The sequence below is a fragment of the Amphiura filiformis genome, chromosome 11 (assembly GCF_039555335.1).
Source record: "Amphiura filiformis chromosome 11, Afil_fr2py, whole genome shotgun sequence".
Classification (NCBI taxonomy): Eukaryota; Metazoa; Echinodermata; class Ophiuroidea; order Amphilepidida; family Amphiuridae; genus Amphiura; species Amphiura filiformis.
The window spans coordinates 9,151,043-9,380,246 of record NC_092638.1 but is presented as its reverse complement, the minus strand read 5'-3'; the positions used below and the strand labels follow the sequence as shown (position 1 = coordinate 9,380,246).

The following is a 229,204-nucleotide window of genomic DNA, read 5'->3' as shown; positions in this document are numbered from 1 at the left end:
CTTCCTTGACATAACTGGAATTTTAGACACCAACTAAAAGTGTCCTCCCATAAAAATCCCACCAGCAAATAAGGGCACATAGGGGAAAGTGGGGTAATGCCGGACTGTGGGGAATCCCGGACACGTCGATTGCAGCTAAACGGAGAAGGGTGGCACTATTATACTACCTTAGGGTATTAGCTACCTCAAGGTGTACCTCACGTGTACTACTACCAGCGCTTTGGGTCTCGTCTTTCTTTGTGAAAATTACGAAAAAACAGAAATTGTCATTTTTGACCTTTTATCTGAACAGTGATTTATTAGCTGGGTGACAGTTAAAGCGACAAGGGACACAGATTAAGTATGGCTGAAAATTATGTTTGATACTTGATTGTTAGCTGGATGTATGAATTCTGGTATCTTAAAAATGGATTAGTAGAACAAGCACTGAAAAAATAAATCGAGACCGTGAGGGGTAATCCCGGACACACATGCGTCTCTATACAGATGGGGTAATGCCGGACACTTGTTATTTCGAAAATATAGACAACAACAACAGCCCCCATAGTTGCATGCTTGAGGTAACAGAAGTACCTAATACATTCAGGGGATTATCATCCTACTCCACTTTCCCTCTTAGCAACAATCATGTGTCCGGATTACCCCGTGTCCGGCATTACCCCATCATTTTTTTTCCATTTTGTTTTTTAATTATAACTTATTAACTATAGATGTTGAGTTATTAAAAACTGGTTACTAGTTAGAACATTACTCCTACTTTGCATTGATATGATTTTCACTGATGAACTTTATTTAATCTTGTACCTGTGTAGCCTTAACGAAAGGTGCCCGGGATTACCCCACTTTCCCCTACTCTTAATTCTTCTTGGGATTTTCAGAGAAGGAGCTCTTTGTTTGTACATGATATTTACCCCAAGGCAAAGGAGCTCATCTCTGTGCAAATAAAGAAACGGTGATACAATGCAGAAATATAGGGAATCTCAAATACAAAACTTTTAAGAGATGCATTACATTATCACCATTAAGTCGAATGAATGAAGTGAATGACGGATTTTATAAATTACATGATTGTTTCAGACATTCCTTTGTGAAGTCAGCACCCCAACAAGTGTTGGCATGTGCTTCAGGGGATACCATTTTCTTCGCAAATTTATAAGACGTCGGCATCGATAAAATTGCAACCCCCCCCATTTCGGCAACACACATTTTATGACACCCCCCCCCCTATATCGATACCGTACACCTTGCCCCCTAAACAGGCTAAAATTGTATTGAAATTAGTCTTTTTGAATAAAATGAATACACTTTCTGTGGTCATCTTGTGACTCCCTACATTTTGGTCATCAAAAATTTTATGATCCACCTATTTTTCTTTCCAAAAATGTATGACTCCCGTATATTTGGCCCCCCCCTCCGAAGAAAATGATAGCCCCCCCCTCTAATTCTGTGGCTGTGGATTACGAAGTGCCCCATTAAGACCCGGGAAATCGAACTGCAAACAGACCCCAGCAAACACTTTTAATGATTTGGTGATTGCTCAGCTTTGAATTTGTGATATGATCTGTAACATAAGCATAGGAAGCAAGGCACACAATCAAAGTGCGTTTACCCATTTCTGGATATTCTCGCATAAATAATTTTCAGAGTAAAATGTAGTGTCAATAAATACACGATAGTCAGGGGTCAAATGATTCAATAAATAACAATAAAACTGCTCTTACTGAACCGGTAATGCTTAACACTTACGGACATCAAACATGCTGTTTTGAAATGTTGCCCGTTTAATAATGACTGTAGGCGACGAAAAAAGAAAACTGTTCTACGGACCCGACTGACCCAAGTTTTATAAGTTATCCTGTACAAATGAATTCCGACCCAAATTTTGAAAATTATCAGGTACAATTATTTATTTATTTGTTTATTTCATTTTATTATTATTTTTTTTTGTATTCTGAAACTGCAAAATATTTTCAGATTTTGATGATTTTTGGGGGTCATTAAAAAAAAGCCGGACCGACCCTGCTTGAAAGGTCCTCCCACCCATAGAACAGGGTTTTTTCCTCGCCGGAACTTGTCCTTAAAACATGATTATGGCTTTTGACGGGTGCAATCGTAGGCATCGATCACTAATGCACATAATTTTATATTCTTTTTATTTAAAAAAGACATGTAAATGCACGTAATTTTATATTCTTTTCCTCGAATAGGCCAAGGAAGAAAACATTTTTATCTTTGCCCAGAATTTAGTGCAATGCACTGAGGTCGCATTTTCGGCCATTTAATATAGGCCTACCAATGACCTCTCCTTTTAATTAATCAGGCGCGTGTGCAGGTTGATATGGTGCGGGAGGGTTAGGCAGCCCCCCCTCCCCCTTATCCACAAAGGTCCACTTATGATATAAAATTGGATCGATTGAGCCCATATTTATTGGTCGAGCTATGAGTTTTAAAATATTGGACGAGACGTAGTCGAGTCAAATATTTTAAAACTCATAAAACTTGGGCGTAAAGCATCCAATTTTATCATTCTAATATGTTTTGGATCCAATATTTTCACACACTTGGACTCATCAAAACATAGTAATGTGGTATGATGGATGGGTAATTTCTTCAAAACTTTCCCCAATTTTCTGAAAAATAGCCCAATTTTGCCCTAAACTGTAACCCAATTGTTCACAATTTTCCAACCATTTTTGGAAAAGTTGTAAAAACTTTGTGGCTATTTGCATTATACCTAAATTTGGCAGAAAATTTTGACTTTTGTTTCAGCGATGAGTCTAAATTTCTTGGGAAAATTGGTATGTGGATGGGCCCACTTTCAAATTATCAGCTGCATATCTCTGCCAAAACCAAACTTGAGTACCGGCTTCTTGGTACCGTAGATGTTTCTAATAAGAAAAAAAGATCGGCACTTCTTAGGCTAAAATGGCCAAAGTATGAAGTGCGCGCAAAAATCGCCACTTCTAAGTTCTTAGGTTCAAATTTTCAAATTACGAGGTTAACCCGCATTCATTCCTTCTTTTTCTTACAACCACCCTTTATTTCCTGCTCGCTTTTTTTTTTTGGCAGATTAAAAATTATTTTGAGAGATAATCCAGAAACTGGAAAGCTCGCTATGTTTGTGTATCTTATCACGCTATATATTCATTATAATACTGCGCCGAAAAAGTATCCGAACACTAGGAAAAATCCTAATGTTTAACGCTAAACCATATTCCCGGGGGGGCACTCAACTTAAATTTTGGTAGGGGTGTGCGGCGCGGAGCGCGAACTTTGGAAACTAAGAACCCCGGCTAAGAACTGATTTTCGGGCAAAATAGGGGCTTGAAGAACTGAAATTAGGGCCAAATTATAGGCTGTTGAGCTAAAAATTTCTAAATTTTTTCCAAATTTGAGCTTAAAGAGCTACAATTGTCAGAGTTTGAGGCTCAAAGAACTGGAGCAGATCCAAATGTGGGGCTTAAGGAACTGCCGGAGAGCCTGAAAAAGGGATCCTTGAGCGCCGCACATACCCGTACCACCTTAACATGTGAGTGCCCCCCGGGACCATATTAAATTGGGTGAATTTTTTTTTCAATAAGCGTTATATTAGTTCTAATTCTAATCCTGCACTTTATGATACCACGCGGAATCCAATGTGACCTCAAGCAGTAAAGTTATAAGTATTTGATTAGACGAAGGTCCAGTTTTAAAAGTGATAAACTGGCCTATATCATGGCGAAAAGCGCAATAAAGAGACAACGCGGTTTCTTCAGTCAAGCTTTATTTAAAGCAGCACGTTTTTATTTCCGTTTTTGTCTTCTCTGTACATTTTACAACTTTTATTTTTTATTTTTCAGTTTTCTTTCAACCTTTTCTAAAGAGCAAAACTTTTGTGTGGGGCGCCTTACATTTTGCTCTTTCCAGTGCAAGGGTATAATAATGAAGTCCGAGTTTTACAATTTGTAGGCAGCTGATTGATATTTTCTTGTCCGTTTTCTGACCTTAGACAAAGTCGTTAACCCTTAACACGCTCATATTGTGTGTAAATAACAAAATACATTATTTTGTGCGCCCATTTTTCCGCATTTTTCGGCAACATGAACAGCTATGTTGAAATATATACGAAAACATTAATCATATGACCAAATAGGGGGGCTATATAGTATGTAGTATGTTCTGAATTCTTTTAGATTCTGATTTTGTAAAATAAAATAAAATAAGGGTACTATTATGCTAACAGCTAACATCTAGACTTTGGCCGTGGGCAAACCGGTAAACAAACGTCTTGCTATTAAACTCCAGTGTTTCTAGGATATATTTTTGAAGCGTATCTTTTCATCCATGACCGCGGATAACACACAATTCAATTTAAATCAATTAAAATTGATTTGATATAATTAGTGTAGTGTGTGTTTTCATATAATATTGTATGACAGAAATACTAGGTTCAATTCAATGCACAAATAAAAGCTGACACCATAAATTTTACTCACTATTATCATACTATTATCGTAAAACCAAACCGCGCCATATATTTGTTTTGGCATTAAAGCTATTGTGTTACTCATACCAATTGGCAAACCGGTTTGGCAACTCCATTCAGTAGCATCAGTCTACGAGAGATGACGACCAGGGTTGAGGAATATACTTGCTGAGCACTCATGGTGAGAGATGAATTCTATTCTCTGTTATTTTCTGCTTGTCGCAGCTCTAAGCAAATCAGCTACAAGTAATGATGGTGAGTCGAAGTTTGTATCCTCAAATGTCATTCTTAATTGCGCGAAGTTTTGAACAACATGGTTCTTGCAGAGGCGGGATGATGATAACCTGCCGTGCGCTTGCTTCTGTTAATGTCATGACTGCCCGGTTTTGAGCTTTAAAATATACCAACTACTATTAGTAGGGCATATATATTTTAAGGAAGATCCTACTAAATCATTTTTGTAGGGTCTTGCTTTTAAACATGAACACAATCAGGGCATAGGCCTATATCCTTAAATTCGATTTGATGAGTAGAGATCGAGCGCAGCTCAGCCGGACACAGTATAACTATAAGGATTTATTAGCAATACAGTCTAAAAAGCTCTAAAAGTCATTATCAAAATATATGACTTGTCATTTGCGTCTTATATATTACACCACGTGTTCTGACTTGGTCAGATAAAACTATTTACTGTGTATTCTCAACTGTATTGTTATTGCGTCAAATTATATAATCATGTTTAAAATACGGCGTATCAACTAAAATATATAAGGGACCGTTCACAAACACTTGTTAGGGGGGCTGGTGCAAAAAGGGGGCTGAAAAAAATGACCACAAATTTTCCTGGGAAAATTGAGTTTGCTTTTCTATGGGGTTGATTCATAATTTTCATGTCAATAAGGGGTGCCTTGACATTTTTGAGATCTGTAAACGGGGGCCCCTGAAAAATTTTCGCGATGAAATCTTTTTTGCATCAGGCCCCCCTAACAAGTGTTTGTGAACAGTCCCTAAATAGTGATTTACATCACAGATGTTCCAATATCTGTGTTTACAAGTACATTTTATAACAATGAACCGCAGGCCTGCTGCATGCTACTGAGTGCGAATTAATAAATGAACTCAATCACACACTATATTAGTAGTTCAAGGGTGCGTATTATATTCAAGGTGCAACAGATTCACTTCTTTACACTCTAAATAAAATAAATAGTAAAAATTACTCAATATTGAGTAAAAAGGAACAGAGCAACAAAACGAGTCAACTGGAACTCAATATTGATTAAATGTTTACTTCATTTGAGTACAATTGAATCAACATTGAGTTCTATTCACTCATTTTGTTGCTCTGTTCTCATTTTACTCAACATTGAGTAATTTTTATTTAGAGTGTACCATACCAGTACCTCCGCACAATTTACTGTAGACTCAAATAAGTTGGAGGTATTTCAGAAGCTGTTTTCATTGAGTTGGGTAAAGTTCCCTCCACATTTGACCCTTTTATTTCGTTGTTTACCTTCCTATACTCAACAAATTGCCTAGAGTATTGTAATGCATTGTTGCATTACCTCTGCGATTCATTTGGTAAATGTCAAAAGAAATTTAACCAATGCTGTATAATTACAATGTATAGTGCACTGAAATTGCGCAGACCTCGAGCTCGGGAAAAGGGGGATACTAGTATGCTGCTCACGGATTTTCGAATATTGGCCACTCTTTTATCGTCCAAAAGTCATTTTACGATGATTTTTTTGCGCCAAATCGAATACGTCTTTAGCCGTCACGGGCCGCGGCCCGCGGCCGCTCCAAATTGTCTTTGGATTATATTATATTATATTATATTATATTATATTATATTATATTATTTTACACTATATTATATTATAATATATTATATTATATTATAATATATTATATTATATTATATTCGATGCTCAATTTCGGTGTATTTTGTTTATTATGGAATTAAAGTGCAAAATTTGGGGCGGTTTTTTTTTTCAAAGAAATGATTGAGAAAGACTAAAGTCAATTCGACATGTTCGAAATCCACAATCTGGGCCATTCTGGGGTCCAGAATCCGGTCCAGAATATATAAAAAAAAATATGGCATATGAGCTCATATGGTTAGGCCTACTGGCTTACATCCATGCAGCACCTACGTGTTGGAGCCAATATAGAGTTAAGATTATATATAAGGTTGATAGTAGTATATAGCCCAGATATTTCTAATTTGGATAAAATTTAAGGGCCAAGGGTTGGGTCTATATATAGTTTATGAAAAGCATTTTGTCAAATTTTCTTCACAATCTCGCGCATACGTTTTAGAGCCTGTGAACTTTGAATCCCTCTCACTCAACATTAGTTCAGTCACGCAGATAAGCCAATGTGGGTTTCCTCTTACAAACTTCACAAATCTTTTCATTCTTTAGGATTTTACTTCTTCGTCACCATTGTGTCCTATGTTTCATATTGCGAGGTGGTGTAAGTATTTGTACCCGGGGTGGTAAATTATAGGAGGAGGGAGGGGGTATTTTGACAGGCCAAAAGGGAAGGGGTGTCAATAATATGCTCTAAAAAGGTGTAGAAATATGTAAGGAAACGTCAATTGTCGTCAAATATGCTATGGAATATTCTAGGTTTTAAATTGAGTTCCGCAATGATCCGCCATGTATGAGGGAGCAAAGATTGTTTGGCACGTCGAAAGGGGGAGGGGAATTTTGACATGTTGACAGAGGCGACAAGCGATTTTTGAGCAGGCCATTTTGAAAATTCACCACTCCTGGGGTACATTTATAATTACTACACAGTGCACAGCCCCTAAATGCAATTCAAAGGTTTTTGAACCGGTTCTCGGTTTTGTTATTGGACCGAGGGAGGGAGGGGGAAGTGCACGAAATCCATAAACATATCTAACCTTTAATTTTCATATCTAACGTACTCTGCTCTGCCATTAAACATTAATATTTGTGATTTCAGGCATTCTAAAAATTAAAAACTTAATATAATAAAAATTCCTTTAAAAAAGGAATGGGGCGCCCAATGTGAGCTTGGACGTGATATGATGAACTCCATGCATGGTGTGTAGATTTGGTATTATAATGATTTTTCTAGGGAAGAGATGATCAAATGCAAGAGAAATGTGTTTGATTGGGGAAGGTGTTCTGACAATCCAAATATATACTTTGTCCACCTCAGATGACCTGTACAATTTTGGCGCAGAATTGTGATCGACAATACTTAATTCACCTCGGATGACTTTAATCTGACATTCAACATCTTCGCGCTTACACCAATCATGTCCATAACAATTTAACTCTTACAACTTCCTGTCAACTCTCTACTTTAAACTCTAAATTTCTGTCTGTTTGCCTTTTCTGTCTTGTACCAAAACTGCATGATTACTTAATCCAATCATGGAGGTAGTAGCTAGTACTACCTCCATGATCCAATCTTGCATTTTCTGAATAAAATGAATTGTCAAATGTCGTAAAAACTTTATTTGTGAACGGATTTCCATCGTTGACAAAACAAAATGTATGTTTAATATATCAATTATTTCAATGAGAGCAGTTCCATTAACTTTCTTCCATAAATAATCACAGAGTATTATCTGTTTACAAAATGAGCGGTTTTTTAATTGTATATTCAGATTTAATTAGCGTGCAATTATCATTATCAGTACTGCTCAAAAACATGGCCTTGCTCATGTTTACATTGTATAGTCACTGCCTCGTTTGATCTTAGGCCAATAAAACAAAATTGTTTGCTTGCCCTCAAATGAATTTTCAAAATTGGGTCTGTCGGCCGCGGGATTTTTTTTTTTCTCTTCTTCTTCTTCTTATTTTTTATTACTAGCAAACTCTACTGTTTGTATTAATTAAGGTTCAAAATATGAAAAATCAGACAATTTTGGTGTCAAAATGAATCAACTAACATTACAAAACTAAAATGTTGAACACAAGTTCTAAAATACATTTTTTTTTACATCTTCAGAATGCAACAATTTGAAACTTTGAAAAAAAAACTTCGCAGGAATTTCCAAAAATAGGGTCGGTATTCTTTTGTACAGTAAAAAAACCTTTTTTCTGATTTCCAAAATTTATAGGGCTGGTCGGTTGAGGGCAAGCAAACATTTTTTTTTTTTTTTTATGGTCAACTTGCACTAGGATCAACAACATGCGCATCTATCAGCACACGGTTCTTTAAGCTCAATACGTTTGTACATTCATTGAAAGACTTTGAAACTTTGGGTATACAAAAACTCATTCACTGCAAATTAGGTCAAATTTTGCACTATAATTGTTTATTTGAGGTTATTGGACTATGCCATTGAGATTAGGCTATTGTAGTCCATAGTGTTGGTCACCGTCTATCGGGTTCTAAGAGGCGGTAAACTGGTTTAAGCCATACAAAGGTCAAAGGTCTCGGTTTATTTGGTGTTTTTATAAGTCCATTAATTTTGTATTTTAAACAAAGAATATACGCACAAGATTTTATCCCGTGCATATCAGAAAACAATAATAAAATCAAATCCAAGCAAATCGTGGTTTTATTTTTAAGCTGGGCATACTTTTAGCAAAACAATTGCGATGTAAATCTAGCAAGAGTGAAATTAGAAGCTTTTCACAAAGTCATGCCAATAAGGTGCCCCCGCCGTTGCGGGCGCCCCAAAAACCACATAGGCCTACAACATTTTGGTTTAGCACCTTTTTTGTTTTTGTTTTCTTTTTAGCCTAACACACCACCAATGCTCAGAAAATATGATCTCATAATAAGGTAGAAAAGATACGAGAAAAATAAAATGCTAAACAAAACGATTTTTTGCTCCTATAATGCTTGTCAAACATTCTGCCATTTTGCTTATATTTTTCTCAAACGTAGACTGAGAACCTTCAAAGAAAAATAATCTAGATATTTTTATAAGCAGTATGTAAATCTAAAGAAATCTTAATCCTGTTTCATTATATCATTGCAAATTGCATTGTATAGAGTAAGTTATTGTTAGGAATCATGATTTGGTAAAAATGCAGTTCAAAATAATCTTGTTATTTATTTTATTTAATCGGAAACGCTCGACCTACTTTAACAAGAAAGTCAAAGACCATGAAAACCATAATTTTATGGCAAATATTAAACCTTCATATGCATATGTTTATTGCAAGTGCATGATTACTAAAAGCTACTAAATATTAAAATGAACCACAAGAACTTTATTGTTTGCAAAGGGTTCATGTTTCTATCAAATTTAGATATTGAATATTTGGTGTTATTGTCAAGTCTAATTATAGGTTAAAGGAGGATTTCGTGATCCTATAGTATCATCTTTTTATACAATTTTTCATTAGATATGCATGAAAAAAGCTTATTCCCAAAATTTCAGTTGATTCCGATTTGGCGTTTGCGAGTTATGCATGAATATGTGTATTACACTGCTCCATAGGCATAGGCCAGGCAGTGTTGTAATTTCGTTCTGGTATACCAGAACTAAATTCAAATTTGACAATATTTTTGCTAAACGAATTAATCTGCAAGAAATTTATGGTACATAAACATTATGTAGCCAGATGTTTCCAGTGGTATAAAAATCTCAACTTTTTTCGAAGAAAGTGGGGGATGAGGCTGTGATCACGAAATGCCCTTGTGCTTTCATGGTTTAACAAGTTTAAAACAAATGAGCGGGCAAATGAGTCGCTAAAACGATTTTACACCAGAAAGAGATGTTATAATCAGTTCATATTTTCGTCCATTATGTGTTATGTGTTTGAAAGTTATGGTTAAATTCCTTATTTTTTTCCCGGTATAAGCATGAATAATAAACTGCACTAATATTTTGGCATCAAAAGAGATTGAGCGATATTTAACGTATACTGTAAATACTCGATAGTTGGCATATGTGCATACTATCGAGCGCTTTTAAAACATGCAAACATGAATTAGAGCCCCATCCACAAAAGTGTAAAGGGTTTTGAGCAAATTATCGGTAGTTATACGAACAAATAAGCATGCAAATGTATGTCTCAACCCCGGGTCTCAACCCCATTTATAGCTCAGATGGTAAAGCGCCGGGCTTTGGTACAATTTCATGCTTTCAAAAGCGCTCGGTAAGCATAAAGCACATTATGCTAACTCACACGAGTTTTAGTAAAGTATAATTTGACGCGTACGTGTAAGTACATTCGTGCTTAGTCACAAACCCGGGTCACAAATAGCTCAGCCTAAGTATCATCAATGGACATACTGAATTAGCAATTAGTTTTCAATGGGGTTAATTAAAACCAACATGACCAAATGGGGCTCTTTGTAAAGTTTTTAAGGTTCTTTATAAAACCTTATCACTGCTTAGGGTTCTACATATACAGGACAAAAAGGTTGTAAGTTGTATAGGGTGGTGCGTTTAAATGTACACTAGCAATTAAACTTTTTGGTAAACAAAGCATTAACAGTGTTTTACACCATTGGAAACCTTCTAAATGTTATTGTCAAATGTTTGTATGCTTACATTTATACATTTGCTTAGGAACTGGCACCTCCCTGGTTTTTTTTGGCATCTATTTTTCCATCCTCTCTCGCCTTCCAGCAAATTTGGGAGAATTGTATGCTTTTCCGCTTCCGCTTCCGGTCCTTTTGGGCAGTTACTGTCCGTTTTCCTATACACAATACACAGTGCTCTCACCATTGACGCGCGACCTTTACAAATAGTGTATGTTAGAAGTATATTGCATTTGCCTAGTTAACATCACTGTGTGAAAAATAACCGGCCAATATTTAAACTATTCTCCAAACTTCTAGCAAATATATTTCTCTAACATGACCTAAAATTACAGCTAGGTTAGATGTTCAGAAATAGTCGCACTTTCGTAGAATATGAGTGAGGGCAAAGCATAGCTAGCTCATAGCTAGCCAACTCCCCGTGTTAATTGAATGGAGATTTGACCGAAAATATTGAGCTATATTGGTAACGGACCGCTCCGTTCTGAAGGATGCCACAAAAAACGGTACAAGCTACATTTAAACTATTCTATGAAATTCTAGAAAATATAGTTTTGTAACATGTCTTAAATTTTTAGCTAATTTAGGTGTTTGGAAATAGTCGCACTTTTGTGTTTTAGGAAGGATGTGTAAACGACAGATAACACCAAAAATATGAAGAAATTATTTCCAAACCGTTTTAAGTCAACAATCATTATGTTGCTCATTTTCAAGAATGCTGGTTAACAAAAAGCAGGCCATTGTCTCATTTCGTGAACAAAGGTCCACATACCATTGTTTCCTTGCGTTTCCTTTATAATCAGTTACCCAACTGAAGCTGTATTATAGCACCTCATAGCGAAACCGCACATATAAAACAGACACATGTGCACAACCAGAGAAGATCCGATTTAATCAGTTGAGCTGTTTCAATGAGTGTTATCTTGGTTTAATAGCTTTTAATGGGGTTTAAGTCCTGCAAAGGTCGAGATGAATTCTACTGTAGACATGACTGCATCATGACCCTTTTTTTTTTTATAAGAGTGCATGTTGTCCAGGTTGGACATTCAAAACCACAATATCATTCACCAAAGTTAAAGCAAAAACTCAATGTAGAAAATACTAGCAACTTTCAGACATTGGACAAGATTTGCCATACTCAGTTCGCTTTGTGGAATGCCCGCTCCATCAGAAATAAGACTATCCGTAGCTCTGAATATGTTCCTGCCAATGATATATATAGATTGCCTTATCATCACTGAGACATGGTTAAAGAAGTCTGAACCAGTCGTCATAGGCGAGTTGACCCCTCCAGGTTACTCATTCCTGAGTATCCCTCGTGACTCACATACTTATGGTGGTGGTATCGGTGTACTTTTTAAGAATGAGCTGAAACTACAAATCTTTGAAACAGGAAAATCTTTCCGTACTTTTGAGCATTGTTGTATCACCAACATGTCAAAGAATCTATATTACTTTGTGATTTATAGCCCTCATACATCCTCAGGAAATGACATAAAGACAAGCGAGTTTCTTGCAGAATTTGATCTATTTGTGGATTTTCTCAACTCGCTTGGTACAAAAACAGTAATATCTGGTGATTTTAACATACACGCTGAATGCCCTGAAAGGCCAGAGGTAGTCCATTTCATGACAACGTTAGAGAGTGCAGGTTTTCACCAGCATGTAATTGGCCCTACACACATATCTGGAAGCACCTTAGACCTGGTTTTCTCACGCACAGAAGAGAACCTTGTTACGGATTGTGTTGTAGATCCTCGCCTTTCAGATCATCATGTGGTTTGTTTCAAAATTTGCCAACAGAAATCTCATTCTCAGAAACAAGTCATAGTATCACGCAAGCTACATTTGATGGATGTTCCATCATTTGAGGCAGATTTCCACTTACTGTTAGAGTCCTCAGGTTCCCAAATAGAAGATCTTGTTGACCACTATAATAGAGTCATTAAGACCACTTTGGACAAGCATGCTCCAGAAAAAAGATCTACCAGAAGCACAAGATTGCATCAACCGTGGTATAACAACTCTATCCATGAAGCTCGCAGAGTGCGTAGGAAGCATGAACGCAAGTGGAGGAAATCCAGGCTTGAAGTTGACCACCAACTGTATGTTGTTCAAAGAGAACATGTGAACAGCTTAATCTGTGTAGCGAAGCAAGAATATTATAAAAATGAACTTGCCCAAGCTGATACTAAAACTGTTTTCAAGAAGGTTAACACACTATTAAATAGAAGCACTAAGGCTCTTCCAGCCCATGAGTCATCTCAAGATTTAAGTAACAAGTTTGCCTCATTTTTCAGTGAAAAGGTTTCTAACATATATAAGTGTCTTGAAAATGATGTTGTTGAGTTGTGTAATGAGACCTCCACTAATGTGGACCCTGAACGAAGTGTATCTTGTTCTCTCACGAATTTCGATGTACTGAGTGAGAATGATGTTCTTGAGTATGTTCAGAAATCACCTGCCAAATCGTGTTGTCTTGATCCCATACCCACATGGTTTATTAAGCAGCATCCAGACATGTTTGTTCCAATCATAACAAAAATCACAAATGATTCCCTGATGACCGGCGCTTTTCCAGCATGCTTGAAACAAGCAATTGTGACCCCGCTAATTAAGAAGCAATCTCTCAACCCTGAAACGTTAAAGAACTACCGCCCTGTTTCAAACATTCCTTATGTGTCCAAGGTAATTGAGAAACATGTCATCAAGCAAATCTCTGCTTATATGGAGAGCAATGAACTTTGTGATCCTTTACAGTCAGCGTACAGGCCTCTCCACAGTACGGAGACAGCGTTATTAAAAGTGAAGAGTGACATCATGCAACATCTTGCCAAGCGTGAAGGCGTGTTTTTGGTCCTTCTGGACCTTAGCGCAGCCTTTGATACTGTGAATCATTGTGCTCTCCTAAACAGACTTAACAGTGACTTCTGCATTGGTGGAGTGGTGTGGAAGTGGTTCCAATGTTACCTTACAGGCAGATCATCTCGTGTTAGTGTAGACGGTACACTGTCTGAACCTCAACCTCTGAGCTTTGGATTACCTCAGGGATCTCTAGTTGGACCGCTGGGTTTTTCAATGTACACCACTCCAATTCGCCATATCATCAACAGATTCGGTCTTTCATATCACATCTACGCTGATGACATACAATTATACATCAACTTTGATCCCCGAAATCTATCATCCATCACTGATGCGCTTGCTCGCCTCACAGCTTGTAGCAGTGAAATCAAAATATGGATGACCAGGAACTTGCTGCGTCTGAATGACGAGAAGACTGAATTCTTTGTTGCGGTATCTGATTACCAAAAGCCAAATATGCCGCCTGTTTCTCTTCGGATTGGTGACATGGAGATTCTGCCGACTGAAAATGTTCGGAACTTAGGTGTTATTTTTGATCGGCAAATGACAATGACATCACACATCAGCTCACTTTGTTCAAGTTTGAATTATCAGCTTCGTAATATATCCCGGGTTAGACGCTTCTTGGATGATGACACATGCCACCTTGTTGTTAGAAGTCTTATACTGTCTCGCATTGACTATGGAAGTGGGCTCCTTCTGGGTAGTAATACATCTGACATTCAAAGGTTGCAAAGAATCCAGAACTGGGCATCCAAACTCATTTGCCGCAGAACAAAACAGGACCATGCTACGCCTTGTTTACAAGAATTACACTGGCTTCGGATCAGAGAGAGGATCATTTTTAAGATCATGATGATTATTTTCAAATGCCTTAATGGATCAGCCCCCTTTTATATTACTGATCTGCTCTCTCTGTATTGTCCAGCCAGAGCTGGCCTCAGATCCGCCTCTGATACCACACGTCTTTCTGAGATAAACAGTGTCAAATTGCTGAAAACTGCTACAAACAGGTCTTTTGTTCATTCAGCACCACATATTTGGAACAATCTGCCCACTACCATCAGGGAATCAAATACATTGTCTGGTTTCAAAAAGGGTCTAAAAACTTACTTATTTGCTGCTTATGAATAGTTTGTTCCACAGTGGTCATAATTTTTATGTTCTTTTGTATTTAATTAATCTGGTTTCATCTTTTGCCATGTTATTTTGTAATTTTTATCATATGCGCTGCGCTCTTTATGTATGTAGCGCTATATAAATGCTTCAAATGTATGTATGTATGTATGTATTCACGCCAAACTGGAGCGCTGAGATTTGCATACAATATGTACAAGAAAGGTGGAGCATGGGAGGGGTCAAGCATTAACCAAAAAGGTGCTATAGTATATACAATGACATTGTTTATGGATAATATAGCAAATTCGCCCTTTTCATACAATGAATCAACCAGGTGGTGATGGGGAACACCTTGTCTAATGTCTGAACTTAGCTCGATGGCATCCAGTATCAAGGAGCAAAGGTCTTACTGGGGTGTTCCTAATGTCGGGCCTAATGTCCCCCGGTCACACCGCTATTTGTTATCTGCCTTTCTCACAATGTTTCACTGTTCTCTTTTCATTTCCAGATTCGTGCTGTGATAGCTTGGTGTTAGACCACAAGAGAGATGACTTAGTCTACCCCTTAGCGTGGCTTCCATATATCCAAAGGAAGATCCATTTTACCATCGATGCTGATCGTGACGTCATGATATCTTTATCTAAACAAACTCATTCCTTTGATCCACGGTACTTGATAGGTAATTTCATCCTATTTTTATATAGACTCTTTAATATTTCGGTATTTTGTGTAGGTGTAATTTGTGAAGTACACATTTTTTTAATGCCACATTTTGTTCCAATGAGCAATTTAAATAATTATGCACTATTATATAAAATTGTTCCAAATGATTCTAAAGTGTCTTCCAGGGAGAACAGACGCATTTCAATCCTTAAAAGTGTTTTTGAAAGTAGCAATAACTGTGTCGAGAACCAGGAGGAGGTTGGCTTCATTAGAGAACCATAATCCACAAAATGTTCTGATGAGTGCCCAAATATCTCTAGTTTTCTTTTGGAGCACAAATGAAGAACCAATTATTGCGCTATCGCTAATATGAGATCGAGACTATGCATAGCGAAATGGTTGGCATGATCATTGAAAGACGGTCTAAATACTCACAACAAACGATTACTGGTTTTGAATAAAATGCCGAGATAAAACAGATCACTCAGACGGTCCTTAAACATGGTGAAAGCTGGTAAACATCATATCTTTCAAATAACAATTTTTATTTTTCATTTGTTATCTCAGTCTTTCAAGAGGACAATAGTAACAGAGCTTCTATAAAGCGATGCACTTCGAACCCACCATCATTCACGTGTGAAGATGAATCCTACACGCCAAGCTCAACCCCATACCTCATCAACGGGACCTCAAAACACTACTGGATTAGCCAACTAAGTGATGACTACACTGTCCAGGTTGGACGAGGAGAAGATACCAAACCATTTATGTCTTTCACTCCGAGCTGGAGCTCTGAGATGAGCATCAGATGGATAGGGTTAGGCACGGCTGTGGATGAAAGAGTAAAATGGCAGTTTTGTGATCTTGGTAAGAGATACAATCTAATAATATTATTTCTAAAATGCTGATTAATTAAAACGTCAAGGTTAAATACGGACTATGAGCAAGACAAATGTTATGTAATTACATTGTATTACATTACATTTTTGTTATAGGGAATAAGAAGCTGAAATGAGGTATTGTAGTATATTTTAGATTTTCTCAGGAATAGTAGTAGAACGCAAACTTCCAGTTCATAAAATCATATTTGTACGGCTGAGAAGGTATGTAGGCCTATATTTATAATGTGTGGTCAAATATATGTTATTTTTGACAAAAACAAGGTTTTTCTTTCTATAAACATTTTCATATTGCCAACAATAGCAAACGTGGATATTAATTTTTTCTGCCAGTTCTGTTGACTAATCCCCAAACGTTAATAACGGGAATCTCCCTAGAAAATATTTGAAACCGTGATTAAAATATAACGTAAAATATTCTACTATTGTTACATTTATACAGAAAGTAGTGGTGCAGAGAGAGAGAGGTCATCGTTTGAATGAGACATTTATTTTTAATAAATTTCTGTTCATTTGAGGTTGAGATCATCCGTAATAAATCACATGAATTATTAAATTTCTATTTACATAGCATTTTATAATATTTTAAGCCCTATTTACAAGCTTTTACATGAAAATGTGCAATTTTCATACATTTCCACCATGTTGTATATCGGTCATCCGGCCTATGAGTAGGGCCTACTGGCTCTCACATGTATATAAACCAGTCATTATACTTTAATCTGTTTCATTTTGGAGATAATTAATGTCATTTTTGATAACTGCCTTTTCATTTTTGCCATATTTGCAGAATAATGTTGCTTCCCTTCAAGTTGTTGATGTTCAAAGACATCCCATTTCCATCCAAGTTTAATGGCAAATCCAACCAACTGCAGACCCAGGACCTAGTGTTTATTCCTGCCCAAGACAAGCCATATCACCATGTACTTTTGCTGTTCTCTGACATTTTAAACACATGCCTTTGCTGTAATTTAAAAATCCCGCCTTTTTGCGTGATTTGGCAGTGTCCCTAGCCTATTGATGTTATGCTGTTACGTAGTTTTCATGTTCGCAATAGACAACGGCCATCTTTGATTTCATAATGGCAACCATTTTCGAATTTTGTTTGATGTGCATGTTCATAGATTTGGTGCACATAATATACTTGATGCGACGTACTTAAGGGAAGGTGTATGAACGTTTGGACAGTATTTATTGTGGGACATTAGAGCACATCAGACATTCTGAATACGAAGAATGTCCTTCTGATATCAAATAATTTTGATTTTTTGAAATTCGCAATGTAATACACATTTTATGGCAAATCGTTAAAAATTGATATTTTTGATATTTAACAGTATTTGAAGTAAATTTTATAAATCTGATGATTTATACTTAAAGTGTATGTAGGTGGGATGAAAAGCCGACGATCAATTGAAAATGTTGACCTTTCGTATTGAAGATATGGATTTTTTTCCCAAAACACCCAAAAAAATAGGTCTTTTTGGGAAAAAATCCATATCTTCAATATAAAAGGTCACAATTTTCAATTGATCGTCGGCTTTTCCTCCCAGCTACATACACTTTAAGAATATATCATTAGATTTATAAAAATTATTTCGAGGACTGTTATATATCAAAAATTTGAAAAATATCAAATTTTAATAATTTGTCATAAAATTTGTATTATATCGTGAATTTCAAAAATTAAAATTATTTGATATCAGAAAGACATGCTTCGTATTCAGAATGCAATTCGATACGTCTGAGGTGCTCTCATGTCCCACAAAAATACTGTCGAAATGCCATAAACGCTCATTCTAGATCCCTTAACTTTGTTTTATATATCTGTTTACTTACAGTTGTTAATGAAATAGCACAACACAAACCCAGCTTTCAAAGTTCTAATTTATATGAGGGATCGATAACTTACGACCCATCCAGGGCAAATGGCTATAACTCAAGTTTACAGCTGCCAGGGTATTGCTCACAAACAGGTACGAGTCATCAGGAAAGTAATCAGGAACTTAATATCTCAGGAATCTGCTTAAATCTTTCAAACCTGTTTTTTATTGATGATGTTATCTCGGTAAGATATCTTTGATTGGTTTAAATGTTTTGCTGTTGCTTATTGTTCTGTCTAAAGAGTTTTTTCATTATGTTACAATTAGTCATTATGTCGCCAACTTCAAGAAGTAGACGTATCGTTTCGTGCCCTTGGTTGATAGTGAGCGTTTTGTGTTTATTTATTTATTTATTTATTTATTTATTTATTTATTTATTTATTTATTTATTTATTTATTATTCATTTATTTATTTTAGTATGCAACATTGATGATCTAATAACTACGATTATGTTTTAGGAAAATAATTGTTTTGATATCGCTTATCGTATTTTCAGCATACATTGATATAGAGCCTTGGTGGCATGTCGATTTACAGGCAGAGTTCAACATAAAAATCGTTAGATTGTGGAACAACATTGATGATACGTGTAAGTAACTTATGTTGCTATGAATCTGTGTGTAATATCGGTCATAGGGCATAAAGTATCTTTACGCCTAAAACTTGAGTGATTTCTTTAAGCCTAAAACTTGGTAATATAGATATAGTGTGGTAACTGGTAAAGATACCTTTTGTGTGCTATATACTATATCAATATACTATTGATGATATATAGAAGTTAAAAGTCTTAGTCTTAATTATAGTGTTTCTTTGATTTTACGAGGAGGATTTCGTGATCCTATTAAGCATGCTCTTTTTATGACATTTTCATTAGATATCCACGAAAAATGCTTATTCACAAAATTTCAGTTGATTCCGATTTTGCATTTGCAAGGTATGCATGCTCCATAGTGTATTGCACTGCTCCATAGGCCCCCGGGGCACGTCAATATGAAATGGATATAGGTGTAGGGCTGGCACTTCCGCACTAAGGGGCATTCGGTGAGAGCAAAATGTAAAAAATATGGGGTCATTGGGTGAGAGCATGATTTTGGCATTCGGTGAGAGCAAAATGTAAAAATATATGGGGTCATTGGGTGAGAACATGACCTTTTTTTAAAATGGAATCTTTGGGTGAGAGCCAAAACAGCGCCGCAAAAACCTCTAAAAATCGAATTTCTAAGTCTAAATGGCTTCAAATTTCATTATTTTTCAAAATAAGTAACAAAATCAGTGATAAATGAAAGTTGCTGTTCAAATTGAACTTGTAAGGGTCTTTGGGTGACAGATCAAATGGAAAAATAAGGGGTCTTCGGGTGACAGAGCATGTGTTCGTTAAAAAATATGGGGTCTTTGGGTGACAGCGATGCTGAAAAGGGGTCTTAACAGCCCTACATACGCGTCACCTCCAAAGTTGGAGTGCCCCCCGAGCATAGGCCACTGTTGTAATTTCACATGGTATACCAGTCTTTACCACAACGAAATTCAAATTTGGCTATATTTTTGCTGAACGAATTAATCTGCAAGAAATGTTTGGTACATAAACATTATGTAGCCAGAGGTTTCCAGTGGTATAAATATCTCAACTTTTTTTTGTTGAAAAGTGGGGGGGATGAGGCTGTGGATCACGAAATGACCTTTTAACTTAAGTTCTAATGAAAAGCATTGCATTTAGTGATGGTTAGAGATGTTGGAGCAAATGCCGGGAGCAAATGTTGGCAATTCACTTTGTAATCAAATCGCTGTAAAAAAGCTTTTCAGTTTGAACTAATGTGACAGATTTACATAAAAATTCTTGACCAACCCTTAAAAATTACCTATGAAAAGACGATCGATTTTAAAAGCAGCGTGTTTAAAAATATTTTCGTGGTTTTAGGGATAAGGAGTTAGCGGAAATTCGACAACATTCGGTATATTAATAACCACATTAGTTTGGATATTTATTCAAAACCCTTTTGCTTTTCAGCACATGAAATGGAAGGAGTTGCTGTCTACGTCAGTTCTATGATGTCATATACAAACCAAAAAATAAGAGAACAATCAAAATTATGCGGTGCTGGAGAAGTAACGAGATATGAAGCAGAAAAAGACAGTGTTATTGTCAGATTTTGTGATTATAACAAAGGCAGATACGTTTATCTCATCAAGAAAGCACCTACGCTGAAGCTATGCGGTGTGGAAGTATTTGGATATCAAGGTAGGGACATCGTTTGTATTAAATTTTCTTGAAACTCAATGGGAAATAATCAGTATTCAGTAATAGATGCGCCCAAAAAAGGACAGTGCTATCGAGAGGGCAGAGGGCTAAATAGGGGTTGAAATACCGATCCTCTATTGAGGCATTTACAAATGGATGCACGGGCAAGTGGGGAGGGGGCAAGGTCGATGGGATACCCCGGCGTTCCCTCGCTGGACGCTGGTTTCGCCCTGGTTTCGCCACTGACGAAGGACCATTTTGACAGTGAGAGAACTGGGATCTTATAGGCCTATACTGATTTGTTTTGCTAGAATTTAAATTTTTATCAAAATTTTGATACTTGTAGGCCTACAACGGATTTTGGGAGTATAAAGCACAAGGAGAGACCATGCAATATTTTTAATGATTTTATAGGGCAGGGTTTTCAAATGAACAAATAATTATAACCAAATATTCAGAAGAATCTTGGTATTAAATCTTTTCTGCCATGTTGGTCTATGATTATCTTTTACCCAAAATGGGTGTAAGCTTTTGAAACAATAATATTATGGTGTCATTGGGTGCCAGATATGCAGAAAAAAAGACACATTATGACGCGTGCCAATATATGCGAGTGCCCCCTAATAAATTCACAATGCCATCATAATATTTATTTTTAGAAGATGCTTCTTTTCACAAAGTTTAAACTATTTACACCTCTATACAGAAAAAAAACAATAGTTCAAAACTTTTGGGTATCACAAAATTCACTACAAAGTAACAGTTTCAAAATGGATATTACTTAAGCCCAGACGCTGACTTAGACCTATGACATGAAATTCACAAGCTTGATATTAAAATCATCAGAATTTTGTTTTTCATTCAACCAACTACCAGTAGGCCTAGAAACATAAACAAGTCAGATGTGGAAACCGATAAGCTGATATTTTACATCAATCTTGTTAGGTTTGTTTAGATATATTTCACTATCTATTTCGTGTCCTTTCGATGACCCAAAATTATCAGACCATGGTGTGTTTGTAAATGTAGGCTCCCGTGTAGGCTTAACACTTTCAACACACTGAAAGATCCCCGGGGAAAGATCGACCTCTTTTAATTGGCGATTTCTATAAAAACGGCCCTCATTAATTTTGCGAACATTTGACACTCTTTTAATCCAAAAACATAATTTCAGTAAATTGTAGCTGTTTTGAAATTATAAACAGTCGGTCTTTGGCCGAAGTGATTCATTTTGAATGAATTTTTTTGGAAAATATTCAGAATTTTATCATAATAGGGTATGTTTTTCCAGAAAAAGAATAAATCCCGACCGACTGACCTGGGTATCAAGTCCGTCCGTCCGGTTGCTGTTGGTGTTTTCTCGTCCACTTTTTGCAGATAATTATATGGCGTTTCCCCCGTTTGTTTTGCCATTCATATGCCGTTCTAGGATAAAAAAATAGGTTCTGGTCTAAAATATACTATTTATAGGATATTGGGCTATAGTTTAATAAAACTGACAAGTCTAACAACGGAATACAGTCCATTGCCCTGCGGCGATGCACAGGTGAATGATCATACACTGAAGCTAAAGTAGTACTTTCATTTAAAAGTAGTACTTTAATTGCTTTAATTAATTTCCCTTTCATATACAGTTTTCTGTTACACCATTTTCGAAATTATTAACAATATCCTTAAAATTCAAAGAGTAGATATCATAATGAAAGGCTATTGGCTGCTGTTATTATTCATTGTATTCCCATATTTTACTTTATTTATGTATAACCAAATTATTTACGTTTTAATTACCATTTATCCGACTGTTCGATTCTGTACTTTTTTCTCAGATCCTCCTAGTAGCAAATCATCTGCCAAAAAGTCTTGCTCGAAATATTCAAATACATCAAGTAATAATGGTAAGTATCATGTTATTTTTCCAACTTTTTTTTTCGACATGTTTTCGTATTTTTATTTTAACATTACAAAAATATGTCCTGCACTTGCTTCTATGTATATTATATTACATTTAATTTTTGAGGACTAGCACTGATTTAGTCCCGGATTTAGTAAGGAAGCATATAGAATGGAATACGGTGTGTAAACTGCATAAGAAGATGTGGTTTTTTTTGGTCGGACTGCTATTCGCCAGCGAAGTGTTACGTGTAATCCGATTATCACCATGTCAACTGGATCACGCTTTTGAGTTCGGCACCACGATCGAAATGATCGCAACACAAAGTCTATGGCATGTACTACCAATTCCAAAAGGTGTGTGATCCAGTTACCAGGGAGTTAATGTAACCACTTCGCTGGCGAATAAGTCTGGCTAAAACGATCGAAAAGTGACCTTATGTCACCAAACCAACAACAAAAACAAAAAAAGGACTGCGACATAACTAAACACGGGTTTATCCTTAGTGTAAGAGAATACGAAATACTAATAGGATTAGAGTTAGGTTTAGGGTTATAGGATTTAGGGTTAAGTTTAGGTTAAGGGTTAGGGTTAGGGTAGGATTAGAGTTAGGGTTAGAATTAGAGTTGGGATTTGTTTGGTGTTCTCTTACACGAAGGATACACCTAAAATCGCACCTAAATAATCATATTTACATGTTTTTCAAACATAGGGCCTAAGTACATTGTATATCATTCAATTATTCGCCTATCTTGGTAATTTGTAGTTTGTCCTCCATTATCGTTGGCCATACGAGTCATAACTACCAGAATATCTTCTATGTCCTCCATTATCGTTGGCCATACGAGTCATAACTACCAGAATCTCCTATGTCCTCCATTATCGTTGGCCATACGAGTCATAACTACCAGAATATCTCCTATGTCCTCCATTATCATTGGCCATACGAGTTATAACTACCAGAATAGCTCCTATGTCCTCCATTATCGTTGGCCATACGAGTCATAACTACCAGAATACCTCCTATGTCCTCCATTATCGTTGGCCATACGAGTTATAACTACAAGAATATCTCCTATGTCCTCCATTATCGTTGGCCATACGAGTCATAACTACCAGAATATCTCCTATGTCCTCCATTATCGTTGGCCATACGAGTCATAACTACCAGAATATCTCCTATGTCCTCTATTATCGTTGGCCATACGAGTCATAACTACCAGAATATCTCCTATGTCCTCCATTATCGTTGGCCATACGAGTCATAACTACCAGAATATCTCATATGTCCTCCATTATCGTTGGCCATACGAGTCATAACTATCAGTACCAGAATATCTCCTATGTCTTCCATTATCGTTGGCCATACGAGTTATAACTACCAGAATATCTCCTATGTACTCCATTATCATTGGCCATACGAGTCATAACTACCAGAATATCTCCTATGTCCTCCATTATCGTTGGCCATACGAGTCATAACTACCAGAATATCTCCTATGTCCTCCATTATCATTGGCCATACGAGTCATAACTATCAGTACCAGAATATATCCTATGTCTTCCATTATCGTTGGCCATACGAGTCATAACTACCAGAATATCTCTTATGTCCTCCATTATCGTTAGCCATATGAGTCATAACTACCAGAATATCTCCTATGTCCTCCATTATCGTTGGCCATACGAGTTATAACTACCAGAATATCTCCTATGTCCTCCATTATCGTTGGCCATACGAGTCATAACTACCAGAATCTCCTATGTCCTCCATTATCGTTGGCCATACGAGTTATAACTACCAGAATATCTGCTATGTCCTCCATTATCGTTGGCCATACGAGTCATAACTACCAGAATATCTCCTATGTCCTCCATTATCGTTGGCCATACGAGTCATAACTACCAGAATATCTCCTATGTCCTCCATTATCATTGGCCATACGAGTCATAACTACCAGAATATCTCCTATGTCCTCCATTATCGTTGGCCATACGAGTCATAACTACCAGAATATCTCATATGTCCTCCATTATCATTGGCCATACGAGTTATAACTACCAGAATATCTCCTATGTCCTCCATTATCGTTGGCCATACGAGTTATAACTACAAGAATATCTCCTATGTCCTCCATTATCGTTGGCCATACGAGTCATAACTACCAGAATATCTCCTATGTCTTCCATTATCGTTGGCCATACGAGTCATAACTACAAGAATATCTCCCATGTCCTCCATTATCATTGGCCATACGAGTCATAACTACAAGAATATCGCCTATGTCCTCCATTATCGTTGGCCATACGAGTCATAACTACCAGAATATCTCCTATGTACTCCATTATCGTTGGCCATACGAGTGATAACTACCAGAATTTCTCCTAGGAGAAATGTCTCCTAGAACAGCGCTCCTGATAGATCTAATTTCTAAAAGATTAAATCTGATTTGATACATAGGAGAAATTAATTTCTGGTTGATTCCGTCTTGATGAAGGTTGTTACGCTGGCTATTAGTGCTCATATAAAATGTCCGATGTGATGGTAACAAAGGTGGTTGAAATAATGTTTCATTTTCACCAAATGGAACATCAATCTATAGAGTATGTATCATAGTCGTATTCCCGTAAATTAAAATTCAAATCCCGTTATTATCTTATCTTTTTTTTCTTCATTTTTTATACTATTTCTGTTATTATTTTTCAGGTGGAAGTAGTAGTAGCGTGGCTTTATCATGTGTAATAACTATATTGTTAATTGCCTTAATGGCTGGCACAGGCTTGGTATATTATGCTTACACACATCCGTCATCTAATATAGGTCTGTTTCTATTAAAAGTAAGTACACAGGTGTCTAGTACCGTAAACTTAAGTATTTAAGCCGCTGCTTTAATATCACCTTTGGTTTTGATTTAAGTCAACGATATCATTATAAACATCTCAAAAAAAGTAACTAACCCCCCTTAAATAATGGTCATTATTCAAAATGGGGCTATTGTATTACAAATCTGTCAAATGCGTTGGAAGCAAAATTTATTTCTGCGCATTTTGACACCTCATTTCATACAATAGCCCAGAAAACAATACAACATCGGTCAATTTAATGTAGTGAGGTCCAGATTTGAAAGTTGCACTTACATACAAATTTTTACAATACAAAAACACTCAGATATCATACAGATTTCCTTCCATACAACTTGAATACAAAATCAATAGAATTTACTGCAACTTTCAAATCTTGGGCGACATTGATTTAAATGTACGCTGTGACGTCAATATTTAGTCAATTGCTACAAATTAGGTGTCAAAATGTGCAGAAATGAATTCTGCTTCAAACCCATTTTACAGATTTATAATACAATCACCCGTTATTGAATAATGATCATTATTTAAGGGGGGTCAGTTACTTTTTTGAGGTGTTTACATGTACATGCACCATGAGTCATAGTGCTATCCAAACATCTTTACAGTTAACCCAAACACCCGAAAATACCACAAAATACCACGAGGATAACCACTGCGCACGCACGAATCCCAGGCGATGCGATGACGCAATCACCCTATATTTTCAGGGAACCGCTGGCCAGGCTAGCGCAACCCCTGTGGCTACCCGTGGGTGATGGTGTGCTTGCATTGCGAGTGTCTAAATTTCGAATCCATATACATGACTTCCTATAGCAAAAATGTGCGGTGTTAGGGTTAAGTAAAGCCACTTCCCATGCAATGCATAAGTCGGAAACGATGCTTACGATCTCAGGCATATTTAAATATATCCTGTGAAAGGATTTCAATTTTTGGTAAATTTTGTTAGCTCCAAATGCGTTCCTCATATCTCATAGAAATATAGACATAATATTTCTAATTGTTCATATTCATACTTGATATTAATTCATTCTTAACATTTTCCTACACAGTTTACTGGTCGCTTTCGTAATGACAATCTTCCTGTGGCCACATACACGCCGATACGTCCATCTAATGTATGAGCACTTCTTCCTGCTTGGCGGTGAGTTTTGTCACGTGTCTTCCAGTCAACAAGTGCTCTTCGAAATGAACACCACCAAGTTTGTTTTTATCTACGAGCTCGATTTTGATAAGAGATATTTTGAAGAGAAAGGTAATCTTCACCTACTACTGCCATCCTTGCCAAAAGACCCCTCTGGATGTACTGACATAACCTATTTGTCACTCGAGCGATCGACACTTTTTGGTGGCAACGAGCTGGTTAAAGGCATCTTATACGAGTCGTTTGTTTCAGTGCCTTCCGCTTCGTTTATGTCAGAACGTAGAACGTACTTATTAAATCAAGACAGGTTTTGTGCCCCGGTTTTGTGCCAAACTATACCGTTGAACAAGATCAAGATAGTTTGAAAATAATTCAGGACTGAAGCTCGTTTCTGCATGGCAACAGTCAGAAGATTAAGTCACATGCAGCCTGGAACTGATTCGGAATTGTCGACATGTTTAGTCTGTTTGGAAAAACAAGAATCCCATCCGAATTGCCATCTCTTCAATTGTCAATAATTGAGAACAAACACTAACTGCTGGTCGTCAAAGTTAAACGGCAGATTGGGCAGTCTTATATTCAGTTTATAAATGATTATTTCAACCGCGCCACATCTTCCACATTATTATATGTTCACGCACATGTGCCTTTGGGAAGAAGGTGCTCTCATCTTTGGAGCTTTAGAGGGTAGTGGTTGCATTAATTCCGACGATGAGTCGTTTTATGCTTTAATTAAAGTCAACCTCATCATTATGCAGTTACTGTCCGTTTTTCCTATTCAGTGCACACACAGCGCTCCAATTGATGATTGACCTCTAGCTTACTCACTGTATTGTAGGTATAGGCAATGGACTAGTTAGTGTGCTGGTGGGAAAACCCTTCACCCAATAATAGCCATAGAAGCTCACATGTGAATTATAATGTTCATCCGTAACATACTACAATTTGAAGTAAAAAATGTCACGGGAAAGCTCTTGTCGAGCTGTTTTCCCGAAGAGAGTCTTCCAAAATTTCATAACAGTCGGACGTGTAATTTCAATGGCAAATTGTGCTCAACAGCTGACTCGCGATAGCTCCAACTTCGAACGAGCACCATCGTGTGATCGCCATAGAAGCTGTAAATAAACTTCAATTCTTTCCCTCTATGGTCATCTAAAAATGATTAAAATGCGATTTTGGGAAGATTGTTGTCGAGCCCTCCCAAATATGGAGTTCTGACTGCCCGATAGGGAGCTAAAAAATGGAAAAACTTTTTCCAAACCGTGTTAAGTCTAAAATCACATGTTTCTCATTTACTTGTGTGATACGATCACAATTACTTTTTTTCCCAAAAAGACGTATTTTTTTTGGGTGTTTTGGGAAAAAAAATCCATATCTTCAATACGAAAGGTCAAAATTTTCAATTGATCGTCGACTTTTCATCCCACCTACATACACTTTAAGTATAAATCATCAGATTTATAAAGTTTACTTCAAGTACTGTTAAATATCAAAATATCAATTTTAATGATTTGCCATAAAATGTGTATTACATTGCGAATTTCACAAAATCAAAATTATTTGATATCAGAAGGCAATTCTTCGTATTCAGAATGCAATTCGATATGTCTGATGTGCTCTAATGTCCCACAATAAATACTGTCCAAACGTTCATACCCCAGCCCTTAAGTCCTGCAAAGGTCGTGGTGAATTCTGCTGTAGACATGACTGCATAATGTTCAATCAGGTGTCCTGAGGCTTCCACCGTCCTGGGTCGGTCGGGTGTGCCTGGATCTCACCACTGGCACTATATGTATACATATGACTACTGTCTATGGCAAACTGGATGTACAGTAATAAGATAAACTCAGTTTAATTGAGCTAAACTTAGTCTATATCAAGTGAAAAATATTGGCCTATAGTTTATCTGAGATAAACCTTGTTCATCCGAGAAAAACTAGTTTTTCACTTGAACTTGATAAACTAAGTTTATCTGAGAAAAGCTATGTTTTTTCACTTGATACACTAAGTTTATCAGCTTTTATCTCAGATTGAGGCATAAAGCGCCGGTACTGTGAGGTACAAATATACGTATACTATACGTATAAAACGGTTGCTATATGGACCCGAATTATCCAGGAAGGAGGGAGGTTGTTAACCCAGGAGTTGTTAGTGGCTATATTATATACCGTAGAATTCCGTCTAGAAGCATATATGCCTCTAAACGAGGTTTTTTTAACGAAAGATATGAAAGGCCAATACCCTTCTCAAAAACATTGCAATAGATTGGTCTTACAAATATACATGTTTGTACAGCCGCCTTTATCAGTAATATAGTTGTTCAAACTCCAATTAACGTTTTTGTTGAGAGTGTCTGCCTCTTGTGTCAAAAAACCCTCGTTTAGAGGCATATATATGCTTGTAGACGGAATTTTACGGTATTAAACCAAAGAAAATAATAGCACACAGATATACTAGCTTGATTGTAGAGAGCTTCCACAAAACAAAATCAAAGATACATGCATAAATTACGAAAGATTACCTTACAAACGTGTTTCAATTAGCTCAATCTGCTTTATTTGATAAACAATAATTCATTTATATTTCAAACTGTGTTCATATCCGTTCATATACGTTCGTTTATATGTTTGTCTATATCGATTGTCGTTAATTTTATTGAATGGTTTGTTACCATGGTAAATACATGTACAATCAATAAACTGAACATTATCTTTACTTACATGCTGTTATTACGTTCTTGGCAAACCATATCGTATTTTCTAAGCTTTTCTAGTCCAGAATAAATTTTTAATACTAGATTATAGTAGAGCAAAACAGGTCGATAGCCTATATAGACTTAAGAGCCATATATACTCCTAATATTCGACGTAGGCCTATAGATATTCTTGCAACAACTACTCGTTATTCAATCTATTTTAATATATTCGTTTATCTATAACGAATGTTTGTTGACGGAAACTCAATTTGATGTCGGATTTCAGTTGGAAATTATGATCAATTTTACATGAATACAATTACTTGATAAGTGAAAACGATCCCGTTTGGAATTTTAGAGTGAAGGCACTAAATGGAAGGCAACAATTTGCAAAATTTATTTTGAAAAAGAGTTGTGCTGATTGTTCAGGTGCAGTTATCCTGAGAGCACGATGTGTGTTCTTGTGCAGGATACTTGACATTGCATATCCCACATAGGTGTATTGGGGAGCTGTTAGGGTTGCCATCCGGTACCGAATTATTGATTGCAGCCAAATGGTGCTTATCCTATTGTCTGCGGAATAAAAGTAAAGCACTTACGGTAACTTTTTACTCGCTGTTCTAAAAGCGCTATATATAAATGCCTACATTTATTATTTTTTATTTATTTCATTTCTCATCCAGTAGGTCCAATATTTCTTTCGCTCGTAAATAATCTCATAGTGTCTGAACGGAGGATTATCATTATTTATATATAACATATTGAAGCAATCTGCAAAAGCATAGAGATACTGAGACTGGAACTTGTGTAGCGCCATCAACAATCCTTCCTTCTCTAGACAAGCGTATTTTGTGCAGGTTGTAAAGTTTTACAGCACTTTCACTCTTCAACCACATATAGCTACATATCAAGGCCCGGTACCAAGGGCCGGGCCTTGACACTTTATGTCACTGAAACAGAAACTTAAAAAAATGATATAGCGCCTTTAATATAACGCCATCAACTTTAAAGGGGGAGCGATATCACATTAGCCTATATGCATAGTCCGCACGCAAACTTTCGTTTAGGAATGACTTCAAAACTCAATAGCCGGTTAACCGGTGGTTTAGGCCTATGCCTGGTTCCTATTGTTCGGAACAATAGAACGCGGTTCTGCCAGAGAGCCGGTGTCGACTGGCAGTTGGGTTTTGAAACCATTCCTTTATCTATATTTAGCATTGTAACCGCTCAATCTGTTTTCCTTCCATTGCGTTCGTATAGACGAATCCAATTTTACGCATTTCTACACCTCAATGGCAGCCATAACTGGGTCCCCGTCGTGTCCATCCCACCTGAAATGTGAAATGATGCAACATTGGCGGCGATTTTAAACTACATTCCATCACCCGTGTTGCACGTATAGACTAAAGAATGATGAAAGTTTATAATATAATTTAACATCGATTTTAAGCGGCTTTAATCAACCAATTGGGCAGTCCCAACGCCAGTTTGGTGCGAAGGGGCCCCAGAAATAGCCGAATGAATTCTGACTCGTTGGTTTCATCTTTATCTTCTGAATTTGCGAACGATACAAGTTCAAAACACCTTGTAACCTCCGGAGCATCTGTAACTTCAAGTATGATAGTACTGTTGTTATAAGGTATACGGGAACACAACTATTACACATTGGTTTTATTCGTGTCTTCATCACATGTTGGTAGCGGTGTTCAATCGCAAAGTATACTGGCGTTTGATCGCTGGCCATTTTTCTGTCCATCGGTGCAAGAACGTGCTCTGGGCGCTACCTTAGGGGGCGACGAATTGACAAATTCAACATCGATTTCCCCCCTCTCAGCGATACGCGATGAAAGTCAAAATGTCGTGCGATTCAAGCGCATTTCAGCACAATCTCATTTGAAAGATCAATTTAAGACTATATTCAACTTCATTATAACTAAAATTGATAAATGGTAGGCCCTATTTGTGCAAATTTTCGCGCGCTCCGAGCGCAATTGTTTCAAGAATGGGGGGGCATTATGGATCCTTAGCACTGGGCGCCACAACCCCTAGCTCCGCCACTAGACCTAATTATTATATGGATCACTGTGCTTAGACCAACATCAGAGAGGGTATGTGTTGAAATCCACGCTTTGGTATGCTATTGTTTCCATCTGTGTCCTGGATACGAGATGTTTCATCTGAAAGAAAACACAATAAATTATTGCTTTCAATATCAAGAAAATGTTAACGATTTCAGTTTATCGATCTGATTATTCTGGATTTAATGTGGCGAAATTAAAGAGAACCTCCAGGAAAATTTGTGGTCATTTTTTTCAGGCCCCCCTCCCCAGGCCCCACCCTTTTTTTGCATCAGGCCCCCTATAACAGTGTTTGTGAACGGTCCCTGCTGCTCTGTTCACTGGATAAACACAAAGCATTTGGCGGATACCATGTAGGTGTAGCTTAGACCCTCTGCTTAGACTTGCCAAAAAATAAGGTTTAAAAAAATTAATAAATTTCATATTTACATATTCCGTAGATATGACTTTAAACAAAAACGTAAGAATTTGAATTATAAATCAATTCAATTCACAACACAACTATGTAGTGGCGACTCCACCGGGGGTGGGGCATGAGGGAAATACCCCTCCCCCAGTCAGTCAGAACTCTTTCCCCCATTCCCCTCCCTTCCCCAGTAAAACCCAAAATTAAGAAATTTTCCCACTTTTTGTGACAATTTTGCGAAAAGAAATTGTTGATTTTGCCCTCCCATTCACTCCTCCCACCCCCACCCCCCCCCACCCCAAAAAAGCCCCGGCCCCGCCACTGCCACTATGGCGATATTGTCCTCAGTTACATAACTTTTTGCTTTTAGAAAATTACAAACAATTATTTGTAACGTGAATCATATAATCTGTGTGTGAATTCTCGTGATCTAATACTGAATTTAATAGGAAGCAAGGTACACAAGCAAAGTGATTTTTCCCGTTCCTGGATTACCTCGCAAAAATATTTTGAATAAGAAATTTGAGCAGGAAAACGATATACATAAATTAATTTGTAAACAAGTTATTTATGTTTTTATTTCTTTATTATCATTATTATTATTATTCGTGTTTTTATGGGATGGGGTCATGGAATTTTTTGTGTTTGGTGCATGGATAAACTTGAATTATAATCAATTGTTTTATATAAAAAGAGATAAATCTTCTATACGTACCCTCACAAGAATTTGTCCAGATTTTGTTTTTGGGAATGCATTTGCATATGATAACCATCCAGCAATGACAAATATAAAAACCAGGATCGATGGTAGTACTAGTATCCATGGTGATATGTGGAAATGAGGAGCATGAGTAGAAAAGGGATAACTTTGTGTAGCATCTGAAAGAAAACGAAATGAACTGTTAATTTGTTAAATAAATCCGAGTACTATCATGCATGGCATGGAGTCACTTGTTTTGGAGTTGACATTATCGCATATCGCATCCTATATCAGAACCCGTATCAGATAATTTAATTCACAAATTCAGTATGTCTTTTACTATATCTCATGTATCTGAAGCAAAGAAACTACTTAATTTGAGACGTTAGTCGATCTAGTGAAAACGTGGCGAGCGAAAAATTATGGGTACACGACATATTGTTGGTCGAAGCAGCAAAAAATAAAATGGATTTTCATTATTTAAATCAATATATTATTGAAAAATAACACTGATGTTTTGCAAAAGTTCATTCTTCAAATCATATACTTTGAAAACGTGTTTGATTTATTGTTGTTAATGAGTTATGTAGGTTTTACAAAGGTTTTTATTGTTTCAGCCTCTTTGTAACATAACGCAAGAACCACAGGACCTACAAAAGTATATCTGCGATATTTGAATTCTTCTACACGCTTGCTATGAAATGATCCCGGAGAAATGATCAATGCAATTTTTGCCAAGCTGACAACCATTCACAAGATGCTGTGAACTACCAAATCGCAACAGTTTAAAATACCCAGCAAACATGCAAAAACGTTTTAAAAACGTTTTAAATAAGTTATATTTTGGCTTTTGGTTTAGGTAAAAACGTTTTAATAACATTAAAATGTCGGGTTATATGTCAGGTCATGATAACGTTTTAAAACGTTTTGTATGAAAACATACTACAACAATATTTTTTAAATGTTTTCAAAAAATGTTATTTTAAACTATTTTTGCAAACATTGTTGCCAAGTATTTTGTCAATACTTAAATAACATTATGTTAAAATATTTGAACCCAGCAAACACAGAAATGTTCTTAAAATGTTTTTTTTTTTCAAAACCGTTTAATAACATTTAAATGTCGGGTTATATAAAGGTCATGAAAACGTTTTTAAGACGTTATTGCAAATATTTTGGACAAACATTTTTCGCAAAATATTTTTTCAACCCCAAAATAACATTCTGTTTAGAATGTTTTGTATCAAGTTTTCAAGAATGTTTTTGTAATGTTATTAAAACGTTTTTATACCTTTTATATAACCCGACATTTAAACGTTTTCTGTAAAACATTTTTGTTTGCTGAGCAGTAGATTATCAAAAAAATGTTTTGTAAAGTTATAAAAACGTTTTATACTCTTAATATACCCTTTATATAACCCGACATTTAAACGTTTTCTGACAACCTTTTATAACCTTTTGCGAATGATGTCGAAAACGTTTTGTGTTTGCTGGGTAGTTGCTAACCTTAAATCATTTCATCCACTTCTACGTGTGAATATCCACTCGTATATTTATTATTTGCACTAAGATCAGCTGATCATATAATAGTCTAATAAAAAATGTCAAGTAGTATTTGAATAAGCTACAGTAGGCTATAATAGGAACTTACTTGCTATTAAGTCTGTAGTGTTTGGATAAGCTACAGTATAATAGGAACTTACTTGCTATTAAGTCTGTAGTGTTTGGATTTAAAGTTGTCATCGCTGACGCTGTTGCCGTTGTATTTGCATTCTGTTTTGTGAAATCTATGAAAAATCACATTGGAAAGCCTATTGTAAGAAGCAGAAGGGTCAGGGAAAGTTGTGAACTTGCGGTCATGTTATTGTTTCAGCCATCCTTTGTAATATGATACGCTTTGATAGGTTTGAATTATATCTATTTCAGCTCCTGTGACACCTCCTTAATTTTATTAGACCTTTGGATGCATTGAAATAGATATTTCACTTAGAAAATCCACGCGACAGGGTTTTCTTGCCACTCCAGCATGTCCAGTGAACATTTGCCAAATCCTACCTGGAAAATATGTACAACTTAGGTGTCTCTGGAGTTGGAACAGGTCATAACGAGTTTTCGGGTCATTTCAGACAGTTCTGTTCACTGATATCCTATATACATGTATTGTTCCGAGGCCGTGAACTATTATTAGAATTCTGAAGAATTGTCTGAATTATTAAATTGTTATTGACTGCTACAAACCCTATAGTACTATATCACTGTAAATATATATTATATATATTTAATAGAGTTATCTTGTACATGTAACACTTTTTAAATACGGATAAGTATATTTACCACAGCTAAGGTAAAGCAGGTACACCGCGCACTAAATTAACAAATTTAAACACTAAATTAAACACATAAACACTTCTAAACACTTAATGATCAAGTTATATTAAACACCACGTTTATGAAATAAATTTCTATTCAAACAATATACATATAGTTCATGAACAAGGTGTTTAGTTCTTGAAGTAAATATACATGTTTACTACCTATTTTGATGTGTTTATCGTTTAGTGTTTAGAGTGTTAATGTATGTAATTTAGTGTTTAAATTTGTTAACTTAAAATCTATCTCCTATGTAGGCCTAGTGCTAAACACTAAGCTGCGTTTAAAAAGTGTTACAAAGTAAATATATTGAAGTATTTAAATAAAGTGTTAACCTAAACGGTTTTATTCACAGTGTATGCACATGCATTGGCCACCAAAACATTACAGTGCATGCATATGATGTATAAGTGTAATTACCAAGTTATCATCATGATGGTAATTTCACATAATTATAAACCAAACAATAAGCAGTCGCACTCAGCTGTTCTGAACTGCTGGAGTCTATGCACTGGTAACTTCTCGATTGTTAAGACCATTATAGAGATGTGCAAATTTACACATCCAAACCCTCTTGAGATTGGGAAGCAATATTTATGATATCAAAATAGTGTCACTTACCTTCAATCTGCTGCGTTAATGCAACCCAAGAGAGAGATAACGAAATAGTTAGAATAGACATCATGTTTTCAATCTTTCTGTCAAGTTACATTACCAGGTACTAAATATATATAAGAGACTTAAATCCTCATGATGATGATGGCCATATATGCGCATAATGGCTCTCTTATCGTACCGTTTGGCAGGTTATGCTGTATATAAGCTGATACATGTAGACATAATGTAAACTCCAGTCCATAAATTCAGTCAAGCAAATAATAATTAGTCATGCCATTTATTTGTCATGCATGCATGATAAACATGTTCATGCAGTTCTCTGATATTTACTCATGAACATTAAACAAGGCATGCTGTTCAGTGAAAAGATTTTTGAGGTCTTTAATTCAATTCACTTCTTGCTGGGTGACCTAATTTTGCATTATGTAAAGCCCGCTGCATACTTTTTTATTCGACGTTGACTATTCGACACATGGAAGTAAGACTATTCTATCTAATTATAGGCTGTAAGTATATTAAACATGCTTACTTCCATGGTATAAAGAACACTTTCCGCAGAAATATATGGTGCACCGATTTAATGACAAACCTTGGATAAATGGTTCAATTCGTAGACTCATATTGGAACGAAATAATGCCTTCCAATCAGGTAACAAGATGTATTATAAACCTCAACTAGAAACAAAGTTATTTATGATATCAAACAAGCAAAAAAGAACTAAACACAAAAATGTTGAAGTTTTGAAAAAGATGCAGCCTGGGAAATGGTATAAAAATATCAGATATATTACTGGTCACAACAACATATCTGGTGATTTTGACTTCCGTCATTTTTGGGTATACATCTTAATAAATCGCAATATTATACCCTAATCATATAATCCTTTGATAAAAACGGCAATCTTATAAGCATAGCTAGCTGATCTGTCTGAATGATCTCAAATCGGGTTACAATAACAATAGTCTTTCCATAGGCGTACTCCCGGGGGGATGGGGGATTCCAATATTTTGCCAGGGGGGATGGTCCACACAATGTTGAGGCCTGATAATGGGTTTCTGACCAAATTAATCACATATTTGCCCATTTTAGCCCCAAAAGTGCAAATTTTCCTGCGCATTTATTATACTTTTGCACAATATTTCATCAGTAGCTTCAAAATAGCAAAAATTTTCGCGCACTTCGCGCGCAATTGTACCATAAACTTATTCTGTCGCCAAAAGGTGCTGGATTGACTATACTTCAAGGTTTTTTTTCCAACTCCACCCCCCCCCCCCATGTCAAAAAGAAATCTACGCCACTGATCTTTGTTTGGAACACGGAAGATCTGGTGGGCATTTCTGATGTAAGGAGTAGGCCTACGGATTTGTAAACATCATTCTATTTTCATGGGGAAATAGGCCCTATGTGATCTATAAATGAAATAACTTTGGACTCAGTGAATTTTGTTTGGCTAAATTTTTATCAAATTTTATAACGAACAGCAATGAACTTCTCGGTTAGTATTTCCCCCAGACATCGGGTTTTTTCGCCAGCAAACATTCGTAGAAGTTTTCAGAAGATAAAACATTGATTAAAACAGATTTTGGAATAGGAATATATTAATGAATACGCGTCGAACGAATATTTTACGTCGAATAGCCTTTTTGGAGTAGATATGGACCTTTATTTTGTGAACGAGTTTAATGTGTTACGTTCGTCTCTCTTACAAGAGCAAATTGAGTCACGATTGGTTTTTTCTAGAGGATGGTATATTTAGGTGTACGCCACGCTGAGAGAAGTGTGGCATATTGGTTTCAAACGGGTAACACGCGCAGCGTATAATGTTGAGCAGAAATAACTCGGCTAGCTTGAAGTATGTTTAAACTCGTGTTTCATTCAGGGTGTCAAAAAAAACCTGCAACCTTTGGCGAAGTTCTATGTCCTGGAATGGAAAACCTGCATGTTATTAGGGCAAATTAACTTTTGCGCACTATGGTATAAACCGGCGAAATTAGCCTAACATAAACTAGACTATGCTATAGTCGATTTTTGATAAATAAAAATATGTTATTAATCACGATGAACGCATTCAGTTGAACTCGAAATTATAATGATATTTATTACATCAAAATGCTAGTAAATGGTTATGAAAAAAATTTATTTAATTATATTAGTGAGAGCAACAGTAAAGGCTTATAATATTATTGGATGCAATATATTATAATGACACAAGATTTTAGAATCAACTAGTTTATTAATCGCGAAAGTCCGAGTTAAAAAAGAGAAAGCCAACAAACAGAGGGAGTACGGTGACTAAAAAGATCAGATCAGACGTGAAAATCTATCAATTGTGCTCACATTAGGCCATATAAAATTAATATTTTGGTTCTCGTCCTGAGGATTTTCATGAATTGATGAGGGAGGGAGGTGTTTTTGTTGTTGTTGTTTTTTTCAATGTAAAATCAGCATTGTCAGTAGTTTTCGGTCTTTTCCAACAGTGCTTGAGGAAACGATGAGCCACTTTTTTTTTCAAATGTGAGATTCTGAGGGATAAACCCCCTAGAGTACCACAAAAAGACTTGGAAGTGATCCTTGTTCTCTAATAAACTTATTATATGTATGAAAAATTCATAAATCATTCCAAAGTCTAAAATAATTGAAAAATCTAAAAAAAAAAAAAAAATCTGACAAATCCCAGAAATTGAGGAAGGAGGGGACGAGAACCAAAACATTAATTTTATACGGCCTTAATTAAATCAGATATGCACAATGTGGACTACGGAGAAGTCTAAACGTAAACATGATAAAAGGAAAATTAACGCAAAACGTACTTGTGTTTAATATCGGCAACATATGAACGTGTTGTTGATAACACTTATTTAACACTTCAATGCGTTGTAGTGTTTATCAATATCTTAATCCCATTATTGTTTTGCTAATACAGCTCTGTCGTATTCCGATTTTAACTGAATCTTGCCACAATAGCCATCAATCAATTATCAAGCCCAATCATGCCACGTAATAATGATCGGGTCAAAGGTCATTTAGGGGTCACAAGGGTAAAAATGTGATTTTTAATATATATAGGCCTATCCGTATAAACGCCTTTTAAGTGTTTAAAAAGGGTTAACGTTTGTTCATCGTGACGGATTGGATGATTTTCTTGGAACCCTTAAATTATTTAATCGCCGCAACTGCGGCACTGAGGAATAAATTGCACAATTAACAAAGACAACAAGAATGATTATTTCACAATAAGAATAAATCAATATGTGATTTTCTTCTTATTTTAAATATTTTAATACATACATGCATGTACTTACAAAAGCGTCTTTTAAAACTTACACATAACACTGTAGACTATACGAATCAATTCTTATGATTGTGGTGACAAGTGTTATGACTTTTAATTGGGGAACTAGTCATGGGAAAGAAGAGCGAGGTACCAGATTTGGGATGAGGGAATGGACGGAACGGGATCCGGAATGACTAACACAAAATGAACCAGATGAAACAGAACTTAGGTATATATTAATTTATTAAGAATTTATACATCCTCAGATAACTGAGCAAAATACAAAATGTGTGTGTTTTAATAATGAGTCTTATCAGAGTTAATACATCGCATCATAAGTATAATTGAATATGATTCACGTGCAAGACATGATGACACATGATGCAGTCATGGTCCATGGCAAAGGCGATTCGACCTTTGTGGCATTAAACCCAGTTAACAGGAAATTAATCCAGTAAATCGATTCAGTAAAGCAAATAAGCCCGGTGGTTGTTTTTGACGACGGTGTACTCGAAATTAAAAAATAGGGTATATTTTTGTGAATCATGATAAATTGATAATGTTGAAATCCCAAGAAATCTTACCATTTCTCGCTCAATTTACTCCCGGATTTCACTTTTGTGAAACTTTTTTGCCTTCCTAATATCCCGGCCTAAATATTCAGCAACACGCTCGACTCAGTTTTATTTGTTTCATGGTTTGAATACACCGATTACGTCACTGGGGACTTACCCAGTTTGGCCGCTGAATTCATGGGACTTTTTTCATCGGCTTTATTAATGACGCGCCGGCCTCCGGAGCCTTGACAAACTGGGTACTCACAAACCAGACCACAAACTCTTCGTGGCAAATGCCAGAAATGCCGCGATTATGACGAGTTTGATGCATCCTATTGGATGTATTTGTATATATTTTTCTGTTATTTTCCTCATTTATATATTAAAAGGACAACAGAGTTCTCCTCAGAAAAGAAAATGAATCAGAACAAGTGTTTTTGCGTGTGTTCTTGAAATGTTAAAAAAGGGGTACTTTTGTAAAAGTGTACTTGAAATGCAAAAAATAGGGGTATTTTTTAAGGCTAATTTGTACCCGTTTTCGTGTAAAATAGGGGTAAAAATGACGAAAATGTTCTTGAAACCGCGCAAAATAGGGGGGTATTTTTGACTTAGGGAACGATCATGCGTTACGCCTTTGAATGTTAAGTGACGACACCGGGCAAATAAGCTCATGCATTCGATCACTAACGGCAACAAGCTTCGGTCGATTCCCCAGCTGCAGCGTGTGTAAACTCTAATTTGCATAGAGGCTGTACGTGAAATTATTGATTGGCTCCAAACAAAGGATTTGAACCGGTGCACGTAATCATGGCGCAGTGCAGTCCATTCAATCAAATGTTGTCATCAACCTATTTGATCGCAGTGCATTGTTATGTGTGTGAGACGAACTGTCGCGGTTGATTGCAATCAAACAAACGATGTCTTATGTATTACTTTGTTCCGTGATGAAAATCGTGATGTTTTATTCAATCACTCTTGAAAAATGTATTTCTTTTGTAGGCCTATTACTTTGTTTTGTGATGAAAATCGTGATGTTTTATTTCATCACGCTCTAAACAATAATTATAGTTACATGCATTTCAAGAAAAAATCTTATTAAAACGGTAGGCCCTATGTTGTTTAGAAAAAATGTAGAAAGTGATGATGATGATGATGATGATGATGATGATGATGATGATGATGATGATGTCTCCAAAAGTGTCCCGGGTTGTTTTTCTTGCCCTAAATCGTGCGTATCTATTAATAAGGCACTTCAATAATCAATAATCAGTCCCGTGACGGCCTCCACTAACTAGCTACTAACTTGGGTTTATGGGCGCTGATATTTCATGTTCACTGTCACTTATTTATCAGAAAAGTGCGACCATTTGTCAATCACCTACAGTACCCAATTTCGGCATACTATATAAGAAACTCATCATGATGATTGCCAGAGAATAGTTAAAATGTAGCTTGTACCGTTTTTTGTGGCATCCTTCAGAAGTGAGCGGTCCGATACCAATATTTTCGGTCAAATCTCCATTCAATTAACACGGGGAGTTGGCTAGCTATGCCTTGCCCTCACTCATATTTTACAAAAGTGCGACTATTTCTGAACATCTAACCTAGCTGTAATTTTAGGTCATGTTAGAGAAATATATTTGCTAGAAGTTTGGAGAATAGCTAACATATTGGCCGGTTATTTTTCACACAGTGATGTTAACTAGGCAAGTGCCCATTCTTCCAACGTAGATCATTTGTAAAGGTCACGAGTCAATGGTGAGAGCACTGTGTATTGTGTATAGGAAAACGGACAGTAACTGCAGTATCATGATGCAGTCATGGTCCATGGCAAAGGCGATTCGACCTTTGTGGCATTAAACCCAGTTAACAGGAAATTAATCCAGTAAATCGATTCAGTAAAGCAAATAAGCTCATGCATTCGATCACTAACGGCAACAAGCTTCGGTCGATTCCCCCAGCTGCAGCGTGTGTAAACTCTAATTTGCATAGAGGCTGTACGTGAAATTATTGATTGGCTCCAAACAAAGGATTTGAACCGGTGCACGTAATCATGGCGCAGTGCAGTCCATTCAATCAAATGTTGTCATCAACCTATTTGATCGCAGTGCATTGTTATGTGTGTGAGACGAACTGTCGCGGTTGATTGCAATCAAACAAACGATGTCTTATGTATTACTTTGTTCCGTGATGAAAATCGTGATGTTTTATTCAATCACTCTTGAAAAATGTATTTCTTTTGTAGGCCTATTACTTTGTTTTGTGATGAAAATCGTGATGTTTTATTTCATCACGCTCTAAACAATAATTATAGTTACATGCATTTCAAGAAAAATCTTATTAAAACGGTAGGCCCTATGTTGTTTAGAAAAAATGTAGAAAGTGATGATGATGATGATGTCGATGATGATGATGATGATGATGATGATGATGATGATGATGATGATGTCTCCAAAAGTGTCCCGGGTTGTTTTTCTTGCCCTAAATCGTGCGTATCTATTAATAAGGCACTTCAATAATCAATAATCAGTCCCGTGACGGCCTCCACTAACTAGCTACTAACTTGGGTTTATGGGCGCTGATATTTCATGTTCACTGTCACTTATTTATCAGAAAAGTGCGACCATTTGTCAATCACCTACAGTACCCAATTTCGGCATACTATATAAGAAACTCATCATGATGATTGCCAGAGAATAGTTAAAATGTAGCTTGTACCGTTTTTTGTGGCATCCTTCAGAAGTGAGCGGTCCGATACCAATATTTTCGGTCAAATCTCCATTCAATTAACACGGGGAGTTGGCTAGCTATGCCTTGCCCTCACTCATATTTTACAAAAGTGCGACTATTTCTGAACATCTAACCTAGCTGTAATTTTAGGTCATGTTAGAGAAATATATTTGCTAGAAGTTTGGAGAATAGCTAACATATTGGCCGGTTATTTTTCACACAGTGATGTTAACTAGGCAAGTGCCCATTCTTCCAACGTAGATCATTTGTAAAGGTCACGAGTCAATGGTGAGAGCACTGTGTATTGTGTATAGGAAAACGGACAGTAACTGCAGTATGATTATAATCGTCATCATGTTACTCTAAATAATCATCCTGAGCACGTCTGAGCTATACGTCTGCTTGGGTCGCAGGGCTAACGAAAGTAACGAGGAGTGAAGACAAGGGGGTGACACTAAATTCACGGTTGTTCTATTAGCAACGCAAAACCTATGAAAAATTCCGCTGGTTTACTAGCTAGAAAGTGAGGACAGTTATCGATCCGTTATGAATAATTCATGTTCGACCCCTTGGATCATGTTAATTGCTATTGGCAAATAACAACGTTGTTAGTTTTGCGAACTTTGCCTGTTCAATGAGAGTATAGCGCGCCCTCAATACATCTGGGCGCAAACCAGGCGAAAACGATCCAGTTTAATGAAATGGCGGACGGATATTCCCATCAGGCACCAGTGATATGTTTGTTTCAAAGAAAGTCTACTAATTTGATATGAAATGACATTTTGCAATAGCAAAGTCAAAATTAGGACTTGAGGTCAATAACATGAAGGAAATACGTGACAGAGGCAAGGTGTGAAACACAAGTAGTATTTGAAGTTAAAATAACCTTTGATACCCGACCTGACCTTCCATAGCTTTCCATCATGGCGCCTTATTCGTCTTTATGTATTTCTATATGCTCTCAAGTAAAATAAAATACCAATATGCACTAAGCAGACAGAATGTTACTTGGCTCCAAGCATGAATTATTGATTTTATACGGAGGTAAAGAAATACACAGTTGCCTGCAAGCCGTGCACCATACTCCAAATACTTCGGTAAATCTGAATAATGGTCACATGTAGACATATCATGTGTTCGGGAAATCACGTGGCAACATTTTAAGATTTCAGACTTGTTTACTAGTTAAATTGTCATTTGTACTGTTGATTATTTATCTTTGTTAATTAATATATCTTTTAAATGCTGATAAATCGTGGTTGGCTGCCCATATTATATGTTAAATTCAATGTTTTATGAATATAATTCTACCACGCAGAGGGGGTCACACAGCATAATTTCACACTACACGATTTAGCTAGATTTGGAGCTCTGCACTTCAAATTCACGTAAATTTCAAAGTTTATACACTTAATATATTTAGGCCTAATATAATACTTATTTTTTTGTTATAACAAACTGGAACACGAAATGTTCTAGCTTATTACCTATACAGAAAGGGGGTTTATACACATTCACTCAGCAATTTGACATGCCTGGCGCATCAAGACATTCTCTGTCTGGATAACATGACTGTCTCCCTCAATACGTCTGGGCGCAAATTTAAATAACAATACGCTATTTACATATGAATGCGGCTTCATGCTAATGTCTAGTGCCGCTTCCAGGCCTATTCCGTGGTGAAGACTTTATTAACGCAGAAACAAATCCTTGCTTCACTCAGTGCAATTGATGCATATATACGTATATAAAACGTTCACTTGATGAATTGTTTTCATGGCTTTCTGCACTATGATCAATAATCAATTATTGACTGAATTATCGTCACAACACAAGGAACGACCAATAGAACGAGGAAGACCACTAAAGAACGACCTGACAATAGAATGAGGACGACCAAATCACGTTATGCAATTGCAGAAAGAACGGACGGCAAGGGTGCTAAAAAGCTGTAATACCTAAACAGTTTAGGACTCAATGAAGTTTCCTTCCATGTATTTCCCTGTTTAATTCTTTTTCCTCCACTCGTCTTGGTCTGTTCTTATCCTTTGCTATATCATGTGTAATGTATGTCTTTCCATTGGGGGGTGTTATTCCTTGACGAATTTCAGCCTCAAGCTCCGTAGAAAGACTAATGGCTGAACTACTATCAGTAATGTAAAACAACATACATGACATAAAGCCATTTCTTTTCATGACAAACATTTTAGAAACATGACGCTTCGCATAATATGCTAGCGGTCAGGCTCGTGAATGAGCACCCTATATAATAAAGTACAAGTCCAATTCTAACTCAGTTCAGTTGGCATAAAAACGAATGTACAATAGTAAAAAAAGCGAATGAATACACAATAAAGTCTAAAACGTGACGGGTGACGATTAATGATATATTTAATTGTTCAGAGTTCAATCAGCTACACCCAGCAACTACACCACCAGATTCCTGTTGCGGCCGCCTGCACAGCCTGGTATTGTGCAGTACAAGTGTAGTACCAGTGCAGTACCACTGTATAGATCATCCTGTGCATTATGCAGTAGCTGCATTGATACTGGTACTCTGTGAGAACCAGCCAGGTACCTTGGTGATGGTGTACCTGTGCAACCGTCCCAATAGGAATCTTGTACGTAGTGTAGGCCTAATGGGCGTGTGTGTTCAACACCAGAAATGACAATGCAAATACTGGGAAAGTAGGGTTAAGGTTAAAGATGCTTCATTTGAAAACAAAACGTGATTATAATTAGAAATTGATTTTGTCATGACAACAAGTTTGATGAATTGAGTTTAAATGTGTACCAGTAGCCGTAAGCCTATTTTGTTGTATTTATATAAAAAGCTATAAAATTAATTAACTTATGTAACTAAAATGAATCGCGTGCGACGCACGATTATCATAGACCTACCAGTATTTAAAAAAATGGGAATTGCTACTACCAAAGCGATTCAAATATGAACATATAATTCATTACTTTTGTTTCGTTTTGTTTAAATCAATGCCTTTGTGATATTTTACTTATACCACCAAGGGCGTAACTTCGGGCGGGCCCACCATTTTACAGCATGCAAATTCTAATGTATAAAATTTAAACTATAAACAAACGTTATAATATTTCAGAATTAACATAAATACTATGTACAATAAAATCTACAGTATATATATCCAAGTTGGAATGTAAAGTCATATCTCAGTATTGCCTCAGTGAGTCAAATTGTCATTCGCAGTTACTTTCCTAATAAGGAGACGAATATCACTTGACTGAGCGTACACACAAGGTAAGTTCAGATTAAATCAGTTCTTTTTCAACTCCTCACGTTTCACTGTTCTGACTAAAAACACTTATTCTTGTATTTCGGGTACTATTACAGCTAAGCTGAGATGCATATGTATTGGCGGTGCTATTACTGCTAAACTGAGATGTATACGCATATCTGATATCAGCTCCATTACTTGTTGGTCTGTCGGTGTACATATAATACTCAAGTCCCTGTCCATCTTCAGGGCCAAGAGCCATTGGTCCATGCCACGCATGCGCATCAGATCCACGCAAATGATAACCATAAGAACTCTCCTTGACTTTGTAACTTTGTCCATGGATGTTGCACTCAAAGGGAAAGTAAGTTTTCCAGGCTTTCCTGACGTCTTGTGACCGAAGGCAGAAGAGAATGAAGACAAGGAGTCCTTGGATAGAATTGAAGATGCAGAAGAGTAGTTGGAATAAGAAGGTTGCTTTATCAATGGCGAGAAAACCAAAGACCCAGGTTAATCCAAGAAGTACTGACATTACTAACGCATTCTGAAGGCGACTAATAATCTGTAGGTTGCGAGAGAAAGAAATGTATTGGAAAATTTATTATTCATAGCATTGGTGGGGAAAGCATATGTGACCCAATCTGATCCACTCAGACTAAAGTCGGAAATTTAGAAAATTGCTCCATATACTTACTGATGTTGAACACCCAGGGGTCCACTAAACTTTTAACCCTTCGTAACTCAAGTAACCGTTCGTAAAGTTACGAATACCCAACACTAGACGTAACTTTACGAAAGGATGTAGTACACTCTTAAAAATCCCTAGTCACTTTTGACTAGAAACTAGTCAAATTTGACTAGATTGCGGGGTGCAATAGGATCTTGTCATTTTGACTAGGATAATCTAGTCGACAGGAACGACTAGGGAGTCTTGTCAAAACATGACCAGAATATCTAGTCATTTTTTTTCACTTTTGACTAGAAACTAGTCAAATTTGACTAGATTGCGGGGTGCAATAGGATCTTACTAGATTCTAGTCATTTTAAATTCTAGTCATGTTAATTTGGGGAAATGCATCATCTCTTGTCCGCTTCACGCTAAGAGAGGAACACTACGCCTCAACACTGTGGTGTTAATAGCCATCAAGTGTATTTGATAGCATGGTGACACGTATTACAGAAATTATCTATAAAATTACGGTCTTAAAAGAGGATGGCAGAAAATTATAATGTATTTGCTTGAAAATATAAAATCTATGGTGTTAAATAGCGTTTGCCCTGTGTTCTTCATCCGTGGTTTTGTTTCCTATTATTTTAACTGAGTATAATATTTAGGATTTAGAGAAGGTCCTCCAAACACTAGCACTCATCACAATAATCATTTGTTACAAAATTGTTACCCAATTTGTTACCGAAATTGGTGTGAAAACTCACACCAAATTCTGCATCCTCGACTTGGAATTGACTAGAATTTCTTCACTAGAATTTATGACCAGGCGTAAATGACTAGATATGCGTTGACCAGGCATAAATGACTAGATCAGCGTTGAAATGATTAGAAAATCTCCTCAAAATGACCAGAATCTCGTCAAATTATTTTGACTAGGATTTCTAGTCGAAAAAACGACTAGGTATTTTTAAGAGTGTAAATCCCTATGACTTACGATGGGTACCGTTCGTAAGTGAGTTTAGTGAAATGGAACTTACGACTCGTCGTAAGTTACAAATGATTTCGAGACTTACGAAGCTTCTTAAAGTTTTGTGAAATGGACCCCAGGTCTTTTGAATACTTGGTTGCAAAGTTATGAACCTTTTATCCATTTTTTTCTGTTTTCTATTGTTTTTCTCAGTACTTTCTGCCTATATCTCAGATTCATTATTGCTGAATTTAACCTGATTGGACCAGATCTGGTCACAGAACTGTGCTAAGTAACATTACTTTAATGGTTTATTTCCAATGCATAGTCTACAGTACATATGCAATGACATTACACATGTTACATTATCGTATTTCCCAGCGTATAAGCCGCACTGTGGATGGACCTAAGCTTCGTGTCCCTATTGTGATCAATAGAGTCATCTTTAAAGGTTTATTTTATTTATAATTATTTATAATTAACACTTGGTTTGGTAAGCATATTCTTTTACCAACACATTTGGTTAATATTATTGCTTTTAATAGTCAACTACTCTATTACCAGATTTAGGAAAAACACACAAAAACAATGAATACGCCATTGCATTACCTGTTCCGATCTTCCTTTCTTTTCCATCGTACTAGCACACTTGCTTCCCATATTAGATGGTAGTAGACTCTTGACAACCAATCCAAATGTGATGAAATTATGGATGAGAATTAACCCTATAGGTAACATCAAACCGTAATACAATGGGTAGCCAGGACGAAGGAAGCAACTGTGAAAAAAAAGAAGATATCATTAGCATGGTAGTGGTAAAATAAGTACAACGGAGTTTAACTTCTCTTCAAATGGAGAAATGTAGCTTGCTTGTACTGATGAACCTAATATGAACCGTTTCTTTGTACTCGCTGAAGAGGGCGACATATGGAAAGTGTTGAGTGTAAAGACGGTTTGCCGTCGTCAATACTATATTTGATTTGTTTTGACGAAAGATTGTTGATGGTTAAGGAATAAATATTTCTCAGCAAAGGTAAGGTAAGTCAAGTTGTCCATAGTTTTAGGAAGAATTAATTAATCATTTTAACTTACCGGTGATATTCACACATTTAAAGGTTATTATGTACTGCTACTGATATCCGTGAAGTCTATTTGAAACTCTTTATAACTATTAAATTCTAAGATACCGTACGAAGTCTTAATAAATAAAATCAAAATCAAATGCAATAAACAGAGATTTTCCCTACGAATTATCACTTACTGAGATTCGCTTTTGTATTCATCTATCGTTAAGGCGACGCAGATTGTGACAATGATTGTTGGCAATCCTATTAAAGTAGAGGAAAGGATACATTAGGTATTATGTTAGGATGAATAAATACAAATCTGTATTGTCAGATAAAGCTCATTCATTACCCTATATAGACTACTTAAAGAAATCGAACCTATTTTACGTAAACACATTCAATAAAACCATGACACTTGTTACCAGCTGTCATTGACAACCAATTGCCTAAAGCGAAGGTCACTTTCTGGAAAGCTGGACTGAACACGATCATTTGATGTAACTGATTGCCTATCATGACACCTGTTACCAGCTGTCAACATTTGATAACCAATTGCCTCAGGCGAAGGTCACTTTCTGCAAAGCTGGACTGAACACGATCATCTAATGTAACTGGTTGCCTATCATGACACCTGTAACCAGCTGTCAACATTTGACAACCAATTGCCCCAGGTGAAGGTCACGTTCTGGAAAGCTGGACTGACCACGATCATCTGATGTAACTGATTGCCTATCATGACACCTGTAACCAACTGTCAACATTCGACAACCAATTGCCCCAGGTGAAGGTCACGTTCTGGAAAGCTGGACTGACCACGATCATCTGATGTAACTGATTGCCTATCATGACACCTGTAACCAGCTGTCAACATTTGATAACCAATTGCATCAGGTGAAGGTCACGTTCTGGAAAGCTGGACTGACCACGATCATCTGATGTAACTGATTGCCTATCATGACACCTGTAACCAACTGTCAACATTCGACAACCAATTGCGTCAGGTGAAGGTCACTTCCTGGGAAGCTGGACTGAACAAGACCATCATGTAACTGATTCCTTCCTGGGTACAGCCCTTTACTGTACAACAAACTAGTAAACTAATCACATGAGAGACAGGGAAAGGATTCCTTTGGGAACTAAGCTGCCAAGAAGAATTCCTTCAAACTTAACGTACTTATAGTTGTTATGATATAGCTTGTAACATAGTAGTGCATACAAGATCTACCAACAGCGACGAAATTTCACTTCTGTGAGAAGCGCCAATCAGGTATAACCAAAATGAAAGTTAGGTAGCATTTAACAAGGCCCTATATTAGTTGCCGGATAAAAATTGTGTCAGAAGCGCACGTCATCTAACCCAAATAAGTCATCTTACGTTAATATTTATGTTTTCTTACCCCAAGCGAATAAGCACGCCTTCAGCATGAACTTTGATTCCGTTCCTTTAAAGACACGCACCAGAAGTAGATACATATTCCTGGCCTCTACCGCCATCCACGCTAGTGTAGTCAGTGTAAAGTAATGCAGCAAGGCAGCTATTATGAGGCACACGGTGCCGTTACCTGTGGCTTCTATGCCACCAAGGAACACCACGTAAAGAAACAAGAGAGAGAAACACAACTGGATGAGAATCTGACGGGGAACGGCTTGATCGAAGACTCCTACAAGACAAGAATATACAAGACATACATGTAAGTATTAAGGTATTTGAAGTACATTAAGGAAGTCTTTTAAGACTTACATTAAAACACTTACATTAGGATATTTGGTTAGTCTGATTTGACACAAAGTCCATTTGTGCGAAGCTGACTACTGAATAGGCTTCTTCATCATCAGAAGTTGTAAAAGTTTGAAGCTAAAAGAAGCACTAGCCTTTGTCATGCGTTTTCTTTCCAACATTAGGGTTAAATGTTAACATTCTCATACCTGAGTGCAAGTAGCGTAGCCAGGGACAGAACCAACCCAGCAATAGACAAGACACATCCTAGTTTAGTGATAAAATCCAACACGAATCCTTGTACGCCTTCACTTCCATTGCCAGTCATATCCTAATTGAATAGAAATCAGAGCTAAAATTATACGAGAAAGGCACCACGTTTTAGTCATTATGGGCATGTTTCGAGATGCAACTTTGGTTGGCATTTGCAATACCGTACTGGAATAGCTGGTGAATTCGATGAATAGCATAACATGAACATACAGAATAGTTAATTCAAACATTGATGACATGACATAGTAGCAAACATGATACACTTTATTAAAGAGGAAGTCCCGCCAGAGCAGTTCTTCTGAGGTGAACCAAACCTGCCTGGTTATCAAATTAATCAGTGGCAAGGTTATCTCTGAATTTGACAGGTGCTAAATGATGTTTTGATGTTATTTTATCAATTAGCACCTGTGAAATTCAGAGATAACCTTGTCACTGATTAATTTGATAACCAGGCAGGTTTGGTTCACCTCAGAAGAACTGCTCTGGTGGGGCTTCCTCTTTAATCTACAATCCTGGTCAAAAGTAGTTGGAACACTTGCGTTTTGCTTTCTATTCTAGTATCAACATTGACTTTTTTAAACGTTTTACGAAATTCAAACGTTCAAACGTTCAAACGTTGATAATTATTGTGCTCTTGTGGATTTGTGCTTTATCACTGTTTATATCACCGTAACTTGCTTCCGGTGTAATTGTGTTTGTTATATTACATTGTGATTTGAGTTGGGAACATTTGTTGAACATTGTTGCTCAAAATATTTCAGAATATAACCAAAACGAGGTGCCAATCACAGGTTGCATAACTTGTAAGTGTATTATTGTCCTGGACAATGCACTTATTGCACCTGGACAATTTTCCATACAGAGCTCCTATCATGTGGACGGAAGTATTGCCCGAAAGTATATTGTATTCTGGTATTGGGACCTCGACAACAATCCATCCATAGCAGCTCATACACCATGTACATGCAGGTGGTTGTACATAATTATTGTAATTGGTATTTAGGTAATACCAGGAAGGAATGCAATACTTTCACGTGTTGCACCTGGTCAACATTCCATCCATAGCAGTTCAGCTGGTATTTAGATCGATTTGACGCTATTAAAGGTACATACCATGCAGTACTTTCACGTGTGACACCTTGATAATATTCCATCCATAAACAGGTGGATGTATATTGTAAATCTGGTATTTTGACAGACTTATGACGCTAGTACTTACCAGGAATGCAATACTTGCACCTGGACAACATTCTATTGTATTGAAATTCTAGCATACGGAGCATTTTGGCAACATGGCAACTTTAAATACTCTTGATTTCTAGTATTACCCCTATATCTATTAGAAGGAAGGTTTGAGTTCGTTAGTGTTACATTGCAATAATCACAATGCTGCTTGTGATAAATAATATTTCTACCCCAATTATTTTGCAGAATGATTTGTAACATTAATATTTGTAACATTAAAATTTATGCCCCAAATCTAAAAGGGGGAAGTAAGTTGAACACTAAAGATCTTTGATGTAACATATGTAATGTTGGTGATAAGTGCAGGAATTGCCGATTGTTGTATTTGCAAAATGTGACATTATGGAAACTAAAACAAGGAAAAGAACTACACACATCAAAAGTCGTATACATTGATTAAAACACTGATTTAATTTGCAGGGGCAATTAATATTTAACATACTAGTATACTAGTATGTGTGTGTGTGTCTTTTATTTTACGCAGAACAATTACAGCATTCATGATCAGCCAAACTATATATCGTAGCATATTTGACTAATCATGTATTTTCTACAGCATTCTTTATTTAAAAATTACGTTTTATACTGGAATATTAGTGAATCTAACGACCGTAAACACTATGAATATAATTATGTAGAGCTTGTTTCCAAACCATGTTAAGTCCACGACCACATGTTTCTCATTTACTTGTGTGATACAATCACAATTACTTTGACAAGTTTGACATTAGCAACAATGAGTTGTACCATCAACAAATTACAAGCCACAAGAATGCTGCTTAACAATATGCAGACTATTGTTCTCATTTGGGAACCAAAGGCCTCACACAGTATTGTTACTGTGCATAAATCCACTTTTTGCTTTGTAATGGTGCATCCAATTGAAATTACTATACCTAAAGTTAATTTTTTATTACTTCCGTGGTCCGGGTACGCGCTGGTGAATTGCGATCGCGTAGTAAGTGACAAGGTCGCCTACTACGCGCCGCGCCGAAGACCAATGGGTCAACCGGCTTGTTGTCAAGTGCGTTAATCTGCCAATCAGCGTGATTGTTTATTTCTTCTGTGGGTACGCTCGTCTACGCTTGGCGCACAGCTCGGACCACGGAAGTAATAAAAAATTAACTTTAAAGCATCACAACTCATTGCAATATCGCACGCGTAAATCAGAATTAAACATGTGTTTGTGGACTTAACATGGTTTGGAACCAAACTCTTCATATCTGTAACCTACCATTAACACAGCAAAGCTAGTCAAATGGTAACAATGACAGACCACTCTATCATCAATCGTACCAGTATAATAGCAACCCTTATCCGACCAATCCCCGACGCCGTCTTCTAGAGTAAAATCCCAATATACACACTCAGCCTTTCCAGTAGATTCGTTCCAGGCCTGGTGGATGAATTTAAAAACATGAGCAATATCATTAAGAATACTACAAAGTTTAAGATTTTTAAACATGAGCAGTAATAGGAATACCATACTATAATGAGAAGAATGAAGTAACTGTAGAACACAAGTGAAGTGCCCAATTATTTTTTAAAGGAGTTTTTTTTTTAAAAGGAGTTTCTTTAAAAGGATTGAGAGACAAGCTATACCTTGTTATTGTTGTTTATTTACCATGTCACTTAATAAACTATTAATATCTATGATGGGTACCGAACTAGAAACTATGAAGGGCTTCCAAAGTTCCCACAAAACACAAAAGAGTGGATTGGGACACCCACCCTGCTCTTTTCGAAACTAACTATACCATTCACTCATACGAGTATGATATATTGTACATGATGGCAAATAATTCCCTCCGAAGGACGGAGTACAAAGCCAATAACCCAGCAGGTGGTACCGCTGGGTATTTAAACACTGTACATCATGCACCAGAGGTGAGTGCCCTAAGCGCCACACCAAAAGCCGTCTGAAAAATCTGAACTTGCACTTATTGTAGACCCCTTTGCCTCCAGTTGATTCATATTAGATCATAAACTAGAATCATAAACTCTATATAAAGTTCAAACTGTTAAAACGTGCTCAAAACAAGTTGTCAGACATGTAAATATATCCCGTCATATAATATTTTATGTATTTTGGGTATTTTGACTACATAGTGAGTAACGTGACTTGGTGCTTAGTGCGGAGACAGCAATTTGTCTCTATGCATTTATCAGCATGATCATGCAGTTCATATCACTGCAACAAGAGAAAATCTCCTAGTATTTCAAACCAGAAGAGATGTAAGGAAAAGAGGGAAAAGCACTTCTGATTGCTTGCATGAAAAAACAAAATAAAGAAAAAACACCAAACAATATATATAAGACTCTTTGATGAATGTTCCTTCTAAGAATAAATTGGTTCGTGCTTCATGCGTGCAACAAACAAACAAACAAACAAATGTTACCACAGAAAACATGTTTTGTCTAATCCAAGGGCGAAAAGTGTGTTCCACCAATGCTTATTTCACAGTTCACGAATCAGCCCAAGGTCTTGACAGCATATATGAAACTTATTTTAAAAAGTCCCGTTGAAAAACCCCTAATTCTAAATCACAAAGACAAGAATGTGTTATGCACCATGTGTCCAATGCGCACCCCGGTCGTCAACTCTCTTAATCTTAAACAAAAGTGTGAAGAGATGATCTGAGGGACCAATTGCCAAAAGAGTATAAATTGCATATCTTTAAAATAAAGTACTAGCAAAATAAACTTCAATTTCCTGTTAATAATGTCATTTTAACAGGAGATTTTGAAAGTAATATCGATTGTGTAAATTTCTGTAACTCTTTTCGGCATGGTCGCTCAAATTACATAAGAGAATAGTTTGGCTACCTACTTGATGAGGAGAGAATTCAATGACAACCGGCTGGGTTAGGTTAGCTACGGTGGGCCCCTCCACAGCGGCTGATATAACTCGCCCTGATGTACTGACGTTACGGTTCGACTCCCTCATGGCTTGTAACCGCTTGGATTTGAACAGGCGATCACTTTGGAAAAGAATGAAACTAAAATGGACATTGGAGTCGGGACGGTTTGAAAGACCTGTAAGAAAGAACAAAATTATGCATTCAGGTCAATAATGATTACCGGTATATGCCTACTGCATTATTCTTTGCAAAAAAGGTTCAACTTAGAACCTCAGGAAATAGGGCTCTAGCGTTCAAGAACCCAAAGGTTCCTAATAGATACCAAAAAGGGTCTAAAGACCCTTTGGAGAACCTCTAATAGGGTTCCTTAAAGAACCTTTAAAGGTTCTTCCTGGACGACAGCCGAAGAACCCAACCCTTTCTTCTAAGAGTGTATCATCACATTGACGACGGACTTACAGTGATCCAACTAATTTAACTCTCTTCACGCGGGTGTCGACTGCAGACGACATGTTTCAAAATGTTTTTAAAAATTTAAGAATTTCAGAAATGTAAATTTTCATGACCATATTTGGAATCAGCATGAGCAATGCATTAAAATGAGTACAAACAAGCCTAGTATTGGTTAAGTAATTCTTAAGATAGCTCTTGATATTTTGAGAAAATATTTCAAAACTTGAACTTTTTCCGTTGAAGCGCATGGCTAGCATCCAACTTGAACGTATCGGTGGTTATTGTCTTTTTGAGCTTCAGGGCTGTCTATATTGTGTTAATGTCAGAAGAATCAATTATAATTATGCCTTCTAGAAATTGATATGTTGATAATTGCCTAGTTTGCGCGCAAACATAGTAATAGAGGGCAACTCATCAAGGATATTGAATAATGTTATAATTTTATCAACGACTTCCGGAGACTGAACTATTAACATCTGTGACAGGTTTGTTTTTCACAGGGTGTTATTCAAAGTTTATATGTTGGCTGAAAATTACTAAAAGTACATTGCGAGTCATCTATGTTCCATCACACACTACTGAAACAGTATGATGATGATTATTATTGATACTTATTTTATGCTGTTCGTGTATAAGAACATGAATCCTATACCATCATCAAAGAACTAGAACTTAATAAGTATTGTACAGATAATAGTGATTGTAAAAAGAAATTAGCAATATTTGCCATTAATTTTGCATAACTCATGGACTCATTAATGGTGAAATAAAAGTCAGCTTCGAAGCTGGGAACAAAAGCAGGTGAAGCGCTTATGATTGTTATGTTATATTATAAGACTAGCATTAACCAGGTGTTGTCAATTAAATTAAATTTATATAAACTCCTAGCTCTTCAACAAAAGTTTGGAAAGCTTTTTCAAGCATCTATAAATCTCAGATTATTTGTCACATGTTCATATCGTGTTGCATATCAATGGATAGCTACTGTATTCCCCTTTACAATGACGCCCCATTTGAAACAATCACCCTTTTCACGTCTGAGTAAACGTCTTGTGAATGTGGTGGGATTTCAAACAGAATGTGCCAAATTGACCATTATTCTGTGCAGCAAGCTGCAATCCCATATCTTCACAATCTGGGACCTAATGCAAATCACCAAGATGACAAAGCTCGCCCCATACCTCACGGAGCCAGGGTAGTCAACGACTACCTACAGAATATGGGAGTAGAGAGAATGGAATCCCGGGAATGGAATGGCCTGCCATCAACCCAGACCTCAACTCGATTGAACATGCACTTGTGGGACCAGTTTGGTGTTGCTATACCAGAATAGCCACCTGCGACTGACTCCTGGTTGAAGAATGGAATGCCATCCCACAGCAATGTGTGATCAGGCTGGTGAGCAGTATGAGGAGAAGGTGTCTGGCTGTTGTGTGTCTGTGTTTGGCTTTTCAACCCGCTATTGAGGTTAGTGACTGGCATATTCTGTTTGAGCCCTACTACATTCACAAGACGTGTACTCAGCCGTGGAAATGGTGATTGTGTCAAATGTGGTGTCATTGTAAAGGGGAATAAAGTAGCTATCCATTGATATGCAACACGATATGAATATGTCGCAAATAATCTGAGATATAGATGCTTGAAAAAAACTTTCCAAACTTTTGTTGAGGAGTTTATAAATAAATCTTAAAATTACTCTACATTACGTGGATAATGTGAAGCAATATAGCGAATTTTCAATGTTTGTGTGTTTGATCTTCTAGTTAGACATTTGATCTCAGTACCTTCACATTACCCAATTAAGTAAAGAATCCATCTACTCGTTGTTTGTTTTTTTAATTTAATCTTACCGTTTGCTCTTTCATTGACCTCCCTGGGTAACCTAATAGACGTATCAACATTGCTCAACTCGTTGTCATCAATAACAGTCTCAATCTGATTCACTTGAAGAAAACCATTGGCATCTGCAACAACCTCATCCCGGAAGGACACGAAGGTAATATCTCGAGATATCTCATTTGATTCTATTGCCACTGTTCTGACCGCAACTCGGGGCTCTGTGGCTTCGAAGTTTCCCTGAGATGATTGAGTAGTAGTGACTTGTTTTTCAAGAGATTTGATGATCTTAGAAGCTGCTAGAGCGTCATCGTCGTCCAGCTCCTCTTCTTCTGCGCCGTTCAGGACATTGTCTATTGTTTTAACAACAGCTTGAGTTACCTAAGGTTAGCAGGAGAAATGGATAGTGTTAACTTTGCACATCATGTTGTAATCGGGTATACGGGTATAAATGCTTCTTGAAATTTTGAGGCCATGTTAACCTTTTGCTAGGCTACGTTACATTAATAAAGATCGTAAGAAAAGTCTGGAAAGTCTATGGTAAGTCCAGAAATGCCTAGAAAAGTACCAGTATATATATAACTATTTATACACTTTACAAAGGTATACCTCCGTAGGTTTATACAGCTGGATCAACATGATAATGTCCCGGATAATGTTTTCTGTTTTTATATATCGTAGTGATAATTATTGCGGTGCTAAAGAGATGAGCGAAAAACATAAAAGATAGTATAAATGTCATCAGTTATGAGTATTATGTCAATGTGCTAAAATAAATAACTTTACCTCTGCAGAGTTAGATTGTACATCAGCAATATTTTCCAAAGTTGTTGCAACAGACTCAATAGCATCATTCTCCAACTGCGTTGTATTGAAGGTCACATCTGCTGTAGCTTCAGCAACCTCTTCCACATTTGATTCCACGACTGTAATCTGTGAAGTTTAAAAATAACAAGTATGGCGGGATTTTAACTACACCTTGCACGAGGTAAATAGTTATCAATTAACTAACTGAGAACTTGTGATAAAAGATGTAAAATAACGCTTCTTGTAAATCCATTATTGAGATTTTAAGGGTACACGAGGTATTCTTGGTCGAAGCAGCCAAAAATTATAAATAAATTTTCATTATCGTAATTAATATATTATTGAAAAACAACACTTTGATGTTTTGCAAAAGTTCATTATACAAATTATATACTTTGAAAACTTGCTTGATCTATTGTTGTTAATGAGTTATGTACGTTTTAGAAAAGTGTTGTTGTTTCAGCCATCTTTACAACATAACTCAAGAATCACAGGACCTACAAAAGTATATTGTGATACTTGAATACTCTTTATGAAATGATTAATGCAATTTTTGTCAAATCTCCCTACCATTCGCAAGATGCTGTGAACTACCAAATCGCAACAGTTTAAAATAGTTGCTAACCTTAAATGATTTGTATGAACATGGTTAATTAAATAAGATGATTAGTATTTTGTCAATCATTTTTGTGTGTTTTTTATTCCTTTGTTTGCTACGGCTGCATATGCATACGAACACGTCATTATACCAACACAAATATTTTGATATTCTCGGAGCCATTTTGAATATTATAATAATAAGAGCAAATGCCACTGCTTATCATCAGCATTATTTCTTCATCAACGTCTGCTTCTTCGCCCTATTCATATTGATATCGTAAAGAATAATGCAATATAGACCACAAAGTGTGCTCGAGAGGTACACATACCAGCATAAGATCCAAGATGTCCACAGTATCTCTACTCTCCCCGCAGGACACAATCTCCGGTTCTAACCATCGTGCACCCTGAATAGATTCATCCAGCTCACATTCACGGTTGGCAATAGGTAAACCAGCTGTAAAAAGAAAACGCAGAGCTCTTTAAGATAGATATACGACATTGTCGAAATATGTATAAGCCTACATCAAGAATATGCGTTTGCGACACTCTCCACTTGTTTTGGGTTGGAAGTTATCCCAGAAACCTTTCACTGTAAATTATTATAGGAAGGTTTTATAACTTCAAACAAAACATAACCACAAATATGATCAATTAACCTTTCAGAGGACAAGGGACAATCCCCTCGTGTGACTCTTTGAGGGCTATGATTTTTCAGCGGGCCAGAGCCACCCACCAGTTCTTCATTGGGCAAAGGACAATCTACTTCAAACGGCTCTTTTCAGAGCAACCATGCATTTCATTGAGGGAGGCCAATAGCAGCTCAATTTGAGGTCAAGGAGTCTCCCAGTAGAAGTCAGCACTAATTCTGATCACACTTGACGTTGAAAGTCTCAACCTGTATATAGAAATCTAGTTTTCCTGTATATTCAAGCTACCTACGGCTTGGCAACGTAACTTACAGAGAAAAAAGCTTAATTGAATTAATGAACTCTTCGTTTGCTTACCATTAGTGGTATAAACTGAGCATCTCTCCAGGGAGGGAGCTATTCGGTGTATTGGAGTGTTCTCCCATGACAAAGTCCACCCACTGATGTTGGTTTGTATTGATGGACAAATGGCTGCAACAGAAGGACAACAAGATAGGCGATAGTTAAATCTTGGAATATTAGAAGGTCGCGATTTCCAAACGTACGTATCGTACGCCCGTGCATCTATTCAAAATCACTCTCCTGTGACGAGATTTTGAATAGATCTACGTGCGTACGATACGTACGTTTGGAAATCGCAACCTCTCAATATCAAAGGGATAGCAATACAAAATCGTGAGCTAGAAACGTCATGTTAGACAGAAAAAGATGCAATTGAAGAGTTTATGATAGAGAGCTAATAGTACTATGACTACTTCATTGGAATGCTATATAATTAAATTGAATTTCAAGCGTCTATTACTTTGTGAAGTTTAAGATAACAGAGTAGAGGTATAAAAGTGTAGAATTACGTTTGCAGCAAAATGAAGAGAAAACAGGTAAGATATGAAAGAGTTTGAATCAACTAAAACAATGAAATGAACATTGCGACAGTTGAGTGAGATGAATGAGTCGGTTCTTCTGAGACGTGGACGTGGTTGAAATTTAATCTTGGACAGGATGCAGGAACCACCAGACAAGACTTGACTTACTAACAATTTCAAAGAAAACGTGACAAGCTTATTTAGTTTGTAAATTAAAATACATTCCGCCTGTCAGTTCAGTTCAAAAGTTCATAATCTCACCTATTGCAACTGTAATATTAAACTCGCAGATGCCTTCATTGCCCGCGCTATCTTGTACCACATTTTGAATATGATGCACCCCTTCCTGGAAGTAGTCCCCTGGTAGATGAGATCTTTGTACCGGTTCTACTATCCCAATATTGTCCGTAGCGGTTGGTTCATCCCAGTACACGACTGCGCCGTACCGGGCTGTGTATTTGGTGGTGTCATTAGGACAGTTTGTGAACCATGGGGCGACATCGTCTGTGGGCGGAGAAGATGCAAATCGATAACGGATTAGTGATACTTTAGAAGTTATAAAGAACACCCCAATATAACTAATGAGTCGATACAATTCTTCGTAATTTACTCTGCATGGGCGTTTGGTACACTAAATTATTTGTAATTTCATCAGTAAAATAATCTGGTAGCAATTAAATATTAAGAACTGAAATCTACTTATATTTTAAAATACCTGATAAAATATCAATATTAATAGTTTATGTATGTCTTACCATTGACAGTAATAAAGAAGTCGCAATATTCTTCATTGTCTGAGCTATCCTTTGCCTCGTAGCTCACAGGAGTCACGCCAAAACCGAATGATTCACCGGGAACAGAAGAACTGTTAATCCCAAAATCACCAGAGTTGTCGGTAATATTGGGTTCTATCCACGTCACGATGACGTCATGAAGGGTTGGATCCGTCACGTTGATGGTGATATTACTAGGACAGTTTGTAATTACTGGAGGTTCATCATCTGAAATAATTTATTATCAAAAATAAACTTGATCATAGTCATGAAAAGGAGATCCTAACCATGGAACGAAGATATCAGCTGCCTAACTATTTACTGTGGAATTGCAAATGAGTATACACTTGTCTTTTTTGTGTGTGTTTTGCATCCCAACCCAACAATGTCATAATGTCAAATTGTGTTATAGCCAAGAATATTCATCTTCTATTTCTGAACTTTTAAAACTCAGTTTCCATATAATGGAGTTTTATTTCTGAGGATCGGAGCACCAAATAGTTTTATATCATTTACATATATTTACATAAGCTTATATTATAATGTGATATAGAAAAGGTATATGTACCCAGCAATCACAAAACGTTTTCGACATCATTCGCAATAGGTTAGAAAAGGTTGCCAGAAAACGTTTAAATGTCGGCTTATATAAAGGGTATATAAAGGGTATAAACGTTTTCATAACATTAAAAAACATTTTATGATAACTTACTTCAAATATTCTAACATAATGTTTTTTAAGTGTTGACAAAATATTTCGCAAAAATGTTTGCACAAAATATTTTACAATAACATTTTAAAAATATTTTTGTATATTTTTGAAGTGCATTTTCACACAAAACGTTTTAAAAACGTTTTCATGACCTTTATATAACCCGACATTTTAATGTTATTTAAACGTTGTTACCAATACCAAAAACCCAAAATATAACCTGTATAAAACGCTGGGTAAGGGTATAACTTATATACCTTTATGTATGAATGTTTTGACAAAATGATGAAATGGCAAAATACCCCAAATTCCCGGAAAATTTCGTCACTTACCTCGAATAAAAATGGTAAAATTGCAATAAGCCAAATTTCCTGAGCAATCACTGACTTCATATACCATATCATGTCTGCCGATAGCGAATGTACGTTCCGTTGATCCAGTATCAGGTTTGAATGAGACCACGTCACAGTTGTCCCACGCATCAGGCGCTGTCCAGGAAACATCGGCAGAACTTTGGCCAGGTGGCACAGATTGTGTGATGTCTTCTGGACAATAGATGATGTGAGGCTTCTCTTCATCTGAAAGAAAATAATACACAAATATAATAGGAGCTACAAGGTGATATTTCTATCTGGCCAAGTCTACCAATACATGACAAGAGGGCACAACTGACATTTTACCGAAATTGAGTATCCAACAGATGGTTTCAAGCACCTGGTACATACTAGTAATATTATTTCCAACTCCGGTTTCCCTGATCCTAAATCCAGCCCCTTCTAAAATGTGTGTTATCAGTTGCACCATTTTGTCTTGGTATAACATAACTGATATACACAGTTAAAACAGTTGGGTAAATTTTTTATCCAACTTGGGTAAAGTTTTACCCAACCGTTGGGTGCTAAATAATCAACTCCTTTTCTGTTACCCAAACCCGGTTAGGTAAAGGTTACACAGAATTATGGTAAAACCTTATCAATTTGTTGGATAATATATTTTACCAAATGGTATTGGGCAATTATTTTCACATTATTGGGTACTTTTTGTCCATCATCTCTACAGGTACTGCTGCTTGGACGAAATTGTATGCTCAGGTGTATCGACTGTATCGAGGTAGAAACTGTGAATAGATTCGTTTGTAAGAGAATCTTTTTGTAGCCAAACCTTTCCATCTGTTGTATTATATTGTCTTTACCCGATGATGTTGTGTAATTTCCTAATGATATGGGCAATTATTTTACCACATTATTGGCTAGCTTTTGACCATTTGTTGGGTATTGATAAATACAACGAGATACTAAATTTAAAAAAATAGGTATATCTATTATTTATAAGCTTCTACAGTTGTTCAACTTTACGCTGCTTCGATGTCAACTTGGATCATTTGCAAAATGACATAAGGACACAAGTTGTGACTGCCTACATATACTGCCCTCCCATGGCAAAAGGGCACAACTAACACTTTCGTCAAAATTGAGTTATGACTACTGGTCATGCTGGTAGGTCCAGGAACCTAATATCTACATACAGAATATTTAAAATGCTAACACTCTGTAGGATTATGATAATTTGGATTTATCCCAAAAATAACCTGACGGAGAAACTTGTATGAATTAGAATTGAATAGAGCAAATTTATTATCAGTGTTTCAACCTCAGATATCGGCACTTGACCAGTTGAGGAAGACAGTATTTTTTGTCCATCATATGAATTTGTAAGCGCTCTTTAAGCAAAGTAAATTTACAACTGTACTATAACAAAACAGGCGAAAATAGTAACTTTTCGCACAAGATTTGTATGGACAATGTAAGTGTGCTCTTTCATTTAATGACATAAAATATGAAAACTGTTGTAAGTATAACTTGTCAATTGAGGTTTTGACTTTTAAAACCTACATTTTGGTCAAAAATTGTGCGTGAATAGGTTGTTTTCAACAGATTTACCACATTCGCCTTGCTATAAACATTGAATTGCGTCATCTGTTGACGTAATGAAAAAAGGTGTAGAGTAAACACAGACTGTGTTCTCTACAAGGTACTGCTGCTTGGATGAAATTGTATGCTCAGGTGTATCGAGGTAGAAACTGTGCATAGATTCGTTTGTAAGAGAATCTTTTTGTAGCCAAACCTTTCCATCTGTTGTTAGGTATTATATTGTCTTTATCCGATGATATTGTGGATGTTGTGTAATTTCCTAATGGTATGGGCAATTATTTTACCACATTATTGGCTAGCTTTTGACCATTTGTTGGGTATTGATAAACATAACGAGATACTAAATAAAAAAATAGGTATATCTATTATTTATAAGCTTCTACAGTTGTTCAACTTTACGATGCTTGCGATGTCAACTTAGATCATTTGCAAAATGACATAAGGGCACAAGTTGTGACTGCCTACATATACTGCCCTCCCATGGCAAAAGGGCATAACTAACACTTTCGTCAAAATTGATTTATGACTACTGGTCATGCTGGTAGGAACCTAATATCTACACACAGAATATTTAAAATGCTAACACTCTGTAGGATTATGATAATTTGGATTTATCTCAAAAATAACCTGACGGAGAAACTTGTATGAATTAGAATTGAATAGAGCAAATTTGTTATCAGTGTTTCAGCCTATCGGCACTTGGCCAGTTGAGGAAGACAGTATTTCTCAAGGACGGCGGCAACGGAAATATAATGTCGGTTTTACGCACAACAACACAGACTGTAAACATCTCTTCAAAAACTGTTTCCCTAACCGAAATATTAAGTTTAGATTATCAAAAGTCAAAATAACCTATGTTGCCGCAAGCTTCAAGTACGCAATGTTATCTGTGGATAAGTTCCTGTCTTTCACCGATAGAGTCCACTAGACTTCCCACAGAGGAAGCGGTATATTTTGGCCTAGATATAGCTCCCACAACGCATAAGTTTAATATCACTTTATAATATACTTTGACATTCATATATTGCACAATAATCCTAACAACACTTTTAATATCAACTTGTAGGTGTCATTTTCAACTGATTAGACAAAGAAAGTATTTATTATGTTCAACTTGTTGCCTGTTTAAAAAATAAAAATAAATTTTAAGAACAATTCGCCTTTCTCCATTTTGACTTGAAACTTGAAAAGTCCTCGCCCGTCACCCTTAAAGTGTATCCCGACCATGAGCTGCTGAGGTACAATTGTTTGCAAAATCTATGTTCACGTCCGGCCGTTAACCCTAACAGGCCTGAGTGCTACAAGTACTACATGATATATGCATTGCGCCTTCGTGTATCTTACGTAATGTGATGACGCAATCACCCTAAGTGATATATTACGCTTTCGTTGGCCCAGTCAGCGAATGACCCGTGACCGAGTGTCGCCGACATATGGCATGCGAGGGGTCTCGGGTTCGAATCCCACCCAGAGCAAACAACTTTGATTTCTCTCTTTATTCCTTCCTTCTTTCCCTTCCCTTTGGGCGTTAGAGTTAGAGAATAATGCCTCATCACCCGCCCTTAAAATGTACCGGGTCCTCATAATATTTATTGTTACACCATTTAGAATGACTTGCCAGGTTTAGATTTTCAACCTGTTTGATCATTTGGAGACAAGCATACCAGGGCGGTGTTTATGTAAGTAGGGTTCCCAGTGGCGGCGCTACGGGGGGGCAAAGGCGATTAAGGCTAAAGCAGCAGCACGCAAGAAGGCAGCCGCCAGTTTGCCCCCCCACACACTTTTGAGGCAAAACCCCCCCAAATCACGTAAATTTCCACTTTTTGCGGCAATTTTGCGCAAAATTTGCCAATTCCCCGGAAATTCACTTCGCCTCCCCATGCCCACCTAAAAAAAAAAAAATCCTGGCGCCGCCACTGAGGGTTCCTATAACGACACTACTTACAAACGGTTTACGGAGTTTACGTAAAGGGTGTCCCAAAGAACCATATCGTCCGTTTGGGTGTTTTAACGCCACAACTAAACATAACTAAATAACTGGTGTGGTTAATGAATAAATCGACTATTACCACCATTACATACTTTTTGCATTTTGACAATTGAACACACCGTTCGTGAAATATTAGAATTTTACGAAATCCCTCATTTTCAAACCTTTCCATGGATTCAAATATCAATCGATGATCTGTATTCGCAGTGCTCACTTGTTATTAACAGATATTTGACTCCGTGGAACGGGCTGAAAATGAGGTAGTTTCGTAAAATTCTTTTATTTCAAAAACGGAGCGGTCAATTGTCAAAATTCAAAAAGTATGTATCTGATATTCCTCAACCACATCACTTATAGAGTTATGTTTGGTTTATGCGTTAAAATACCCCCAAAGGGACACCCTGTATATACGGTTGGCACCCCTTACACGCCACTGGTATACTAGTCTCAAATTTAATTCAATGGCCTTTTCCCAGCCAAGTCCTTTGATAATTGACTGCAAATCTCACAGAATTGCGTGAAGACCGTTGCTGATGAACCTCCGACATGTCCGATGGCAACTTATCCATGGGTTCATTGACCGGCAAAATAAAACATTATGTCTTTAATAATATTATGATTATCATCATTTCCGTTAATTTTAAACACCATAGGTTAACTTTATAATCTTCCCAAATCAGATCTGCTCACGTGGTAATCCTTTTTAATACTGTTTGCAAAATAAATTTCATCTGTTTGGCATTGCCATAGAAACGGGACATTTTCCTTCCAGTCTTATTATAACGAAATCACCTACAACAATTGGTCTTTGATGAAGCAGCTTTATTTTCTATTTTAAGATCTGGCCTATTTAGGTTATTTTTAAGCTTCACGTTTCCATGATAACTGTTTTGAAAAGATAGATGACTGAAAAATATTCGGAAGCTGGTATCTGGATAATTTGGAGTTCGAGATCTAGTTTGCAAAGTTGAATAGCAAATTAAACTTATCTGATGACATAGTCGGATCTATGAAACTTGTTATGTTTGTGCAACAAACATAATTTATACAACCTTTTTTTTAGATTGTTAGATTTTTCCTGCTTGTTACACTTAAATTCTAATTAAAAAAATCGTAAGAATATCGTACATAGGTTGTCTCGGATGCAACAACTGTCTTTTAAAAATAAATCGATATCCAAGCAGTTCATTTTAAGTTTACGCAGCACTTCTATTAATGAGTTGCATACAGTAAAAGACAAAAATATTCTCCAGATTTAACAGTTAAGCTCTTTTTAAGTAACTAAACACTCCGACCAGACGCCTCCGAGCGCTAGTGTTCGCTAACTTCTGAAATGAATCCGTCTACATGTAGGAAGACACACATGCAACTGATATGCATAACATGATTGAAACAAGTTGTCTCGGATGTATAACAACTGTGTGTTAAAAATATATCAACAAGTTCATTTCTAGTTTATGTAACACGTTTAACAAGAATATGAAGAAGCAGTTGCATTGATAGGTAAAAGATAAAAATAGAGCTGGCATATTATTTCTATTTTATGTAACACGTTAAACTAGAACATGAAGAAGCAGTTGTATAAATAGGTAAAACATAAAAATATAGCTGGCATATTATTTCGCTGCAAATTATTTGGTTTCAAATAGACAAAAACAATTACCACTCGATATTATTTTATAGGTCACATTGGAGAGTTTGCTTTATCTGCAAATAAAATGAAATTGGGCTATTCCATTTAAAATCCACACTACCCCTGTGGAAGATTTAGTTAATGTCCTCCACAGAGGGTGTATAGGTTTTGAATAGAATACACAATTGGGTAACTTCTATTTGAAATACTCAAGTTGTGAAAGGTAAAGCCATAATACAAAGTAATACATGGAGAGTATGGGTTTCAAAATGATGAACTCTGACCAATTACATTTGAAAAACATACTCCCCCTGTGGAAGATATTGCCAAAATCTTCCACAAGGGTAGTGTTGATTTTAACTCGAATAACCCAATTATGGTATTTATCATGTTTATTCTCCGGGTTTAAATAATAATGACGCTATTGACATTTTTATTTGTTAACAAAGTGTTTATTAAGGTAAATCAAGTTCACTCGCGGTTTTGATAGTTCAGCTCTTTGTGTAACACTTCAAATGTCGTTTTGGTGTCCTAGGTGTCCAAGTTCAAGTGTACATTGTGAAGAAGTCAAAATTAAATACCGCGTGCACGTCAAAAGCCTTCAGGGCGTCTGATGTTAATGTATTCATAGTATATAACCACGTCATACACTATAGCAAGCAGGGCGCGAACCAATCAGGGCAAACGTTAGAGAAATTATACAAGGTGTGTAAATGTGTGCATTGCACGGGCGCGCACTCGACGTAAGCCTACTGCACGCGGTGCTTTCGGACGAGTTCATTTTTCTTGCGGGTTGATGCATTTATATTAACTAACAGGGAACTTGAGTGTATTGGACGCATTTACATTAAAGCGCAAATGTATTACTAGGGATGCCCACTCTCAATACAGTTTCCACTAGAACGATTTTTCATTTACTGTGTGCGTGCACTCACACACGTATTGTCTATGGAGAAACTGATCGATACAAGAAATCCCAGGCCTGTTAAATGGCGTACATACTTGTTTTGATCCAAATGTAGGCCTATATCAGGGTGTTTCAAGAAATTCCTGATTCCACCAGAAAACATTAACCAAACTTTTTTCCTGTTTGGTCAGTAAATAGAGAGGACCTTCCTTCATGAAGAGATCAACTTTTTTTAATGAAAAATTTAATGAGATGAGAACTACAACAGGTTGAAGTGACACCATTCCGTGCATCAGGTGTTCAATTTGGAGTGAATCAGACAAGCAAACTTACATACTCATAAAATTTAACTATTTTTGAAGACAAAATGTGTAGGATGTTAAGAAATTTAAGAATGTTTAAGCCTACCGCGGCCCATCTCAAATCATGCACTTCCCCGTGCACTTCTCACTACCATGTCCATTTCATATGCTATCCATCATGGCTTCCATGCACAAACAGTGTATTGCTCAATGTAGTAAAGATAACCTTTGAGTTGGAGCAAATTTCTCAAAATTGGTAGTGATTAATGTTACCAAACTTATGCCATGATGAAATATAATAATTTTTGAAGATAAAATGTGCTGACCTTAAAAGATTGAACAATGTTTAAGACTACCGCTTTTCATTTGAAATAATGCACTTATTGTTCATCTCCTCTATGGAGATATTTTCCATGGCGGCCATCTATGATCATGTTTGAGGTTTCACCAAACAAACCATGGGTTTTGAGGTCTTATATTTTTTGTTGTATGTCAACAAAATCGATTAAATTTTCAGGGTGATCTTATTTTCATGTTGTTATAAGCAAATATGTGACCCCTCGGCACAACTGAGCCCGGATGTCGCCAGTGCCACTATTGAGATATGCTCCATCGAACTTAACAATAAACAATAGAAAACAAAGGATTTATTGACTGTTTTATTGATTTTTCACTACGTAAATGTCAAGTACTATAGACATGATATACATCATTTTAAAGCTAATTTCAAGCAGAATATTTTGGTTGAATATCTCAAAAATGATGATTGGCGACTTCAGGGCTCTTTTGTGCCGAGGGGTCACATATAATGTTCCAGATAAGCTAGTTAATAAATACATGAAGAAAAAGTACCTTAAAGTTGCACTTTCTGTTTGTATTCCTTTTTGGACTTTAACTTTTTAACATGTTCTAGCAGCATAAAACCGTGACACTCGAAAGGCCATATCTCTGGAATGAAACGTCCGATTAAGATTATTTAAACGCCAAAATGTTTCTTTCATCAATTCCCAGCCAATAAGTTAGGTCTGAATCAATTTAAAAGTACTTCAATTTTTAGTGGACATGCCTAGTATTACTGTGTTCAATAATTTTCTCAAGCAACAACATGAAGGGATATGCATTTGTTAATACTAGCGGTCACCCGTCTTTCGCGGTTCGTAAATGTCATCATGGTCATTTCTGCATGTTGTTACTCTGAAATGTGCAATGTTTTGGCGATACAGCTAGCTTGATATTTTCCAGTCAGTTTTAAGCACCTCTTTCAGATGCCGTGCAAGAAAATAGTCCCTCACTTTTTTCAAAGACATGTTTAACTCTAATTAAGCTATATACCATAGTGGTATTTAACCAATAGCCACAAATTAGTTGCAATAGCGGCCCGTTGAATTATTAAATGAAGAGATGCAGATTCAAAACTTGCACAGTTTCCATTATTACTACATCAATGTTAAAGGTGAATTTACTTTTATTTAACATATTTAATAGGTTAGCATACTTTTGTTACGTTTATGTTGTCGTAGGTAATTACGTCAAAGTTTGTTTATAAATGAAACAAACTCAAGGTTTTCGACCTTCATGTTGGAATCAGTATATTTGTCATAGACCATGTTTAGCAGGATGTATGCCTAAAGTAGCTACCGGTTTTTGTTGTTCTGGAAGTTATTCATTTTCAGGTTCAGGGCAAATTCGACGGGATTGGTGGGCCTGCTGAAAGGCTGAAAGTGAATGCTGGTGCAAGGTTAGATTAGATGACTGATTTTTGTGATCTTTTTAAAGACAAAAATGCTCCAAAAAATAGGCCAATTTCTCGGAGGAGATGCTAGCCTTGGGTTTTATACGGGGGAGACACATGCTTTTTTCATGTCGGCTTTCAAAATTGCAAAATATCATGCGTTATTGCATATTCTATCCAGAAATGATGATCAAAAGGAACATTTAGCCATGTGATTTGCTAGTAAAATGCATGTTCAGACTAATTGGAGCATCCGTATTAGGGCATCCGTATTCTTGGAAACTGCTGTTTTATGTCAAAATTAGGGTATGACATAAAATGGCCGTTTCCAAGAACATGGATGCTCCAAGGCTTTTGCAACTTTACAAAAATGGATTCTTTGGCACCAATAACATATAAAACAACACCAATATCAATAGAATAAGGCATAGAATAATATTTTTGGCCGGCACCTCCTCATTCATTTTTTGGCCGATTTCAATAAAAAAAAAGAGGTGTCAAAATGCTCTGGAGATCATCCTGCATCAAATAAGCTTGAGCCCTAAGGAATCTGAAACATCACCCTTTTTTACCCCTCTTTAACCGACCCCTAATGTAAAACTGTATTTTTATCTTGCTGTATGTTGATGTATTGATGATGCCGGTGTGAGGTGCACCGACGATCCCCCTTGGGGATTTTGTCGGTGGGCCTCTCATTGGTTTTACTCTTAGCATTTTTCTGAAGTTGTTTGCTTGCAGCTGGTCTGCTATTTTATGCATATTATTGTTTGTATAATTCTTAAGTTAAAATCATATATTGTAAATTAAGTTTGGTAGTTTTTAAATCTGTAAAGCGCACTGTGGAATCTGAGATTCACGATGCACTATATAAAATACTGTTTTATTATTATTATTATTATTATTATTATTATTATTATTATTATTATTATTATTATTATTATTATTATTATCCAGTATTGACAAAGAAAACAGTTTGGTATCGAAACGTAAGTGCAATTTATTGGATAGAACCTTTTGATTGGCTACCCATCCAGGTGAATTTATTCAACAAAGTGTAGTGTCCTCTTTTGTTTTCAAGGGTCCCTTGACAACCATACTCACGTCAGCCGTAATGAAATAAACAATTCAGTATCGAAGTTACGTAATGTTACTATGTCAACGGGATCACGCGCTTGAGTTATGAACCACGATCGAAACAATCACCACACAAAGTATATGGCACTTGAAGGCATATCAAAATAGCGTGATCCGGTAACCAAGAGAATTACGTAACCACTTCGATGCTGAATAAGGATCTGACCAAAACAAAAATAAATAAAAATACCTTTAGCACCCACATGGCGAGTATTAGAAGGTTAATTATGCATTTTGTAATGGATGCACCCACACTTGACGCAACAAGTTTTGGTAGGCATGGCATAACCATGATAACCTTAACCTTAAAGTGCAACACCAAAAGCAGTGCAGCGTCTTTTTGATGTTTTAAGTGTACCTTGACAACCATGCAGGTATATCTATTAAGCCATAATAAAACATGGATTGTAATAACAGATGATTACGATCCAGACTAAAAAAACAAACAAACAAACAAACAGATAAACTGTTATGCGGCCCATACACGTTCAATTTTATTGGGCAATATCAAAGATCCGAGATACAAATTCTACCAATGTGCACTATTAATGATCGTGCGTACAGTGCACAATGGTAGATTTTGATATAAAATGAGCCCATATTTATTGGTCGAGCTATGAGTTTTAAAATATTGGACGAGACGTAGTCAGTGGGCGTAAAGCATCCAATTTTATCATTATTATGTTTTGGATCCAATATTATCACAACTTGGATCCATCGAAACATAATAATGTATTATAGGGTCTTTGGTATTGCCCAATTAAATTGAACGTGTATAGGCCGCATAACAGTTAAATTTTTTGTTTTGTTTTGTTTTGTTTGTTTGCATTATACGTTTACGATTACCCGTCAAATTCTGTTAGGTTTTACCATCATTGTCTATTGTGTGTCTTTCCATTTTTGAAATAACCAAAGTACATTGTCACGGAAGAAGGGATGTTCCGCGTTCGGTGTCTGATAAATCTTACCAAAATTATGCTACAATAAAATATACAACTCAGACAAATATTGCGATGGATAGTTTATTATTAGTGCTCTCAAGTTGAAGAATTTTCTCTCAGACGGTTTCTTGCGATGGACAGTTTCGTAATTTCGGTAGCTGTTGAAACGGCGGTTAATTTGACTTAACAATTGACATGGTTGACTCTTATATATCGTGTCATTCATGAAGACATGACGTTGTGTCTTAAATTTGGAGATTAGCAAATTTCGTAAAGACGTGGCTTTGTGTGTTCCTGCACGGGAAGTGTCTTAATACTTGCTTCACTTGACGTGTCTTTTATGTAGATTGTGTTTTCATCAGGGTTATATGGGCGCACATCTGTCGGCAGTCTCTACAAGATGCTAATTTCATGCTCTTTTTGTTTTTACATAAATTCTATACTTTTATGTTGTTGAAGGCCATGAAGACGCAAGACACTTTTGATAAGACACGATTTTAACAGAGTGTATAATGCATTTTAGTGCATTTTATATATTATTGTCAACAGATATATGGAACAAAGTTCACTACTATACCTTCCATTCCCAATAAACTTTGTCTGAGGGATTTCCGGAAGAAGCTGATTGTCTTTCAGTTTTATTGTTACAAATTTAGGTTAACCCTAAACGATTAATTTCCTCAATTTCTGTAGTCTGTGAAGTTTGGCTGTATAAAATACATGATCATCATGATCATGTTCATTAAACCATGTTATTTATATTGGAGCATGTAGCCTTAGTAAACAGAGTCGGGTTTGTTAAAGGAAGTTTTACTTTCGCAAGTTTTATGCCCGGGTTTTATGTGTCTGTTCGGAGATTCGACCTCTAGACATACTTTTAAATTTCACCGGGAAATTTCTCTAATAGGAGAAGTGATATGCAAGTTGCCATTTTAAACATTTTCTAACATGATATACCGCAGCTGAATCATGTTGGAATTATTTATTTCATAACATACGTATACGTACAAATTAGCGGTTGCTTAACCATTTATAAGGACTGTTTTACTGGTAAAGTTATGAAAAGATTTGCATTTTGTTCAGTGATTTTGTGCACGTTCTATTTGCACATTATTTGAACCAGAGATAGCAACAGCAACGTGACCGTCACTACAGATAACTGCATCAGGACATCCAGATTTCAGATACCCCCAATATCAGAATATTGAATCATCTTTCACTTACACTTACGGTTTAATGGTAGGTGGATAGGCTAATATGCCTTTACCCCATATCTCTTCCAATGACTATCACTCAAGTAGAATTGAAGGAGTTCACATTTTTTGCACTGTACTGATTATGGGCCCATGGGAGGTTGTTCCAACCATTTACAGTTCTCTGGGAGAAAACGTCTTGTCTGTATTTGAGCGATTTTGTTTGTCTCGGCTTGAAGATTTTCATGTTGTGCCCTCTTGGGTTGCTGTCATCTGCTACCTGAGGATTTTGAAGGTCTCGATTAGATCTCCACGGATTCTTCTTTTGTTCCACACTGTCGAATTCTTCTTTTGTTCCTTCAGTCTCTCAGTGTAGCTCTGGTCTCTTAATAGTTAGCTTTCGTTCTGGTACTAGTTTTGTGGCACGTCTTTGCACTTTCTTCAGAGTGATGATGTCTTTCTTCAGCGTTGGGCTCCAAGCTTGTGTGCAATGTTCCAAGTGGGGTCTAATATGTTTTGTATAGAGTGTGGTGAAGCCATCTTTGTCAATATATTTGAATGTTCTCCTGATAACCCTTATACTGTTCATTGCCTTCTGTGGTGCCTTGGCACACTGCAGGCTTCATTTGCAGTCATCATGTGATATAGACTCCCATATCTTTTTCTTGATATCTTCCAAGCTTTGATTTCCCATAGTGTAGTCATTCTTAGGATTGTTCCTTCCCATGCATCACTTTGCATTCGCTGACATTGAATTTAAGCAGCCAGTTTCTGACCACTTCTGTAACTTATCTACACCTGTCTGCATCGTCTGGCGAGCTGACAGAGGTGACCATCTTTGCATTAAGATACTCATGCACGAACCACAAAATATATAGGATGGGCTTTTCTAGAATCTAAACCACCCCTGCATGAAAACCCAGGCTTCCCACATTACGCAAATTAGGTGCATGTCTATATTCTTCCAACATGGAATGAATCGGGAGTCTTTCGTTGGTCATTCAAAATATAAACCATCACTTCACTTACCTAGAACTGTAACTTTGAATTCACATGCCAAGATATGATCAGACGATGAATCTCTTGCCAGATAGTAATGCACTTGTACAGATCCGATTTCAAATTCATCCCCGGGATTATGGTCACTTATCTGCGTGTATCCGTCGGGTACCGTGGGTATTGTCCAATAAACATGAGCAAAATTTTCTTCTGGTTCGGTGCTCACGGTTATGTTGTTGGGACAATCGCCAGCAAATTCGGAAGATGATTCTATACAAATAAAAAGGCAATTCAAGACACAGATTAATGATGTTGATTTAAAAGAATGAGGTGGAATATTGTCATCGTATGTCCAAAGACTCTTTACTAACTACCGTAAAACCCCGTCTACAAGCATATATAGTGTTTTTTATAAAAGCTTAAGCAAGCGTTACTACCAATACAATAGATCGGTCTTAAAATAATACTTGTTTGTATATGCTTGGATCCGTAATTTATTTGCTCAAACTCCATAATGGCGATTGGATTAATGTAGCTTTCATCAGAAGCACACTATATGCTTGTAGACGGGGTTTTACGGTATTGTGAGAAGTAAGTTTTTGGAGGGAATGTCTGGTGAAATTTAAGTCACTTTTTTTCTTCATGTGTCAAGCTATTAAAATTTCTTTCGATCATTGGTGGCTCTGAAAAGAGCCGTTTGATTGAGGCATTGCAGGATATACCAACGTGTAACGATGTACCTGAGGATCGATTTTACCATGGAGGGAATTAGGAGTCGTGGACACCACAGATCCAGTGGACACATTATCACGCATACCCATCGGGATCTTAGGAGGAGCATCAAAAAAGAGTTTAAAGTGATTCTTACGTTGGAAATGAATGACAATGTTGTGGTCCTGTTTTGTACCCTTCTGTATCGATCTGCATCCAAATGTTCCCGAATCTGACAGCAATGGAGGACGCAGATCTATTCCTTTAGCATTAGGTCTTCCCATTGTAGCATGATCCACTCTTCTGGAGAAGTTCTCAACCCGGTCACCATCAATATCAATATGGGATGAAGATAGTTTAGGTACACCATCTGCTACGATGCAAAGTACCTCTACATAGGAGGATGTTCTTGATAGAGTGATGGATATGGAAGAATCGGAGAGGACCTGTCTGTGGCTGTAATCACCATTTATTAATATTTGTTCTGGAACAGGTTCTGTGAAAAAAAAAGTTGCAACATTTTAGTTTTTTGTGTTACATGAAGATGTGATGATGTAAGGAGCTGGTCTGTATAGGTATTTCGGGAATAATTCTGGTTTACCCTGCGACAAGTATAACCCTATACCCTAATCCCAACCCACTCTAATTATAATCCTAACCCTTAGGCTAACCAACTCCAATTATAACTCTAACCCTAGCCCTAACCCTAAAACACAGGGTGCACAGGGTAAACCATTATTTATGTTTTAATGAATCCAAGTGTGTGAAAATATTGGATCCAACACATAATAATGATAAATGCTTTACGCCCAATATTTATTGGTCTCGCTATGAGTTTGAAAAAATATTTTTAAACTCATAAGTCATAGCTCGACCAATAAATATGAACTATATCGATCCAATTTAAACCATTATTATTTTTTCAGGGTTATTAGGAGTTAAGAAAACCTAATAATGATAACATTGGATGGCTTATTTCGCATGATACCATAACATATCGGATTCGTCATACAAATATCGAACTCGCCGTTGGCTCGTCCGATATTTTTATGACTCATCCGATATGTTATGGTATCATGCTCAGCCATCCAATATTATATCAAAATTGTACCATATTTGGAGCTGGGGCACCATCGATGATGTTTACATATTCAGATTCAGACGCTATATTGTATGGAAAATGTTGTTTTTAAAAATATATATAGAATTGTCGATCATGGGGAAAAGATTTCACTATCTGATGAAGGGAATGTCGGAATTATCCAGTATAATTGAGTCATTCCGCATAATGTTTAAACAGTAGTTCTTTTGTAACAGTTTAATGTAAGCAACTGTTTGCCCGTCTTATATCTCAGGAACGGGTATGACAAGAAATAGCATGTTCAAACATATTAGCACTCAATGCGCTCTTGATAAGGAAGGGGAGAGCGAGGTGGGGGCAAGGCAACTTAAATTAGAGGGAGGCAACATTGAACGAAAACGTGGAAAAGGTTGAAAATGGGCTAGAAAGTAACAAAAAGGTATACAACTCTTAAATATCTGGGCAGTCAGCATTCCAGGAGGGAAGGGCAAGAGGGAACAAAGTTTCTCATATAAAGGGATGCAGCTGCCCTCTTATTCCCCCACTTTGCTACGCCACTGGGTTAGAAGTACGAAAACATACCACATAGAGGCTCAGGTCCACTCCATTGTCTAAAGATTTGGCAAGCTCTCACTGTACTGAACATAGTAAGTCTTTGCTGTCCTGGATCGGCACATACTGGTGTCAATGTGGTACCTATATCAAAGAACTGCTCACGTGTTTCATTTAATTCTAATTCTGAACCATCGACAAATTGAAGTACGCCTGGGCTTGATGGCGGACGGGCGCAACCTGTAGTTTGGGTTGTAACATCTGCAAGGTAAAAGAAAAAAAATAATAATACTATTATCAAATAGTTTTGATGTTTTCCTATATACTCGATTTTAATCCGGGAAGGGGGGAGGCAAACAATGTAGGACTATTGAAATAAAATGTCTGTAGATAAATGTCGGGGAAAATGCGGAATTTTGAATATTTGTAAATACTGGAAACTTTCACTCTTGGACTTTCTCCATGTCCATGAATGTTGTTTATGATAGCGGTTCCAAAAGATCATAATGATTCAACATTGATTACAGTGGTATGGGCAGAAATCTAGATACACCGGGCTATACAAATCGAAATCCATACTCCCCTATACTGAAGACATATTCCTAAGTAAATGGGTGACTCCATTTGAAATCTACACCCCCTGTGTGGCAAATTCAGGTCATGTCTTCCTTAGGGGGTGTATCTAATTCAACTGGAATACCCGATGATGAAAATTGAAACTAAAACAACTTTGACCTAGAGTACAAAAAGTAGAATATTCCCGGGGGGGTTCTTCGAAAAATTTTGTACGGGGTGTGCCACGCAGACTTTCGGATGCTGACTTTCTCTATACCTACTTTTTGCTGTTTTTGCTACCCATCAGTATACCAATTTTCAAGAAAAAGCACCCAAAAAGCACCCAAATTTGCCATAATTGGGCGCTTTAAGGGCACTTTTGCCAAAATGCGCCCAATTGGGCGCATTGGTTTCCACTGAAAACCCACCCATCGATATACCAAAATCGCTGAAAAGGTACCCCAAAACCGTGGCACATCCCCGTATACCTTCAACCAGGAAGAACCCCCCGGGAGAATATTGCAACTCATTAGCAAATAAGCCGGGGAAATGGCTGTTGTGACCAAATGAATTTCCAATTCGATCAGGTATAAGTGGCCTATTTTCTTTTAATGGCACATATCTATTTACCGTAAAGGTATCTATTCCAACCCAGTAACTTTAAATAAATTCAACCCTAATATCTCCATGATTCTGTTTCAAATTTAATTCTTCAAACACCGCTGATAATAATACCATATAACATATAATATCCGGGATTATAGTAAAACATTTTGAACATGCTGAAGGTGAAACATTTTTAGAAAGTTAAATAAGTCCGTAAAGCCTAAAGGTTATATACAGATGTAGGTCTAAATAATTATACACACGTAGTAGAGGTATAGGAAGCACTTTGAGCTAGCCCAATATCTTATCTAATGACACAGATCTGATGTGAGACGATGAAAAATGTAATTCGGTGGTTTTAAATTTTTCTTTGGCTTGTCAATCTAATTGCTTATTCACAGATATGACAGCACAATATGTTTCTTATTGCTGATGGTCCAAAAGGGCAGATAAATGATATTGTACTAATCACCAAGTACCAGAATGGCCTCATCCCAATGGCATAGTTTAATAACCTCAATTAAAAAGTAATAATGAAAAATTTAACCTTAAGTTAAAAGAGTATGAGTTTTTGTACCCAAATTTTCAAAGATCATTAAAAGAATGTAGACATGTATTGGGGTCACAGAACTGTGCCCTGATAGATGGGCATGTTGAGGACGCCAGTGAATGAGACTCGTGGTCCATTGCTTCTAGTATATATTGATAAGTTAACGATAACCATGGTAACGCAGTAACAACAAAGCCGTTATTCTCAATATTTAAAATTAGTTATAATTTTACCCTAATTATAATTCTTATATTCTGAAGAAGATGATCAAAAAGATAAAGAAATGCCAAACCAGTTTACCTAAGCTTGTATATCCATTTATCATTACACAGTTACAGGGAAGTCAGAGATTCTACGAGTATTTGCTTGATTAAGGATGGGAAGTCAGTGAGTATTAAGTACCACCTTCTGTCGACCCATATGTGGCAAAGTTAAACAGAAACAGTCCTGATTTTATGATATCAAGGTATAAATTTCACCTGAAAAATTGAGGGAAGATAAAAGATAGGGATGGCATTCTCTTCATAGTTTTTTATGTGAATGAAGATGTCTTTCTGTTACCTCTATATCGGCCCAGTTTTAGCCCTACTTCACTTCTCCCATCCCTCCCTGCCTGTCTCCCTTTCCTTTCTTTCCTCTAACTCTTTCACCATCTTTCTTTATCCCTCCTTTCTTAGCTTTGCTTTCTCTTCTGTGTGAACGTTCGTCAGTTTTTCTTTTGGTTGCCATACTTTCACCCATTTTCTTTTCTTTTACTTTTTCATTTCATATCAATTTGTAAACGCTCTTTTTAAATTCAGTTCATTGAATTTACAACCGTATGACAAAACAGGCGAAAATAGTAACTTTTTGCACAAGATTTGCAATTTAAAGAGAATTGACCATTGCTCATTCTAGTGACTCTAGTATATGGACAATTAAGTGTGCTTTTTCATTTAATGACATAAAATTTGAAAAACATTGTAAGGAGCACTTGAGGTTTTGACTTTTAAAACCTACATTTTGGTCAAAAAATGTGCTTGGAGATGTGGTAACATAGCCTGCTAATGGTTCAGCCGAAAGCCGTGTATTTAAGTTGAATCTCAATTTATATAATGAAAGTATAGCTACATGTATAAGGGGATTTATTTCGTCAATACTACCGTTTTCTTCGTGTTTTTTTTAAATTTTTCATTTCAAAAATAACAAATGATAATTTGAACGACTTATCCTTTAACTTTTAAAGCAAGTTATAAACAATATTAATTTCTTTACACTTCGCTGGGATCACTGAATGGGTCTTTAATACATATAATAATAAAGGCCTACATTTTGGAATTTCTTTCCGTGCCAAATAGAATGAAAGATCTATAGAATATTTAACCTTTTTACAGAGTGCCTGAACTTGGTATATATACAAATGACGGTATTATTAGGAAAGTTACAATCACAGGAAAGAATTTTGTTTGGATTCGCTTCCGTGAGGTCATCATGGTTGAAACGATGCCTCAGTGTTCAGAATTTGATGACGGATGAAATATAGTTAATTTGTAACTAGAAATTTGACATTTCACAAAATCATCATTTTGTTCAACCATTAAATTAGTCTGTATAACTCATCATGATATTTACAGACACAACCATGATGTCTAATTTCTATTGTATTATCAGTGATTATTGTTAAGTATGAGTCGGGGTAACCTTTTTTTTTTTTTTTCAAATTAGTTTAAATGAAGTATCATTTTCGTTCAATAATTATTGCTGAAGTCAGGTTTCGATTCCGTTTTTCATAATCACATTTTATTGACTTAATACAATAGAATTTCATTTTCAGCAAGCAAGCCTATATTGAAATAGTGCTTCGTGTATTTTGTTTAATTTCTTTCAACAAGATTCATTATGGGTGATTTTATGCATTATCTGAAAAATTCAAATACATTAGGCCCTATGTAGAGAAGAATGACAAAGTTCATACAGAATTGGTTATTTAAAAGGGCCTTTCGTGATCGATCAACAGCATTACCCCCCCGCCCCACACTTTTCTCAAAAAAGCTGAGATTTTTATACCACTAGAAACCGGCTTTGGCTATGAAGTTTATGTCAAAAAATTTCTTGCATATAGGCTATTCGTTTAGCAAAAATATCGTGAAATTTGAATTACGTTCTGATATACCAGAAGGAAATTAAAACACATATCATATAGCATGATCATGCATAACTCACAAAGGCAAAATCGAAATCAACTGAAATTTTGAGAATAAGCTTTTTTTGTGGAAATCTACTGAAAAGTGTCATAAAAGAGAGGATAGGCCTACTAGGATCACGAAATACTCCTTTAATTTGAGAGAAAAATCACAGCGTAGAACCGAGATATCACGGCTGAGCAGTGAACAGAACACGCAGCATTTGACGCATGGAAACGCAGGCGAAAACGACGGACTTGAAAATGCCCCTTTATAACCCTGATACTCTCTAAAATGTGTAAGATTGAACCAAAGAGTGCGTATTTTATGCACTCTAAAAAAGTTCCACTCTTTAAGGGGCAATAATAAGGGGCAGCTCTTTTTGGAGTGATTCTTTACAATATAGTTCTTTGAAAGAGTGAAAATGTCAAACTCTTGCTTTTTGAGTGAAATTCACTCTTTTGGAGTTATTTTCACTCTTTTAAATTGTATAATTCACTCAATTTAGACTCGTTCTTTTAGGGAGTCACCTTCAGAGAGTAACGAAGGGATCACTCTGGTTCAGCTTGTATTTGTATTGAATATTGGCTAAATGGTTAATGCAATAATTTAAGAATATCTTGTATAGTTAAATAAACATTAATGTTAAAATACAATTGATGTTCATTTTTGCCAAAGATCGCATCTCCATATCCAAAATTACAAGCAGCATTCAGAAAATAATCAGCAAAACAATAAAACAGTAAACCGTATTCCTGTTCCGAACAGATTCTATCTAGGCCTATATCTTATCAGTGCTATCGATACATCAGACAGACGTCCAGCGCCTGTAGGCATGCACTTACCTGTGATCTCGCTATAAAATAATATCACCATAAAGAAAATGGAATTCCAATAAACTCGATAAGTTGATATACCATCCATGATTAAAGTTCCAAATAAGTTCCAGTGGTTAATTAATTTCACTAATATAGATCCATCCAGGTTGCAGGTTTGCTCTCTTACTTTGAACTGATACAGTGTTGTGATTTCTCTTGTGTTTTTATGTTGAGTTTTGGTTGGTGCGGGTTTGGTTCTGTGACGTTTGTGGCTTCGTATTTCCGCATTCGCCTAGACTCTGAATCAACCTGTACCTTGCTTGTGGGTTTGCCACTTCCACACAAGGTTGCTACAATATATTCCAGAAAAATATGGTTACCAATAATAGTTTTCTTTAAAGCCATGTTGTATTATTATTATTATTATTATTATTAACGAATACTTATATGGCGCTCTACAGAGATCACAGCGCCTTACAATATAATACAAAATTACAAACAAACCAAGAAGCAAAAATCAAAAAGAAGCACATAATAAACAAATCCCTAAACTTTAGGGAATAAATGGGTTTTCAGATGGCGTTTGAAGATTTGGACGGACGCCGTCTCTCTGATGCCAACAGGAAGCTGATTCCAAAGATATGGGCCAACATTTCCATACAAAATAGATTTAGGATTTCTTTTCCATAAAATGTTAGTTTTTATTATCAGATATGTCCCCTTTTAAACATGTTAAATCTGAGCCGAACAAGTGAGGTAAAGCAAATAATTGGAATTTCTACGAACGCCGATGTAGCCAATGCGTGTCACTCCGTCGGTCGTGCTACGGTACGATCCTTTGATGTGTGTATGACCGTCCCGAACGCATGCATGTACGTACTGTTTTATGAACATCGCGTACGCGTTTGACTAATATTTATATCGTAATAATTAAACGACGGTTCCTGCGTTTTATTCAAAATCTCGAAAAACTACACCTGATTTTTGCAGGGTATGCCTATGTTAGATTAATAAAGTACAATAAATATAATCGTGTAAAAAACAGAATTTTGAAAAATATTGAGCAAATGTTACATTATGAAAAATGCAGAAATAGATAATGGACAATTCTTGCGAACTGTACTCAGAAATTAGGGTTCTAAAGGGTCTTAAAGGAGTATTTCGTGATCCTAGCATCTTCTTTTTATGATATTTTTCAGTAGATATCCACGAAAAAAGCTTATTTCCAAAATTTCAGTTGATTCCGATTTTGCGTTTACGAGTTATGCATGATTATTTGTATTACACTGCTCCATAGACAATGTGTTGTAATTTCGTTCTGGTATACCAGAACGAAATTCAAATTTCACGATATCTTTGCTAAAAGAATCAATCTGCAAGAAATATTTTGTACATAAACATTATGTAGCCAGAGGTTTCCAATGATATAAAAATCTCAACTTTTTTGGAGAAAAATGGGGGGATGATGCTGTTTGCTGTGGATCACGAAATGCCCTTTTATAAGGAACCATTGTTTGTCTGATTAGCCTAGTGGAACCCATAAGACAAAAAGGTTGTTTAAATTGAAAGAACCCCTTTAGGTTCTTAAAAAGTGTTATTTAACCCACATTAGAACCATTTTTGGTTGAGGTCCGAAGTTGAGGGTCTCATAATTGTATAAAGGACACATTTCATAACCTTTAACTGCGTTCCGGCCGAATACTTTCATGTGTTGCAAGTCGTTTTTAGATTTGACTTATTTCGATTTTGAATGAAAAGTTCCACATTTTTCTGAAAGCCAGTATAAAATGTATAGCTATGCACTAACTATGCTAACGGCCTATCTGTCATAATTATACAGAACTCGTTTACTCCACTTCGCCCGCCGCTAGATTTAAGTATGAAGTGCATTTCCACCGGAAAAGTTGTGTTTTAAGGACATCCGTAGTGTCTACTGGCTATTTATGTTTTACGTGCTATTTATCTGTTGGTGTTGATGGTACAGAGAGTATAAATAATAATTATTACACACAAGGTGAAATGTCAAACGGACACAGACAAATAAGGATAGCTTGTAAACATGTGACCCGTTAACACAAAACCCGGTAAATGTCGGCAGACCGTTTGAGATCAATGCCATTAACGGTGGTCTTAGCCCTGGAATCGTGGAAACTTTTGGTCCTCATATAAGTTTGGTCTAAAGTATACTTATGGCAGTTAAAAGTTATAATTTTAAAGCTCAGTATCTAAATGTCAACATTTCAAACTATTCAAGCCTAGCCTGATATAGCTACACGTTCAGTCCGCGGTTTGTGAAACTGGGCCACAGATGATATATACCAACTGCCGCTATAAGCTTTGGACGAGACACGCCTATAGGGTAGACCTACCTGATCATAGTGAATCATGTATATGTGATACAAAATGAGTCAAGGAAAATCAGGTTTGGAAGGAGACGCTCAAAAATCGTTCTAATCCACAGAGTTTAACTTGTTGGCTATATTATGAATAATAAGGGGCTGTGCAATAATAATTATGAGCCATGGGGAGAGAGTAAAATTGAGGAGGGGCAAGACATTTTGGCGAGCCAAAAGGGGGGAAGCAATTTTGGCAAACCGAGAGGGGGCAAGCGATTTTTGGCACACATTCATGGGGCACCTTTTAAATAAAACGCTCTAAAAAGGCTTAGGAAAACAGTACGGAAACGCTTAAACATGCAAATTTTCCTGCTCGCTGCGCTCGCAACAGGTAGGGCCTATAGACCATTTAAGGTTTGTAAATTGGGATCCCAAAAATTTGGCATGCGCAAGGGGGGGGGCAAAGAATATTTGGCAGGCCGAGAGGGGGGGGTTAAGTGATTTTTGGCGAGCCGTTTGGAAATTGGGGGGCTCATAATTATTGCACAGCCCCTAAATGATAATAATAGGGCCTAATCAGAATTTGGTTTATTCTGTACCGGTATCCACCCAATTTTTCGTGGTTCGTAAATAATTTGCGCGACAATCAATTAATCATCCAGGATCAATCAATCAATCAATCAATAAGTCAATCAACATAAACTATCAATCAAGCAAGTCAATCAATCAATCCCGGACATCAATCAAATGAATCAATCAATCCTGCAATCAATCAATCAACATATCAATCAAGCAAGCAATCCCCACATCAATCAATCAATCAATTAATCAATCAATCAATCAATCAATTAATCAATTAATCAATTAATCAATTAATTAATCAATCAATCAACTAGTAAGGTGCAACTGCACACCCTCCACCCCCCTTGAAAGCAGGGGCGGATCCAGGATTTCGAGAAAGGGGTGGCACTCCTGAAAATTAAAAAATGTAAGAAATGGCCGCGAAGCGGTCATCCCGGAGGCTTGCGCGACGGGTGTCTGAGGGGGATGTGCCCCCCCCTCCGAAGTGAGAAACTTTTGGAAATGAAGACCCAATTGAAGCCATGTGGTGGACCATTTTGTCACTATTATTGTGTAAAATTTTAGTTTGAAAAAGCCTAAAATTTGCAAAAGGACAGCCCAATTGAAGCCATTCGTGGACAAGTTTTGACCTCTTTTGTAAAATTATTGCTTTATATGTACCCACAACGTCGCGGGACACGGGGGGGGGGTGTCTGAGGGGGATGCCCCCTCAGAAATGAGAAACTTTTGCAAAATAAAGACCTAATTGAAGCCATTTGGTGGACCATTTTGGCACTATTATGGTGTGAAATTTGAGTTTGAAAAAGCCTAAAATTTGCAAAAGGACGGCCCAATTGAAGCCATTTGGACAAGTTTTGACCTCTTTTGTATAAATTTTTGCTTTATGTACCGTACCCATAACGTTGCACGACACGGGGGGGGGGGGGGGGTCTAAGGGGCCTCCGAAATTTGGAAGTTTTGCAAAATGAAGGTCCAATTGAAGCCATTTGGTGATCATTTTTACACTATATGAGAGTATATAATTGCTTTTTAAAACAAAACAGGGCCCGAACTCAATTTGCAAAATGTTACACTGACACTTTACTCGGAGATTCGCAATTTAAAGCATGCATGGATTGAAATGACAAAATGTGACGGGCCCGATCATCGACGGGCCAGCAGTAATCAACAAGCACTGCCTAAAAGAATCAGACCTATATACTAGTATTATAGGGCCTACTTCTGATAGACCAGACTGTGAGCTACTGTGCGGTTTATTTTGGCATGGCATTAACTTTTCCCCTTCTCCTTTTCTCTTCTCTTTTTCTCCTTTTTTTCTCTTCTCTTCTCTCTTTTCCTCTTTTTTTTTGGGGGGGGGGGAGAAAGGGGGTGCCGCCCTGAATCCGCGCCTGGAGAGTGCCACCCCGGTGTATGGTAGGCCTACTCATTACAGATTTATTAGGCTATAGGAGGCTATAGGCCCGAAGATTTTCTTTCTTTCTTTTTACGTTGCTCCGTTTTCTTTTTTCCTTTTTTTCTTTTTTCTCTTTCTTTTCTTTTCCTTTTCTTTCCCTCCTTCCCTTCTCTTTCTTTTCTTCTTTTTTATTTTTTTGGATCCGCCAAAGGGGGGGCACGGGCCGGTTGTGCCCCCCTCTAAATCCGCGCATGCTTGAAAGTAAAAATCCCGGGGTGAAAATATGCCGAACGGAGCATGTATTTTTAAAGGGAAATTTTGACTTACTAATTGATTTTAAACCTCATTCCTATATGCGTTGAATGTCTTTGGTAAATGACCTGTGCGTGTGCACATTGAAACGCTGTCCGTGAATGTTTACGTTGTAGCCAGTCCAAACTAGAAATGAAACTATCGGTGCAGAATTTGGCAACCTCAGCTGACCTGTCACACACAAAGTCGCTTTATCTGTACGTGTTGACATTGTGTATTTGTTCAACATTGTTTACCTTTTCACCATGGTTGAACTGAATAGCGTCAAAGTCGATTCTAAAAATAGTTTCTTTGACAGCATGGCTGCCATTAAAGGTGGCCAAAAATTGTCTTATTACATTCGTTTCATCATGATTGGTGATTCTGGGACGGGCAAAACAACTCTGCTACTTCGCTACATACACGAAGATACGGAAGGAGAATTTCGACTGAGTGATAAACCTGTCCATACGGTAGATTCTAAATCTAAAATGATATTTAGACAGGGCAAGAATATTAGAGTGGAAATCCAAGATACAGCAGGTATGTAGGCTACATACACGTACCGTATAGGTCCATGCAATCATAGTTCATCCCCGGAGTTCATCATTCATAGTACTGTCAACTCGCATGCTCGTCTCATCATGGAGGTATATAAATAAAATTATTTATATACCTCCATGGTCTCATGGTCTCAACTAGCCCTAGAACTCTGGCCATAGTATCCGTTTTTTACTTCCACTAGGGCCAGAGGCACTTACATTGAAAAATTTGTTGGAGATGCTTGAACGATCCAGTACAAAAAATCAATGCTTGATCGAACCAATACAAATGTGTGTCAGGTCACTAATTAACATGATAAAACCCACTTGAGAACACACAATCGTCGGTCATTTCTAAAGATGCATTTATACTCAATCGCTTTTGCAGAAATCTGAATCGCACGCATGATCAGTGTACTAAATCGCCGTCGTATTTGCCTGCTGAGCATGCGCATGAATCGCTGTTTTTCAAAAGCGACACGTAGGCCTATATTGACACCCTCTGTTGGTTCTCTAGAATTACACACATAACTTGTGCAGTTAACGACAATGATTCAGTCTGATGATGAGTAACCCATGGGTATAAACACAGCTTTACACAATGACTAATTTACATAGGCACAAAAGACCGTGTTCATGTACCGTTACTCAGCCAAACACGGCAGAGTAGGTCACGGATGTTACAGTAGGTACATGTTCCTATCTCGTCAACGTTATACCTTTCCAACAAGGAAAGAGATACGAAAAGCGAACGTCTAGTCTCAACATCATTAAAATTCCAGTATGTGTGATGCAAGCGGGGGAGGCACATACCCTTTTCCCTGGGTGCTACCCTTCTAAGGGTCGTCGAATTGATCAATTCAGCGTTGCGTCGATTCTGCGCCCCTCCAAGGGCCAAGTGATGAAAGTCAAAATTTTTGCAATACACTCACAAAGTCAAAGAAGGCTGACCAGTACTTCCTAAAAGTAAATAATATCATGAGCCCATAAAATTTGATAGTTGAAGTTACTTATTATTTGAATCCATCAGTATTTTCAAAATTACCAAGATATAAAACAAGAAGAGGACTTGAACTTAGACTTGAGCACTAAGGACTAGGTCCATTGGATTGAATACCATTGCATAAATAATACTTCTTGTAGTAAGGATCCGGCCGAGTACACATCCCTTGATGCCTTCAAGCTAGTGCTGAGGGGTCGTCTCCTGGTGTAGCTTGACATCCGCTTTTTAATCAGCACTGTACATTTTGTATATATATTGTCACAAACCGCTCACAGAACTGATGGAAGTATCACTGCGCCTTCTTGAGCTCGAGCCACTTTCGGTCCTGCTGTGACTCGAACCCACGACCCTGGCGAGCGTGCTAGTGTATAGACCAAAAGAGGACTCAGACTTCATAAAACGCGTCCTCGCGCCTTACTTCCTGAACTCACTGCCAGCCATTAAATACATTGTATGAACGCCTAACCCATTCCGATGGATGGATCCGCATGGTGTTAAGAAACAACAGGATCCCACCGCTGCCACCATTTTTGTCACAAACCGCTCACAGAAGTATCCTGCGCCTTCTTGAGCCACTTCCGGTCCTGCCGGGACTCGAACCCACGACCCTGCGAGCGTGCTAGTGTATAGACCAAAAGAGGACTCAGACTGTGTAAAATGCGTCCTCGCGCCTATACTTCCTGGACTCATTGCCAGCCATTATATGACCACCTAACCCATTCTGATGGATGGATCCGCATGGTGTTAAGAAACACCAGGATCCCACCGCTGCCACCATTTTTGTCACAAACCGCTCACAGAAGTATCCTGCACCTTCTCGAGCCACTTCCGGTCCTGCCAGGACTCGAACCCACGACCCTGGCGAGTGCGCTAGTGTATAGACCAAAAGAGGACTCCGACTTCCCCGTCAGGTCTATAACACTTACGCACTTATACATTTGTACCTCTGTGGCAATGCTCCCCCTCCTCATAAGGCGCGTCCTCGCGCCTTACTTCCTGGACTCACTGCCAGCCATTATATGAACGTCTATTCGTCGACCCCATTCCGATGGATGGATCCGCCTGGTGTTAAGAAACACCAGGATCCCACCGCTGCCACCATTTTTGTCACAAACTGCTCACAGAAGTATCCTGCGCCTTCCCGAGCCACTTTCGGTCCTGCCGGGACTCGAACCCACGACCCTGGGATTAAAAGGCCAGCACGATCATATTCACAGTATTATAGGTTGGGGTCAGGAACAAGTACAGTGGCGTAGCCAGCACTTTTTCAGAGGGTGGGCAATGGGGGAAGACAACTTTTAAGGGGGGCAAATTTTGATGAAAATTATCAATAATGGGCTAAAAAATACAAAAAAGGGCGGCCAGCATCCCACGGGCAAGCTGCCCCCCCCCCCCTTTCTCCCTGGCTATGCCACTGATCAAGTAAGATTCAGTATAACAAAACAATTCCTCTGGGAGGGATGTTAACAACTAATCTAGTATTCAATTATGTTATTTGATTATTAACTGTCTTTTGAATGCAGGCATGGAAAGATATAGGAGCTTAACCAAATCACACTACAACAATGCAATGGGTGCATTATTAGTATTTGATCTCACAGATGAAGGATCATTCCAAAATTTACCAAATTGGTGAGTAATAAAATGGATCATCCATGTTGTTAAAATGGAGTATAGTTTAAAAGTAAAATGTTGCAATTTTAAGACAAAAATGTGACTTTATAAAAGCCAGCAAAGATGATCGGCCCAAATTGGGTGACTCATAGTTTTTCTGATGCTTTTTCAAAATGAAGCTTAATTCCTAAAATATGTCGTCAATGCTGATTTCTCCTACATATAATTTTAAACTTGAGGTCAATTTGTGCAAATTGGATCAAGTCATTCATATTTGCAATGGCAGCATCTGGAATTTGTTTCTGGGAGGGCAAAATGTTTGATGAGAGGGCTGGGAAATGTTACAAGAAATCCACAAAATTGACCTAAAACTGTAGCCTTTTTGGTCTAAAAAGTGGAATTTTTTTTGATTTCTTCACTTGAATGGAGGGTTAACCACATCCACCTGGCACCACAACATTTGTAAAATGGCATTTCATTATCTTTATCTTTCAGGCATGACGATCTCCGTCGATACGCAGATAGTGATATACAAACAATTCTTGTAGGAACAAGATGTCACAGGAAAGAACATAGAACTGTACCAGAGGAATCTGTGAGACGCTATGCAGAACACATAGAAGCACCATACATTGAAGTCAGTGGTGAAAGGAACATCAATGTGGACAAATGTTTTGATATGTTGATAGACAGAATTTTTGAGAAGCAACCGGATGTTGTGAAGGAGGAGGTCTCACTTAATCATCAAGATGAGGACAAAGACACATATACCAGGTTATGTGCACCTTGCTGTTCTAGCTGATGATAAGAAGATGATGAAATGATGTTTGTAATTCTTGCCAACTCAAAGGAGCAGAAGGCATATTGGTCTGTTCCATTTGAACCCCCCCTTCCCCCCCACCCTCCCGTGGAAGATTTGGGAATTCCAACCAAATTCAGTTTTAACTATTTCAGATCTAAAACTTTTCATATCAAATCAACCTGAGTGGAAAAGGCATGGAAGGTTATTGGAATTACAAACTAAATTTTCTTTAAAATGGGGTGGGGGTGGCAAATTGTGGCAAATTTTACTAGATTTTTATCATTTTCCACAGTTTTTGCTATTATAGTTGAACTATAGCGTCCACAACTTAAGTTCCTCCTAACGCTTTTTGAAATAAGTAGAAAAAATATGTAATACGAAATGTAAAAATGTGAAATGGTATGTGTAGCCTTATTTGTTTTACACATCTGAATAATAGTGTCACACATCATTGAGTTCGGTCACAATTGCTCATAAATGAGACCATTAAAAGTTGCATCAGAGTCTATAGGAGTCAACTTAAAAAAAAGTATGGTAGGCCACTAAGGACAGGCCTATTCATGTGTTTGTTAAGGAATGCCGACTCCTATGGACACAGGTGCAACTTTTAAAATAGTGTCTTTTTTTACATAATGAACCATTGTGACCGAACGCAATAATATGTGATGCTATAAATTGGTCCAGATGTGTAAAACAAATAAGGCTTCACATACCTTCTTTGATTTTTACATTTTAAAATATTTTGTCCATTTATTTCAAAAAGCGATATATTTTTAGCAGGAAACTTATAAAAGTTGTGGATCCTACAATATTGAGATAGTGGTGTCATCTCTCATAAAAGGTTGTGAATTTCAAATGGAACAGCCCTTTTTTCAATGAGGATGTTGTTTAGCTAACAAGAAATAATCCAAAGATACTTGTAGTCCAGTCAAAGTGGGTTTTGACTCATCACTAATTGCAACAGAATTTTTTTCACTGCTATGAATGTCAGAGATGTCCCCGAACAACATACAAAAAGTATACTAAGATATACTTGGTGGAAATGTAGTTTTTGGCGGGAAAAGGTCATACGGGGGTCAAATTTCAAAATCGCTCCAATCATTTTAAAAACTATATCAAATTATTCCTCTAGTCATAAGGATTCGAAAAATATAGTTTGCCATATCTGTGATGTACGGTTCTTGAGTTATAACCGAAAAGGTCAAAGGTCAAATATTGGGTTCAACAGAAAAAAAAAAACTAAAAATTGTCTGATTTTAATCAAAATGGTCTCAAATTGTTCGGCTTGCAAACATAATTCATTTAATGAATATTTGCACTGTTTAGGCTGTTTAATTACATGCGTAACATCGAAAACTAGGTCGGGGTCAATAGAGTTCAATGGTCAATGACCTCTCTTACCCTGCTACCTTGGTAACGAAACATCCAAGATATGGCAAACTATTCTTATTTTGGAGTGTTTTTAAAGGACGAACACATTGAGACCATTTTTAAGGAGATCGGAGTACTTTTTCGAAGTTGACCCACGTGGAACCCAAAATTTGACCTTTTTGCTTATAACTTGAGAATGGTACATCACAGATATGACAAACTATACTTTTTCTGAATCCTTAAGACTAGAGGAATGCTTTGGTATAGTTTTAAAAAAGATTAAAGCAATTTTGAAATTTAACCCCTTTATGACCTATTCCCGCCAAAAAATACCTTTCCACCAAGTATATTTTGGTATATTTTTGGTATGATGTTCAGGGACATCTCTAAAATGTATAAAAGTGAAAAAAATTCTGTTGCAATTAGTGGTGGGTGACACCACTAATTTGCTTAGATTGACTGGACTATTGCACCATATATTACCTATTGGTAAGATGTGTACATCTAAAGAGATTACATAACAGGCATGGACCCATGATTTGAAGTTAGGGTGACATAAAGTGGTCTCCTTCCTTTATTTCTTGCCTTATCTTCTCTGGTAATTTTACAAGGCATTTGCTCTTTAGTGGTTCCACCCAGCCTAGGAGAGTCCTATCTCTGTAAAGCACTGGTCAATGCTAAATTCTGGAATAATTGTGGTATACCCTGTCCACAAGTATAACCCTAACCCTAATCTTAACCCTAACGCTAATCCTAAAATAAGGGTGTGCAGGGTAAACCAGAATTATACCTAAACCACAGTGTGCGCAGGGTAAACCAGAATTGTACCGAAATTCTTTGTAACATCAGAGTGTCACACTTGGAGACCAATGTATCTTCAAATTATTCTACATCAATTAGCACAAGCATTTACATAATCAGCATGTTTGCAAGGGACACTGCTAAATGATCTGCAGGTACACTTTTTCTCCTCCATGGGGGACACACACACATTTGCATGGCCAAGTGCAGATTCTCTTAGCTTAACCTGTTTAATGTATGAACTATGATGTATGTATACAATCATGTACTTTTGTTGTATCCTTGGGTTTTATCTTGTAGATGAGTGGTATACTATGAACATGAGAGTAAAGGTATTTTTTCACATTGAGGCATGCTGGCGCAGCTGTACAGGCTCCACTGTGCAACCGGAGGATTTCAAGTTCAAGCCCCTACAGTGCTATTGTGTTGTGCACTTGGGCAAGGCACTGTAGTTCACTTGATGCTCTCTTCCCAGGGGTGAAATGGGGAGCTATTATGAATGTTATCCATTGAGCATCCAAGGTATGATGAGCATGCCTTAGGCATATGTGTGCCAGCTGTCTTATTCCAATGACAGTGGAATAAATGCAAAGCGCTATGATACATGTGAAAGGCGCTGTATAAATGCCAACATTTTTTTCAGATCAGGTGCTATTGTGGAGGCAAAGTTCCAAGCAGGAAGCAGATGTCAAAAGTTCTTGCAAATCTTGAAATCACACTGAAAATGCAATGTCGTAAAAACTTGATAGTTAGCATAATGTGCTTACTATTGAGCGCTTTTAAAACATTCAAGCATGAAGTGCCCCATCTACAAAAGTATTAAGTGTTTTGAACAAATTATCGATACACATTGTTATACGAACAAGTAAATCTGCAAATTTGTTTTTCAACCCCATTAGGGACCGTTCACAAACACTTGTAAGGGGGGGCCTGATGCAAAAAAATTTAATTGCAAAAATTTTTCGTGGCCCCCTTTACAGACCTCAAAATTTCAGGCCCCCCTTTTTGACATGAAAATTATGGGTCAACCCCATAGAAAAGCATATAAACTTAATTTTTCCAGGAAAATTTGTGGTCATTTTTTCAGGGCCCCCCCTTAGGAGGGTCAAACATTTTCAGGGCCCCCCTTTTTGCATCAGGCCCCCCTTACAAGTGTTTGTGAACGGTCCCTTAGCTCAGTTGGTAAAGCGCCAGACTTTGGTAGAATTTCATGTTTTCAAAAGTGCTCAATAGTAAGTACATGCTAACTATCAAGTTTTTAGGGTATAGCAGGCTGCTGTTATTTTCGATACTCTCCCATGATGGCTCTCTTGTTAAGAACAGTGTGGCTGTGTGTGATCAGAAGATGTGCATTGGGGTATTACCTGCTTCCCTTTCTTGGCCTCAAAACAGGGGAATGTACAAGTATTATGTTGTGAATTTTTGTACATGTATTACATCTTCCTTCAGTATAATAATAGTATAATAGTCTATTACTTGTAACTTAAATGTCACTAAGTGTACATGCTACCCACTCTGTTACAACTTAATTACTCTAACCCATGTGTATCTTTACAATGATTACATTGACTCCTTGGAGCACACAAAGGCTTAGTGCATGGGCAGCCTGGAGACCAAAAGGGTTAACTGCCTTTGTTTAAAAGCTTCAGCAGTTCACTGTTTTGTGCATCAAGCAGCACAAGCATTTGACCTTTTTATGCTCCAAGTAGTTGACATGCTCTAGTGTAAAGAGTCATTGATTGTTTTTTATTTGTGATTTACATGTAAAGAAATACTCACAAACATGTATGTTGTATCCTTTCTGTAACTGTAAGTGTTTTTTTTATTTTGAATGTGCAATGATTTATTCCATTTGAAATCCAGCACCCCCTATGCATGACATGACCTTAAGGGGGTACTACACCCCTGGCCAATTTTGTGCCTATTTTAGCATTTTTCTCAAAAATTATAACACATTGGTGACAAGTAAGATATGTATATTATAGGGCAAGGACTACAACTACTGCACTGGAAATTCAGCAACTCAAGGCAAGTACCGGTAGTTACTGATTTATTGATCAAATATTGGTTTTCCCTCATTTTTGACTGTAACTGTACAACTGTTGTCTGTGCTGAAATAAAATTTCCAGTGCAGTAGTTGTAGTCCTTGCCCCTATAATATACATATCTTACTTGTCACCAATGTGCTATAATTTTTGAGAAAAATGCAAAAATAGGCACAAAATTGGGCAGGGTGTAGTACCCCTTAATCTTGTGTCTATTTTTGCATATTTCTCAAAAACTAATAAAACAGTGGTAACAAAGTTATGTATATTATAGGGGCAAGGAATCAATTACTACACTGGAATTTCAGTGACCCAAGACAAGCGGTTTGTTATTTATAATAAGAAATAAGGTACCGCTAGGATGTACCTTGTTTCCTATCATACATACTGAACCGCTTGTCTTGAGTCACTGAAATTTCAGTGTAGTAATTGGATTCCTTGCCCCAATAATATACATAACTTTTGTTACCAGTGTGTTATTATTTTTGAGAAAATGCAAAAATAGTCACAAATTTACCACAGGGGTGTAGTACCCCTTAACATCATGTATTCCATAGGGGCTGTATGGATTTTAACTGAAATAGCCCAGTGGTACCAAGTACATCAGTAACATATGTGAAATTATGTTTTGAAAATTGTTAAAAAGTTAAGTGCCAAAGATTTCATGGGAGTCTGCCATGTAATTTTAATATATGTGCTACTCATTTGATTTATAAAAAAGTGGAATTGCAATTATTCCTTTCAGATTCCAAGAAGGAGTACAGGTCAAAAGCAGCGTAGTTAAAAACTGTCACACTGCACACTGTCACATTTCAATGAGCCTGTTCAAAATTTTTGAAAGTATGCATTTCTTGCCAAGACAGTCTTCTACTTTCGCTAGTTCAAAAGTCCACTAGTAATAAAGTCTGCTAGTCCTGAGGGTTGCTAGTCCCAAAGTTTGCTAGCACACTAACCATAACCTGAAAGCTCACCCCTAACCCTATTTTTTTTGGACTTCGAATTTCATGATTAGCAAACCATATTTTCATTGACTAGTGAACCTATTAGTACTAGGGTAAACATATGCGTGCCAGTTATCAGCCAGGCAGAATACGGTAGATTTAATACAGGGAAATGTCGGTATACAAGTACTTTGCTGTGTAGCAAAGACTTAGTTATGAACACATGCCCTACCTCTACTGGGACTTCCCGAACCAAAAAAATTGGACAGCATCAGCAAAAGAAGTGAAAGAATTTATTATATCTCTGATCAAGCTAGTAATAAAACATTATCCACATTTATCAACTTTATTATCAATGTATTATTTGTATAGAATCTCGTTTGTATTTAAAGGAGGATTTCGTGATCCTAGCATCCTCTTTTTATGAAATTTTTCAGTAAATATCCACGAAAAAAGCTTATTTCCAAAATTTCAGTTGATTCCGATTTTGCGTTTGCGAGTTATGCATGATTATGTGTATTACACTGCTCCATATATATAGACAATGTGTTGTAATTTCGTTCTGGTGCACCAGAACGAAATTCAAATTTGGCGATATTTTTGCTAAACGAATTAATCTGCAAGAAATATTTGGTACATAAACATTATGTAGACAGAGGTATCCAGTGGTGTAAAAATCTCAACTTTTTTTGGGAAAAGTGGGGGGATGAGGCTGTGGATCACGAAATGCCCCTTTAATATGTGCAGATAATAACAGATAATTTTATGCTCTATCATCATGATCATTGCCTGAACTAACCATGAACAAAATAAGACATTTTATTTTCATAGTGACTCAACTTTTGTGGTGCAAATATGAACAGCTCAAGATCAAGTGGTTATAATTTTTTAATTTTTTTTTAATTTAAAAAAAAGGATGTGTAATACAAAGGGCATGATTTGTAGAAATGTTTATTTTGTAATCAATATTTTAAAGAAATTTGTGAAAAAATACACAAAAATGATTTGTCTTAGAGTAAAAAAGTCAGTACAAAGTACCGACGCGGACATACACATTGTGCCGACTTTGAAGGTACGCATACCTGCAGCAGAGACGCAGCACTGCAAGACTGTTTACGCTACCAGATATCTGAAGCCAGCGTTGTCACTTTGTACTTCAGAGTGGACAAACTGTAGTGACAAGATCAAGTGGTTAAAAATTTTTAATTTTTTTAAAATTATTAAAAAAGGATGTGTAATACAAAGGGCATGATTTGTAGAAATGTTTATTTTGTAATCAATATTTTAAAGAAATTTTTGAAAAAATACACAAAAATGATTTCTCTTAAAGTAGTAACAAGATCAAGTGGTTAAAATTTTTGATTTTTTAATTTTTAAAAAAGGGCACGATTTGTAGAAATGTTTATTTTGTAATCAATATTAAAGAAATTTTTGAAAAAATACACAAAAATGATTTCTCTTAAAGTAGTAACAAGATCAAGTGGTTAAAATTTTGATTTTTAATTTTTAAAAAGGGCACGATTTGTAGAAATGTTTATTTTGTAATCAATATTAAAGAAATTTTTGAAAAAATACACAAAAATGATTTCTCTTAAAGTAGTAACAAGATCAAGTGGTTAAAATTTTTGATTTTTTAATTTTTAAAAAAGGGCACGATTTGTAGAAATGTTTATTTTGTAATCAATATTAAAGAAATTTTTGAAAAAATACACAAAAATGATTTGTCTTTAAAGTAGTAAGTACATGTATGTGCAATATGATGTGATACAATGAAGCAAAGTTAGTCAAGATGATCTTTATTTTAACCCCATGGACACTACTGGTCATCAAACAGCATTTCTGATTGGTTGATAACTTGAAATGTTCATTTCAATTGCCAATTAGGACTAGACTTTAAACTATTTATGGTCAAACTTGCATTTGCAGATGATCTTTATTAATAGCCTCCTTGATTGGTTCAAAAGTGGACACAATATTCATTTTGGCCAATCGGCAGGTAGTTCTCATGGGGTTAACATGTGACATGACCTGATCTGACCAGGCCAATAGTTGCTCAGTGTGGTGCTCAAGTAAAATGCTCAAGCCAGTGAACAAGGAGGGGCGGGGGTACTAATAACATCTCAGGATGCATTATAATTCCAATTCCAATGATATGATTAATTTGCAGTATGATGTATGATGTAGGAATATAAATTAATAAATTAAAAATCAATTAAAGTTTCAGTAAATGACTTGTTTTACTTGATTGCATCACAGATATTATAGAACAGGTTGTCCCCAAAACAAGTTTAATACATGTAGAATTAAGAAAATGTACTATATTTTGCAATGGTACAACAAAACAATATCACTTTTTCAGTATTTTCTCTTCCTGTAAGTGTCTGCTATGGGCTCATATTGAAATTCCCTTACACAGGAAGGTGTGCGCCATCCTGCAGCTTTCCTGTGCTAGCCTTCTTTTGTTAAAATCCTGTTCAGGGTGTATCACTGATGCATATAATCCATCCGTTTTATGACCGAGCTTTCCTGAGGTGCGCGCTTAGCGAGGGAATCCTGCCTTCTTTCTGTGTGAAAACGTGGTAGGGTATTTCAATATGAGCCCTAAGTGTCAACTCTGTATCATAAAAGCTTGCGAGCTTGACATTTTACGTACAGGGGTACTACATGCAGTAGAGGCTACCGGTACATACATGTAGATTGTCACAAACAGGAAATTGATATTTGTTAACATCATCTTTATTGTTTTTTAAAATTTTCATGTAATCTTTTGGGGGACACCATGCACATTACAATGTACATTTAATAATGTACCTGCTCTGTGGCTGCTACCCAAGCCCCACCTGAGCAGTTCTTAATATGTTCTTAAATGCAAGATGTTCTTAAAGAGGTAAGTCAGGTAACCCCATCAGAGCAGTTCTTCTGGGGTGAACCAATCCTGCCTGGTTATCAAATTAATCAGTGACAAGGTTATCTTTGAATATGACAGGTGCTAATTGATGTTTAAATATTATTGCATCAATTAGCACAAATTCAGAGATAACCTTGTCTCTGATTAATTTGATAACCAGGCAGGTTTGGTTCACCCCAGAAGAACTGATCTGATGGGGTTACCTGACTTTCCTCTTTAAGAACATTTTGTTAGGCTCCAGAACATGCTTTTGACAAGCATTAACATATAATTTTTTTTTTACTTTTTATTTGTTTTATAAAATTGTATTTTTTAACTCTACTTGCATGAGGCTACCATATTACGTATAGTTTTTCATTTCATTTGTACAAAAGTGTTATTGTATTTTAAAACTGTTTTATTGGAATATGTTCAGCTGTTTTAAGTAAGCTTAACTTCAACTATATAGACAAACTTGTATCAGTATTTCAATAAAGTAGTGACTATATACTACTTGTAAAAGCCTTTATAATTTGTAAAAGCACTCTTTGCACATGTGAGTATGTAACTATGATGGTACATTGAAGACCATAGGCATTAGAACCAAATTAGTTTGATCTTTTGATCGACCATCAATTGACGATTGTTAATTGTGATAGCATTTGAATCTCTGCCTGTGATGACACTGATCAATATAGAGTTACCATTAATCAATAGGTCATGAATAAAGAAGCATCAAAGCAGCATTGACAGGGATCCAAAGATCAAACACATTTGTCTGTGGTGCACTGCCTTAACTATGATGCAGAGTGTAGGGGTGTACCAGGCCCGTACGCAGGATTTGGTGCTGATTTTGAAAAAGTGGACCTTTTTTCCAGGGGAGGGGGCAATTTTGTAAAAGTGGACTTTTCCTCAAAAAAATTTGGACCTTTTTTGGCCAAAAAAGTGTAAAAACCTGATTTTTTTTGCTACGCTCCAAAATTGTCGTATTTTGGGACTTTTTGTATACTTTTGCACATTGGGGGTGCGACTGATTCACCCCCCTGCGTCAGGCCTGGGGTGTACACTTTAGGTAATAACTATGGAAATGATGAGTGAGATGGCTAAAATGTCATCAATTTCTGTTACAAGGGGTGATTGATAAGTTCCTGGCATAATTAGGAGATGGGTTTTGACTAATAAGGGGTAGGATGAGCATCCTGCCAAAAACTGCTTTTGTTGAAAACCCCCTTATATCAGTGATTTTTTTTATGTGTTCTCAAAATTGCTCAAGTGGATGTAAGGGGTTTTGAAACAAAGCTCTTCAATTCTGAAATTTTTGAAATATTTTAATGTTTTTGAGACGTGTCGTCTACAGTCGACACCTGCGTGGAGAGGGTTAAACAAGGGGGAAATAACCCTTGTTCCCTTGAATTTGTTTAATATTCTTATTCAATGGGTGCGTCTTGTAAAGAATTCACGTAATTTGATTGGTTTGAGGTGTATAATATCTCACAATAGTTGATAGTGATATTAGTCAGGGCGCGCGCCGCCACGCAACGGCGGCACGCTTGTTGCTCCTCAATGATCGCGCGATAATGCGTTAGCGTAATGCACGTCTTGAGAACTAAGAACGCGATTCGGCGGCTTAGATGTTCGTGATGGTTTCGTTCATTTAAAACAACAGGGATGTCCTTACAAAAGTAACTTTATTTTTTCTGAAAAAGGCAGTTTTTCTCAAAAATTACATTAAAACTGAATAAGAATGAGAATAAATGATAGGATTTTGTCTTTTGCCTATCAATATCGTGTCATAATGGATGGGCTGGCCAATATTTTTATCGTAGTGGATACCGCTGCGCCGGCATCCACTACTCAAAATATTGGCCAGCCCATCCATTATGACACGATATTGATAGGCAAAAGACAAAATCCTATCATTTATTCTCTAATTCCATTTTGGAATATCCTCTAATTGAGTCACTGTTAATGGTTGTCTTATACAGATCAGTTGCTGCCAGCATAACAATTTTTTTAAAACTTTTTCTACTTTTCTTCCATCAAAACAAAATAACAAGCTGATAATCAAGACTTGCTCTAGTCCATTTGGCTTCCTCAAGACAGTGACGTCAGTGCATGCCCTAGTGCACATAGTATTAAATCATGCACATGGACTCAAAGACCTGGTGTGTATGCACGGTCAAAGGCGGAAGACGTACAAAGTATCCTTGACAAAGGACTTACATCACTCTCTTGAGAAAGTCCAATCAACTGTAGCATACCCAGCATGATATCGCTAGCAGTGACTGAATCCTTTGCTCCATCTACAGCAACTTATCTCACGATAGTCATGAGTGGTTAAAACATAACAAAGTCTTTCAGCAGATTTCTTTATGTCTTACTTTAACTGTGAGCTGTCACACCCCTGTGCAGTATGTGAACATTAAGATGGTAGATGTCACTGGATGTTGCTACATTTTCATCCAAAAAAAATCAGTCACTGTGCTCCTCCTCCAGAGTGAAGACTGTCTTTTTAAAGATTGTTTTCGTTGTGGAAACAGTGTTCAGAATTTAACAGTAAGGTACATAATTAATCTCACTTTGTGGCTGAAATTTAGCTTAGAAAATGCTGCACATGTTATACATTTACCAGTTGCTTATCTGTGTTTTATTTTTGTATTAAAAATGTGTTCAAATACTTAAAATTATGTAATAAATGAAGATATATATGTATGCAATACTGTGGAGAAAGATGTGTTTTGTATTTATTCATTATTGTAACTTCAATTCCTACCTTAAAATCAGTTTCCAATTTTATTGTGTTTCCTGTGTGATGTGCCCCGAGTAATTTAATTTAATTATTTAGCTTTGTTTACAAGCTGAAAGTATTTCATGAGATGGAAAACCCCTTGCACTTGCAAGAGTTTGTGTGTTATGGCATGTTCTAGGGGAATTCCCTTTCATTCATCAGGTGATCAAAACAAACTGAATCAGAGTTATTAATGTCATATGGGATTTTACATATTACTCCATATTCTGTGCATAGTTGCATCATCAGGGGAAAATCCATTGGATTGTGAAATGGAGATCATTTTGGAAAGTCCCCCGAGGAAGTAAATGTGACAGAATGGTCTATTTAAATAGATTGTGGGTATAAAAGCTGCAGGCTTGAGTTTGGACTTTACAGAATGTCATGGGAGATTGTAAAACTCCACATGTGTGTGATGGTCTTTGTGCTTCAAAAAAGAAGTGCATTTTAACCAGTTTACATAGCCAATGATTGAGTTATTTTAATACAGCAACGAAGGAGATTTATGAGTATGTGAATGTGCTCTTCCTCATCAAAGGATTAAAGTTCTTCTGTCGAATTGCTGGAGTTTGCTGGGTTTATGAAAACCACACATCTGTCAAATACAGCGGAGCTGTGTTAAAGAAACCTGTTCCCTGGAGAAAGAGTAATTGGTGAAAGAAACACCATTTTTGGAGAAAGCAGCTCAAGGAGATATTTTTGGAGAAAGCAGTGCAAGAAGATAAGTGATTGGAGAAAGCAGCATCATTTTCATGTGAGGATTTCATACGCAAGGATATTTATAAAGGCAAGTGTACACTGGACTTCGCTGATTTTCGCAGGACAAGTGAATAAGGATATATTCCATCAGTCATCCAGAACATTGCAAGAACTCTAGGATCACCAACAAGAAGACCGCTGGTTAAGTACTGATAGAATAAAACTGATTGTGTGATTTTATTGTATATGCTACTGTTGTTATATGTACCAGTCATACTTTGATTTCAATTAAAGACTTGTATGCTAGAATATTACAATGAACTCTGAAGACTTGAACAAAGACTAATATCAGGCATTCTGATTTTGAGAAAGGTACTTCATATTTTCCATTGTAACCAGTTGTTCAAAAAAAAAAGAAGACAAAAATAGTGAAATATTAATAGAGTGATATTTTAGCCTATATCCATGATTTTCAATTAAAAGATTTGTGTCTAGGCTGCAAATTTAGTTAAAGTTATTGTAAGCAAACATGCAAAATACATGGTTTTGGCCCATTTTTTCCCCAAAATTGTTGGATGTGGAATTATTACTTATTAACTATTGTTATCAATTGCTTTGCTCTCCCTACCTAACTCTCTTTCTCCCAGCATGCCTTGCCTTTCTCCTGAACGCTACTTACCCTTTGCTTACTTTGCTATACTTCAAGGCTGTAGGCACCGGTGATATTCCATCAGTCCTCCTGTTTCTAATCGCCTCTCTGTAGTTATCAACCCCCACATTCTTGAAGATTGCAAGTCAATCACATTCCACCTGTTACAGCTTTGCCTTGCGGCAGAGTTAACAGAAGGGGCTCTGCGGGCAATTAAATAGTAGTGACATTGGAGCAGCCTGGAAGGTTATATTGCTAACTGTAAGACATCTTCATGACCATAAACATGATAAAGCCTGCATCTCCAGGAATGTCTTCAGGAGTAGAATACGGGTGAGGTAACGGTGATAGAAACCTCACCCGACACAGCACAGCACAAACCAGCCGTTGTTTATGGCGAGAATCATTAATGATTATTGGAAGTCGCCAAATTAAAGACCGCAGAGCCCAGGGCCACAATGAGCGCAGTTTAATGTCAAACACACCAAAGCTGCAAATTGCCTACTCGCAATGCTCCACATGACAACTTGAAGCCACATGGAAACATTAAGAATGAGACGGGTAAAATGACTGGACAGAAGTTGAACATCTGTAGTACGTATAATACAAGGACTCTGAGAACAGAGGAAATGCGTGAAACGCTGTTAGATGAACTTCATGAATCATAATGGGATATCATTGGATTATCAGAAAAGGACATGGAATTGTTATTGTTGAGCTAGCTACAGAGGATGATTTAAGCACTTCCCACCACGCCACTGTGTTGACTTGCGGTTAGCACAGCTGTGTGAGTGAACATGACACCACTGCTCGCACATTGCATTGACGGGCATGGTTAAATTTGAATTTGGACTGATATATTTACAATAAAAACGCATTCAAAATGCTAGTCGATTTCACATTTTATGTTACCTACAGAAGGTGTGAATTATCCTTTATGCATATACATCACTTTTGTTCTGAAATCGACCAAGTAATAATGACACACGCACAATTCTTAAACAACATCTTTTGCACAGCATTCAATGGGATTTGAAAAGTAAAGTGGCAGTTGAAACTCTAGTGATAACACGTTTGCAGTGCATGATGGGGCTTCCTTAAATCATCCTCTGAGCTAGCTACAAGGAAGGAGATGGTTCTAATATCATGGAGAAACCGAAGAGGACGCAGGAGCAAAAGGTATTGGACTTTAAATTCATCCAAAAGTTACAGATATTTTTTTATGTCACAGAAGTCAACAGCTATTCCAATAGATTAGCAACACTCAGCCGACAGTTGACAGGAAATGATCAAATAAGCATTGCCCACTATAATTGAAGACCGATATAAAAAAGACCAGCTTGCGTCTGACGTCAGGGCAAAGGCGCGCCGTAATTGGTTGCTGACTTGCGCAGTACGACATTTTTGGTCTGGTTGACAGGACGTCATACGCAAACTATGGTCTTTTTAATTCGGTCTTCAATTATACATAATAGCGAGTATGATAAGACAAATATTCTACGAAGATGTGATTAAGGCAATAGAAGCCAACAGAGCACAGTATACCATTGTTATAGGAGATTTTAATGCTAAAGTAGTAGAATGACAGATGAAAGAGTCCATCACAGAAAAATTTGGTCATGGACAGAGATGAAGTGGAATTTGCAGCACAGCACAGTGACTTGGTTATAACCAACATATTTGTCAAGAAACATGCAGATTGGATAAGATATAGGTAGCGATTACAGAATGGTAAGGGACCAACTTCATGTAAGGAGAAGACTACATAGATTCAAGTTTATCAGGAATGAAAAGAAAAGCAAGATCAAGATGACAGAATTCCAGTTGAAATTTAAAAAAAAGCTTTGAGGAATTAGAAATTGAAGAGGCTTGATGTAGATCAAGCATACCAGGCTATATCCAGTACATACAGTGATGGTAGTGTCTGCAGAAGTGGCAACGCAAGAGAAGATGATGAAGCAATTCTGAGTAATGCAAGGCTTCTCAAGGTGACGGCAGAGGAAGTTTCACCAGCACTAACCCTACTGTTCCAAGCTTCAATTGACCAAGGTGTTGTGCCCTCCTCCTGGAAGAAAGCTACCGTTGTTCCGATCTACAAAAAGGAAGTTGTTCATCAGCGGCTAATTATAGACCGATCTCCCTTACATCAATCATAATTATGTAAGGTGTGTGAGCACATAGTCCATTGCGCTGTCATAAGACACCTATCGAGGAGCTGAAAAACACTCTTTGCCAGCATTTTGACACTTGTGCCAACTCTTTCCATCTATGCTGGATTTTCTCCAATTGGGTACTTACACCTTGTCCCATTTTGGATGCTCCTACCTACACTACTTTACTTTTTTCATCTTTCAACCCGTCTACTACCTTCTTTACCTTAAAACTTCCTTTCGCAACACAGCTGGTTAGGAAAGGTGAGCCAAATTAGTTGGCTTGGTAGCTTGTTTTTGTCTGGTGTTGTTTTTGGATGGGAGCTTTTGTCTTAAGTTTCGTAGAGGATGGGAGTTCTTATTCCACATACTAGGGTAAAGGCGCTGAAATCCACCACCGATGGGCACATAACCCATTTCACACTGGTGGTACATTACACAGATCCCCAGTGTGAAGGTGACGGCGCAAACCCACACGGACATCAGGAAATCAGCAATGCTGTCAAATTAAATCGGTACTGCGTACTAAAAGGTTGTCCACAGACGGACAACATCGTCGTAAAAGCTAATGTGAGTGCCAGCTTGTGTTGTGACTTTTACTTCTTCCCTTCATCTTTTCTTTCTTGCTGTCCCAATCATAGTGTTTAGTGTAAGAATGTGGATTCTCAGGGGGCGCTGAGACCGCCTGTCAGTATAACAGCAAGAGCTGATTTCAAGAACTCCTCTTTTCGAACTCGGAGCTCATCCAGCCTCTACCATTTTACCTCGCCAGTGTGGTATGAGTAGGCAGAAGGAAGGGAGACCTTTGTATGGTGCTTCTTTACAACCTCCTTTAACCCAGCTATGGGTAATTAGCGAATACTAGCTATGGTTTAAATAGTCGTCAATGGTCAACAGCATTGATGTATGTGTAGCGCCGGTAGAATCAACGGTATGGTCAACGACCCCGGGTCAACGACAAAACACAATTTAATACACAAAGCTCAAATCTGGCATCCAGTGAGATGGTTTGTGTCAAGTGGAGGCTAGTACTTTAACAAATCAGGAATGGCCCTCTACTGTTGGGGGAAGGACCTGGCCACCCACCGTACTATTTGGCAATACCGGATTGTAAACATGAGGCATCAAATCTGCTATCCAGTGAGATGGTTTGTGTCAAGTGGAGGCTAGTACTCAATAAATCAGGAATGGCCGGGGGCCCTCGCTACTGTTGGTACGGAAGGACCTGGTCACCCACCGTACTATTTGGCCTCGATTGTAAACATGAGAGTACAAACGAAGAGAGAGATGCTGCTCAGAGTACACCTGTTGGTGATGACAGATCAGGATTAAAGCCTGCTACCGGAAGTCCTGGTCTTGACGGTCCCAGGAAGGAAAGGAACAGCACCCCTTTAAGGAAGCTAATAAATATTGCTACATGGAATGTACGCAGTATGTCAGGAGGAAAGATTGAAGATGTGGAGAAGGAGATGGTTGCAAACAATATTAAGATCCTAGGAGTAACAGAGTTGTGGTCGCTTGGACAAGGGCGGTTCACTACAAATGATGGAATTATGGAAAAGATACTGGAAGGAAACGAGGAGGTGTGCGTTTCATAATAGAAAAAAACCCACAGCCAAGTGTGTTTTTGGATGTAATCCAATAAATGAGAGAGTGATGACTGTAAGACTGCAAGGACATCCTTTGAATATTCCTATCATACAAGTTATGCACCAACATCAGATGCATCAGAGAGCGAGAAGACAGACTTTTATGAGATGGTACAAGGAGTTATGGATAACATACCTAGAAGAGACTTACTCATCGTACTGGGGGATTGGAATGCTAAGATTGGCAAAATGAAGGAGAAAACTGGGTGTATAGGCCAATATGGACTTGGGATCAGAAATGAACGTGGAGACAGACTGGAGGAATTTTGTGAAGCTAATAACCTAGTCATTGGGAACACGTTATTTCAGCATCATCCACGGAGACTATGGACTTGGATGAGCCCAGGAGAACAAGAAACCAGATCGATTACACCAAAATGTCAGGACACGACCAGGCGCTGACTGTGGTAGTGACCATCAGCTACTTGTAACCAAAGTGAAACTAAAACTGAAAGCTAAGAGAGACAATGCAGCACCTACCAGGAATGATGTTGACAACATTCCCACTCGATATTCAGTAGAGGTGAAGACCAAGTTTGACGAGTTACTGAAAGTTAATGAAGAGGAGCAGACCCCAAATGAATTGTGGGAAGACATGAAAGAAGCAGTCCAGAGCACAGCAAAGAAGTACATCTCTCAGCAGACCTTAAACCTAGCTGATGACAGGAAGAGAGAAAAGGCATATGGAGGAAAGGAAGAATGGGCACGCTTAAACAAAGAGGTCTCCAAAAGTGTTAAGGAGGACAAAAGAAACTACATCGAAAGGAAGTTTGTGGAAATGGAAAGATGTAAGGGTGACTCAAAAATAGCTTTTGACGAACTTACTAATAAGTGGACCCCCAGGATGGATGTTATAAATGATTGTGTGGCTATGTGGTATCATCTGGAAAAAGAAGAAATGGCCGAGAGACTGGTGCAGAGCAGTATTTATTCCACTGCCAAAGAAGGGTCATCACGATGGTCATCACGTGTGAACATAAACGGCACCATGTCAGACCCAGTTACCACTGATTTCGGACTGCCACAAGGATCAGTCCTCGGACCTCTTTTGTTCACCACATATTCCAAGCACATCGGTGAAATTGCGAGGAAACACGGCATCGATTACCATCAGTATGCTGATGACTCGCAATTGTATGTTGCTTTTAACCCGCGTAATCCTGACGACATCATCAAGGCATTAAACAAGATATCATGCTGCATTGCTGACATAAAATCTTGCCTTACCGCCAATTATCTAAAACTCAACGACTCCAAGACTGGGTTTTTCATTGCAGCATCAAATCATAATCTCAAGCTCCTGGACATACAGAACATTCAACTCTCCATCGGCGACTCCACTATCAATCTGTCTTCTGTCATTCGCAACCTGGGCTGTCACTTTGATTTCAATATGTTTCTTACTGCTCATGTTAAAGGAAATCTGTACCATAAACTAATCAATGGCTAATATAGTTATATACCCCTAAATTAAACATACCAGACGGTCTATATGAATTTCGGAATATTCCTAACAAAGAAAAAGCACTTTTAATCCTTCGTTTCTGCGATTCATGGAAGCCGCCATGATAGCTGCTTGCGAATCCGTTCTGCCACAAGCGGTAGTGTAACCTTTCACACAGACCCTCGGCTACCTTCGGCGAGCGTGTGTTGCTTTATGGCATTCGCGACCCCCACAGCGAATTTTGTTTTTAGTGCTGTTTGTACACTTTTCGTTCTCAAAAGACATTGCTGATCATAAATATTACTTGAAATACATTTTTTATGTTCTTCTGTAGTTTTATGGGTAAGAATTGTTGCGTTTTCTTTTGAACGAATGTTGAATCTGAACTTTGGAAAAATTCGCTTCGTGTCACCAAAGTTCACGAGCGACGAGGCTTGTGGCACGGATTTCGCTGGTTTCAAAATCGGGGTACCGTTACAGCGTAATAAAAATACATCGGGTATCAATATGGCAGCCACCATGGATTGCAAACTGACGGCTGATCGTCGTAAGGAATTACGAATTTCTCCTTTATTTGGACGTATATAAGCGTGGGACTTTTACTGTTTGTCGTTTTTATTATTACTGCAACTATATAGCCATTGATTAGTTTATGGTACAGATTTCCTTTAACATTCTCCGCAGAAATACGGTCTTCCAGATAAAGAACTTGTGGCAAATCCGGTGTTACATCAATCAAGAGACCTGCCATCATGCAGTAAGAGCACTGATACTCTCCAGGCTCGACTATTGTAACGCACTCTTCCTTCAGCTCTCTGCAAAAGACATAAGCCGTCTCCAAAGACTTCAGAACTCCGCCGCGCGTGTCATCTTTGCTGTTGGTCGTCGAGTCGAAGCTCACCCATTAGTCTCACCTCTCCACTGGCTCAGCATTGATAAACGCATCAGTTTCAAAATTCTTCTGTATATCTACAAGTCTCTCAATAATCTTGCTCCGAAGTACATCTCCAACAAACTGACTCCTTATATTCCTCAAAGGACTCTCAGACCAAGTAATGACACCACGCGTCTCCTGGCTGATAGATCCATCAGTGTCGCCGGTGATCGTCGTTTCCCTGTAGCTGGTGTTAAGCGCTGGAACTCATTATACCAACAGAAATCAGACTTTCGCCATCGGTCACTCTTTTCAAACAGAGACTCAAAACTTATTTATTCTGAACTGGTTTCTTTTTCATCACTGGTTTTCTTCTGTATTTGTTTTCTATTGTAAGCGCAACGATGCTTTCTTTGCGAATTGCGCCCTAAGAACGTTGTAGTAGTAGTAGTAGAAGGGAAATTTGAAAGAGTGTGCCAATCACCGGACAATCAGCCTGATTTGTCATGCAAGTAAATTGCTTCTGAAGACTGAAGATAATCATCACGAGAATGAAGAACAAAATGGATCAAGAAATATCTGATGAGCAGGCACGAAAAAAGAAACTACATCGAAAGGAAGTGTGTGGAAATGGAAAGATGTAAGGGTGACTCAAAAATAGCTTTTGGTATTGCCAAAGAACATGAAGAACTTACTAAGAAGTGGACCCCGGGGATCGATGTTATAAATGATGAGCTAAAAGGTAACACCCCAGCAAACACAAAACGTTTTCGACATCATTCGCAAAAGGTTATAAAAGGTTGTCAGAAAACGTTTAAATGTCGGGTTATATAATGGGTATATTAAGGGTATGAAACGTTTTCATAACATTAAAAATCATTTTTGATAATCTGCTGCTCAGCAAACAAAAATGTTCTACAGAAAACGTTTAAGTGTCGGGTTATATAAAGGGTATAAAAACGTTTTAATAACATTCCAAAAACATTTTTGAAAACTTTATACAAAACATTCTAAACAGAATGTTATTTTGGGGTTGAAAAAATATTTTGCGAAAAATGTTTGCCCAAAATATTTGCAGTAACGTTTTAAAAACGTTTTCATGACCTTTATATAACCCGACATTTAAATGTTATTAAAACGTTTAAAAAAAACATTTTAAGAACATTTCTGTGTTTGCTGGGTGCAAATATTTTAACATAATGTTGACAAAATATTTGGCAAAAAATGTTTGCAAAAATAGTTTACAATAACATTTTTGAAAACATTTTAAAACTATTGTTGTAGTGTGTTTTTATACTAAACGTTTAAAAACGTTTTCATGACCTTTATATAACCCGACATTTTAATGTTATTAAAACGCTTTTATGTAAACCAAAAGCCAAAATCTAACTTATTTAAAACGTTTTTAAAACGTTTTTGTGTTTGCTGGGACTCTTACCGAAAGCAGGGGCGTAGCCAGCTTTCTTAGTCGGGGGGGGGTTGGAATAAAATCGCAGTTGCAACATGCAATGTCTTCGACGTTCCCAAAAAGCCCTTATTGGGACGATGTGCTCGCATAGCGTGCAAAAATGTTGAATTTGATACTATTTTTGCCCATAATCGAGATGAAAATGGCTTAATTGTGACAAATGTGTATTTGACACTATTTTGGCCCATGATCGGGGTGAATTTTGATTGAAAAGGGGATCCTTGCCCTTTTTCTTTTCCTTTGCCCTTTGGTCTGAGGGGCACTTTTTTCTTTCATTTCATTTTTTGTCAGGGGGTCTGCCCCCCCCCCTCGTTGGCTACGCTACTGACCGAAAGTGAAGACATCATGAGGCGATGGGTTCAGTATAGTTCATAGCTGTTTTAGGCACAACATGACAAGGTGTATGTACAGTGAGGAAGAACCTCCACCATTGAGATCTACAGGCTGAAGTTGAGCTTGCCAAGGAACAAATGAAAAATGCTAAGTCACCTGGCATTGATAATGTAGCGTAACTTCTAAGTTGTGGAAGGCAGCTGGGACAGAAGGGATAGACCTAATGTGGCGTCTATGTGGTATCATATGAAAAAAGAAGAAATGGCCGAGAGACTGGTGCAGGGTAGTATTTATTCCACTGCCGAAGAAGGGAAATTTGAAAGAGTGTGCCAATCACCGAGCTTCACCGGACCATCAGCCTGATTTGTCATGCCAGTGCTTCTGAAGATAATCATCAATAGAATGAAGAACAAAATGGAGCAAGAAATATCTAATATGAGCAGGCAGGATTTCGTGAAGGAAGGGGGACTAGGGACCAAATTGTCAATATCAGGGATGTGATTGAGAAATGCAGAGAGCATAGACTTTCTCTTTACATGTGCTTCAAAGATTACAGTAAAGCTTTTGACTGTGTGTTAGCCACCTCAGATGTGGGAAACTATGAAAAAGATGGGTTTCCCAAGTCATCTTGTGGATCTGATCAGTTGCTTATAAAATTATAATGAAGACCAAGAATCGGCAGTCAGAACAAGTAGTGGGGACACAGATTGGTTCAAGATTGGAAGAGGCTTACGGCAGGGCTGTGTGCTATCACCAAACCTATTTAACATCTACTCTGAAGACATGATGAGAACAGCTTTGGAGGGGTTTGAAGGTGGAGTGAAGTTTGGCGGTACAAGAATTACTAACCTGAGGTACGCCGATGATACCACTCTTATTTCATATTCCATGTATTTGTAGCAGCAGAGTAGAGCTGATTGATCCTTCGAAGCGCATCAAAGAGACCAGCGAAGAGAAACACCTTCTCCTGAACACAAAGAAGACAAAAAATAATGGTTGTAGACAGAGAGCGGAAAATTTGTGATAGATGGACAACAGATTGAGGAGGTTTTGAATATCTGGGTTCAATGATTAACAACAGTGGTGACAGCACAACTGAAATTAAGAGAATACTCTCTATTGCAAGGACAACTGTGCAGGGCATGTCAAGCATATGGAAAAGCAGAGGCCTATCCATTGACCTCAAGGTACGCCTACTTCGTGCAACTGTGTTTTCCATTGCTACTTACGGATCGAGTCTATGACCAAGAATGATAGGAAAAGAGTAGATGCTTTTGAGATGTGGTGGTACAGGATGCTTCTACAAGTGACATGGAAAGAATAGGAGAACAAATTCCTGGATCTTCGACAAGATTGGTACAAGTCTAACCATCAGAAACGGCATAATGGAGAGAAAGCTGAAGTACTTTGGCCATATTGCCAGGAAACATGGAGGTGTAGAAAAATAAATTTTGCAAGGGGCTATGGAAGGACGTCCACCAACATCTTGGACAAATGACGTGAAGCTGGTATCTAACCAAAGAATGCAAGGTGCAACGCACTTGGTATCAGATCGAGTGAGATGGCGTACTCTTGTGAAGACCCCAGCAGCGCTACACAGCGCCACCTGACACAGAGATAGGGAATGTATGTCATAATGAGCCTCATTAAACAGCGCCGCCACTTTTTTCAATGGAATTTTACTCTGTAATTTACCGAAAAATACCAGGTTCCTACAATTATGACTATTATTGATTAAAGGGATAAATTTTAGTGACAGTTAGGTTTGATACGTTTTCCATTTGTAGTATCATTACAATTTAACATTTTCTGCGGTGCGTGCGGAAAAACATCCCCAAAGACATTTCAACGCTTGAGTGCTTGTGCATTAAACGTACACAGTAGGTAGTGTCGACTGTATCTCTTACACAGGTAGTCAGAAAAACTCTCGTGGATTAAACTGGATATATTTGCGTATTCACAACAAAGATGTTCGCAGTAAAAACGAATGTACTTATGATTGTTACGATCATCATGATCATGAGTTTCGGCATTTTTGGAGGTAAGTGTTTAATGTTTTCTTGTCCTACAAAGTTTTAAGCTCGTTACATAAAAAAAAATGGTGGGTATGTTCCCCCGGAATTTTGAGGAAGTAGGTCTTTGGGAGCTGACAGCGTACCGGTAAAAGAGGGTCTTTTGGAGCTGCGAACAAGTAAAATGTGGACTTTTGGAGCTGCAAACAGTCAAAATCAAGGGTCTTTCTTCTGTTCTTGGCTTTCTGGTTGAAAATCGCCTGAAAAAAAACCCCAGAAATATGAGGACCCATATCAAAAAATGAGACCTTTTCGGATAACTTCCCGATAGTCACCGGGTAGACACCGGCAAATTTCACATGCAAATTAGATAGGTAGCGGGTGACTACCCGATAATTTTTTGGGAAACAATAGTGGATACCTTTCAGGTAATAAGTACCGGATGACTACCCGATGACTGTTTTGGGAAACTAGCGGGTAACCACCCGATGACTTTTTTGGGGAACTAGCGGATAACTACCCGATAACTTTTCGGGGACCTAGCGGATAACGTTTGGTGACGATATACCTGGTGACCTCTTTGGAGACTTCCTGTTGACCTTTTGGGGAATGCAGAAATACAAATTCATGAGTATGCACAAATTTATTAGGCAATTTAGCTTATTATTTGAATTGTAGATTTTGGAGAAATATAACTCTGCAGTTTATGGCAGTTGAGCTTGTGCTATCTTGCTTTAAGAAACTTGAAAGTGTACAATGTAATTTTAAATATTCCTGATTTAATTTAATTGGTTCACACCTTTATAAGGTGCATACCATTCAATTAATGTACAACCAAATTGTTATGATATCAGCATATACATGTATTACAGTACCTAAATGTAATCACATCACTGACACAGCATAATGATTTTCATATCAAATATTATAATTTATTTACAACAAATAGCTTAACATAAAGCTGATCAGTTAATTGACACATTAGCTGATGATTAGTAATTTAATTGACATTAATTTACTGTCAAAATCATGATTTACTAGAAAAGATATAAACTAAAACATTCAAATGTGTCATATATTAGGTACATAGTGTATAAAGACTGCATCAATATACAAATCATTTCATACAAATTTTCCTACCTGTATTGTCATATGAAATCAAGCATTCAATGCTTTGTAATTGCTACAGCATGTTCCAGATTAATTAGTAAACATCTTGTAATGTTCTACATGTAAATCCATACATTTTGGACCACAAATAACTTGAATATTCTGCACAAATATATTCCAACTGCCAACAGCTAGCTACTCCATTATTTGAATTCATTCAGTGACCTTTGACCATATACCCACCCACGCATTCTTAAGATGCTTAATGCTATTTTCAAGGTCAAATTAAAAGCGGATAACCACCGGGTAACTCCTGCAAAGAATATAAGTTTCTGGGAACCTTCTGGGTAACTCATTTGAAATATTTGAGTTTTTGGGAGACTTCCGGATGTCTACCCGAAAACTTTTGGATAACTTCATTAGGTATCCGGAAGGTATCCGCTAGCGGGCACTTTCGGATAACTCTGGAAAAGGTACCCGAAAGGTTTCTGATGACCACCGAATGGTCATCGGGTGGTCACCGGGAAACTTTTCTTTTTGCTATGGGGAATGAGCAATTTTGGGATTTTTTAGAGCTGAAATTGTCAAAATCAAGGGTCTTTTGGAGCTCCATTTTGGTCAAATAAAGGGACTCTCTCCGTCGCAGCTGCGAAATCCAAAAGGGGGGTCTTTCCGGGGAACATACCCATCATTTGTGTTAAGTGCCACCACCGGGCGTTAAAGCAGAGGCTATTACGTTGCATCTTCTGGTGTTCTGATCCACTCTGAACGCTGGTCACAGCTCAAAAAGTCGATCGATACATGTTGAAATCAGCATAATTCAGAAATACACCTTTTTGCTTTGAAATTAATTTTCTCGGTTAAATATAAAGCAATAATTCTTTTTTTTCAGTAATGTCAGTTAAAAACATAGTGCTTGGATATGTAAAACATTTAAAAAAAAATCCTGGTGTTAAAATTAGGCATGAAATTATGACCATAATATAATCCATACAAGATCCCGTCCAACAATTTTTCTTAAATTTTGTGCCAATTAGATTTCATCAATATACATCGAATATCTGAAATAAAAAAAGAGGGGTCCGCTTTACGCCTAATAGCCTATTTATTGGTCTCGCTATGAGTTTTAAAATATTGGACTCGACTACGTCTCGTCCAATATTTTAAAACTCATAGCGAGACCAATAAATATGGGCTAAAATCGATCCAATTTTATATCAAACTTGGCCACAAGAAACACACTGGCCCAAGCTTAATATAAGTTACACTCAGAATGGGTTCAAAGGTCATGGTAGGGGTTATTAGGGGTCATTTTGTGAAAATCTTAAAAATGCTAACTGCTCCATTGCACATTATGACCACCAAACGTGGCCAGAAGAACCGCTGGCCCAAGCTTTAAATACGTTGTACCACAGATTGGGGTCAAAGTTCATGTAAGGCTTAATAGGTGTCATTTTGTGAAATATTTGCCTGAAATTTCATGAAGCAGCTATCATTAGAGACAGCAATTTGACATATATCTTGTGCATGTAGACGCCTAGTCTGTCTGGTGTTTTGATAACAAAAATATAAAACATAGACAATAGTTCTGCTGTCTGTATTTCAAAACTTGTTAGAATTCGTCAGGATTCGTCTACTCGGCTATTCCAACTGCAATCCATACACCCTTCATGCAAGACATGACTTGAATCTTCCACACAGGGAGTGTATATTACAAATGGAGTCACCCATTCAGGTAGGCCCATTTGAAATTCACACTCCCTGTGTGGGAGATTAAGGTAATGTCTTCCGGAGGGGGTGTATGAATTTCAACTGGACCAGCCCATTTTGTGTTTATACCAGTATTTAGATCACATGAAATAATGCCTACCCATGATGCATTTATGAAAATCAATACATACACACTATAGGCTATGTGGTAAATGCTATATTGTTTTCACTGAAAATCAATAATACACACTATATACCGGTAGTTCCTAGTGATGGTGCAATAATGGTACCACAATTTGGTGCACTACCTTCCATTCTTCATCGGCAGGGGCATCGGGCGGCCGGGCGCCATTTTCTCATAAGAACACCACCGCACCTTGTTTGTAAAAAACAGACAGAATCTTGTTCTGCTTCTTCTAGGGTTAATGCCCTTTTATTAATCTCCTTGAGTTCTGGGTCATTTGATTGTTCCAAAACCAGCTTGTCATGACTTAATGAGTCTTTAATAGTTTCCCAATTGCTCATGTTCAGAAGTTGCATCATCTTTAGGGATATTTTTATGCCCCAAAGAAGGAAGCTTTTCTTCTTTCTCATTCAACTTTGACACAAATGTGTCTTCCAAATTGTAGCCTAAGTCCTCATTCGCTTCTAAGGCAGCCCTTGTACTCATTGCCCATTTGACTGCACATGCAGGAAATATCTTATCTTTCTGAGTATCATCTTCCTGCAAAGAGGGCTTATCTGTGACAATTGGGTCTGGAAAAACCTTTCCCCCTGCTAAATCATTTCCTAACAACATGGAAACTCATTTCACTGGCAATTCCTGCCTAACCTCTGATTTAACCAGAAACCAAGTCACATATCAAGTCAATTTTATGGAGAGGTAGGCCTACATTGAGTATTTCCATTCCAATACCCTGGATTAATACATAACTGCTGAACTATCATCATTAGGCCTAAAGGGCAAGGTTTCTTCCAGGATCACAGACGTATCTCGCACGATCTTTATGGGCTGTGGACTACTCTTATCATCAAGGGATACCAATCCATCTAACACAAAAGATTCAAATTCTTCAAACCCCGTCTTCGTTACTTTTTACTTGGAAATTCTTGTTTCTTGATTTGACTGGCTCCTTGTTTGACTCAAGTAATACTGCACATTGTAGGTTATGTTGGATTTTAAGTCGGTCCCACTTTTTGATTTACTGTTTGAGCTCCCTGAGGTCCCTTTACTATGCTAATCTTTTCATGTCATTTTATAATGTTAAAAAGTGCAATATTAAGATAAATGTTTTTCCTGTGACTTTTATATGCAATTTTCTTAAATAATGTAATTCAAATTGTATATTTTTGTGTGTTTCTTATCAGGTGCAATTTTTTGCTTAAATATTTAATTCTGATTGTTTTTATATGCGTATTTTTATATTGTAATTTATTGTATGTAATTTGGCCCACGGGCCCCGAATTTGCAATAAAATAATATCAATCAATCAATCAATCAATCAATCAATCAATCAATCAATCAACCTTTACCATATGCACTTTGCTGTGAAGTAGACTGATTTTTTACTTCTTGGGTACCACCCTGATTTGTTTTAGGTTGGTTAGGCATGTTTCCAAAACTTCTGTTATGACTGAATTTGCTTGAATTCAACTTATGGGTTAAACCATAGTCATCTGCGATTGTTGCTGCCTCATGAAGTGTTTTAATTTTACTAGTACTCTCATGAGTTTTAATGTCAGCATGGACACATATTTTGAACTCTTCTATGAGAACTAATTAATAAGTTGTCCAAAATCATCTTGGATTTCCTTGGAGCCGAGCCACCTCTCTAGCAAACTCTTGATTTTGATATCAGAGGTTTACAGATGACAATTTTTTTATCAGCATTTATAAAGATTAATTTTTATACCAAATTTATTTCTAAGTCATAAAGGACGTAAGTCCAGTACGCGAGTTGAAGTCACCAATTAAAAGCACTTTATAATAAAGAGTATTATTATTTTCAAGTTCAATTCATACTATGCCGATTTTGATGCACATTTTCCAATCATTTTAAGTTTCGACCCTGCGTAACTTCGTTTTCAATAAATATACTAATTCCATGGTAACCAAAACAATTACCGTATTTTGATTTCCTTTGTTTGAAGTAATACTGAAATACATAAATGATAGAATCTGGGTCGAGATCATTGTATTTAGTTTTTGATAAACAAACTATGCCAAAGTTATTGTTATTAACGTAATCTTATATGGTATTTAAATACGAATTGCTATGAAATCCACAAACAAGCTAGGTTAAGTGAATTCTTAGATGGAGCACAAGATAAGATACAGACTTGACATTTATATAGTATGGAATATTTCTTGACGAAGTGGCAGGAGCAATCTGATAGGGGTATGCATAAACTGCACGGGTTAAATATTTATTGCGGTGTGTCGGGAGATGGTGTCAAATAATTTTTGATTGAAAATGTGCTTTCCATGAGTTTACATTATGGTGCTCATAATGTAGTGCATTTGCCTAAAATGGCGGATTTTAGCTCCTCCCACATTTCCAAACTGGTACAAGTGCATTTCAGTTCTGATCAACACTTATTGGTATTTAGGTTCAGAACATATCACCTCAAACTAATTAGTTTGATAATATCATAACAATGTTCCGAAATTTTACCTCCCACAAAACTCAAATTCAGTCTCCTTAAGGGTAGACTCGGTATTGTTGGTAGAAGCAGCCAAAATATCGATTTTCATTATCTAAATCAATATATTATTGAAAAATAACACTTTGATGTTTTGCAAAAGTTCATTCTGCAAATCATATACTTTGAAAACTTGCTTGATTTATTGTTGTTAGTGAATTATGTACGTTTTACAAAAGTGTTGTTGTTTCAGCCTCTTTTAAACATAACTCAAGAACCATAGGACCAACAAAAGTAAATCTGTGATATTTGAATTCTTCTACAAACTCGCTCTGAAATATTCAATGAAAATTTTGCCAAAGCTCACTACCATTCGCAAGATGATGTGAACTACCAAATCACAACAGCTAGTCATAATTTTTAAAAGGGACAGCTAGTCATAATAGAGAAGAAGCATAATGAAATTCAGTCTCCTTAAAAGAGGTTCGCTAGTCATAATAAAAAAATTTAGCATTAAAATGCCAAAAAAACACCCAAAAAACAAAAAACACAAAAAAAACACACAAAAACAAAACAAAACAAAAAACCCACGTGCATTTATCAAGGTAAGTCCATTGTGCGAGCAAAACAGCAGAGGGCCAGTATGAAATTAGTTAACTTGGTTACAAATCAGATCTATATTTCATCTTATTTATATAAATAGCGAAATATTCTATGTTTGCGGGTTTTTATGTTTGTATGTTAGTATGAAGATCGAAAGGCTCCGTCAGTTTCGATCCCAATGTCGCAAAATTCACACGGGAGATTAATGAATATACGGGGAATGCAGTCAAAAATTTGCCTCAAAATCAGTAAAAAAGTGAGTTTTTCGGGCAAATATATAGCGGCTGTTCGCACTGCGACAAAACCCAAAATTACAAAAAAAATCTTTTTTGCGGCAATATTTTGCAAAATTTATTGATTTTGCCCCTCTTGAAATTCACTGCCCCTCCCCCGAAAAAAAGTCCTGGTGCCGCCATTGCTGATATCCCTTGAGAATCCCGAGGCTAATAGTCTCTCTTTTTTCGGATCGAGCCATGGGTACCGAGCCAGAATTCAAGTACCCCTAGTAGGTTTCGCTGCATTTATTGATAACAATTTTAACCAATTACCTTATCCAAAGGGGAGGATAGGGCTGACCATCAAAGTCGAAAATTAGGGGGCTGGTGAGGCCCGGGGGGGGGGGTAAATCGAAAAATTTTGGTGGGTACGCTCCCCCGGAATTTTGAGGTGGTAGGTCGTTGGGAGCTGACGGCGTACCGATAAGAGGGGGTCTTTTGGAGCTGCGAACAAGTAAAATGGGGACTTTTGGAGCTGCGAACAGTCCAAATCAAGGGTCTTTTTTTGGCTTTCTGGTTGAAAATCGCCTGAAAAAACCGTTCAGAGCTGAAATTATCAAAATCAAGGGTCTTTCGGAGCTCTATTTTGGTCAAATATAGGGGTCTTTCGGAGCTACGAAATCCAAAAATGGGGTCTTTCCGGGGAAGCATATGGTCATTTGTGTTGAGTGCCCCCCGGTGAGGCCCACCGTAACGTTTTACACTAGAATTCACTTGAAATTTTCAAAATTAAAAATTAACCCATGCATTGGCACCAGAACCTAATCTTGGTGGCCATGAGCATAGATGATAGATTTCTACAGTAAAAAGGTTTCTACAATAAAATTCATGATTTTCATTTTGCTCTAAATTACTCTAAATAAAGCACGTTTGTTTGATGGCATGTAGAATTGTATTCATTTTAAAGAAAAGTTGAACACGGATGGCGCTATTTATCTTAAATGTTGTTTGCATAATAAACAAGGGGTATACACTTGTATAATGGTATTCAAACATCATAAAATTCAGTAACATAATAGCAAGGACATTTTCAAACTACTATTTATCATGACATGAAAGGATTAACTCATATTATTGGGCTAAATTAAATTTAATTAAATTCTAGAAAATATAGTTTTGTAACATGTCCTAAATTTTTAGCTAATTTAGATGTTTGGAAATATTCGCACTTTGATGTTTTAGTGTATGTTATAGGTAATAGGACATTGCCTTGTTAACGTCACTGTGTGAAAAATAACCGGCCAATATTTAAAGTACTCTTCTGCAGTTCTAGAAAATATTGTTTTGTAACATGTGGTAACATGTCCTAAATATTTAGCTAATTTAGGTGTTTGGAAATATTCGCACTTTGGTGTTTTAGGACGGATATGTAAACGACAACACCAAAAATATGAAGAAATTATTTCCAAACCGTGTTACGGTCCACAGTCATTATGTTTCTCATTTTCAAGAATGCTGGGTAACAATATGCACACTATTGTCTCATGTCGTGAACAAAGTATTGTTACCTTGCATTTGCTTTATAATCGTTCACCCAACTGAAAATATAATACCAGCTCATTGCTCATTGCACAGGTAAAACAGAAACATATGTAGTGTGGATTTAGCCAGAGAAGATCTGATGTAACATAGTTGAGCTGATTTCAATGAGTGTTATCTTGGTTTAATAGCTTTTAATGAGGTTTAAGTCCTGCAAAGGTCGTGGTGAATTCTACTGTAGACATGACTGCATCATGTTGTGTTTTGATTACAGAAACAATATCCAAAACGAACTCGGAGACAAAACTCATTGCAGACCTTCTCGCTGGTTATCACCCAAGTGTTGTCCCTTCTGACAATGGACCGGTTGAAGTAGGGATGGGATTCGGCATGGGCTACTTCGATTTCATTGTAAGTAGCAGTATGCACAAAAAGTATCCGTACAAAGGCCATATCTTAGGCACTAGCTATAAAATAACATAAAGCAGTCAATAGATGAACAATATTCTGCGTATTTTGATACCTTTTATTCGGCACAATGCGACTTTATTTCTCCAACTTATACAATTTAACTATGAACACAGCGTATGAATGTTGACAGGCTGAACGAGCCGTTAAAAAGCCGGCAGGAATCGCCCTGAAGAAGAAAATATATCCAAATATTTGCTTACTTTTTCTCGCTTTTGTATTCAACTTGGTATATTGCATTACTAGGGGGAATCGCGCTTGTTTTAAGTGTAGGCCTACGGGTACTGTTTGTAAGCAGTAATCTTATATCAGTAATTCAAATACATTACCGGTTTCGTATTTCTTAGCAATACGTTCAGTTCGGGAAGCGTTGCTATGAAATTGTGATCCGAGGTCAAAGGTCAGGTCAAATATAAAGTTGCTCCAATTAATCTGATACTCGGGGGAAATGATTCCTGACACTTTGAGAGTATGAAACCGCAAAGGTCATCAGAGGTCAAAGGTCAGATCAAATTTAAAGTTGCTTCGATCGAGCTGTAACTTGCAGAAAATGATCCCTGACACTTGGGAAGTATGTAACCGCAAAGGTCATTTGAGGTCAAAGGTCATACCAAATTTAAAGTTGCTCCGATTGGGCTGCAACTCGGGAACAATGATCCCTGACAAATGGGGAATATGAAACCGCAAAGCTCATTCAAGGTAAAAGGTCAGAAAAGATCAAATGAGGTCAAATATTTAAATAGGCCCGATTTGGCTTAAATGTGATGTAAATTATCCTTGGTTTGAGACGGCATGAGTAGTCAACCCGAGTTTACCCAAGGTTAAAGGTCAAATGAGGTCAATCAGAAGCCACCGCCTGATATTCGTGGCTCGTGAGCCACAGTAGTTCTAGATCTTCTTCCATTTCTTTCGTCAAACCATCTTTTAAAAATGCTACTAGTGCCAGACGCTTACGCCAATCTCAACTAAACGTGGCCACAAGAAGACTGACCCAAGCTCCATCTAAGTTATACACAGTTAGGGGTGAAAGGTCATGTAGGGGTTATTAGAGGTCATTATGTGAAAATCTTTAAAATGCTACCAGTGTCAGGCTGATCAAAGTTGAATTTAGTTATACACAGATAAGGTTCAAAGGTCATATAGGGGTCAATAAGGATAATTTTATGAAAAATGCTGCTCTTCCTTTAAATTATATGCTATGACCATCAAATTTGGCCAGAAGAACCACTGGCCCAAATTGTACAGGTTGGAGGTCAAAGGTCAAATGAGGTCACATGTTAAAATTTGCCCAACTTGGCTTAAACTTGGTTTAAAGCATCCTTGACATGAGGGGAACATGAAGAGGTCACCTGAGGTCAAAGGTCAAATGTTAAAACGGGCCCGATTGGGCTTAAACTTGGTGCAAATCATCCTTGATATAAGCCAACCTGAGGTTATCCAAGGTCAAAGGTCAAAAGAGGTCACATGGTAAACTTGACCCAATTGGGCTTAAACAAAGCATCATTTATATGAAGGAAACATGAAAGGCAACCTGAGGTTACCCGAGGTCAACGGTCATATGAAATCAAATGTTAAAATGGGCCCGATTGGACTTAAACTTTGTGCAAATTATCTTTGATCTGAGGGACCATGAAAAAATGGTCAAAAGTCAAATGAGGTCAATCAGAAGCCGCCGCCTGATATTTGTGGCTCTTGAGCCACAGTAGCTCTAGTTTCCTTCTATATCTGTGAAACACTAACATTTTCACCACACTGAACTTTTTCACGACCCACATTACAATTACAGAGCCTATATCATTAAAACCGCAGTTCCAGAGCTCTGCAGGGTCTATGATACAACAGTCCAGGCTGTCTTGATTTTGTTTGTTTATTTATTTGTTTGTTTGTTTGTATGTTTAACCAGTCGGTCCGGAGTATGCCCCCTCCCGTAGAGAATTGTGAAAAGTTATGCCAATAAGCCTGAAAATGCACCCAAAGTCTATCCCCACCTCTCCACTATGACCCCCCTGCACTGTACAATCCCGGGGTGTACAATAGACCACATTTTCACAACAGCAGATTATCTGTAGGCTGTTTGTACTCCAGGTGTGTACAATTACTTGTTTAGCTAATAGCCTCAATGGCAGTTGGAGATTGGATTAAGAATTTCCTTTCTCTTGACCAAGAGGCTGACAGTAAAATGCACTTGATTTTATTGGAAGTGGCTTTTTTCCTTTGACCTTTATCTTCACATTAAATTGTTTCTCTCTTTTCTTTCCATATAGGTCAGCAAACCTAGCATGCTTTAGTTTTTTTAGTATGGGTTTTAAGAGCATTTAGTTTTTGAGCCTGGTTCCATTAGGACTCAAGTATATCTCCGCACGGACCAACCATTTTAAGGTGGTACTACACCCCCTGATAAATTTTGTGACTAATTTTGCATTTTTCTCAAAAAATAACTACACACTGGTAACAAAAGTTATGTATATTATAGGGACAAGGAATCCAATTACTTCACTGAAATTTTAGTGATTCAAGACAAGTGGTTCATTATATATATTAAGAAATGATGGACATTCTAGCGGTACCTCTTTTTTTATCATACGTACTGCTTGTCTTGAGTCACTAAAATTCCAGTGTAGTGACTGGATTCCTTGCCCCTATTATATACATAACTTTTGTTACCAGTGTATTATTAGTTTTTGAGAAAAATAGTCACAAATTTATCAAGGGGTGTAGTACCACCTTAATCAAGCAAGCAAGATACTAAATTGCTGCTTTAGTTCAATTTCTTTTAAAAATGCTGTTTGCAATATTGTTTTGTTGTTGTTGTTGTTGTTGTTATTATTGTTGTTGTTTCTTAATTTATAGTTTCTTTTGTTTTATGATCAATAAAACAAATCAAATATGACACTGAAAACTTACACTCCCTTTTAAATCATGGATAAGTGAGCTTATGATTTAACCATTTTCATGTCTATTTTGTCAAGTATAATATCAAAAATGACTCTTTTAAAATATGTATGGTAAATTAATAGCACTGTATATGTGAAAATACTCCCCATTCCAGAAAAATACAGCACTAATGTTTTGGTATTAAAAATATTATCAAGTTCTGCCAAATGAAACATAGCTCAATCCTAATCATTCAGTTCACATTTACCATGTTTACAAGAAACATTTTAAACACTTAAAAGTGTTCTTTTTGCATGAATACTGGAAAGCGACAACATTTTATGTTATACGTAAGTTTTAAAGAATTTGACATGATGCAGTCATGTCTACAGTAGAATTCAATTCGACCTTTGCAGGACTTAAACCCCATTAAAAGCTATTAAACCAAGATAACACTCATTGAAAACAGCTCAACTGATTAAATCATATCTTCTCTGGTTAAATACACACATCATATGTTTCTGCTTTTACACGTACAATGGAGCAATGCGCTGGGATTATAGTTTCAGTTGGGTGAACGATTATAAAGCGAGCGCTAGAGAACAATTGTGTGTGGTCTTTGTTTACGAAATGAGACAATACGTGCTTATTGTTAACCAGCGTTCTTGAAAATGAGAAACATGGTGGTTTGCAGACTTAACACGGTTTGGAAATAATTTCTTCATATTTTTGGTGTTATCTGTCGTTTACATATCCTTCCTAAAACACCACAAAGTACGCATATTTCCAAACATCTAAATTAGCTAAAAATTTAGGACATGTTACAAAACTATATTGTCTAGAATTTTAGAAGAGTACTTTTAATATTGGCCGCTTATTTTTCACACAGCGACGTTCACTAGGCAATGTACTATTACCTATAACATTAACTAAAACACCAAAGTGCGAATATTTCCAAACATCTAAATTAGCTAAAAATTTAGGACATGTTACAAAACTATATTTTCTAGAACTTTAGAAGAGTACTTTTAATATTGGCCGGATATTTTTCACACAGCGACGTTAACTAGGCATATCCCCATACTTTTAACGTAGGCTATTTGTAGAGGTCACGCGTCAATGGGAAAGAGCACTGTGTATTATGTATAGGAAAACGGACAGTAACTGCAGTATGATTTTCCAAATATAGCGGGTCACCTTCCTTTAACAGTACGTTTTACTTAAGCCAACGAACCGTTGAAATCTTACAAAGATGACGAGCTCGTTTTTCTTTTTACAGTAGAATCTTTCAGAACTTGGGTGCACAAAGTTCACATCCAGCACCAAACAATATGTTTTAAGCAGTGTACGAATTGGTCGTTACATGTTACCTTGTGTGCAATCACCAGTATATGAATTTAACAAACAACAATAGTGTTTTGCAACAATTGAAAAATTCAATCAATTTTATTATCACCATACAAATTATACGTTAAACTTGTTCATAAACTTGAACACATTGATGGTACAATATACAACCTGACAAGGGCCGCGTGAACTTTGCAATATACTAGTTTTTAAAACGCTTCATATGAATCTGAATTCATTGTTGATCTTTAATTTTGTGGAAAAAATACAGTAATTCCTATATTTTACAGTTTCATTTCTCTGCGACCCAATATAAATTGACAAGACAAGACAAGACAAGACAAGAACAACAAAAATAATAAAGGTCTGAATTTGAAACATTTTACTCTCTTTGAATAGATTCATCAGGTTTGTTCAGATGAGTAAATAGACATTTTGGATTTTAGTTTGACAAAACCAAGTGAATATTTGGTACTCACTACAATATTTCGTCCTACTCATCGGAGTGTAGTGCGTACCAAATATTCACTTGGTTTTGTCAAACTAAAATCCATAATGTCTATTTTAACTTTCTGTCTTTTCCTTTTTTACATTTTACACAACGTTTCTCACATTCCATATAGGCCTAGTAACCAGGGGCGTAGCAAGAGCATCAGGGGCCCATGGACCAGGATCAGTACGGGCCCTTTAGCCTACCTTATGGGGCCCTGGGCCAGGCTAAAATTTGGAGGCCCGAACTCACGTGCCGAGGAAGGCATGTGCATTTAAGTCAGTGGCCAAGTTTTGGTTTAACTAAAGGGGGACTAAGGGGGGAGGGACTAACATATTTTGTTCAATTCAATTTTTTGAATGCGCGCGATTTTACAATTTTGCCCTATTTTGACCATAAAAAATGCTGTTATTGGGGTTAAAAGAAACATGCATAGGGCAAGTTTGGGGCCCCAAAATTGCCCTGGACCCGGGCCCATCTGTCCCAATGGTATAAAAATCCGGCCCTGCTCTCCATTATCAGCCCTTATTTAATTTTCGCTTTTGTGCTCGGGGCCCTTGAGCCCTCGGGGCCCATGGACTTCGTCCACCCTGTCCTCCCGCTTGCTACGCGCCTGATAGTAACGTTCAGTTATGTATGTCCTAACCGACTAGTATATATTCCGTTTTGAAATTCACGTAAATTTGTCCTGTCAAACTTTGTCCTTTCAAAATTGGTAGGACCTTTTGTTTCTACAGATTGAAAAGTGTGTGTCATACTGTTATTGTTATTTCTAGTAGTTCTAGTAGTGCAATGGCAAGGTACGCACATTTTGATGAAGGTAAATCTGAATAGCGTGCCACAAATCTTTTGAAGCGTAATATTTTGTGACTACCATTCTTATCCTATAATGAATAACCTTCAATTGAAGACCAGAGCGCAAGAAGACCGTAAGTCCACTTAGCCCCTCAACATGTATAAACTCAAGTTGCGTATAGTTTCGTATAGTTTGGTAATGTTTTATACATGTTCAGGGGCCAAAACAAATCTTGCACAACCTTTCATGATGTTTTCACCCTGGAACATGTATGAAACATTATAAAACCCTGAGAAACTATACGTAACTTTATATAGTGTATACATGTTGAGGGGCCATGTGGACTTACGATCTTCTTGCGCTCAGGTCTTCAATTATGTATCACAATGTGCAGAGTCATACAAAACAAGAACTACAGAGGCATATTCATAATTCCATGCCAAATTGCCGTGACTGAAAAACAATCTTCCAAACTCAAAATGGTTGGTTTAATTCTCCTATTCTGAAGCAGATCATAATAATTATTTGTTTTCTGTGTAACACAAGACATATCGGGGTCAGTTCTTTAATTTCTCAATATGGTAAAATGCTCTAAATTTGTCTAAACAATGTCGCTACCGGTACTAACATTTTTTTATTTTGAACAGGCATGAAAACGCCGACCGACGCAGACAGAAACATAAAAGACGATTTGAATTATGTAGAAAAAAGAAATAAAATAATTTCAATATATTGCGTGTGAAATACAGGTGTTTAATAGAAGTAAATGATAAATGATTGGAATATGTATCGTTGGTGTCAGGAAATTATATCAATTGTTCCCATCATCACAATATGGCCGACATAATCAAAATAAAGTTGTGAATGTGATTCTTGATGTTCGAGCAGTGCATGCCGGGAAGCAGAGAACAACCTTTGCCAAAACTCTGGACACCATGTGTCCTCCATGCATCAAGAGTAGTAACAGAGAGTAGACATCATTCAGATGGCACTCTATTCACGTGGTTTCTTTTCAAACGCAAAAAGATTACAAATTTTGATGGTTTGCAAGTGAAGAGTGTCGACAATATCGATTGATTACATGACTGTTTATATGAATAATTTATAAATTGTAAACAATATGTAAATTGTTGACATGGAATGATTTATATACTGGGATTTATGTATACATTATTTTTTCAAAGGTTTCCATGACTAGGCCTACTTGATTCATGAGAAGACGCATGAATAATCTCATAATGATCAAATGACCCATGAATTCTGTATAGCTAAGAATTACGTTCATTACACATGTTACAGGTAGACTTATGACTATTAAAGTTAGTTATGATGATAACAATAGGAACAGACTTCGTCTTCCATTTTTTTGCAGTCATTAAAGTTTCAAAAGTCATAATCATACATTTTGGCCAAGGATTATAGACTTCAACAAACATGGAAACATATGAATTAATTTATATAGTTTACCAAATTAATTCATATAAAATAGGTAGCTAATTAAATTATTGTAAATAATTTCAATAGTGCACTTTGAAAATAAAAATTTGCAGCCCATGCAGTTTTTCATTGTTTATTTCTAGCCCGGCAAAATTCATGTATATTAAAGATAGAAAAGGGAGTCGCAAATGGCAATTTGCCAATTTATGGCTAATTAAACCATATAATTTTGGGCCACTTCGTTTTCTTATTTTCCTAGAAAAATACTGGCATTTTTGATATTTCACATTTACGTTAGAGGGAGGGGAGGGATTCAGCCTCCTAGCGAAAGGACTTTTGTTTATAGGACTTCGTCGAACTTCCAGGTTGTTTCCTAAGGGACAAGGCTATTAAAGGAGATGTTAAAAGGGCCCCATATTGCTCCTTGTCCATAGGCCCCCGAGACTCTTGTTTCTGGATGGTAACATAAGCACCACAAATGTGTGGGGGCCAAAAATAACACTGAATAAGGCTAAAATAGATATGTGACAAATATTCTTTTGAACAAAAATAAATAAATAAATTTAAAAGTAATACTAGTATTTGCTCATCTTTCTAGCATTTTACCAGTCATTCCAGAGTCAGAATCTTCCATATCTGAGAAGTCAGATTCTATGTAGACAGTGTCATCTAATGTGCATCAACATCTTCCTCTTCTTCCTCTGTGACATCTATATACTAAGAGTTCCTCTAGGCGTGAATGAAGAACAGCTCTTTCTGTCCAAACTAGTTCTATGACCTCTTCTGTTATGGTTGCATTATCCAGCCATGCTTTATCGAAGGAGGGACTTCAGGAATGTTCGGTTCGGACCCTTATGTTGAAGAAGATGGTGGGTGAAGGTGACACAATCACAAGGAAGTCAAAAGCAGACCTGGCAAAGTTTCCACATTGCAAAAGGTCACTCATTCCGCATGTCAAACGTGCAAATTTATAGTTTTTATAACCATTTTGGGCGCCATTTTGAAAATACATTGACACTTGGGACTTTTTTTTCTTGATATCAACTTTAGTTTATGCTGAGCTCTTTAATTAAGCTAAAAAAGTTAGTTTGGTTCAGAAATTGTGTTCATATATGGTAATTTATAGTGGTTACCTGCATTTGGCGGCCATTATGGACGCCATCTTGGAAAAAAATTTTGGCGCCCGTTTATAATTTTGGAAACATCGTGATTATGTTTTGGGGTCATCTCAGGAACCTAAAAAAATTGGTTTGGTTGGGTTCGGGGTGCTTCTAGCTCCCCCAGTATTATACTATCGGGAAGTGCATGGTCACACAAATTTACGCATAAGTGGTACATCATGTCTGTGAGCTCAATTGACATAGGTCAGTCCTTCCCGGCATAGGTGCCATTTTGTTTCCTACATAATATTGAGGGCTTAGAGCCAGAAGTAGCTATGTCCACAATTACATGTTACTCATTTCATCAAAAAAAGGGACGATTAATTCTGCGCTCTATAATAGAATGTGACTTATGTCCGACTTTAGATTGATTTTGCTTGAACACAGCACAAAATAAATAAGTGATAATTATACTTGGAATTTGAAATACATACTAGAAGGTCTGTTTTGATATGGATACTATTATTATTTTCAAGTGTGTTGTTTTAAATTTTATTCTTTTTTTTTCTTCAAAAATAGGACGAGACAAAAGAGTTAGCCATTGCCAACGGATTTCTGTTTCGAGTAAGTGATTTCTTCTTTATTATTATCCCTCAAAACCGGTTTAACCCCAGAGACCTCAGAGATTCCTGCTTTGTGGACGCAACGTCTGAGGATATGTGCTTTTGAGCTCATTGCACAATGGTTGGTGTGTATGCAGGTGCTCGGGATCATTTCGGCTGATGGAGTTCGTGTCAACACTGGAATATGCTCTGAGGGGAGCGGAACGGTTGGGGTCCCCTAAAACCCACCAGAGTCTGGTCCTAAGTCCAGAGACCTCAGAGAATTGTTTGATGCCTACCCAAGACAATGAGATATGCAGCTCAACATGCTCAAGAAATACTTCCCGAGACACCTTCAAAGAGGCATTATAATGGAGTGTTCATCTGTATTAGGGTGAAATAAGGCTCCAAAGGTGACTGCGCTGGTGCTCTACCAATGAACTACTTCCCGTGTAATAGCTATTTACAGTTAATTTGTCATGACCAAGTGAAAAACTTACGTTTTTCTGCTGACAGTTTCGCCAGAAACCTTCTGGCTTTCTCAAAGAATTGATGATTTTATTGATCTTTCTGCTTGGAGCCGGAACCTTGACCGGATGTGTTGATTTTCCCGGAAGTAATATTCCTGTCTCCATCGGTGGTCGTGAGTAGAGGATCAAAGATGTGACTCAGAAAGAACATGCCCTCGTCTCTGTTCATGGTCTTGTCCCCTCTCTTGCGAATCCAGATCGCTTCCTTTACCCATCTTGCTCTGCGATTTTCTTCTCTGTCGATGATTGATGAACTGTCCCAGTCTATGATATGGTTTTCCCTTGACACATGATCAGTAATTGCGGACTTATTTATTTCTGTAAGAGATTTCGTTCTTTTGGAGCGTGTGTATTTAAGCTGGTCCGCTTTTTATGCTTACCGTTTGTGCTCACTCATGCGGACGGCAAATTGTCTTTTGGTCTCACCGATGTATGTTTGGGGGCAACTTTTGCACGGGATCTCATAAACACAATTGGCAGTTCTTTCTTTTTCTTGTTTGTCCTTGGGGTGAACAGGAGCTCAGTGCAACTTTCAAAATCCGACTTGAGGCCGCTCAAGCGCCCATAACTCAACCAAATGATATCGTAGAGCTACAAAAGAGGTATCAAAATGCGCAGGAGAAAGCTCCGCTTTATAAACATTAAATAAGTTTTTGCTATATATTTCACTTCCCGATATATCTGACCAACTATAATCGTTTCGATACTTTCTGGGTTGAGTTTACTTTGGTTGTAGTGAGGAAGAAGCTCATTAATTCCATGATGTCCTCGACTTCAAGCAATGTTCCATTTTTAAGATCTTGGTCGCGAGAAATGCGATCTCTAATTATTTCAAGCGTTTGGTTTACCGGGGTGTTGGTGAACAATGATACTACGTCATATGACACAAAAATTTCGTCTTCTTCCAAAATCACTTGACCTAAATCTTGAGCCAAATGTTGGGAATTGTTGACATGGTGGATGGAAGTGCCAACAATTATGGCCAGTATATCTGCCAATCCACGAGAGGTGTTGTAATCTATGCTACCAGTATAATCAACAATTACCTTGAGGGGATTGTCTGGTTTGTGAACCTTGGGGTGGCATACAGACGGGGGGTGTCACTTCTTCCGATGGTCTAAGCAGATTATATTGAGCTTGAGTAATTTTGGCTTCACCACGTAACTTGCTCAGAATTGTTATAAGTTGTTTCTTGTATTTGGCAATATAATCGGTAGCTAGCTTTTCATATGTTTTTAAATCAGAAAGCAAAACATTGATTTTCTCATCATAATCGACACTGTCCATGACCACTGTGGCCTTTCCCTTGTCTGCCGGAAGGATTATGATTGTTTTGTTTCTCTCTTTTTTGTGATGTTAGATTTTGGTGGTTTTGAACCCTTTATCGCGCCAGTAACTTCGGCTCGTAAAACTGTGGCTTCCGAATTCGGCAACTTTTGACATACCTGCTCAGTCGCGACTACCAAATCCACAATTGGAAGTTCCGAAGGGGCGATGGCAAAATTAAGGCTTTTAGCCAAAAGCGATGTTTCAGGTTTTTTAAGCTTATATTTAGCGATGTTTACTACCCACCTCTTTAATTGCGTGCCGCTGAGATCTATGTCTGGTTCATTATTTGGTTTTTGGTTCTCTCGGAGGGCATCCAATTTTCTTGACATGTCGAACTTTTTACCTGAAGATACCCCCTAATTTTGCAAAATTTTCGACAAGCCTGAGTACCCGCGGATACACGGGAAACCCCAAAACCCCAAATCTACGTCGGTCAGACCAGTTAAGTAGAATATGATTGTTTGTAGCCTTAAAGACGCATATGAAAGTGACACACAATTTCTCATTTCTACAGTTTTGGTTCGATCATCGCTTGCAATGGAGTGCAGACGATTACAATGGTACACAAGTAATAACCATTGACCGAAATACCATATGGGTTCCGCATATTCAAGTAGAGAATAGGTAAGATAAACACCTGGCAAAATATTTCAAATAGAGTCAAAGGACGGTGCAAATCACAATGCGTCTTAAGTCGTGTTCACACAGTCGAATATAAGTGAGTTATTACCGTTAATAAGCCACTTATAACCGGTATTAGTGACTTATTACCGGTATTAAGCGACTTAAATCTGACTGTGTGAACACGGCTTTAGAGCATCATAGTTAAATGCTAGTAGTTTATGTAGCCTAAATTAATAGTTTATGTATTAAAGCCATATTATAACATTTCTATAAAAATAGATTAGTATTTATTTTCCATAAAATGTTAGATATGTCCCCTTTTAATTTTGAGCCGAACAAGTGAGGTATAGCATAGAAAATTGGAATTTACTACTAGCGCCCATCCTCGGGGTGTGTGTATGTGTATCCCGCACGCCGTGTACGTACTGTGCATACGTGTTCGACTAATATTTCCATCGTAATAATAAAACGCCGGTTCCATCGTTTTATTCAAAATCTCGGATTTTGACAAAACTACAGCACCTAAAGTCTTGATTTTTGCAGAGTATCTTTATTGACTAAAGTACATTACAATCGTGTAAAAACCAGAATTTAAAATTTTTTGAGGGCGTTCTCCTCAGTAAATGTTATAATATGGCTTTAAGGTGGTACTACACTCCTTGGTAAATTTGTGACTATTTTTGCATTTTTCTCAAAAACTAATAAAACACGGGTAACAAAAGTTATGTATATTATAGGGGCAAGGAATCCAGTTACTACGCTGGAATTTCAGTGACTCAAGACAAGTAGTTATTGATTTATTGATCAAATATTGGTTTTCCCTCATTTTTGACTGTAACTCCACAACTGTTGTCTGTGCTGAAATAAAATTTTCAGTGCAGTAGTTGTAGTCCTTGCCCCTATAATATACATATCTTACTAGTCACCAATGCGCTATAATTTTTGAGAAAAATGCAAAAATAGGCACAAATTTCGCCAGGGGGTGTAGAACCACCTCAGAGGATGTTTAAAGACATTCCCACAACCCAATGGGGTTTCTGACCTTGTATGTCTGGCTTTTGTACACATGTAGTACAGTTGAGCATACTTTGCATTGGAATTGTGTGCAAATATCTGGTGTTTTCATCCTATTATTTAACATTCAAAACATCGAGACTTAGGAATAAAATTAATGCAGTGGGACAATATGAATGTTTCCTGTAAGAAAATCAAATATCATTCCTAAGTCTCAACTATTAGCTCGTTGGCTGCAGTTTTAAAATTACCATTTTGTGTGTGTGGCAATGGGGACTTTGCCTTTAAAATTAGGTTATATTGATCAAATTTCCCAATCATAGTGCATTGTAGGAATGCCTTTAAGCCTCCTCTGACCACCTTAAGCTTTCCAATTGCTTGATTCATATGATGCTATTCGGTAACCTTTCTAATAGTGAGTGAATACAGTCTGTACAAAATAGTAAAAGGTTCTCATCATAGTAAGCATAATAAGTTAAAGCGAGTCCAAATTTAAACTGGACTTCCGTGAAATGTCTACAACTGTTACAACATGTATTATTTAATAGGAAATATCGTCGTTAGCAGACATGGAAAAGGGAAGCAAGTAAGCTTTGTGAAAGTTTATTATCATAGTTTGGTTTATCAGTCACGTGTTTTCCCGCTTTATTTTATTACAGTGTAACGGTTAAGGAACCGACCGATGGCCAACTAAGGGTCTTGAGTTCAGGCCGAGTAAGTTTCAACCAACCATTACATATAGAATTCATTTGCGACATGGACCTCACGTACTTCCCATACGACAAACAATCCTGCAATATCGAATTCGGTTCTTTTCTTTACACCACGGAATTCGTTAATCTAACTGCATCCTCATATCCCTTTGTGATACCCAATGCATCCTTAGTTAAATCAGCAAAAGACTTTCAGGTGACCACATTTACTGTCAAAAGGAACGAGCCTTATAGCCAATTTGTAGCCCCCTACGGGTTCGCAGATGTGACTTACACTATTGGTCTGAAGCGCCAGTCCAATGCATATACCGCTAAGCTTATTATACCATCGGTTCTCAGCAGTTTCTTAATTTTGGCTACATTCTTAATCCCAGCTGCTTCAAAGGAAAAGATTACACTATGCGGTATCCTGTTCCTATGTCTCCTGCTTCTGATAGCATTACTGCATACCACCGTGCCGGGTACTGGCGAGACGATTCTTGGGCAACTCCTGGCATTTTCTCTATTCGTGGATTTCTTTGCGACTATTATGGCGGTTGTGTCGTATAATATCAAGGTCAATGGTATTTGGAGCCGGAAGGATAGTGATATCATGTTGAAAGATATTAAGACGAATAGTGACAGTCAGAGTGACAGTGGAGACAAGACATTGGTAACACCACCAAGCATGCCAAGTGTAAGTAGAATTTGCAGTCTTTGGAGTTAGCGCCTTTAGGAACCAAACTCTTCCCATACAGAATGTTACCTTATGGTGCCAATATTTTTCCCAGAAAAATACTTTTCGAAGAAAAAATATTGAGCCCATAAACAGACTTTTCCAGGAACGAATATTTATCCCAGAAAAAATATTTATCCCAGAAATTTCCCAGTTTTTGTATTTATTACAGAAAAACAATTATGCTAGAAAAACTATTTCTCCAATAAACTGATTTTTACCAGTTCAAGTTTTTTACTTATCCCAGAAAAAAACAAATCCCAGAAAATCATTTTCCCTAGTTCTTTATCCCAAAAATATTTTCCCTGAAAAAAAGCCAAGAAAAATATATCTATCCCAGAAAAAATGTTTATCCCTGAAAAAACATTTATCCTAGTAAAAAGTAATTTCCCCCATTTTTTTCTCGGAAAAATAATGGCCCTCGTGGGACACCGTAGTTACCAAATGTTACTTTTACTACAATTTAGGGATGACCAATGAACCATCAACGTGATTAGAACACTCCCATACACATGCAGGGAGCTCAACTGTGCACTGCTTGCACAGATATTTCTAAATTGAGCTCATTCTTTTATTTTTCAATATTTATCTGTAATCTTTCAATATTTATCTGTAATCTTTTCGAATTATGAATTTTGAAAGTTTTCCATTCTGACCGGTCATTGGAACGAAATAAAATGAAGTCCAAAAATAGCAATTGGGAGCAAAATTGGCATAAGCATATACTTACCTTTATATATTTCTTTATTTTAACATATATGCAAACATGAAACAAGCATATTGTGAAAGTATCAAAGGGTTTCTTATGAAATGGCACTTTACTAGTCAATGGCATAAATTATTTTTTCAAAACGAGGCATTGAAATCATGCATTTAGAGAACATTTGCCAAAAATCACCCAAGATGGCCGATATGGCACAAAATCTAAATTGCACAAAGTCCAGGTGAACTTTTTTTTTCACAACCAAAAATGTCAATGTTACTGGGTTTAATATGACCAATTAGTAGGTGTATGCAAACAAAATCTTAAGTGCCATTGAAGCTCATTGACTCATTCACAACAATAGATGTTATCCACTTCACTCATACATGTGTGACTTCTAACAAAAGGCGCTGGTTCTCATAGTATTCCTCATTCAAACCATGACCTTGGAGTTACCTGCATGACTTTCGCGGGCTATTTTGAAACAGTTATGGCAGGCGGTGATGGAAGCGATATCGCCAATTTTGAGGTCACCATTGGATTAACACATAATCATGAAATCTTCACAAACAATTCTAAATTTGTTATGTGGTGTCAAAGCAAAATTATCTTACTCTAAAACCGTCGGGGTTCTACAAAGTACCCCACTGCGAGTATGTTAATTTTTCATTTGTAATTGCTAACCGTGTATTTTGAATGGGGCTGTCAGCCCTGTATCTTCGCCAGCCTCGTACGTCACGTGTTGCGCTTCCTACGCCGCCTGAGTTATAGTTGCACATTCAGGTACTTCTTTTGAAAGTCCTAAACAAGGTATAGCCAGCAGCAAGGTGTAGATGGTATAGGCCTAAATATATGAAAACGTTTAGGGTTGAGATCAGGTGAAAAATACATCGAATGAGCACGAAACTTCACATTTATGTTCAGAAAGGTGTCTTCTTAACATGATTCGAAAGGAGTATGAAAATTCCAAAGGGAAGCTGGTGATTTAATTTGTAACTCGAGATCTACTTGTTCAATTTACAGAGGGTATGATAGAGGTATTACTGGCAACTCTGCCAAAATACAGCTCATTAGGCCAAAGTTTTCACCTGATCTTATTGATCTGAATATTTTGTACCATTCTTGAACAGTGCCGAACTCAGCCACTGGCTATTAAGCGCACTGTGGCGATGGACCAATTTTGGCTCGCACTTACAGGAAAACGAAATAAGTTATGTTGCTGTAATTTGCAAGATAGTTACAAATTATACTTGGCATTGACTTCCCCAATTTTTACAGAAAAATATTGAAAAATAAAAGAATGAGCTCAATTTAGAAATATCTGTGCAAGCTGTGCACAGCTGAGCTCCCTGCATATATATGCGCATGTCTATGGGAGTGTTCTAATCAAGTTGATGGTTCATTGGCCATCCCTACCTTAAGTTGTGGAGTATAAGACTTTTGTTGGTGACGTCACCATGGTGTATCTGAATTTTTATCATGGAATACCAGACGACCCCATGAATCGAGTCGCCAAGAATGAAAATCAACATTTTGATAATTGTTTATTTTCTTTGTCCTTTTTTCAGCGCAAACTGGCCTGGTTACGCTACATTGATGCTATTAGTTTCATTGTTTTCTCCATTGTGTTCGTCATTGGAGTCTCAGTAATTATGACTCAGCGAGAATGAGACAATGTGGAATATTACTGATTGTATCAACATACAGCAACAAAAGATGTAAATTTAAATCAATGTCCTGTGTTTATGCTTAAAACCAATGATATGCAATGAAACCTAATGTTGCGCTTTGCTTTGAATATCGTTTTGCGAATATTTTTAATTAAACGCGATCACAAAGAATTCAAAAGCTGTAGCCTAAGTATTAGTGTAGTTATTATTAAAATTAGGCCTATGAATTTATTAGGGTTATATTATACTATTACTAAGCACTATATTGTATTGTATTTATTAATATTGTTATTATTTCAATATCAATTTAACTAGTGGAGCTTTCACAGTACATTTACGCCTTGTAAATAGAAAAAGTATGAACAGTTTACCATGTTTACTAACGTTGGTCCGATGTCAGCATTCCGACCGCCATATTAAGGTTTGTGCGACGACGTTGACCCAACCTCGGCGTAACGACCGCCATTTTAAGAGTGGCTGGCTACGTTGACTCGACGTTGGCATACCAACCATCATTTATAAGGTTGGTACAACAACGTTGGTCCAACCTGGGCGTACCTACCGTCACTTTAAGGTTTGCAAACTACGTTGACCCGACCATACCGATCATCATTTTAAGGTTGGCACAACAACGTTAGCCTAATATAACGTCGGCGTACTGATCGTCATTTTAAAGTTGGCTAGTTTAAGTTGGCTCGACGTTGGCATACCGACCATCATTGAAGGTTGGCTCAACAACGGAAGCATGCCAACTGTCGTTTTAAGGGTTGGTTGAATTTTTGTTGTTGGAAATTTCCCAGAAATGGGAGGAATTTGCCATGTTTACTGTGAATTTTTGCCTAGCACATTGATCATAGGTTCAAAATTGATGGTGCACACCAATGACCAAACTCTCTAGTTTTATATTTGAGCATGGTCACTTGTTTAAGGTCATAGGAAATTATGTAAATATCGATCTCCCCATCAATTGGCTATAATATGTTCAACACTCACAAGAAAGAATTATGATACTTATTTGGGACTTCGGAACACAACATATGCCTTAATATATTTCGTCTAGGCAGACAATTTGATGTGGAAACGATAATGTCTACATGCTATTTTGTCAATCAAAATTCACACAAAATTTTCCCACTTTTAAAACGAAATAGTAATGGTGGCAACGAGGAAAAACAAATTTGCGTGCATTCAGTACCTAATTCCTGTTCAAATCTTTCAGTGTAGTGGTGAGTTCTACTCATATATTTCATATCTACAGAATTCATGTTACGGAAATTTTGAGCATGAATTTCTTGATTACAAGCGTACCTTTTCAACTTCTCCCCACGAAATTGATTGGACACGTAAGAATCACAGTATCTGTTAGATATATTCCATTGTTTGATGTAAACGCATCCCAAAAAGAAAGTATCCAGTTTGATTTTGGTCCATAAATCAAAGACGGGGTCTTAAATCAAGACCTACCAAACGTATGTTACAGATGAATTTATTCCGCACAGTTTGATATCTTATTTGTCCAAATCGATGCAGAATTGATGACACAGTGATCTTTTAAATGCAATCATCCCGATTTTAAAAGTTGCAATAATCCCTATTGATGTGGTTTTCCTGCTTCTCAAGATTCTTCATAAATGTACACAGTAACAGAGAGCTGTTTGACTTCACTTCATGTGTTTTATTCAATACAAATACTCTTTTACTCCTTCTTCAATGTTTTACCCTTCACACTTCACAGTCAATATCTGGTTTGTCCTCCTGCTGCATCAATGGCTGCCAGACATCTGCGGCGCATGCTCTTGATCTATCGCTACCCATATTGAGTAGCAAGACCAAATCAATAGGAATTTACTGCAACTTTTAAAATTGAGGTGATTGCATTCAAAAAGTCATTGTGTCATCAATTCTGCATCGATTTGGACAAATGAGGTAACACACTGTGCGGAATAAATTCATCTGTAACATACTTATGGTAGGTCTTGATTTAAGACCCCATCTTTGATTTATGGACCAAAATCAAACTGGATACTTTCTTTTTGGGATGCGTTTATATAGAATTGGCTTCATTATTAACTAAATGCAAACTATAGATGGCGCTATTTATCCTAAATCATATTTCTTTATTATCAAGGGTCAGGTGATTAATATTGCAGATATAAACATATAAACAGATGGAATAGGTGAAACAAGCAACAAGGAAATTTTATAAACACATTTTATCAAACAATAAAAGGAATTATTTGTATTAAATCCTTGAAAGAGTAATTTCCAGTACCTAAATAGCGCCACCAATTTTGTCATTAATAGATACATTTTATAGCTAAAAAACTTTTAAAAAATACTATAAAAGTGAATAATTTTGTAAAAGATGGGAAAGTAAAGTTGAGAATGACTAAAAAGCATCTGTATACATAGCATGATATCACTTTTAGCTGTTTAAGCCTAAAATTTGGTTGCACATGATGTTTTGTTTGCAAAAACTAATAAATGATCCCATCAAACAACCGTGGCTGCTAAAAGTTCCTCGCAATACTTCGTAATTGGCACCAAGTGTCAGTGTGATATTGACTGGACTGCTATCTAATCTAGATTTCATCATTTCAAGGGTTCTCATTGTAGGTTGTCGATGTACGCTTAATGTGACTGAACTTAGTATCTGCTGGTGATATACATTTTTTTTTTGCAAAGTGATCAGAAATATTTGCTTCGCATTGCGACTTATCGCGCAGGGACCGGCTTATTCTATACACTTATTGTGATATGGGGCAAGGAACAATGGGAGAAAGCGTTTTTTTTTAAATACGCTTTGAAGATCTATTCAACTATAAATCGCCCGATCTAAATCAGTGAGTGGGAAGGACAAAGATGTTAGTTTAAAACGACAGTAAAATTCCGTATTTCATCATGTATAATTATTTTGTGAGTTTTTAGTGAGGAGTTATTAGTAGAATTAGAGCAAAGTATTTGGGGATAGGTGTGTGGATTTGTTGATGTGGGTGCTGCGGGGTATGTGAGGGTTGCGGAGTGGAATGTGTGCATGGGTGATGTGCATGAGTTACAGGATTCAGAGAGTCAGGGTTAGGTAAGGTTTGGGGTTATAGGGCTAGGTTTAAGTTTAGGATTAAAGCTTAGGTTATAGGTTAGGGCGAAGTTTAGGGTTATGGTTGGGGTTAGGTTTAGGGTATAGAACAAAATTACTGGGTTTTTGGACTAATGACCTTAAGACTATCGACCTGTAACCCATAACTTACTGACACTATGTTGGATATTTTGGGTGTCTTATCATTAATTGTGAACAACCCGGTATTTGTAATGTTTACAGATGTCCCAACTTACACGTAATCGAATTCCACTAAATTCAGGACAACGGAGCAAGTGTAAATTTAACTCATGACTTTAAATCCCCATTAGAACCCAACAGGTAAACGGCTGAGATAGTATAAGTAGGACCTAAGTTTTTGTTTGTTTGTTTGTTTGTTTGTCAGTCCAGATCAAGTTTGTGAAGTTCTTGAATTATGTCTGAACACGACCTACTTTGTCTACGATGGCAAGTTCTACAGACAACGCCATGGTTGCGCAATGGGATCACCAGTATCACCGATTGTCGTAAACTTGTTTATGGAACAGTTTGAACAGTTGGCCCTTACATCGTATGCTGGTACCCCCCCTTCGCACTGGTATCGTTATGTTGATGACACTTGGGTAAAGCTACGTAAAGATCAACTAGCCCCTTTCTACGATCATATCAACAAGGTCAATGAACATATCAAGTTCACGCAGGAAGAACTGAAAGACAACAAACTTGCGTTTCTGGACTGTTTGGTTACAGTGCAAAGCGACGGCAGCCTAGAAACATCGGTCTACCGCAAGGACACGCACACATATCAGTATCTGTTGTTTGAATCACACCACCCATTGGTGCACAAACTGGGTGTAATACGCACTTTATTTCATAGAGCGAACACTATTCCCTCTAGTGAGGACGCAAAGGAACAGGAACGGGAACATCTACAAAAAGCACTGAACCTTTGCGGTTATCGTAATTGCACCTTTCACAAAGCACTCGCTCAGACCAAATCTACCGACGAAACCGCTCCCGCACGTAAGACTCAGGATGACGGTGAGGTGACGCGCGGTAGGAACATCACTATCCCTTACATCTCCGGACTTTCAGAGAAACTCCGTCGGATTTTTCGTGACAAAGGGGTACCGGTATCTTTCAAACCCAAGAACACTTTACGTCAAGCGCTAGTCCACCCCAAGGATAAACAACCCAAAGATAAGCAAAGCAACATCGTTTACGCGATTCAGTGTCAAGACAGTGGATGCAAAGAGCTGTACATAGGGGACACTAAACAAACGCTTGCTAAACGCATGTACCAGCATAGACGAGCTAGCACTGGTTGCGGTGACTCCGCCGTCTATACGCATTTGGACATTACAAAGCATTCTTTTGATAACAAGGATGTGAAAATCTTGGACAGAGAAAGCAGATGGTTTGAGAGAGGGGTCAAAGAAGCGATTTACGTGAAACGGGAGGAGCCTTCACTTAACAGGGGAGGCGGCCTACGTCACAACTTGGCCGGGGCCTACAGTTCAGCGATCAGGAAGATACCTCTCAGGTTGAACTCAAAGGTGGTGACCTGTGATACTACAACATCCGTTTCACAGGTCAATGAACTTTTGCCGCCACAACATCAGTAGGGCTGATGATGCGTTCAGGATTGGACGTGAAAATTTCCCACTCAAAAAATAGTAAGTCCAGTTGACTAGATTATAGTTTAATATTAATACTGTTTGTTTGTTTGTGTTTTCAATTTACCTCATTAGTTTGACTTAAAATGACCAGAAAACTTTCCTGACATTGTAGCTCATTGTTACTAATAATATTTTAAAACCTTTTGGCAAAGAATGATCAAATTAAAATTTGACCTAAATCGTTAAGGCTTTAATAAAGAACACTAACTGTAACTAACGCAAAATTGCATGGTAAAAGGAGCCCATGTATACGAGCGTACGTTATAATTTATATGTCAAATATTTTCTATATCTATAGAAAGTTAACGGACTGGCCCAGAATAGGTAAATATCTGTTCACTGCAATCCCGACTGCAATCTATTGAAAAATAATATGTCAACAATATTGTTGACATGACAGTGAATGACTCATATCCCCGGAATTTATCTATACATTATTTTTTTCAAAGGTTTCCATGGGTACTTAATTCATATGAAGAAACTTGAATAACTTCCTTTGTATTTTGCAGACACTAACAATGAAGTTCGTTACAGGTAGATGACTATTTAGTTACGATAATGAAAATAATGGCTAGTGTAACGGTAATTGTGTAGGACGCCATCTACATTGTGTATTTGTAATTTGTATCTCTCATACCACTAGTAGAAAAATTGTAATGAGAATTCTTTCAAAACGATGAGAATTGGACAAAAGTATGAGAATTGAAATTTTCTCATCCAAATGAATGAGAAATACTAATTAGCGTGTCAACCACCCCGGGCAACCACCTGTCACATTGTTTTAATTGAGGAAATTTAAGTTTCAACCGTCATCCTGACGTTCTGTATCTTGTATATAGCTACAATCAAGTGCAAATTTGCTGTGACACATCCACGGTTCAATGACTTCCCCCCCCCTGCCCCCTTATTCAATGTTGTATACCAAACATATGGACGGTTTTATTGAAGCGAGGTTGCGAAATATGCATATGCAGTTATTAGGCCTATGCATTTCTATAATAATATACATAAAAAAAACCACCAAAATCGAACATGTTGAAGAAAACCCAAGCATTGATACATGGAAATAGAAATCAATCAATCAAGATTTATTCATTTAATATTTCATATAAAGACATTTTAATAATTATGAAATACAGCAGAAGTGTAAATTGGCAATGTGAAGAAAAAAAGAAACAAAAATAAATAAAGAAAGAAAGAAAGGAAAGAAAGAAAAAAAGAAAGAAAGAAAGAACTAGATATATTGCATCCCTGTAAGGCTGCGAAGTCCAGCCGTGACCTTTAAGTGACTTCACAGTTATCTGACAGTGTTTGAAAATGGTGCCTTTGATCCCATATACGCTAATTTTAGTCATATGAAGTTTATTATTGTGATTTTTATAACGTACATATCTCTAACATTAATATAAGGCGTAATCGTCTTGTTGTTTTCCTTGAAAGACGGTATAAAAAAGAACACAGCAAAAATGTACATACCTTATACGAGAGCTCATAGCATATAGCAATGTGTTGCAATATAAAAAAATGTGATATGGCGTCCGACTTTAGAAAATTATTAAAGTGATGGTAATCGATCAGTGCCATAGGGTTTTGCACGGAAGGTCATTAGTTCAAATCATCCTCCAGACACGCTCCAGAAGACATACAAATGCACGCAGTACAATACCAATCACCTGTTTAACTGGTATTGATCAAAGTAAATATTTTGTACTCCATGCATTTGCATATCTGTTGGAGCGTGTCTGTAGGATGATTTGAACCAATGACCTTCCGTGCAAGCACTCTATATGGGAATCAGGGGGATGACACTCTTATTCACATTTTCATTTTACAACGCAAACCTATATCGAATCCCGGTGGTTTGCGAATAATGAAATGTCCGCATCCCAGATCAATTAAACCCTGGTATGAATTATTTATTAGCTTTCGCCACGATCCGTTTTGCAATAACATAAAAGCACTTCAAATAACAGCCCATTGAGTTCAATGAACTACGCCCTGAAACCGATAGTGCCCCGTAAAGAAGCTCTAGCTCCCATTGACCTCTATACAGGTCAGTGAGCTCTCCATACACAAATGAACAAGTACAATAGGACAAGGCCAGCACCTATGACCTGCTTAGTGACATTTATTTTGAAGTCTTCTAAAGCTTAATATCTTGAAGATTAGTATTCGTTTGTACATATGGACTGCGCATTTATGATGCAAAATATTAGTTCTTATATAAAATTACAAAATATTGGTATTATGACACACGGTATAGGTGATATAAAACGACTAATAAAATCATGTCATCATGTCAAAGGTTCATTATATCCCGTATGTTTGTCTAAATTAATTAATATTTTCAGAACAATTTCTACACCCATTTAATATGTACTCAGGTGGAACCCGACTTTTTTTAATTTTAATTTCTTTTTATGTAACAAATTCAGGTTTTTCCATTGCGCGCGCTGCCGGGCAATACAAATTTAATGCTAACATTGAAAAAACGCGGAATTAAGAATATGCGTTTCTAGTATATACAGCGTCTGACTCTACCTGAGGACCTAGCCTGAGTCCCATGGGCTCCAAGAATGGCTCTCCATACACAAATGAACAAATACAATGAAGGGTCGCCATTGCTCTCCATACACAAATGAACAAATACAATGGAGAGTCCGACTGCCATGTAAATGAGCCAAGTGTCCTCTCAAGGTATGCTCTGTGATGGGAATTAAATGAAACGCCTCAAGTCAATTTCTTTAGTATTATTAACATGCATGACTGACCAAGAGTAAATAGAACCTCTGAATAGAAAGGACTATTATCTGTGTACCAAAGCGGGACAATCTACATTCATAGATTATCGTCTGTGAATAGCTGTGTATAAGATGATTATGTAACTGTATCAATAACTTGTGATCTACTCTGTAGTTTAGTGCGGTATGCTCTCAAATTTTTGCCTAACTATACATCTTATGATTTTTAACGGTGTGTAGAGTAGCCTGCATTAGTGCCTAACTCTGTTATATTGGCTGTTAAGTTAGGCAAATTGTTTTACATTCACCGTTAGAAAGCGTTTGGTTTGCGAAATTGCAATTTTCATTTTAAAATCATTTAAATTGGATAAAATGTTCAATTTTACCCCCTTTTGACCTTTGGTTGACCTCTGGTGACCTTGAAATGACCTCCATCATATTTTGAATCCTACCGTGATTACATATACTAATTTTCAATTGAATTGGGCAAATTTCAAAATTTTACCCCTTTTGACCTCAAAAGAGACCCTCCCCATGTCCAAGCCAAATCTGATTATAACCCTATATGCACCCAATGCTATAGTCATTTTGGCATTATTCTGATGATCACAGCACTTAATATGCAGGAAAAAGTGAACTTTAAGGTGATTTTCAGTAATCAACCCTATTTTACCCCTTCATGACCTTGAACTCAAAATCCGTGTTTTACCTATAGACACCAGCTAATGTCAGTGCATATCAATCTCATCTCTGTACTATGTAATCTGTAGGAAAGGAAGCATTTTGAAAGTATTTGGTTATGTGCCGAAAAAATCCCCTTAATGACCTTTGACCCCAAATCTCTGTTTACCCCATAGACTCCAACTATAGTCGATGCCGATGACCAAGTTTCATTGCGCTACCATGTAATCTGTAAAAGAAGAAGCATTTTTGGTAAAATTCGCATTTTTAGCCAAAATTACTCATGCGTGACATTTGACCCCAAATGGGTCATGTCAAATGTAAAGGCTGGGGTAGTGGAGCCTTTGCCCAAGTTTGGTTAGAATCGGTCAAATAATTAGGGAGCTAGAGCCAATTATGTCAAATGTTGACAGAAAGAAAGAAAGAAAGAAAGAACTAGATATATTGCATCCATGTAAGGCTGCGAAGTCCAGCCGTGACCTTGAAGTGACATCTGATGACCTTGAAAAGATTTGAAACAAAATTGCATTTTCGTGAAAGATGTAGGCATTAAGTTTAATAACAATCTAGCTAATAAAACAATTTGACCTTTGTTGACCTCTGATGACCTTGAAATGACCTCCATTTTGTTTTAAATCACATCAATATTATATATTCTAATTTAAGTTAATTTGGACGAATTTTGGAATTTTACCCCTTTTAACCTTTAGGTGACCTCTGGTGACCTTGAAATGACCTCCATCATATTTTGAATCATATCGTGATCACATATACTAATTTTCATTCGAATTGGACAAATTTGAGAATTTTTACCCCTTTTGACCCCAAAACAGACCCCTCCCCATGTTCAAGCCAAATCTGATTATAACCCTATATGCACCCAATGTTATAGTCATTCTGGCATTATTCTGATGATCAGAGCACTTAATATGCAGCAAATAGTGAATTTTAAGGTAATTTGACCCCTTCATGACCTTGAAATCCAAATCTGTGTTTACCCCATAGACACCAGCTAATGTCAATGCATATGTGTCAATCGTATCTCTGTACCATGTAATCTGTAGGAAAAGAAGCATTTTGAAGTTATTTTGTTATGTGCTGAAAAAATCCCCTTAATGACCTTTGACCCCAAATCTGTGTTTACCCCATAGACCCCAACTACAGTCCATGCCGATGACTAAGTCTCATTGCGCTACCATGTAATCTGTAAAAGAGGAAGCATTTTTGGTAAAAATCGCATTTTTAGCCAAAATTACTCATGCGTGACATTTGACCCCAAATGGGTCATGTCAAATGTAAAGGCTGGGGTAGTGGAGCCTTTGCCCAAGTTTGGTTAAAATCGGTCAAATAATTAGGGAGCTAGAGCCAATTATGTCAAATGTTGACAGAAAGAAGAAGAACTAGATATAACTGCGGTCGCCTGCGACCGCGAGCATGCACAACCGCCAGGTATTTTAGAAGGTATTTTGTTTAACACCGGAAGTGACCCTCATAACCTTTGACCCTAAATAAAAATCAATAATGTAAAATATGCGGGTTAGTCCTCAGTACCCAGGACCCGCAATGCTATACTTTGTCAACTCGGGAGTTGACAAAGTATTTAATCTAAGACTCGTTTCTTACTAGGACAATTTTCTATCTATAGAAACAAGTCATAAACGGTTTATCAACTGCGAGAGAAGACACAATGCATGGTTTAAGACTTGTTTCGAAGTAGGGGAAATTGCCCTAACCTGGGTAGACGAGCTTAAGAGGCAGCGGCGTCACCGGGGTAAACTTATGATTTGCCACGCGCAGTTTCTACAAGGGCACAGGAGCTGAAGAAATCCTATATTGAGTGCCTGGTGTGATGGAAAAACAAAATGCACTTCCACATGTCAAACAAAAAGCTAAAAGAATTGTATAAAAAAAACTTTTACTTGAATCAAATTTCCTTTGCACCAAGATTCAAATATGGTTTTCGTGACTGCATTTATATTGATTGGATTTCTTTGGTAGTGCAAATCACATGTTTGAGAGCACAATTATGGTGATAATAGGATATTTATTTACAATTTACCCAATAATATTTGCTGTATTTTTCTATTGAAAATTTGACTTTGATAAATGGCCCACTCTCTTTGGAACTTAGCCCCTAGAGCATTTGACTTTGACTTAAATGGGTATCTCAAAAATTGTCAATCAAGTTTCAATGGCTCTGAAGAACATCTAGACACAACTCTATTTGTCCATTCACTGTCACTCGCTTAGATTTGGGGGAGTTCTTTATGTCGCTGAAAGTGACTGTCGGTGGATCGTCAAATTTTTGTCTTCTTTGTTCATTAACTTCAAAGGTGTCGTTAACCTCAATAATCTGAAAAGAATGACCAAAAATTAAAACAATGTGATTAACAAAATAGGCCTACGTGTATGTGCAATATCTGCTATTTGATGTAGGGTAATAGTGCCTATTGTCGGACACTTACTATTATTTCCACAAATGAGTAGGGAGGTGATTTCATGGTATGTTGTGAGGGGTGGGATGGTCTTTCAGTTGAATTATAATTAAGGCTCAGGATATGGATTAACTTGGAAAAATTCTGGAAAATGCATATTTTTGGTAAAAAATATGGTAATTTTGGCAATTTTGAAAATGACATGCTCATAAAGCAACATGCCATGCCTTATAAAAAAAATTATGTCAGAAAGAAAATTTGAACTGGTTCTGAGTAGTTTCACTTTTATAACTTTGACTTCTAATGGAACTAAAATGAACTTCCATATAAAATACCTGGACTTACTCAACTAATGTGTGAATGACTGAATGAGAAAACAAAAGCGATGGATGTTTGAGAATAGACATAGCAATTTTCTACATTTCAATAGCAAAGTCGCAAAAGTAATAAATTTGACAAAGTTAAGCATTTTTGGCCAATGGTCATATTTTTTTACATTTTCCATCATGTTTGCTTCTTATTACATATTCCAAACATGTTGGGCTATTGCAGATTGGATTTTAATCAGATCATTTTTTGTGGAAATTATGTGAAGTGTGAATGCAGCAAAGTCACATATGTGCACTGCACTGCACACATTCCAATGCAGTAAATTATGAATTTTTTCACTTTTTGCACCAGGCAGTATATGGACGAATTGACACCTATAATGCTTTCACAAAGAGCCACATGGGACTCTTTGGGTGCTATGTGATATTGTGGGTATATATTTAGAAAGGTTGGTCAGGGAGTGATGCTACAACCAGGAAGTGCCACTAGTGTTTTTAGACACACAGTCACTGATTTTGGGTGCAAAGCAATGCACATGTACCATGTGAATATAATGGCAAATGTACTTTAAAATTGATACATTAATATACAGGGTGAGTCAAAAAAAGTGCAATAGAGCAAAGAATCGACATTTATGTACATGTAAGAACCAAGTTGAACTTTCCTAATATTGAAAGTTTTTATAAATGCCACACTCAATAGACACCTTCTGTGACAAAATGAAGTAAATCACAACTACCGTTTAATTGTTTTGAGTCCTTTTGCTGCGATAGCCAATTTCATTATTTGTCCATGAGGTACCATGTATTTTGAATGAGAGCACACAATGCACGATTAAGGCACCAGCTCTGAAACTGACTACTTTAAGTCTTTCATACATCACTCGACTCCAACTCCAGTATTTTAATCCCAATGTCCAGCTTACTGGATATTTTGTAATTCACTCACTCTGACACATTTTTCATTGCCAATGAGGTTAAGATAATGACAGTTGTTCCAAATCTACCTTACACAAAGTGGGCTGACATTCAAATTTTAGATGTCTCTTGGACAAACATTAAAATTGGGTATCGCTATAAAATGTGTCATAAAAACAAAAAGGTAATTGCTAATTCCTTGATTTTTTCACACAAGGTCATTAATGGATATCATTTATAACATGTTATAAAACCTAGAAGGTTCTACTCGGTTCTTAAATAAAAATGGATTATTTTCTCTATTGCACTTTCTTTGATTCACCCTGTACTGTGGGTGATTCCATTTGTGTCTAAACATGGTGGGGTGAAATTTGTTCAATTTGGTTCCCGGGGTTCGGAATACTCTTTTATCATTATAACCTTTAATGCGTGTGTGTAGAATAGCCTACACAGCAGAAACCACCAAAATTGTCAATAATCTTGGAGTCACACAGTAAAACTGAGTAAAAAAATTAGATATTTGACTTGAGATAACCTTAGATATTCAGAAACAGATGTGTTTGCACATCTCAGTCATTCAAAACACAGCATGAATATCTAATACAGGGAAAGACTCGCATTTGGATCATGACCCAGTTCTTTGAGCCCACACTCTGACAATTGTAGCTCGACTTCAGCTCAAATTTGGACAATTTTTTAGCTCCAAAACCTAAATTTGGCCCAATTTTAGTTCACAAGGCCCATCAAAAATAATGAAATTTCAGTTCATTCAAGCCACAATTTTGCCCAAAATCAGTTCTTAGTTCCCAAAGTTCGGCACGACCCCTACCAAAATTTCAGTTGGGTGCCCCCAGGACACGAATACTGTTATACATGCCATTTACCACTTATTTACAATACTTGTTCACAACATTTTTCGGAAATAGTGACTGTTAGCTGTGTCACGGATGGGAGAAGAGAAGTTTGATGCGCTCAATTTACATGGGATTAAATCATGATTATTGATATTATTGTAAATTAAACAGAATATGACTTAACAAATCAAACAAGTCTTACCATGGCCTTTCCTGGTATGATTTCTATGTACGGTGTATGTGTACTACGCTTTATGTTGAACTTCCCCACTATGGCATAAAACTTTCCTTGTTGAACCACAGCTGTGGGGATTCATATCTGCTAGTACCGGTACTGGGATTAACAGCACACTCATAAACATCTCCGGCCCGATCCATTCCATAAAATTTGTGCTTGTTTCCACACTTATTACTTATGCTACTTAAAGCATATAGATGGCAATGCATCCCTGATCCTGTATTCGCTGCCATCTCGACTGACGAATTTCTCCGCACGACAACACGAAACTTCCTTCAGTGACACTGACAGTTTATGCCTTGATTATGATGATGTGAAATCGATAAATCTGGTCAATGCTGATTTCATCATATAGTTCATACTTGAATAGCGACGCATTGCTGTGAGATGAAGGTTGCCCTATCAGTAATAGCATCTTCTCTTTCCACTATACTTTGATTGAAATTGTAACATGCATTCGCGCAGCGAGTTGGTGCGAATTTGAGTATGAGTTTAAAACTTGTTACCGTTATGTGCACATTTTACGTAACAATTTGTAATAATTTCGCAATGACCTATTTGATTATTTAGTCTATAAACTACGTAACGAACAGAGTAATAAGTCAAGTAAGATCAAATGTGCATGTACAATGTACGTCATAGTACCATTTCTGTTATGGGAATGAAGATTTTAACTTTTAAGGCGGTATTGGGGCATTTTAGAAGTGTTCTATTTATATTTTAAACATATTAATTGAGTAGGGCAGAGAACACTGATCAGTATGCCTTTTGTTTGAAGCTAAAATCGGACATACGGTTTTCATAATAGGGGAGACCGGGGCAAAGTGGACCAAATTTTTTTTGTCCAGCCCAAACAGGATTACGAAGCAAGGCAAGGCAAAACTTAGGCCTAAGGTTTATAATCTTACCTTAGGACTGCAACTAATAAATGACATTAATGAAGTTGATAAAAAATGCAGCTTTATTAAATGGTGTGAAGTTGAAAAAGGTCGTTCCGCTTTGCCCCAGGTTCATTTGGGCCGGGGTAGAGTGAAACGTGGAGGGGGCATTACAGAAATGCATCCCCTTCAGGTGTGTTTTCATTGTCAGCTAATATGACTTGAAAGTGTTCATTAATATGTAATTTTTGCCAATATTTTACTAAAATTCAACACATAAATGTTCATAACATTTTTATTTGATAGAATATTTATATTGGTTTCAAACTTGGTCAACGTGTTCCTAATGACTTCCAGATAATTTATGCATAAGTAATGAGGAAGCCGCCCTAATTCGCATAATTAATTAGCATTTATGCAAATTAGCTCATTAATTATGCAAATTTGCAAATTAGGGGGCGGCTTCACTATATAATACATTAGAACATATTAGAAAAACTTTGACCAAGTTTCAGGGCAAAAGTGTGCAAAATAAAAGTGCATGAACATTTATTCATTGATTTTGAGCAAAATTGGCAAAAAATACATATTAATGAGCCTTCACAGTCCTTTTAGCTTATTAACTATAGAAACAATAGGATACAAAGAAAACAAACAAAAGGCATATTGATCAGTGTACTTTATCCTACTCAATTAATCTGTTTAAAACATAGGTTTACTCAAAGCATTTTCTAATATCTAAAAAATGCCTCCAATACCACCTTAAGGTGCAGGATTGAAACCCGGGGGGGGGGCTCCCTATCTGAACTGACGGGTATGTTCCAGTAGTATCATAGGTGGTTCTGGATGTTGGAAAATTTGAATGGTCAAGTAGCAGAAAACAGCAAAAAGGGTTAGTCATCATCGGGTATGAAAACTGTGAAAAGTGGGGTCATTGGGTAATTGCCCAGTAGGCCTACCGTAAAATGTGGTGACTTTGAGCACTGGCACTTTTCAGAGTTTTTAAACCACTGCCTCCAAACAAAACCAATCATATTTCTAATTAAGTGTTATTTATGACAATAGTGCTCCCTTCTACACCTTGAAGCTGACATTTGCGTACCTGTGTTTTCCTTAGCCAATAAAATTTTTGAAGGTATTTCGTTTTATACCAGAAGTAACCCCTTAACGACCTTTAACCAAAAATAAAAAAATACCACATATACATTACGTAAACCCAATTCATGTGTGAACATATACCATCACTGTCCTATGTTTTTCTTGGCTGATAAAAATGTTATAAGGTATTTCGTGTTATACCGGAAGTGACCCCTTAATGACCTTTGACCCCAAATAAAAAAATACCACATATACAATAGATGAACACAATTCATGTGTGAACACAACATCACTCTCCTTTGTTTTTCTTGGCTGATAAAAATCTTTGAAGGTATTTCGTGTTATACCGGAAGTGACCCCTTAATGACCTTGGACCCCAAATTAAAAAAATACCACGTATACAATAGATAAACACAATTCATGTGTGAACACACCATCAATCTCCTATGTTTTTATTGGCTGATAACAATTTTTGAAGGTATTTCGTTTTATACCGGAAGTAACCCCTTAATGACCTTTGACCCCAAATGAAAAAATACTGCATATTTACTATGTAATAACAAGTCATGTGTGACATACTGTTACTCTGCTATGTTTTTCTGGCTAATAAAATTTTTGAAAATGTTTGGTTTTTGACCGGAAGTGACCCATTAATGACCTTTGATCCCAATTATGTGGTATAACCTTTAGACACTGGGTATAGGTGATGCATGTGTGCAAGTGATGTCACGGTGCTATGTAATATGTAGGAGGAGAAGCATTTTTAGTGAAAATCATATTTTTGTCATTGACCGGAAGTGGATGATTTTTGACCGGAAGTTTATCATGTGACATCTGTGGCACCACCTAATGGTTCAAGTGACCAAGTATGGTCAACATGGCTGAAAGCATGTGGCTACGATGACAGATCGTGCATAGTGTTGACAGAAGAAGAAGAAAGAAAAAAAGAAAGACTAGAGCAACTGTGCCCTTTGCAAGGGCACGAGGTAAGTTAGGCGTATGACTGTGATGACATCATCACGCAGCAATACTGTGCAACGTTAAATTTGACCCGACCTTTGTCTTCGGTTGACCTTTTCGGTTTCATATTCTGAGCAACGTTAAATTTGACCTCGGATGACCTTTTTCGGTTTTACACTCCCCAAGTGTTAGGGATCATTTGCCGCAAGTTGCAGCCTGATCGGAGCAACTTTAAATTTGACCTGACCTTTGAATTTGGATGACCTTTCCAGTTTCATACTTTTCAAGTGTCAGGGATTATTTTCCCCGAATTGCAGCCCAATCAGAGCAACTTTAAATTTTACCTGACCTTTGACCTCGGATGACCTTTGCGGTTTAATACTTCCCAAGTGTCAGGGATCATTTCCCCCGACTTACAGCTCAATTGGACCAACTTCAAATTTGACCTGACCTTTGACCTCACATGACCGTTGTGGTTTTATACTCCCCAAGTGTCAGGGATCATTTCCCCCGACTTACAGCCCAATTGGAGCAACTTTAAATTTGACCTGACCTTTGACCTCACTTGACCTTTGTGGTTTTATACTCCCCAAGTGTCAGGGATCATTTTCCCCGAGTTACAGCCCAATCGGAGCAACTTGTAATTTGACCTGACCTTTGACCTTACATGACCTTTGTGGTTTTATACTCCCAAAGTGTCAGGGATCATTTTCCCCGACTTACAGCCTAATTGGAGCAACTTCAAATTTGACCTGACCTTTGACCTCAATTGACCTTTGTGGTTTTATACTCCCAAAGTGTCAGGGATCATTTTCCCCGACTTACAGCCTAATTGGAGCAACTTCAAAATTGACCTGACCTTTGACCTCACTTGACCTTTGTGGTTTTATACTCCCAAAGTGTCAGGGATCATTTTCCCTGACTTACAGCCTCATTGGAGCAACTTCAAAATTGCCCTGACCATTGACCTCACATGACCTTTGTAGTTTTATACTCCCAAAGTGTCAGGGATCATTTTCCCCGACTTACAGCCTAATTGGAGCAACTTCAAATTTGACCTGACCTTTGACCTCACTTGACCTTTGTGGTTTTATACTCCCCAGGTGTCAGGGATCATTTCCCCCCGACTTACAGCCCAATTGGAGCAACTTTAAATTTGACCTGACCTTTGACCTCACATGACCTTTGTCGTTTTATACTCCCAAAGTGTCAGGGATCATTTTCCCCGACTTACAGCCTAATTGGAGCAACTTCAAATTTGACCTGACCTTTGACCTCACTTGACCTTTGTGGTTTTATACTCCCAAAGTGTCAGGGATCATTTTCCCCGACTTACAGCCTAATTGGAGCAACTTTAAATTTGACCTGACCTTTGACCTCACATGACCTTTGTGGTTTTATACTCCCAAAGTGTCAGGGATCATTTTCCCCGACTTACAGCCTAATTGGAGCAACTTCAAATTTGACCTGACCTTTGACCTCACTTGGCCTTTGCGGTTTCATACTCCCTAAGTGTCAGGGATCATTTTCCCCGAGTTACAGCCCAATCGGAGCAACTTGTAATTTGACCTGACCTTTGACCTCACATGACTTTTGCGGTTTCATACTCCCCAAGTGTCAGGGATCATTTTCCCCGAGTTACAGCCCAATCGGAGCAACTTTAAATTTGACCTGACCTTTGACCTCACATGGCCTTTGTGGTTTAATGCGGTCATATTTCAACATTTTACTTACCCCTCACCCCCTTATTCACCATTATTGCGTCATCTGTAGAAACTACATGTATATACATGTAGTGGGATTATTGATTTTCATAAATGCATCATGGGAAGGCGTGATGCAGTTTTAGTCAAGATATCACCCCCCCACACACACACACACACACACCCACACCCTATAGCCATCAGTGGAAATGATGTAGCTGTTTATATCTAGCATACAGGCATCACATCACAAGTTACACTCAAGATATGTAACGAAATTGGCATCTGAACATACCTCAGTTTGTTTCGTGTGAATCGCCCACTTGGGGTTTCATACACCCCAACTGGGCTGTTCCAGTTGAAATTCATACAACCTCTCCGGAAGACATTATCTTAATCTCCCACACAGGGCGTGTGAATTTCGAATGGGCCTACCTCAATGGGTGACTCCGTTTGTATTATTCACTCCCTGTGTGGACGATTCCAGTCATGTCTTGATTCCAGTCATGTCTCACCTCTCCGGAAGACATTATCTTAATCTCCCACACAGGGCGTGTGAATTTCGAATGGGCCTACCTCAATGGGTGACTCCGTTTGTAATATTCACTCCATGTGTGGACGATTCCAGTCATGTCTTGCATGAAGGGTGTATGGATTGCAGTTGAATAGCCAAAATGTACACGTTTTGATGTATGGATTGCAGCTGCAATAGCCAGGCAGCGACTGGTATGCTAGAGCTGGCAACTTGTGAAACCGCCCGGCCGTATGACATTTTCCACACGGTTGACGATGGAAATTTACTGAATTTAGAGAATGCACGGCACTCACCACCTGGCAATAGACGAATCCAGACGAAATTTTACACGTTTTGAAGCACAGAGAGCAGAACCATTGCCTGTGGTTATCTCTTGTTTATCAAAACACTAGACTAGATGTCTCCATGTTTTGCCCCTAATTATAATGGGGGGTGCGGCACATATGAGGCAAAAATGACCATTTTTGACCCCTGTGACCCCCTGGATGACCTCCGATATTAAAACATTTTAAGACTTTGTAGCCACTTACCCAATACGGCTTGGCTATGCGTTTGGTCCACATCCGATCACGGATGTAGCACTAGTAGTCAATTGTGAGAAAGAAAGAAAGAAAGAAAGAAACAAACAGCAAGAAAAAAATAAGTTAGGCTGCACGCCTAACTTAAAGAAGAACGCGGTAAAAAGAATGCACATCGCCGATGGCGGATGTGCAAGAAACCACTGAAAAACAGGAGTCCAGCAGCCGCTCGGCTGGACTAAGAAGCAGAAACCGCTGGGATGCAAGAGTCCAGCCGTTGCTCGGCTGGACTAAAGAAAGAATTGAGATTCACCAAAAGACCCGCTCACCTTCCAATCCACTCATAGATCTTTGGTATAAATATATGCCAATAATGCAGTTGTATAAATCGAATAAATAAGTTGAGATAAAAAAAGAGTTTGAAACATATCTTATAGAAGAGAAGAGGAAAAGTAACAATAATAAATAAACAGCACTACAGAAGATTCGAAGCCATGACCCTCAATAAAGCCTATACATGTAGTTTACCAGTCAGATCCTCTAACGCTGCACCACGAGGAACTCTATGAACATTTAATCGATTTGTAATGTATATTAAGTTATTCAATGTACATATGGCCCGTGGCGGAGTACAAAACTGAACTGAAACGTCTCAAATGGACAGAATTGTATCGGTTTACTACGAATATATTTGTTGGCAATGTATTTAGGGTTAAGAAAATAAACTTGGAATTTTGATTCGTGCACTTTCCTCACGGTGGACACAATTTAAATAAAGAAAATTACATTAATTTCTTTTAACACTGTTTGTGTCGACCGTTTGGCCATCAACCTGTTATTCTTATTATAAATAACTCTGCACGGCTGACAACGGCCCTACTGCAGTGTTGTGGTTTCGTTAATGCCTTGCGAACACGAGGTCTAGAGTTCGAGTCCAATTGTCGCCGATTTTTTTTCCTTTAAAATTTTGTTCTTTATCCCTTTTTAAAATCTCAGATGACACCTACGACGGCGCAGTTTATCGATTTAAATTTGTTTTTAAAATTATGATCAATAATGAAATCCGTGAGATTATAAATTAAAATTAGCAAAGTCTCAAGATACTGGTTATGGCTTCCTTAGATTTTACATTCACCTATTTGGACACAAATAACGCAATATAGGTGTTTTGCATCAAAACAAAGTAATCATAATAATTCCTTATGAGAAAATTGAAGCTCACATTAATTTCAGTGTGAAACGACCATCTGTGACAGGTTGTTGACAGGTGAATTAGTATTTCTCATTCATTTGGATGAGAAAATTTCAATTCTCATAGTTTTGTCCAATTCTCATCGCTTTGAAAGAATTCTCATTTTACAATTTCCACTAGTGTACCCCGGTAGGGGTCGATAGGGATCGAATAAAAGTTCCAGGTGGCGGCGGATGATGCGATATATCGCCATTTTTCACGTCGCAATTGGATTAACACATAATCATGAAATCTTCACAAACAATTCTAAATTTGTTATGTGGTGTCCAAACAAAATTATCTTACTCTAAAACCGTTGGGGTACGACAATGTACCACACTGTAAGTATGTTATTTTTCAATTTATAAACTGCTAACCGTATATTTTCTGAATGGGGCTGTCAGCCTTGTATTTTCGCGCCTCGAACGCGGGCTCGAACGTCACGTCTCGCGTGACCTATACCGCCTGAAAACACTAACCGGCGTGTCTGTGTATGTGTGTATGTTAAGGTTATCAACTAATTTTTATCTGCCAAGTTGCGATTTGGTACAGCATCTTACGAATGGTAGTGAGCTTTGGCAAAATTGCATATTGATCATTTCATAGCGAATAATAATAATAATAATAATAATAATAATAATAATAATAATAATAATAATAATAATAATAATAATAATAATAATAATAATAATATATAAGCATTTGTAATGCGCCATTTATCTAGAAAATTAAATCTAATTCAAGGCGTATGTACCATACCTCCCCGTTAACAAAGAGGGCATAGCAGTTCATTTATTTTCATCAAATAATATTTAGAAATCACAAGATTTTGAATTGAATCAAATACTTGAACTTACATTTTTTTTGCAACTTGCTACGTTGCGTCTGAAACCATCAGACCGCTGAGCTGGTCATGTGACACATTGAGACGGATAGGGATCGTCTTGATGGCCCGGACCCATGCTTGAGATAATTTGTGTCTCTCAGTCCCACTTTCTTATTAAGTGTCGGCTGCTCTACTCCCGGGCTCTACTCTCTCCCAGATGGCTTCCTTGATGCCTCACCTATGCCACTGTTCCTCCTTATCGAGAATCACTGCGTCCTCGGTGTCAATATTATGACCAGTGTCTTTAAGGTTGAGTTATACGGAGGAGTTTTGAGCCTCGATTATCTGGTTATATTGGGCCTCCTATGTTGATTGAATCTATATAGCTATCAAGGCTTGTTTTGTTTCACCAACATATGCAGCAGAACAATCAGCGGCACCACACACTAATCCATACACTAAGTTGGAGCGTTTTTATTTAGATTGTTTGTCTTTAACTTGCACGAGTTTGCCACCGGGCCATCAAGACGATCCCTAGTCGTCACAAAGTGTCACATAATTATGTTGCCTGATGAAGTCTAATGGTTGAGACGCAACGTAGCAAGTTGCAAAAAATGTAAGTTACAGTATTTGATTTAATTCAAAATCGTGTGATTCTAACAACTGAATGACTGAGAATATTCACAATTTAATATTTAAAAATGTCTTCTTCTCTTTGATTGTTATCATATGTGACGTGTCATGTCAAAAGGAGACACTTTTGGGCGGATCAAATGGAAAAATAGCCAAAAATCTGCCCGGAGGTGATTTTTTCACAATTTGGGTTTGTTGCGAATTTGTGATGTTATTAATGTTCAAAATATTTTCTGATAGTTTCAGACCGGAATATAACTGGCATCTTGTATTTTTTGAGACAAGGTAATTCCTACTCTCGACATTGTCAATATTATTTTTAAAGGCCGATATCTCAATTTCCAATTTTATAATACCAGAATTTATATACGAACTCAATATCTTTGCTTAATGTCCGATTTCATTGGGGAAAACAGCGTTGTGGAGCTAAATATCTCTATATTTAAGATATGTAAAAACCTTAAAATTGATAACCTGCCCAAAAGTGTCTCCTTTTGACATCACACGTCACATATATAGTTCGTTTTTTTGTAATTTAACTATTTCCTGCAGCCAGTCATATTCGGATTTAATGTGTTTGTACATAAAATAAAATAAAATTGGAGATCGTGAAATTGTCAATTAATGTATACACATAACATTTATCATAAATTAACCAAATTTGACAACATTAAATGTGATAAAATTAATATTCCTTATGGTTTAAGCCTTATGTCATAAAGTTGCTTATAATACGGCATAGCTTGCCCGCTCAGTCGAACCACATCTTGAGCATGTTGAGGAATATCAGCTGTCGGCGGCGGCTTCGAGGCTGGATTAAATTTTGTGCTGGAAAAAGCTACACCATAAGCATTCCCTATCTGATTCCCTAATATGAATGTCTTAGACACATACCAGTTCTTCTTGATGATGTCGTCTCCGGCTTCCCATTGCAAGAGGCTATCGTTGTATGGTATCCCAACTGCTTCACAGTATTGGCGTAGGATTGAAGCAGGGTGGTTTTGAAGATCATCAGCATCGACAATGACAGGACACGACTCTTCACCTTGTTCCTTGAGATGCGTCACCAAATCAGCAACAATCTTGAACGGATTCTCCTTTTGACGGGATTCCATCACGGCATCCAATTGGAACTGATCACTTGGAACGCCAGGTGGGAGAAAGTTCTGAATGAACAGTTTGCGCAATGACAGGAACGTTTTGGTTGGGTGTCTGATGATAAAGGTGTGACGGAAGCCATGTGGTATCATGTCAAGATGATTCGGGATAGATGTCACGATATCCTTGCAGAAAATTATCTTCTTTTCAGTTTAATCAGCCTCCATGGTGTCCTTAACCCATTGGAAGGAGCAGATACTATCTTCCCAACATTGTACCTCCACATTTGCATCTGAAGTTTTGGCAGCATTCTCCATGAAAGAGTCCAATCCGGGCAGGTCTTGCGTTTCTTTTTCTGGTCCGATGGATATGGCCGAAGCAAATGCTTCGTGGATTACATAAATACCATCTACATAGCTGATGCATTTGGTGAGGACTGTGGTTAGTGACCTTGGGAGTCCCCATAGCATAACTCGTACAGGCTTACAGGCAATCGCTGAGTCCGACATTGTTGATGGTCGAAATAAAACAACAGCTAGTCTGCAACAAAAAAAATACAATCATTATAGATAATATTGCCATAAAAGCACTTTGATTCGAATACTCTGTTGTGCTGAAGAGCACAAAAGGCGCTGCAATAAAAAAAAATCACGATAAGACAGAGACTTCATAAGATACCAAACTTATAAAAACGAAATAATTTCGTAAACTACATCATGGTACATGGACATATAGAATGATCTCAAGAGCGGCAAACAACTACCAATACATCTCAGACGTGAGTGAACTGAAACACAATCAATATGTTACTGACAGGCATATATGTCCACCTCCTATACATTATTAGCCAGGCGTAGGGTAGCTACTTTATAGTTTTAATATATGTTTGAATTTCCTTACCTTAACGAGGACCTTACTACAAATGTTATTCGAGAGTTTTTGTGGCAGCCAAGTTTTAAGTCGATGGCTTTACAGCAGGCGATACCGCCCATTAGTACAGTTTTAATATTAATAATTAATATGCTGTACTTTGGTCTTTGTGATTATCTTCACCTGGTCAATAATCTCTGTTACCCTTGTTTATACCCATGTAAATGACAGGTATATATTTCTTTTGCAATTTTAAAAACTTTTATTATTCTTTATATGCTTTTACATTAAAGGCCCATTCAGCGATTTGCCCATTCGGAGGATCGTAAGAATCATCACAATTCAGATATTTGCGCTTCGTTTATATCATAGATGTGCTCACCATTACACGTACATATCCTTAAAAACTTTTGATAGCAAATTTTGAAAGCTGTCAGCTAGAATTGCTCATAGGCGTAGATCCCGGGGGGATGGGGGGGGGGGGATTTACCCCCCCCCCCAATATTTTGCCAGGGGGATGCTCCATACAATCATCCCCCAATGTTGACGCCTGTATATGGGTTTCCAATCAAATTAACCCCATATTTGGCCATTTCAACCTAAAAGTGCTAAATTTTTCGCGCTCCGCGCGAATTTATTCAACTTTTGTACAATATTTCACCAGTTTAGCTTTAATATTGCAAAATTTTTCGCGCGGTTCGCGCGCATTTGTACCATAACCTTATTTTGTCGCCAAAAGGTGCTGACTTCAAGAAATTTTTTCTAACCCCATCCCCCCCAATGGCGAAAAGAAATCTACGCCACTGGAATTGCTACTGCTGTATTCACACCATATGTGAGTGGACGCGGCGAATCAGCCGTAAACTCGGCAAATTGTATTCTGAGTTAAAGTGTAAAATGTATGTGAAGGTCGTATTCATAGGTGTATCAATTCGTTGCGACAAGTATCTTATCAAACGCTGTTTAAATCAATCAATAATACTACTGCTGAAGAGGATAATAAGCTTCTACCTATTTCTATAGAATAGTTCTTGTCTTTGTTTGCTTTGGCTAAATCCTGTTCAAGTGGTAGATAACAAAGCATTGTATTTTGTCTAGGTATGTATAATCAACAATGAACAATGAGAGGATATTTCTGAACCTCGTTGACTTGGGGATGATTTGAAATGACCGCCAATTATGACAGAAATGTTGAAAAAGAGACACAAGTAGAACCGATAATATATACAATTTTGTCGAAGGAACAGAGTTCAACAAATCATAACCCCGCTTTTGGATATCGTTTGAAGTCAAATGATATACCATTTTAAAGCTTATGGTATATATTTTCTAAACACGAAATAAAACAAAATTGACCGGGCCGACTTTACGGCTGATTCGCCGCGTCCAGTCACATATGTCATTTTTGACTAGTTAACAACAGGTGGATGGGTTGTGTGAACATAACATTATGCCCTCTAGGCTCTAGGCCTTCTGTGGATGGAGTGAAATCAGTATATATAATTGTTGCAGCAAGCTATGTTCATTACAAGTTTTACTATGTTCTAGACTCTGGTTATCATGGTTATATGTTTCTGTTGGTATTTTAAATTACTTCTTTGCACTAAAAGCAACAGCTTAAATTAGTTTCATAAAATCACATGCGAAAAATTTATGAAGTGAAAAGAAGTGAAAATTAAATAGGACACAAATATCAGTACTTGGTACCTGACCATAATCAGTCAGACACTAAGGGCGAGTTTCCCGACAGGAGTCTTAGTAAGGCTTAGTCTTAAGGTGGCCTTGAGGCTACTAAGCCTAGCCCGCACTCGAAGCCCGAGTCTTAACTCTAGCCGGATTTCTTCAACGCAAATTCAACCTAGTCTTAGTCCCGGGGGCACTCAACACAAATGACCATACGGGTATGCTCCCCGGAAAGACCCCCTTTTGGGTTTCGCAGCTCCGAAAGATCCCCTATATTTGACCAAAATAAAGCTCCGAAAGACCCTTGATTTGATAATTTCAGCTCTAAAAGACCCAAAAATTGCTCATTCCTCATATTTCTTGTTTTTTCAGGCGATTTTCAACCAAAAAGCCAAGGAAGACCCTTGAATTTGACTTTTCGCAGCTCCAAAAGACCCCATTTTACTTGTTCACAGCTCGGTTCGCAGCTCCGAAAGACCCCCTTTTACCGGTACGCCATCAGCTCCCAAAGACCCACCACCTCAAAATTCCGGGGGAGCATACCCACCAAAAATTTTTGATGTGCCCCCCCCCCGGGGTCTTAGTGGCCTTGCAGGCTTAACGCTTGACAACCTCGTCCCTTTCTACCAGCGACTTAATTGTATAGGCTGTTGGAGGTAGATGTACTAACAAGGTTGCCGTCTCATTATCGCAATATTAGGCTTCTAGGTTCTAGACATATAGCCTATAAGGTCCTGTGTCACAACCTGGGGTACCTTTGTGTTATATAGTAAAAACATGAAAAAATGTTTCAAACATTTTACCTACACGTCTAATATAAAGTGGGTCATCCTCCTGAGCATTTTGACACATTTTTTTTTATGGAAATCGGTTGAAAAATGAGAGAGTGTGGTTAAAACAATCACAAAATAGGTGGTATTTAACCCCACCTCTTTTTTCCACATTTACAATCATTCTGAGCAAGTATTAGACTTTAAAATGACCTTCTGTATTTATTTACTTTGTTTACATGTCTGGAAGTTCATTTAAACATTGTTCAAATTTTTAATGGGGGTTTTAGATCAAATTTACGATACGAATCCCTCCCTAATCCTCCTCCCCCTAATCCTCAACCACCCTTGGCGCATTTCATGCCAAACGTCATAAGAAAATAATTAAAGATTATTTTAAAACAGGTTAAAAACATGAGTAATATAGAATAAATTAGCCTCAATTAAAGACCTAATTGAATCTTCCAAGTGAAGGAATACTCAAAAGACAGTGTTTTGAAATCCAAGCTTCACATCAAAATGTAACAAAACCACCTTTTTAGGTACCCCAGTATATGACACAGGATCATAACAGTTCGTCTTGATGGTATCATAACCGGCCTCCTATTGCAAGAGGCCATGTATCCTAATTGCTTCACAGTATAAATGGAAAGAATATTATAAAGTAAGAATTGTCTTCTTGATTCAACATCAAAAATAAAATAAAGCAAGACAATTATGGAGGAGATGATCAAAAGGCCAATAAGGCCATCATTGACCATCCCCTTATCAGAACTAAATTAATACAACAACAAACAAACAGAGTATATTAAGGGTCTTTTTATCTTTTCAGTTTCCGTAAGTCTTTTGTTCAGATACGAAAACGCAAGGGATTCAGTAAGTTACTGTAATCTGACTTCATTGTTAACTCTGAAGTACCAATCAGCTTATTTCAATAGAGGTGATTGCTTATGTCAATAAAATCGGGAGAGAACAGATTATGTTAACACCAGTGTTTTTAATGGCCTAGCGCCCTCTCGTCTTTAACATTGGTAAATCTATATTAATTTGACAAAATGCATGCCAATCCGAATGACAAAGTCCACTTTTTTCTGTAAAAACGTTGCAAATAAGCCCTAAAATCACAAAAGGTCCGCTTATGAGCCTGTCGAACCCCAAAGCACGTGTGCATGGCCACAGTGTCGCCCTTCCATCAATGTCTATCTCCCTATTTTGCTTCCTCTTGCCCCCCCCCCACCCATGATCAGTCTCCCACCTCCCTCCCCAGTCCCTACTCTCTCCTCTCGAGTTCTTCTCTTTCTAGTCTTTCAGTCTCTCCATCTCCTCTCTTTCTTCCTCACCCCTCCCACTCTCACTTGTTCAGTCTCAAGTATTTCCCTCTCTCCCTCCCTCCCTCCCTCCCTCTCCGTCCCTTCCGAAATTTATCAGTATGATCCATGACTGAAAATAAGCTCTGCAAAAATAAACATTTAAAATAAACCCGAGCCTTGCATATAGACCCAACCAATTATCAGATTAGCTTGCCAGTGATACGAATGAAAAGAATACATTATCTTTGCTCCAATGCAATTCTTTTGTTGTATTTCAATATAAAACATGATTACCAAGTCACCACTTGTACGCGCCTCATTGGGAGATATTTGACTATATTAGACGCTCGTTTCATCGCCAATATGAAAAACTTTTGCTTATAACTTGGCAAATGGTTAGTATAATATTTCAATACAAGACATTTTTACGAGCCACTTACGTCTAGGCGTAAGTGCATATACACCAAACACAAGTCAATTGAAGCCGTACAATTTACCGCGAATTTAGGACCGTAAAATCTAGACTCTTCTTTTGTCTATATTAGCACCCAACCGCACATCTCAAGGTTTTATGTAAAAAATCTATATAACTTACCAAAACGAAAACTGAAATTCACGAGCTTCAAATTTTCAGTAACTAACAAAAGGCTAGAATAAAAGATTGGCCACACCTGGGAGACTACCACTTCAGAATAACAATGACTTACAAAAACTATTACGGTTACGGAAACAGAAACTGAAAAGATAAAACGACGGTAAGCCTATCACACAAGAACAAAAACGGGGCTCCAAGAACTATATAGTTATAAAAAGAGATTTAGCTGTGTTTATATTTGTTTCGAAAATGTTTTATTGAGTTTGCTACTTTAAGGTTATCGTTCAGGGAATTCCATAACAGTGGGCCGGTAGTCCTGATTGAATGATCAGTGAATCAGTTTCTTGTTTGATTATACTTATTACTGTTTCTTGTGTGATAGCTATGCATACTGCAGTTACTGTCCGTTTTCCTATACACAATACACAGTGCTCTCACCATTGACGCGCGACCTTTACAAATAGTGTATGTTACTAAGTATATCATATACTTAGTAACATACACTATTTGTAAAGGTCGCGCGTATATGCATTTGCCTAGTTAACATCACTGTGTGAAAAATAACCGGCCAATATTTAAAGTATTCTCCAAACTTCTAGCAAATATATTTCTCTAACATGACCTAAAATTACAGCTAGGTTAGATGTTCAGAAATAGTCGCACTTTCGTAAAATATGAGTGAAGGCAAGGCATAGCTAGCTCATAGCTAGCCAACTCCCCGTGTTAATTGAATGGAGATTTGACCGAAAATATTAGCTAATATTGGTAACGGACCGATCAGTTCTGAAGGATGCCACAAAAAAACGGTACAAGCTACATTTAAAGTATTCTAGGAAATTCTAGAAAATATAGTTTTGTAACATGGCCTAATTTTTTAGCTAATTTAGGTGTTTGGAAATAGTCGCACTTTTGTGTTTTAGGAAGGATATGTAAACGACAGATAACACCAAAAAATATGAAGAAATTATTTCCAAACCGTGTTAAGTCAACAATCATTATGTTGCTCATTTTCAAGAATGCTGCTTAACAAAAAGCAGATCATTGTCTCATTTCGTGAACAAAGGTCCACATACCATTGTTTCTTTGCGTTTCCTTTATAATCGGTTACCCAACTGAAGCTATAATACCAGCTTTATTGCGATATCGCACATGTAAAACAGACACATGTGCACAACCAGAGAAGATCTGATTTAATCAGTTGAGCTGTTTTCAATGAGTGTTATCTTGGTTTAATAGGTTTTAATGGGGTTTAAGTCCTGCAAAGGTCGAGATGAATTCTACTGTAGACATGACTGCATCATGGAATATCGGATCGTTTTAGAAAGAAATTGTCAAATGAACATGGTAGTTGTTTGATAGAATATGTATACATGTATACACCTAGTTCTAGTATAAATATATCAAAAACATTGAGAATATTGAATTTATGAAATAGTGGTCTGGAATGGCTTCGATAATGGCTATTCGAAATGGTTTTAATAGCCCATTTTTGGAGCAAATGTATTTTATCAAGATATGTTTTACATGCATTCTCCCATGTAAGTATACCATAATTAATATAAGGCAAAACAAGCGTACAATATAAGCGTGTGCAAAACACGCCCAGGTATAAAAAATTTCAACTTGTTTATCATATACGTATATTCCGTGAAATTGTTTTTGAGATTCCGTTTTTATCGATAACTGCACTCAAAAATTTGGTTTCAGTTACCCTTTACAAGTTTGTACCATTATTTATCGAAGTCAAACTACTATTATCTGTACCGTTTTTGTTTTTGCTTTCCATAGCCGGATTGAACAATTTAATGCAACCTATTATATACGGTATTTTAACATATATTTTAGTGTATTATTATAGAAGTTCTTATAGTGACCAACTGAATCCTGAAATTCGATCGATCAATCAATCAATCAATCATTAGATTAGGGTTTAAATCTCATTTCATAGAGTTCCTCATAGTACGGCATAGCTTGCTCGCTCAGTCGAACCACATCTTGAGGGATTTCAGCTGTCGGTGGAGGTTCAGAGGCTGGATTGAATTTTGTACTGGACAGTGCTGCTCCATAATAATTCCCTATCGTATTCCCAACCATGAATGTCTTGGACACATACCAGTTCTTCTTGATTATATCATCTCCAGCTTCCCATTGCAAGAGACCCTCGTTGTATGGTATCCCAACTGCTTCACAGTATTGGCGCAGTATTGAAGCAGTGTGGTTTTGAAGATCATCAGCATCGACAATGACAGGACACGACTCTTCACCTTGTTCCTTGAGATGCTTCACCAAATCAGCAATAATCTTGAAAGTATTCTCCCTTTTAAGTCCGCTTTCCATCGCGACATCCAATTGGAATTGATCACTTGGAATGCCAGGTGGGAGAAAGTTCTGAATAAACACTTTGCGCAATGACAGGAACGTTTTGGTTGGGTGTCTGATGATAAATGTGTGACGGAAGCCATGTGGTATCATATCAAGATGATTCGAGATGGATGTCACGATATCCTTGCAGAAAATGATCTTTTTTCCAGGATAATCAGCCTCCATGGTGTCCTTAACCCATTGGAAGGTGCATATACTATCTTCCCAACATTGTACTTCGACATTTGCATCTGCAATCGTGGCCGCATTCCCCATGAAAGACTCCAAACCTTGGGCATTTTGGATTTCCTTTTCTGGTCCAGTGGTCATAGCTGAAGCAAAAGCTTCGTTGATTACATAAATACCATCTACATAGCTGAGGCATTTGGCGAGGACTGTGGTTAGGGACCTCGGAAGTCCCCACAGCATAACTCGTACAGGCTTATGGGCAGTAGCTGAGTCAGACATTGTGGATGGTCGAAATAAAGCAACAGCTAGTCTGCAACAAGAAAATACAATCATTATAAATATATAAAATTGAATATTCATCCGTAGTGGTAAAATAAATTAAATTTGACGAATTTTCTTGACTTTAACACTACAATATTGTCAAGACCAGGACTACCAACAAATGAAAGACTTGAGTGGACTAACAAGAGTCAAGATCACGTTAAAACCGATGAATGACCACTACCTGAACCTTTACATTATTTGAACAGGAATGAATGATTAATTGATTCATGATAGATACTTAAGGTTAGCAACTATTTTAAACTGTTGCGATTTGGTAGTTCATAGTATCTTGCAAATGATACTGAGTTTTGGCAAAAATTGCATTGATCAATTCATAGCTAGTGTGTAGAAGAATTCAAATATCATAGATATCGTTATGAACACGGCAGAGTGCCGAATACACAAAATTGCTGTTCTGAGTAAACGGCGTTAGAAAATCTTGGTACCATCCCATTGGTCCTTCTAAAATTTAGAACATTCGTGAGCACTATTTGAAATGTATATTATAGAAGTGAATGTACACGAAATATTTGCAATACTTGCATGTTCTGAAACAATCGATATATCCCTCAAAACGCGTTTTAACAGTTATTCGGCTTTATGCTGTATCCAAAATGTCTCTACCACTGCGCAGAGAGAGGTCGAATACGCATTCAACTACGTGTAAACCATAGCACGCATTCTTGATTTGGGGCTTTTGTGTAGAAATTACTGGTTGTCCTAAGGCTATGCAGACTTAACTTGCTATAATAAGTTATAAATAGTTATCCCTGTAATATTTAACAAAAACTCGAGGATTTTAAAGCAGAAATAACAATATTGGCCTATATTTTGCGTATGATTTTCCGGGATTTTCCAATTTCACGTGGGTGCACTCACATTATTATACCACAGCAATATCATGTGGGGAATGTTTGTACTTATTTTGATATCACTGGATAGAAGATACCTACAGCTATACGTTGGTATCAAATATATCAGTATAGGACATGTAATATAGAAAATTCGGGGTTTCCCGCTATACAATACTATAGATCAACATGTTTTGTACAGCTAAGTATACAATTCATTTATCGCACTTAGGCGCGATTCGTCGGTGAGTAAGATTTAACATTAATTTTTGCTGGAAATAACAGATAACCTGAAACATAATCATAAGCATACAAAAGCTCAATTTGCTCAAAATTCTCGATTCGTCACTCTGCTGAATTCATAACGAATTATGAAACATTGAGTTATGTTGTAAAGAGAATTTTGGAATGAAATATTGCAAAACATGTTATTTTTCAATAATATATTGATTTAGAAAATGAAAATCGACATTTATTTCAATATTCTTACCTTAAAGAGGTTGTGAAAAGTTCTCGAGGGTTTCCGAAGAAGTAAAGTTGTAAGTTGATGGCTTTATAACACCAAGAATGACCGCTCTATGCTTTATACAATAGGTTTGACCTATCCTGCTGTAGAAATAGCACTGAACAACGTCCAAGCTTCCGGATTATTTACGTTTATTAGTCATCAAAGCAAAAGTGTCGTCGACTATTCACTTACCAAGCTAACTATTTTCCCGCTTATTAGGGAACAAACCAAATTATCGATGATGTCCTATAAACGAAACTAGTTTCGTTTAGAGTGGAAGGGGTAAAAAATGCTCGATTACGTTTTTACAAAAAAATCGGTCTGATGAATGTCTCATAATTATGATTTTTTAAACAAAAATAAAACAAAACAACAAAGCAACAAAAAAAGTTTGCATAACCGTTTTTGCAAAGGTAACTAATAAATAATTCACCTTTTCGGTAAATCACATGACCCTTTGCGAGTACACCTGAGAACTCGTCATTTGACGTCACGCCGACTTGCCGAAGTGACGATGTTCGATAAACCATGTGCGCATCGGTGCAGATCGGCGTGACGTCAAATGACGAGTTCTCAGGTGTACTCGCAAAGGGTTAGGGGATTTACCGAAAAGGTGAATTATATTATTGCAACTATAATTAAAGACAGAGATGAAAAGAATTTATCGCGTCTGACGTCATCTGTCAATCAAACTCGAGCACCGTTTGTTTACAAGTGTCGTGATGATGACTTGCTGAACGCGGCGGTATAACCGGTCGCCTTCTTGTTAATTTTGCACTTGCAAACATGCAAACCATCTCAAAAGTTAGGTCTTTATAGTAGGAAACTTTCTTTGGCGAAGGCACCATGTCAACAATGCCTAGAAAAGCTGCTTTTTGCCTTGCAAAAGTTCGTATTTTTCGCCATTTGCTGCTATTCCTTTTCTCCGATCAGCACCAGATAGATCGGTCTTCCTTTACGCGCTATTAACCTGTGTTAACAAATCAAGGATCGTAATACATCAGACGCGATTCTTTTTATCTTTGTCTTTAAGTATATCAACATGTTTCTCATTTGTAGCAGTTGTAAACATTTAAGGGTGCGTAAGCGATGACGTCAGCTTAGCATCACTCAAAACTTCCCCTGGTATTTCCAAGAATTACCGTACAACATTTGAATAATTTGTTCTTTAGCCTTATATTATGATGTAATAATTGTATCTGCAGGTATGGACCATAATTATGAAATACAGTGTGGGCCAAAAACAACTTTACCCAATTTCAAAGAGTGCTTGCTCTAATTGTAGAAGAGCTATTCATGATATTATTACATATTCTAAATTTATATCTTTCTAAAAGTATTTGATGAAGAAATGAAAGCAAAAAAAGCTAAATTAACAAAATGGTGCTAATTTTACGTCCGAGGGTCAAAATGACTTTGTCCACATGTAATTCAATGGGATGTGTCCGATTGCTAAGAGTAAGGTATACATATGCGTTAGGCATACATGTACATGTACTTGGTAAATACATTTGGCTTGTCTTTGAAAAGTGATGATTGTTTTACATGCATGAAAGAAATACAATCGATTTCAATCCCCATTTACTTGTTATCATACTCAAACTTCACTCCTGACATTGACCAATAATTAGCATAAACATTACACAATTACAAAGATTTCATCTGGCGTAATTCTTGAATTTTAAATAGGCCTTCGTGCATTTTGTGACTGCGTGGCTTATTTCTAAATAGGTTTGCAAGGTGTCAAGATAAGGCAATTCATAACACAACAGAGGACTTTTATGGCAGAGGTATACTTAAGAACAGAAGGCTTTTTGGAAGAGCAGCGTCAATTTCGGATTCGTTTCCCGAACGTAAGAATCCCGCCGAAACCTAACACAACTCTACTACGAACAACTTTCACAACCTCGGAAGTGTGATGAATAGATGCAAAGCACGGAGCGGACGTGCAAGAAGTAACCGTTTAGCTGCAAATATTGCAGCGGTTCAAATGGAACTTGCAGCTAACCCCAGAGTCTGTTGTCGACGCAACAATTTGTCGAAAATACCACGAACGCAATAAGTACAATAACTTCCAACTTTCTTGTAGATAACATTTCGTAATGACGAAAAAATGAGGTCTGAGGTTACAATTGCTTTGCGCATATTTGAAGAGCATTGTTTTTATATCTTTGCAGCATGAAAGCTGCATATCATGACATTTAACAATTTAAATTGTTTATGTTTGATTTATTTGATTGTGTTATATAAAATTGCTGAACAAATTTGTGCGTACACCGAGTCTTTCTCATTCTCTATCGACCTCGCTATTGCAAGTGATGCGACGCGACATCTAGTAGGCCTTCGCATGGACAAAGTTAATTTTGACCCTTTGATTTAAAACTAGCGGCAGGTTTTTATTTTAATACATTTTTCAATAGTGTTTTCACAAAATACTCTTAAGAAGATGTTTTTTACGAATATGTGAAAACAATTTGAAGCAGACTTTTCAATATTGAGATATAAACCTTTTAAATTGGGTAAAGTTGTTTTTGGCCCACACTGTACATAAAGCCGTCATTGGTGATTGAAGCGCGGAGGGGAGGGGGGCACGTTCTCTCTAAATTTATTGGGGAAATCCCAAGAGAACAAATAAAACAAAAATGACCCACTTCCCCCGGGGGGGGGGGGCACTCCCTATCTGAAATGGCAGGGATGTGCCTCGGCCATGTTAAAAGTAGGGGCATTCAGGTCAAATGTACAATACAAAAATATGGGGTCATTCAGTACACAACCTGAATAAAAATGGGGTCATTCGGTATGAAAATTTAAAAAAAGGATGGTCATTGGGGTAACAAAAAGTAAAATGGGAGTCATTGAGTACAGGATTGCCAAAAGAGTATCATTAAGTACACATAAATAAGTGCCAAACTGCGTAAAAACAACTTGGCCACCTTGGAAATGTGAAAAATCTCATTATTTCTGGAGGAGAACACAAATACCACCTAAATTTGGGAATTAAAAGGGGGTCATTGGGTATAACAGGAAATAGAAAAAGGAGGTCATTGAGTACATGGATTTTTTTAAAGGGGGTCATTGGGTAATAGGTAGGACCATAACACAAAAAGGGGGTCATTGGGTACAAGCCGGTTTGAAAAAGGGGGTCATTCCCGAGGCACATGATGCGTATCCACTATGGAAGTGCCCCCCCGGGCCACTTCCTTTGGCCCGGTTTTAAGCCACAACGCTCTCAGCGCAAAAAAATCATTTTATTTTAGCAGCGTGTCAGCAGGACGATTGGGAAATGTGCACCTCTGGCTCTGTGCGCCCCTGGGTACCACTTACGCTAAACAGAGTTCTACAGAAAATTCAATGGACATAAAACACAAAGCAGCAAGTTGATCCGAATTTCATATTGCTAAAAAATTCAAATGAATGATTGATATGACTTGTATACAGTAAAAAATATCAGTGCAAAAGTAACCATGGGTACCGCAAACTGGTGTAAATAGCCTAGGGACATGAGGTGGATAGGAACAAGCCGAGTTGGAAAAAATTTCGGGCTGTGCAATAATTATTTTAGGGGAAAAACTTTGGCCAGTCGGACGTGGGGGTGCAAGCAAGTTTGGCCAGCTGAGAGGGGGAGCAATCGAGTTTTGATTCACATTCATGGGGCGCATTAAATACAACGCTCTAAAAATGATTATCTATAGACCATTTAAGGTTTGCAAATTGGGATCCCAAAAATTTGGCATGTGCAGGGGGGATTTTTTGGTAGGCCGTGAAAAGGTGGGGGTGGTGGCAGGCCGAAGGATGAGGGGCAAGCATTTCTTGGAACGCGAAATTTTGCCCTCACCAGGGGCTCATAATTATTGCACAGCCCTTAATATCTGCTGAACCATCTTCCAAACACTGATGGTTTGCTTTTCCAACTTGCTGTTTATTTTAGTTTAAAAATTGACTGCAAATACTGCAAACCTTGGTCCGTATTCATTAATTGTTCTAGTTTCACGGTCATTGGTTTTAGGAACAATAACACGAAATCTGTTCATTATATTGTAATAATGATCCAATCTGGGGATTCAATGACACCTTGAGATCGCGTGAGATATATCTCACCCGATCTGTTCATTATACATATGACCTTAACCTATTCAATTTTGTACAAATGACTATATTTGATGATATTTTATGGGAATTTTCAACAACAACAACAAAAAACCAAAAAAATAAATAAGAATTTAAAACCACAGAAAATTTGAACCTCTAGAAATCAGCATGTGCAGGCCACAGTGTCATCGCATTGATATCTTCATGGCAGAAATCGCCATGGTAGGTTGAATCCACAGCCACGCATGGCCATTTTGTTCCGACCTTTGAGACGCATAATGAGCCGAGGGACATCAGACTAAGGCTACTGACAATAGCCTGGTAATTGACCTCTCTGTGTGTGAGTGAGCATGTATACGCAATGATGAAGTCATTGGTCATCTGCTTTTAGACTGCCTCTACGGGAGTGAGTGGAGCTAGCCTACGCTGAGCTAAAGTTCGGCACACATAAAATCAGAATATTTTTGTCAGTTTTTGAGTTCAAGGCGCACACTTCTTTCTCAAGACGCTAGCTAACGACTATCATATCACACCTAAAAAAGGGATCTCAAATCAGCCATCCCCTACTCGTACGTCTAGTAATTCATTTGTAGAGCACCAGCGCAGTCACCTTCGGAGCCTTATTTCACCCTAATACAGATGAGCACTCCATTATAATGCCTATGTGAAGGTGTCTCGGGAAGTATTCCTTGAGCTGTATATCTCCTTGTCTTAGGTAGGCATCAAACAATTCTCTGAGGTCTCTGGACCTAGGACCAGACTCTTGTGGGTTAAACCGATTTTGAGGGATCCCAACCGTCCCGCTTCCCTAGAGGTAGATGTAATTAAACCATCATCAGAGATTGGGCACTCCGTCTTACTTTCAGGCTAGGAACAGCTAGCATGAGTGGCGTAAACCAGCGTGCCAAGTCAATGCCCCTATATTACCCAGCAGACCCTTGAGCTAGAGTCAGCTGAGCAGAGCTTGCACTGTTGGAACTGAGATGTGCAATGTCATTAAGGACAATGACTGGTCAGAGTGGTCAGAGTAACCCAGTCTTACTATCAGTTGGAATGTTATTTGACATATTTAGGTCTGAGTGTCTTGTGCTGGTACGTTTTCTTTATTTTCAGTTGGTGGACGGTCCCAGCTTTGCATCAGGTCTATCTGTCGGAATGTTTTGTTTTGACGTCATAACCATATCACATAGCTGGTTCTGAGAGCAGTTTTAGAGACCACATCCATGATACATGTATAACACGTTGTAAAATGGCGGATCAAGAAGTTCAAAGTTGAAGTTTAGTTATCAAGGTATCTATAAATTACTGAGGTGAGGAATCAGGTTGTGCGCACTTCAATAAAACGTCGTTTTGTTTTTGTTTACGTTAAGGGTAGACGAGGTATTGTTGGTCGAATCGATTTTCATTATCTAGATCAATATACTTTTGAAAATTAGCACCTTGATGTTTTGCAAAAGTTCATTCTACAAATCGTATACTTTGCAAACTTGCTTAATTTATTGCTGTTAATGAGTTATGTACGTTTAACAAAAGTGTTGTTGTTTCCGCCCTCTCTACAACGTAACTCAAGAACCGCAGCACTTATAAAAGTATATCTGTGATATTTGAATTCTCCTACACGCTCGCTATGAATTGAGCAATGCAGTTTTTGCCACAGCTCACTACCATTCGTCAGATGATGTGAACTACCAAATCACAACAGTTTAAAATAATTAATAACCTTAAAGGGGTCAAATTAAACAATTAGTTGCAAACGCACTGAAAGCTCCTTGCGAGCTAAGCCCTGAGTAAACACTGAGTAAACAGTCACAATACACTAATATATAATCAATAATCAATAATCAATTGTCGACAGTAATGTGTTTGTTTATTGAATTAGGTCCAGTGTTTGATGCTTTTGTTTTGAAGAACCATTTTGAAGGGTTGCCAAACTGCGATTTGGTAACCCAAATGGGTGACTTTTGAAGATTTTCCCCGTGACTTTTGACAATTTCCTGTGCCATTCGCTACTTGCACGAATTATGCACTATGTGCGGGAGAGCCTCGAACTGGCAGCATACATGAAAGGAAGAATTATGTAACCTTACACAGAACGTTATGACTAGTTCAATTCCCATTCATGTATGCTGCCAGTTCGAGGCTCTCCCCGCACATAGTGCATAATGGCGGAACCGTGCAAGTAGCGAATCGAGACAGATGGTTAAGAAAATAAATGGGTGATTTTTTAGCAATGCATGTGCAACTTTAATACCAGACTGATTTGGATGTCTTGGAGGCCTACATTTATTCAACAAAGGGAGTGTGCAATAATTAATTATAAACCCTGCTTAGATCATGGGAGAGTGTTTGTCTGATATTTGTGACACTCATACAGAGTTCCAATAGGGTATATTATTTCTCCATCAAGTGATATTTGATGCACATTTAGAAATATTTTCTTCTCTGTGACTATTATTATCAACAATAGCAACAATTACACAGTGGGACCTCGGAACACACCAGACACACCAGATTGCATTCTGAATATAGAATGTCCTTTTAATATCTTTTTTTTAATTCGCGATATAATATATATTTTATGGCAAATTATTTTTAAAAAATTGAGAAGTTATGACTTATTGAATGATCCTCGTACATAGAATAAAATGATGGTGATCAACATGATCAATAAATCGTCAATTAATCTATACATGTATGGGTATAACATGTATCAACAATCAACTTAATATTACTTATGGTTTAAGCCTCATGTCATAAAGTTCCTTGTAGTACGGCATAGCTTGCTCGCTCAGTCGAACCACATCTTGAGGGATGTCAGCTGTCGGCGGAGACTCCGAGGCTGGATTGAATTTTGTACTGGACAGTGCTGCTCCATAATAATTCCCTATCTTATTCCCTACCATGAGTGTCTTAGACACATACCAGTTCTTCTTGATGATATCATCTCCAGCTTCCCATTGCAAGAGGCTATCGTTGTATGGTATCCCAACTGCTTCACAGTATTGGCGTAGGATTGAAGCAGGGTGGTTTTGAAGATCATCAGCATCGATAATGACAGGGCACGACTCTTCACCTTGTTCCTTGAGATGTTTCACCAAATCAGCAATAATCTTGAACGGAATCTCCTCTTGATGTGATTCCGTCAAGGAATCCAACTGGAATTGATCAACTGGAACGCCAGATGGGAGAAAGTTCTGAATGAACATTTTGCGCAGTGACAGGAACGTTTTTGTTGGGTGCCTAATAATAAAAGTGTGACGGAAGCCACGTGGTATCATATCAAGATGATTAGGGATACATGTCACTATATCTTTGCAGAAAATTATCTTCTTTCCAGGATAATCAGCCTCCATTGTGTCCTTAACCCATTGGAAGGTGCAGATTTTGTCTTCCCAACATTGTACCTCGACATTTGAATCAGACATGTTGGCAGCATTCTCCATGAAAGAGCCCAAACCTTGCACATCTTGGATATCCTTTTCTGGTCCAGTGACCAAGGCCGAAGTAAATGCTTCGTGGATTACATAAATACCATCTACATAGCTGAGGCATTTGGTGAGGACCGTGGTTAGTGACCTTGGAAGTCCCCACAGCATAACTCGCACAGGCTTATGGGCAGTCGCTGAGTCAGACATTGTGGATGTTCGAAATAAAGCAACAGCTAGTCTGCAACAAGAAAATACAATCATTATGCAATATACCATTACCATAATGTTCAGCACTTTTGATTTGAAGATAAGACAGATAAATCATAAAATCATCAAAACTTAAAAAGGCGATAGAATTTCGTAAAGCTACAATATGGTACATGATCACCCACAGTTTTCAAGACCAGGACACAACTACCAACAAATGAAAGACTTGAGTGGACTAACAAGAGTCAAGATCACGTTAAAACCGATATGAATGACCATCACTTGAACCTTTACATTATTGAACAGGAATGAATGATTCAATAGTCTTACCTTAAAAAGAGGTAATGAAAAGCTCTCGAGAGTTTTCGAAGAAGTAGAGTTGGAAACTGACGGCTTTATAACAGCAAGCATGACCTCTCCATGCTTTATACAATAGGTGTGATCTATCATGCAGATTTCGGAAACGTCCAAGCTTCCGGAGTATTCACGTTTATTAGTCATCGAAGCAAAAGTGTAGTCGACTATTTACTTACCAAGCCAACTAATTTTCCCGCTTGTTTACTGATGTTGCCATTTGTAATAGAATTGAGTTGGATCATATGCCCGTTGTATTCAAGATGCATTTTGAGAACCATTTGGACACTGAGAATGTTAACATTTGAGATAATGACGGTGATGATGAGGCAGGCATTACCATTAATAACTTACAGAAGCTTCAAAATTGAAAAACAAAATCCTCCATAATAATTCCTTATCGTATTCCCCAGCATTAGTGTCTTAAACAAATACCAGTTCTTCTTGATGATACCATCACCGCCTTCCCATTGCAAGACGCTATTATTGTATGGTATCACAACTGCTTTACAATGTAGGCGTCAGTATCGACAATGACAGTACACGACTCTTCACCTTGTTCCTTGAGATGCTTCATGAGATCAGTAGTCATTTTCAAAGTATTCTACTTTTGACGCTGTTTCATCACGATATCCATCTGAAATTGATCTCATGGAACGCCAGGAGAGCTCTGAATGAACACTTTGCGGAATGACAGGAACGTTTTGGTTTGGTCTCTGATGATAAAAGTGTGACGGAAGCCACATGGTATCATGATGTTAAGATGATTCAGAACATATTTGTCGATCTGATTTGAAGAATAAGCAGCCTCCAGGATGTAACCCACTGGAAGGAGCAGACATTGTCGTCTCAACATCGATATTTGCATTAGAGACGTTGGCGACGTTGTTGAACAAACTGCATACTGGGCTCGTTTTGGCTTCTCTTTTTGGTCCAATGGATCTGGTTGAAACAAAATGTGCTTCGTGGAATACATAATGATGCCATCTACATGGACGCTGTACTTTGTAACTATAATGTTTAGAAAAATGACACTTTACTCAAGTATTTTAAAATTGTGAAAACTTATTTTTTTCTTTTTCTGCTTTGTCATTTATGATACTTACAGGTACAAAAAAAAATTAGGGCAACTATTTTGTTCTTATGTTTCCCCCATTTTCATATTACCTAATCTGAATTTGAATTTAGAGTTTATTACTTTCGTTAAACCCAATAAAACCTTCTGGTATCACCTCCATATATTATTGACTATTATTATCTGTTCGGGGTTTTTTTAATTAAGGAATTAATTAAGCAACATTTGCACAGTATTTTATGTAGAACCTGAGAGCACACTAGATTGCATTCTGAATATAGAATGTCCGTTTGATATCTTTTTTTTTTAATTCGCGATATAATACAAATTATATGAGAGGTTATAAGAGCGGCGGTACACTGTAAAAATAAGTTGTTTTCACTTTAAAATATCGGAATACCTGCTGGCAGTAACTTACGGGTAAAAAACAGTAACCGTAAATACAGTTGCTAAAAGAACATGCGTGAATTATAGTGACACGTAAAGGAAATTATCCTTAAAAGTACGGTCTTAAAAGTGAACAGGCAGAAAATTTCATGTATTTGCTTGAAAATATATAATCCGTGGTGTTAAATGGAATTTTCGCTTTATTTTATTTCTCCCGCAAGCCGTGATTCTACAGTTTCTCTTAAAAGTACAGGGTTTTTAAAGAAAAGTGTAAAAGCACAGTTTACATGCGAGTCTATTATGTATTATTAATTAACACAACATTAAATTCCTTATGGTTTAAGCCTCATGTCATAAAGTTCCTTATAGGACGGCATAGCTTGCTCGCTTAGTCGAACCACATCTTGAGGGATGTCAGCTGTCGGCGGAGACTCCGTGGCTGGATTGAATTTTGTACTGGACAGTGCTGCTCCATAATAATTCCCTATCGTATTCCCTACCATGAGTGTCTTAGACACATACCAGTTCTTCTTGATGATATCATCCCCGGCTTCCCATTGCAAGAGGCTATCGTTGTATGGTATCCCAACTGCTTCACAGTATTGGCGCAGGATTGAAGCAGGATGGTTTTGAAGATCATCAGCATCGACAATGACAGGACACGACTCTTCACCTTGTTCCTTGAGATGCTTCACCACATCAGCAATAATCTTATACGGATTCTCCTCTTGACGTGATTCCATCAATGCATCTATCTGAATTTGATCAGCTGAAACGCCAGGTGGGAGAAAGTCGTCAATAAACATTTGGCGCAATGACAGGAAGGTTTTGGTTGGGTGCCTAATAATAAATGTGTGACGGAAGCCACGTGGTATCATATCAAGGTGATTAGGGATGCATGTCACTATATCCTTGCAGAAGATGATCTTCTTTCCAGGATAAGCAGCCTCCATGGTGTCTTTAGCCCACTGGTAGGAACAGATACTGTCGTCCCAACCTTGTACCTCAACATTTGCATCTGATATTTTGGCAGCATTCTCATGAAAAGAGTCCACTCCGGCCATGGGAAGGTGTTTTTCTGGTCCGATGGTTTTGGCCGCAGCAAATGCTTCGTGGATTACATAAATACCATCTACATAGCTGAGACATTTGGTGAGGACCGTGGTAAGTGACCTTGCTGCTCCCCATAGCATAACTCGTATACGCGGATGGGTATTCGCTGAGTCAGACATTGTGGATGATCGAAAGCAACAGCTAGTCTGCAAAAAATACAATCAATCGATATAATATTGCCTTAATGTTAATACATGTAGCACTTTGCTTCAAAGACGCTATTGTGCTGAAGAGCACAAAAAGTACTGCAATAAAAAAGCATTAATAGGGCAGAGAATTCAAATTTATAAAAGCGAAATAATTACATAAAATTACATGTACAAAAACTACAACATGGCAGCTGGAAATCTCTCAGGAAGGAATCACTTGGGATACCTCCATTAACTGTTAATAACAGGACTCATTCATCCGATAAATGTATTGCTGAAGCCTAAAACCAACAGTTCACATCAGTCTTTACGTAAGAGAAGATAATCAAGGGTCCTTTAGTTTCTGTTTCCGTATTCGTTTTCGTAAGTCATTGTTATTCTGAAGTGTTAGCATGCTAGGCGTGACAGATCTTTTATTCTAGCCTTGTGTTAGTTACTAATAATTTGAAGCAAGTGAATGTCTGTTTTCGTTTTGGTAAGTTATGTTAATTTCTGACATGAAAACCTGAGATGAGTGGGTTGGTGCTAATCTAGACAAAAGAAGAGTCTATGCGTGGTAAGTTGTACGGCTTCAATTGACTTGCGTTTGGTTTATATTCACTAACGCCTAGGCGTGAGTGGCTCGTAAAAATAGTCTAGCATTGAAATATATACTAACCATGTTGCCAAGTTATAAGCAAAGGTCTTTCATATTGTCGATGAAACGAGCTTCTGAAATAGCCAAATATCTCCCAATGAGGCGCGTAAAAGTGGCGATTTGGTCATCACGCTTTATATTGAAATGCAGTACAAAAGAATTGCATTGTTTGGAGCGAAGATAATTTATTCTATTCATTCGTAACAATGGCAAGCTAATCTGATAATTGGTTGAGCCTACATGCAAGACTCGGGTTTATTTTAAATGTTTATTTTTCAGAGTTTATTTTTAGTCATGATTCATACTGATAAATTTCGCAAATAGGGAGGGGGATACTTAAGACTGAACAAGTGAGAGTGGGGGGGGGACGAGGGCGAGGAAGAAAGAGTGGAGAGTTAGAGACGGAAAGACTAGCTAGAAAGAGAAGAACTCGGGAGGAGGGAGAAGGGACCGGGGTCCTAATCACCAATATTACTAGACTACTACAGACTGGACTGTAACAATAGTCGTATTATCATGGACACCATACTTTAAAAAAATCGAAATTACTTGATATCAGAAAGACATTCCTCGTATTCAGAATGCAATTTGATATGTCTGATGTGCACTCATGTCTCACAAACATACTGTGCAAACTTTAATATCCGATCATTTAACTTATTAGGCCTACTAGTAGTAAATATTATACACAGTACAGTCGAGAGTTCAATTTAAAACTCCATTTCTTTTCAATTTTGGTCTTTTCCCGCGATATTTTTTATAAAAAGCCGTAGAACGTCGGGTACCATAAACTTTTTTGAATCAATCCATTTAGAGCAATGGGGACGAATCTCACAATGCGCAGAGATAGTATTTATTCGACCATCCGCATCAGGAGGTGTAATTGTCCAGCAAAATATTTGTCAGTATGCCTAATTTGTGTTGAAACCCTACTGTTGAAACATTTATACGTTATTATTTATGAACTAAGGTTTTCTAAAATAGCCCCAGCTTATAAATGCATTCCTTGCATATTTATTTATTTATTTATTTATTTATTTATTTATTTATTTATTTATTTATTTATTTATTTATTTATTTATTTATTTATTTATTTATTTTGCGAATGGGTTTGAGAAGGTATAGGCCTATTATAAAACTACACATTTATTTTCAATTTGTTATATCGTTTTGTTTGTTGAATACAAATTGAAAAAACTGTGAAACAAAAGAACTTTTGTACAAGAAAATATTATTTAAAACAATCAGGTTACAGAAAACAATTATTGTAAAGTCACTGTATCTGAAATGTCAAGCGAATACTGGAAGGAATGGTGGTATTAAACAAAACTCAATTTACATTGTAAACCAGTTGAAATAATAACGATCCATAATTTTAATGTCATTGTTTAGGAAAAATAATGCTCAGAATAATGTTATGCATAAAACGTAATCGCGCCATATAATTTCGTGTAACAAAACCGGTGGACCATCATCATCTATAAGTTACCTATCCAATAACCGGAACGGTATAACAACTGAAATGGCAGGACAGATTGGTGGACAGATTGTTTTGCTAAATTGGATAGGGTCTATGCCCTAAGTTGAGAATGGACCGTCCCACTCGATTTGTAAAAAGGTCGCGAACCCTTTCGTTGGACCCAAGTAAACTAGTCCATACAGGACCAACGCAATATTTAGTACTATAATCAACGCCGTCAGGCGTTGGTCCTTATAGATCCGACATATCCTCCCTTGGAAAGTCAAGGGAAATGTCAAACTGACTAACCACGCCTACTGACAGCTACTGACAATATTTAGCCAATCAGATTAGACTTGCCTTCCACCTGCCATCTACTAGCTTCCAGCTTTGGATCTAACACCACTATTGCGTAACAATATCGATAATCATGTCCATTCATTCATTCATTCAATTTATCTATGTCCTCTTCAATTGGGAAACTATTGAAGATTTTCCCCGGGACTTTTGATAATAGAGGTTATCCACTTCACTCATGTGTGACTTCTAACAAAAGGCACTGGTTCCCGTAGTATTCGTCATTCAAACTAATTCAATGCACGACCTCGGAGTTACCTGCATGACTTTGGCGGGCTATTTTGAAACAGTCATGGTTGCACATGCAGCAGGTACTTCTTTAGAATGTCCTAAACAAGGTATAGCAGTCGTTGATAGGACATGCGGCTTATAGAACATGGATAACCTCTATTCCTGTCCCATATAAATCAATGGTTAAGAAGATACTTGGCGATTATTTGACCCGTGACTCCGGCTGAAATGTTCTTTTTCAAGTTCTTCACTTTGTAGGTTGCGCACATTATACAGGGGTTTTTTTTGGGGGGGGGTGGCCATCGTTTCATTTTATCATAGGCCTCAGTTATTATTATTTGTTTTACAATATACTATAAAAATGGATGACGCCGCTATTTTGCATGCTTCGAATAAACTAAATTTTACATGGACATGGTTTTCCGACAGGATATGGGAAGAGCTTTATTTTCCAGTCAGCGCCAATTTGTGTTAATTTTCTTTAAAATGTCGACATCGCCATAAAATGTAGTCATTTACCTGATTTGTAGTTTAGTCCAATTCTATTAAACTTAAAGTGAGGTAGGTCTATTCACTTTCTTTACTAACAAAATATTTCAAGAGTTTGTTTCCAAAAGGCATTAGTTCAATAGCTGCCTTGTTTAACATTTTGCTGGAATATTTTTACATTCTAAAGTTTAAATGACATTTAACGATTGGAATGGATATGTTTGCACATCTGGCTTATTCTCTTTCAATAATAGATTTGTCCCCTAAAATTGTCAAATCCAAGGTTTTAAAATGGCTGCCATTGCACTTGATACTCTTTTCTCCTTCGCACGTGGGAAGTTAAAGGGATTTGCAATTATTTGCCAAAATATTATCGTTATAACTACATATTCTACTACGCCAATGTTATTAGAGTGGCAAGGTTACTGCTACTCAATATTTTCAAATAAAAAATCCCACAAAACAGTCTTTGGACTTAATGCCTTTTGGAACCAAACTCTTCATTTAATGATGTTCAAATTTTCTCCATTATTTTAGGACCCTGGAATAAGACAAAAAAGACCATCGCTTTATTCAATACATTTAATTTATGGGTAAAAATGGCATTTTTTTGGTGATTTTTGTTCAGTTTTGACCAAAAGAAGTTTTTATATGGGAATTTTTTGAAAATTGACATATACATCTTGCAAAGTGTATCAGTTTACTAAGATGGATGTTTGGATCAAAAACGTCAATCATAACATTTTTCTGCGACCTATGGTTTTTGACCTATGACCCCTTTGAATTCATAAGTAGGCCTAAGGCCTAGGCCTAAAACGGGTGTTTTTAGTGATTTTGGTGTGGGGGTACAAAATATTTTGGTGTATACAAAAAAAGGATCCAAAAAAAGTGGTTCTAAAAGTTTAACATGTGTAGGGGGTCAAAAAAGTTTTGACATACCGATATCAAAATTTTCCAGCCCCCAAGTATTTATGAACGTTCCCTTAGCTTTTTAAGTACTGTATCTCTTCCAAATATGGCAAATTAGGCCTATAAACATTTAGATTTTGCAGTGTTCCTTTTTTGGACCTCGCCTCATACAAACAGACGGCTGCCAAAAATTGAAAAACGATGAAAGCAGTGCACTTTTTAAAATTTTGTCTTGTCTTTAGTTGTTTGTAACTTTGAAATGAAACAAAGACCAGGAAAGTATTACTATCAACGGAGCGGAGAGCCGTTGCCTCAGCTCCGTCCGTGAATGACGTAGTTAAAAGTGATGAATCCCATGCCCCTCGGTTAAAACGAGAATACCATGTTTTTTTTTAAAGATTTGATATTAAAATAGTTTAAATCAAAACCCTAAATTCAAATAGTAATCACAGGCCCTTTCATGCCTTCGGGATTAAAGAAATATACTGTGATTTTTTTCCGTTCCTTTTTTTTCACATGCATTTGAAATATCAACACATTCAACAGTAGGCCTATACTTGCGAGTGGTATCGCCTTTTATTTTATTTTACTCACTCTGTTATTTCCAGTTTGGTGTTAAAGGGTTAATGTACGATTTCTTCAAATTTTTAATTTGTCATTATATAGGCCTATTCAAAATGCTGAAATAATATCAGTAATAGGCCCTAATTATCGGGAATGGCTTCTGTCCATTTTGAACTGAAATAACGAGGTAAACACTGTTTGTTATTTTGGCCGTTTAACACGCAGTTCTATAAAGTCATAATTCTTGAATTATGACTTTATGTCGAACTTTGCTCTGTTTACCTACAAACACAACAAATTTGGCTGGTTCCATTTAAATGCAAGTTGTGACATGTGTATACATTACAAATATGCCATAAAATCAGGTTTGAAAAAAATTAACCAAATTCATATTATAAGATCGTACATTATGACTTTAATAAATCAAAGTTCAGTTCCAAATAAACGGTGTGTAGAATTGATGTTCTTTTAGCTTTTTTAATGGTATCTTTTTTTAGGCCTATCGACAAATGTGACAATATTAAATATAAGAAAAAGAAAACAAACCTAGAATCATACAAATGACTTTTTGTTAACACTGATTAGGCCTACATTATCTCTGCACTGATATAGCAACAAACAACTTTCATTTAATTCATACCAGCCCGATTTACACTGGTCATGGAAAATAGTAGATATCTACTATTTCCATGCACTGGTAAGCGACCTCAAAAGTTTGTATTGCTTTGATTGCATTATCAAAATCAATCGATTGGGATACCAAGTACTTGAGATGACTTGAGAGTCCCAGTTATGTAATAGATGCGGTTGAATGATGGCCCGAATGATGGGCGGGACTATTTCCCATATTTGGATTCATGACGTAACTTATCGACTGGTTTGGTTTTGGTCACTGTTTATTATAATGAGGGTGCACTGCTGGGGGTAGCGAACGGATTTGTAAGGACCAACGCCTGACGGCGTTGATTATGGTGCTAAATATTGCGTTGGTCCTGTATGGACTAAAGTAAACTGCCTAAAATGAGGCAAAATTGAAAAGAAATGGGTTTTTAAATTGAACTTTGGAATTTGAAAAGTATAAATCACGTTGGGTCTAAGGCTGTGCTAACACTTTTCTTTGATGACTGGCCACAAGTTTTTATTTTTTCAAATATCTTAAAAATTCATGAATCTAAGCTAATTGAACAGACATTAGTCTTGGGCCTAACATGAAAATGAAATGACCTGCAGGAATTAATAATACATGTCAGTACTGACATAATTTCTGAAGTATGTCGTAAATTTCTTGTACTGTACATCACGTTCTGATATATCAATTCTTATGTAGTTTTGGTCCGGAGACATTATCATGAGCGATCAACTTTCAAGTTATGTAACAATTTTCTAGCACAAATAAGTTCTAAACACTTTGATATCTATTACTGATATACTGTATTTTCAGATTTACAATATCAATAATTCAAAATCATCTTTCAGAATATCCGTATTCATTTTAATGATAAGGCTCACGTTATTATTGAAAATAATAATTAAATAATTTGTATATTTGTACATACCTGTAATGCAAGGAGGAAATGTAATCAGTGATGCCGTTCAGTAGAGTGATAGCATCACAATTTCATCATCTTCACAACCCACTGGACTATATCTAAATTTGTAAGGGGTGGCTGATTTTCCACAAAAAATTTTACATACCGATTTTAGCCTGAATAAATTTCAAGGTCTTTACAGACTGATTGATTTTAAAAAGGCCTATGCATAGGCTATATTAGATGATTTGAAATTACTTAACACGAAGACTAAAACATAGGTACACGTGTCTCCGGCAATTATAACATTATGCCTGATATGATAGAAAATTAATTATCAAGCACGAATCGTGTGGTTTTATTTCAAACAAACTCATATTGACCATAAAAACGAATTAATACAGTCGTCTCTATTCGATTTTATGGTCAATATGAATTATATGAATAAAACCATGTGATTCGTGCTTGATATAGTTTACTAACATATAAGGCATAATGTTGTGATTGCCGGAGTCATTCTTTAAAGCCATAATGTGTGATTTGCTTCACAGCGACACCCTCAATTTTACTCGGATTTCTACTTTTTGCATAATTATAATACCCAGTGGTGTACTAAAATACCAAGTAAAAGACTAAGCCTGAAGTGATTTAATAACAGTAAAATTTAACTTTTTATTTCGACCCGGTTTTATTCAGAGTTCGTCGATCGACTGCTTGCTAACATCTCCTGTGGATGTCAGCTTATGTGTACACACGTCGAGCGCGATGCTCCGTGCAGTATTACATGTTACGATCGGCGAGCGTAGTACACGCACTGTAGGCGCTGAAATGAAATCGCAATTGTCTTTGTTATACCTCATTTGTTTGGCTCGAAATTAAAAGGGGATAATGTGATCAGTGAAAACAAACATTTAAATAGGAATTAATTTTTTATGCAAATCACACATTATGGCTTTAAGCAAACATACTGCAGTTACTGTTCATTTTCATATATACACAATACACAGTGCTCTCACCATTGACGCGTGACAAACAGTGAATGTTATAGGTATAATAGGACATTGCCTAGTTAACGTCACTGTGTGAAAAAAAACTGGCCAATATGTTTTGTACTCTCTGAAATTCTAGAAAATATAGTTTTGTAACATGTCCTAAATCTGTAGCTAATTTAGATGTTTGAAAATATTCGCACTTTGGTGATTTAGTAAGGAAGGTCACGCATGGCCTGCAAAATTCCCTAAGTAAATCGAATGCAGCTTTTAGTGACTATCACTCACTTGTGGACCGCTCTCTTCCGAAGGGCATTAAAGCTAAACCACTTGACGGATATTGTTTGTACTTGATGTCAATCAAGAATAATGTATGTATTACATGTAGGCAACAAACTGAGTAGGAGGGCATCTGCAAATATTCGTACCTCCCTGATATGTAAGTGACAAATAACAGCAAAAACATCTCCCATATCTGTCCATAACTTTGGTCAGTGGAGCGAGCCAGGGGATTTCAAGTGGGTGAGTATTGATTGGCAAGTGCCATATTTGGTCACAAGTACAGTCCACCATTCAATGTGGAGGATGGGCTAGACTTTATCGATTGATTTTGCTGGAGTAATTTCCAGTTAACCAGGTTTAAGTACTGTAAAGGTCGCATCATGTTTGCTGTGCAGAATAACTGCACTATGAATGAATGGATACATTATCTAGCATCAAGTTGTGTCGGAAATATTGAACCATTAAATAACAATCGGACCTATTTTTATGGTTTTGACGGTTTTTTTTCATTTATAGACTAATCTTAAAAGGGAGATTTGGACTTTAGAGATATTAGTTGAACGTCGCGTTGTTATTTACGTATCTTAACATATTTAGCCAATAGCACTGCATGCACAAAATATCAAATATCGTCAATACTATCGCCTTAAAACTATCACGACAGCCTCAAACAACTATAAAGTTTCATTTGAAACACATATCATCACAGCGTCAAACAACTATCAAGTTTTATTTAAAAATAATGATCTTTGTGAACCTCTAGTTTTACCAGATATTGTAAGATGCCAGAAATGGGCCAAATATTAATATTGGTATCATTATTCCCTTGTTTTGGTTTAGGCATCACGATACTAATTACCAATGTTAACTCTCGTCACGCGGGTGTCGACTGCAGACGATAAATGTTTCAATTTTTTTTTTATTCAAAAATTTCAGAAATGTAAATTTTCATGACCATATTTGGAATCAGCATGAAAAATGTATTAACATGAGTACAAACAAACCTAGTATTGGTTATAGTTCTTAAGATAGCTCTTGATATTTTGAGAAAATATTTTAAAACTATAACAATAGTCGTATTATAATGGACACCATACTTTGGCCAATGTCAATAATCTAACCTTTGCAACCACAAATGTGCTATTCCAGAAAATAAGTGCACACCCAATATAGAGGAGTTACTTTTCAATCAAATGTCCAAGTTTGGTTTCTGAAAAGGAATTCTATTTTCCAATGTTACTGCAATCAAATGAATGAAAAATGACGGACGAACCTTTGTTGTTTGGGATGTTTGATTTTGAACTTTTTTTTTGCTAGATTTTTCATTTCTGGACACTTTAAAAGTCTGAATTTGTAACAATCATGACTGGATAAAAGTCCAAATAATCCGAACTCCGCTCAGGGGTGTGCATTTATTTTCTGGAATAGCCAAATGTTCAACTTATTCAAATCCCAGATAAAATGGCACTTCACTCAAATATTCTTTCTATCTCTGTTCAAATTGTGAAAACTTTATTGTGCTTTATACCTGATTTGTCATTTATGATACTTATAGCAACTAAAATTAATGCAGCTGTTTTGTTCTTAGTCCTTTCATTTCCCCATTTTCATAAATCATTACCATATTTAAATTGAGTTTTCTCCCTTTTGTTCAACCCCATATAACTTTTTGGTATCACCTCCATATAGATATGGGCAATGGCGTATATACCATACCCCCAATTAGCCAACAGAGTATAGCAATCCATTCATATCGTCGTGTTTTATCTTGTCTGGTTAACCCCGGTATCTTTTCACCCATTTTTTATGAAAATCAAAGAAATGGGCTCTAAACTACAGCTCGAACTTCCAACTCAGAATGTCACAAACTCCGTGAGAACATTAGCATTGCACACACATCACCTGGTGCTCACCACTATATCGACGAGTCTAATCGTCCTGCTATGATCAGTGGTGATAAACCCAACATGCAAAATTCCATCCTTAACGCAATCAACAACAACGTTCGCCAGGATTGTAGAGCTATTCACAGGCCCACACCGGCACCAACAAGAACTCACAAACGGCGTTGGGTAAACGAGCTTATCGGCATCGTGCCAAAATAGCCCCTATCACTGATAACAAGAGTGTTGTCAACTTGTCCTCCCAAAGTCTTAACGAACATGAAGTTTATGTTCTATCCCGCGGGTTAAAATTTTGTCAACAAGAGAGCTATTTGTAGAACAGAGACAATATCACCAAATGTTCCCACCCATCGACTCGTCCACCCACACAAGGTTCTGAACAGAGACAATATACAATCAACTACAACCATACAGGTTTTTCAAACAATACAACTCTCCATCTAACACCAATATCAGCTAAGAATAGCAAAAGCCGAAAACCGTGAAACCCGAGAACCGCGAAACCCGAGAATCGCTCTAGTGTTTTTATTCTTTTTATTTCCCCCCATTTTCATATTACCTAATTTGAATTCGTTCAACCCCATATAACTTTTTGGTATCACCTCCACATATTGTTGACCAATTGGAGATAAGAAATGGCGTATGTACCATACCTGCCCGTTAACAAAGAGGGCATAGCAGTTCATTTATTTCCATCAAATACTTGAACTTTTAGCCTATCATAGTCATATTCGGATTCAATGTGTACATAAAATAAAATAAATTGGAGATCGTGAAATTGTCAATTAATGTATACACATAACATTTATCATTAATTAACCAAATTTGACAACATTAAATGTGATAAAATTAATATTCCTTATGGTTTAAGCCTCATGTCATAAAGTTCCTCATAGTACGGCATAGCTTGCTCGCTCAGTCGAACCACATCTTGAGGGATATCAGCTGTCGGTGGCGGCTCCAAGGCTGGATTGAATTTTGTACTAGAAAAAGCTGCTCCATAATAATTCCCTATCGTATTCCCTAGCGCGAGTGTCTTAGACACATACCAGTTCTTCTTGATGATATCATCTCCGGCTTCCCATTGCAAGAGGCTATCGTTGTATGGTATCCCAACTGCTTCACAGTATTGGCGTAGGATTGAAGCAGGGCGGTTTTGAAGATCATCAGCATCGACAATGACAGGACACGACTCTTCACCTTGTTCCTTGAGATGCTTCACCACATCAGCAATAATCTCGAACGGATTCTGCTCTTGACGTGATTCCATCAAGACATCCATCTGGAATTGATCAGCTGGGACGCCAGGTGGGAGAAAGTTCTGAATGACCAGTTTGCGTAATGACAGGAACGTTTTAGTTGGGTGTCTGATGATAAAGGTGTGACGGAAGCCACGCGGTATCATATCAAGATGATTCGGGATAGATGTCACGATATCCTTGCAGAAGATGATCTGCTTTCCAGGATAATCAGCCTCCATGGTGTCCTTGACCCATTGGAAGGTGCAGACCTTGTCTTCCCAACATTGTACCTCGACATTTGCATCTGATATCTTGGCAGCATTCTCCATGAAAGCGTCTAATCCGGGTACGTCATGGGTTTCCTTTTCTGGTCCCGTGGCTATGGCCGAAGCAAATGCTTCGTGGATTACATAAATACCATCTACATAGCTGAGACATTTGGTGAGGACTGTGGTTAGTGACCTTGGAAGTCCCCATAGCATCACTCGTACAGGCTTATGGGCAGTCGCTGATGAGTCAGACATTGTGGAAGGTCGGAATATAGCAACAGCTAGTCTGCAACAAGAAAATACAACCAATATAGCACTTTGCTTCGAAGACGCTATTATGCTGAAGAGTATAAAAAAGCGCTGCAATAAGAAAAAAAAAACATGATAAGACAGAGAATTCACAAAATACCAAATTTATGAAAGCGAAATAATTTTTGTAACCTACATGGTACATGGACATCTATTATGTCTATTATAGAAAGGGCTCAAGAGCGGCACACAACTACCAGCACATCACAGATGCGAGTAAACTAAGAACGCAGTCATGATACAGGTTGTAACAATAAAAATATACAATTTAGAAAATAGTATTAGACAAATTTAACATGTCACTTGTTGATTTTATTGAATTTTACTTAATGGTCAAGGTAATTTCTTAAGCTACTACATAGTCTTTGTAAAGTTTGTTTCAATAAAATCGGTGGTCGGGCATAACGTTTGAACCTGAAATAGGAAAGACACCAAATAAAGTTTTTCTGTTAGCGCGGATGTTACTGATTCCACTGCATATAACACTGTTGTCATTTTCTGGTTATAGTCTGTATAATGTTACCAACAACTATATGTCCGCCTCCTATATATTATCGGCCAGGAATAATCAGGGTAACTACTTTATAGTATTAATATCTGTTTAAATACCCTTACCTTAACGAGGTTACTAAAATGTTATTCGAGAGTTTTTGTGGAGCCCAAGTTGTAAGTCGATGGCTTTACAGCAGGCGATAGCTCACACTAGTACAGTTTAATAGTAACATTACTGTACTTTGGCCTTTGTGATTATCTTTACCTGATCAATCATCTCTGTAACCCTTGTTTATATTTATGCATACCCAGGTAAATGACAGGTAGTAGTTTGTGTATTTCTGTTGCTATTTTAAAAACTTTATTATTCTTTGTATGCTTTTACATTAAAGGCCCATTCAGCGATTTACTCATTCGAAGGATCGTTGGAACCATCACAATTCAGATTTTTGCACTTCGTTAATATCATAGATGTGCTCACATAGCCTGCTGGTGGATAGGTCGAAAGCCGTGCATTAAAGACAAAATAAAATATTTCATATGGATCTGTAACATTTTTAAACACTTCAGAAAGTTTCTACAATCTTGGAGCCAAATTATAATTAGTCTTGGTCGATCCTTAATATTATTATTTCGTTGTTGGCAACACATAGTGGCATACAATGCTTTTCCAAATGTCCGTTTTACATAGCTGTGTAAAGATTTAAAGCTAGGTATATCCTATAATAGTTATTCCTGGTTAACTATTAAAGATAGAATTTAATATTTTGAAATTTAAACTTCAGTTTCAAATGGAATCGGGTCACACTGAGAGATTACAGTTGAGGAGTATCGACTCCGATATTAGTAGCGTATCTTTCAAAAACGTTTTGCTCGGACAAAATATTTTGTCCTTCACATACCCCACTATGTGTTACGACGATTTATATAATCAATTAATTGACTATTGTTGATTGTGATTACATATTCAACAATTCTTCCTATACCTTTGTACAGGAGCCAACCGTTGTTAATCCGTGATGAATCCACACTATTACTGTAGCGTATACGCGAACGCGAGCGAGACTACGCGTTACTCGAGAGCGCGTACAATTCGTCATGCCTGGAACCTTTGTGCGTATGCAAGCTTACAAGTTGAATTCAGTATTTTTCAGGTAGCGGCTAAACATTGCCGTTTTATTCTGTAGTTTTATTGCTGATATCAACAGAGAAATCATCGAAGTTTTTGTAAGGCTGAGTGGCAATGATTAACTGACATTCCTCGTAAAATAATCATGAATTATACGATCTTTAGCTTCTTTTCGTTGTTGAAAGGGATTCAATCATGTTTCACCGTTGTTCATCACCGTTTAACAACTCGCGTCCGGCGCGTCTGCGTGGTTTACTTCGCTCGGGCAGCTAAAGCTGCCCGAGCGAAGTAAACCACTCAGTCGACGCGGACGCATCGTTGTTAATCGGTGATGAACAACGGTGAAACATGATTGAATCCCTAAATCAATCTGTGCATGTAATGATATTCACCAATACAAATTTTAGTTGATCAAGCATCGAAGCACCGTTAACGTCGATCTAAATACCGAACAAATTAATTTTGGTTCCGGTGCACAGCGTCAACACCAGGTAAATAATGATTTACTAATAGAAATACGCCCTGTATCGAATCACGTGTATCTGCTATCACACCACTAATCGGCAATTACAAAATAGAGTTGCCTTTCCATTTCGCTCCTATCAAGCAAGTAAAGTTTAAACAGTCATTCAACACAGAATTAATTGAGAACTAACCTCAATATTTGTCACAGGTCCTCATCAGGAGATGTTTTGAAGGAGTTGACTTCACGATTGTCCTGAGATAAAACTAGGTCTAATGAATGAAGTGTTGAGTTTCGGTGAGTGTCTTCTGATTTGTATGGTTTCCCTCACTAAGCGTGGATAATCTCTGTCTTCTCTGTCAAGCACTTTAACATTGATCCCGGTCTCTCACAAATTTAGCGTTATCGGAATCTTAACACATAGAGCGAAAACAGCAATGGGCTTTTGACCTGGCCAATAGTCAGAAAAAGCCCCTGGAGCCTGCCAGGGAAGCATCCGAACATACACCGGCCAGTAAAAAAAGAGCAAGACTTTTATCACCCTCCCTTTCATTGATGGCCTGTCGCAGAAACTGAAACGCATTTGTAAGTTATACGGGATATCAACATCATACCGGTGTATCAGCCATTTTTGACAAAATGAGATAAGTTAGTTTTCATAATCTATGTATTAAGCTCTACATTTTGACAAACTTTCAAGACACGTTTGTTATTAATTAATTAGGTATGATCACTAATTAGGTGTGGCGTATCTCATTCAATGGAAAAATTGGGTAAACCATTCCCCGTGTTTTGGACGACATAGTGGTGTATCAGTGACATACGCCACTATGTCGCAAATATGTGACATACACCAATATTTTGGTATATCGCGGTTATGTGGCCAATACGGATTTGAATTCAACCATTATTAGACATACTGAAGTATCACGTGTCCTATGTCAATTTTGAATGGATGGAGAATAATTTATACATTAAGTGTAACTTAAATATTTAGTTTTTCATATCCATTCAAGAAAAGAGGAAATATATGACCAACGGATAAAAGTTGCAAAAACTTCAAATGCGATTATCTCAAAATGGCCATTTTCGTGATACGCCACTATGTCATCCGAGCGACGATTTAAACCCCATACTACTTCCAGGAAACTACTTGTTTCACCAAAGGATCCAATCCCGCTGGAAAACGAACTGGTTGTGTGTGCCAAATCAACTGTTTGGGCTGCCCAAAAATATCGGACAAACAGGTCGCCAGCTGGGAACACAGTACAGACTCACGCCATTCCATAGATAGTGACAATGTTAATGTGCTTGACAGAAAAGACAGATACCCACACTTAGTGAAGGAAGCCCTACACAATCAGGAGACACTCGCCGAAACTCAACCGTGACCAGGGCCTCGAGATCCCGACACTGTACATTCATTGATTAGATCTAAGGTCATCTCAGGTCAATTGTAAAGTCAATTCTTTCACAAGATCTTTGGAGTTCTCCTGATGAGAACGTGTGACACATGTCGAAATATTGAGGTTAGTTTTCAATTAATTCTGTGTTGAATGACTGGTTTAAATTTTACTTGCTGTTTAAGTACGTATGAACATTCACTCGAATACCCATTGCTACTAACGACCAAACAGAATAAAAAATCCTATTGTTGAGGGGAACAATAAAACAAGCATGAGAAAGGGTTTTTAAAACAAGTCTCCACATACATAAATGACAGCCAGTGAAAAAATTTCACTGACCATCCAAGATTTGAACCTGGGACCTTCGGATCACCGGACCGATGCTCTACCAACTGAGCTAATGAGTCAGATGGAGAAGAGCAGTAATGTTATTATCTATAGGCCTTCAGTTCAATACCCGCCCTCTATCATCTTCTCAGCCAAGAAGTTTTTAAGAAAGAGGTTTGGAAATCATTCCAGAATCGCATTCGAGACGGAGAAATAAAGTTAAACTATGTGGGACATTAAATATGAGATGGTTTCGATAATGGGTATTCGAAATGGTTCTCATAGCCCATTTTTGGCGCAAATGTATTTTATCAAGATATGTTTTACATGTATTCCCCCATGTAAGTATACCATACTTAATGTAAGGCAAAACAAGCGTACAATAAAGCGTGTGCAAAACACGTCCAGGTATAAAAGATTTCAACTTGTTTATCATACCTATATTCCGTGAAATTGTTTTTGAGATTCCGTTTTTATCGATAATTACACTCAAAAATTTGGTTTCAGTTACCCTTTACAAGTTTGTACCATCTAAAGTAATATCTCTGTTTTCTTGTGAATTATTTATCGAAGTCAAACTACTATTATTTGTACCGTTTCTGTTTTTGCCTTCCATATTTTATGGTATTTTAACATATATTTTAGTGTACATATAGAGAGTATTATACATATTAGAGTGACCAACTGAATCAATCAATCATTAGATTAGGGTTTAAGTCTCATTTCATAGAGTTCCTCATAGTACGGCATAGCTTGCTCGCTCAGTCGAACCACATCTTGAGGGATTTCAGACGTCGGTGGAGGTTCAGAGGCTGGATTGAATTTTGTACTGGACAGTGCTGCTCCGTAATAATTCCCTATCGTATTCCCAACCATGAATGTCTTGGACACATACCAGTTCTTCTTGATTATATCATCTCCAGCTTCCCATTGTAAGAGACTCTCGTTGTATGGTATCCCAACTGCTTCACAGTATTGGCGCAGGATTGAAGCAGGGTGGTTTTGAAGATCATCAGCATCGATAATGACAGGACACGACTCTTCACCTTGTTCCTTGAGATGCTTCACCAAATCAGCAATAATCTTGAAAGTATTCTCTCTTTTAAGTCCGCTTTCCATCGCGACATCCAATTGGAATTGATCACTTGGAATGCCAGGTGGGAGAAAGCTCTGTATAAACACTTTGCGCAATGACAGGAACGTTTTGGTTGGGTGTCTGATGATAAAAGTGTGACGGTAGCCATGTGGTATCATATCAAGATGATTCGAGATGGATGTCACGATATCCTTGCAGAAAATGATCTTTTTTCCAGGATAACCAGCCTCCATGGTGTCCTTAACCCATTGGAAGGTGCATATACTATCTTCCCAACATTGTACCTCGACATTTGCATCTGCAATTGTGGCCGCATTCCCCATGAAAGAATCCAAACCTTGCGCATTTTGGATTTCCTTTTCTGGTCCAGTTGTCATAGCTGAAGCAAAAGCTTCGTTGATTACATAAATACCATCTACATAGCTGATGCATTTGGTGAGGACTGTGGTTAGTGACCTTGGAAGTCCCCACAGCAAAACTCGTACAGGCTTATGGGCAGTCGCTGAGGCAGACATTGTGGATGGTCGAAATAAAACAACAGCTAGTCTGCAACAAGAAAATATAATCATTATAAACATAATTAACATAAATGTTTAGCACTTTCGCTTCGAAGATAAGGCAGATAAATCATAAAAACATAAAAGGCAAAAGAATTTCATGAAGCTACAATATGGTACATTACATGAACACCTAGTTTTCAAGACCAGGACACAAGTACCTGCAAATGAAAGACCTGAGTGGATTAACAAGAGTCAAGATCACGTTAAAACCGATGTGAATGACCATCACTTGAACCTTTATATTATTGAAAAGGAATGAATGATGAACTGATTCATGATAGATACTTAAGGTTAGCAACTATTTTAAAGTGTCGCGATTTGGTAGTTCACAGCATCTGCGAATGATAGTGAGTTTTGGCAAAAATTCAGAGCGAGTGTGTAGAAGAATTCAAATATCATAGATATGAACCATTGAGTTGTGTTATAAAGAGGGCTAAAACAACAACACTTTTGTAAAACGTACATAACTCATTAACAACAATAAAATATCAAGCAAGTATGTGATTTTTAGAATGAAGTTATTTTTCAATAATATATTGATTTAGATAACGAAAATCGACTTTTTTGCTGCTTCGACCAACAATACCTAGTCTACCCTTAAGAGTACCAACATTTTTTTTCAATATTCTTACCTTAAAGAGGTTATGAAAAGTTCTCAAGGGTTTCCGAAGAAGTAAAGTTGTAAGTTGATGGCTTTATGACACCAAGAATGACCGCTTATACAATAGGTTTGACCTATCCTGCTGTAGAAATAGCACTGAACAACGTCCAAGCTTCCGGATTATTCACGTTTATTAGTCATCAAAGCAAAAGTGTCGTCGACTATTCACTTACCAAGCTAACTATTTTCCCGCTTATTAGAGAACAAACCAAATTATCGATGATGTCCTATAAACGAAACTAGTTTCGTTTAGAGTGGAAGGGGTAAAAATGCTCGATTACGTTTGTACAAAAAAATCGGTCTGATGAATGTCTCATAATTATGATTTTTTAAACAAAAATAAAACAAAACAACAAAGCAACAAAAAAAGTTTGCATAACCGTTTTTGCAAAGGTATCTAATAAATAATTCACCTTTTCGGTAAATCCCATAACCCTTTGCGAGTACACCTGAGAACTCGTCATTTGACGTCACGCCGACTTGCCGCAGTGACGATGTTCGATAAACCATGTGCGCATCGGTGCAGATCGGCGTGACGTCAAATGACGAGTTCTCAGGTGTACTCGCAAAGGGTTAGGGGATTTACCGAAAAGGTGAATTATATTATTGCAACTATAACTAAAGACAGAGATAAAAAGAATTTATCGCGTCTGACGTCAACTGTCAATCAAACTCGAGCACGGTTTGTTTACAAGTGTCGTGATGATGACTTGCTGAACGCGGCGGTATAACCGGTCGCTTTCTTGTTAATTTTACACATGCAAACATGCAAACCATCTCAAAAGTAAGGTCTTTATAGTAGGAAACTTTCTTTGGCGAAGGCACCATGTCAACAATGCCTAGAAAAGCTGCTTTTTGCCTTGCAAAAGTGCGTATTTTTCGCCATTTGCTGCTATTCCTTTTCTCCCATCAGCACCAGATAGATCGGTCTTCCTTTTACGCGCTATTAACCTGTGTTAACAAATCAAGGATCGTAATACATCAGACGCGATTCTTTTTATCTTTGTCTTTAAGTATATCAACATGTTTCTCATTTGTAGCAGTTGTAAACATTTAAGGGTGCGTAAGCGATGACGTCAGCTTAGCATCACTCAAAACTTCCCCTGGTATTTCCAAGAATTACCGTACAAAATTTGGATAATTTGTTCTTTAGCCTTATATTATGATGTAATAATTGTATCTGCAGGTATGGACCATAATTATGAAATACATAAAGCCGTCATTGGTGATTGAAGCGCGGAGGGGAGGGGGGCACGTTCTCTCTAAATTTATTGGGGAAATCCCAAGAGAACAAATAAAACAAAAATGACCCACTTCCTTTGGCCCGGTTTTAAGCCACAACGCTCTCAGCGCAAAAACAAAATCATTTTATTTTAGCAGCGTGTCAGCAGGACGATTGGGAAATTTGCACCTCTGGCTCTGTGCGCCCCTGGGTACCACTTACGCTAAACAGAGTTCTACAGAAAATTCAATGGACATAAGACACAAAGCAGCAAGTTGATCCGAATTTCATATTGCTAAAAAATTCAAATGAATGATTGATATGACTTGTATACAGTAAAAATATCAGTACAAAAGTAACCATGGGTACCGCAAACTGGTGTAAATAGCCTAGGGACATGAGGTGGATAGGACCAAGCCGAGTTGGAAACATTTTCGGGCTGTGCAATAATTATTTTAGGGGAAACATTTTGGCCAGTCGGACGTGGGGGTGCAAGCAAGTTTTGGCCAGCTGAGAGGGAGAGCAAGCGAGTTTTGATTCACATTCATGGGGCGCATTTTAAATACAACGCTCTAAAAATTATTATCTATAGACCATTTAAGGTTTGCAAATTGGGACCCCAAAAAATTGGCATGTGCAGGGGGGATTTTTTGGTAGGCCGTGAAGAGGTTGGGTGCCAGGTCGAATGAGGAGGGGCAATCATTTCTTGGAACGCCGTTTGGAAATTTTGCCCTCACCAGGGGCTCATAATTATTGCACAGCCCCTTAATATCTGCTGAACCATCTTCCAAACACCGGTGGTTTGGTTTTCCAACTTGTTGTTTATTAAGTTTTAAAAATTGACCTCCAAAATACTGCAAACTTTTGTCCGTATTCATTTGTTCTATTTCCACGGTCATTGGTTTTAGGAATAATAACACGAAATCTGTTCATTATATTGTAATAATGATCCAATCTGGGGATTCAATGACCCCTTGAGATCGCGTGAGATATATCTCACGCGATCTGTAATTCATTATACATATGACCGCAACCTATTCAATTTTGTATAAATGACTATATTTGATTATATTTTATGGGAATTTTTTGCAAAAAAAATAAAAAAATAAAAAATAAATAAATAAATAAATAAATAAATAAATAAATAAATAAATAAATAAATAAATAAATAAATAAATAAATAAGAATTTAAAACCACAGAAAATTTGAACCCTATAAAAATCATCATGTATAGGCTACATTGTATTCGTATATCGCCTCTAAAATTAGTATCAAACTAAAGAAAATAGACAAAATGCCACTAAAGAACGTCTGCTAAATATCCCCGGGTGTCAGCAGGACCTGTCCCACGGTTTGAACGATAGTATTACAAAACGTACAACTAATCGTCAAATCGTGGATCTGGACTACGCCTGATAGGGAAGTTTGTTTTGGGACCCCATTTTTCAGCCCCAAGGAAATCTAAAAAGCGGAGACCTAAAACAGGAATCTCAAATCAGCCATCCCTACTCGTACGTAGAGAAGTAATTCATTGGTAGAGCACCAGCGCAGTCACCTTCGGAGCCTTATTTCATCCTAATACAGATATAGTGCACTCCATTATAATACCTCTTTGAAGGCGTCTCGGGAAGTATTCCTTGAGCTGCATATCTCCTTGTCTTAGGTAGGCATCAAACAATTCTCTGATGAGGTCTCCATGGACTTAGGACCAGACTCTGGTGGGTTAAACCGGTTTTGATGGATCCCAACCGTCCTGCTTCCCTCAGAGGTAGATGTAATTAACCCATCATCAGAGAGATTGGGCAATTCGTCTTACTTTCAGGCTAGGAACAGCTGGTATGAGTGGCGTAAACCAGCGTGCCAAGTCAATGCCCCTATATTACCCAGCAGACCCTTGATCTAGAGTCAGCTGAGCAGAGCTTGCACTGCTGGAAATGGGATGTGCAATGGGATGGTCACAGTAACCTAGTCTTACTATCAGTTGGAATGTCATTTGGCATATTTAGGTCTGAGTGTCTTGTGCTTTGATATTTTGTTCAAACATGGTATAAATCATTCTGCGACACCCTACAGGAGTATCGTAACTCACAGGTAATCAGTGTATGTGCAAAATGTTTTGGCCCATGTTGAAAGTAAGTGTTCTACAAAATTGTAAATTTATTTTGATCATTCTGAGACTGAATTTCAAATTGCGCTGCACCAGGTGAAATTACACCATAATTTTCAAAATGGGGTGAAAAAAAAATACTGAAATTGCACCTGACCATTACACCTGGCCAGTACATTAAAACGAATATAAAATGCCAGCACCGCAAAAGACAGTGACCGCGAAAGACGGGTGACCAACCGCTAGTATTTTTTTCTTCTCTTTTGTGGAAATGCCAGAACTTAATTTACCCTCCATAGCGTTACTACATTATAGGGGTAATTAACCTATTATGCCCATTGTGTAATTTAATTCCTTGTAAAATATATAAGAACCTCGGCAAATTTTCAACATTTCAGGATTACGTTTCTGGCAGGGAGGGATGAGTCGGCCGAAAAACGAAACTAGTTTCGTTTATATGATGTCATCGATCTTTTGGCTAGTTACCTATGCTGCCATTTATGACAGAATTGAGTCGGATCATATGCCCATTGTATTCAACATGCATTTTGAGAACCATTTGGACACTGAGAATGTTAACATTTCATTGTTTTTTCAAGTATTTTAAAATTGTGAAAATTTCATTTTTTTTTCTGCTTTGTCATTTCTTATTCTTTTTATTTCCATCATTTTCATAATACCTAATTTGAATTTGAAATTTGGGTTTTATCACTTCCGTTCAACCCAATATAACCTTTGATAATCACCCCCATATATTTTTGACCAACTTGAGATAGGCATTGTATATACCTCCCAATTTATAAATAGGGTATATGTGACCCGGCAGCACAAATGAGCCGTAAATTCCCTAAATTGTATTCTGAGTTACGGTGTAAAATGTGTACGAAGGTCATATTCATCGGTAACTTAAGCTTAGCCCGACATCCGTCTCATTTCGATAGCCAAAAAACTAATCAATAATCCTATTGTTGAAGTGGATAAAAAGCTTCTACCTTAGATGGCTATAGAACTTTTAATAGCTCTGGTCTTTGTTTGGTTATATTGCTAAATCCTGTTCAAGTGGTGGGTTACCAGGCATTGTATTTTGTACAGGTATGCATAACCAACAATTAACAATGAGAGAACTTTCTTAAACCTCGTTGACTTGGGGATGATTTGAAATGACCGCCAATTATGACTGTTTGATATTTATTGCCAACAATGTGGAAAAAGAGACACATGTAAAAACGTAAAAGCTATAATTTTGTTGAAGGAGCAAAGTTTAACAAACTATAACCCCGCTTCTGGATATCGTTTGAAGTCAAATGATATACCATTTTAAGTTTATGATGTTTATTTTTAAACACGAAATAAAACAAAGTTGACCGGGGGAGGAATTTACGGCTCATTCGCCGTGGACGGTCACATCCCGGGGGGGTCACATATTATTTCTCCATCAAATGATATCTGATGCACATTTAGACATATTTTCTTCTCTTTGACTATTATTATCAGTTCGTTTTCTTGAATTAAGGAATCAGATAGCAACACTTACACTGTATTTCGTGGGACCTCGGAGCACACCAGACACACCATATTACAGTCTGAATATAGAATGTCAAAGGTTTTAATATATATATTTTTTAATTCGCGATATAATACATATTTTATGGCAAATTATTTAAAAAAATTGAGACGTTATAAGAGCGGAGATATGACTTATTGAATGATCCTCGTACATAGAATAAAATGATGGTGATCAACATGACCAATAAATCGTCAATTAATCTATACATGTATGGGTATAACATGTATCAACAATCAACTTAATATTACTTATGGTTTAAGCCTCATGTCATAAAGTTCCTTGTAGTACGGCATAGCTTGGTCGCTCAGTCGAACCACATCTTGAGGGATATCAGCTGTCAGTGGCGCCCCCGAGGCTGGATTGAATTTTGTACTGGACAGTGCTTCTCCATAATAATTCCCTATCTTATTCCCTACCATGAGTGTCTTAGACACATACCAGTTCTTCTTGATTATATCATCTCCAGCTTCCCATTGCAAGAGGCTATCGTTGTATGGTATCCCAACTGCTTCACAGTATTGGCGTAGGATTGAAGCAGGGTGGTTTTGAAGATCATCAGCATCGATAATGACAGGACACGACTCTTCACCTTGTTCCTTGAGATGTTTCACCAAATCAGCAATAATCTTGAACGGAATCTCCTCTTGATGTGATTCCGTCAAGGAATCCAACTGGAATTGATCAACTGGAACGCCAGATGGGAGAAAGTTCTGAATGAACATTTTGCGCAGTGACAGGAACGTTTTTGTTGGGTGCCTAATAATAAAAGTGTGACGGAAGCCACGTGGTATCATATCAAGATGATTAGGGATACATGTCACTATATCTTTGCAGAAAATTATCTTCTTTCCAGGATAATCAGCCTCCATTGTGTCCTTAACCCATTGGAAGGTGCAGATTTTGTCTTCCCAACATTGTACCTCGACATTTGAATCAGACATGTTGGCAGCATTCTCCATGAAAGAGCCCAAACCTTGCACATCTTGGATATCCTTTTCTGGTCCAGTGACCAAGGCCGAAGTAAATGCTTCGTGGATTACATAAATACCATCTACATAGCTGAGGCATTTGGTGAGGACTGTGGTTAGCGATCTAGGAAGTCCCCACAGCATAACTCGCACAGGCTTATGGGCAGTCGCTGAGTCAGACATTGTGGATGTTCGAAATAAAGCAACAGCTAGTCTGCAACAAGAAAATACAATCATTATGCAATATACCATTACCATAATGGCGATAGAATGTCGTAAAGCTACAATATCCCAGCAAACACAAAACGTTTTCGACATCATTCGCAAAAGGTTATAAAAGGTTGTCAGAAAACATTTAAATGTCGGGTTATATAAAGGGTATATTAAGAGTATAAAACGTTTTCATAACCTTAAAAACATTTTTGATAATCTACTGCTCAGCAAACAAAAATGTTTTACAGAAAACGTTTAAATGTCGGGTTATATAAAGGGTATAAAAACGTTTTAATAACATTCCAAAACATTCTTGAAAACTTGATAAAAAACATTCTAAACAGAATGTTATTTTGGGGTTGAAAAAATATTTTGCAAAAAATGTTTGCCCAAAATATGTTCAATAACGTTTTAAAAACATTTTCATAACCTTTATATAACCCGACATTTAAATGTTATTAAAAGGCTTTGAAAAAACATTTTAAGAACATTTCTGTGTTTGCTGGGTTCAAATATTTTAACATACTGTTATTTAAGTATTGACAAAATATTTGGCAAAAATGTTTGTAAAAATAGTTTACAATAACATTTTTTGAAAACATTTAAAAATATTTTTGCAGTGTGTTTTCATACAAAACGTTTTAAAACGTTATCATGACCTTTATATAACCCGACATTTTAATGTTATTAAAACGTTTTTACCTAAACCAATTTGCCAAAATATAACTTATTTAAAACGTTTTAAAAACGTTTTTGTGTTTGCTGGGATGGTACATGATCACCCACAGTTTTCAAGACCAGGACACAACTACCAACAAATGAAAGACTTGAGTGGACTAACAAGAGTCAAGATCACGTTAAAACCGATATGAATGACCATCACTTGAACCTTTACATTATTGAACAGGAATGAATGATTCAATATTCTTACCTTAAAAAGAGGTAATGAAAAGTTCTCGAGAGTTTTCGAAGAAGTAGAGTTGGAAACTGACGGCTTTATAACAGCAAGCATGACCTCTCCATGCTTTATACAATAGGTGTGATCTATCCTGCTGTATAAATAGCACTATACTTTGGCTTGTGTAGTGGGAAAATTAAGTTTCCAGATTTCGGAAACGTCCAAGCTTCCGGAGTATTCACGTTTATTAGTCATCGAAGCAAAAGTGTAGTCGACTATTTACTTACCAAGCCAACTAATTTTCCCGCTTGTTACTGATGTTGCCATTTGTAATAGAATTGAGTTGGATCATATGCCCGTTGTATTCAAGATGCATTTTGAGAACCATTTGGACACTGAGAATGTTAACATTTGAGATAATGACGGTGATGATGAGGCAGGCATTACCATTAATAACTTACAGAAGCTTCAACATTGAAAAACAAAATCCTCCATAATAATTCCTTATCGTATTCCCCAGCATTAGTGTCTTAAACAAATACCAGTTCTTCTTGATGATACCATCACCGCCTTCCCAGCAAACACAAAACGTTTTCGACATTATTCGCAAAAGGTTATAAAAGGTTGTCAGAAAACGTTTAAATGTCGGGTTATATAAAGGGTATATTAAGAGTATAAAACGTTTTCATAACCTTAAAAACATTTTTGATAATCTACTGCTCAGCAAACAAAACTGTTTTACAGAAAACGTTTAAATGTCGGGTTATATAAAGAGTATAAAAACGTTTTAATAACATTCCAAAAACATTCTTGAAAACTTGATACAAAACATTCTAAACAGAATGTTATTTTGGGGTTGATCAAATATTTTGCGAAAAATTTTTGCCCAAAATATTTTCAATAACGTTTTAAAAACGTTTTCATGACCTTAATATAACCCGACATTTAAATGTTATTAAAAGGTTTTGAAAAAAACATTTTAAGAACATTTCTGTGTTTGCCGGGTTCAAATATTTGAACATAATGTTATTTAAGTATTGACACAATATTTGGCAAAATGTTTGCAAAAATAGTTTACAATAACATTTTTGAAAACATTTAAAAATATTGTTGTAGTGTGTTTTCATACAAAACGTTTTAAAACGTTATCATGACCTTTATATAACCCGACATTTTAATGTTATTAAAACGTTTTTACCTAAACCAAAAGCCAAAATATAACTTATTTAAAACGTTTTTAAAACGTTTTTGTGTTTGCTGGGTTCCCATTGCAAGACGCTATTATTGTATGGTATCACAACTGCTTTACAATGTAGGCGTCAGTATCGACAATGACAGTACACGACTCTTCACCTTGTTCCTTGAGATGCTTCATGAGATCAGTAGTCATTTTCAAAGTATTCTACTTTTGACGCTGTTTCATCACGATATCCATCTGAAATTGATCTCATGGAACGCCAGGAGAGCTCTGAATGAACACTTTGCGCAATGACAGGAACGTTTTGGTTTGGTCTCTGATGATAAAAGTGTGACGGAAGCCACATGGTATCATGATGTTAAGATGATTCAGAACATATTTGTCGATCTGATTTGAAGAATAAGCAGCCTCCAGGATGTAACCCACTGGAAGGAGCAGACATTGTCGTCTCAACATCGATATTTGCATCAGAGACGTTGGCGACGTTGTTGAACAAACTGCATACTGGGCTCGTTTTGGCTTCTCTTTTTGGTCCAATGGATCTGGTTGAACAAAATGTGCTTCGTGGAATACATAATGATGCCATCTACATGGACGCTGTACTTTGTAACTATAATGTTTAGAAAAATGACACTTTACTCAAGTATTTTAAAATTGTGAAAACTTATTTTTTTTCTTTTTCTGCTTTGTCATTTATGATACTTACAGGTACAAAAAAAAATTAGGGCAACTATTTTGTTCTTATGTTTCCCCCCATTTTCATATTACCTAATTTGAATTTGAATTTAGAGTTTATTACTTTCGTTAAACCCAATAAAACCTTCTGGTATCACCTCCATATATTATTGACTATTATTATCTGTTCGGGTTTTTTTTAATTAAGGAATTAATTAAGCAACATTTGCACAGTATTTTATGTAGGACCTGAGAGCACACTAGATTGCATTCTGAATATAGAATGTCCGTTTGATATCTTTTTTTTTTATTCGCGATATAATACAAATTATATGAGAGGTTATAAGAGCGGCGGTACACTGTAAAAATAAGTTGTTTTCACTTTAAAATATCGGAATACCTGCTGGCAGTAACTTACGGGTAAAAAACAGTAACCGTAAATACAGTTGCTAAAAGAACATGCGTGAATTATAGTGACACGTAAAGGAAATTATCCTTAAAAGTACGGTCTTAAAAGTGAACAGGCAGAAAATTTCATGTATTTGCTTGAAAATATATAATCCGTGGTGTTAAATGGAATTTTCGCTTTATTTTATATCTCCCGCAAGCCGTGATTCTACAGTTTCTCTTAAAAGTACAGGGTTTTTAAAGAAAAGTGTAAAAGCACAGTTTACATGCGAGTCTATTATGTATTATTAATTAACACAACATTAAACATAATATTCCTTATGGTTTAAGCCTCATGTCATAAAGTTCCTTATAGGACGGCATAGCTTGCTCGCTTAGTCGAACCACATCTTGAGGGATGTCAGCTGTCGGCGGAGACTCCGTGGCTGGATTGAATTTTGTACTGGACAGTGCTGCTCCATAATAATTCCCTATCGTATTCCCTACCATGAGTGTCTTAGACACATACCAGTTCTTCTTGATGATATCATCCCCGGCTTCCCATTGCAAGAGGCTATCGTTGTATGGTATCCCAACTGCTTCACAGTATTGGCGCAGGATTGAAGCAGGGTGGTTTTGAAGATCATCAGCATCGATAATGACAGGACACGACTCTTCACCTTGTTCCTTGAGATGCTTCACCACATCAGCAATAATCTTGAACGGAAGCTCCTCTTGACGTGATTCCATCAGGGCATCCATCTGGAATTGATCAGCTGGAACGCCAGATGGCAGAAAGTTCTGAATGAACAGTTTACGCAATGACAGGAACGTTTTGGTTGGGTGTCTGATGATAAAGGTGTGACGGAAGCCATGTGGTATCATATCAAGATGATTCGAGATAGATGTCACTATATCCTTGCAGAAAATTATCTTCTTTCCGGGATAATCAGCCTCCATTGTGTCCTTAACCCATTGGAAGGTGCAGATCTTGTCTTCCCAACATTGTACCTCGACATTTGCATCAAAAATATTGGCAGCATTCTCCATAAAAGAGCCCAAACCTTGCACATTTTGGATTTCCTTTTCTGGTCCAGTGATCAAGGCCGAAGCAAATGCTTCGTGGATTACATAAATACCATCTACATAGCTGAGACATTTGGTGAGGACCGTGGTTAGTGACCTTGGAAGTCCCCACAGCATAACTCGTACAGGCTTATGGGCAGTCGCTGAGTCAGACATTGTGGATGTTCGAAATAAAGCAACAGCTAGTCTGCAACAAGAAAATACAATCATTATAAATATAATTACCATAAATGTTAGCGAAGACGCTGCTGTGCTGAAGAGCACAAAAAGCACTGCAATAATAATAACAGTAATACTAAAAGCATGATAAGACAGTTAAATCATAACAAACTTCATATGGCGAAAGAATTTCGTAAAGCTATATACTACCTAAACACACATAGTTCTCAAGACCAGGATACAACTACCAACACATGAAAGACCTGAGTAGCCCTACTAGAGGGCCTTTTAAACACACTATATCCGAGAACCGCTAAAACCCACTAACTGCTCAATCCGGAACAGTCACAGGGTTTAGCAGTTCTGTGGATATAGCCAGGTTTTATGATATAGCATGGTTTTGGATCACCACAGTCAAAAGGCCCTATACCAGTAGGGCTAGACCTGAGTGGATTAAAGAGAGTCACGATCACGCTAATACCGTTATGAATGACCACCACCTGATCGATACATTATTGGACAGGAATGTATGATTAAATGATTCATGAGTACCAATATTTATTGCAATATTCTTACCTTAAAGAGGTTCTGAAATGTTACTCGAGAGTTTTCGAAGATTATTAAAGTTGTATATCAACGGCCTTATAAACAGATAAACAGCAAGCATGACCGCTCCTGCTTAATACAGTGGGCGTGACTTCTCTTGCTCTATTAATAGCACTGTACTTTGGCCCTTGTGTTTATCTTCACCTGGTCAGTAAATCTGTGTAACCTTAATTGTTATCTTTATGCATAGTGAATGCCGTGCAAATTTTTGTAATCAAGGACCCATTTTTTGTTTTTAATTTTAACCCTAGAACTACGAGGGGTGTAAAACTCCCCCAAGGTTTTCCAATCACGTCGCACAAAATGTGCGTCTTTACGCCCAAATAACTTTAGCTAATAGTGGATCTACCATTAATGCGTTCATGTTATTGATAAAATTAGTACCCCGACACCTTACCCGGGGGTAGGACCAACCATCGAAGATGACCATAGAGGGGGTGGGGTGTTGGTGAGGCCCATCATAGGCTTCCACAGACAAATCGATGATTTTCATTTCCCTCTTGTAAAATTGTTTCAAGAGATATTGACTTTATACTTGTTTGTTGGTTTGAAATAGTCATTTCCTTTGATATTTAGGAGAACATTTAGTGAAAATCACATGTTCGTAGAATTTTTACCCAAACATCAATTTTGCCTATACTTTTGAACATAGCCAGAATTTCACAATTTTGCAAGAGGGCGCTCACAATTTGACGTCAAAGCGACATTATGCGAGGAATGTTTGTACTTATTTTGGTATCACTAGATGAGACCCATAGCTAAACATTAGTACCAAATATAACGGTATATGACGTACGAGGGTCATCCAACAAGTGCTCACCCAATCAAAGTTAACAACCTATAGGAACGGGTCAATACGAAGGCCGGCTATTCTGATTTATTCTAATGTATCGATTTTGTTTTTCAAAAGACATGATACCCAGTAAAACTGCAAGCATTAGATAATGATTAAATTATTTTCAGATATGAATCTGTAATGATTTCCACATCGATGTAGGAAACCTTTTAATCAATATTAGCCTTTCTTTTCAGACCGTTTCCAACGTACCAAATCTGTATTCACTTTTATCAACACATCTTAACAACCAAAAACCACATTTTAATCAACTTTTATTTTGTAGCCAAGATTTAAGAGTATAGCCATGTATAATTTCAATATCCTGGCACGTAAGATAACAGAGATATGATGATGGAGGTAGAACATTTTGAATGACCTTCGTATATAATTGAAAATTATTGGTTCAACCCCCTCCCTCCTCCCTATTCGTAGTCCATGATACAAAATATAGTTCAATAGGTCTAGGGTTTATGTCCATGGGTGCCATTTAGAAATAAAGGGCCTTTAAAGGTTCTTTGTTGCTATAAAGTGCCTGAAACTGACTTTATTTCCAACAGTCCCAATAAAAATGTCAGTGGGCGCCATTTTTGAAAATAAACGGCCATTTTTACATCCTTCAAGTGTGTTAATCCTAGAACTACTGATATATATCTTGCAAAATTGGGAAATTCATATAGAAAAGTGTTTAAGAAAATGGCTTAGATTATTGAATGGCTTAGAATTCAAGATGGCCGGCACAAAATTGACATAAATCGCTGATTTGGCTTCAATTGCAGGTACAACCGCACCAAGTTGTCTTAAAAGAGGTTTTGGTTAGGCCTATGTGCATTTCGCACTTTATTACATTTGGACAGCAGTGACATATAGTAATAATCAATTATGAAATTGGTATTTTTACTTTAAAAAGTATCAAATTAGGAAATTCCAAGTGATATAGTTTTGGGCATAGTATTGTTCCTGCTGGTTCCTCAATAATGCCTTGCACTTTGTATTCCAAAATTGGTATATCTGGGTAAATTATCCTTATTTGAACTTATTTGACATTATTATTATTACTGAAATATTTATTGGGCTTGTTGAATAAACATGAAATACGTTTCAGTGCTTAATAGTCACTTTAATAGTAATATAAAACCTACAAAAAGAGTGTAATGCACACAAGTTACATAACAATGGAATTGGAAACCTCTTTTAAGACAACTTGATGTGGTTAAAATAAAATAAATAAATTTTGGATTTATAAAGCGCCTTTCTCCAGATCTTAGAGGACTCAAAGCACTGTAATACCTGTAATTGAAGCTAAATCAGCAATTGATGTCAATTTTGTGCCGGTCATTTAAATTATTTGAGATCAATGAGATTGAATTTTAAGCCATTATATAATCAACTTTATATTATATCATCATCTTCATCGTCACTATCCAATTCTTATTCCCAACTGAACATTTCGTTTCTGTCCTCGCAGTCCTCATCTTCACGGTTCTCATCTCCAAATGAGCGAGTGAAAAGGTCTGCACAGTTAAGGGCAGCCCTTCGGTACTTGCAGTGATTTGTTGAACACTGCGTTGTTGGGCAATTACATTTGATAAGCACTGCATCCGGTGCTGGCTTCAGGTAGGTCATGATGGGGATCCATGCATCTCATCCAATTTCCAGCTATACCCTACTGGTGATGGTAAATTTGGTTAGTAAATGGTTGGCAACTTTATGTTTATTCCAAATCATAGTTTGGTAGTGGGAGGCAATCTCAAAAGTACACACAGTCTCGACACTTGGCCTGATTGAATTTCCTAGATTGTCCAATCCCTCGAGAATGTTATCGCCGGCGTCATTCAAAACTTTCCACCATGTAACCATTTCCTTCCCTGCAAAACTCCCTGTTATATCTGCACCACTGTGAGCAACCTTACGTGGACCCGGAGCCTTCAAAGATCACTCTCATGCCAGTATTTTCTGGCATCCTCAGCTCCCATTACAAGTTTTGTATTTGGGCACAAATCTGGATATCGACTCAAGGCAAGAATGAGAACATCCGTATCTGGTGAGAAGATTTTGATACATACATGTATGGCACCACCAGAGGTGGTGCATCTAGAGTGTGCAAGATCAGCTTGGTGTCTGCAAGTGAGTAACAACTCTGTGGGATGCTTGTTTAATGTAGGTTAATTGTCCGAGCCTTTGTGACAGTTTTAGTGGCCAAATACAGTTAGCAAAATAATTAAGGTACCAGTTATGTTCAGCCCTGTACATCCTAAACAAAGACTGATATGTCATAATTGGAACCAGCAGTCAATAGCTGTATCTTTTATCCGAATTTAAGACCTCAGTCGTTGAAATCGTTCAAGAAATAAAGACCCGACAATCCAAAAACACAAGGAAGATACAAATTCAAAGGTTGCAGTTTGCGCTATTGCATGCCCTATTGTTTGTATACAAAGCGTTCTCGAACAAGAGAACTAGCGCCGTGCGTCCATTGATTAGCACTTTAAAACTAGCGTCGTGCTTTCATTGATTAGAACACAAAAGTACAACTTTTGCTTTCGTTTCTTCCTTAGGTTTTAGATCACCGTTTCTTTAATTCTCAACCAATTTCAACAAATTAGGTCTTAAACCAGAGCTAAAGAGTACGGGTATTGGCTGCTTGTTTTAATTTTGACATCATGAAGAAACTACAACAGAAATGGTATACACTGGATGGCAGCCATTTTTGAAACGGCCGTACCTTTGTTCAGAGCAAACTGGATATTTGCCACCCAAGATTTTCTGTAAGTTTAAGGTGTTTTTTACATAAATACTTGTTTGAAGCCTTAAGGTGGTACTACACCCTTTAATAAATTTGTGACTATTTTGGCATTTTTCTCAAAAAATAATAACACACTGGTAACAAAAGTTATGTATATTATAGGGGCAAGGAATCCAGTTGGATACACTGGAATTTTAGTGACTCAAGACAAGCGGTACGTTATTTATGATAAGAAAAGTGTTACTGCTAGAATGTACCTCATTTCTAAACATATATAATGAACCGCGGAAGGCGTTCAAAATCTATTCTCTTGCAACTGGACTATTGCAAGAGGCTCTTGTTGTATTGTATCATAACTGCATCACATTATTGGCGCAGGATTATTAAAGCAGGCTGGTTTTGAAGATCATCAGCATCGACAATGACAGGACCCGACTCTTCAACTTATTCCGCTTGAGATGCTTCCCCCAGATCAGCAGTCATTTGAATGGATTCCCCTGTTGACGCTGTTCCATCATCCATCTGGAATTGATTACGTTGAACACAAGGTCTGAATGAACACTTTGCGCAATGACAAGAAAGTTTTGATTTGGTCTCTGATGATAAAAGTGTGACGGAAGCCACGTGGTATCATTTATTTTGCAAAATCCTTGCAGGAGATGATCTTCTTTTCAAGATCTGCAGCCTCCACGGTGTCCTTAACCCATCGGAAGGAGCAAACATTGTCGTCTCAACATCGTACCTCGATATTTGCATCAGAGACCTTGGCATAGTTGTCGATGTCCAGGATAGACTGCGCACCGGGCACGTTTGGGTTACTCTTTCTGTGTTTCAAATGTTTCGGGTAATACATTAATGATGCCATCTACATACATTCATGATGCCATCTACATATTCATAGACACTGTACTTTGCCATTTATCAATCCCAGACAAATTACACTTTACTCATATTCTATCTCTATTAAAATTGTGAAGACTTTATTATTCTCATTCTGCTTTGTCATTTATGATACTTGCCGCTACTAAAATTAAAGCAAATATTTTGTTCTTATTCTTTTTATTTCCCTCATTTTCATAATCTTATTTGAATTGAGTTTTCTTCCTTTCGTTGAAACCCGTATACCTTTTTGGTATGTCAGTTCCATTATATTTGACCAATTGGTGATTGGAAATCATATGAATGGCGTATGTACCATGCCTCCCAATTAGCAAACAGCGTATAGCAGTTCATTCGTTTTATTATTTCTCTATAAAATGATATTTCAAGAATCAAATGACTTTTCTTTGGCTGTTATCAACAGATCGATTTCTTGAATTTGACCACATAGTTTGATCAGTTCGTAATCGGCTGGTATTGAAAGATAGGTAATCAATTCTAAAAAAAACACTTCTGATCATGAGATGAAACTACTTTTTTATGATTTTTACAAGAGCTGTAAAACCTAACCTTTTTGGTTATATTGAATTTCAACGATAATGTGCCAAAGCAACGCTTTACATTTTTTGACGATTACGTCTATCTTGTACGGTGAATCACTGGAATATGATTGAACATATAATATGATAATGATTATTATTCATCGACAGGATTATACACAGTCACCATTCATTTCCAAAATCATGAAAATAGATATACCGGTGTTGGATGACGCCATACATCAAAGAACATGGACTGTGCCATGCCATATTGCTCACGCAACACTAACTGCCAACACTTGGTCAACCTCAAGAGTCCGAGTACGAACATAATATAAGAACATATAATTAGTTGGTATTTGTGAAAACGGGGGTTAATATTAACACTTCCGTCCAAGCGATTTTGAAGGCCTTTTTGTTAATAGGCCTTTAAATTTAAATTGTAACCATTAAAACAGCAAAATTGTTGAATAAATAATGTCCTTTCTGCTCAACAATAAATTTTTAACATATTCCATCCCCTTTTGCTTGCTTATTTTGTAAGATTGTGCTTGTTTTGAGACTAGAAACACAACCCGGAAAGTCGACCGGGCCAGTCACTATATGGCATATTCTGCATTGTTGTATGATGTCATTTCATGATTTTAGCATCGTCTTTTTGGAGCGCCCGCTACGGTCGGCCCCTTATATTTGGATTGACTTTGCAAAAAGCTTTTAATTTCGGTCTTGCTAGATTTACTTCGCAACTGTTTTGCTTAAAACTAGGCCTATGCCCAGCTTAGAAAAAACACAACTTGCTTGGTTTTGATTTGATTTTTGTTTTACTTATATGCACAGGATGAAATCTTGTGCGTCAAGTCACGTTATCCTTTGTTTAAAATACCAAATTAATGCACTTCATAAAAACACCGACGCTTTTCAAGAGATGGCGCTATTACGATCACATAGTATGATCCCGGATTGATGGTCTCTTATCCCTGGAAAATCTTGCGCGGTAGTTGCAATTGACAAAATAAAAATAATAAAAATTAAAACGACCGAATCTTCAAGACATGAACACAATTATGGTGTAGTCTGATGGCAGGTAGGTATCTGATGGTAAAAAAGCCCAACTTTTTGAAGTAAGTTAAGTTGGGTGATGAGGCTGTGGATCAAGAAGTGTCCTTTTAATAATGACCTCGTGTGTAATCAGGTATGCAACAGTGCATAGTTAGAACATGAATGGGTGACTTTAGAGTCAAAAGGAATTGATATGAATACCAATCTACTACCGAATCCGCAGTATGAATCATACGCGATAAATAAACCAGAGCAATAGTCGAAGTTATAATATAAAATGGCAGCCATGCTATCCATTGTTATTGAAACCCAAATGTTCTAGTGCGACAGCTGATGTAAATTACCGTGCCGTTAATACCAACAACGTGCTAGTGTAAACTACCGTAACATATGATAGCCAGGATTGCAACAAGTTATTGTAAATTCTGGTTTGAAGAGTCAAATACCCTTCACATACTTAAAAACTTATCCTTGTCTTTATTTGTGTCTATATGTCATATACTAATGTTTTAGATCTTTTCCCCCTGGGCCTTTTCTGGTGATTTACTTTGTTCAAGAAATCACCTATGGCACCTGCAAGAGTGTAAAGAAACGGATTCAGAACTGAATTGATGGGAAGTATTAAACCCACTGTCCAAGCATACATTTCTGGCCCAACAGTAAATGCGCCACACTGTACAAGCAAACACACAAACGCCAAAGGAACCCAGCATAAGAAATCTGTCAAAACTACAGCAGACATTTTCATCGCCATCCGCATTTCATTACTCTTCGCCGTGCTTTGCACAGATCGACTAGACGCATTAGCTATTTGAAAAATACGAATGTACAATACAGCTATCACAATGAAACAAATCACATTAAGACCGATGAAAATGATAATTGATGTGTAGCTTGCTAATTGATAGCCAGATACTTGGCTTATTATGTAAGGTATATTGGAGGTTACATTCTGACTGGTTAACATCCAGTTTATATGCACTTCTTTCAAAAAGGATTCTGAGTAAAGATTACTATATTCAGTAAAAGAAAAATATGAAATTAAATCATATTCAAGGCCTGTTGTGGTCGTGAACCTATCTGTTTCCAATTGCACCGTTCTTTTCACTATGGGTAACCCTACACATACTTCTGACACAGCGTACAATCCAGGAAAGTATATGTCTAACACAACAGGTCCTACAGATACGAAAATTGAAAGTAACCAACAGAGAGAAACACATATTTTCATCCGTGTGTTACCTAATCCATTGTGAACACCCAATGGGTATTTAACTCCAAGATACCTGTAGACACCTATCAGAGCAATCAAACCTACCGATGCTTCGCTTGAGAGTGTTGATAGAATTGCAGCAATTTTACACATAGGACCCTTGATCCAACTTGTTGACAAATTAGGAAAGTAATCAGAATAATACAAGTCTGCTGATGACAAAATAAGCATGTCTATTCCCATTAGAAAATCAGAAAAAGCAAGATTACATATAAGTACGTTTTGCACTTTGTTGCTCGTATTTACGATTGATCGATTGATAATGACCCCAGAATTGAATAAAACTGCAGCCAAACCAACAGTCCAAATAGTCAGTCTCATTATGATGTTCGAAAACATCCGTTTACATGTGAGATATGATGTTCTAGCGCGTGACGGAAGACATGTAATATTATCATGCATGGAACAACATGAAGCAAAGTCATCTACTAGGAAAGTTGAGTTGTAAAACGCAGAGAAAGACCGCGGACGTAAAAGCTGAAGTGGGTTTCCTCTCATATTATAAACAATAACGTGGTTAACATGGATGCTACTTATATTTACATTTTGAATGACATTGTGTGACAAATTCAGTACATTTAAAACTCCAAAATGCTCTACTATCTCGTTCCCGATATGACCAAGTTTGTTATGTTGTAATTCTAGGGATTCCAGATTATTTAATCCTATAAAAGCGTCACCATCTATGTATGAAATGCTGTTATTGGAAATTCTCAATATTTTCAGACTTCGCATGAGTTGAAATACATGACTTTCAATGCGAGTTGTATTATTTGAATTTAAATCTAGCACAATTGAGGTGCCGAGCGAATCAAATGCATTCTGTGGGATACGGCTAAAGTTGTTGTTTTGTAGCATTAACATACTCAAATTTACCAGATTTCCAAAGCTATCAATTCCTAAATGTGGCATCAGATTGTCATTAAGCTCAAGGTAAACTAAGTTTGTACAAGGAAAAGGAGTTGGAACATTAATTAACCTATTATTCCTCAGATTTAAAGATTCCAAGGACATTAACTTAGTGAAAATATTAATTGGCAATACCATCAGACCATTGCAACACAAATCAATATTTCGCAGTTTCATTGTCCTATGAAATATTGTCTCCTCGAAGATATATGAAATTGCATTATTTAACATTACCAAAACTTTTAATTCCCCCAAGGAGTCAAATAGACCGTTCGGGATTGCTTTTAATGAATTTACACCAATAGATAATATTTGTAACTGAACAAGTGATTCAAATATTGTTGAATCCAACATCAACAGTTTATTGGCGGTCAATACAAGAAATCTCAAGTTAGTGTTTGAAGTAAAAAAGACCTGAAGGTAAATACGTCAAGTTATTTCTATCTAACCGGAGTTCATCTAACAGTGTCATCGCTTGGAATGTAGTATTGTGTATGGTTACTAGTCTGTTGATATTAAGGTGCAGTTGAAATATATTAACGAGAGCATCAAAAATCCCAACTGGAAGTTCTGATAATTTGTTATCAAATAAGTCTAAATATTGCAGATAATTCAGCAATCTAAACTCAGGGCCGTGAAATTTCATAATGTCATTTCTGCCCAAATAAAGAACTTTCAGGTTATTTGTATAATGATAGAGATCACTTGGAAAAGTATGTATATTATTATTATCAAGGTTTAATTTTTCGAGCTTATTTCCAAATGAACTGTTTTGAAATTCGGTAAATTGGTTATTTTGAAGATGTAAAACGGATAGGTGAATCAAGGATGACACATCTGGAGGAGACACCATGTTGTTACCATAAATGGACAAGTACGTTAACTTTATAAGAGACGTAAAAACCAAGTTAGGTAACTTTACCAATAAATTGTTCTGCAACTCAAGACCCATTAAGTTCACAAGATCATCAAATACGTCTTCGGGTAGCGAAGTCACAAGATTGTTTTGCAAATGCAAATATTTTAATATACGTAGAGACGAAAATAAAGTCTTCGACAAAACAATTAACCTGTTGTTGGCCATTTGCAATCGTGTTAACTTTGAAATCGTGTTAAATGTTCCATTAGCTACAAAGTTGATGTCATTGTATCTGATGTCAAGAACAGTCAATTCAAACAGATTGCTAAAAATGTGATCATCAAGGGGTCCTGTTATTTGATTATGACTTAGTTTTATTATGATAAGTTGTTGCAGCTCCAAAAATATATCATTGGGTAATATTTTTATATCATTCACATTTAGGAAAAGATATTTGAGATTGACGAGGGTATGAAATAACATATTGGGTAGTGAAACCAACTTATTAAATCTTAAATCTAAATATTGCAGATTATAAAGTGTCAAAAATATATCACTTGGTAGGTTTCTTATTTTATTTATTTCCAAATTTAAAATTTGTAAACTTTCTTGTGAAGAAAACAAATTGCTCTGAAGTGATGCTATTTTATTGGATTGAAGATTTATACACTCAAGACGGCCGAAGTAGGGGAACAGATCTAAAGGCAGGGACTTAATGTTGTTGCCACTTAATAGCAGGTACCTAAGATTAAGTTGACTGCTAAAAAGTCCTGGAGGTAACACCGACAACAGATTATCCACTAGACTCAAGAATCTCAACTCTTCTAACTCATGGAAAACATCCTCTGGTAAAACTTCAAGTCTATTACTATCCAGAATCAATTTTCGCACAAATTTAAAGCACCAAAACGCATCCGCTTCTATGATGCTGATATACTTATTAATATAGGACAACCCCGCCATGTTTGGGTCACACATTAAGCAGAGTCTCATTAGTTACCTCTAAGCATTCTGTAATGAACTTGTTCTGGGTTAAAGTACAAATGCAATCATCCGGGCAAACTGAAGTAAATTCATAAACAGAAAGACGGTATCTTTTGTCCCCTACAAAACCGTGAACAGAATATGCTCTTTGATGGTACCAGTCAATGTTTTCGTATTTTGCTTTACAACTCTGGTTTTCTGGGTCATTTTTAACAACACGGATAAGAAAATCGATTGAAATCCTATAAAGATGAAGTATTATTATTTTCCCTACCAGACCAGTTGTGCAGTTATTTAACGGAAATAAAAGGACTTTCTCTAGCTGCTCAACCTCCAGTGTTGGATCGTTGTCACCAATCTCTTGTACAAGCAATAAAGAGTAAATAGCATTTCCATCTATATGAAGAACGTCTAAGGTAAATTTTGAAATTGCATCGGCAATTAAGTGTATGGAGCATTTACCAGTTGAAGCTACATGCAATTGTTTTGAAATATGAATCTGGTAACTTCCATCGCATGCATTATTACCAGGACCATTATTACTATGATGGTAGTTAAACACCGATCTCTCCCAAAACGAGATATACTTACTGCTACTCTCTGTATGATAGTATACATGAACACTACCACAACTATGTGCACAAGAGAATAACAATGGTAATAAACACAGCAATAGAATATCCAAAATATAGTCCATTGTTTTGGATTCAATTATTTACCTTTGCTGATTGTTTTTATTCTATTGATTTTATCATGATGACTATATTCCTTTAATGTGGCTGTCGAACACTATGATGCATTCCGTAGGTAGTTATCAGAATATGTGTTATCGGAAGATAATGACAAGCAGTGATCAGCAACGAGAACTATGGAATGAAACAATAGCGGATGGATTAGTAAAATAGAATGAACGGAGGAAAACACATCGTTATGTGTTCAGTAAACTTAGTTTTACTTAATTATTATATAAAAAATTAATGTTTTTAATATTATTATAAAATAAGAGTACTTTTATCTTGACCTAACAAGTCTTTAGTCATTTTCACCCTAACACGGCCCATGGTTGTTTGCTATCAGAAGTGAAAGAAGGAACGAAAAGGAGAGAAGGTGAACAAAGAAGTCACTTAGGCCTAATTGATACACCCGGAAAGCTGAACCGCAGCACACAAAATCACCGACCGGTAGCCACGGGGATTTCGCTGGCCCGGCCAGCGATTCCGTGCGTATGACTTAGGGTGATTGCGTCACGTGGCACGCATGTATGTTCAGTGGTTTTCCTTGTAAGATTTTGTAAGAGTTACTGGTGTTAAGGTTAAAACACACATAAGAAACTAGTTCTACGGGTCACATATTGCACAGTTTTCCAGTTTAGTGGTTTAGAGAAAGTAGTCAAATAGTCATTGCACACTCAGCACAGTGTTGCTCACTGTGCAGCCTTTCCGCCCAATGTCAGAACTACCCGAGCGTGAGCTGCTATATTTAAAGAGGATAGTCTTAGCCATGTTAACCCAACTCTGTCTTCAGATGCAATGGAGATGGGTTGAAATCGATCAAAGGACCAGCTTTCCTGTTTATATTCAAAAGTATTCTAAATGTATATACTTTTTTGATTTACACCAAAAAGGCTTGTGGCGTTACCTCTCAAAGCTGAAACCATTTTTATACTGTGAAAATGAGGCATACCAACATAGTATTATATTTTCATTGAAAGACGATGGCTTAGAATTGTCAACAGATTGGCTTCTTGCATACTTTAATTTATGTTAAAAAGTCAGTCAGATATAAATAATAATAATAATAATAATAATAATAATAATAATAATAATAATAATAATAATAATAATAATAATAATAATAATAATAATAATAATAATAATATTGAATGGATTATTTTCGTGTGGCACAAGAATATATTGCACTCGATAAAATAAACATTCTTGTATCACACTCAAAGCCATTCAATTTTATATAAGTATACATGTAGAAATACAATGAATAAGTTTGAAATGAATCAAACTCAATATTAGCCAATGATCATAAACTCAATCATCACCTGACAGCGGTAGCTTGTTGATTTCTAAAAAAGGTCGCTGCTCTCTGCTTTAAAGTTAATTAAAAATGCAATTTTCAATAAAACAATTAAACTTATATATTTTGAAGGTAATTTAACATAATAAAGACCAATAAGCATACCAACTTGTAAGCGCTCTTTAGCAAAGCCATAGCTCATTGAATCGAAATCAGTAACTTTTTGCATAAGATTTGCAATTTAAAGAGAATTGCTCATTCTAATGTAGCTAGTATATTGTTACGAGTCGTACTTGACTCAAGGCCAAAATCACCTTTTACCCGAACTCACACGAATGCACAACACAAATACACTGTTTAATTATGCTAACAAAATCTAAGTCTTTAATTGAAAGCACGTTATTATTGATACAATATATGACAACAAATGCACATACACAATAATCAAATATAATCACTCTTTAACTATTTAGTACTTAGCCAGCATTCTTCTTCTTGGTGATCATAAAGTTCTTGCAATGTTCTGGACGACTGATGTAATATATCCTTATTCACTTGTCCTGCGAAAATCAGCTAAGTCCATTGTACACTTGCATTTATAAGAAAGAACAAAGGGATATTGCTTGGAATAAAGAAAAAGAAAAACAAAAAGGAAACGCAACCAATTCTTATTCGAGTGCATATATTCACAATACGTATAATAGTAAAGAGTTGAATACATTAGTTCCAGGTGAGTGTACAATTGTGTAGTGTTGAAGTTTAAAAACACTTCTAATTAATTATATTGTTTAAACTCGCAAAATGGTACAAAATAACAACACACAAAATCATACTTACAACATACTCAAGGACACTGATGAAACAGTCACACACAGCCTCAGAGCTCAAACGATACGGCATCGGTTTGTTCATTCAGCGAGAGTTTTTATTATAATGTGTATATTTAGTTTTTATCAGTATTTGAAAGCTTGTTATATTGATTTCAATAACGTTGACTGTCCATTCGTCCATAATAATGGACAATATTCTTTGTGACAAATGGACTTTATTTATTGATTTGCTGAAAATATGCACCATGATATTTGTTTTAAAATTTTGTTGTTGTTTTATTATATCATAACCTTGATAAAAAATATCTTTTAAAAAGCTGATGGCATACCGTAACACCCCGTCTACAAGCATATATGGGGTTTTTTTTTATGAAAGCTTAACTAATACTAATTAGGCGTATACCAATACAATAGATTGGTCTTACAATAATACTTGTTTTTATATGCTTGAATCTGTAGTTTATTTGTTCAAACTCCATAATGGCGCCTGCAATAATTTAGTTTTCATCAGAAGCACTTTATATGCTTGTAGACGGGGTTTTACGGTATATTATTTTGCAGGTTATAAAATCAATTTTATTTTTCTTCAAAAACAGGCAACGAGCTGTGGCATAATTTATCAGGTTAAAGACCACTAATAGGCCTGGGCGATACATTGAAATACGACGAGGAACTATTTGTTTTCATGGCATTCGAAAAGACTGCATTAAAATCGCTGAAATTGATCAAGTTATATAGCCAACAAAGTACTTTTTAGAGTTTGATGCTTCAAAATGGTACATTTTCTCTCATTATATGACATTTTTGTTGTAATAGTACCAAAATTCATACGCACGGTTTCGGTTTTTAGTAAACATTCGCCCTATCATATTGTAACTATCTGCTTCGAGGGCGCACTGTCATTTTAAGGTGTTTACGGTTCAGTGCGTTAAAACAAGAAAAGTCTCAGGTCAACCTATGTTGAATTTTTGTTTATTTTGCATCTAAATCATATAGTTTCACCTGATATTAGTGGCATTGAACTGTGAGAGTTCTGAATATGAGAAAATTCCACCCGAAATTAGGCATTTTCCCATTGAAACCCGTGTAATACATAATTAGTGGTCTTTAACCATCAGCGCAGATAACATTTTCGAACAGTGTGCCAAAAATTGATGAAGTTCATAAAATTTAAGGTGCAAAGAAAACTCTTGCAGGGTTTGTAATATTTGTCACAAATGATGTATTCAACAGTTATAATATAGCCTACATGTATAATCAAACCTCCTTTTAACGACAAGAAGTTGTTATTTATAAACAGACAAATACATTTTACCGATTATAATTATTTTGTGCCATTCCATTCATAATTCTAATACACGTTGTTCAAAGTGTCGTAAATAACTTATAACCAAATTGACTGAGTCTGCTTGGCCTTACATATCACAAACATGCGCGTATTTTTTTTTTTTGGGGGGGGAGCCTTTGGGGGCAAAAGTAAAGGGCGGCAATAAAAGGTAAAGTAAATTTTGGGGTCCAACTGGGAGTTGTTGTGCAAACTGCAACAATTCAATTCCTTTTAACACTGTCAATCCAACCCAGTCTCTCAACTAAAGTGCTAATATTAAGCACTGTACCACAGTCTTAGATTGCTAATATTGAGCATAAGTGTGATTAAGGTTACGCAAGGATGAAGGGTATGAAGTTAAATTACAATTCTAATTCCGTTAGAGACAGCCCTTAACCCTTGCTTTCTTGCCCTATGGGGCTATTATATATTGGAACTCCATTAGTTGCAAGTCCTAATATGGAAGTCTGCCGGGCTGTGGCTGAGGCAAGAGTCTTCCATAGTAAGGACTTGCAACTAGCAAGACTAATGGGGTTCTAATATATAACCATGGAGGTATATTACTCCATGGTATAACCGGGATATATAATAGCCCCGCAGGGCTAAGCAAGGTGAACGCGTAACCGTATCATTATAGGTAGCCTATACTTAGAATCTGCCCGCCACCCATTTTTATTTTTGCCCCTTAATTTCCCTCATTCTTCAGAAGTCTAGTTATTTGAGAGCCGACCTGAAACAATGAGATAACATTCTTAAACTAAACCACATGACTTGGAGAGATGAATTGGAGCGATCGCTTTGGAGTGATTCGTTTGTATTGATCGATCGATAAATACTCATTTCGGCTAGGGAAATCTAGTCCATCAAGAAGGTCCATCACGAGTGCGTTAGCACGACCATCCATACCGTCAGGCTATGCTGTGCTATCTAGTGGGTCCTTTTCACAGGAAATATGGTTAATAGCCGAAGTTATGGATGGCGTAGGAGGTGTATGACTAAACATAACAACAGAGCCCGAGGGCTTGATATCACGAATAAAAATAATGTGTCCTCATTATTCTCCGGTCAGAGGCACTACTGTTATAATAAAGCTTAATTATTTCATTTTAGGATGTGGTTACGTGATTGGACTATTTATGAATGTATTTCTTCATGTTTTAAGGCTCAAGTTATAAAGTTCCTTATAGTACAGCATAGCTTGCTCGCTCATTCGGGGCTCCGAGGCTGGATTTCATTTCATGGTATTGGAAGAAACTGCTGATAATCTGATTCCCCATCATAAGTGTCTTAGACAAATACCGGTTATTCATGATTATATAATAATCGGCTTCCCATTGGCAGAGGCCATTTCTTATTGTCTTTGACTACTATCCCGGGCTACTATCATCATACCGTTTCTTGTCCGGATTGAACAAGTTAATGCAACCTATATGGTTGTATGTATTTTAACACAAAGTGACCAACTGAATCATTAAATCCCATCAATCAATCGGTCGATCGATCAATCAATCAATCAATCAATCAATCAATCAATCAATCAATCAATCAATCAATCAATCAATCATTCATTCATTCATTCATTCATTCAATCAATCAATCGTTTCAATTCAATAGTTTTGCATTCCAAATCAATTGGTCATTTAACAATGTATTCATGCATACAAACAAGATGACATGCATAGGCAGATATACCAGAGTAAAACTCTGGACATAGCTGCCTGTGTGGGACTTGAATCTTGACCAGTGGTTTAAGCGCTCGCCCGACAAGCGAGAGATCTGGGGTTCAAATCCCCGCATGTACAGGTATGTCCAGAGTTTTTACTCAGGTATATCTGTATATAGTATAGTATATTTATTAAAACACATTGCAGCCAAATGGCTGAATTACATGGATTTTACAATTTGATTTAAATAGTATAAAAACATCAAATAACATTTTAAAGACACATTTAGAAATTGTAAAAACATCAAATTACATTTAGAATAATTGCACACGAGAAACATTTAAATATATATAAAAAAACATCAAATATTGCACATTAGAAATACATGTAATTAATAATACCAAACAAAAAATGAGACCATGGGGGATTACACAGAACAGACCAGCTGTTTTAAAGGGGGCTAAATTTGGAAGGGGGATACATAATGAGCAGACCAGCTGCTTGCAAGAAAATTGGATTTAAATATTTGGAAAAAAAATAGATAAAAATGAAAATGAAATAGCTATCACAGACAAAATTGCACTGAGCAGACCAGCTGCTAAAAAGTTTGAATACCTGGTAACAGGGGGGTCAACCAAATTAACACAAGATAATATTCAAAAACAAGATAATATTCAAAAACCTGGCAGCAAAATGAGTTGAAAAAATACAATAATACAATTGCACTCAAAAACACCAAATTATTTGTTTAAAAGGTCAGCCATGTATGGCATGGGGCTATCCTGGAATCTTTTTGTTTTGCACTTGAAGTTCTTGAATTTTCTCATGTTTCTAAGGGTCATGACAGACCTATACTCAGCCGGCGGGAACCAGGTGGAGAACCTCTCAGAGGTAGTTGTCTTTGTGGCAAAATCTCTGCATATTTTTCCCTCCGGCTGCTGCGGAGTGGATCCAGCTCAAGATCTGCTAGAGAATTGGAGTAAGATATGTACTCCCTGCCTTGGGTGTGCTTACAAACACGCTTCTGGATGTTCTCCACCTGGTTCACTTGACTTTGAGTAAGGCCAGCATGCCAAAGAGGGGCAGCATATTCCAATACTGGTCTCATGTATCCCTTATATACTGTGAGTAGCTCACTGGGGCTGAACCCTGCTTCTTTCAATTTGCGCATCATAAACATTTTGCGGTTTGCTTTAGTGCACATGCTATCGACTTGGCTATCCCATTTTAAGTCATTTTGGATCATGGCACCCAGTAATTTGACTTTATCAACAACTGCAAGTTGGTGATTTGAAATATGCAGGTCAACCTCAGGAACTTCCCTCCTGCCAAAATACACTTGCAAAGCCTGACACTTAGCTGGGTTCAGCCTCAATTTGTTTTCATCAGCCCAAGTACTCAGGGAATCCAGACTGTCTTGCACGGTGCTGGCTTCACCATAGGCCCTGTTCTCACCAATGGTAAGATCATCCACATACTTCCACACTTTGTGGTTTGGAACATCCAATGCGTCATTGATCATGCCGAGGAAGGAGAGAGGGCCAATGACGGTGCCTTGAGGGACACCACCATTAAGCAAGACCCAGTCTGAATATGTATCCTTGTACTCTATGCATGTCATGTTTCCATTTGTGAATTCATGTTTAAATGCGCTAGTGTGCGATGCGTAATTCTTCTTTCACCCGTATATTCATGCATAATATCAATTGATCATTTGACTAATGATTCCTTATAATATCATTTGCAGTTTAGGGTTTAAGTCTCATGTCATAGAGTTCCTTATAATAAGGCATATCTTGCTCGCTCAGTCGAACGACATCTTGAGGGATTTCAGCTGTCAGTGGAGGTTCCGAGGCTGGATTGAATTTCGTACTGGAAAGTGCTGCTCCGTAATAATTCCCTATAGTATTCCCTAGCATGAGTGTCTTAGACACATACCAGTTTTTCTTGATTATGTCATCTCCGGCTTCCCATTGCAAGAGGCTATCGTTGTATGGTATCCCAACTGCTTCACAGTATTGGCGCAGGATTGAAGCAGGGTGATTTTGAAGATCACCAGCATCGACAATGACAGGACACGACTCTTCACCTTGTTCCTTGAGATGCTTCACCACATCAGCAATAATTTGGAAAGGATTCTGCTTTTGAAGCCAGCTTTCCATCCAAGCTTCCAAGTGGAACTGATCACTTGGAAAGCCAGGTGGGAGAAAGTTCTGCATGACCATTTTGCGCAATGACAGGAACATTTTGGTTGGGTGTCTGATGATAAAGGTGTGACGGAAGCCACGTGGTATCATGTCAAGGTGATTCCGAATAGATGTCACGACATCCTTGCAGAAGATGATCTCCTTTCCAGGATAATCAGCTTCCATAGTATCCTTAACCCATTGGTAGGTGCAGATATTGTCTTCCCAGCATTGTACCTCGACATTTGCATCTGAAATTGTGGCAGCATTCTCCATGAAAGACTTCAAGCCTTCACCCCCCTTTTTGATTTCATTTTCTGGTCCAGTGAACGTCACCGACCCAAATGCTTCGTGGATTACATAAATGCCATCTACATAGCTGAGGCATTTGGTGAGGACCGTGGTTAGTGACCTTGGAAGTCCCCATAGCATAACTCTTACAGGCTTATGAGCAGTCGCCGAGTCAGACATTGTGGATGGTCGAAATAAAGCAACAGCTAGTCTGCAACAAGAAAATACATGAAATAGATAATCATGATCACGTTACCGACGTGGATTTCCACCTATTATTGGACAGTAGTGATTAGGGTCGCTACTTTTGCTTCAATATCCTTACCTTATCGGAGTTAATACTAATGTTATTTGACTGATTTTAACTTGGAAGTTAAGTTGTGAGTCGATGGCTTTACAGCAGGCAAGCCTCTCACTAGCATGACAGTTTAATACGAGCGTATACTGTACTTTGGCCCTTATGATTACATTCCCCGTGTTCATCTCGTCAATAATCTATGTAACCCTTATGTTTATCTTTGTGCATATTATCCAGGTAAATGACAGGTAGTAGTTTGCAACAAATTATTTACCTGTCATGGGAGTGGTTTGGACACCATCCAAATTATTTAGGTCTGCACTGCAACGTACCAATACATCATAGGAAGATATCAAAAATGCATGTTTGGCAATGTTGAGGTAAAAAAGACCATAGGCCTATTTTACTAAGTAGCCGGCTCAAATAATGATAGTTTGACAATAATGAGTAATGAAAAGGTCACCTGTACTCGATGTTAACAAACAAATTTAAGTAAAGGAAAACTGGGACGTGACTTTCATTAGGCCGCAGCTAGCCCTAATATATAAAACTAGCTCAGATTCTGAGCCTTGATATGAGTCCTCGATCCTCAATCCTGCATGGGCTGGCAGCGGCCGCTAAATATTTCACAAGCAGCGGAGAGGGTCAGCCTCAGGACATGTGGTGATCAGAGGGTTTGTGTGCGGTTTGTTTGCGGAGGGGGGGCGGCACGTACCCCCTGTCCACTAGGATTGACACCCATGGCCATATAGTCACTAAACTGACTGACATCAAATCACGAGGGTTTGTTTAATATCATAGTTGAAAATGTCCAGAATATATAGGCCTATATACCCTTCCTCTTGGAAGCGAACTAAAAAGACAGCAGTATCAAGACCTTCCGCGTAGAGACCATCATCAGTCGGCTGCGGAGCAGGCGACTACAAGCTTTCTCCAACTAATGCGATCTTGGGCAAGCGAAACAATTTTGTTTGGCTGCAGCATCCCTTCAGTATCTCCCAGGAGGTGCTGGATATACTGTAAGTACAGTGTGCGAGGCCGTCCCGGTTTCCTCTTCCCATGTGGTGGAATATAAAGCGCATATATAGGTATTCTTTCACAGGCTCGCCATCTTCAAGACGCAGTATATGGCCGAGAAATTTGAGTTGATGAATCTTGACTCTGGCAACCAGTGGAGTGGTGTTGGTCAGGTTGTAGATGGTTTCATTCGGAGTCCGATCCACACGCTTGATGTTTAACATGACTCTGTAGCAAGATGTTGCAAATCCATTCTTGTTTTCCATGTCCTTGGTAATTACCCATATGACTCGCCCCCGTACAGAAAGACAGTAACACATGTTGTCTGAAACAGCTTGATTTTCGTTTCGATTGGCAGGGACAGGCTTCTTCAAAGGCGTTCCAGTTTCCAGAAAACTGCCCAGGCTAGTGCCTTTCTTCTTTTTAGGTCTCCAACACTAGAGCCCATCTTGGAACTCAAATACTTGAAGTCTGTGACATGGTTGATGGTAGCCTACTACCATAGACTTCAAGTGCTGGCTGGGCGTTACAGTTTACAGTCATTATTCTGTCTTAGGTGCGCTGATGACAAGGCCTAGATCTGCTGCTGCAGTTGCAGTCCTAGTAAGCTGTGACTGGGCCCGGGCTATGGAAGATTCCAGCAGGGCAATATCATCAGCAAAATCCAGTTCATTCAGCATCTTGGCAGGATACCTGCTTGAACGACGTGGGTAGGTAACAATTCCAGTGTCAATTCCAGAAGTTGATTTCATCAGAAGGTAGTCTACCAGGATAATGAACAGGAATGGTGCCAACTATCACCCTAAACACTCCAGTTGTTACTTGGAAAGGCTCTGAAATACTGCCATCTACCATAACGGCACTATTGGAGTCTTTGTAGAGCACCTGGATGGCATTGACCACAACCTTTGGTATTCCATAATGCCACAGCACTGAAAACATGACGGACCTGTTGATGGAGTCGAAGGCCACAAAAGTGACTGTTAAGGGAAGTTTGTACTCCTTGAAGCCTTCCATGATCCTCCTCAAAATGTGTATTTGCTGAGCACAGCTGCGACCCGATCTAAAGCCAGCCTGGTTGCTTCTCAGTAAAGGATCAATGTGGGGTCGGATCCTGTTCAGAAGGATCTTGTTGTACACTTTTGCGGCAATGGACATAAGCGAAATACCACGGTAGTTTGTCATGAGAGAGAGGTCACCTTTCTTTGGTAGAGGAATGATTACATTCGTAACCCATTGACGTGGCGGTGTTAGCGTTGAGAATACTTCCATACAGAATTCGAGGATCATATCAATCATGCTATCCCCTCCTCCCTGAAGTGCTTCAGCAGTTATAGCACAGTCCAATCCTGCTGCCTTGTTGGTCTTCATGGCTGCTATTGCTTTGACTACTTCTTCACGAGTTGGGGGCTCAGTGATAATAGGAAGATCTTCAACAGCTGGTGCAGGAAGTTCTGAAGCTGCTGTGCCACTGTCGTTGTTAAGGAGTGAGCTAAAATATTCCTTCCATTCCTCAAGCAGTTCATGGTCACTGGTTGGAGCTGATCCATCTCTCTTTCACCCCTTTCCTTGAGTTCTTCCCAGAAAGCGAGGTGGTGGTATAATTCCCCATCTCGTCGGCCAGCTTCAGGTCTTCCATCTCCTTATTGAGGGTAGCAAGCTCATCAGATTTATAAGAGTTGTTAAGGCTGGTGTTCAAGTTCCTCCATCTTTCTCTAGATTGACGAGACTTTGAAATGGAGTACCGCTTTTTGGCCTCATCCCTTTCAAGTCATCCCTTTCTCAGCAACTTCACGGACCGCTATTTCATAGGACTCATACCTATCAGAGATGGGTGTGGTGTCATCCATGCTCAAGACCTGGAATCTGTTTGATAGCTCCAGCTGAAATTCCTCCTTTGTATCAGGATCTTGCCACTTCTTCCAGTTGAATTTTGGTCTCTTGCAAGGTTTTATATACATTTCCTTTGCTAGTTCGCAGACTGGCAGCTAGACGGATGCTCACAATACGATGATCGGAGTCCACTTTTACTGTGTTGTATGCTCGACAGTTGCGGAGAGAATTTACCCACTTGCTGTTTATTAGTATGTGATCTAACTGTGCATGGGTTGATCCAGCTGGATATGGGTCCAAGTCCAGAGACGGTTCCTGGGTTGCGGGAATCTCATCGTGGCCGGTCTGAGATTGTACTCCTGGCAGGTGTTGACCAGACGCTCACCATTGTCATTTGTTGAATCATGGTAGCAATGTGGACCAATGACCCAGGGATGGGAAAGATGACTGCCTGTTCCTATCTTGTATCATAGTAGGCTTAGGCTACATAACAGGTTCTGTTATTATTATCTCTTGCAAACCCGGTGACACCTAAATCAGACCTGTCGATAGGTTGTAAGAGGGGATAGCCTTTTCCAGGCACGAATTGGGCCATATAAAGACAGTTTTGCTATACTTTGTGCCTGCATAGCATAGCATAGCATACTTTGCAACGCAATAAAAACCTAAATGCAAAACGAAATCCTGTAGCTGGCTCCCGAGGTGGCTTAAAAAACTAAATGCAAAATGAGGTTAAAAAAATATTGTTTTCCAGAGTCAAGACGCAGGTATCATTATTAAGCCTCATATCACTTATTTATTGTCGAATAAGTGCAGAGTAGGTAATTAGATATGATGAATAGGCCTATTGAATGTTAGACCAAAGTAGCTCAAAGTAGGCCTACATGTAGGCCCTACTATACACCTGATCCGTGAACTTGTCTTTTTTAAAGACAGATTCTTGTTAAAGACTATTCTTGTTTAGTACTATGTCCAATTATTATGTGCTTAAAACACCTTCTCCTGAACACAAAGAAGACAAAAATAATGGTTGTAGACAGAGAGCGGAAAAGTGATGAGTTTGTGATAGATGGACATCAGATTGAGGAGGTGAAGCAATTTGAATATCTGGGTTCAATGATTAACAACAGTGGTGACAGCACAACTGAAATTAAGAGAAGACTGGCTATTGCAAGG

At 37.3% G+C, this 229,204-nt stretch overlaps 7 protein-coding genes across 7 annotated transcripts; 3 read left to right on the top strand and 4 right to left on the bottom strand.

The window, feature by feature from the left end:
- Positions 1–4,490: 4,490 nt before the first annotated feature.
- LOC140164325 (uncharacterized) lies at positions 4,491–26,616 on the top strand. The gene is made up of 9 exons (XM_072187601.1): positions 4,491–4,720; positions 15,444–15,614; positions 16,166–16,465; positions 18,339–18,473; positions 18,878–18,970; positions 20,387–20,617; positions 22,444–22,512; positions 25,216–25,346; positions 26,423–26,616. The coding sequence occupies exons 1-9, from the start codon at positions 4,654–4,656 to the stop codon at positions 26,492–26,494; spliced, it is 1,269 nt and encodes a 422-aa protein (XP_072043702.1). The 5' UTR covers positions 4,491–4,653; the 3' UTR covers positions 26,495–26,616.
- Positions 26,617–30,117: 3,501 nt separating this feature from the next.
- On the bottom strand, positions 30,118–35,586 carry LOC140164324 (uncharacterized). Its single transcript, XM_072187600.1, has 4 exons — positions 35,385–35,586; positions 34,097–34,180; positions 32,409–32,572; positions 30,118–31,386 (listed from the first exon to the last, which is right to left on the bottom strand). Exons 1-4 carry the CDS (start codon positions 35,446–35,448, stop codon positions 31,309–31,311), a joined length of 390 nt encoding a protein of 129 aa, XP_072043701.1. The 5' UTR covers positions 35,449–35,586; the 3' UTR covers positions 30,118–31,308.
- Positions 35,587–43,644: 8,058 nt separating this feature from the next.
- Positions 43,645–80,674, bottom strand: LOC140164323 (uncharacterized). The gene is given in 19 exon segments (XM_072187599.1): positions 43,645–45,753; positions 47,438–47,606; positions 48,090–48,156; positions 49,293–49,533; positions 49,535–49,556; positions 49,822–49,943; positions 52,365–52,526; positions 53,961–54,166; positions 56,295–56,661; positions 57,067–57,213; positions 58,017–58,144; positions 58,695–58,808; positions 59,462–59,704; positions 59,956–60,201; positions 61,018–61,263; positions 73,478–73,717; positions 74,316–74,654; positions 75,822–76,052; positions 80,510–80,674. Coding segments are annotated over 19 exon segments (3,873 nt in total). The 5' UTR covers positions 80,589–80,674; the 3' UTR covers positions 43,645–45,249.
- A 4,571-nt stretch (positions 80,675–85,245) lies between these two features.
- On the top strand, positions 85,246–89,093 carry LOC140163922 (uncharacterized). Its single transcript, XM_072187227.1, has 3 exons — positions 85,246–85,627; positions 88,153–88,261; positions 88,739–89,093. Exons 1-3 carry the CDS (start codon positions 85,351–85,353, stop codon positions 89,043–89,045), a joined length of 693 nt encoding a protein of 230 aa, XP_072043328.1. The 5' UTR covers positions 85,246–85,350; the 3' UTR covers positions 89,046–89,093.
- A 21,782-nt stretch (positions 89,094–110,875) lies between these two features.
- LOC140164321 (acetylcholine receptor subunit beta-like 1) lies at positions 110,876–137,424 on the top strand. Its single transcript, XM_072187597.1, has 6 exons — positions 110,876–111,185; positions 119,251–119,387; positions 128,068–128,112; positions 130,464–130,573; positions 132,247–132,976; positions 135,287–137,424. Exons 1-6 carry the CDS (start codon positions 111,113–111,115, stop codon positions 135,386–135,388), a joined length of 1,197 nt encoding a protein of 398 aa, XP_072043698.1. The 5' UTR covers positions 110,876–111,112; the 3' UTR covers positions 135,389–137,424.
- A 36,626-nt stretch (positions 137,425–174,050) lies between these two features.
- Positions 174,051–175,439, bottom strand: LOC140163921 (uncharacterized). The gene is made up of 2 exons (XM_072187226.1): positions 175,335–175,439; positions 174,051–175,035 (listed from the first exon to the last, which is right to left on the bottom strand). The coding sequence occupies exon 2, from the start codon at positions 175,002–175,004 to the stop codon at positions 174,102–174,104; it is 903 nt and encodes a 300-aa protein (XP_072043327.1). The 5' UTR covers positions 175,005–175,035; positions 175,335–175,439; the 3' UTR covers positions 174,051–174,101.
- Positions 175,440–200,164: 24,725 nt separating this feature from the next.
- On the bottom strand, positions 200,165–202,511 carry LOC140163920 (uncharacterized). Its single transcript, XM_072187225.1, has 2 exons — positions 202,394–202,511; positions 200,165–201,463 (listed from the first exon to the last, which is right to left on the bottom strand). Exon 2 carries the CDS (start codon positions 201,430–201,432, stop codon positions 200,530–200,532), a length of 903 nt encoding a protein of 300 aa, XP_072043326.1. The 5' UTR covers positions 201,433–201,463; positions 202,394–202,511; the 3' UTR covers positions 200,165–200,529.
- Between the last annotated feature and the right edge of the window lie 26,693 nt (positions 202,512–229,204).

What these genes read in the sequence shown, in the direction of transcription:
- LOC140163920 (XM_072187225.1), bottom strand. Translation starts at nt 201,432, where the DNA reads ATGTCTGACTCAGCGACTGCCCATAAGCCTGTGCGAGTTATGCTGTGG.
- LOC140164324 (XM_072187600.1), bottom strand. Translation starts at nt 35,448, where the DNA reads ATGATGTCTATTCTAACTATTTCGTTATCTCTCTCTTGGGTTGCATTA. An exon ending in CACTACAGACTTAATAGCAA is followed by an intron (nt 32,573 to 34,096) that starts GTAAGTTCCTAT and finishes GTTTTCTTTCAG; the next exon opens with ATGCTACACAAAGTTATCCC. An exon ending in CTGGACAAATTCTTGTGAGG is followed by an intron (nt 31,387 to 32,408) that starts GTACGTATAGAA and finishes GTTTTCTTTCAG; the next exon opens with ATGAAACATCTCGTATCCAG.
- LOC140164321 (XM_072187597.1), top strand. Translation starts at nt 111,113, where the DNA reads ATGTTCGCAGTAAAAACGAATGTACTTATGATTGTTACGATCATCATG. An exon ending in TGGGCTACTTCGATTTCATT is followed by an intron (nt 119,388 to 128,067) that starts GTAAGTAGCAGT and finishes CTTCAAAAATAG; the next exon opens with GACGAGACAAAAGAGTTAGC. An exon ending in CATATTCAAGTAGAGAATAG is followed by an intron (nt 130,574 to 132,246) that starts GTAAGATAAACA and finishes ATTTTATTACAG; the next exon opens with TGTAACGGTTAAGGAACCGA.
- LOC140164325 (XM_072187601.1), top strand. Translation starts at nt 4,654, where the DNA reads ATGAATTCTATTCTCTGTTATTTTCTGCTTGTCGCAGCTCTAAGCAAA. An exon ending in AGGGTATTGCTCACAAACAG is followed by an intron (nt 18,474 to 18,877) that starts GTACGAGTCATC and finishes TCGTATTTTCAG; the next exon opens with CATACATTGATATAGAGCCT. An exon ending in AAATACATCAAGTAATAATG is followed by an intron (nt 22,513 to 25,215) that starts GTAAGTATCATG and finishes ATTATTTTTCAG; the next exon opens with GTGGAAGTAGTAGTAGCGTG.
- LOC140163922 (XM_072187227.1), top strand. Translation starts at nt 85,351, where the DNA reads ATGGTTGAACTGAATAGCGTCAAAGTCGATTCTAAAAATAGTTTCTTT. An exon ending in GGAAATCCAAGATACAGCAG is followed by an intron (nt 85,628 to 88,152) that starts GTATGTAGGCTA and finishes TTTTGAATGCAG; the next exon opens with GCATGGAAAGATATAGGAGC. An exon ending in TTCCAAAATTTACCAAATTG is followed by an intron (nt 88,262 to 88,738) that starts GTGAGTAATAAA and finishes TTTATCTTTCAG; the next exon opens with GCATGACGATCTCCGTCGAT.
- LOC140163921 (XM_072187226.1), bottom strand. Translation starts at nt 175,004, where the DNA reads ATGTCTGACTCAGCGACTGCCCATAAGCCTGTGCGAGTTATGCTGTGG.